General features: G+C 46.4%; 4 protein-coding genes and 4 pseudogenes across 4 annotated transcripts; 5 read left to right on the forward strand and 3 right to left on the reverse strand.

Annotated features, from left to right (window-relative positions):
* Positions 1-34,343: 34,343 nt before the first annotated feature.
* Positions 34,344-86,448, forward strand: Appl2 (adaptor protein, phosphotyrosine interacting with PH domain and leucine zipper 2). Its single transcript, XM_032910498.1, has 21 exons — positions 34,344-34,538; positions 41,669-41,767; positions 53,500-53,559; positions 54,014-54,085; positions 57,612-57,699; positions 60,555-60,596; positions 60,715-60,773; positions 61,419-61,565; positions 68,918-69,000; positions 71,879-72,037; positions 73,245-73,433; positions 74,591-74,633; positions 74,793-74,849; positions 74,932-75,020; positions 76,935-77,093; positions 77,251-77,303; positions 79,748-79,922; positions 83,049-83,085; positions 83,436-83,576; positions 84,499-84,546; positions 85,421-86,448. The coding sequence occupies exons 1-21, from the start codon at positions 34,485-34,487 to the stop codon at positions 85,553-85,555; spliced, it is 1,989 nt and encodes a 662-aa protein (XP_032766389.1). The 5' UTR covers positions 34,344-34,484; the 3' UTR covers positions 85,556-86,448.
* A 2,189-nt stretch (positions 86,449-88,637) lies between these two features.
* Washc4 (WASH complex subunit 4) lies at positions 88,638-142,931 on the reverse strand. The gene is made up of 33 exons (XM_032910510.1): positions 142,796-142,931; positions 139,848-139,987; positions 137,203-137,256; positions 137,050-137,115; positions 136,404-136,449; positions 135,670-135,737; positions 132,014-132,096; positions 131,173-131,215; positions 130,666-130,769; positions 129,829-129,949; positions 127,903-128,026; positions 127,681-127,808; positions 126,272-126,432; positions 121,345-121,471; positions 115,446-115,571; positions 113,009-113,116; positions 112,067-112,213; positions 111,865-111,944; positions 110,313-110,418; positions 109,664-109,780; positions 108,253-108,421; positions 107,615-107,769; positions 105,492-105,566; positions 104,829-104,933; positions 103,790-103,924; positions 100,927-101,035; positions 98,600-98,666; positions 97,720-97,806; positions 96,283-96,430; positions 94,183-94,279; positions 93,479-93,675; positions 92,867-92,966; positions 88,638-90,719 (listed from the first exon to the last, which is right to left on the reverse strand). Exons 1-33 carry the CDS (start codon positions 142,854-142,856, stop codon positions 90,652-90,654), a joined length of 3,522 nt encoding a protein of 1,173 aa, XP_032766401.1. The 5' UTR covers positions 142,857-142,931; the 3' UTR covers positions 88,638-90,651.
* Positions 142,932-148,840: 5,909 nt separating this feature from the next.
* LOC116911412 lies at positions 148,841-152,339 on the reverse strand (annotated as a pseudogene).
* Positions 152,340-152,988: 649 nt separating this feature from the next.
* Positions 152,989-202,311, forward strand: Aldh1l2 (aldehyde dehydrogenase 1 family member L2). The gene is made up of 23 exons (XM_032910523.1): positions 152,989-153,152; positions 162,298-162,442; positions 165,606-165,840; positions 168,356-168,521; positions 170,230-170,331; positions 170,523-170,612; positions 172,748-172,882; positions 174,189-174,314; positions 175,173-175,264; positions 176,866-177,013; positions 181,552-181,671; positions 182,178-182,305; positions 184,034-184,184; positions 186,405-186,475; positions 186,815-186,920; positions 188,695-188,782; positions 189,205-189,298; positions 191,098-191,197; positions 194,863-194,961; positions 196,517-196,682; positions 198,547-198,652; positions 199,359-199,558; positions 201,390-202,311. Exons 1-23 carry the CDS (start codon positions 153,105-153,107, stop codon positions 201,443-201,445), a joined length of 2,772 nt encoding a protein of 923 aa, XP_032766414.1. The 5' UTR covers positions 152,989-153,104; the 3' UTR covers positions 201,446-202,311.
* A 16,206-nt stretch (positions 202,312-218,517) lies between these two features.
* On the forward strand, positions 218,518-219,385 carry LOC116907522 (annotated as a pseudogene).
* Positions 219,386-237,967: 18,582 nt separating this feature from the next.
* Positions 237,968-238,638, forward strand: LOC116907530 (annotated as a pseudogene).
* An 11,784-nt stretch (positions 238,639-250,422) lies between these two features.
* Positions 250,423-256,582, reverse strand: C1H12orf45 (chromosome 1 C12orf45 homolog). Its single transcript, XM_032910560.1, has 4 exons — positions 256,435-256,582; positions 255,088-255,174; positions 252,461-252,597; positions 250,423-251,273 (listed from the first exon to the last, which is right to left on the reverse strand). The coding sequence occupies exons 1-4, from the start codon at positions 256,547-256,549 to the stop codon at positions 251,052-251,054; spliced, it is 561 nt and encodes a 186-aa protein (XP_032766451.1). The 5' UTR covers positions 256,550-256,582; the 3' UTR covers positions 250,423-251,051.
* A 2,905-nt stretch (positions 256,583-259,487) lies between these two features.
* On the forward strand, positions 259,488-270,883 carry LOC116911499 (annotated as a pseudogene).
* The last annotated feature ends 8,491 nt before the right edge of the window (positions 270,884-279,374 follow it).

Consider the following 279,374-nt stretch of genomic DNA (forward strand, 5'->3'; position numbering starts at 1 on the left):
CACCCCCTACCTCACCCTGACACTACAGCCCCTCAGTATGTAGATGAGGCATCTTCCAACACTGCTACCCAGACGCCCTGGCCACCTCCCCAGGGCCATAACTACCCTTTCTCCCCCAGTAAACTGAACCAGCTCTCCGAAGCTGTTCCTTGGTGTGTTTTTTTTTTTGTTTGTTTGTTTGTTTTTATTTTTTGCCTGAGCACACACTACCCACCAAGATCCTGCCTGCATGCACCTACCTGCCCCTGTCTGAGCTTCCCTCCCTCAGGTCCAGCCAGGTGCTGTAAAGGGCCTGGCTACCCTGAAGGAGAAGCAGACATAGGGCAGCAAGTGCTTTTAATTATACAGTTTCCAGACATTGTATCACATCACATAGACGAAAATGCTCCCAGTAATAGACACTGTCATGTCTGCCACACTACAAAAGAAACAATGTGTTCAGAGTGGGTAAGAAACTAGCTGAAGTTGCACAGCTGGCTGAAAATAGTCAAGATTTAAATTTAGCCCATTTTTCTTTTTATTTATGCTCTTACCTTGCCCCAAATCAGCCATGTCTGGTGTCCAAAGAGATTGTGTTCCGGTTTGTTTAGAACTGGAGAGTATTTTCTCACAGAGATAATTTCTAGGTGATAGGGCTTCTAGATCCAGCCCCAAGAGCCTATTGATATCACGGTACTGCTGAAATTCTATCCATTTGCAGGAAAAATAGAGACAAGATGGATCAGAGAGGGTAAAGAAAGCAAATAGGAAAGTAAGCCATGGGCCAGGGAACAGCCTTATTACATTGTGTTTACTTCCTGTGTGTGTGTGTGTGTATGTGTGTGTGTGTGTGTGTGTGTGTGTGTGTGTAAGAGAGAGTAAGAGAGTGAGACAGATAGACAGACACAGACATAGACAAACAAACACAGACAGACACAGATACACAGACAGACATCAGAGAACAACTTAATGGAGTTAGTCCCTTTCTTCCTTCCTTCCTTCCTTCTTCCTTCCTCCTTCCTTCCTTCCTTCCTTCCTTCCTTCCTTCCTTCTTTCCTTCCTTCCTTCCTTCCACAGTGGGGGCCTAAGGATGGAACTCAGTTCTTCAGGCTTGACCACAAGCACCTTTACCCACAATCCATCTTACCTGCCCAAGAAACACATTTAAAAAACTTTTTTAACACTTCGTTAGCTATGTCAAAGAGCTCCAAATTCCCTAGAAGCAGCAAGGACGGTAAGTGACGGCTTTTGTAGAGGTTCTGAAAATGTCTCCAGACTCTGGACGGACCCCAGCTCATCCTGAAGTTCTTCTTCTTGACACAGCAGTAACCATGTGCTCTCACCAAACGCCCCAAGGCTATCTTGTTTTCTTTCTCAGTTTTGCACCAACAAGAGGTATATGATATATATTTTTAAATGCATGGAATTTAGAACCCACCATGGGAACTAAAAATCAAAACTCTGGTGAACAGAGAGGCAAGTAAGTGATCAGTCAGTGTCCAAGGATAGCTTGTATTCCGGGGCTCTGGGTCACTTCTCTCAACACAACAGAGTGTGTGACAACAGGGCTAGGAATGCTTGCCTGGTGCACAGAAGATCCTGGGTTTAATCAAAAGCTGGATTGCTGCAAAAGAGTGTAGGAGGGAGAAAGAGGAAACAGAAAAATCAAAAAAGAAATTACTTTATGAACACACCGAAAACACTAGGACAGACTCAGAGGAACCAATCGATGCCTTTTAGGAAGGAACTGGAGTGATCCAGCCATGACCTGTAGGACTTGAAGACAGTTAACAAGAACCCTTCAGTAGAGTTCTGGCTCTGCCTGCCCCTACATCAAACCAAGAAGCAAAATATTGGCCTTCTTCAAGATGATGCAGGGAAGAAAGCACTTGTCATGCAAGCCAGACCACGGGAGCCAGCACCCACAGTAGAAGAAGAAAATTGACTCTTAAAACTTATTTCTGACCTACACACACACACACATGCACACACACACACACACACACACACACAATCACACACCACCATACACACTCACATATACATTCTTTTTTTTTTCTTTTCTTTTCTATTTTTCGGAGCTGGGGACCGAACCCAGGGCCTTGCGCTTGCTAGGCAAGCACTCTACCACTGAGCTAAATCCCCAACCCCTCACATATACATTCTTAAACATTCATGCAGACACACTCACACCTCACACACGCTTATGCACTTATATATACACACTCCCACTTACACACTCACATATTCATATATATACATATACACTCATACACACAAATCACACACTCATATACAATCGTAACATAATCACACACTCATAATTCACACACACTCTCACACACTTATACATACACACTCACACTCATACACAATTGTACTCTGATACACACTCACATCTCACACTCATACACTCATATATACATACTCCCACACACTCATACACACACACACACACACACACTCATAATCATCTTTTTTATTTAACTTTTTATCGATCCTTGGTGAATTTCACATCATGCATCCCAACCCACTCATTTCCCCCTCACTTCATACCCACCTTCCACTCTTGCAACCTCCGCCCACCAACAGAGAAAGAAAAAGAATCTCATTTTAGAAGCTGTAGTGTGTCCCACTGTCCCACAGTATACCCTTTTGTCCACACCTTGAAAAGGTTCATTGCAATGAGTCGATGATCCGACTGGAGGCCTCTGGCTTCTGCTTCTCAGTTAATACTGGATCCTTGCCAGGACTCCTTCTGGGTATCCTGTTGTTGCCGTGTGTCATGGAGTGCCTGTATGGACCCCAGCTCACCCCGTAGCTTTGGATCTGTAGAACGAGCCCTCCATGTGCTCCAGCAGTTCACAGATGGGGTAGATGTTGGGGAGGGCCAACTCAGAGCCCTGGATCTGGGCCTGGGTGATAGCTGAGTTGATCAGTCCGCCAGTTCTTCTGTACCCAGAGCTCCAGAGCAAGCTCCAGCACTGCCCTGGCTGGCTCATCTAACGCCACAGTCAGCAAGGGGCAGGGGCAGCTCTCCTGCTCTCACACCTCGGAGGCAGCTCACCGGTACCTTCTCTTCTAGAGCCAGCTCTGCTGTACTGCCTAGGCCAGAGGTAGGGCCTGCTCTCCCAGTGCTGCAACTGGTGAGGGGTGGGGCCTGCTCTCTGGCTATCACACCTTCAAGGCCAGCTCTCCCATAATGCCCAGATGAGGTGTGGGAACAACTCTGCAGAGCCCTCAAACATCAACATGGCCCTCGGACATCAGCTTGGCCTTGGTGGTTAATAGACCCTGCTGCTGCAGGACTAAGGGCCCAGACCTGGCCCTCGGTGGCCACAAGGGCCAGGACATCACCACGGTCTTAGGTGGCACTGCCAACTACTCTCACGAGGCTGTTCCCTCACCACCCTCAAGTCTTCAGTTCTGCCTCTCTTCTTTGTCCACACGTCCTTCTGCCTCTCTTTCTCCTCCATCTCTCCAATGCTTACTTGCTTATCTTAGTGGTGGCTGGGGCCTCTGGGTGGCTGGGGTTGTCTCGGGAATGCTATGCCCCACCTGTGTTGTATGACACCAGGCAGGTGTCTTCTAGGGCATAGTCTGCCAACCTGAGCCTGCATGGCACCAGACTGGGGGTCATCTCAGGTTTGCTTTGCCGTTCCAGGCTTGCGAGCTCATAACCATCCTCTTAAAGCTCCCTCCTGAACACTACCCAGAAGAGAGGGTAGTCCTGTCTCAAGAACAGTCTATAGGAAATGACTTTCTGATGAAACTTAGTAATTGGGAATTTATATTGAATAGCTCTCGTTTTTCTGTTTGCACCGTTGCCAAATGGGTTTTCCATAATGTCACCTGGAAGAGTGATTGGCTTTAAAATCCAGCCATGACATTCTAGAATTATCCAAGCACACTCAGCCCAGTTTTAATATAAAACAAAATGTCTTTAAACACGACAGGCTTTTTCTCAGCAGGTCGAAAGTTCCTTATAATAACAAAATAAACAAAAACCTGTACATTTTCACTGTCTTTTGTACAAAAGGTGATTTTTAAAAATGTATTTCATTTTCCTTGGAAAAACAGGCACAGGGGTAAGCCAACATTTTATATGTAGTTGCTTGAAGAATATTTTTTTCGAAATGATGAAGTTTTTCTTTTTCTCTGTTGACAATTTTTGTCTCATAAAGGAGCTGTCATCTGTGGGAGGATTTCATTATTTTAGGAACGACCTGATGCGTGGCCACAAACTAAGAACAGGGCAAGAGGGAGCCTGCCACAGGTCCTCATGTAAATGGCTCCATTGGGAGCCTGCCACACTTCTGTTTCCCTGTACTGCGCTGCCTGGGAGAGAGTCTCCCTCTTCATCCTTAAAAGAGCTGGCCAGGTACTAATGGATGCTTAATCCGGCTGCTCAGTGAGACACAGTGGGTAAACTGCAGCTCCTGGCCAGGCTGACACAGCAAAAGCCCATCTTAATAGAGGGAAAGGAGCTAGAGAGATAGCTCAGTGGATAAAGCGCTTTCCTCCCAAATACTAAGACCTGAGTCTGATCCCCAGAACCCATGCAAAAGAGCTGGGCGTGGTGACCTGAAATGCCAGCACTGAGAGGAGAGGCCAGGAGTCCTTGGTAATTGCTGGCCAGTCAGCACAGCCTAAGTGACAAGCTCCAGGCCAGCGAGAGACTCTTACAAAACCAGGTGAAGAGTTCCCATGATTAGTCTCTGGCTTCCGCACCCTCGCTGTGATGGTTTGTATATGCTTAGCCCAGGGAGTGGCACTACTAGGAGGTGAGGACTTATTGGAGTGGGTGTGGCCTTGCTGGAGTAGGCGTGTCACTGTGGGTGTGGGTTTTAACACCCTAGTCCTAGCTGCCTGGAAGTGAGTATTCTGCTAGCAGCCTTCAGATGAAGATGTAGAACTCTCAGCTCCTCCTGCACCAGGCCTGCCTGGATGCTGCCATTCTTCCACCTTGATGATAATGGACTGAACCTCTGAACCTGTAAGCCAGCCCCAATTAAATGTTGTCCTTTATAAGAGTCGCCTTGGTCACAGTATCTGTTCACAGCAGTAAAACCCTAACAAAGACACTCACACGTACATGTGCATCCACACAGAGACACAGACACTCACAATACCCGCAGACACACAAAAAAGGAAGGAAGGAGAGAGAAGGATGAAAGACAGGAAGAAGGGGGCAGGACCCTAACTTGGTCTTGTTTATAGGATCAAATGCAAGCTAAGGCCTGAGGCAGGGAAGTCCCCGGACACTGCTCTGCTAGCTATTAGTTATGGAGTAATGACAGATGGGTCATTCCTCACCAGTGTGACTGGCAGGTTGTAGCATGAATAAACTGACGTGAGCCTTACCAAAGCTACAATCAATGAGAGGGCAGTGTGCTTGGCCTGGCTACCCCAACATGTGTGCATCTGCACGACCGTGTGTTGTGTGTGTGTGCGTGTGTGTGCGTGTGTGCATGTGTGCGGTGTCTGTGTCTCGGTGTTAGGACTTGCAGGATAAAGCTGCTGCTTGTTAAATGACTTTAAGCCTGCCTCTAAACTTGCTTTTGTATCAGATAAGGCCCAGAGGATTACCTTAGCTCGATCCAGTAAACAGTGACACAAAGCAGACTCTGCTCGTAATAATAGTAAATTCCCTGCCAGAAACACTCTCACCTAACACTGTTAACATAAACATGTATGAGGAAGCATGACCACTGTCTGAACGTGCTCAAGAATATGGGCCCTGACAAATGGATAATGTGTGCATACATTATCTGTATCTCACAGAACAATTCTGGTGTCCCAGAAGCCCCTTCTCCCTGTCCACCACCACCATGACCCCCAGATCTCACAGCCATTCACCCCTTTTAACCCTCTCCAGACATTTTTGTCTCTTTTAGAATGCCACACACCTACAATCATGCAGCATGTCGTCCTTCCAGACAGGAATTTCCACACCTAGAAGCAGTCATTTCCGTATCTTTCCCTAGCTTGATAGCTCATTTCCTGTGAGCACTGAATAATATCTCACAATCTAGACATGATAATATTTTTCCTTTTATTGAAGATAGATTTTTTTCTCATGCAATATCTCATGCAATATATAGCCTGATTACTACAGTTTCCTCTCTCTCTGCTCCTCCCAGCTCTTCCCCACCTCCCTTCCCCTCTGGATCCACACCCTTCTGTCTCTCATTAGAAAAAAAACAAGCTTCTGAAAGACAACTAAATGTGACAAAATACAATGCAGTAAGATACAACAAAACCCACTGCGCTTGAGCAAGGAAACCCAGCAGGAGGACAAGATTCCCAAGAGCACGTCCATAACTCAGAAGAATCAGAGACCCATTCGTTCTTACATTTGCAAGTTCCATAAAAATGCTAAACTGAAAGTTATAATCTATACAGAACATATCTGGTGCAAACCCATGTCGGCCCTGTGTTGGCTGCTTCAGCCTCTGTGAGTTCACATGAGCTCTGCTCAGGTGATTTAGAAGACCTTGTTTCCTGGTGTCCTCTACCTCATACACTTTCTGTCTCCTCCTCTGAGGGATTCTCTGAGCTCTGAGGGGAGGGATTTGATGGAGACTTTTAGAGCTGTGTGTTTCAAAGACTCACCCTCTCTGTCTCTCTCTGTTTCTCCTCTCTATCTCTCCTGTCTGTCTCTCCTCTCTGTCTCTGTTTCTCCTCTCTGTCTATCTCTCCTGTCTGTCTCTGTTTCTCCTCTCTGTCTGTCTCTCTCTGTCTCTCTGTCCTCTCTGTCTCTCTATGTCTCTGTCTCTGTCTCACGTGCACACACACGTGGGTAATGTCTGCCTGTGTGTCTCTGTGTCTGTCTCCATCTGCTGCAGGAAAAAGCGTCTTTCCTGACTGAGAAGGGCACTGATCTATGAGTAAGAAAGATATCATTGAGAGTCATTTCATCGAGGCTATTTTTTAAGACCAGTAGTGTTCAGTTTTACCCGAGGTCTCTGCTTATCTGGTCTCTGGTTCTTGGCCAGCCAAGCAGTATCAGGTAGGTGTGAGCTCCATCTCATGGGTTGGGTCTGAAGTGACATCAGACATCAGTTGGCCACTCCCACAAGTCCTGTGCCACCACTACCCTGGCTTATCTTTCAGGCAGGGCAGACTGAAGGTCAAAGGTTTAATGTCTGGGTTGGTGTCCACGCTTCTCTCTTCGTGGCCAGCAGAGTCCCTTCCTAAACCAACGACAGTGAACGCAGGGCGGAAGGTTCCTGTAGGCACCAGCCATACTTCTCCATGTTCAGTGAGCTGTGTGGGTGCTGTCTTCAGCAATGAGGCCTCATGTTTACACAGAGTCAACCAGGGACCAGCTTCTCACCGACCCAGACCTTTGCCGTGTAGGCCAGACAAGCTTCCAGACGTCTACCTGCCTCTGCCTTTCATCACACCGTTGTTGAGATTACAGGTGCATGACATCATGCCTGGCTTTTGGCACGGATTCTGGGGATGCAAATTCAGGTCCTCGCATTGGCCAGGCAAGTGCCTTACTGAACGAGTCGTCTCCGTGTGCCCATTTTACGGAATCAGCAGCCAGTGTTTTGCTGTCAGGAAAGTGACCCTGAAATAGAGGTATGAGGGTAGATCCAGAGCTAGGGAGGTGAAGTTTAGTCAGACATCTGCCAAGGGCAGCAGTGTATACATTACCCTAAGAGGTTTATGTGAGTGGGGAGTCACTGTGACACTCAGTCCCTCTGGCACAGAAGCCCAGGGACCAACACTCACATAAAACACCAAGTGTGGGGATCAAATAAAATCAGATCCTCAGAGCTCATCAGTGGTCTAGCCTACCCAAATTAATGAGTTCCAGGTTCAGTGAGACACCAGGTCAAAGAAAAAGGTAGAGCAAAAAGAGACACCAACATCCTTACACACGCACGCATGTACACATGCACACATCCATACTAACATGCCATAGCACACATGCACAAGCACAATTTAAGAACTAGACAGTAAGTCTTGCAGCTGGGAGGTAATGGCCCTTACATTTGATCCCAGCACTTGGGAGGCAGTGGCAGGTGGATCTCTGTGAGTTTGAGGCCAGCCTGGTCTACAGAGTGAGTTCCAGGATAGCCAGGGTTACAAAGAGAAAGAATATACATACATACATATATATATATATATATGTATATGTATATATATACACACACATACACACATATATACACACCTATATACATATATACATATATATGTGTGTGTATGTATATGTATGTATATATACGTATATGTGTGTATAATATATTCATATAACATATATATTATACATGTATATATATATCATTAATGATTGCATTTAATTCTCAGGTACTTTCATTATCACCACCACCATCATCATCATCTGACAGAGACTCTGAAGAACTTCAATGTTAGAGACCAGCAGAACCAAGAAGGAGCCCAGCAAACGTCACTCAATGCCTGCCTCGTTAGTCTTACTTTGATGCTCTTCAGGGTGTCAGTGTGACTGTCATTTCCAGATACCTCTCCCATTGCTGACATAAAATTAGAATGGAGGAGAAGGCAGGCTCACACGCTATTTTTTATTAATAGTTTTATTAGCTTAATAACAGCAGATAAGGTCTGGATATTGTTATATTCTGAATACTGAGTCCCCACCCCCCAGCCAGGGGCCCTAGTCTAGTGACAATGGTCAAAGCTTTAGTAGCGGGTCCTAGCGGGAAGAGGAGGTTCCTGGGAACATGCTTTGGAAGGCTATGCCTACTTGTCAGTCCCTTCCTTTCTACCATGAGATGAGGCATCTCTCTCCATACTGCCACAGCCTTGACACTCTCCTCACCACCCACCCAGAACCCACAGATCTAAACACTGCACACAGAGGCCGTGAGTCAGAACAAATGCTTTCTCCTCATAAGTTGCTCCGACAGGCATCCATCACCTTGATTTAAGTTGTCTAATGTAGAAAACAACTTCTTATTGAGCCCTCCCATGCCATGCTCAACCTGGAGAGCATACCAGGACCAGACAGAGGAGATCCCTCCCACTCTTGAGGAAAACACATTGTTTGCATTTTAAATCGATAATGAATATGCATGTAAGCAAGAAAACAATGATGTGGACGGAAAGAGCAAATGGGGGGGGGGCGACACACTGGGCTGTGATCCAGAAGGCAAGAATAACCCGCCCCCCCAGGTAGTCTAGGCGGGCAGCCCAGGCTGAAGGAGCCGGAGCCAGAGGACAGTTTCTGGGAATGTAGGAATGTGGCTGTGCCGGATGGAAGGGTGGCAGGAGCTGGAACAGGGTGGGACAGCTCTGCTGAGCTAGCCCAACAGGGCTTTAGGGTTAAGTACAATGAGGACCGGGGCGCGACGACGAGGGCTGATGTATGAGGAGACAGGGGCATGCCAGAGCATACAAAAAGATCTATTTTACATTTTCTAAGTTTTCATCTTCCTGAGTCTGCTGCTGGTGTTACTGAGTTACGAACCTTTACCTGCGTTAGTGTTTTATCCAGAGTCTATAAATGGGATTAGGCCACCATGTCTCATTCGCAACCGCTTCCTCCGAGCTAAGGAGACGGTTTGCCTGTGCTTGCTCTTGGGGCCCAGCGAGACGCTGAATGGGACACAGGGTTGTCAGCCAGCGCCAGTTCTGTCTGGACTGTGACCCCGTCTGTGTGCAGTGAGGCCACTCGGCAGTCAGCAGCGTCACAGAACCCTGGGAACACCACTGGGCCTGCCCGGGGACATCCCGTGCATAGTAAACAACCTCACGCGGAGAAGCTGGCATCTGTCGTCTCAAAAGCTTATTCCGTTCAAAGACTCTGCCCAGCAAATATATGTCGTAATGAATCACCCAGCTCCCCACAACTCACGAGGTTCATGCTGAGGGAACAAGGCTTGGGGGGTGGGGGTGGGGTCTGAGCTAAGGCTTCTATTGTCCCAACACAACACCATGACCGAAAAAAGCAAGTTGGAGAGGAAAGGGTTTATTCAGCTTACACTTCCAGATCATCGTAGTCCATCCCAGGAGGAAGTCAGGACAGGAACTCACACAGGGTAGGAACTTGGAAGCAGGACCTGATGCAGAGGCCATGGAGGGTGCTGCTTACTGGCTTGCTTCCCCTGGCTTGCTTGGCTTGCTCCCTCCTGGAACCCAGGACCACCAGCCTAGGGATGGAACCGCCCACAATGGGCTTTGATCACTAGTTGAGAAAATGCCTTACAGCTGGGTCTCATGGAGGCATTTCCTCAGTGGATGTTCCCTCCTTTCAAACTGTTCTAGCTTGTGTGTCCAGGTGACATAAAGCTATCCAGTACGGAGGATCACATATCATCTATATTTCTCACATTTAAAATGTACGCTGCTCAGTTTCAAACCAAAGGACATCCGTAACCAAACTTTTTAAGTTCAGAATGTGCTATATTCAGAACATACTCAGGAAATATTCGTAGTGAATATTGGGGATATCTAGTTGGGGGATAGGATGTGGTAATTGTCATAGTTAGCATCTCCCAGTGCAGACGACAGACAATTATTTCATCTTGTCACAGCCTTCCGAGGTGAACGCTGGTGCAGAGAGACTTATCTGAAGGCTCTCCTTCCGTAGATTTCGGTACAAAAGAGTTAACCGGTGTTCTGTAGAAGCAGTGTCTCCATGTTGCTTTGAGTCCAGTTTTGGCTGCTCCCTCTGATGGCAACAGGTCTCATCAAGGTTTCGCAACTGTGCTGTCCGTGCCTAGCATGGCCGTCAGCTCCGAATGTTTCAGGCTATACACGGGAAATGGCTATTAAAAATGCATGTATGCCAGCGCAAAACTGAAAACGAGGTGTCGCCTGAAACTTTCCAGGCCGCGGCGGAGAAAACAACCACTTGTCCGTATGCAGAAGAGGTTCCGTCACTAAGGGAACAGCCTGAGCTCCTTCCACAGTAATAGCTGTGATTGCAGACAGGCACTTTGCTTCCCCTCGGCACGGTCTCATTTGCAATGATAAGTTGCTTTTATTGCCATCTTCTGCCGGATCTCAGTTACCCTCTCGGTGAGATGACTTCTCATCAGCTTAGCACAAATGTGCATCATGAATGCTCTCGCTAATTCCCTTTAACTTCTCTCTCCCATTCTGATAGAGACGCTTTCAAAACCATTTCGCATTTATTTATTGTGTGCAAGTGTGTGTGTGTGTGTGAGGGTGTGTGTGTGTGTGTGTGTGTGTATGTGTGTGTGTGTGTGTGTGAGCGTGTGTATGTGTACGCGTGAGCGTGCACACAGGACATGGCATATGTGTAAAGGTCAGAGGACAACGTGTAGGAGGAAGTTCTTTCCTTCCGAGTGAGACCTAGGGATTGAACTCAGGCTCGGTATCAAGTGCCTTTACCCATTGAACCATCTCACTGGCCCTAAATCTATCCTTCACTATCGAAGTGCCCAGTATTTCAGAGGAGAGCTTGGACAATGGAAACAAGTCCAGCTACATTCGGTTTATTAAGGACAGGCCTAGAAGACAGCTCAGTGGCCGAGGGTGCTTACCGCGCTTCCAGGGGAGCTGAGCTTGACTCCCTGCACGCATGTTGGACAGATCTAAGTTACCTCCTGTAACCTCTGCTCTAAAGGTTCAATTGCCCTCTTCTGGTCTCTTCAGGTCCCCACACTCATGGGAGAGAGAGAGAGAGAGAGAGAGAGAGAGAGAGAGAGAGAGAGAGAGAGAGAGAGAGTGTTTTGGTTGGTTGGTTGATTGGTTTGGTGTGTATGGTGGTGTTGCTGCTGCTGCTGTTGTTATTGTTCTCCTCCTTCTCCCCCTCCTCCCCCTCCTCTTCCTCCTCTTTCTCCTCCTTCTCCTCCTCCCCCTTCTTTTCCTCCTCTTCCTCCACCTCCTTTCCCTCCTCCTCCCCTTCCCTTTCTCCTCTTCCTCCTCCCCTCCTCCTCCCCTTCTCCTCCTCCCCCTTCTCTTCCTCCTCCTCCTCTCCTCCTCCTCCTCCTCCTCCTCCCTCCTCCCTTCTATGTATGTGGGTATTTTGTCTGCGTGTATGTCTGTGAAGCACACAAGTACCTGGTGCTCTCAGAGGCCAGAAGATGGGGTCAGGCCTCCTAGAACTAAAGTGACAGTAGTTTTTGAGTTACCATGTGGATGCTGGGAGTCAACCCCTGGTCCTCTGGACAAGCAGGCAGTGCTCTTAACTGCTGACCCATCTCTCCAGCTACCTCCTCTTCTTTGGAGTCAGTCAGTAAAGGGCTCTCCTATGTATATCTCCCTAATTGCTCACTTGAGCTCGCTAAAATCAGCCAAGACTCTCTTAAGCCCAGCAGTTGACTTTGAGTTTGTTCCTGAGAAAGTCTTGTCATCTTCCAAGGTTCCTACAAACAAAATTGTTCTCAGTGTTACTGTTCTTTCTCCTCCCCTTCCTCCCCTTCTTCCTCAGACTATGTCCTTGATGCCCTAGAAGGCCTTGCTATTCCTTCATGTCCACCCAGTGGGGTCCTGGTAAGAACCCCAGCATGGCACGGCAGCTGTTATTCTCATTTGGAGAAGTGTTTTTAATTTATCTTTATAGTCTGCACTAGTTGATTTCCTCATAGTTGTCACAAAGTACATGATAAAGGTAACAGAAGAAAGAAAGGTTCATTTTGGCTCACAGGTCAGTACAATCCATCATGGCCGTCCTGGAGGCACCTGGTTACATTGTATCCAGTCAGGAAGCAGGGAGAGATGAAAGCTAGCTCTCTGCTTGCTTTCTCTTTTTCATTAAGTCTATGATCCCAGGCCACAGGATGAAGCCATTCACAGTTAGGGTGGTGTTCCCACTGCAGTTAGCTTAATCTAGGAACTCCCTTATGAACGTGTACACTGGTTTGTCTCCTGCGTGATTCTAGATCCTGTCACCTTGACAATATAACCTTTACATTTCCCTGAGAGCTGGGACTTAGTGCTCAAGCATGCTTCTGGGTCCTCTTATTACTGATACATAGTAACATAGGGTCCCCTGAGGTTTTAGAGACTACACTTCAGTCCTCATGATAGTCATAATGTTCAAATTCATTGTTCTTGTCCCCCATTGGAACGGTACTCTTGGTTTGGGGCTGAAAACATCATTGAAGGGACTCTAGCCAGCCCAAGCATGTGGAAGGCCATTGCTCTTCTCTCCTGTTTTCTTGGTCAGGCTAAAAACCGTTAGGCTACATTCTTACAGCTAGCTCCCAAGGTCTATTCCCTCATTTGTCTACTTCCTCCTCCTGAGGCTGACTACTGAGGTCCACTTGTCCAAGCATTGAAGTCCAGCAATCAAAAGCCCCCCTTGGCTCACCTAATTAGCATACCCAATTAAAATTAAACACTTCATCCTAACACCAGGCTTCCCCTTTTACCTTTATAAACCACTGTTTGCTTATGGGCCACATCTGTCTCCTCTCTGTCCAGAGGCAGTCTTTTGTAGTCCAGGAAAACCCTTCCCCCTCTCCCTTGTTCCCTTCTCTTTCTCCCTCGTCCTCTATCTCCTGTCGTTGTCTCTTATTCCCTTGCCCTCTGTCCCTCTGGGACAAATAAATCTCCTTTGTGCTGAGAACTTGGTCTTGGGGGTCCTGAGCTGATACTAATCACTTCAGTCATAGTGCAGAACAAAGATTAAATTCCTCTGCTCCTCTGTAACTCATTTCTGACCAGTGGGATATATTGTGAGTATCATGTGACCGCTTCAGAAACCCTCCTTAAAGAGACAGCAGAACCACTTACTCTCTCCTCTGTACCCCTTTCCACTGTGGATATAGAATATTTGTGAATATATATACTTGGAATATAGAGTCGATGGATGGAGCTCACCAGCCCCTTTGCGCCAGAGTGACATACAGAGGGAATATATAAGTCTAGATCCCTAAGGACCCATGGAAACAAGTCACCACATTGTCATTTCCAGTTCTGGAATGACATGGAATTAGAGGCAAATTCCTGTGATGTCACAAAATGACATGAAATCAGGAGGGGGACTGCTTGGGAAGATGGCTTCAGCAGGCAAAGGTGGCAAGCTAAGACAGGGTAACAGGAAGGAGCAAAATTCACCATATACATATATATGAATTTATATATGTGTGATGAATAGATATAGATGTGGATAGGAAATGATATAGACATGAATATAGATATAGATAGTGAATTTTGGTTCTTCCATATATATTATATATAATACATATTATACATATATAGTACATATTATACACACACACATATATATATATACATACATATATATATATATATATATATATATATATATGATTTACTGCTGTCAACAGACACCATGACCAAGGCACCTCTTATAAGGACATTTAATTGGGGCTGGCTTACAGGGTCAAAGGTTCAAGTCCACTATCATCAAGGCAGGGGCACGGCAGCATGCATGGCACAGGAGGAGCTGAGAGGTCCACCTCTTGCCCCAAAGTCAAGCAGGAGAAGACTGACTTCCAGGCAGCGAGCAGGAGGGTTTTTAAGCCCACACCCACAGTGACACACTTCCTCCAATAAGACCACACCTCCTCCAACAAAGTCACACCTCCTAATAGTGTCCTTTTTGGTCCAAGCATATTCAAACCACCGTGTGTGTGTGTGTGTGTGTGTGTGTGTGTGTGTGTGTGTGTGTGTTCAATGTTTTTGTGTCAACTCAGCACAAGCTAAAGTCATCTGAGAGGAACCTCACTTAAGCTAATACATCTATAAGACTGGGCTGTAGGTAAGCTTACAGGGCATTTTTCTAATTAGTGATCAGGAAGTGCCCAACCCATGGCTGGTGGTGGCATCCTCAGACTGGTGGGTTCTAAAAGAAAGCAGGCTAAGCAAGCCAGAAAGAGCAAGCCAGTAAGCAGCACCCTCCATGGCCTCTGCATCAGCTCCTGCCTCCAGGCTCCTGCAATCTGAGTTCCTGCTCTGACTTCCTTTGACGAGAAGCTGTGATGAAGAAGCATAAGCCAAATAAACCCTTTCTCCCCAAGTTGCTTTGGTCATGGCGTTTTATCCCAGCAATAGTAACCCTGACTAAAATGCATTTATGAAACTACCAAAGAACAGAAAATAATATTTTAAAATTTTAAGGAAAACTCTCTGGGTTGCCTAAGGTTTGGCTCTGCGGAGCACAGCTGGGTATCACAACTGAGCCTAATCTTAAGAGTACAGCGGGGTTTCTGCTTCCCAATGAGGGCGCGTTGCAACAATTCATTTGTGATATTTCAGAACCAAACAGTCTTCAATCCCTCCCTCAAAGGTTTGCATGAGTCTTATTTAAAAAAAAAAACAAAAACAAAACAAAACAAAAACAACAACAACAAAAACCCTAAGCTAGAAAACCAACTGTATTACTAATGCCTATGCCCCTGGCTCTCCCTCCCACTTCTTCAAAATGAAGTAGGGGTTGGGGATTTAGCTCAGTGGTAGAGCGCTTGCCTAGCAAGCGCAAGGCCTTGGGTTCGGTCCCCAGCTCCGAAAAAAAGAAAAAAGAAAAATAAAAAAAGAAATGAAGCAGTATCTTTTGCTACTGGGTGCTTACTGTATGCCGGGTGCTGTGCTAGGTTCCACTTGCATTTTACTTAGTCTCCAACGGGTTGTCGTTTAGCCTTTGCCAGCTTCGATGTCATCTTTACCTCAGAGAGCTGTATGTGCATGCAGAGTGTGAGTGGTCAGGGCAGACTTCCCTACAAGCCTGGATGACCCCCATCCATGGATCCCCACTGCAGGCAGGAGCAGAGGAGAGACTCCCTCTCTGCCAGCCATGCTGCCGAGTGCCAACGGAGCAGATACAGAGTCACCAGTCACGGGATCTGATCAGTAGGATCACAGTGAGCATACCCGGGTGCAGCTGGTATGAAGGCAAACGCTCCTCTAAGCGGGGAGTGAGGCTGATTACAGGAAAGATAGAAGAAAGACACAAGAGAGAGATATGGGAGGGCTGCAGGTCAACACCACGCCAGCAGCGAGTGTATTTCTCAGAGCCTCCTTATACTACGGGAAGCAAAGCCAAAAGCTGACAGAAACGATTTTGTTGAAATGTATACAAGACATTTGTTCTCACCCAAAAACCTCCCTCTGCCTTCCACCAAGGTCAACAGAATCTTCTGCCCCTAGTCTTGAGCCTCAAGTGCACCTCCTCTTACTGTTTCGAGCCTCAGCAGACAGGGAAGCCTGCCGTCGGACCCTGATCTGCCTTGACTCTGCCAGACAGGAAGACTTTCTCTTTTACCCACTCTGCTTCCGAGAAGAAGCAAACAGCTCCCGACACCTGGGGAGTAAGAAACTGGTGAGAAGTAACTTTGTAACCTCTCTATTCACAGCCAGAGAGAGAGAAATTCAACCCTGGCTGATTTCAACTGGGAGCAGGGTGGATGAGGAAAGGACTTGGGTGGAGTGGAATTTCCAACCTAGGAGGCTGAACCATACACCACTTCATCCTTCGTAATGGAGTCACACCTAATGACACAGGCACATAAAAACCTTGTGGCCGGCAGCAGACTGGCAGAGTGGAGAGTCAAATAGCCAATGTTAATATTCAACAAGACAGGCATTGAGGGGTGAGGGGGGAATGACCTATGCATTGTACTCTGGAGTCAGTGACACTGTGGCAGTCATGCTGAAAGAGTAATGACATCCCTTTATCATTTTGCTAGTTCGTCTCAGATACGTGAGTATAAGAACTCATTTGTTCAAGAAGTGTGGCCAGAAGTTAAGTGTGTGGCCCTGTCAGGGGAGACCCCCCAGTACACAGATTCTGGCACACTGCTGTGAACCCCGCGCAGGTATACAAGAGAGCTGAGAGGAGGCTGTGTGAGAAGCATTCCATTTGGGTGTCATGGGCGATCCACAAGGTGATGGATCAAGGTCACGAAGGATGACTGATATTACTTAAAACGGGAAGAAGAAAAGCAACTTGTGCCGGTTAACAAGAGGCAAAACCATCTCGGCAGGGATCCCGGGACAGTGCTGTTTTTGTGTTGGAGGGCTTCTGCTCATGCCCACGAAAACTGCCCTTGGCACACCAAGCATAGAACTAGCTCTGTTTGTCAACTCTACTTAACAGGCAGAGAAGGACAGAGGTACTTTGGGCTCAAGACTTTCTGACCCTTCTCAAAAAGATCTTCAAGTGACAAGCTACTGATTTGATGATATTTGGGGAATATTTATCTTTTTAATGACCCTTAAAAAAATGCTACCCCAGACCATACTTCAGTAGAAAGCGAGAAAATGTGGGCAGCACAAACTGGCCTTGGTTGGGGAGGACGGTGTGAAGTTGAGTGGGGAGAAAAGCGGGGGGTCTAACTGAGAAGAGGTAATAAAACAAAAAGGCATTGTACAACGTTTTTTGAAAACTAACTTAAAATATTGGGGGAAGGCTACACCAAAGGAATCTTTACAGGAAGAGTCTTCCTACCAGCTGGGCTTTAAAAACATTTATTTCACCTATTTGAGTGTTTTCCTTGCGTGTATTCACGTGCACGTCTGTGTCTGGTAACCATGGGGACGGAAGAAGGCATCAGACCCTAGACCTGGATTTACACAGAGTGCTGAGCTGCCGAGCGGGTACTGAGACCTGAACTCAGGCCCTTTACAAGAGAAGGAAACGCTCCTAACTGCTGGGCATCTGTCCAAGTCCACGGGGCCTTTTTATTGTTCTCTGGTCCTGCAGCAATGAGCAAGCTAGACATAGAACCACAAAACAGGATCCTGGCATAGGGAGGGACACATTTTTTTTTGGAGCACCGAGACAATGCAAGGTGATGGCCAAGGCATATGATTAGAATCAGAAAAATCTGGCCCGATCACAGTTCGGCATCCATACGTGGACCTCTGGCTCCTAAGATGTGCAATAATAATAAAAATGCATATCTTGGATAGATGATAACCTCAATAACATCAGGTGAGAGATTTTCCATAGTGGGAAGACTAAACATTGGACCTTGTAGTAGTTTAAATGAGAAATATCCCCCCATGGACTTGCATGTTTGAACACCCGGTCCCCGCGTGGTGTTGATGTTGGTGGCACTGTGGCCTTCTTAGAGGAAGATGTCCCTAGGGAGGGCTCTATGAGGGAATATAGCCTCACCGCACTTCCAGACCTCTCTCTGCTTCATGCTTGCAGTTGGGAATGTGATCTCTCCACTTCCTGCTCTGGCCAAGGGCTGCCATTGCCTCCCGTATCTCGTATGAGACTGACTTCCTGCTGGATACATTAAGAGGCCAATTTCCTACCATTTGTGGGCTCTTCTTCATGTGGAATTGAAAGATTAAATAAGCATTTTCCCCATGAGTTTACGTTGGCCGTGATGTTTTAATCACAGCAACAGGAACATAATGCAGACCTCGTGCATGTGAGGCCAAGAACTGGGCAGCATTCCTAGCATGTTATATAATACTATAGTATCTAAGGTATGCTAGCACTGTGCCTATGGCAGCCACCGCTTCAATGGATGTTGTTCTCATCCAATCACAAGCATGGTCGATTGCTGTATTTGACAGAAAACATTGCTATAAAACAATGTTCAGGCATAGGCTGGCAATCAGCTACATTTAAACTTTCAGTGACCTTCCAGGTGAGCCAAGTGATCTCAAGTGCTGTGTGACTAACAGCCAGTTCTCCAGTGGTATGGCAAAGTCGTCATCTCAAGGCACTTCATCCAGGACCATAGAGATGCAGCAATCAGAAGCTTGAGGTTATCCTCAGCTACATAGTGAGTTCAAGGCTACATGAGACCCTGTCTAAAAGGAAAAGAAAAAGACACACAAAATTAATTAACAAGATGCAGTTGGTGTGGTCATCTCCGCCCTGTTCAAAGTGTTCAAATATATGAACTTATGGGGGTGCATTTCTCAGATTGATTCAGCCAAAGAATCTCCCTGGGTCCAAAGCTCTCAGCTATACCCAGGATATAACCAAAGGGTATAAAAATGCTGTGCCTTCACCTGATGCATTTCCTCAGCTTTAACCTCTAGATCATATATAATGTCCACAGTGACTTTCTCTGACCTTCTCAAATATTTCTTTAAGTCACAAGTGAGCTTGAAAAAATGCTATCCCAGCTGGGAAAGCATGGGGGAAAAGTAAGCTGTGAGAGGATACTTTGGTAAGGAGGTCTTGCCACAGACATTGCTACTGAAACTTACTTTGTAAGGATAGCATCAAAGGGAAGAGAGTTAGGGGTGAAGGGAAACAGGCCTCTGTCACCATGTCACTAGCAATTCTGTTCTCTCTGCTGCTGACCAGAGTGAAGAAGAGATATAAGGAATGTGATGAGGACATGAACCTCAAATTCTTGAGAACAGTCAGGTTCAGGAAGGAGACAGGGCCACAAATGATGTAGCTGCCTTTGATGGCAAGCCACTAAAATTATCTTCAATAGAGCTGGGGGTGTGGCTCAGTGGTAGAGTGGCTTGCCTGGTATGCACAAGGCTTGCATTTAATCCCCAGCCCAAAGAAAGAGGGACAGAGAGAGGGAAGGGGACAAAGAGGAAGGGGGAAGGAGAGGGGGAGGGAGGGAGGAGAGGAGGAAGGAAAGAAAGGAGGGAGGGCAAAGGAAGGGACAGAAGAAGAAAGGAAGGGAAGGAAGGGAAGGAACTCAGTAAGAGTGAAAGGGGTTAAGAAAATAATTAATAATAATAATAATAATAATAATAATAATAATAGGGGCAGTGAGTGTGATCAAAGTAGTTTTATAAATGTATGAAATTGTGAAAGGGTAAGTAAAAATAATAATAATAAAAATAGGAACCATCCACAAAATTCAGGCATTTTAGCATTATGAGAAGCACAGCATATTTGTAATAGAATACTGTAGTCTGGTTTTTATTACTGTGATAAATGCCACCACCAGAAGCAACTTGGGGAGGAAAGGGTTTATTTCACTTTACACCTTACAGTCCATCACTGAGAAGAGTCAGGGCAGGAGTTCAAGGCAGGAACCCGGAGGCAGGAACCAAGGCAGAGACGGACCATGGAGGCACATTGCTTCCTGGCTTGATCTCCATGGCTTGCTCAGTTTGCTTTCTTATATAACCCAAGACCACCCACTCACAGTGGTAATGGGCATGGCCCCTCTCACACCAATCCCTAAGCAAGAAAACGCTCTACAGTTTTGCCTGTAGGTCAATCTGATGGAAACATTTTCTCAATTGAGGTTCTACTGAGACATTGTATCAAGTTGACAAAATAAGCAGAGCTAGGTTTTCAATAAGCCAATTCACAATAAAATAAATCAATGGAATTCATGCATTCAGAGAGAGAATGAGAGGAGATGAGATGATTTGGAAGGTTAAAGGCGTCTGCTGCCTTGCCTGATGGCCTATGTTTGATCCTGGGGACCACGTGGTGGAATGAGAGGACCAACTCACTTAGGTTGTCCTCTGACCTCCACACATGCATGCACTGAAACCCGCACACCCTGTGAGACCAAAAGAAGGACAATATTGCCAGTTAGTGGGAGACCCAAACAGGCAAAGTATACCTTGAAGTTAAGACAGTTAAGACTAGATCCATGTTTGTCCTGGGTTGAGTTCTTGCAAAGATAAGGTTTTTGTTTGTTTGTTTGTTTGTTTTCTCTTTTCTTTTTTTTCGGAGCTGGGGACCGAACCCAGGACCTTGCGCTTGCTAGGCAAGCGCTCTACCACTGAGCTAAATCCCCAACCCCAAAGATAAGGTTTTTGTTTTTTTCCGTTTCTTCCCCGAGCTGGGGACCGAACTCAGGGCCTTGCGCTTCCTAGGCAAGCGCTCTGCCACTCAGCTAAATCCCCAACCCAAAGATAAGGTTTTTATTTGTAACTGAAAGGTTCCTGTTTCTTAGATCCGATGTAAACTGCTTGCTGCTGGTCCACGCGATGCATATCCTAGCCTTTGTTCCTTCCCGTACACTGTATCTTTCTAACAATGTATGACAGCCTTGTGAACACCTTGTCTCTCCCATAAGAGGGTCTTCAAGAGGCCAGCAGGGCTTGCTCTCTCAAATCCCCCTTAGAGTGAGGCAACTAGCCAGTCAGGCCCCGGGTGCTTTAATTGGACACTCATGGATTTGGTCTTTTCTCCTTGTGATTGTCAGGTTTAAGCGCTCTCCGCTAATAAATAAATGTAATAAAAATTAAAGAGAGAGAATGAATTCCGGAGCAAAGAAGACTAACATTTTAGGTAACAACACCTTGAAAGGCAGAAGTGAGTATTCGGGTACAGGGGAGATACCACAGGGGTAGGGGCTACCCTGGTGGGCAGAACAGACATAGGACAGCCTAAGGACAGAGGAACGGAGAGAGGCAGGAGTCACTGCGCAGGGGACTAAAGCCTGTGTGAAATGAGCCAGAGGGGAACAGTGCCAGCTGCAGCTGTTTCCAAGGAGATGCTGGAATGGGGGAGGGGAGTACCTGTGGGAGGAGGGCTGGGCGGAGAGACATTGCACTCAACGCACCACACAAGGGTTGTACGGTTCCTCTCCTCCTCTTCTTGGGCCACTCCACTTCTCAGAACTCAGGCATGTGGCTTTGGCCTAGGTGGCCCATTGTAGTACGTGGCAGTCATGGCTGCAGCTGGTGCTCCACTAGGAGGGTGAGCTTTTCCTCAGGAATTTCCTTCTTTCTCCACCGGTTGGTTTTCGTCCCTCCTGAGTCTTGAGTAGTTGGGACTTCAGATGCTCGCCACCCAACCCAGTTTTGGATTTCTCAGCCTTCCACTCATGTTTAAGAAGTGAGCCTGGAGGCTCCCTGCTAAATGGATCTAGCCCACCCCGAGGGCGGAGGGGAGAGTTTGAATGGGAGGTGAGAGGAAGGCTCTGAGTCTCATTTTTTGTTCTGTTTCGTGCCCTTCCCCGTACAATCGAAGAAACCCAGCCTCCCTCACCTTGATCTGGAGTTGGGTTTCTGTCGCTTGCAACTGGAAGAGGCCTGATTAACACAGGCATGTGGTCAGCCACCTACGGACACGCAGGCATTGCGCCTGCGTCATGAAGCCCACAGTCTTAGGACTAGCCTTTTATCCTCAGCTCAAAAGTTCAGGTCCAACACCAAAGTCCTCCCTTCTAATCTGCTCAGCAGCATTAACTCAGTATTCAGCAATCAGCACACTCACACCCCGGGGTCTTCATGCTAGGACTCTGAGGTTCTTACTTGGTGACCAAACATTACCAGGGCACAGCCCTGATTTCTCAAGAGTGTTTCCCAGGCTCCAGCCTGTCGCCGTTTGCGAGTCCCTGGAAGCAGAGAGTCTGGTTACTAATTTTGCAGGAGTTCAGAGTCAGTGGCCTTATGACTGAAACATTGTTTTTCTAAACTTTTTCTTGCTTTCGGAGTTCAGAAGGAATGCCAAGATTTAACTCCCAGCAGGAGTCCCAAGGAGGTGATTTTAAAAAAACAAAAAAAGGAAGTTCAGCACCTCAGACCTCCAGGACAGGCCCTCTGACCTGTTCTCTGGCACACTTCCTTGGCTTGTCATGAAATCGGTTCCATTTATCTTCTTTTTCTTCCGTTGCATTAGCCCAAGTGTAGTCTTTTCGTTTTTGTTTGTTTGTTTGTTTTGTTGTCGTTGTTCTTCTTCTGTTTCAACATTTCAATATTTACTGGGTTCCTCCCCCCCGCCCCCCTTTTTCTTTCAGCCGGTTTGTGAGGAGCTAGAGCGCCCCCTCTGGTGAACAGCAGTCATGTCAGCCCACCTCAGCCGGAAAGGGTCTGTGGAGCGGAGGTGCAGATGCAGATTTCTACAGAAGAGCTGCAAGATTCCTTCAGTTCTTAGTTGGTCTCACAAAAACTTTGCAAAATGCTGCCTCAGACTATAAAAAGGGGGAAATATCATGCCTTAGAATTCTCCAACATCTTCAACTCTTACATACTGCTTTACATTGCGCTGTCACAAATACAGGTGTGATCCCGTAGTTCCTGTGGCAGTAACGAGCGAATTGCTGGATTCTCCTACAAGCTCGTCAACTTCAATCGAAGCTCCTGACTCATAATGGGTTTGTTAGATCTGCTGACCACCCTTTGCCAATTTTAAATCCAGCCAAATATTTGCGAGTAAGTCATCTGTGTGCTAATAGCCAGTCCACCAAGGTCACCGTATAAGCCATGACTCCTTGCATGGGTTTAATCCTGTGTGATGCTTCTCGAGGCTCATAAGCCATCCCATTCAAATGGGCTCTGTCTTAGTCAATGTTTTATTGCTCTGAAGAGACACTGCGGGCAAGGCAACTCTGATAAAGGAAAGCATTTAACTGGGGTTGGCTTTCCCAAGTTTGGGAGGTTCAGTCCATTATCATGGCGGGAAGCATGGCAGCATGCAGGCAGACGTGGTGCTGGAGTGGGAGCTGAGAGTTCTACATGCGGATCAGCAGGCAGCAGGAAGAGAGAGACATTGGGCCTGGTTTGAGCATTTTCAACCTCAAAGCCCATGCTGTGACGTGCTTCCTCCAACAAGGCCACACCCACCCCACCAAGGCCACGCCTCCTAATAGTGCCACTCCCTATGAGCCTATAGGGGCCATTTTCTTTCTAGCCACCGAAGGCTCCATATGCCTAATGTAGTCCCAAATTTCATCAGCATAGACATCAACCACGCCTTCACAGCAGTCTACAGGTCTGCTCTTCTGCCACAAGCTTTTGGGTATCCTCCTGTGACTGGTGACAGCCACAGGACAGGCAGGATGGTACCAACCTGGCCACCTTGAAAAGGAGGAGTGGAATGGGAGAAACTCATCATAGGGATCCTTCATCCTAACCTCTTCTGGAGTGATGCTTGAGATTCCACCCTGGCCAGGTGCCATTCTATCAAAACCACCTCTTCCCTACAAGGAAAACCCCACAGGACATCCCCAGCAGCCATCAAACGTCATTGCAAAAACTATCACATAATCACAGGGCTCACCAGAAAGGTCGGGTTAAAAGGCTGGGTCCAAAACTTTGATGGGAGACTCAGACATAAGATCAAAGATCATCTGCACAAGCTCTACAGCCCTACCAAGCATTCCTCCGGAGGCAACAACTGTCAGAGGGATGAGCAAGGCATTCTGGGAGCAGCTTGATTGTTCCGGGTGTCCTTTTTAAGTCCTTTGATTTTAGCGAATTTGACACGGGTGATTGCTCCTGTCAGATTGATGAATCAACAGTGCCAGGCCACATTGCCTTAGTGATGTTGGTGACCTAAGCATTCGCATTCCACAGGGCAGGTGATGGCTGACACACTGACCTTCCTTCTCGGCAGCCATGGTTTTCCTAAGAGTGTCTCCGCCTGTTGCAGCCTTAGCCACCAGATCCCCATTTACTCTCCAGCTGTTGATATCATCAGGAAAGGCTGGTGCCTCAGTCTGTATGGAGAGCCTTAGCTCCCACTTCCTCTGTCACCACTCGATGCTACTCCATCCGTTTCTGGTTCTTGTAAAGGCTTCTTCCCCCTCCTCTTCTGTATCTTCTGTGGGACGTTGGCTTACCCGCTGGGGAGTGTTGCTTCTAGTTGCTGGTTTCCGTTTTCTGAAACTAAACAAGCATGTGGGTCTCTAAAGCAGGAACGAGTACAGTACAAGCTAAGATGTCAACACAGGTGCTGCAGAGAGGACGGTGGTGGTGTTGGCCTAACCCAGACACAGCCTCAAGAGAAACTGTTCTGCCCCTACAACGTTGTTCCTTGCTTTTCTTTCCAATAATAGAACTCCCGATTCTCTCCCATTAACTTATCACGACTTTGCCGAGTTAGAACTTGCCGTTTGATTGTTTAATATTTTAAGTTAGCGTATGAAGTGACAGACCTCCTTCTGGCTCTGTCACAGTTGTGTCATTAAACTTAGTTCTGAGGGGTTGGGGATTTAGCTCAGTGATAGAGCACTTGCCTAGCAAGCGCAAGGCTCTGGGTTCGGTCCCCAGCTCCGGAAAAAAAAAGAAAAGAAAAAAAAAACCAAAAACAAAACTTAGTTCTGACCCATCTGTCTCCCTCGATGCCCCTCCCCACCCTTCCTGCCCATCCTGCTTCCTGCTGGTCTCCTTCTTCCCCACAGAGAACCTCAGCTTTCATTTTACTTGTATTCCACTACCCTCTGTCTCCCCCCTACCATTAGGATCTGTTTCTGTCATAGTCCTCTTTCTAGTTCTCTCTCTCTCTCTCTCTCTCTCTCTCTCTCTCTCTCTCTCTTTCTCTCTCTCTTTTTCTCTCTCTCTCTGTCTCTCTCTTTCTGTCTGTCTGTCTCTCTCTCTCTCTGTCTCTGTCTCTCTCTCACACACACACAGAGAGAGAGAGAGAGAGAGAGAGAGAGAGAGAGAGAGAGAGAGAGAGAGAGAGTTATAAACATGAGTCTAGGCTCAGCATGAGCATGGCATTTCTCTTCTAGTTTATTTTGCTTAGCCCAGTGCTAACCATTCCCCATCTATTTTTCTATAAATGCCACGCTTTGATGTTTCCTCTATGGCCGAGCAAAGTTCCATTGTGCAAACACACCTCGTTTTCTTTATCCATTCATCTGTTTATGGACATCTAGGCTAGTTCTGTTTCCTGCCTACTGTGAAGAGCATAGCAAATAACACGGTTGTGCAAGTGTCTCTGGTAATTCTGACTTCCAGCCCTTGGATGTATCCTTGGGGGTGGTGTAGCTGTGTCAGATGCTAGTGTGTGCTTTAAGGAACATGATGAATATTGGCTTCCACAATGGCTACACCAGTCTACGTTACCCCCAGCAGTAAATAACAGTTCCTCCTTTGCTCTGTGCTTACCCTGGTTGTCTTTCATTGCTTGCAGCCGTTCTGATTTGAGCGAGAGAGACTTTTAATTTGAATTTTGTTGATGACTAAGGATGTTGAATGCTGTGGTGCTTTGAATGAGAATGGTCCCTCAGGCTTACAGATTTGCATGTCTGGTCACCACAGACTGGTGCCATAAGGCTTGAAGTGAGTTCTTAACTACCGGGAGGGCTCCCCAAGTGAGACAGGAGGACAGAATTTGATGCAAATGCAAGAAGTTTATGGGGTCAACCCTCAGTGTCGAGCGACCCAAATAGTTCTAGCAAGCAGTTTTTATACTTTTTAGGGGTATAGGTTATATCAGCAAGGTTACAGTTTAAACTTATTGGCTAAGCATATTGACCTTTGAATCTATTGGCTAGCAAGCATGTGGCACGCATTCAAATTTTATTTGTGACCAGAGGGTCAGGTGACTATCAGTCAGTACATTCCACAGTTTTTCAAGAATGTCCCTGCTCCTCCCAAGAACTGTGAGTGGAGAAGGGAACTTGGCCTAGCCTTGACCCGAGGTGGGAAGCCGGTACTTGGCCAAGTCTTGACCTGAGGTGGAGGGTGTAAGGCTGGTGAAACCCCTAGGGTCCTTCAGTACTATTGGAAAGGATTAGGAGGTGTGCCCTTGCTGGAGGAAGTGTGTCACTGGGGGTGGGCCTTGAGGTTTTAAAAAGCTCAAGCCAAGCCCAGAGTCGTTCTCTTTTTGCTGCCTGTAGATTCAGATGTAGAATTCTCGGCATCTCCTCTAACACTGCCTGCCTGCCTACATGCTCCCTACCTTGATGATAATGGACTGAACCTCCAAAGCTGTAAGCCAGCCCCGATTAAGTGACTTCTTTTATAAGAGTTGCTGTGGTCAGGATGTCTCTTCACAGCAACAGAACCTTGACTAGAACACACCGTTTTCCAAATATTTATTTACCATTTGTGTTTTCCCATTTAAGAACTATCTACCAGCCCTTTGACCGATTGGATTCATTTGGGCATTTTGGTGTTTTACTTTTGAGGTTCTTTATATATCCTGGGTATTAACCCCTTGTTTGATATTCGGCAAAGATGTGCTCCTATTCTGTGCCCCATTTCTTCACCCTGGTGATAATTTCCACTGCCATGCAGAATTTTTATAATGTACCCCATTTGTCAAATCCTGAGATTACTTCCTGAACTATGAGAGTCCTTTCAAGAAGGTCCATACCTCTGTCTATAGTATAAAGTATTTTCCACAGAGTTTTTGTTTCTGTGCTGCCACCTAAGGCCACGTTGGTGTCCGTGGGCCTTGTGGCCACCAAGGGCCATGTTGATGTGTAGGGTCTATGCAGCCACCTGAGGCCCTGTTTGATATCCACGGTTCATGCTGCAGCCTCAAGCCATATCAATGTTCATGGGTTGTGCTGCTGCCAGAGGCCATGTTGATGTGCATGGCCTAAGACCATGTTGATGTCCTTGGCTTGTGCTGCTGCTGCTGCTGCTGCTGCTGCTGCTGCTGCTGCTATGATGGTGTCCGATGTCTGCACTGTGGCAGAGGGCCATGTTGCTGTCCTGTACTGCCACGGGAGACCATGCTGAGGTCTGTGCTATCAACAGCGATTGTGTGGAGATTTGTGACCCATGCTCCCACTGTCTGTAAAGGGCAAGGAAGCTACTTTGGCACTGGTATAGATGATTGCAGAGTCACCACTAAGAAAGAGGGATATGGAATGCTTTAGTGACAAGCTCTATCTCCCCACCATTCCCCAAAAAAATGTAGCAAACTAGACAGGAAACCATTGAAGAAAACTTTCAAATTTGTGATGAAGACACTGTAGTGTAGCTCTGCACATTTGAGGTTGTGCAGATGGGAAAAGACTCTCTTTTTCTTTTCTTTTTTTTCTTTTTCTTTTTTTTTTTTTTTTTGATCTGGGGACCGAACCCAGGGCCTTGCGCTTCCTAGGGAAGCGCTCTACCACTGAGCTAAATCCCCAACCCCAAGACTCAGTTTTCTTTAAGGGGATAGTCACTGGGAGTTTGACCATGCTCGAGGGAGTGTGTGGACAGCAGAAACTGAGCTTAATTTTCTCCTTCTCCTCTGTCTCTTCTCCCTCCTGCTCCTCCTGCTCCTCCCTGCTCCTCCTCCTTCTCCTCCTCCTCCTCCATCTTCTTCCTCTTCCTTTTTTTCTCACAACTGTCAGGAGAGAACCTGGAATGACTAAAAAGTGAGTGTGATGCAGTGCGTGATGTAAAATTCCCAAATAATAAAAAATATTATGGAAAAAATTCAGGTCTCATGTTAAGACTTTGGATGTGTTTTGAATTAGGTTTTATGCAGGATGAGGGATATATACCCAGGTTCTTTTCTTTTATTCTTCTTTGCATTCATGTATCTCATTCTCCTAACATCAGCTATTGAAACAGCTGTCCTTTTCCCACGTGTGTTTTGTTAAATGATTTGGTGTGTATGTTCACTTATGGCTCCTCCGAGCTATTCCATTGGCCTTTGTGACTGTTTTTTGCCAGTGCTATGCTGTCACTGTACTGTGGAGTATAATTTGATGTCAGATAATGAAAATTCACCATTTTAAAGCATACACCCCCAAGGGTTTTTGTTCGCTTCACAGAGTTATATAATCATCACCCATGTTTAATTCCAGACAATTTCACTACCCTCCTCAAAAGCACCCCCATGCCTGCTAGAAATTACTCCTTATTCCCTCTTCCCTCTGTTGGCATCAAGCATTCCTTCATCTCTTTGTCTGTCTGTCTGTCTGTCTTTCCCCCTCTCTACAATCTCACAGGTGTTGGCAAACCCTCTACTATTGAGCTAAATTCCCAGCCTCTGTTAGCTTTTGTGACGGAGTCCCAGATGGCTCATTTGGTCTTGAACTCACTCTGTACCTCACACAGGCCTTGAATTTGTCATCCTCCTGCCCTGGCTACCTGAGCAGCTTCTATTCCTGAGTATTAGCCTATGCTGGGCATGTCCTATAGTTGGCTTCATCTAATATATGGACTTTTATGCCTTGCTTCTTTCATTGAGCATGTTGTCTAGGTGTGTGCACACAGTGGGATTCGATGACTTGATTGACTGTCAAATAGTGTTCCATTGTCCAGGCATGCCCTGATGTCACCTCTTGTCTATCTACTGGCTGCCATGAATGGCGCTGCTATAAACCATTATGCTCAAGGTTCGAATTTCTTAACCACTGAGACAACTCTCCAGCCACGGGACATTAATTCTCCTACCTCCTCTGCCCGTGTCCCAGATGGCCATTTCCCACCCTCCCCACCCCTGAGTACCTCCTATATGCCTTGCCAGGCCAGCTTGGAGCTCACGGCCTTGATTCTATCTTACTGGGCAAACAAAAGCCACCAGCAAAAAAACAAAAATCTCAGTTTCATTTAATCTACCAAATGACTGTCACATGTGTCCCTTGGCACACACTGCCCTTGTCTCTGCCCAAGGCCATCCCCCTGTTGTGACTTGGTCTCAGTCCCTGTTGTCTATTCACAGGCTTTGGCCTTCCAGTGGCTGCTTCTTCCTCCAGTGTTTCCAACTCCCCCTACACTGCAGCTCATTCTGTCGGTATGCAAACAGCCTGAGAGAGGCAGCCTCCTCTCCTGGCCTTTCAACTGTAAGATAATTGGAGTTGGGTCTCCATCCTTTGAAGCCACAGGACACCTAGACGGGGCGCGGGGGGGTGGGGACAGCCTGTGGTTGGTAATATCACTCTTGTGTCACACAGAGCAGCGAAGTGAGACTCACAAAGGTTAAACAACCTTCTCAGAGTCTGCCACATCTCCTGGCTGTACGCAACAAACCCACCTTCCTCTTTGCTTTTTACGTGGGCGATCACGTCCTCTTCAACCACTCTTGCTGGAACCTCTCTGGATTTATCTGGCTTCCCTCCCTCGTTCTTGATTGCAACCATTCTGCTTCTGAATAGATCTGGTCTTCCCAGGTTTTCTGCTGACTGTTGACAAGTCTGCAGGCCACTCTCCAGCCATTTCCAGATGACGACGGTCTAGCTGCTCCTGACGCTGTGCTCTTTAGGAGAGGGTTGCTTTAATGTTTTCTATCTCTAAGGCTTGTAGAAGGGAACCGTCACCTCTGCTCCTCCTCTCTCAGGAGGTTTGGGCTTTACTTGGGAGTTCTATCCGCCAACGTCTCCCTTGTCCTGTCTGTCTTCAACCCCTGAGAAATGTCATCCTCTCTCGTGCTTTAAACACCATCACCTGCTGATAAGCTTCCTGTTTCCCTGCCAAACTGCCAAGGAGTATATTGAAACACTCGGACGGCACCCCCAACGTTTGCTCATCTAAAAGGCGTCTCAGCTGTGCTGATGGACACAGAACTGGCAATGTCACCAATGACCCGCTCCTGCTGGTCACTCTTATCGTGGTCAGCCACAGCTCTCCTCTGCCTGGCTTCTTCTTCTCACACTGTAACTCATAGATTTCAGTGACTTCTCCCCATTCCCTGTCCTCCCAAGACTTGTCTTGGACCTCACTTCTTACTTGGGTAATTCTCATTACTTCTTTAGAAACTTTCAAAGACCTCAAAACATAAACTATATATATATAATTTTAAAAATAATGTAATCAGCCCTTGTCACTAAGCTGTTCATACTTTTCCTATCACGTATACAGGACAATATCCAAAGTCCTCCCTGCCTGGACTCAGATCCTCTGTGACTTAGTGCTTGGCGTCTCCTCCCATTACACACACACACACACACACACACACACACACACACATACACACACAAGCACACACCCTACTCCAGCCTCACTGTCCTTCTCGCAGTGCTGAGCATGTCCCGGGGCCTTTGCACATGCTCTTCCTATCAGGCTGGGGTTCTTTGCTTTATTTAATTCTCAAGCCCAGTGTGGCCACCTCAATAAACCCTTACTCTTCACTCTGCTCCCCATGCTCCCCTGGTCCCCCACTGAGTGTTACCGCAGGCTAATCAACGAACATTTATTGTCATTTCCCTTTTCAAATGTAAGCTCTATTGGGTAGAGGACATCAGTGTGCTTCCGATTCTGTCTTTGGTTTGTAGAGAATCAGGACAGTGAGCGACGGAAAGAACAGACAGCCGTGAGGTACAAGGGGGAAAGACTGAGGAGGGCACTTTAAAGATTCTGGAGCACTAGCTGTGTGGAGTTACAGTATCACACACTGGGTTGTCTTTGTCTCTGTCTGTATCTGTCTCTCTGTCTCTGTCTCTGTCTCTGTCTGCCTCTGTCTCTCTCCAGGGTCTGTCAGTATAAAAGTCCCAGCTGGAACTCACTCCATAGACCAGGCTGACCTCAAACTCACAGAGATCCACCTGCCTCTGCCTCTCCAGTGCTGGGGTTAAAAGCAAGAGTCACCATGCCTGGCTGTCATACAATGAATGTCCAATGAGCATTTATCAAGTAACTGCCTGGGTGTCAGGTAATGTGTGAAGCACTGAAATTCTAGAAATACCTAAGGGGAAGTTCCTGCTCACTCCACCTGTAAAGTGGGGGAACGGAACGGAAACGGTGTTCTAGCATTACCTAGCCAATCGTTGCTGCAGCATACTGAGGACTGGAAGATTGAGTTTTGCTTGAAGGTGCTCTTCATATGGGGGTAGCGGGCAGGTGACTCGATTTGCAATTCAGCCTTGAGCTTGCCGGAAGAGAAGTCTGAAAAGTGCATTGCAAACACCAGAAAGAATCTCAATAGAGGGGCTCTGCTCTGGATGGTAGACATATTTTTTCTTTTTAAGATTTATTAAATATATATGAGCACACTGTAGCTGTCTTCAGACACACCAGAACTGGGCATCAGATCCCATTACAGACGGTTATGAGCCACCATGTGGTTGCTGGGAATTGAACTCAGAACCTCTGGAAGAGCAGCCAGTGTGTTTAACCCTGTTCTCCATACCATTCTGAGCTTCGGCAAGGGAAAGGTGGCAGCTCCAGACCGTGTCTTCTCTACATAGGGCCATGTCCCCTCTAGATCTTTGCAGTTGCTCTCTCCAACCTTGCACCTGTCCAGGGATTCCAGATACAACCGGAAGATGATCGAAATCCATCTCAACAGCTTTCACATGTACACTTTAACGAAGGACTTGACAAAAAGATTCCCCTTCTGTAAACCATACGGTGATGCCAGCGGGAGTGAGTATCTAATGCTCGGTAGTGAATGCCATACAAAAGGAAGATTACGTGAAACAATAAAGTAAATTTAAGCAATTTAGAAACACATTCCTGCAATCTGTTTTGCAACTAGCTGCTTTGAATCTGAGGCACATCTTCCCTCAGGAGCAATGTCATAAATGGTGCTTTAGTACCAAGAAATCCCACTAAGGCCATTTAAGCCATAATGTGACAAAGACGTGCCGGAGTAATAGGATTGTGTAAGGATGTGGTTTAAACGATTCCGAATATTGGTGTTCGAAGAAAGGTAATTTAATTAGAAGATGATATATGAGAAATATGGTTGCCCCTTCTGTGAGATGTCTGAGCCCCTTGGTGGTTTTCTGGGGCTCTGTCTCCTTTAATGTCTATTTTCTCATGAAAGAATACACAATTCTCTCCTATGGTGCCATCGTATTTCTGTTTTTTACAATTGGGGAAAGGGGAGGGCTTGAGTCTGGCCTTGAAGAGTTGATTTGGGGCAGCAGACAGTTTAGAAGACAGTATGAGGAAATGTTAGTTGAACAGTACTTGGAAGGAAAAGGAAGAATCCTGGTACGGGTGTGATTTCACCTGAAAAGAAGAAGGAATGTGGAGGTGGGGTTTGGGGGAATACTAGACAGAAGTCGTCAATAGCTCAGGCTAGACCAACGTGCATCATGCCCTTAGAGTTTGCTTTCAGTGGTCTTTGGAACACAGGTTTTGTTACTGAGCTAGGTGGTGTCTTAGTTACCTTTACTACGGTGGCGATAAAACTCCCAACAACTTAAGGGGGAACAGGTTTGTTTTGGTTTGCAGTTTTAGGGTACAGTCCATCACGGCAGGGACTTTCCGGAGGCAGGAGCTTGAAGGAGCTGGTTGTATCGCATCTACGGGCAGGAAGCAGGAAGTAACGGAGTGCTCCTGTTCACGCACGTCTCTTATGTAGCCCAGAACTCAAGCCCAGGGAGTAGTGCCACCCACTTTGGGGGTACATCTTCCCACCTCTGGTAACTTAAGGTAATCCCTCACAGGTACGCCAGAGGCTAACCTAATCTGAACAGCCCTTCACTGGTGACCCCTGATCCTACTACCATTTTCACAATCAACACCAACTGTTCAAGCGGTTACCACGAGACATAGATTTTTGTATCACACTCTTCCTGGTAATTTTGGTGGCAGCTCATGGGACACGCAGTACCGATTTTATGTGTCAATCAATTGAAACTCTTGCCTTTAATAGACATCAAATTCTGCTTTTGATCTTCTACACGACTTCCTTTTCCTTCTTCCTCCAGCCTACATTGTAAGGTCCTAACTAGATTATTTCATTCGCCGGTGTCCTTTTTTTTCTCACTTTTAAATGACATCACAGGACCACATAATCTATTCCTTCCAATCCTGAAAATTTCATTGTGAAATTCTCTCTAAAACGATAAACCTTAATGAACCAGGAAGAGGAGACCTAATTATATGGCCCTAAATCAGACAGCATTATGTAACAGGTGACGTGCACGCACATACACACACGTACACACACTCACACTCACACACACACAGACACACACACATTCACACAGACACACAGACACAGACACACACAGACACACACACACACACACACACACAAATGCCTGTGCTCAGAGTTGTTTGAGTGTAAGGCTGTCCTGGTATTTTAAAAAAAAAAGAGGCCAGAGGCTGGTAAGATGGCTCAATGGCTAAAGGCACTGACCTCCAAGCCTGAGACCTGAGTTTAATTTCCAAAATTCCCATGGTTGGAAGGAGAAAGTCTCTCACAATTTGTCTTCTGAACTTCACACACTAAATATAATAATTTGTTCTGTTTTAAATTGCGTGTGCATTTCCTATAGGAAATATGTGCAGGTGAGTGCGCCCATGTGTGCCCCTACAGGAAATATGTGCATGCAAGAGTCTCCTGCCAGGTGCTGAGAACTGAACTCACATCTTCTGCAATGCCCCATCTGTCCTGCTCTACCCAACCCGGTCTCCTAATCCAAATTAAAAAAAAAACAAGAAGATGCCAAGGCTGGGGGTGTTGCTACGTTGATAGCGGGTTTACCCAGCATGAACGAAGCCCTGGGTTCCATCCCCAGCACTGCACAAAAACTCAGGTTTGGTGGTTGGTGGTCCATGCCATCACTCTCAGGGGGTGGAGGCAAGAGGATCAGAAATTTTGAATCATCCTCAGTTACACAGTGAGTTAGAAGACAGCCTGACCTCCCTCCCACTACCCCCCCCCAAAAAAAAAGAGGTCAGAGAACAGCTGCAAAATCTGTTCACTCTTATCTCCTCCCACACAGAAAGAGTAATCTGCAGAGCCTCAAGAAGATAAACGCCTGTCGTCCCACCGGGAGAACCGCCAGGAGCGAGCACAGGGGAGGGCAACTTCGAGCAAGCGAAGAGCAGCCTCCTGCCGGAACCTCCCATCGCCGCTGCCCTGGCCGGAGGGGCCGAAGCGCCAGGGTCGGGAGGAAGCGTGGTCGCCACACTTCCGGTGTCCCGTGCTAGACCAGCTACACGTCTGGTGCTGGCCACACTTCCTGTTGATCCCGGCGGCCGGGGGCCGGGCTGAGGGGCGGGCCGCGGCCAGTGGGCAGGCGCGGGCTCCGAGCTAAGCCTCAAGTCCCCGAGTGCTGAGTGTCCCCTTCTCGCGTCCCGCGCTCCCTCACTGCCGCGCCATGCCCGCCGTGGACAAGCTCCTGCTGGAGGAGGCGCTGCAGGACAGCCCCCAGGTACTGCCGGGGAGGCCGGGAAGGAGCCGCGGTGCCCAGCCGGCGGTCGGGGAGGTCGGGGCAATCGCTGTCCCATAGTAGTAGCTCGCTCACGGGATAACAAGTAAGTTTTCAAGTAGTGTCTCATGCAGAAGAAGACGACAGCACTATTCACACATATGCTGCTGGTACTAACGATTCCTTGAGACCTAATGAATGCAGGGGCCAGAATGGGGAGCACAGAAAACCTGGATCCATTGCCCAATCGACCCAGGGAAGAGAAAATTCCATTTGCCATTTGTGCCACGCGGGGCGCGCGCGCGCGGGGGGGGAGGAGCGGGGGTGGGGGTGGGGTGTCATTAGCATTGTGGAGATGTGAATTAAGTCGTTTGAGCTTGAGAGTGAAAAACCGGCAGGCATATAGTGCATAGTGACAGTGGTTCAGAATTCACACTGCTTTCTCCAGGGATCTACTGTTCTCTTAATGTACCTCCTCTTCCCTTTTCTGGTATCGCATCCCTAACCATTAATATATACCTTTATCCTCTAGTGTCTCCGTTCCTGAAAAGTTAGAAAGGATCCAGCTGTTCTTCAGAGTTTCTCCTCTTCTTTTGGGTTCCTTCCTTGGCTTCCTAAGTGAATTGTACCTCCTGGATGGAAGTTTGATAAACCTACATTTCCACATCGTTCCCATGCAAAATAAATCTAAATGGCTTTGTGTGCCTGCCTAGCTTACGCTCCGTTCTGAATGCTTGTCCTCATGTAGACAAACAAGGATATGTAAGGAAGCTGTGACTACTACTATTTCTATTACTTGGGGGTTTTTGTTGTTGTTTTGTTTTGTTTTTGGATTTTTGTTGTTGTTTGGGGTTTTTTGTTTGTTTGTTTGTTTGTTTGTTTTTGATACAAGGTCTTACTATGTAGCCATAACTGGCCTGAAAACTTTTGGTGTAGACCAGGCTAGCCTTGATCTTCCACCTTGAGTGCTGGGATTACAGGCATGTGCTGTCATGCCCAGCCTATTTTTATTTTTATTTTTAACTGATTCAACTTTTTAAATAGACCGGCATGGGTCGTGCTAACTTTTCGAAGGCCTCTCTACACAGCTCTGGGTGTGAGGTGTTTCCTTTAGACCACTTTCAAACCACCCTCTCCTCCCAACATAAGCGTATGGAAATCCTAATCCTTGTGGTTATGAGTAGGGATTTCCATTTGCTTTGTACTTGGTGACACGGAAGGTCAAAGACAGGCTGTTTCTCTAGCCAGCCACGATGGTGGCTGAGCCAGGCACAGACATCACAGGGTCTGGAGTTCTAAGGTCTGTAATGGGCGCGCACGGTTTCTGCAGTTCTGCTTCTAATGGCCCAGTGTTCTCATCTGCAGAAACTCCACAGAAAACGAGGAACATGCAGCAGATGGGCAGCAGAACAGCCTAAAACTATATCCCGTCTGTATGGTTTACAACTTTGAGGGGGGGGGTGTTTAGAGGCTTTGTTATTCCTGACATTCTTTTTAATTTTTTAAAATATTTTTGTCTATAGTAAAGGCTTATTCTCAGGCTTCCCTGCAAAGTGGTAAAACCCTTACTTAATTCAGACACTTGTTGCCTTTCTTGTAAGGAATTTTTTTTAATTTTTTTATTCTTTAATAATTTCCTATACTTACACACGTATCTATATTATATCACCTCCCCATCTCCTCTCTCCGGACAACCCCAAGCATGTTCTCCCACCCAGTTTTCTGTCCTCTCCCCAATAACACACACAATCTAATTAGTGCTTTCTTCCTATGCATGGGTGTGGGGCCTGCCCGTCCAGTGGAGCCATGGCAACCTCCCAACAGCCACACCCCCAAAGAAAACTGGCCATCCCTTCCCAGAAGCCACCAACAGCCTGTAGCTTCTCAGCTAAGGGTAGGCCTCTGGGTGCCTCCATCCCAGGCTGCAATGCTGACTGGCATCGTGTACGTGACTGCATTGCTGTGAGCTCACAGGTGGGAAGGCCATGTCGTGTCTAGAGGACAGCATTTCACAACACTCTGTCTCATTCTCTCAGCCCCGCTCCTGTGACATTGCCTGGTCCTGATACAGATGTGTGTGGATGTGGAGGTCAGAGGACAGTTTGTGGAAGTCAGTGCTCTAATTCCACCATGTGGGTTCCAGGGACTGGCTGCAGGCCCTCAGACCTGGTGACAAGTGCCTTTACCCACAGAGCCACCTGTAGGAGATTTGTCCTCACTGTTGAGACCGGTTGGTTCTCTCCCATCAGTGTGACTGCTTTGGAGGATCGAAGGTAGCTTTAGTAGTCTTTCAGGGCCTGCAGAGCATGACTGACACTATTTTCCACACAGCATGTGCTGAATTGCAGCTTGACTCCCAGGAGATCCAGAGGCGTAGAACTGGATGGAATGGAAGCCATTTCTTTTATTTGATGTGAACGAATTAAACACAGAAACAAATGCCACAAATTCAGGCTCGTCCAACCTTTTGGCTTCTCCGGGCTAGGTTGTCATTTCCAAAATTCACACCGGAGGAACAGTGCCGTGAAGTTACAAAGTGAAGAAAATCCGAATGCACTAAGAACCTTTCTGCATGGCATTGCATTCATGCCTCTCTTGGGTTATGGGTTGAACATGCCTGGTCTGGATCCCCCATGGTATGTGCCCGGTGCTGTTCTAAATGCATTTTATTTGTGCACCCAATCTTTTGAGACAGGTCATCTAGTAAGGTGGAGGAGGGGCAGAGAAATCAACTGTAAGGTAAGGAAGCCCAGGCAGCAGGAATTAAGGGGTTTGCTTTTGTGGTGCAGGGGATGGAAGGCAGGCCTTACAGTGGTAGGTAGGCAAGTGCTCTCTCTCTCTCTCTGAGTCACCTCCTCAGCCTCCTGTACTGTGTAAGTTAGCCCTGCTACCTAGCACCTGCCTTCCCCTGGTCCTCTATTGATTCAGAAGGAGGGGGAAAAGGTACCCCATGAACTGTTTGTTTTTTGTCGGAGATAGAAGAGTTATGAGGTTTGCTTGAGTAACCGGTTTACACAGGACTTACTCAATGAACACAAAAGCTTTTGTATTTGAACTTGAGTGCTCCAAGAAGTGCTGAATGGACATTGCCCGGCCTTAGACACAACCGCTCATTTCCTCTCCTTGAGCGTGCAGGGTTGCACGTTGCATGTCGTGTTGCAGAGCTAGCACGAGTGCGTGTGTTCTTTCCACTGACCCCTGGGACACGAGTCGAGGGTGCAGAGCCATCCCTGTTGCTGTGTGTGAGCGTTCGCCGTGCTGGCCAGCCTCCATTAGCTGCTGGAAACATGACCATCAGCTAGATAGGCATTCGTGTCCTTGACCGCCTTACAGTCTGTTCCTGGGGCAGATAAGCAGCTGCGTAGGACGGTGTGAGCCCTGCTGTAACCGATAGGGACAGCGGCCCAGCTCAGAGTCCCAGCAGGGCATCCCGCATCCTTCAGAGGGCTGCTCTCATCCCATACGCATGCAGCACGATTCCCTGAGAAGGTGGGGAGGAAGCAGTTTCTCTTTTTTTGTGCTTTGAGCTTTGTTTCTTTGGAAGTTGGCTTAACGGAAGCAGGGAAATAAAGACTTGGTTCTGAGATCATGCAGTGGCCTCGCTGGGAGCAGCCCTCCCCAGCAATCAGGCCTTTCTTTATCCCAGTGAGATGCCTCCAGACATACAGGGTGGTTTTGTATGGCTTCATTGTAGAGGGACTTCGTCGTAGAACTCTGTGTGTAACACATTTTCCACTCAGTAAACTTGGATCTGTGAAGACGTTTCTCTCCCTAACCCAAATTAGGGGGATGAAAAAAATCTTTATCTGACTTACATTTTAAAGAAGCAAATTATGAGTGCTATTGAAACTGGACACCTACACAATGGCGTGTTGTTGAGACTGTCAGGGCTGTTTGATTAGGTAACACCCGGATGTTTACCCTAAGGTAAAGGAATGCCAATGGAGCTTGGGCCAGGCCCACAGAGAGCTTGGTCTTGTCTGGCTGGATGCAGAGGCTCCTGAGAATGTGGGATAGCAGTCAACCCCCGAGCCTGCCACTGTTACCTTGGGCTTTTATTCAGCCTCTCTGAGCTTTTGTGTGCGTGAGCTGGGTGCCACCGATTGAAAGCGCTGTCTGTGCAAACATTGGACAGCAGCACTGGGCCTTTCTGTGAGGCTTTGAGCAGCTGGCATTGCCTTTCCTGACCCTCACTCCTGTCCGTGTTAGGGCATCCTCGCTCTCCACCCGTACGTGTGAGCAGAGCGGATGCTGACGAACGTGTGCAGCAAAGCAGTCCCCCCGCAGCTGGCCGTTCTTTACCAGGGGTGAGCTAGTTAAATCCAGTGCGGAGAAGGCTAAAACAAGGCAAGGTACCATGATGCGGTTCTCTGGCTTTTGCTGTAGGTGAGAGAGAGATAGAACGTGGGGTGATCAGAGAGAATCTGGCTCCGGTGTGCCCGTGTCCTGGGCTGGCACTACAGAACACACCCGCTGATGAAACATTTGAGACTCATGACCTTGCAGAGGACGTGGATTTATATCTCAGCCCCTCTGCTTCCCAACCCCGGGAGCTTTAATTGTCTGTGTCACAACCTAGAATCTGCTCTTTCTCGGGTTGGTCTTGGACGACTATCTTGACTATTAATTAATGTAGAAGGATGCAGTGCATTGCCCGGGTCTTGGCGGGGGTTGGGAGAGGCACCTTTCTCTGGCCCTGGGCTGTAGCAGGAACTACCTAAGTATGAGCCTCAGGGCGAGCAGTCCGTATTCCTCCACGGTTTCTGCATGAGCTCCTGTCCTGACTTCTCTCAGTGTGGACTGTAGCTGATGAGTAGCAGACAGGAAGCTCGAACAGCATTGAAGACATTTTATGACTGCCCTGAGCCCCAGCTTCATCCCCCGTAAAGTAAAGTGAGGTTAGTGGGAGTGTGGTATCCGATTATGAAGTTGTTTCATTAGAAAACATGAGAAATGTTCCATGCCCGTCAGTGTCGGAATTCCACTAGAGTTCTTCCTGCCGCCCTTGAGAAGACCATTGTGTAAGCCTTCTCTTTTTAACCACCTCTTGTCTTTAATTTATTCCTAAGAGAATTAAGGGAAGACAAAATAGGATTCAGCTAAGTGAACGAGTGCAGTCCAGTTGTGCTGCCTCTCGTGTTCCCATGCATGCCAGTCATAATAGAAAGGTGTTTGAACCTTCGTAGACTTCCGTGGGACCCCGTAGCAGTGGGTACGGGAAGACTCAGAGCTGTTCTGCCGGGTGGCACTCCTCAGATAAGCACATTGCTCTAGTGTTAGGATGGAACCTCCTGTTTAAACGCATGAGCGCCAGAGATCATTGTCTCCATGATAAATGTCATCTCTCTCATCACAGCTCAGCCATGCTGATCCTGGAGTCGCTTTCCTGGGCAGTAATTCTCAGTCCTCTAGCTGGTGTTTGAGCACATGCTGGCCCAGAGCAGGGAGACACATGCACACGAATGCCAAACGCAGGTCACCCATCTTAACAACCAGAAAGTCATACTTTCAAGAGATGCCATAAGGAATTTAGAATCGTCACCTTTACCCGCTGGTTGTCATCATTAATGGGTTATGACATCCAGTGGGCTGTAGCCGTGATGTTTACTTACAAACAGATGAAGGGAGTAGGAAAAAAAAGCCATGCACATTCTATGTGAAATGCCTCATCCGGTGCAGCCGATGTTTGCAGCCTAGTGCAGGAGCATTTGAATGTTCGGAACTCCTCTGGAACGAGGTTCCGTGCTGGTGAGTGCTTGTCCTCACAGAGAACTGTGGGGAGAGCTGCTCTATGTGCCGGGCTTGCTGCTGTGGATCTCATTCCCAGAAGCACCCACTTAAGACCCAGGGTAAAGAACGGTACTCACTCCACTATGAAGCCTCCAGTCTGTGGAGCCAAGGTAGATGTAGTGGTGAGAAGGGAAGACCCCAGTGGCCAGGTTCCTACTCCTGTCCCTGGGGGTATCTGGTCCCACCAGGTGGTGGCCCAGCAGCAGGGAGGCCCCAGGGGTGGCGGGGCACAGTAGCCAGGCAGACCAGTCACTTTCTAATCTTTATTTTAGCTTAGATGGGTTAGAAGAACTTGGAATTGAAATCCATTTGCAAGAAAATACTGAGCAGTAATGAATTGTTTGCAGAGTGCTCTGTATGACCTCACTAGTGTGTCTTGTGCTCTCTTTGTCTCCTTGGTGGTTTACTGAGCTCCCTTTGTTGCAAGTTCACATATGTGAGTGGGTCTCTATGATGTGATGCCTTGACCCTTGGTCACACACCACCCAGTATATAAAGATTTTACTAGCGCTCAGGGTGTGCCTAACATTGTGTATGAAAAGGCTCGAAATACCGTTTAGTTCCTGTAGTCGCTCAGCTGCCCTCAGAACACAGTTCCTCCTTAGAGAGGGGCCAGCATAATGGCTGCTGTTTGAGTTTTATGCCAAGAGCTTTTACTTTTGGGACAGGATGTTTGCAATTCCTGACCATGAGCTTAAACACACACACACACACACACACACACACACACACACACACACACACACACACACCACCACCACCACACACCACCACCACCACCACACACACACACACACACCACCACACACCCACCACCACCACCACCACCATCATCACACCATGGAAGTTGACTGTGTTATCTTAAGAGGAAACAATGGCTGTCTGCAGGACACCCTGGACTGCAGACACCAAGCAGCTGGTTGAGGCTGAGTAGTGAGACTGGCGGAGCTGGGCAACCATACCTGGTGTACAGTGGGGTCCTGTGTTCCCTGTGTGGACTTGGAAAGAGAGGCTCCCTTTCCTGGTACTGTTTATTGAGTGGGCACATGGATAGGTAGGCCCGGAAGTCAGCACAGGTGACTGTGCTTCCGTCTGGCGGTGCTGGCAGTGAAACCCAGGGCCCTAAGTACTGCGCACTGAGCCACAAGCCCCGCCCTAGACATGGGCTTTCTTCTCTGGTCCTGAGCGAGTGTAACCTCCTGTCCCTGCACCCTTGTGGAAAGGGCGAACAGAGTTCACCACACGCTTTCCCTCCCGGGTCAGGCAGCTCCTGTGCTATCTGTCTGTCCCTCCCCCGTGACTGTCGCTGAGAGTGAAGACTGACCCTTCTTCTTTGCCTGCAGACGCGGTCCCTGCTGAGTGTCTTTGAAGAGGATGCCGGCACCCTCACAGACTACACCAACCAGCTGCTGCAGGCGATGCAGCGTGTCTATGGCGCACAGGTATGCCACCCACCCCACCCTTGGAGTCAGAAAAATCTCAATCAATCGTTGGCCGAGAAGATGGCTTAGTGAACACCTGAGTTGGGAGCCCAGAGTGCGTCTCACAAAGCTGGGCACAGTGTCCTGCTAGTGTCTTTCCAGCACTGGAGGATACATAGGCAGAGCCCTGGGGCGTATTGGCCTGCCACCCTATGCTGTTGTAAAAATATAAACAATAAAAACGCTGTCTTTTATCCCCACTAGGTCCGCCACTGTGGTGCCCCATGATATCTGATAGACATCTTAAAACTCAGTCAGCAAAGCGTCTCACCTGCTCTGCTCCATCCCACACTGCCGAGGCCTCTCTCTGAGCCTGGCAGCACTCTCTCTACCTATCTAGTTCCCAAGGCAGGTGTCCATGCCAGAAACACACATCCCAGCTCTGTGGCGGCCCAGTGTCTCCAGCCGCTGCACACTTTCCTACACTCAAACCATCACATGAAAGAACACACAACACAATAACCTCTGACCCAATTGATAAGATATAATCGCCCACCTAAACATACAAAGCCCAGTACCATCCATCCCTTAGGAACATTAACAATAACCTGTAAATACACAGAGTGGAATCCTAACGTCACCTTCCATGTTGTCTACTGGCTACCCTCTCTCTCCACCTCTTTCGTTCCCATCTCCTCCTCTTCCGTCAAACTCTTCTCCTGTCCATCCTTCCTTCTCCTCCAATGACAGGCCTCCTTCTATCCTGTTCCTGCCCTCACCTGTATTTTACAAATTCATTTGGGAGAAGGTTCTGGTGAAGTCACCTGAGTCCTGAGTACGTGACTAGGCAGCCGTCCTTAGAGCAGTGGAATTAGCATCAAAATACAGATAACTCCAGGGCAAACCTCAACAACCCTAGGCTTATCTGTGAGTCCCAGGTGAGACACTGTCTCAGGAAGGTAGGACAAGAGAAGACAAGTGAGATTGACCCCTGACACATGGTCACACGTGTGTGTGTGTGTGTGTGTGTGTGTGTGTGTGTGTGTGTGTGTCCCCTCCCCCGTACATGAGCATGTACACATATCAGAGTTGGGTTTGGCTTTTTTTCTTTTTTAACTTTTCTTCACCTCAAAACAAGGATAGTCATGTTTCCCTTGCTTGAGAAAGTGCTGGGTTCTTCCTGTGAGTATCATCAGGAGGGGACCCACAGAGCTGCTTTAATTATCTTTTTAATCCAACCCCACAGGGAAACACGGAGCCTCCACATTTATGAATGTGTGGGCTCAGTGTCTCGACCCGCTTTGTCTTTCTCATAATTAGGCAGTCTTGGATGTCAGTGTGGGCAGAGAGAAATGGCTTTCCCCCCATCTGAAGATGGGGTAGCCTCTTTGTTTTGAGGAACAAATATCTTGGCTTGCAAACCATGGAGGATAAGTTGCTGAGTAGCAAAAGCAAAGCTTTTTACAGACAAGAACTGCCCCACACATCACTTTCCAAGGAAGGAGTGAGTCACTTACGTGCAGAGTTACACATGGAAACGTTAGTGACACTGGATGGTTTGTACTGACCCTGCTCACTCACGTCTCAGTGTGCTCACATCCCTTCTGCTCACTGACGATGTGGATGGCGTGAGTACCACAGGCCGCAGTGCGTGGCTCTTAGGAATCCTGCAGAGTGGGACAGCCAGAGGGTCAAGGCGCCTGCCACTAAGCATGACAGCCTGAGCTCTGTCCCTCATGGTCGAAGAGCTCTCTGACCTCCACACACGTGCTGTGGCATGCTCGTGCACGCGCACTCACACATGCGTGCACGCACACACACACAAACTCAAAAACTGTAACTGAAAAATTTAAAAATATAATCGTATGTAGTTAGCAGGCATAATTCACCATGAGAAGAAGCCCTAGTCTTTCCCTTTAGAGAGCTTGCATTGGTCAGGAGACAGACGGTTACTACTGAGTGCCCGAAGGCCAGGGAGGAGGCTCACCTCCCCCGGAAGAGCTGTGCTGGGGTGTAAGTTCACTTTCTGTTACTGTGACAAGACACCCAAGGAAGTCACCTTACAAGGGGAACTGGGCTAACTGGCGCCACCCTTCAGTTCCGTGTGTACTTGGGCCTATGCCTTTGGGCCTGTGGTGAGGGGGTCCATTGTGGTGACGTGGGAGAGCCTGGTGAAGGGAACTGCATGACTGATAGCGGCCAAGAAGTAGAAGGCGGCTTGCGTTCCACTGTCCACACGCCAAGGACCTAACTTCCTTCACTAGACCCCAGTTCTTAAAGGTTCCGCCACCGCCCATATGCCACAAGCTGGTAACTAACCCCGGGGGTCATCTGAGACCCAGGCATCACAGGTGGGCCTCCGAAAGGAGAGTGGTTACAGTAGGTGGGATTTGTTTATTCGATGGCTACACTGCACAGTGTCCAGAAGTGTCCCAGTGTGACCTGGGAGTATGTACTATTTCTACGTGTCAGCTAAAAAGAAGACAGTGGAGAGAGACAGACAGAGAAAGACTGTCCAGACCCTTGACCTCAGCCACAGGAGAGAACACAGAAAGAGTCAGAGGCACACAGATGTGTGTGTGCAGCCATGTGCTGGCATGGACTGAATCATTGTCCTTTTTGGTCTTCTGAGACAGGGTCTTATGTGGACCAGGCTGGTCTGGAACTCAGTTTGTAGCTGATGATAACCTTCGACCCTTGATCCTCCTGCCTCTGCCTCCCCAGTGCTAGTGTTACAGACATGTAGCACCGTACCTCAGCTCACAGTTTTCCCTAGAGGGTCTGAGGGCTCATGGGGCCCTGAAGTAAGAAAAGTCTCGCTGAAAGTTTGAGCCGGAGTTCATGGCTGGAGATAGAGACTTACAAACTGTGGTGTCAGGCAGGAGTCACTCAGTGTGTTCAGCTGGCTGTGGTGGACCTCTGTGAGTTCCAGGCCAGCCTGATCTACATAGTAAGTTCAGGGCCAGCCAGGGCTACATGGTGAGACTTTATCTCAAAAGGAAATAGTCTGTCGTGACGCTGGGATTGAACCTAGCGCCTCACGGTGTGCCAGGCAAGCGCTTGGCGTGCAAGCCGTCCCAGACCGTGCAGATAGTGTCAACGCTATGAAGGGTGGGTTCTTTTTTTTTTTTCTTTTTTTCGGAGCTGGGGACCGAACCCAGGGCCTTGCGCTTCCTAGGTAAGCGCTCTACCACTGAGCTAAATCCCCAGCCCCGAAGGGTGGGTTCTTGTTTCAGATGTTATCTGCTCGCTTGTTTTGATGAGCCTTTCAGAATTTGGGAAAATATGACGACTTTCTCAGATTTTATTTCATTATCCTGAGTGCTTCTCTATTTTCCTCTGAGTGTCTAAGTTTAATACAATAGAAAAGAATCGACTGTACTTATCACTGACCTTCTTACTGCAAGGAGTAACTGAACACAATGACCCCGTCTCCTACTCCGTGCTTTCAAGCCCCAACACTGAAGTGACTATGTCCAGTCCCAGAAGCCTCTGCTCCGCCTTCCTGTGTCTGTCACAACCATTTGCTGAAGAGTCAAAACACTTCCTTACACATTTTTTTCTTCTGAGCCAGAAAACTACTTTGTGCCAAAGCTAAGTAGGTCTTGCATTCTGCGAGGCCGGGACCCAGCTTCCAGCTCCTAGCACATGACTCTCATGTGGGCTGTCGACCGGCCAGCGCCCTCCTCCTCTGGCTACTGCTGCAGAGCCGTGGAAATGCCCTAGAGACAGCTGGCCAGCAGCGGCTTCCCGACTCGCACGGGCGGGGCCATGGCTTTTCAGGTTTATTGGAAAGGAGGAGATGTGTTTTGCTTGCTTCGGTACGTGTATATTTTAAGCTAGTAATTCTTCTCTATGTGTTCATTCTGGCCACCCTACCGCCCCCAGTTTTCTTGGTTTTGTTTCGTGTTAGTCCCTAAATATTTTACATTTAGATATATTGAATTGTATCAGTAGAGTTTGATATTTGTTTGTTTTAGAAAGACATAGGTGTTTTTTTTTTTTTTTACTACTATATTTTAAAAGCCATTTATGTGGCTGGTGAGACACGGGTATTTTTTAATCAGCCTGCTCTAGTCGGTGTCCTCTGGGTTTAGTTTAGAAGAAGGAAGACCAAGAAAAAGCAGAGAAGGTGAAATTAAAGTTGATGTCTCAGAATAGAAGCTAGAAATTCTGACTGGGGATTGGAACAGGAGTTGTTCTCTGGGGAGAAGCACTTTACGGTATGTGAAAACGAAATCATTTAGAGAAAGCCCGGGGTGTTTAGGGACACAATGAGGAATCCGAAGTTAATGCTCCTGTTACTGTGACCGCAGGAATAGGATAAAGACTGGGAATTTAACATACAGAAATAGCTGTCAAATATCGACTGTATAAGCAATGTCCTCTTTAGCTTACCAACACTAGTTAGATCATAGAAGTAAGTTGTGTGCTGGGCATCTATAAATGTACGCTTAGATCTTAGCCTTCTGTCCTGTTAGTAGATACGGCTTCTAGCTGGCACAAGCAAGGTGTTTGATACAATATTGAAAGGCGCAGTCAGTCCTGTAGATGAGCGTTTGTAGGGCTTTGTATTCAGGCTCTAACACACTAGTTTGATAATTACAAGATTAGGTCGTTTTCTATTAAACCCTTTCTTATATAACAGAGCAGAATGCCTTCTCTGAAGGTTAGGATACAAGTTACCTAATTGAGTTACAGACTTTGTGTGAATAAAGTCACATATATGTAATGCAGTGTAGTAAGGCTGAACTTACCCTTGCTGTCTCCCACAAAGAACAATGAAGTGACAGTTAAGTTTTTAAAAAGACAGAGAAGCAGAGAGACTTCTCAGAGCAGACACCCCTACTTTGGCTGGTTTGAAGGAACTTTTGGCCTAACCTCTGCAGTGAGCCTGTGAGTTAGCAAGGGGGTTGGCATCTCAGGGCAACAGTCCATGTGGCCCCATTTTGTCTCTTAGCTGGCAGAAAAGCCATTGCCCACGCTAAGTGAGCCGGACCGTGGCTGTTCACCACAGAGGGAGGTGAGCACCCTGCGTTACTAACAGAGCAAAAGCTTGCTGTTCAGGGCTCTCTGCTGCTCTCAGACTACTGGGCCAGTAAGTTCAAGATGCCTGAGGGGCCTGAACAAGAACAGGAAGAGATATCCACACTTAAGTTGGCACAGATCTTGCAGTCAATAAATTTGATTGTTTACTCGCTTTACATCCATGTATCTGATAATTCTTTCTGAAGTAGGTTTAGAGTTCCTTGTTTTGTTTTGTTTTTTTTAACATTGGACTCACCCAGGCTTAGGAGAGAGCTGCTTAGCTCGTGCTCTCAGCTGTCACACTGAGGTGGGGACCGGGTGAGTCTGACAGTGGTCAGGAAGACGGCCTGTTGTTGTAGGTTGGTGAAGCCAGCCATTCTTACTGCCTACCTTTCTTTCTCCTCTAATGGAAGACAGGCCACTCAGGTTGGTAATAGTGGTCTGGGAACAGTGTTTTAATACCTTAGAGAAAGTTTTATCCCATCAGTGTGTGTGTGTGTGTGTGTGTGTGTGTGTGTGTGTGTGTGTCCACCCATGACCCCATGTCTAAATCTCCCATCAGCATGGCTGGGCCAGTTTTATACCAGGCTGGATTGGAGGGAGGGAGGCTTAGCCAGGCACAGTGAGTGCAGTGCACACACCCAGGGACAGCGGGAGGGGGCCCTTATAAGGTCAAACAAGGAGTGAAGCCTCCTCACTGTCCGGGTAATACCTTCTTACTACGGTTGATGCTGGGGGAGCCAACTTTATAGAGCCGGGTGGGAGGTGGGAGAGGAAGCCAATGCATGCCATCCTCAAGTTTGAGGTATTTAGGGTTGAAGCTCTCTTGACCCTTTCTCTGGAATCCTCAGCCATTATGGTCCCACATGGGTGTATGTGTGTGTGTGTGTGATGTGTTTCAGTATGTGTGTGCTAGTGTGTATGTGTGTGAGTGTGTAGTGTGCATATATGTATGGTGTGTGTGTGATGCATGTTGGTGTGTGTGATGTATGTTGGTGTGTGTGTGGTGTGTGTGATGTGTGTCGGTGTCTGTGTGTGTTTGTGGTGTGAGTGTCTATGTGTGTGTGTAAATACATACGTGTGGGTGTCCCTGGAGACCAGAGGAGGGTGTTCGATCCCCTGGAGCGGGAGTTATAAGAAGTTGAGAGCCGCTGTCATGGGTGCTGGGAACCAAACTCCAGTCCTTTGCAAGAGCAGCAAGTGCTCTTACCTGCTGACCTCTCCCTCCAGCCCCTGGTGGGTCTCTTCTAGGTGACGCCGTGGTTACAGCGGGCTTGCTCACTTCCCCTCCGCAAAGCCAGTGGCCCAGTCACATCTCTGCAGCCACTCTTTCCTGTTGGGGATTTTCCTTCGTTTTTCTCTTTGTTGGCACAGGGTCTCGCTGTGCAGCCTGGCGGCCTGCAGTGAGGCTGTGCACCGCCACAGCCAGCTCTGAAGCTGTCTTTCACCACACGTGAGGGGCACGGAAAGAGCGCACCCCAAACATCTGAAAGCTGTGGACCCTAAAGTCCCTTTTAGATTCAGAAACAGTAAATCTCAAGCTGAAGCAAAGATAAGAGAGAGGGGGGGTAAAGTTACTTAAACACTGCAGTGTTCTCGGGCAAGAGAGGAGGCTCAGCAGGTAAAGGCATTTGCCACCAAGTCTGATGACCGGAGTTTAATTCCCTGTCCCGTGTGGTAAAGGAAGAGAACTGACTCCCAAAGTTTGTCTTTAACTTCCATATGTTTGCACACACACACACACACACACACACACACACACACACATGCATGAACACACACACACATACATGCACGCACGCACGCACCAAATAAATGTTAAAGAAAATATTCTTCAGATGACAATAGTTGGTTTATAGCTAGACAGACAGATAATAGATGGTGGATGGATGGGGGGGGGATATATTAAGTTGAACAAGTCACCACGCCTCTGGGAAGCAATGAGAGCAGTGTCATCCACGGTGTGAGCTTGTGACAGCCGAGGGGGAAGCCCGTAGGAGGCAGACAGGTTCTCAGAGTCCAGGTCAGGTACCTCCTGTACATTATCTCATTTAGCTTTCCTAATTAAAGATTACGCTGAAGATCCAAGACTCAGAGAAGTTGTGTAGATTGCCTCGGGCCACACAGCCGATGAGTGGCAGAACCAGAAAAGCCTGAACTCACTCCTGGGCCTGGTGCTGTGTTCTCGACACACTGGGCTCCCCTGACAAACTGGTCAGCCCCAGTTAAGGGTTTGCCTTTCAGAGGTTTGTCCTGTCCAGACAGAACAGCCTGGTTTCTGAACCTGACAACTCTAGTTTTTGAACCCAGAGTGACTTTCCTCCTTTCATTAGTTTTAAATCCAGATTAATGAATACATTTCACAGTCCTGACAGTCAAGCAGGTTTATTTACATGCTTGAGACTTGGAAGCATTTTGTGGCTTCAGGTGTGAGGGGCAGAGCTGAGAGGTCTTGGGAAGCAGCTTCACAGAGCCTACCCGTGGCTGGTCTAGCCTACCCGTGGCTGGTCTAGCCTACCCGTGGCTGGTCTAGCCTACCCGTGGCTGGTCTAGCCTACCCGTGGCTGGTCTAGCCTACCCGTGGCTGGTCTAGCCTACCTGTGGCTGGCCTAGCCTACCCGTGGCTGTTTGGCATGCGGTGTCCACAGTGCTTCATCCTGCAGCCTCAGGGGCTTTCGTGGTGTCAAAAAGGTCACTTTGACTCGTCCTTTTAACACAGGATTAACCTTGGAGTCAACAGGCCAGAACCCCAGTCCTGGCTGCTTTCTCTATGACTGTGGATGCTGGCAAGATAAGCCACTGTGAGTTTTCTTGCAGTCCTTGGGTGGTCTGTAGAGTTGCTGCTGTAGAACCTGAGGTGCACCCTACAGCCATCCTCCGAATGATAGAGCCACAGTGATTGCCTCGCACCTCACCTGCCTTGGGGCCGTCTGGTGCTCCGCTAGTCCCCTAGCAATCCCAGGACTCTTCCTCTGGAGCAAGCCCTTCCCTAGCTTGCCCTCCCTACCTCCCCTCATAATCCTCATTTTCCTCCATGGAGCTCCTCTGTCTTAGGCCTTTCTGCTCTCCAGAATCCTCTCAGCCTTCCCTGCGTGGTGTGCATGTGCCCTGCCTGGGCAGGATCACAGGGACGGCCGGCAGGGCCTGAATCTCCTTTGGAACTGTGCTTTCTTGATTCCCAGTGACTTGCCTACCGCCGCTGTATAGGGCGAGTTTTCAGGATTTTCCGGGAGGCAGTGGTTCTCCACAGGAAGGCGCCCTGGCTTTGGTTCTTTCTTTGTCTTGCAGCCTTCCTCCTCCTGAGGGCAGGATGCTCCCATGGCCCCCGGTGACCACTAGCAAAGGTGAACCCCTCAGCAAGCACTCTGAGCACAGGAACCAGCGGGCCAGCCACCTGCTGGTGTGTCTCTGGGTATTCACCAGTGTGCGTGCCAGGCCGTCTACACAGCTCACAGTTCTGTGCTCAGGATCCCCTTTGACCCCTCACCGACATCATAGCCAGCAGAGTGTGTCTAAGTCCACTCTTTCCCACCCTCTCTTCCTTCCTAGCCAGAGGGCCCCGTATGCCCAGTGTCCTGTGCTAAAGCAGTCTGAACAGGGAAGGGGTGATGAGGGCTTTCTTCGTCCCATAGACTGCTAGCTCCAGTCGGATGTCTTTCTGATGCCCGGCCTGGCATTGGAGGCTGCCATCCCAGCTGGACCCTTGTCATCAGAAACCCATGCTCCTCGTTCCTGGGCTGAGGCCTAGCACCTCTGTCTTCTCTGGCTTCCTCACCACAGACTGCCATTTGCCTCAAGAGTAGGCACAGTCCTGCCGGGGCACTTTGGCTCCCCTCAGGTGTGTTTTGGTATCTCATTAAGGATCTTACGTCATCTCCTGACCAGCCTGTCGACTCTCCCTCATCCCTGCTGTCTTCCACTTCAGCCACAGGGGACGCTGCTTCTGCGTCATCCGCTCACCCCCTGCCTTCTTCCCTTATCTCCTCAGAAGGTCAGCACTGTCTGCCAGCATGTCTGCCCACCTTCTCCACTGTGGGTCTTGGGGATAAGCGTGAGTGCACCTCTCAACCTCTTGATGTCAGGCCACATCTGTGCCACTTGGAACAGGCCCATGGCTGTCTGTGGCTGACCCCAGGTGGATTTCCTCTACCTCAGTCTGAGCCTCAGCCTTCACACTGCCATGGGCGGTGCTGCCCACTGAGGCTCTTGGCAGTTTCCGGTAGCTCTGAGCAGTAAGCCTCTCTGGCACGGTAAGGTAGGCATTCCTTTGCCAGAAGGTTGGCTTGCCCATCAGGCTTGCCAGTCCGTTGTCTACGCCTTGTCCGATGAACAAGAGGTTCTTTAACATAGGAGGAGCTGTCTGCAAACCCTTTGCCAGCTTGTCTTTTAAGGGTGAATGGGAGGTAGCCAAGTGGAGACAGCAGCCCAAGAGCTGTTGCAGGACCAGGAAAGAAAGACCCATGTCAGATTTGTAGCTCAGAGGTAGAGCCTTGCTTAACTTTGAGGCCCTGGGTTCTGCACACCAGAAAAACACACGTCTGCTCGTGCATGCATGTACACACACACACACACACACACACACACACACACACACACACACACACACACAGCATGATGTTACTCTCAGAACTACATTAGAATCTTAATGCTGGCCCACCTCCCTTGCTGTCTTGCCCCCCAGGAAAGAGTGAGCTTTTGTTCCTAACAAGAGGCCCTCTTAGGCTTACTGCTTGCACATTGGCTGAACATTGGCCGAGCTCCCACTTCACAGGTTTCTCCCGTTCCCAGGGTGTAGGTTCATTAGCCCAGACTGGCAGGGCGCTTCCCGAAGCCTTCGTGACATGGGGATTAAGGATGAGTGAGGCTGGGGTGACACTGCCCACCATTCAGTGTCAGTTCAGGCAGGGTAGGGCCTTTGTGAGTGCTTGCTTCCCAGTGAGCTTCTGTGGGAGGAGCAGTAACTCCTGCCTGATGTACCAGACAGATACACAATATTTTAAGGTTAGACCTGGCAGAAGCCACTTGTGCTCTCATGTGCTATGTCCTGCCCTGCCGAGGTCCTGTCCATGGTGTCCTTGACATCTGAGTGCCGTCCACTTGGCATGACCTCAGTGTCTCCCAGCAGCTCCTGAGAAAGCTTTCACATACAATCAGAGCTCTCGTCAGAAACAGAAGTGCTTCTGAAGACCTGAGGCTCCTGCTTGGTTTGCATGTAGAGAGGGTTATTATGTCTATTGACCGTTTTGTGAAGGATTCAATATGGAGGGGCACTGCTGTAGAGTGAAGAGAGGGCCGTGAGGGGCGAGGCCAGGAAGGCCAGGAGTGTGTCATCCTTAAGTCCATGGTGAGTGGGAGGCCAGCCTGAGCTTCAGTGAGATGCTGAAGGGAAAGAGGAGATTGTGGAAAACAGTGTGGAGTTCAGAATTAGACAGACCTAACTCGCGGCCCTGTCATGCCACCAACTAGCTGAGAGACACTGGATGAGCCTCTTTGTGCTTCAGTCCCTGCTTCGTCTGTGAGGCTGTTAGTCACTCAGACCTGTCCTGTTGAGGGGCTGCAGTGGTGGCTCGGCAGTTAAGAAAGAGTGTGCAAACCCCGGCCCCCAGGGGCCAGCCTCAGGCAGATGCCAATCTCAGACAAACTCATCTTACCGGAAGCAAGGGACTCTTGTGTAACCCAGACAAGACCCTCTCTTGAGAGCATCACTGCCGAGATGGTGGACCGGCCACTTTGCTTGGGTCGTATTTTACTGCCTTTTGTGATCTGGCCCTACGTTGTTAGGCAGTGGAGTTTGCTCACAGTTGGATTACAGGTATTGTTCTAAACTGGGAGCTTAGGTTAATCTTTTGACCCGTTCATGTACTCATCCAACATGGGGGATGGCAGCCGTGTGCTAAGCTCTGTTGCCTGTCCCTGTGTAAACCAAGGCTAGAGGCCTGTGTGTGCGCTCACCTGCTTCCTTGGCCCCGCCCCAAAGGAGAAGGACACAGAGGGCAGGTAAGGTAGCTAAAGTCGGGGCCTAGCGGGACGTTATCCTGGGAGGGAGGGAGAGCCATTTTCACAGCCATGCCTGCACCATAGGCAGGTGGAGGGAGCTGAGGGTCTGAGGAATGACCCTAGGAGGATGCACAGCTCCATCACAGCTCAGAAGCAGGAGTCGTACGTTCTAGGTCTGCTGCATGGGAGGAGCCTAGAGGACAGGACAGCAGGAGCAGGAGCAGGATGCTGGACCAGCGTAGGAGCCTTCCGGATGCTGCAGCTCCTCGGACAGTGCTTCCCTCCCGTCTTCCGGAGCTTGAGAATGGCTATGCTTCTGTCACAGCCGTCCCTGGTGCCGATGCTCTGATGACCCCTTCCCTCATACATCTCAGAGGACTGGGGGGCGTCTGCGGGCCTTGGCTTACTGACTGACTAACAGAAGGAGCAGTTTGTTCAGGGCCCTGTTTGCTCTAAAGCGAGCTCCGAAGCTTTGCTTACCTCAGCATGGCCCTCTACATGTTGCCCAGACACAGTCTCCAAGTGCGGTGGTGCAAACCGACAATCTCAGGAGACCGAGCCAGGAGGCTCTTGAGTTCCAGGGTAGCCTGGGCTACAGAGTGAGACCCTGTCTGGGAGGAGAAGCGATCACTTCCCAGGCATGTGCATTCCTTGTCAGGGCTGCTCTGAGATGGCACCCGTCAGTGACACCGACACAGCTGACCTGCTCTGCTCTGTTCTCCCCACAGAATGAAATGTGTCTGGCCACACAACAGCTTTCCAGGCAGCTGCTGGCATATGAAAAACAGGTAACTTGACGGTGGCTGTGCGGTCCAGTGCAGGGCCCGGGAACCCGAGAGGCCCCCTTCCAGGGTCTCCAAAGACACCCTGCAGAAAGGCCCCTGCCCCCTGCCTCCAACTTCCTTCTCTCTTCTTCTTCCTTTGCCAGGGGGGCTTCATTTTATCTTTTACCACTGACAAACTGTAACTCTGTAACTGGGATCCCTGAAGCTAGTCAACTACCCAGAGGGTTCCTGGTCTCCAGGAAGGCCAAGCCACTCAGTACCAGTTCCCAGAACAGAACCCTAGAGATACTGTCCTATTCAGACAAATGGCGTGGCCAGAGCGGGGTGCTGTTAGACCTCTCAGACAGACTGCCTCTGCTGTGCCCCTGGGAGAAGGAAGGAAGTGGGTGGCAGCATGGAGTTTGGGGGTGAGTTTCCGGAGTGAATTCCTGCATTCATTTAACTCTCTCTGTTCTAGAATTTTGCACTGGGCAAAGGCGACGAAGAAGTAATTTCTACCCTACATTATTTTTCCAAAGTGATGGATGAGGTAAGACGTGGAAATTTTTCTTTACGAACCTTCTTTCATCTGGTTTGAGCCCTGCGTATTTTAAAATACCTCGGATTTCTGAGGCTCGTTCCAAAACAGAGGTGGTAGTAACACCGTAATTGTGATTTGGAGGGAAAATAGACCACGAGGGCCTCCAGGCATTCGGTTTCCTGGTTAGTTGGCCTGCCTTGGTGTGTCTCCCCTATACCTAGATAGCTGCAAACAATAGGAGTTCGTTGTTTTGAAGCTTTGGAAGTCAGACCTTCCCAAGTAACCCACAAGGCCACATCCTGTGGCCTAGATGGAGTCCTTCCTTCCCTCTTGGCTCCTGGTGGCTTCTGCTTGGTTTGGCTTGTGGCAACATCCCCCACGTCTGACTGATTTATCATGGCCTTCCTGCCGCCTGTGTTCTCATCTTCTGTCTGTATCTTTTGTTATAAAGATACTGTCCCTGAACTCAGGGCCCACCTAGAAGTTCAGGTTCTTTCCTTTTCCTGGCTACATTTGCCAAGACTCTGTTTCCACAACCTGGGTTCTAGATGGTTGTGTTCTTTGAGGGGGACCCAATTCAACCCACTGCAAAAGATCTCATACACCTTTTATTGTATGTGTGGGAAACCATGGTTATAGGAAGTTGCATAAATCTTAGTTGTAAAAATCGTAAGTGGTCTGGGGATGTGGCCCAGGGGAACAATATCTGCCTAGCATGGGTTTAACGCCAGCACTCTTTAAAATAAACTCCTCAGAGTTCCAACACCATGGTACCAAAAGACCCTTGTGCACCACTAAGAAGCATAATAAACTCCAGCTTTTAAAGCCCCAGCAGTGTGGCTGTCACAATAACCATGTGGAGAAAAGAGAAAAGAGCTGTAGTGGCCAGGCACTGAGCCATGGTAATTGTGGGTTCTGACACCCATGTAGAACTGTACCAGCTGCAGCTGCTCCCCTCACCACTGCTCACTGAGCAGTGCCGTCCCCTGCGCTGTGGAGAGGTTTGTGGGAGGCACTGGAGAGGGACAGTAAACTGGCCATTGGTTCTGAGCTTTTTATTGTCTCATTGAACCATGAGGAAAAGACACTGAAATGTTTCTCTGGCTGTTCTGCAACCCCTGAAGAGCCCCCAGGGTCCCACAAGGTAATGGCCTAGTCCCCCAAAACCGCCCTGACACTTAGGCCCCAGTTGTTAAGTCCCAGGCTTCTGGTGCTTCTGACTGACTGGCAAAAGTTGGAGGTTAGTAACTTGTGGGAGTGGTTCATAACTCAGGACTCGCTGTGCTTACCAGTCATATTAAGATATCACAGAGTACACAATGACCAGCTGAACATGGTGACACGTTGGCAAGGTGTAGGGAGGGGCCCAGAGCCTCCTACCTCTCTAGAGACCCACGTGCCAGGGTCACAGTCGGGAAGCTCCTCCTCTCTTAGCTAAACCAATCTAGAAACGTCATCACAGACATGCGTAAAGGTTTATTTCTACAATGATCACAGCCCTATCAAATTGGTAGTCATGATTAACCATCCCACTTGTCACTCCTGCTCTGGGGTCTCCTTTAAAATATGTCAACAGACCAGTGAGCCGACCCTATGGGTAAGGGCACACCACCACAGTAGAAGGAGAGAACTGACTTCCATAGATACACTGTTGTGCACATGCACACGAACACACAATAATGTAAAACATATGTCGAAAGGGTATAGAATCTATTTAAAAAGAGCAGCATAGTAATGTTCGAGAGGTGTAAAGAGTTTTTTTATCCTACTCAATTTTACAATTACTAATTGTGAATAAATACCTCAGGGAGGCAGTAGACATCTCCCCAAATCACGTGTCCATACGCAGAAGAGAGTCAGTCACTGGGCGAATGAGGCTGGTGGTCAGAAGATTGGCTGGGACACCCAGCTTACGGCTGCTACTCACTGCCTTCTGGGTCCCTTGGCGGGTGTGAGTCACGGGTAGTGTCAAGGGGTCTGTAGGGTCAGAGCTCACACAAGCCTCCTGGCGACTGAAGCTGCTGCCAAATGGACCCGAGGTTTGAGAAGAGAATCACTTCTGAGGTAGTTTCCTCCACCTGTACCAGAACCAGGCGAATTTTCAAGATGAGCCAGCCGACCCTGGAAGGAGATGACCGAGCAGGCAGGAGCGAGGCATGCGGCACATTTAATAGAATGTGTTGGAGTGAGATCTTTGTTGTGAGCCATACAGAGATTTCCTGTGGGTGCCTTATCCTCACAGAGGGCGTGTCACCGGTCCCTGTCAGCATTTTGAAGCACAGGATAGAGCTCTCTGTGTGTCCTCAGCAAAGCTACATGTGGTTAGACATCACCAGCCCGTGCATTGCTCACGCCACACAAAAGGCAAATGACATGAATTCCACCCCGAGGAAGAAAAAGGTCAGGCAGGAGGAGTCCTGACATGCTTGATCACTTTCCTGCTTGCTTCATGTCTGTTTGAGCCCAGAGCCCCCACGGTAGGAGTGCTTGTTGATACTCGGTTAGCCGTTGATGAGAAACATTAAATTTTTACTGTAATCACTCTAGAACCCCCAGCCCTCCAACCCCAGTGGCACTTCCTGGTATGGCCGTCTTCTTGCACTGCTCTCAGATGAAGAGTCACCACTCTACATCTGGGCTGGGATAACAGCCCTAATGGTGTTCCCAGGCCTAGCGGAGGGCTGACCTTAGACCTTTCACCTGTGACCCCAGAGGACAAACCCTGTAGGAGAGATGCATTATGCACGGGGTAGCGGCACGCACGTTGCCATCACTGTTGAAGGCAGCCTTGCCGACTGCTGACTCCAAACATGACCATGAGTTGCTCGCCGTAGTCACCAGCACTAGGGTCAGCCCCTTCCCCTGGCCATCGCGGGTGCCTGGTCTGTAGATTGTGCACTTGGGCAGCACGGTGACACACAGCACACTGTGTGCTGGGCTGTGGAGGAGGCTTGGTTTTACTTCTGGCCGTGGTTACATCCCCCGTCCAGTCATTTGTGATTGGAATTTAGAGAATTGTTTGCCTTGAGTCAAATTAGGATCATAGGGTGAGTGAAAGCTCATGGCGTACAGGATGGGAAGCTGGCACACAGATGCTACATCCTCTGTCCCCTCCACGGATCTCCTGGCCCTCTGCTGGTTGTGAGGTCGGGCCAACCCTAACCAGTTCCCAGCAGGCTGGTTTTTCGGGTGTGGCTATCGCCCTTGTGAGGTGGTAAGTCCTGCCAGCAGCCTGCAGTCAGTGCCAGCCAATGTGATGTGTGGTCTCTAGGAGGGTGCGGCCTGGCTTGAGAATACGGAGCAGCTAGGGTTTGCACAGAGACGCCTTTAGCAAGCTTCGCTGATGCTACAGTCAACAGCCCTGCCTCTCATCGTCATGACTCCCGGCCTGCCTCATTCAGGTACTGGGGCGTGCATTTGAGAGCTTCCGGCTGAGCCACTTGGGCACACAGGAGTGTCTGTGCTGATCGCCTGCTGAAGTGCAGGATGGGTAATAAAGGGTATAGTTCTCTCAACTAAGTTCTTTTGCTTTCAGCTCAATGGTCTCCACTCAGAGCTGGCCAAGCAACTGGCAGACACTATGGTTCTCCCTGTTATACAGTTCCGAGAGAAGGATCTCACAGGTAAAGTAGCAGGGCCAGGGCAGTTACCTTCTGAATGTTCATTTACTTCCCGGTAATTCTCACTTGCATCCATTCCTCTCAACACTTGGCTGTCGAGAATGCTCTTAAAGCAGCTTCATTCAGCAAAACCTTTCTTGGTTCTTTGCATTCCTGGCTCACCTAAGGGAGGCCACGGGCAAATAATGCAGACACAGCGGCAGATCCACGTAATGTCATGCAGTGCGGCTGCAGAAGGGATGGCCAAGGACTGGAGAAAGCACTCCAGAGGCCTGGCGACTTCGTGGGCCCAGGTCTCGGGCCTCCTGGGTGTGGGTGGTCTGAGTCCGCTGTAGACTTTGTAGGGAGATAGAGGTGTTTGGGTGGAGGCTGCGGTTCTAGAGAAGCAGGGACACTTTGGACTGTGAGGTGGACGCTCGGAGGGGGCAGGATGGGCGGTGCCGGCGGTCTGATGGGGGCTGAGGGGGCAGGTGTGAGCACTTGGGTTCCTGGTGAGCACACTCCCGTGAAGCTCATGCCCAGTGGTGCCCTCTTGAGTAGCCTTCTGAGCGAATTCCAGTTCCTAAACTGAAGTAGAAACGTACCATGATTTTAGATGTATTTGAAATCAAAAGGAGTCCAATTGAATAGTAAAAATTCATTCTTCCGGAGAAAAAAAATTGGTAATAGAGAAGTGAATCGAAACGCTCTAATTTTGGTGACCTTAATTTCATTTATTACCTAGACAGTAAAGACTTGTGTATGATTATTGTAGAGATGATTGCATGGCCCCTGTGGAAAGGCATGAGAATTTGTGAAATATTCCATGTTAGAAAAAAAGAAAAACATATGTACAAACAAACCAAAAAAGAATTGTCTATGAGAAGAATGACTAAACACAAATAAAACAGAAAAACACAACCTTAATTAACACACACGAGCATTAGGGCTGAAGAAATGGCTCAGTGGTTAGGAGCAATGGCTGCTTTTGAAAAGGACCTAGGTTTGGTTCCCAGGACCCAAATGGTGGCCTACTGTCTATAACTGTAGTTCCAGGGGATCCAGCACTGCCTTCTGGCCTCCGTGGGCACCAGGCATGCACACGGTACATAGACAGCCATGCAGGCAAGATACCCATGCTCATAAAAAATAATCACCTCAATTTAAAATACATGTAGTCTGACACTCTCTCTAGGGAGGGAAGCTATATTAAACGTAAAGACGAAAATGGGATTCCCCTGGCTGAGCTTGTGTCTGTTGCCTGAGGTGGTGACCGTGATTGAACTGCTCTAAGCCCCGCCCAGTACTCCTTTGTCAGCCCTAACACCTCATAATTTAAAAATACCAAGTAATAAACTGGGTTGATGGTGCACAGCTGCGATCCCAGCACCTGAGAGACACCGTCAGTCGCGGTCGCCTTCTGCCACAGACCAGGCGGGAGGCCAGCCTAGCTTACGTGAGACCTTGCCTCAAAACAGTTAAAAGCAAAAAAGAAGTAACGTGCCTGCCAGACTGCAGGTCTGTCCCCTGTGTGTCAGGGGCGGAGTGCGGGTGCGCAGCCTAGACCGAGCATGTCCAGCAGCCCTCGTGACGGTGGCCTTCCTTACCAACCTCTGAGGTCTAGGATCTGAGTTTACAGTGCTTAGAGTGGCCATTCTTTTGCAAAGGGGAGTAAAAAGGCTCAGTTAGTAGAAGCAAATGTTTCTTACCTATGAAGACCTCATCAAATCACCCTGTTCTCAGACAAAGACAGAAATGGGAAGCACTTGGGCCCAGCCAGATGTGAATCCAGCCTCAGTCTGCTTACTCAGTGCCTTAGCCTGCCTTTTCATTTTAAATTAGTTTGATTTTTATATACGGATGCTTTCCCTGACATGTGTGCCTGGGGTCTCCAGAGGTCAGAAAGGGACATCAGGTGCCTTGGAGCTGGAGTTACAGATGTGTGAGCCTCCATCTATATGCTAGGACCCTGCCTGAGCCCTCTAGAAGAGCAGCAAGTGCTTTTAGCCACTGAGCTGTCTTTCCGGTCCCTTAAAATTTGGTTTAAGCTGGCCTTGAACTCATGATCCTCCTGCCTCCACCTTATCATATCATACCCGCATCCACCACAGCCCACTTTCCTGCCTTTCATTCATCTGGGCCCCGGCAGCAGTATACCTGAGGAGGCGTGAGACACTAGCAAGCCGTCGGAAGACGCCTCTGCTCTAACAGGAGTAAAAGTAGAGAGAACAGAAATGCGAGAGGGAAGAGCAGAGAGCAGCCCAGCAGCAGGGAAAGAGCGAGGCGAGGCCAGCGTAGAGGCTGTAACGTGTTCTGTTGTCTGACACTCTGGCGTGGATTGTGTGAGAAGGTAGGAATGGCGACTCCTCCAGGGTCTGCTCAGTGCTCTCCAGGGTTTCCTCTCGGGCAGTCGCCATTCTCTTGGTGACCTTTCAGTTTGGTTTGGGGATTGTTAAGTCGTCTTGGTGCATGACGGGTGGGGTGCCGTGCTGTGGGTCATGGTTAGCGGTGTTGGCTGTGGCTGTGCAGTGTACCAGTTTGTCATTTTCACTAGATCCAGCACCATGTCCACTGGTGATTAATAAGCCAGATTTCTACAGTGGTGGCAACAGGAAACTGCACGGTCCCACATATTGTAAGGGAAGATGGCCTAAGACAGTTGAGGGCTTCAGCATATAGGACAAGTACCGGACCGTGTCCTGTCTACCCACGCCCAGGGGTTGTCTCCTTTACAGACCCCCGCATGTGAAGTGCTGCTGCAGCCACCAGGCCAGGGGCTGTGGACAGAGCGTGTGCCCTTATCCTCTCAGGAAGGCAGACCCTGGCCTCACATGGCCGCAGCTCCTCTGCTCTAACATGCTTTCTCTTCTGTTGTTCAGAAGTCAGCACTTTGAAGGATCTCTTTGGACTTGCCAGCAATGGTAGGCATCTTTCCTTTCTTGGTGCATGGGCTTCGTTTGGCTGTGATGGGGGTAGGGTAGACAACCAATGTTCTTGCCTTCTGACCCGTCCTGATGCTCAAATGTCTTTGCTTTTTAGAGCATGACCTGTCAATGGCAAAATACAGCAGGCTCCCTAAGAGAAAGGAGAACGAGAGGGTGAGTGTTTGTTCCTTCGGTCATATCCTCTGTGGCTTCTGTGGACGTGTCGCATTGCCGCTGTGTGGTGGAGCTCTTCCTCTTTCTTGAATCCTGACCTTCATTGTTTTCTGCACCTCGTGTGTAGACCCCGTCAGAATTCCGAGCACTGGTTCGTCGCCACTGTCAATTCCAATCATGTGCTGATTGGCTTCGGCGTGGCGCTCTGTCCGGCTGTCTGACCCCTGTACTGCTCACTGACTAACTTGAGCTCCTGTTTAGCTGCTGGCTGATGTATCAACCCCCATTCTCTCAGGGTTTCGCTACCCCAGGCAACTGAATCTGTCTTCACACAAACGCTTCTTTCTTCACTCATAATTTCCTTGAGCCAGATTAATTCCTGGGAATAGACTTTTGCATGAACCAAATGTCTGTTGCTTGACCCATTTTCCCAAAGGTCATTACTGGGCACTGCCACTCAGGGTATTTATTGACTTTGCCTCACACAGTCTGAGGGACTGAGGTGCTGTGGCTGCCTTGTCGGCTTCATTGGGATTCCTTTTCAAGCTAAGGTGGAACCTTATCTCTGCCATTATGCTAGTTGTGAAAACGTGTATGATGAAGGCTTGTACTCTGCAAAGTTCCCAGACCTTTCCCTCTCCCCAGGTGAAGACGGACGTTGCAAAGGAGGTGGCAGCCGCCCGGCGGAAACAGCATCTGTCATCCCTTCAGTACTACTGTGCACTGAACGCACTGCAGTACCGCAAGAGGGCAGCCATGATGGAGCCGCTCATAGGCTTTGCCCATGGACAGGTAGGGGAGCCCCTTCCCACGAGAGGAACCCAAAAGCAATCAGGAGAAATGAAGGCATCGTCGTGGAAACAGATGTACAGTACCCTGGGAAAGTTCCTAGAGCTCAGCTCTTAAGGGAGCTGCCAGCTGGGCTCGACCTGTGAGGCCATAAGTTCAGGAAGCTATGGCCACATCCCAGGCCTCCCTCAGGGAAGAGCCTGCCTGCCTTCCAAGAAAGCGAGTCCTGGCTCTGCTTTCTGCCCGGGCCACATGGCCCATGTAGAGCCGGGTAGGTAACACATTGCTTTCACAGCGGGCACCACAGGCCCACCCCACCCAGGCTGGATACCCAGCTTGAAGCCGGGGTATCCATGGTCCTTTCCTACCCTGCACTGTCAGGCTCGCCCTGGCTGGGTCATTGGCAGATGGTATGTCCCGGACGCCACTGCATGTGTGCTCCCTCCCTCGAGGGGCATGGGAAATTATACCTGCGCTTTCTGAAGTCTGAAGTCTCCAGGGGATTTAGTCCGCTTCCTCCCACCTAGTTAGTGAGCCACTGATACCTGCCTTAGGGATGCTCCAGTTTAGGGACGCTGGCCCAGCTGCCACGGCATAGGCGAGTGGCAGGGACCAGCATGAGCCTTCTTTCCCTGCCTTACCCCTGCGTGACTCTCAGCCCTTGTTACAAGACAAATGCACCAGAAGCTTCGGCCATTTGATAATCTATGAACCAGCTACCAATTTAACACGCATGAGCATCTCCGGCTTTTAGATTACATATATTTCAAAAGAATACCTCATCGGCTTCTCTAAGGGACAGGGTGGGCGTGTCTGGGCACCTTTAAGCAGCCAACCACGACTGCCTGTCTTTCTGACGTAGTTGTTACATGTTGATTGAGGAGTTGACTGAAGTCAGCTGTACCCACAGAGGTATTAATTTAATTAGGGCAGTGTAGCCTCTCGGTCATCTGAATAAACATGGGTGATCCAAAACTAAGCACTCTCCTGTTGGGGCCTTCAGCCCTCAGTGGAGACCCCTGGCTTCCACAGAATGAGCACTGTGCCGACTCTGTCCTAGCCATGTTTGAGAACTGTGCTTTTCTCTCTGTGATCACGTCCTGTGTGTCCCCCTGGCAGCCCTTGCTGGGACAGCCGTTCCTGCTCACTTAAGCCCAGGAACACAGAGAGGGAAGGTTTGTGTCTTGTCTGCAGGCTGCAGAGCTTGCTTGGTGGTGGACAGTTTCACAGAGGACTCAAGGGATATGGCAGCAGGCTCCATGCTTTCTCCCAGCCGAGGACGATGCCACCTCTCCTAGTCAGGCTTTTTAAATGATTGTAGATTAGCTACAGGAGAGAAGAAGGGAGTTTGGTGCTGTAACACAGGCTGTCCCGGCCTGGGAGGGCAGGGCTGTGCCCTCAGGTGCTTGTGGCAGAAGACTGGGGAAGGGCACTTCATGGTTCATCTGGGAACTCTCCTCACTTTAGACACAGATCTCCCAGCTGAGTGTTGCCTGACGCTGTGAGTTGTTGTTGACTCAGAAGCATGTGCTTTGCCTCAGTCCTCGGGTGCCGTCTCTGGGCACCGCCTGTGTTATCTAATGGTGTGTGAGCACTACACCCCAGCTGTTGGCAGGCCCAGTAGACTACTCAGGCTTCATCACCCACTTAGGGAGGTGGGTTGCCCCTGCCTCAGCTTCTCTGGTCCTCAGAAGATACACTTGAAATCAATTTCTCTTCCCCAGCCTCAGCACTGGGTTTTATCAGTTGTATAGGTTTTCCAAAATCACATGTTGGGGGTGGGACTGCGGGGTGTGTGTGACACATGCCATGGCATGCATGTGGAAGTAAGAGGAATCAGTTCCTTCTATCATGTGAGTCTGCAGAGCAAACTCAGGCCATCAGACTTGGTGACAGGTGCACGGAGCCATCTCAACAGCCCCATGAAATACTGGAGGGTGTAAAGTGACCTCTCATGTGGTATTGGCGGGGTAAGCGCTAGGCAGTGGGGCTGTAACTTCCTGTGTTTGTGATTGGGTCGCCCCAGAGAGCTCACAGTAACTGGAGAGCAACCCAGAGGCTGAGAGCAATGCTGCAAAGGAAGCCAGCAGGGAGGGACAGAGGCCCCAGACGCTGGGCAACTAGAGATGCCGAAGGCTGACTGAGAAGGTGGGGACTGACTGATGAGTGTCATAGAAGATGGAGACTGACTGATGAGTGTCATAGAAGATGGAGACTGACTGATGAGTGTCATAGAAGGTGGGGACTGACTGATGAGTGTCATAGAAGATGGGGACGGACTGATGAGTGTCATAGAAGGTGGGGACTGACTGATGAGTGTCATAGAAGATGGAGACTGACTGATGATAGAAGGTGGGGACTGACTGATGAGTGTCATAGAAGATGGAGACTGACTGATGAGTATCATAGAAGATGGAGACTGACTGATGAGTGTCATAGAAGGTGGGGACTGATGAGTGTCATAGAAGATGGAGACTGACTGATGAGGGTCATAGAAGATGGGGACTGACTGATGAGTGTCATAGAAGATGGGGACTGACTGATGAGTGTCATAGAAGATGGGGACTGACTGATGAGTGTCATAGAAGGTGGGGACTGATGAGTGTCATAGAAGATGGAGACTGACTGATGAGTGTCATAGAAGGTGAGGATTGACTGATGAGTGTCATAGAAGATGGAGACTGACTGATGAGTGTCATAGAAGATGGGGACTGATGAGTGTCATAGAAGATGGAGACTGACTGATGAGTGTCATAGAAGATGGAGACTGACTGATGAGTGTCATAGAAGGTGGGGACTGATGAGTGTCATAGAAGATGGAGACTGACTGATGAGTGTCATAGAAGATGGGGACTGACTGATGAGTGTCATAGAAGATGGGGACTGACTGATGAGTGTCATAGAAGATGGGGACTGACTGATGAGTGTCATAGAAGACGGGGACTGACTGACGAGTGTCATAGAAGACGGGGACTGACTGACGAGTGTCATAGAAGATGGAGACTGACTGATGAGTGTCATAGAAGATGGGGACTGACTGATGAGTGTCATAGAAGATGGGGACTGACTGATGAGTGTCATAGAAGATGGGGACTGACTGATGAGTGTCATAGAAGATGGGGACTGATGAGTGTCATAGAAGGCGGGGACTGACTGATGAGTGTCATAGAAGATGTGGACTGACTGATGAGTGTCATAGAAGGTGGGGACTGATGAGTGTCATAGAAGGTGGGGACTGATGAGTGTCATAGAAGATGGGGACTGACTGATGAGTGTCATAGAAGGTGGAGACTGAATGATGAGTGTCATAGAAGGTGGGGACTGACTGATGAGTGTTATAGAAGGTGGGGACTGACTGACGAGTGTGATAGAAGATGGGGACTGACTGACGAGTGTGATAGAAGGTGGGGACTGACTGATGAGTGTCATAGAAGGTGGGGACTGATGAGTGTCATAGAAGGTGGGGACTGACTGATGAGTGTCATAGAAGATGGGGACTGACTGATGAGTGTCATAGAAGGTGGGGACTGACTGATGAGTGTCATAGAAGATGGAGACTGACTGATGAGTGTCATAGAAGATGGGGACTGACTGATGAGTGTCATAGAAGATGGGGACTGATGAGTGTCATAGAAGATGGAGACTGACTGATGACTGTCATAGAAGCTGACTGATGAGTGTCATAGAAGATGGGGACTGATGAGTGTCATAGAAGATGGAGACTGACTGATGAGTGTCATAGAAGATGTGGACTGACTGATGAGTGTCATAGAAGGTGGGGACTGACTGATGAGTGTCATAGAAGGTGGGGACTGATGAGTGTCATAGGAGGTGGGGACTGACTGATGAGTGTCATAGGAGGTGGGGACTGACTGATGAGTGTCATAGAAGATGGGGACTGACTGATGAGTGTCATAGAAGATGGGGACTGACTGATGAGTGTCATAGAAGATGGGGACGGACTGATGAGTGTCATAGAAGGTGGGGACTGACTGATGAGTGTCATAGAAGGTGGGGACTGATGAGTATCATAGAAGATGGAGACTGACTGATGAGTGTCATAGAAGATGGGGACTGACTGATGAGTGTCATAGAAGATGGAGACTGACTGATGAGTGTCATAGAAGATGGAGACTGACTGATGAGTGTCATAGAAGATGGGGACTGACTGATGAGTGTCATAGAAGATGGGGACTGACTGATGAGTGTCATAGAAGATGGGGACTGACTGACGAGTGTCATATAGAAGACGGGGACTGACTGACGAGTGTCATAGAAGATGGAGACTGACTGATGAGTGTCATAGAAGATGGGGACTGACTGATGAGTGTCATAGAAGATGGGGACTGACTGACGAGTGTCATAGAAGATGGGGACTGACTGACGAGTGTCATAGAAGATGGGGACTGATGAGTGTCATAGAAGATGGAGACTGACTGATCAGTGTCATAGAAGGTGGAGACTGATGAGTGTCATAGAAGGTGGGGACTGACTGATGAGTGTCATAGAAGATGGGGACTGACTGATGAGTGTCATAGAAGATGGGGACTGATGAGTGTCATAGAAGATGGAGACTGACTGATGAGTGTCATAGAAGGTGGAGACTGATGAGTGTCATAGAAGATGAAGACTGACTGATGAGTGTCATAGAAGGTGGGGACTGACTGACGAGTGTCATAGAAGATGGGGACTGACTGATGAGTGTCATAGAAGATGGGGACTGACTGATGAGTGTCATAGAAGATGGGGACTGACTGACGAGTGTCATAGAAGATGGGGACTGACTGATGAGTGTCATAGAAGATGGAGACTGACTGATCAGTGTCATAGAAGGTGGAGACTGATGAGTGTCATAGAAGATGGAGACTGACTGACGAGTGTCATAGAAGATGGGGACTGACTGATGAGTGTCATAGAAGATGGGGACTGACTGACGAGTGTCATAGAAGGCGGGGACTGACTGATGAGTGTCATAGAAGATGGAGACTGACTGATGAGTGTCATAGAAGGTGGGGACTGACTGATGAGTGTCATAGAAGATGGAGACTGATGAGTGTCATAGAAGATGGGGACTGACTGATGAGTGTCATAGAAGATGGGGACTGACTGATGAGTGTCATAGAAGATGGGGACTGACTGATGAGTGTCATAGAAGATGGAGACTGACCGATGAGTGTCATAGAAGATGGAGACTGACTGATGAGTGTCATAGATGAGTGTCATAGAAGATTGGGACTGACTGATGCGTGTCATAGAAGATGGAGACTGACTGATGAGTGTCATAGAAGGTGGGGACTGACTGATGAGTGTCATAGAAGACGGGGACTGACTGACAAGTGTCATAGAAGGTGGGGACTGATGAGTGTCATAGAAGATGGAGACTGACTGATGAGTGTCATAGAAGATTGGGACTGACTGATGATTGTCATAGAAGGTGGGGACTGACTGATGAGTGTCATAGAAGATGGGGACTGACTGATGAGTGTCATAGAAGACGGGGACTGACTGACGAGTGTCATAGAAGATGGAGACTGACTGATGAGTGTCATAGAAGATGGGGACTGACTGATGAGTGTCATAGAAGATGGAGACTGACTGATGAGTGTCATAGAAGATGGGGACTGACTGATGAGTGTCATAGAAGGTGGGGACTGACTGATGAGTGTCATAGAAGATGGGGACTGACTGATGAGTGTCATAGAAGATGGGGACTGATGAGTGTCATAGAAGATGGAGACTGACTGATGAGTGTCATAGAAGGTGGAGACTGATGAGTGTCATAGAAGATGGAGACTGACTGATGAGTGTCATAGAAGGTGGGGACTGACTGACGAGTGTCATAGAAGATGGGGACTGACTGATGAGTGTCATAGAAGATGGGGACTGACTGATGAGTGTCATAGAAGATGGGGACTGACTGATGAGTGTCATAGAAGATGGGGACTGACTGATGAGTGTCATAGAAGGTGGGGACTGACTGATGAGTGTCATAGAAGATGGGGACTGACTGATGAGTGTCATAGAAGATGGAGACTGACTGATGAGTGTCATAGAAGATGGAGACTGACTGATGAGTGTCATAGAAGATTGGGACTGACTGATGAGTGTCATAGAAGATGGGGACTGACTGATGAGTGTCATAGAAGGTGGGGACTGACTGATGAGTGTCATAGAAGATGGGGACTGACTGATGAGTGTCATAGAAGGTGGGGACTGATGAGTGTCATAGAAGATGGGGACTGATGAGTGTCATAGAAGGTGGGGACTGACTGATGAACACCATTTGGTATTTGATATTGCAGGGATTCAAATGGTTTCACAATGTTAATCTGAACTAAAGGTCAGTGGGCCAGAGCCTCCCGTGTGTTTTACACGTGGGGATAATCCTGCTCATCTTCCCTGACCTAAGGACAGGAGCACACACTCCGGCGGAGTTCTCAGATTAGAGGGAAGAATATCATAACACTGCTGATAGCAGCACTGGCCACACCCAGCTCCCAGAGGAGCCGGTGCTAAGGTCTTCCCAGCGGGGAAAGTCTTCACAAGAGAAGAAGGCTGGACTCCTCAGGCTTGGCAGCTGCAGTCTTACACTCCATCCCGTGCCTGACCCTTCACATGTGCTGGGCACCCAGACCTGGGCTGTGAGGTTCTCCCTGGAGTCCCAGGAAGCAAGTCCTTCAGCACCAAACCCCAGCAGCTGTGGATTCATTCCAGCTTCCTGGGTCTCGTAGGTGCCACTTTCCCATAGGCAGAGAAGCATCCATCCCAGAACCCCGGGGAGCAGATGTGCCTCATGGGTTTTAGCAGATGCTTGATGCCAGATCCCTTCTCGTGCTGTGGTTGGAAGAGGCTTTTAAAAGTCTGTAGCCCCGTTTCCCGTTTCTCATAGCTCAAGTCATCATCTGTCCGTGTATCCTAAGTTCACAGCTATGCTGTGATGGCTCAGTGAGTGCTCAGGCAGACAAGGGTGGGCATGGCATGCTGGACTGGGCCTGAGCATCTGTCACATGCTTCTTCTGCACTTAGTGCACGATGTGGAAACTGGCTTAGAACTCCTAGAAGAGAAAGCCCTGGTGGCCATGTCAAAGATGATCGGTGTGACTGTTGCCATGTACGGTTTATTCTGGTATCTCCTGAAGGAGGCACCACAAGGCTGTCAGGCTCCACCGTCCCCACTGACAGATGTGGGCATCCTCCACAGCATGGTGGAGGTAGGCGATGGAGAGATGTGGCCTGACTGATTGCCAGCAGGGGGCTAGCAAACTTGTCAGTTGTTCCCACAAGGTCTCCCAGTTAGGGAACTGGCCAGTTACCTTCCTAGCAGACGTTCAGAATACTGCAATTGTATCTTTCAGATTAAGTTTTTCAAGAAAGGAGCAGAGATGTTCTCCAAAAGTATGGACGGTTTCTTATCATCCGTTACAGACATGGTTCAGAGGTAATGCTGCTCTCAGGCGAGGCATGGGCTTCCTTCTCTCTTCCCAGTGAGTCAGCCTCTCTGGGAGGGGAGGCTTCCACCTTTAGAGAGTCAACAGAGCTGTCACCCTGTAGCAAGCCAGGCCCTCCCAGCCTGAAAACTTGTACTTCCCACTGAGTTCCGTTGGAATCCCCTCTGTTGATGTCTGGGTGTCACAAGCTGTGAGCTGCAGGAGATGTAGATTAGCTTTCCCTCTAGGATTATGGGATCAGAAACCAGAATTGCTTTGACTTTTCAGGGAGTCCTAGCTGTCTTACTGGTTTACCCTAGCCATAGAGTGCGCACTTTAAAACCCCATCACTTTCCTCAGATGGTCTTACCTGTGCTTAGTGGTTGGGAGGGCTGCCCCAGCTCCTGCCTTGCCCCCTTCCCCAACCCCATGATGGGAGTTCTGAGGTGGCTCATGGACCACATCTGCAGACTAGTTTCACCAGAGCATGAATGCGTCACTCTGAATATCTGTCGAGATTGATGTGTGGGTTGGGTTTGGGGAGGGGGTGCTATAGTTTAAGAGGTACAAAATAGTAGAAGGAGACGGGAAGGCCAGAGTTGAAGGCCAGCCTGGAGCACTCGAGACCTTTCAGGACCTCACCCTGCCCCCAAAGAGGGAAATTCACAGAGTGGAAATAATGGATGAGAAAGTTTCCCGATGCTGTTACATTTTAGACAGCTGAAGAGACCCAGGAGGAATTTAGTCAGGCACAAGTCCACCAGAGGCTCTGAACATGAAGGGTAAACCCTGAAGAACCAGTACAAAACCCTGAGCTTGTCCAGCATCAGGGAGGACACAAGTCAGACTCACACTGATGCTAGAAAGCAGCTCATGAAATCCACGTCCCTTTCTTCCCGTGTGTGGTTGGTCCTGGGGATGTCTGAGGAAAGTACAGAACCTGCCATTCTGTAAGCAGCCCGTTCTCTCTCAAGTAGGACGTTTCTTTGTCCTCCTTTGTTTTTCAGGCAGGGTTTCATTTTGTAGCCCTGGCTGGCCTGGGCGCCTCTGCTCTGCCTCTGCCTCCAGAGTGCTGGGGTTAAAGGTGTGCATCGCTGTGCCTGACACTAGCACCTGAGTTTCACACCTGTGAGTAAACACCAGCATTGTCTGCCAGGTGTGAGGACCTTCTGCTGCCCCGCTGTGCGCAGGTGCGGCCCACCCACAGGAGGCCGAGGGCATTTTCTGCTGCTGGCACTACAGCATTGCCTTCCTGCGGGGAAGACGTGGTAGCCTAGGTGCCCACGGGTTCTCAGAACTCAGCCGAGGACCAGACAAGGCAGCATGGCTTCAGCCACCTGAGGAACTAGGCTTTTTTCAGTCCTTAATCCCATGGTGATATATTTCTGTGTGCATGTTAGAAAAACACTTATAAAACAAAACCCAGCCAGCTTTGCAGAGTTGCAGCTGAAGTGGTTACTTTTCTACCGTGGTCTTTGGGGTCTTGGGAGCTTCTGGTTGGTGTAGGCTTTTGAGACTGTATGGGGCTTGAGAAAACAAAACAGCTACTGAAACCTGATTTGTGTGCCCAGTGTCACACTGGTGCACATGGGCATGTCTCTGAGGACATACTCCTCTTTCAAGAGGCAACTCTATCCACACAGTCTGAAGGACCTCAGTGGGTCTGTCCACTGGCTGCCTCTGAGAACCCTGTATGTGGTTGTCCTGCCACTCTAGTCCCCACCATGCCTGGGCACAGTGGTGTAGACCTTTAGCCCAGCAATTGGGAGGCAAAGGCAGGCAAACTCCGTGAGTCTGAGGCCAGCCTATTCTACATGGTGAGACCCTGTCTTAAAACACACACACACACACACACACACACACACACACACACACACACACACACACAAACACACAGAGAGAGGGGGGGGGGGGAAGGGAGAGGGAGAGAGCAGGTTAAGCTAGTGAGTTTTGATCTGTAGTGCCAGCCCCACCATCTCAGTAGAGAAGTCCCGTGACACTCACACCAACAAACTGAGAGCTGGGTGGAATGGCCAAGCTTAGAGAGGAGGAAACCCTGAGCTCTGACCTTAAGAAACTGCTCGTTGGGACTTTGCTGCACACATCCATCTAGCTAATGACTGCCATGGCTCTGTCTTCCGTGTAACCTCATGTGAAGTGGGTCTCCTTATCTCTGGTGTGCATTCTCAGATGTGTGGCCATCTGGGGATTTCCTCTGAGACTTTACAACCTACGTGAGTCCCCAGTACTGAGAGTCTGCTGAGGCAAAACGAAAAGCTCCTGTTTCACACAAAAGTTCCAAGTTTCTACACATCATCATGTGTACATGCATGTAAAACAACATGTGTACATGCATGTGAAGCCAGGCTGTCACACCAGAGCCTGGTCATTGGCGCCCTTGTTCTCGATGAGCTATCCTTGACCAGTGAGTTGTGCCATCTCAGGGCATATAGTGACTGTCTTAGGACAAGCCTTGGCCTTGAGTTATTGTTGTACCTTGGTATTTCCTGGTCATTCCTATCTCGCACAGCCTTCTCAAAGCCTGAGCTAGGCAGTATTGCTCTGTTCCTTTCCTCAGGGGAGGGAGGCTTTGGTAGGCTACCTGTACGTGGACCCTGAGGATGAACTCACAGATCAGTTCCTAAGATCTGTTCAGCAGAGCTAAATGTGGTACTCCAGAAACAATGCTGTTCTAGAATGGCAGGCTTACGTCACTTCTGGTAATGCAGCTTTCTGGGCATAAAGAGGGTAGAGCTGTGGCTCCATGGGAAACTGGTGGCTCCATCTGTAATGCAGGATGCGTCTGTGGTGAAGCAGGCCCTGTCGCCTGCGGTAGGAGTGGTGAGTCGGCCTATGGAGAGTGGCTGACCCGAAACCTTCCGTCTTAAGCATTCAGGTGGAACTGGAAGCTGAGGCCGACAAGATGCGGGTGTCCCAGCAGGAGCTGCTTTCAGTCAGTGAGTCTGTTTACACTCCGGACATCGATGTGGCCACACCGCAGATCAACAGGAACCTCATCCAGAAGACTGGCTACCTCAATCTCAGAAAGTAAGGATGCCATACACCGTGCTGAGCTGAGCCTTCCCTGGGAGGTAGCCCCAGAACCTGCTTCTCTGTGGCCAGGAAGGGCTGTGTGTGGTAGTGATCAACAGAGGATGAACCCCACTCCTGCCTGATTTGGGAAGCTTCTGGGGCCCCGGTTCCAAGCTGCACCGAGACGTGGCTGAGGAACCGAAGCATAAGAACCTGGGGTCAGCGCCCTGGTTCCAGGGGTTGCAGGCCACCCTTGTTTAGGCATCGTGGTCATTTAAATGTTGTCACTCTAACTACTGAGTTCCAGCCCTTGACCCCTGCTGGCTACAGGGTAAGAGCAGTGCCACAGAGCCAGGGTCAGGTAATCCCTCCAGATTGAATTATACCTGCCATGGTCTTCTCTTTAAATGTCCATCTGGAATAAAAGTTTGTCGGATCTAACTGCTCCTAAGACCCCAAAAGGCTGCGGCCATGGAGAGTGGAGAGCACTGGTATTGGTGGCTGACCTGGCTGCCTCGTTGTGCTGATGAAGTTCTGGTGTGCTGGGACCCCTCCAGGGTTAACAGTTGCCATTAAAACATTATTGGAAGGACACACATAGTCCCTGCACGTGGCTGCTGTTTAGCAAATATTAAACCAAATGTTTTTACCAGTAGGCTTATCCGGTGCAATGGCGCTCTTTTCTGCAGGAGGAAACTTTCTCAGGCTCATCATTGTGAGACTATAGTCCCCACTGGTTCTGTAGGGGAAAAGTCCTTAACATTTTGAAGCTTTTGCCAAGAAACTGTCTTTTCCTCTTCCAAATGGCCCTCCAGTTAGAGACCCCAGGACTGGGGGAGAGGTAGTGTGACCCTGGTGACGCGTAGAAACAGTATGGTTCAGTTCTACATCCCAGAGAAACGAGGCTCTCAGTTCCTAATTGTGATGGGCAGATTCTAGTTAAGGCTGGTGGGTGTGGAAGCCTAGCTTGGCCACACTCGGGGGGAGGGGTAAGCATACATGCCTGCACAGCTGGCGTTGGTGCTGTCCTTCCTCATGGAGCCAGTCTTCCCCATGACTAAGCGAAGTGTATTTCTGCCGCTGTTGACAAGGCGAGTTTCAAGTGTTCTGGTAAAGCAAAGGCGTTTCTGAAGTGCTGTCATTTCCTAGGAACAGGCAGATGGGATGGGGCTGCTGTCCCCAGGCCCTAGTGTTAATGAACCTTCACACGCAATTCCCACAGCAAGACGGGACTGGTCACCACCACATGGGAAAGGCTGTACTTCTTCACCCAAGGCGGGAACCTCATGTGCCAGCCTAGGGGAGCTGTGGCTGGAGGCTTGATTCAGGACCTGGACAACTGCTCTGTGATGGCGGTGGATTGCGAAGACCGACGATACTGCTTCCAGATCTCCACGCCCAGTGGCAAACCGTATGCCTCATATCTTATTTGGGAGGACAGTGTAGGAAGTGCCCTTACCGCAGGCTGCTAGCTTTAGTTCCCGTGTTCCAGTCCTCCACAGGAGCCGCAGTTCAGCCCCTGTTCTTCCAGAGAATGGTTTTCTGTTCTCTGTAAACTGATGCAGGGGACTGGTCCAGTTCACCTCATTCAGAAGCCCCAGTGCGGAGCCAGCTCTGAGTTCTGGGAGGAGAGATGCGTGTCTATATCCAGCCAGTGTAGATGCGGATGTTTGTCAGCAGAGGTAGAAGAGAAAGCTGTGACCCCGGTCTCTTAGGGGAAGACTAAGGAGAGCAGGCAGGAGACTGCCCAATTGGCCATTTCATATCCAGAACAAGAAGTGTGAGAGATCTCCACACCTTAGGACCTTAGGACCCAAAGAATTCACACCTCAAAATGTGGTAGCCTAGAGTTCTCACAGTAGATTACATCCCGGTGGCTCCCCTCCTGTCTGGAGTAGTGGTTTCAGTTGTGTTTAGAGTTCCGCATCCAAGGAAATACCGCTGCATGGCGGTACAATGCTGGGAAACTGTGGCCATCCCCTCCTCCAGTTAGTAGAGCAGTTGGACACTGTCCTTCCTCTAACGGTGGCCAATGGCTCACAACTAAGATGGCCGGGTTCTTGTGGCCCCGTTTGGTTCCTGAGCATCTCTGGGCCTGCCTGAGTCTCTTCAGATACGAAACAGAAATGGTGTCTGTGTTGCTCTGCCATAGTTATAAGGAACAAAGGAACTGGTGGAGCAGAATCCTTGAAAGAGTAAGGCCATCGTGAAGGTGGACTCTGAGTTCTTAGATACCAAGGTGCATCTTTGAGAAGGGCGCATACTGTCCTGTCATCATCTAAGAAGAGGATTGAGACAGTCCCTACTACAGTCCTAGGCTAGATGGTGAAGTCCAGCCTTCTCCCGCAGAGGACGACGCTGAGGCTAGATGGTGTAGTGCGCTGGTAGGAGAGCAGGCCTGAACCCCATTTTCCTTCTGACCCAGAATGCTGCTTTCCTGGTGTCAAGTTGTTACAATGAACGTTGCTCACTTCCTAAGGCCAGGAAGCACTCCACCTCTGTGATGGCCTTACCACTTTCAGGGACTCTGCTGTACCAGGTCTTTTCCTTACATCTTGTTTATTTCAGGGGGATAATTCTCCAGGCAGAGAGCAGAAAGGAATATGAAGAGGTAAAGCTTTGTCTGCCTCATGTCTATTTGTCTCTCTCTCTCCCTCCCCTCTCCTCCCCTCCCCTCCCCTCTATCCCCCCACCCTCTCTCTCTGTGTGCGCGTGTGTATGCGTGTATGTGCATGTGTGTAACTGGGATTCTTTCTAATGTCCTCCACAGTGGATATGTGCAATAAACAACATCTCCAGGCAGATCTACCTGACAGACAACCCAGAGGTAATTAACAACTTCCTGCACTCTACCTGCAAGGTAGGCGTCCCTTCCTGGACTGAGCCTGTCTCCTATGGCTTACATTTAGGCAGTAGCCATCAAGTTGAATCAGACGGCTCTTCAGGCGGTGACTCCGATTACAAGCTTTGGGAAAAAACAAGAAAGCTTCTACTTCAGGTAACTAAAGAACAAGGAAAATAGCAATTGTGGAGCCATGCTGTATAGAAATCTAAAATGCATTCTCGAAAGCCTCCACGGATAAGCAATAGTTATGGCAGAGACCTTAGTAATGTTCCCACACTTACAGCACAGAGAGATGGAGTCAGTATTCAGATCTGATTGCAATACCCCTGCCCATGTCCACTGCCTCGCATAACGGGCCCTTGTGCCCCTTGTGTTAGCTTCATGGTACTGTCACCATGTCACCTTCTGTGTGCCCATGGTACCAACTAAGCCTTCTCCATACATGCATAGGTTCAGACGTGCATCTAAGTTTCCACTTGACTACTACATTTCTGTAATTGCTGTAATAAGCCTTTCGGTCATTTATTAGTATTGAGTATTTGGGGTATCTTCTGCTGCTGTGTGGGAGCGGGGTTAGGGGAGCATCAAGCACCTGGCCTCCTCGCCTCAGCCTCCCACCTGCCGGAGTTACAGGTGTCCCGTCCCACACCTGGTCCCACCCGGTCGTTAACTCAACACTTCCATGCACACACTTAAGCACTGCTTAAGGATGTTTCTAGAGCTCCCACCTTCTGTCTCAGCGGGTTCTCACACGGTTAATCAGGTAGTAGAGGTTTGTCTTCTGTGTGTGAATGGCATTAAGGGCATATTAAAGTCAAGATTCTGTTTGTGTCTTTTAGTGTCAGGTAGAAAGAACTCCAGTAGATGGCCTAGAAGGAAGTCCTTAGAAAACTCATTAATTGTATAGCTTTTTGGGGTTCAGGCACTTGGCACTGGGTCCATGAGAAGGAATGGTAGGTAAGGCTACCAGATAGATTTGAGTCACTGTAAAAAGCCTCGGTAATTCCCGCTCAGCGGTTACAGGAGTGGGCTACTCAACCCCTACAAGGCTCAGGATTGAGAAAAGAGGCGACAGTCAGAACCAGGTTTAGAAATTGTTCTGCATCATCCACAGGATGAACTGAAGAGGGGTGGTGGGGAAGGCAAGCTGGAGACATTATGTGTCTATCTACATTTCACTGGATGGAAGTCTGTCAGGTAGCCATTGCAGTCCTCATGAAGTATTCAGTTACGACATGTTTGAGAAAACAGAAAATGCTAATGTAAAAATACCAAGAGAAAAGATCCTGGAGGGCCTTTTATGGTCTAGACTCCATAAGGGATGGAAATGTGACATTCCATGCCCTTCAGAGGAGTTTGCACGGTGCCTTAAAAAGGATTTTTAAAGGGTAAAGTCGAATGACAGCATTCTAGCCTCAAGACAGAAGCAGAGCACTCATCACGCAAGTAGCATGCCACCTTCTGGGGCTGTCTCCAGCCGTGTGGGCCACAGGACAGCACTCAGGAGGCACACCGGGGACCAGGCGCTGTGACTTACTGAACGTACCACAGAATTCAGAGAAGGGACAGAGGAACGGCCGACACAGTGGTGTGGTCTGAGCTGGTGCAAGGGAGCGTTGGATACGCACTGGAATGAAACTACACAGGACAGGAACTCGTGGTGTTTAGTGTCTTGAGTGGTGGCTGTAGTGAGTAGAATGGCCACATTGCAATGTTAGGTCCAGATATTTTGTTCTTTTAGCTAACATGTCTTCAGTACCTACTGTGTGTCACCTACTATGTGTCACTGTGGGCTGGCTGTCACCTCACTCCTAAAAAGTCCATCTCTGAAGGAGAAACTAGTATGTACGTCCCAAGCCTTGCCCAGAATGGGGAGCGACAGAGGGACCAATGGTGAGCAATGAAGAAGTGAACAGGTCTAGCCAAGGATGTGCGGTTGAGGAAGGTTTATTTGTAGGATGGACTGTGAGCGGTTGGAGACTCCTTTGTGTTTCAATATGTAAAAGTCACATCAGCATTAAACAAGTGGCGAACTTTGATCAAATTTTTCTCCTCTTTATATTTTAGTCAAAACATAAAAAATTCAGACACAGGATATGTCAAGATTGTTCCCAAAGCAGCAGCCAGCATTCCTGAGACAGAGGAACTGATTGCACCTGGGACACCCATTCAGTTTGACATTGTGCTTCCTGCAACAGAATTCCTTGACCAGAACAGAGGCAGCAGGTAACACCTGAGGTGGTTCTGTCTGGGAAGTGAAAGCCATTTGTCTGTCTTTACTCACTGCCAGCCTGCTGCTGAGACGCCGTCCTGACTGAGTTCAGGCGCTAGGCGTCTCGTCAGCTGCAGCTGTCAGGACTGCTGACCTCTGGCTGTTCCCCAGGCGCATCAACCCTTTTGGTGAGACGGAGGATGACTCATTTCCGGACGCAGAAGGTAAGTGCCCCGTCTCATGCTCCTCTGGCTGTACAAGTGAAGAGGTCCTGGAGGTGAGAAGCTGTGTACTAAAGCAAGGTGTAGCCTAGGAATTGAGATGTGACCCTGCAGCAGGTTCTGTGAAAACTAGGACAGAAAGGCAGGCTATCTTGGCTTTAGCCCGACCATGCCCTGTTTGAAATTCCTGCCCAGAAACACTATCAAGTCTAATTTGTTTTTATATCTCTATAGAGCATTTTTTCAAAGAAGAAAAAAATGGTCATAATTAAAGTGGAATCTCTGTAGCTGAAGTGATAGCCAACGTCTGTAATCCCATCATAAGGGGGTACCTAATGTAATGAAGCGGATCTTGAGATCTGAGCCAGGACAATGTCAGCAATGTGAAGAGGCCTGGCAAGATCTCTGATATGGCTTCTTGATGGGAGTCTCACACCGTCTCTAGGATAGAACTCTTTGCTAGGACTCCCTTCAAGTTTAACAGTACTTAAGAATTTACAGAAGGAGCCAAGCAAGAGACGGAGGGAGTGATGGCTCAGGGGTCATCTGCTGCTTCTACAGAGGGGCCAGGGCTGCTTTCAATTCCCATGAGCAACATGGCGGCTCACAACCATTCGTGAGCCCAGCAGCAGAGGCTCCAATGCCCTCTTCTGGCCTCTACGTGTACTAGGCACGCAAGGGGCACGTACACATAGAAAATTATTTTAAATTTGCATGAACATTGCTAGAGAGAAGACTCGGCAGTTAAGAGCATTCAGTGTTCTCGCAGAGGACCCCAAGTTGCGTTTGGCTACCAGCACCTCTATCCTTGCTTATAACTAAGTGCCTTTAGCAGCCAGAGATTAACACTTTGGCTTCCACAGGCACAAACACTGCACATACACATAAAAACAAAAGTAAACCTTTAAAAAAGATTTGGCTAGGGGTTGGGGATTTAGCTCAGTGGTACAGCGCTTGCCTAGGAAGCGCAAGGCCCTGGGTTCGGTCCCCAGCTCCGAAAAAAAAAACCAAAAAAAAAAAAAAAAAAAAAAAGATTTGGCTACACAAAGTTTTTGTTTTATTAACAGCCCGTGCTTTAGAAATGACTCTGCCTAACGCCGTGTACCTAGCTGACTTTGCACAGCCCACATAGAAGTATTTCAGATTCAGCTGGGTTTGATGGGCTGTGTCCAATAATCCCAGAACTGCAAAGACTTGACAGGAGTCACTGGGTTCAAGACCAACCTAGTCTATGTAGCAGGATCCTGCCTCCAATAAAACTATTTATGTAAACTCCAGGCCTGGGCATGGTGGCTCACACCTTTAATCCGAGCACTCAGGAGGCAGAGGCAGGCAGATCTCTTGAGTTCAAAGCCAAGTCCAGGATAGCCAGGGCCACACAGAGAAACCCTGTCTTAAAAGAAAGAAAAAGACCCACTCACACCACGTGTAGCATGTTTTTGGCATGTTAGCTTTGTAAACAAGGATGAAGTCTTCTAATCATCTTTCATTTATTGCTAGGTCCTTTCAGACTGTGCCACTGCCAAACCTGGCCTACGGCACAGGCCTGTAGTACCCACTATTTGGGGGTAGGCAAGGGGCTGGTGAGTGGATACAGAGATGGCTCAGTGGTTAAGAGGACTGGTTGCTCTTCAAAAGACCTGGGTTCAGTACCCACATGGCTGACAAGAAGCCATAATTTCAGTGTCAGGGGACCAGATATCCTGTTCTGGCCTCCAAGGGCACTGTATGCATGTGGTACACTAACATACCTATAGGCAAAACACCATCTCGAATGAATGAATGAATGAATGAATGAATGAATGAGGAAAGGTTAGCTTTAGAAGAAAAGGTCCTGATAAATCAGTTAACCAGTAAGTGCATAAGGAAACATTAGCTTAAAAAAATAAAAAGCCCTGAGTTTAGGACTTCCTCGGGCCACAACTTAAGTCCAAGGCTAGCCTGGGCACCTTCTGAGGGCTGGGGATGTAGCCCAGGAGTAGAATACTTGCTTAATGTGCACAACGCCTGGGGTCTACTCTGAGTATTTGAGGGGAGGGTGGTGTCAAAGCCACATACTTACAAATTGGTAGTCTTGACAGTGAGCAAATTATGTCCATTCATTTATGGGGTGTGACTTTGGCTGTGTGATAATAAAAATGTGTATGGACAAAGTGTTAGGTGTGGCCTGGCAGTACATCTGATTTGTCCGAACTGTTCCCTGGCCAGGGAGTCTGAGAGGTAGTGGGAAAGGCTGACTGAGTGACAGAGGATGTTCATCTGTCACCACGTAGCATTTTATACCTGGAAAACCCAGGGCACATCTGTGGAAGCTCCAGACAGATGAAACAGACAATAAGGGGTCAGAGCTTTCATTGCTGGGCCTGTGAATGGATGGCAGGTTCCGGGCTCTTGGTGTTGGTGGTGTGCCCGTGGTCATGTGACCAGCAGAGCATGCTGTCTTGCAGACTCTCTCTTGCAGCAGATGTTCATCGTTCGGTTTTTGGGATCGATGGCAGTTAAGACAGACAGCACTACGGAAGTGATTTATGAAGCAATGCGACAAGTACTGGCTGCTCGGGCTATTCACAACATCTTCCGCACCACGGAGTCCCACCTGATGGTTACCAGTCAGACTCTAAGGTACGTCCGTTCACCTCAGGCTCTCACACTGACCCATCTGGAATGTTACCCACATCCTCTCTACATTTGATGTGTAAAGATACATTCTGAGGCAGAACTGGCGAGGTGTGGCGATACACATATGCAGTCCATGCACTAGGGAGGTGGGATCAGGAGGACTGGAGCCAGCAAGAACCGCCTTCAGATCCCTGTTGTTATTAGTGTGTTGTGGTAAAAGTTAAAAAGGGAGGTTTTCTATCAGTTCCTGTGAACCAGATCCGCTTACTCCAACGGCTACACGGTCCGCAAGCCGCCCTCTCCAGGCTGTCCCCCTTTTAGTCATCCTCTCCGCACGGCCCCCTAGGCGGTAGTTACCACGCCTGGTGCATGCACACATGCACACTTACTTCTCCTTCTGCGGGCCCTGCATGTTACTCCACACAGGCAACAAAACCAGATCTGCCCGCTCCAACTACCTTTCAGCCATTCCTTTCACACTGTCCTCTTGAGCCTGGGAAAATCAGTTCCAGAAACTAGTAATTTAGCAATTAGATTTATATATTAAATTCTCAATCCATACAATAAATTCACCATCAATTGATAAAGATATAAACCACCTACCACAACGACAGAAAATTGATCTAATTCACCTAAATCTGAACCGTCCTCCTCCATAGACTCCATCTAGATCTGCTTCCCCTCCCCTCCCGCCTACCCTTCCTTCCCATCCAATGATAGGCTTCGCCTTATCCTGGACCTGCCTTGCACATAATGACATCATCCTACATGAGTGAATACAGATTATTCCTTACCTGAAATACTAGGGGCTGGCACTCTTCCTCACTTTGTTTTTTGTTTTTCTTCTCTTTCAAATTATTTTTACATATATATGATGAGGTATCCTGGCGATGGAGCCCAACAACTTTACACATAAAATTTGTTTCATCTGTTCCTTATACACAGTTAGTATACAAAGTATTCTTTTTTTTTGGTTCTTTTTTTCGGAGCTGGGGACCGAACCCAGGGCCTTGCGCTTCCTAGGCAAGCGCTCTACCACTGAGCTAAATCCCCAACCCCACAAAGTATTCTAATAATATTTTTTTACGAGAAACAAGGTTTCATGGTGTGGAATTTTCACTACATTTCTAACCCAAGTTTTCAAGTTAGGACTGTCCCCAGTGATGTCACTGCTATGCAGTCATCTTGTCATCTCAAGAGTATTGTTTTTAGAAATTAGCAACACAGAGTAGGAATCTGTCTAAAACGAAGCCACACAGTGTCCATGTGCAGCTAAGCAGGAGCCTGTGAGGTCAGGCTCCAGGCATAGGCTGTTACACGTGAACTGTCCAGTGTGCAGCCACACAACACATGCTGCCTACTTGGTTGGGCACACTTGTTTTGTCTGCAGTCAGTTTTTTAGGTTCATTCCATATTCATTACATATCTATGTGGTGACAGATACAGAGCCAAGTCAGTTACCTGTTCCTTCCCCTCAGCAGGGTGGTTGATTGTGTTAGGTGGGGAGCCCTGGTTTAGAGTGAGTTAGGTGGGGAGCACTGGTTTAGAGTGATTTAGGTGGGGAGCACTGGTTTAGAGTGAGTTAGGTGTGGAGCACTGGTTTAGACTGAGTTAGGTAGGGAGCACTGGTTTAGAGTGAGTTAGGTGGGGAGCACTGGTTTAGAGTGAGTTAGGTGTGGAGCACTGGTTTAGATGGAGGTGGGGGACACTGGTTTAGAGGAGTTAGGTGGGGAGCACTGGTTTAGAGTGAGTTAGGTGGGGAGCACTGGTTTAGATGGAGTTGGGGGGGAGCACTGGTTAGGAGTGAGTTAGGTGGGGGGAGCACTGGTTTAGATGGAGTTGGGGGAGCACTTGGTTTAGAGTGAGTTAGGTGGGAGCACTGGTTTAGCTGCTATGCCTAGGCCTGTGGCTGGTGTGACATCTCCTCAGTCCTCAGCCCCGGCCTGCTCTGAGAAGGAGCACCCCGTCAGCACTTAGTGCATGCCAGCAGGACAAAGGCAGCCGGGACTTACTTCACTCCTGAGTAACTGTGTGTGCACGCTACAGGAGGCCAGAGGACAGCTCTGGTGAGTCAATTTCAGGGATCAAAATAAGCAGGCAGGAAGTGAGCTCAGTGAGCCCCAGCCTACTCCATTTTTAAAATCTCTTTAAAAAACAAAAACAAAACAAAAAAACTTGTTAGGGACCTCATTCCTGAGAATTAAGATTTACAAATAAAACCCTGTCTTTAAAAAAAGCTTCTGAAGAAATTGACACATGCTTAAAATCTAGAACTATCTCTGCATATTTGCTTATTCTAGACATTTTTACAAACTGTCAGTTTACTTTCACCTGTAAAAATTTGCGTCAATCCCTCAAAAAGTACACCATACGCCAATTAATTTTAACACCAGAAGTCCATAATAGCACTGTATCGTCTACAACAGTAGGGAGTGATTCAGTAATGCCTTGCCAGCAAACATCAGCATTCTCAGACAAAACGAAGTGTGCTTTTGGAAGGCATTAAAGATGTATTATTTCTGTGTGTTCGGTGCCCTTTGGGCACATGTGGAGGCCAGAGAAAGACATCAGGTGTCTGCTCCTGTTGCTTGCCAGCTTAGTCCTTAAGTCTCACCGAGCCGGAAGCAAGCACCCAGGATCAACCCGACTCCAGCCACTCAAGGCTGGGGCAGGTACATGCAACCACATGTGGCTGTTAATGTCTACACTGGATGCCTCACATAGCAAGGGCTCTTAACCCACTGAGCCATCCCCATCTCCCACAATGGCCTTCTTTGGTCACAGCCACACATTAGTTTGGTCAGGCCTCCCATTCTCACCACTCTCCTTTTCTCTGAATAAACTGCATAGGGTAAGGTGTTTCAGCGCCTAAGGACTAAGCTGCCAACGAGTGTCCTACAGAAGGTCCACTGTGTTATGTAGCAGGATAATAGAAACCACAGTAGGACTGACTTCCTGTCTGCTATGCAATCTTCCACGCCAAGTACTTTGGGTAGAAAGCACAGCACAGGGTCACACAGGACTGCCTTATCTTTCCCTCAAGCAGGCCTTACTTTTCATACATGGGACATCTGTGGGGTTTAACGTCTGTGGAGAACGCGTATGGTGATGCGTGTCTTACGATTTCAGGTTGATAGATCCTCAGACTCAAGTGTCACGGGCCTGTGTAAGTACCTGCTGCATCTTTATGTTTAGAGCTGTACCTCACTTCCCCTCTGCCCCGGAAGACCAACCTATGCCCAGGACAATCTGCCAAGCCCCAGGACCATCCCACCCGCTATGCACATCTTCAACTTTGCTATAGAAAACAATGTTGGACGGGGTTGGGGATTTAGCTCAGTGGTAGAGCGCTTGCCTAGGCAAGCACAAGGCTCTGGGTTCTGTCCCCAGCCCGGGAAAAAAAAAAAAAAAAAAAAAAAAAAGAAGAAAAGAAAACAATGTTGGTTTTAAATTCGTTATGTGATGATTCATTCTGTCCCCCTGTCCTGTCTTCCCTCTGCACTCTCCCCCCAAAAGTTTGAGCTCACCAGTGTCACACAGTTTGCTGCTCATCAAGAAAACAAAAGGCTGGTTGGCTTCGTCATCCGAGTGCCGGAGTCTACGGGAGAAGAGTCTCTGAGCACATACATTTTTGAAAGCAACTCAGAAGGCGAGAAGGTATTTTGTCTGTCCCTCAGTAAGGATGTTTTTAGAGAGTCTGGGTTTTCACTGTCCATACAGACACCTGATTCGTTGTTCATGCCTCCGTTCAGGCGGAATACAGTCTAACAAGGTGACAACCCTAATAAGTAGATATAATTGTTTGGTATCATGAAATGTTAAGAAGCACTTTAATATGTTCTTTGAAGGCAGTGGTTCTCAACCCTTTATAATACAGTTTCTCATGCTATGGTGACTCAACCACGAAATACTTTGATTGAGACTTCGTAACTATAATTTTGCTTCTGTTATGAATTGTAACGTAAATATCCGTTTTCTGATGGTCTTAGGTGATGCTATGAAAGGGTTAGCTAAACCCCAAAGGGGTTGTGACCTACAGGTTGAGAACCAGTTTTAAAGAAATTAGAAAGAAAGAAAAATAGAAAAATAGTCTCAGAAGAAGCCAAGTTTTAAAAAAAAAAAAATCAAGTGTTCCTTTGTATGAAAAACACTGAACTCAGGTGGTACTTAGAATTCATCGAAACCAGTCTTGTCATTAAGTACTTTCTTTTAACCACTGGGCTTATGAACATGCAGGGGGAAAACATCCTGTTAAGAATTGCAGACATCCGGGGCTGGGGATTTAGCTCAGTGGTAGAGCATTTGCCTAGCAAGCGCAAGGCCCTGGATTTGGTCCCCAGCTCCAAAAAAAGAGAACCAAAAAAAAAAAAAAAAAAAAAAAAAAAGAATTGAAGACATCAGATAACTGGGGTCTTCCCCTTACCTGTGCCCTAACAGTGCCACTGAACAAGGCTCCTGCAGCAGACCCTGCCTTCCCTTCTGGGTGTGAGCAGTCAGGCCTCTCTCACTGTGCTCCTGGAATTCTATAATGCTTACCTCTGTCTACCTTTGCCAAACACTATTTTCTTGTCTTTTACAGATATGTTATGCTATTAATTTGGGGAAAGAAATTATTGAGGTTCAAAAGGTAAGATGCATTTTAGGACTGGTTCAATAGCCATTTTGTTCAATAACATTTGTAGACACAGTGATATTCAAGGAAAAAAAAAACACCCCAAAACAAAACAGAAAACAAAACAGTGATACCCACTTTGTGCTCAAGCTTGGGGGTTTCTTAAGCTTCCTAACGAGGTCTGTCAGCTCAGGTGACCATCTGGTAACACAGCTTTCCTCTTATTAAACAGCACCGCTGCAGCTTCTCCTCACTAATGCTCTCGCTTGCACTCAAACTCGCTAGAGATCCTCTCTTTCCAACTAAGGCACAATACTTAATTCATCTGCACTGGCACCCAGCTCCCAGAGGCTGGCGACAGGCAGCAGCACTGACAGCCACCAGACAGGGACTTACTAGACATGAGCAGAGACCGAGACCTCCATGTTACTTAACAGTTCAGCCTTCCATTCATCTAAAAAGCTTTTAGGTGAGTTAAGCTTCAGTCTGCCTGGGAGAGCAGGAAGCGCTGCAGAGTAGACAGAGACCAGGTTTCTAGGTCAGCAGTGCACACGCCTGCTTCTCACAATCTGTTGTGCAAGGGCAACAGTGAGCAGGAGGACGGTACAGAGTGGGTTCCTGTACAGCTTTTGCCAACTCCAAGGGGCCCTAAAGGTACACAAGACAAGCTTTGTGGAGCGATGTGTTCCATGGGGACTCTGAAGGGAGGTATGCATTACCCATTAATCCCCCTGGAATGTAGACATTACCTTGAGTCTGCAGATGACAGCCCACAGACTAGCATTAGGAGGAATGGGGCTACAGCACACAACACTGAAAGCCAAGCCACAGGGGTTCAAGTGCATCTTAAGCTTTTTCTCCCCTCTCTCTTAAACTCTCTTAACTTCAGGATCCAGAAGCACTGGCTCGATTAATGCTGTCTGTACCACTAACCAATGACGGAAAATATGTACTGTTAAACGATCAAGCAGATGACACTGGCGGAAGTCCAAGTGACCACAGAGGCGCAGAGTCTGAAGCATAACTCACTTGGGCATCGGGGGTCAGAGCACGTGGGAAGGAGAGCCACTCCTTAAGGGGTTTTCAACTTCTCTGACGTACAGGAACACTGACCTGATTTAGAACACCGACAATCACGTGTGGAGTGTACCCTTGGATGCCCTGGCACAGAGACTTGGGAGGGAGACAGTCAGAAATGGGTGAGAGCGTGCCTACCCATCTACAAATGCTATTTTAGGTGCTCTGTGGTAAGTCTTTGCTTCAGACTGTTGGGGGCCCAGAATGAAAGCTATAAAAATGCATTGTTCACTTTATTTGGATAGCATCACTTCAGTTCCTAGGATCCTTTTATAAATGGAAAAACCTTGGATTTACAACTTGTTAAATACTAAATAGTTCCTATTAATATGATCTATTTTTGTATTTTCCTTAGTTTTTAAGTGCCTGTCATTCTGAATATTATATATTTATAACCCGCTGGTCTCATGCCTAGACCTCATGGCATTGCTTATGCAATTTGGTCTCAAACACTAGCAGCTAGCAAATCTTCACAACAGAACTTTCAAAACAAGCTTTCATTCAAAAGCTTCAGGTCCTCGTAGATGTGGCTGCTTTCTGGGGCTATTCACTGTGAGCAAGGGACAGCTCTACTAGGTCCTGTTTCTTCTGAGCCAGACCTTCCTCAAAGGGACCAATTAATTTTAACACTCACTTGAAGCTCAGCGGGCTGTGGAACTGTGTTTGAAGTTCTGGTTTCTACCCTGATGATTCTGGTTCCTGGAGTCCCAGACCAATCTCCAACCCCTAGTTATGAAGTAGAGATAAAGATCTTGAAATCATGCAGCATAAATTAATTGTAACCACCTTCAACAACCTGCCTTTGTAATAATTTAGCAATAAAAACTGTTTCATCTCTTTCTTTGCTTACTGTGGTTAGTTTATAGATCACCCTACAAGAACACACTAAAGTCTTGGTATGTGGCCCAGGCTGGCCTTGCAGTCTTGCTCTGGATGCTGGAGGTATAGGTGTCATTAGGCCATGACACCATGACAGAGTGAAAACATAAACTGAGCAAAGACACAACCAAACACACGAGACCAAGTACCTAAATATGGAGAAGACTTTGTTAAGACAGAGAAAGGCTTGGAAACAAATATGCCCAGGCTCAACAGGAAGGGAGAGCTACACACATAGATGGCAGGAATGAAGCAATGGATCTTACTCACAGAAGGCACAGGGTCAGCTCCATGGTCTACAGTGCAACCCAAAAGCACTTGTCCCAGCACCCACACTCCAGGACACGTAGGAGAATGATCACACTGTCCCAGACACAGAAGTCCAGTTATCAACAGGAGAATAAAACATTGGTGTACATGTAACCAGTTACGAGAAGGAGAGCTTAACCTACTCTAATCCTGAATCAACATGAAGAACTTCAGAATACTCCATTTTTAAAGGCATAAAGTCAGAATAGCTCATGTCTATTAACTGGACTGCATTACTTGGGAGAACACAACCGTAGAAGCAGGAACAGATGACCACAGGAGGTGGAGCAGCTGGAGGACCTCTAAGGTAGTGGGACTGGGTCCCACGCTACCCTGGTGGCTTCCCAAGGACTTCACATACAGTCTACGCCAGAAGCAGTGGTGACTTGGTCCTTTGTCTCAACTTACCAAAATCACTCTAATGCATGAAAAGCACTGAGAGATTACCACGTGCCCAACCGAAAGATGAGCAGGACCTTAATAAAAGTCAGCTAGCAGACATTTCCATTCCCAGAGTGGGGCTTCTGACTGCCTTCTTTAGGGGAGCTTCTGTGCGGATTCTGCAACACTAATGCAATTCTAAATACAATTTAAAAGATTAAATACTTTCAAATAATTCATATACAAATGGTGTTCATAGGTTTGAATCCCCCCTCCCACCACACAAACACCTTAATGATAATAGGAATAGTACTACACTGTTAACAACCAGCTGAGCCACGACCAGAGATTACAACAAGCACACACTCAGACACCCAATGTACTTCTACCATAAAACAGAGGTAATGACCTAAACATTACTCACTAATAGTAACAGCACTTTATAGAACACAGGCACTAAACCTTGCTTCCTGTTTTCAGATACAGTCTCACTCTCTAGCCCAGGCTGACCTTTAAACACAAAACAAAAACATGCAGCAAAAAAATAAAAAGTCCCTAAACACGGGACTGCAGTCTGAACTGTCTGTCACCAACGCTATAAAGAGAATTACTCCAAACTAAAGCCGAACGATTCCGTGTGTCTCACCCAGCAGCCCAGCGTGAGGAGCATGTGTGGCAGTACCCCACTTCACCAGTGTGATGCTAAGCAAGCACGAGAACCAGCAATTCGGTATCGCTTCAGCGTGGGATCTGACAGGATTCAGTCCTGTCTCCACACCAGCTGCATGTGGTGGCACAGAACTGTAACCCCAGCACGTGAGAGGCCAAAAAGAAGCAACGCTAAGTTTAAGCCAGCCTGAGCTACAGAAAGTAAGACTCTGAGGGGAAAATAAAAACCTTGCTTATTAGAATTTCAAAACAGCTCCTGTTTGTAAACAGGAACAGCTAATGTTAACATGCCACAGAAACTCAGGCCCTTTCCAGGAGTAGGAAAGGAAGTGACTTCACAGGGGTTCCTTCTAGTTAGAGTAGCAACCTATGAACGGTCAGGAAGAGTCTTTATCTGGATGCACAGGCATCAACCCTGTCATGCTGCTCTCTGCCTGTGCGCATGCGTCTATTTCCTTTTTGCGCGTGTTTCGGTTTGGTTTTTTGAGACAGGGTTTTCTGTATAACAGCCCTGGCTGTCCTAGAACTCACTTTGTAGCATATGCTGGCCTTGAACTCTCCTCCTTTGCCTCCCTAGTGCTGGGATTAAAGGCTGTACCACCACCCTGCTGATAATTTCTTGAAAGGGAGACTGCACATAATGTCTGTATGGGAACCGCAGACATCAACAAGCACCACTGGGTCCGGCAGCGGTCTGCTGTCAGGTGCAACCCGCAATTCCACACTTCAGCAAGCGTCAAACACCCACTGACTGAAGACATTCAATGCTGACCACAAGCATCCAAGGGAAGGACAGTTTTGAAATCATATTTATTAATGCTTTATTATACATACTGTATTCTATTAGAGTCAGGGGAACGGAGAACCCCACTCTCAAGTGAGATAACAAACTTGCTGTCTTTTACAAAATTTAATCAGAACTGACAATGTTATGGTTAGGTCTTAATTCCTGAGAATTTGAACATCATTAAGTTTTCTGTGAATTTACATTAAAACACTCATGTTAATATTTAAATTACAATATTTCTGAAAAAATATTGTTAGCAAGGAAAACCATTCTCCATTGTACAGTAACTCAGATGTGAACACACTGAAGCCCTGTTGCTCGGCAGCTTAACACCATTTAAATACTTCTCTCCTCAGAGCCTGTACTTCAAATTCACGAGTTCATGGCAATTTATCCAGACTACAGTGACATTATTTTTAACTAAAGGTAACACAATTACCTGTCACTTCCCAATTTTAAGTGTTCAGGGAGTCAGTTTGTGAATTCTCGTGTTCAGGAATAATTAAACAAAGAACATTTTTAAGAAAAAGAGAAAATATTGGTACTATAAAATGGTGACTAATCTGATATAATCAAATCCAGTATCATTAATATAAACATTTATAATAATGAAAATATAAATTATTAATTATGCAGCATGCTTTAGGGCCATCTCTACAGTTAGTATCAATTATAAACATTAAATGCCTTTAATCCACCCTTTGTTCATAATTCTCTAAGCCATGTTTATATAATAAAAACCATTTCCAATCTATTCTGTTTCTTCTGACTTAACAGTCAAAGTGTTTAGCTTGGGCTGAGACAGTTACCCTGACCTAAGCACTGCGTCCAGGCTGGGCACCGTATCTCCACTCCAAAGTTGGGAACCAAGGAAGGAGGTCAGAATTCTAGGTGTTAGGATTACATGCAAGATGAATCCAAAGAAAAGGGTGAGCAGGTAAATGCAATTAAAAACAAGCATTTCCAAAAGAATGTTTGCACTACATTTAAAGTTCTAAACCTTCCTTTTCCTCCCAAAGGCATCATCTTACTATACGTTCAAAAAAGGCCATGATTAACCCAGTTAACGATTAACTAGCACACCTTTACAAAAATAAAGCTAGTAGCTGGTCGGGAACTAAATCTACTCAAAGTCGTTCATTCTTTCAGGTCGGTAAGCGACAGACTAGTTTCATTCTCACAGTGGTAAGTTACTGAACACCTGTCATAGTGTGGTTATTGTTCAATCTTACGTCTTAGATTATACTCGATCTAAAGTAAAAATCTGTCTAAACTGCCACCAAGATTTCAATCTAATGTAATGAAGAAACCTGAGTTTGGATGTAGGAAAATTCATTTTTCTTCCCTAGTATCACAGAGTGCCTTCAAACTCAGTGAAACTTCAAGTGGGATCCCGTCTATGGCTTAATCTGAGTTTTCTTTGAATATTAAGCAAATCTTAAATTTAAAGCAATTGTTGGAGGATAAATGTTCCAAAAGTAATGTAAACTATTATAAATGTCTCAGCAAAGACATCAGCAGCTCATGAGAGTGAGTCACATGGAACCCAACCTCACAGGAAGGCCGTTCTTTCTGCTCATCTCCACATCCTCACGGTCTGACACAGACGGACGCCTCATGTCTTTCAGCCTCAGCCCTTTTTAAACTTCGAGTTTACTGGCTGTGTACCGCATATGCACTGACTTCCCCATGACTTGAAATCAACACAGATCAAAGACATAGACAAATTACAAACACACAGAGTAGAGAAGTGGGAGGCGATGGGTTAGGGATCTGGACTTGCCCGCCGCCAGCCTCACGGCAGAGTTTCACAGGGGCTCTTCAGCCTACACTACAAAGATCCAGTCTTACCGTCTGCTTCTCCGCCCGTGAAAGCTAGAGCATCAGAAATAAAGTGGGCCTGACTCCAGGGCATTGCAGTTTCCACAGGTGTGGCCCAGAATTGATAATTATCAAGCAGGTCATAGCATCCATGTCACGTCTCTGGAAAGCACGACATGTCTGATGACTGCATCCCATCACTTCACGACAGGATCTGCAGACACAGTGCTCTCGGATCCGTCTCCATTGCTCATTTTAGTTTCTTCTGAAAGCAAGCGTGTGAGTAAGTATCAATGGGAATATTTATAGCAAGTATGAGAAAAGCTCTCCTACTCAAGGTCAGTTAGAAAGCTGCATCCACGAGGCGCCTTCCTAACATCACAAACTGTACTTGTTTGTTTACCAAGTATGTTAAGAAGTCTTCCATCCATCAGGATCACACAAGAATCCCCTCTGGGATACTGCCATCAGTGCTGAGTACTTCTTTGACTTCCTTTGTGTGTGTGGTATATGTGCATGTGTACACATGTATGTGGATGCATGCACACACACATGGAAGCCAGATGACAAACACTGGCTGTCTACCTCTATCATTCTCATTCTTTAAATTTAATTATTTAATTTTATGTGTCTGATGAGTACTCTGCCTACATGTGTACGAGGTACCCAAAGAGGCCGGAAGAGGGCATCAGATCCCCTAGAACTGGAGTTAGCTGGTTGTGAACTGCCAAGCAGGTACTGGGAAATGAACCCAAACCAGTTATGTGGAAGAGCATCCAGTGCTTTTAACCGTGGAGACATTTGTCCAGTCCCCTCCTTGTTTTACGAAGCAGGACCCCCACAGACCCTGGAGCTCTCTGCTTAGCTACGCTGGCTGGCCAGTGAGCCCCACGGATGAGCTTCCTGCTTCAGCCTCCCAAATGCTGAGGTTACAGGCATGAGCCCCTGCACGCAGCTCATTGTTTAATTACTTTTTAATTTTTTTGTTTGGTTTTTGTAGCCCAGCAGGCCTTGAACTCAGAGATCCTCCTGCCTCTGCCCCCGAGTGCTGGGATTAAAGGTGTTAGCTACCACAGCTTGGCTATAATTTATTTTTAAAACAGCCTTTTATAATTTGTGCCGACAAATTCTTGGCACTTTGCCAAAATGTCCTATGTATGCATTATACATAGCAGATGACAGCTATTTAGCTACACTAAGCAACTCTCTTCTCTGAGCAAACCGCAGCCCAACAGTCTTAAAAGACCGACAGGCGCATGAGCAATCCCTGACTTCCTGAAGAACAAGACAGAGCAAGGAGCGCCAGAGCCTGAGCCTGAAGGCCAGGGTGGCTGTGCGGTCTTCATGCTGCAGCCTCAGAGCAGATCCAGGGCCCACGTGCAGTTTGCTCAGGCTGCTGTGCCATGGAGTGCGTTAGCCAAAGCAACAACTGCTTTCCTTCTGCAGTTTTGATGGTCCCAGCCCCACAGTGCAGCAGTGTCTGCCTGGATGTGCTGTTCTGAACAGACAACAGTGTGGACACTAAGCATCCAGGTTTAAAGACACCCGGATACACTCCTGATACCTAATTCTGATGAGTAACATTTAACATATGCCACACTGACAAGAATAAATTATTTCACTTAAGTGTCTACCCAAGTGAACTGCTCCACTCATGACAAAAATGGGGGAGGAGTACTTTAAAATATAGAGCAAAAAAAATTTAAGAACCACCTTAACTTTCTGAAAATATTTTACACCTCAATTTATGAAAATAGATAAGAAAAACAAGAAAAAAACAAAACTCTCAATGTTAACTAGTTCCTGTAACTAAGTTTCATAATTCCCATGACAGAAAAAGAAGAAACCATCTCATCCTCAAAGAAGACAATGGACTCCTCTTCCACGTCAAGTCTGAGAGAAATGGAGACACTAACTCTAACGTGGAGCGTGCCCTTCTACAATGAAGTGTGTGAGGCTCCATCAGCACACGCTAGGGGGGGCCCAGGCTGCCCTGAGGCTCGGCTGAACCACTACCGGGCACAGCATCTGCTGCACAGACGCTCCGGGACCTCACGTGCACACAGTGGATGCTGTTTATCTCGCCCTCGGAGCCCCTCAGTCACCACTGCCGTCCCAACCGCCGGGTTAGCACAGCCGTCTCCAGCTTCCTTCCCTCCTGACTCCTCCACGCCACATAAGAAACGGCTTGTTAAATGTGCTTCTGTTAAAGGGCTGGAACATGGGCGTAAGGAATAAAGAAACCTTTCTTCTACATCGCATGTGACCCACACAAGTGTTAGTAAGAGATTCATTTCTAGGGCTGTATGATTTTCCAGAAGAGTGAGTAAATGAGAAACCTAACAGGAAGTGGGGCACTTGTGTCTACTCTCAAGACTCAGTGGCCTTCACACTCTGACACCACTCACTGACCTTCCTTCTCTTTCTTTTCTTGGTTCTCTTCAGCCGCAGTCTTGTCTGCTCTGAAGAAAATTCTTGCACTGCTCAAGGAGAAATACAGCAGTTCAAATTCCTACATGAGAAAATTTGAAATAAAAAGGAAAAACAGTTGTAGGAAAACAGCAAAGTAGTAATGTCTCTAAAGTGAGTGCCCTGACCACTCTTGTGCACATGTGTGTCTGGTGTGTATACACACCTGTTCACATGTGTGGTTGGGTATCCACACATGGGTTTGTGTGTGGAGGTGTGTCCTCCTCATCCACTCTCCATTTATGTGTTGAGGCGTGGTCTGTCACTGATTCTGGGTAAAGCTTGCTGGAAGGCAGGTCCTACACCTGCCTTCTAAGAGCTTCGAGAAGGCAACTCTACCTCCCCAGCTTTCACATGGGTCTGAGGATCTGTCCAGTCCCTGGGCACTTTATCCACTGACCATCTTGTCTAACCCAACTTAATTTTCTAATGACCAATGGCTTCCGATTATCAATTCTAACATACGCTCTTCTTACTGCTACTGCCTCACGTGTCATATAGCTTCAGAGAGCGAGTGGACTGCACACTGACGTTATCAGAGGTGTGGATCTGTACCTGTAGATAGACCTCCAGCCGCTTCTGAGTGAGGTTCATGGTTTGCAGCAGCTTTTCATCTTGACTGGTTGACTGCACGCTCTGTTGCTTAGCAACCGCTCTTATCTCCTTTATGTATTTTTCTCTAACAGACTGGAACCAGTGAAGTGAATCAAACTCCTGGTACTGGTCCAAAAGCTTCAAGGTATAAGCCACACCTACAGTCATTAGCAAAACCAAAATTTAAATTACAGTGAGTTCAGCAGCTCTTCTTTCTCCTGCCTCCACAGCTCCACACACTAAGCTGGTCACTTGAATCAAGAATAAAATAACACAGTCACAGACCTCATCAGGAAACCAGAGCAAAAAAAAGAAAGAAAAGAAAGGAGAAAATTTTGTTCATGATACAAACTTCGGAAGCTGACCCGACAGAAAAGAGGAAGTTTCAGAGGTGCCAATAAAACTAAATGTTAAGATGTAAAACTAACGGCACAACAAAGCCAGCCCAGGAGGAGAGCAAATTAGACAAACAATAAGCCACTCAGCGGCATAAATGACAGCCCGATGACAGGAAGGCCTTGTCTAAAGCGGGCACTGGCAGCAGGCCTGCTGGGGAAACCAGTCTACTCCAAGGCACATGAGCCCACTTTCAAGCAGCTTTTCTGCGAGCCCACCAGAAGGTAAACACACGCTGAGGGCAAAATAGTTAACGGCTTAATGCTTACCCATGGCAAAACCATCGTCAGTAAATGCAGCTCCTATTTTGTTTTTTTTATTCAATTTCTCTTTGCAACTTATAGAATGTTCTACAAAGTTCAGAGTCTAAAAAGAGATAAGATATAGAAAAAAAAAATTGAGCTAACAACATCAGCTAAATTTAGATGCTATAACAGGCATTTCAAGAATTACAAAGAGAATTTCTTCTCAGCTCCTGAACATTTGCCTCAGGTAAATTGTCTCTTGGTGAGAACGCAAGTCCATGTATGTCTCTTGAGGACGTTTCTTCCACGTCCTTTAAGTACGAGAATCCCCTCCACTGATAACTACCCCGGCACAGTGCTCACTGGAAGGGGCTGTACAGTTTGGAGTGATAACATCAAGTCTTCCAAGAGGCAGACCCAAAGTCAAACCCAAGGAAACAAGGGGACCAGAAATGGCTTTACTCTGCCTCAAAACATAAGCACTTGTAACAAAGCAATCCTTCCTTGTGCCTTCACAGCTCCCCCTAAAACACTAGAGAGCAGTGGCTCCCTATAAAATACCTCAGTCACAGTCGTTTAAATCTTCTGGCAGCTCCTTTGTACTTACCCCTCAAGATTTACAATACAGAGCATAAAACTCGCACACTGGGTCTGTGTGCTGCGCAGTCTACTATGCGACTGAAGGTTTTTATAAACCCAGATTTTTCCCTGAGTTCATCAATACTTTCCCGGTACCCACCATGACCTGAATATAATGCTCTCCAGATTAAAGAAACGTGGGGAGAATTCAAGTTCATACAGAATCACCAAAGAACAAACTTCTTTGGCCTGTGCACTGAGCAGATGTACATGAGCATGTCCGCCACATGAGTTACAGAGCTAACAGTAACTGATAGGTGTACACAACAGGACATGAGAAGAGAAAGGTGGCTGTCAGTGGAACAATCTCTAAAGATGTGGATACCAGAAGACCAGGTTATCATTATTAGCAAGTCAGGGAAAGGGTTTATTCCCATTTTGAGCATTTTAAATTTTTTCTGTTTTTTATGTCTATGCATGTTTGCTTGTGTATATATATGTATGCGTGTGTGTGTGTGTGTGTGTGTGTGTGTGTGTGTGTGTGTGTGTGTGTACGTCATATGTATGCTGTGTCCATGGAAGTGAGAAGAGGGTGTCAGAGTCCCTGAGACCTTAGACAGTCATGAGCCTCCATGCAGATGCAAGAAATCAAACCCAGATCCCCTGGAAGAGTAGCCGGTCGGTACACTAAGCATTGACCAATCTCTTGGCAGCGTGTATTGTCACTGGTATTTTAAGACGCCCCCAATAAAGTCCAGCCTAGCCAGGGGTAACTTGGAGCTCTGGATCATCCTAGGTCACCTACCTCCCCAAACCAGCAATGACAAGACTGGCACAGTACATCAGGGTGTACAGTGCTGGAGACAGAGCCCCGTACTCCATGAAGTAATTCATATCCCAAACTGTGGAAAACTACTCTTGATACAAACCAGATGTAATAAAAAGCTATCATATGCCTGTGGGAGGTTCAGATTTTAAAGATACCCACTAAAAATTTTAAAAGATGAAGTATAGAGATCTTCTAAAATCAAATTTATTATTAATATATACCATTTCTCTCACAGCTATAACTGCTTTTATAACTTGAGCTAAAGACAGAAAGTATAAAATTAGTAAAGAAAACATATTTTAGGAGAAAAAGCACTATACAATTTATCTGAGGTGCTAGTATTTACAATGAGAAGAGAAGTTATCCGGAAGCAAAAACAAAGAACTGAGCTCCTAAAAGACGCGCTGGAAGGATGCTGCCACAGTAAGTTGGCCTCCGTCACAGCCAAATGACTGCATAGCATAATGCTCTGCAAAGACCCTGTGGCCTACATGAGAGCACATCCACGCAACTGACTGACAATACCACGGTTTCTCTAGCCATTACTCGTGAGAGGCTGCCAACGAAAAACTGCAGCACCGAGGACAAGCCCAAGCCTAGGCCACAACCTGACACCTTAGCGTCACTGACAGAAGGTAGAGTACAGATGATGCTTTAGGATACTCAGTCTGTGTTAACACCCACTCATAACTCACTTCCAGTTTTAGAATACTCACGAGAGGAGGGACAATGATATAGAAATTTCGGAGATGTATATTCTTTGGCCTTCGAAATTCTGGAGCAAAAACATCTACAAGCATTTTGAAGTATTCTGTGCCTTCGGCAGAATTTCGTGTATGATCACTGAGGACCGAGTCCAAATGCCTACAAAATATCAAAACAAAACATCCTTGGGTTCTTAAAGGTACAGCTGTTTAAAACCCATGTCTCTCATCAGGTTAGGCAATGCCACTCCTAATGTGGAAACAGCACAAAATGTCCCTGAGGTTCAGAATGAGCAGAAACTAATCAGTACTATTTGATGAATTTGGTCCCTAAAATAGAACAGACCATCCTGGGACTTCAGAATGGTTTGTATTTCTTTTTTGTATTTATTGTGTTCATGCATTACATGTGAATGGCTGTGCATGTGCTACACATATGTGCACACGTGTGTGCGAGTCAGAAGACAAGATTCTGAGGGTGAAGCTCAGATCAGGCTCAGTGGCAATGCTCTTACTTGCTGAGCCATCACATCAGACATTTATTAAAATATTAGTGTGAGAGCGCACATGTGTGTGTGGGTGGGTGTGCCTCGGTGTGCTTGTGTATGCAAATGTAAAGCTGAGGGAACAACTTGCAGGACTCGGTGTCCTCCTTTCGGCATGTGGCCTCTGAGGCTTGAGTTTAGGCCATCGAGTCTGGCAGTGAGCATCTGGTGCACTGCGTTGTAGCTGGGTTTCCACTCCCTGAGAACCCACGCTCTCTGTAATTACCTTCTGCTGAACTAAACCTCTTCCTCACTAACGCTTCTCTGGGCCTGCTTACCCCTGGTCTGGTCCTCCTTTAGGAACTGAACCTCTCCCACCATCTTCAGAAAACCCTGTGGTTCCTTCTGACTCCGAGCTGGCTAGCTGACCTGCTACCCCTGCCCAGCACCACTACAATCAGAGTGTAGATTGCTTGCTTGGAAAAAGAACCAAATTAAAAATCACGAAATATGGCTTCAACTGTATGCTTCTTATTTTTACACCATCATAAAGACTGATCATTTTACTTAGATCAGGGACCAGCAGTACACTCAACTCTCCCCATGGCTGCTGGGAACTGAAGTCCTGTACAGGAGCAACGAGTGCTCGCCACCACACAGCCCTGTCTAGCCCTGGCTGACTCTTACCAATCCGACTTTAGGTGTCACCTAATGTCAGTCACCTCAGACAGAGTATGTGACATGCAGCTGCGTGTGGACACAGGGTTCAGGAGATCACTTTCTGGTCAAGTTGGAAAGATCTTAGAATACTGTAGTCTTTTTAAAAACAATGTATTTTCTAAGTTGAGCCTACAAAATACTGCCACATACACACACACACACACACACACGGGTGTTCAGTGCCTTCTGGCTTTGCCTAGTGTAAATACGCTTTAACTCCCTATCTTGGCCCTCGTCAGGTTACCTGGCTGCTCTAAGTGTTTCTTCTGCAAGCCCTTCTTCCTTCACGAGCTCTTCGAAACTCACAATGTCTTCAAGATCCGGCACGAATCTACATGAGAATTTGAGAAGGAATTCATCAGAGGCAGTAAAATGCATGTAACCAAAATGTGTATCAAAGTACTATGGATAGTAACATCAAAGGTTGAGTATAATTCAGGAAAATCTTAGCATTTCAGTAATGTGGTTAATATCACTTTACTTCCAAATCAAATTTTATATGTGATCACTTCCTGATATTCGAAATGCATTTACATTCATTAGTTATTCTGATAAAATATCAACCTACTGTAACCTTGAGAGAAATGTTTTCAAAAATAGTCTTATATACATTTTATATATTTATATATATAAACATGTGTGTATATATATATATGTGTGTGTATATGTATGTGTGTATATATGTACACACACACACACACCCTTCTTTTCTTAAAAAAAATTTTCTTAAACAGATTTATTTATTTCTACTTTGTGTGTGTGGGTGCTTGCCTGCCTGTGTGTCTTTTGGCCCCTGTGGAGGCCAAAAGGAGGAGCTAGATCCCCTGGGACTAGAATGGCAGCCAGTGGTTCCCAGTCATCCGGGTGCTGGGAAGGCACCTGTGAACCGTCTCTCTAGCCCCATAATAACATGTTAATAGAAGAGAAAGCCCTCAGGTGTCGGGTTAACGCTTTCTTCTTCGTTAGGAAGAAAACAGGTTAACTGAGTACACAGGGCAGAGGTCTGGGCAGTACCAAGAGGGCCACAGCCTCGAATTGTATTCAACAAGAACAAATACCTTTTCTCTAGTATCATGAAAGATAACATTACACAAAAAAGGTAGAAATCATGTTTGAATCCATACCTAATGGCATTGCTGCTACAATGAAGACCACCAGATCTTATCATTCGTATATAGCCCATAGCATTACCTTCAAAAATCACACACAAAAAAGCACATCTTTATATGAGCAATTTTGACATCAGAACAAGTTACATCAAGTAGTCAACTGAGAAGTCCTCACTCCTAAATACCAAAATATTCTGCTATATCTTTAGCTTCTATTCCATAAAAAGCAACTGTTACAGACTTGTGCATTTAAAAGTTAGACTGAGATATAAACACTATTTTAAGATAAATGTACCTCAACTGCTAAATTAAAATCATTAATTGCTAGTGTCATTAAAAGTTATTTTAAAATTACAGTAAAATTTAACACACACACACTCACACATTCACTCTAAAGTGGTATTAGGAAATCTTTACTTGATACGTCCCAAATTTGTCTCTCTAGCCTGGACTCCTCTGATCTCTAGACTTTTATCCAAACTCAGACCTATGTATCAAAGACAAATTTAAATTTTTAATCACACCCAAGTCAAAGGATCGTTATCCCCGGCTACATTTCCTACTTCAGAAACCAGCAGCTTTGCCCTTCCAGTTACTTGGGTCCAATGTCCTGACCTCACCCCTGACCTCATCCCTCACTTGCTCCTTCCTTTCTTTCGAATTTCACTAAATCAGCGGACAATTACCCCAGCTCTTCCTTGAGAGCAGAGCCAGAATCTGGCTGGAGATCTGGTGGCATGCTGTCTCAAGTGTGAGGACCTGGGTTCAGTGGCCGGGGCAGTGGACAGAAGAAAAAGGATCAAAACCAGCTATCACCGTATTCCACATTCAGGTCTCTCCCTAGATCGCTGTGACACGGCACGGCTGAGCTGACTGCCCACTACCAACTTCAGAACCCAAGTCTCCTCCATCTCATCAAACTCTAGATCCCATAAACTCCGCCGGGCACTAACAGCTGCATCTCAGAATGTGTCCTCTCCCTCTGTCAACATGGCCCCGTGTGACCCTGCCCAGGCTGCTATTCTATTTTGTGTCTTGCTACTCAGGTGTTCATTAGCTTCACTCCTGGTCTATTCCAGATTATTCCTCAAAATCTCATTACATTTTATCCAGAACTTACTAACGGACATTTGTCTGCCTCCTGCGCTGCATATGATGACATCTGATGTCTTCCCTATCCCATCCCTAGAGCGAACATGTTTTGGATCACAATAGGAATTCGATATATAATGGAACTAAAATTATTTGGAAGAAAGTAACAGGCCAAGTAACAAGGTGACAGTGAGTCTTCACGGCACTGCAGTTTGATTATCAATGCTTCACAGCCAGGATTACTCATGATCCACTTAGACTGTCCCAGCTGTTCAGGCTTTCGAAAAATATGCAGCATGCATCTTTTAAAAATTAAACACTTAGTTTGACTGTGTCAATCAATATTGACTGGTTAAAATGTCAGAGGCTGGCTGAAACCTCATCAGGCTACTCAAACTCCAGTCTATATTCTGCCACCTGTCAGCTCAGGCCTGGATCAAACTGGAGACATAGAGACACTACTTGTATGTCAGCCTCCTCATCGCTAAACTCTGAAAGGCAGACTCCGTACTGCCGTACCCCCAGCATCTAAGACTTATTTGTCATCATTAGACCCTCCAGGATACGTGAATGGAAAGAATACGTTACATACTGTGTATGTACATGTGTGTGTACGTGTGTGTGTGTGTGTGTATATGCATATGCATATGCATAGTCACAGCTAGGAGCATGCTCAGTAAATGTCAGTAGCTTCTACTTCAGCAGACAGCAGTGAGTGGAAAAGACTTGTCATATGCTTGTCTGGTGGCTCAAGTGTCAACAGCACCATTTGTTTCTCAGAGTCGACTTTGGAACCTTTAGAAGGTGGTTCTGTGCCTATGTCACAGGCTTGTGTGACGGCAGTACCAGGGATTACACATGTGAACAGCTCAGAGAACGCTGAGCTTTAAACGCAATCTTTCCCTATAAAAATTATGCACAGTGTTTCAGAAGTCATCTGCTTCTAAAACACAACAAATCCTACACAAGTACAAAATGACATCATTCAATATCTAAACTGTAATAAAATTTACATGAAACCCCACTTACCACTGATTCTTAATTGTGAATGTTAATTTGAGGGGTAATTATTAAGTGAATGTCTAATTTGTTTTAACCGATTTTACTTAAGCACTTATCTAGTGTCTACACAACAGCTCAGTAAGTGGGCTGAAGTCAAGTAGAGGTGTTCCCACACTCCGTGAGCTGTCTCCTGTTCATGGTGGTCAGAGCCTGGCACTTGCACTTCCTGATGCCTTTGGGTGACTTACCAATCTGGCTGAGGAGCTGCCTGAACTGGTCGAGGTAGCTCTGTCCCTCTGGTGTGATCCCAAGTTTTCTTATGCCACGATTGAACTTTTCTGCCCTATCAAAAGGATACTAAAGAGATAAATTTAAGACTATTTTTAGGTCCTTAAAACATAAAATTCTTACTAAATTGATGTCAGAATCACTGTCCTTTCTAATTTTGTTTCTCATTACGATTTAAAACAAGTCTAATGGCAAATCTACATAATAAAACCTGGAAAGAACCCAGATGCCCTTCAACAGAGGAATGGATACAGAAAATGTGGTACATCTACACAATGGAATATTACTCAGCTATCAAAACAACAAGTTTATGAAAATTAGGCAAATGGTTGGAACTGGAAAATATCATCCTGAGTGAGCTAACCTAATCACAGAAAGACATACATGGTATGCACTCATTGATAAGTGGCTATTAGCCCAAATGCTTGAATTACCCTAGATGCCTAGAACAAATGAAACTCAAGACGGATGATCAAAATGTGAATGCTTCACCCTTCTTTAAATGAGGAAAAAAGAATACCCTTGGCAGGGAAGAGCGAGGCAAAGATTAAAACAGACACAGAAGGAACACCCATTCAGAGCATGCCCCACTTGTGGCCCATACATATACAGCCACCCAATTAGACAAGATGGATGAAGCAAAGAAGTGCAGACCTACAGGAGCCGGATGTAGATTGCTCCTGAGAGACACAGCCAGAATACAGCAAATACAGAGGCGAATGCCAGCAGCAAACCACTGAACTGAGAATAGGACCCCAAGAAGGAATCAGAGAAAGAACTGAAGAGCTTGAAGGCTCGTGACCCCATATGTACAACAATGCCAAGCAACCAGAGCTTCCAGGGACTAAGCCACTACCTAAAGACTATACATGGACTGACCCTGGACTCTGACCTCATAGGTAGCAATGAATAGCCTAGTAAGAGCACCAGTGGAAGGGAAGCCCTGGGTCCTAAAGACTGAACCCCAGTGAACTAGACTGTTGGGGGAGGGCGGCAATGGGGGAGGGTTGGGAGGGGGAACACCCATAAGGAAGGGGAGGGGAATGTTTGCCCGAAACCGGAAAGGGAATACACTCAAATGTACATAAGAAATACTCAAGTTAATAAAAAAAAAAAAAAAAAAAACCTTATTGGTATTCAAGGTCAATCAATGACCAATCCGTTTAACAACAACGAACCCACTGGTATTCTAGGTGGATGCTTTTGTTGCTGCTGTTTTGGGATTAATTAGCTAAAGGGGAAAAAAACTCAGTTTAGTTCCCTCCACCATTATTAGTTTCTTATCACCTAACTGCTCTTGTCAGACTGAAAAAAGAACGAAGCCCCCTAGACGTCTTTGTTCCTTATATGTAAGCAAGTTGCTATAGGCTTGTTGACAAGGAATTTATAAACACCTTCCTTCCATAGGAATATATAAGCGCTTAAAATGCTCGGCTTATTGGCACAAACCTATGATCCCAGCATTAGGGAGGTGAAAGCAGGAAGAACAAAAGTTCAAGACCCCCTTTGGCTACATAGCATGTGTGAGGCCAGCCTCACATGAGACCTTGTCTCAAAAACACAACAAAATTTTCTAGTTGACATATCAATTTAGAGACAAGAAAAAAGCTTTTTTCACAGTGTGGCTAACGGACTAGAGAAGGTGCTGTTCATCTGTAGTGAGGACAACAGTTTCTCTATAGCAGCATGCTTACTCGCAATTTCCAGCCCAGTAAAAAGACATCAACTACACCTCTCTACTGATGCACTGTCGCATTAGTTATTTTTCTACAGTGTAATACACGGAGGTCTATCGTACAAGAAGGCTAAGGCTGGATGAGTCTGATGTGCAATCCACACATGTCTATAAGCAGGAAATAGATCCAGAGCCACGGAAGTGTGTAGGCTCCTCATGTTCCCGGTCTCCCTCTGCTCTGGTAACTTTACAGCTCCACAGTTCTCACCTCACTTTGGGGAACCCTACACTGGAGGATGGAGGGGGAGGAGGGGAACGGCAAAGGAAACGGAATCCTCTTTATGAAGGCAGTGTCTGGTGCTCTTTGTTTATTTCAGGGTCACTGCTGTTTTCCTTATGGTTCTGGGGATTGAACCCAGGGCCTCTGGCACAGTAGACAAGCCCACTTCCAAGAAGCAAGCTACATCTCCAACCCAGTAAAACAACATTCCTAAAGACGACTGGTAGGAAACAACTGTATAGTGTTCCCTGGGTGTAGACAGCATGTGCCAGAAATCTGAAGTACTCATTCTCATTCATTATTCTAGAAATTTCTTTGCAGGGTATTTTCTTTCAGAAATGGTCTCCAATTAGACATGTTATCTGTAGCTCTGCTCATAAGAACAGAGGAGGAGAAACTAAAATACCCATGAGTTGGGGGTTAAATAAGTCCCCTTTATGACTAACTCTTTAAAAAACGACTAGGCAGGGACATGTGCAGCCATCAAGCACACAATGCCAACCATTACACGACGGCTCTATTTTGCAACAGAAAGCAGCACTGGGTAAATGTGTGAAGACACTCATTTACTGCCAAGAGTTAGGAAGGGCTCAGACTACACCGCTAAAGGAGAAGACATGACAGGATGGTAGATGATTTGTGTATTATTGCAAAATGAAATAATCAGAGCTACAATGATCCTTTCATATTCCAGTACGCGCAAGCCTACAGAGAGCATAAGAGCTATACGGGACAAGGTGGGCAGACACAGGAGACTCATGCAAAGACTACGCCCACAGAGACAGTCAGTACCAAAGCCCAGTGTAAATGAGCATCTGTCATTATGAGGCAGTAGCTGAATTTAGGCTACCAAGAATACATAGCATACCTTGTGATCATTTTGGTCCTTGATCTCCCTGAAAAACCGAATGTCTTTAATCAATCTGGATTTGATATGTTCATCATACATAAACTGGCTAAATATATAGAACTTCTTTTTCAAAAACTGGTAGGTAAAATTAACCTATGAAATTAAAATTAAAAAATAAAAAGTTAATATATTTCAAATAAATGTTACAGAAAAAGTGATCTAAAAGTACTACTATTTATAAATATAAAGTTCGATCAATATTGGAGATGAAATGTTTAAATAGTTTCTTTGCTGCCCCAAATCACAGAACTTCCTAGACTTCCCTTATATACTTCTGAAATGGCTTAAATACTAGCCCACCCTGTTCCTCCATCAGTAAGATGCCTTATTACTAATCTTCAGACTGGAAGGACATTATGTAACAGCAGGATGCTGGGGGAGAGTACAAACAATTACCCATCTATCTCTATGGTTCTGAAGCCTTTCACACACAAGGCAATGTGTCTGCTGCAATGTTAGAAGTCTTTGTCTTCTCTTTCCCAGCAGAGTATCAGACAACATAAACATACACTATCAAATCATTAAATCTCAGCGCCATAATTTCTAAAAGTGAAGAGTGCAGGTACCTTTGAGAATGACTCTATGAAGGCCCAACCCAGATTCACAAATCTTCAGAAAAGAGAGAGGTGAGCTGAGATTCAAGTATTAGATTTATAAATATAGTTTAAAAACCGGACCCAATAACTCGTCTCCAAAGTAACTTTAAGAGAGCCTGAGAACCCACAGGCACATACAATGTACTGACTTCCACTGCTAACAACTAGGGTTCAGAGGGCTAAGAGACCGCACACTGCCTTTCCCATCACAGTGCCCACCCATCCAACACAATGTTAACAAGAGGTAGTTTTATTTATGCCATCAGAAAAAATGGGAGTTCAGGTATGATATAAACAGGAAGCAATGTGTGCTTACCAAAATAGTCTGTAAAAACTCTTTTTTCAAAGTACTAAATTTGACAAGAGTCTATTACCCACCAAACCTGCAAAGAGATACTTACTGTTGTATTCATGATCCCTGTCCCATGTGTTCGAATTGAATTAGCAATATGTCGAATATTAATAGTATTCAAATGTTTATTGTTGCTTGTCCGTTCAATAAAAATCTGCAATGCAAACACATTTATAAACATTAAGAATACACCCCATTCCAAACACTGTTGAGTAACCCAGACAAGTTTAAAATCTGTTTCATTAAGGATAATTTATTGAAAAGCCATTTAAGAAGATGACATCACCACACTCAGCAAACAACCACCAGGTGTCTAAACAACTGCGGTTCCAGTGGTGCGCTCCTTTAATCCCAGCCCTGGCAAGCAAAGCTCTGTGAGTTCAAGCACACCCTGGTCTGCGCAGGAGTTCCATTCTAGCCAAAGCTACACTGTGAGGCCCTATCTCAAGGGAAAAATTATTCTAAACAATTACTCTGCTTTACACATTTTACTAATGTTCACCTTTGAAAAATCAACTCCTGGCCTTTTGGCCATCCTATTAATAAAGCCATTCCCACTTAAAGCTTTGTCCGAGTTGGGCATGCTAGTATATCACTGTAATCCCAACACTATGGAGGCCCAAAGCCAACCTAGGCTACATGTAAGTTCTAGGGCAGTTGGGACTGCAGAGTGAAATCCTTTCTTAAAAACACAACACAAAAGTGCACTCACCTGATTATTGAGATTATAGAGGTATCGAGAGACAAATATGTGAATGTTTCTCATAATTTCCAGAACGTCGAGTCCCTACAACACAATCCACACAGAAACTCCATGACCATTAGTTGAGCACCATCAGCCACACGTGTACCAATACAACACCCTACTGATTACACTGCTGACCAACACTTTACATTATTTTTCAAAACCTCCTAAAAAGTACCACTAAAAGTCCCAAACCCTCCCCACTTACACAACCAGAATCACCTCCTTGAGAAGGCCTGGCTGCTTTGCATTTTATCCCCCATCTGTACAGAAACAAACTTAAATCACAAGACCCAGAGCCACAACTGTTTCCTGGCCATCTTTCACTTCTCTTCATTTACTTTACGAAGTAAACAGTAACTGTGCTCTAAAAGCACTTAAAGACACCATGAGAACACCTGGAACAATGCACTAAACGAGAACGACTCTCCACATGTAATCCTCAAAAACATTAGGTATTACCCATGTAAAGAGAACGAAGTCAGGCAGATAGAACACTAGGGTTTAGGGACTCTAAGATCAAAGGTTTATGCTTTTTTTGACTACGCCAAATCCCTTTTAGATTTGGTTTATTTTTAATCATATGAAGGTGTGGGTGTGTGTGACCCTTCTGATGTAGGTGTTAGAGACTGAGCTCAGGTCCTCTACAGGAGCACCACATGCTCTCAACTGCTGAGCCACCTCCTCAGCTCCCAGACCAGTTTTCAAACAAACTATATTATTCATATTTTATAAACATAAACATATCTTTCTGTTTTGTTCAAGACAGGATTTCTCTGTGTAGCCCTGGCTGCTGGCTGGCCTTGAACTCATGATCTGCCTGCCTCTGCCTCTTTCTCTCTCTCTCTCTCTCTCTCTCTCTCTCTCTCTCTCTCTCTCTCTCTCTGTTTGTTAAATGTGTATGTCCGTGCACCACTTGTGTGTGCTGGTCAGAAGAGGGTGCTGGATCCCATGGAGCATGTGGGTGCTGGGACCCTAGGTCTTCCTCTGCAAGAAAAGAGGGACTTTCACTGTTGAACCTGAGCTCTTTTATTCTTTAAGACCCTCCTTTCTTCACACGCTTCCCTGATTCTCAGTGGTAAACCTGCTATAGCTTGTCTACCTAGTGCTCCAAGTATCGTCACAATACACATCGGTATTGTGCCTTTTGCTATATCTCCCCTAAACTTCCTTCACACACGTTTTATCTCCCCTTGGGCTGTGAGCATAGAACTGAATCCTTAAACACAGCTGATTATCCAGCGCTCTCTAAACATGTACTAATATTTAAATAAATGATTAAAGGATACACAAAATGATCCTGGAAACAGCCCATAAATACAACAGGTATTATTGTTCCTCTGGTATTTTGATCGTCAAATTTGGGGACAGAATAAATGGTTCTTAAACATTAACTAGATTATTTTTATGAGAACTACTCACAGAATAACCAAGAATCTAAATTGCTACATTCAGGAAATACTCCATATTACAGGAAATACTCACATATTACAAATCAGCAAAGCCAAGTGCTTCTTTGCAATTTGCAACTATAGCTAGCTGTTTTCGTAATATAATAAAGTTCACATACTACACTCATTTAAAATCCAGCTTTTGTATATACCTTTTAGGGTTCTGTGAAGTTAACTAGGTACATTCCTGAAGTGTGTGTTAGTACTTACTTCACACGCTCAGTGGAACTCTACTCACTCAGGAAAGCAATGGTAATTTCTATTGTAAAGCCCATTAGTACCATCTAATATTTTACTCTCAACAGATGTAAGGTTTATATAACAAAACATTTCTTAAAACTACATTACGGGAATGTAGATATATCTCGGTGGTTAAGAGCACTTGTTCTTATGAACAACTGGTGTTGGACCCAGAACCCATAGTTAATCCAGTCACTCTAGGTCCAGGACATGTGACACTTTTCTGACCTCTGCATGCACCAGGCACTCACATGGTGCAGATGCATACATATAGGCAAAATACTCATACACATAAAATAGATGTCTAATAGGCGGGCAGGCAGACAGGCAGACAGACAAGAAAACATTTCTTAAATTAATACTGTTGCATATCAGACCATACCATAAAACTGAACATACCTGCTCCAGAGTCTGGCTAGGAAGATGTGCCTCTGTCATAACCAACCCATAACGCTGCGTAGCCAAATTTCTCATTTCACTGTAAGTGGCCCAATCATGAAGAGCTACTGTTGTGAGATTGTAGAAAGTCTTATCTAGATAGTGAGTCACATAAGCTACAAAAACAAAAGAAAACAAACCCCACAAATTGCTATGTTTGATTCACGAATGGTAAAAGAGAAATGAAGTTAAAAAGAAAACAAATGCCACATGATTTTAAAATGAAATTTTTTCCTTTAAAATAAGATAGTTATATCAACACTCAATGGGCTGAGGCAAGAGAAGCACAAGTTCAAAATCAGCCTCAGCTAGAGAGCAAAACCTTCAAAATATTTAAAAACAAAACAAAACAGTAACAGCAAAGCAAGGACTATGTGTGGTAGAAGAGCCCTGTATCTCAGTACTCAGAGGCTACAGCAGAACCAAGTCTGAGGTCTACCTGGGCCACAGATGGGTCCCTGGCCAACCTGGGCTACACAGCAATTTGCTAAGAAATAAAAATGAGACAACAGAAAGAGCAAGGATTGAACAAGAGACCCTTGAATCAGCTGCTGTTTGACAGGTCAGAAGGCACGTAGGACAAGTGTGCAAACACTCACCTCGAATGTCAATGAAGCGGTTGAAAAACCGAATCGGGTTCAGAGAGAAAAACAGGGCCAAGTCCTTTCTGCCCACTTTGAAGGGGTTCCGGTCATCCAGCTTCAAGTGAGTGTGCACGGAGAGCCGCAAGTCCTTCTCCGTCTCCTTACACAGCTTATCCAGCAGACGCTGTTGGGAAGGAATTGAGCTGTTTACCACGGCTCCCTGAAGATCACTCCTCCACGTGGGCACATGCCTTGACCCTCACTGTACACTGACCAGACTGACCAACTAGATTCTTGACTTAAGATGCCAACCCCTCAATGGTAAAATTTTATTTTTGTTTGAAAAGTGTAATAATTTTTTTAAAGCCAGAGACAGATAAATTACTGAGACTTCGTTTTCATAAATATTTAATTTTAATTTTCATGAACAGCCAACCAATGGCTTCACTATAAGAAACATGACTATGTAATATAAAGCACAAAGTTTATAAAAAGCAGTAGCAAAAATTAATCTTGCAACATGTAGTAAAGGAGAATAGGTTTCCTTATGATTATCATTAAAAAAAATCACAGGGGCTACATGTATGTGGTACACATACATATATACAGGCAAAAGAAATACATATAAAATAAATCTAAAAATATTCTTAAATCATGAAGGCTCTAGAAATGGATTGGTTGATTAAAAGCACTTGTAGACAAGTGTGAGATCCGAGTTCAAATCCCCAAAATACTCCTAAAGCCAAACACGGTAGCCCTAGCTAGGTTTGTAATCTAGCCAGAGCGAGAGGAGATGAGACAACCCCTCAGAACTCTGAACCAGCTGGCCTGGTTTTACAGCGGTAAACAACACAGAGACCTTGTCTCAAAACAAGGACAGATACCCAAGTTTGCTCTCTGACCCAACACTTGCACCATCGCATAGGTGCACAGACAGCCAACACACACAAACATACTAATTCACTGTGTTAACATCAACATCTCAATGTTAAATCAGTCATCTTTGCTTATCTATCAGAGTACCATATACTAGCCAATTACCTATATTTTGTTTTTAAATAAAAAATTTTCCTCTTATTTGCAAGGTCTGATTACCCAGAAGGGCAATCCAAAAGGGAGTAAGAGTGTACAGAACTTTCCTAACCTCAGCACTGAGCAGCCAGATGCTAGGAGGTTTATTCATTTACTAATCATCTCTTCCAAACAAAAGTTGTTTGGTTTACACAATAATTTATAAATAACTGGTTTGGGTTTTCTTGAGAAAGGGTCGGGGCTGGAACTCACAATCCTCTTGCCTCAATCCCCTGAGTGCTACACCTAAGTTTGTTAAGTTTCTGACTCAGTGAAGTCAGCTTCGCTGAGACTTCTATCCAAATGCTGTCCCAAAGCACAGCTCTTAAACTTTCAATCCTAGACACAATCTTACCTCATTTAAAATGTCCATGATTTCCTTGTCATAGCAATCCAGAAGCAGTTCATGGGACTCTAAGTGCCTTGAATTCATCATGGCAGGTATACAGTCTCGTAAAGCACTGAACATGTACTAGGAAGGTAATTAAAACATACCTGAGGTTAGAAAAACCACAATTCTGAACAAAATTGCAAAGGCTAACTACATACAAAAACTCTGACCTAAAGGAAAAATCACTCTGCTATGACTGCTTTATTTTCCTAAAACCCTGAAACACGCGATGTACACACAAAAAAGAAGAGAAGCTAACGCTCACTAGTCTTTTACTCTACGTGCATCAAATACACTTACTTCCACGGAGAAACTGAGAAACATGCAGCCTGCCAACGAGTAATTACCAAAATTACTGAGCAAGATCAAAGCAAGTGAGCTGAGAATAAGTGGATAAGTGCCTGCGGAGGGCTAGCCCAGTAGGACTAACTTTACTCATAACTACTGATATACAATTTAACCACCGACTACATGAACTTTGATTAGATATGCACAATAACGCTGTTCGAGATATCACTGCAGGGCAATTGTATGATGGTTTATAAAATCAAATGACCTACTTAAAACCTAGGGAACGGAGACGGTGTTTACTGTGAGACTCCTCTGTACTTACGTGTAATCTAGCTGCATCAACAGCATTCTCATAGACATCATCTAAATAAATCGGGAAGACAGCGCGATGCCAGTATAAAAAACAACAATCACACTGTGTTTGGACTCTGCAATGCAAGGCAATAAGTAATTAGTGGTACCAACATGAGTGTCCCTATAACACAAAGCAATGACCTTCCGTACTGAGGGGAGAGGTCTAACTTCCTCACTTTATATTCTCTGAATCACTCCACCCGACATTACTACACAAAGTCAGAAAACTAAGTTATTTTTCAAATTGAGCTAAGGTAACAAAACATTTTAATACCCTACATTATCAAAATTCTGCATGTTTTAGTTTTAAGACTGTTGAAAAACCCAGACTACTAAATGGATGTTTAAAATATATGTTTACATCTCCCTATCATCTGAAATAATATTTGCATTACATGCATAATTTACATGTCTCCACAGTGAAAAGTAAGTTTTAAGAAATAAGGCCTTGGGATTCCCTCACTGTTCTGTTTTGTTGTTCCAACCCTCCAAATCTTATGCACTCAACTATCTATGTCAACCACCAGCAGCATTCTGTCAGATGGAGGCTAACCTGGTCTACATAGCCAGTTCCAGGCTAGACAGGACTATATAATGAGATCCTGTATTTTTTAAAAAAAAGAGCCACTATGACCAAAAAACCCTGTCACTCTTGAGACTAGACATTGTCTTGCTACCACATCAATATACAATGACTTACAGAAGAGAATTAGCCCAAAGTGTCTTTAGTGACGGCCCAACACTTCTTTCAAGGACTGAAAATTAAACACCACGAACTACAAATATCCCAGCTCCTCAGAATAGCAAAGACGAGTATGAAGACTAAATGAAAATGGTGCTGTAATCAATAGTTGAACTTTATCAGAAGTCCAGTGCTCGTTGTCCCTTCAGGACAACTATGCTTGCTCAATGCAAAAACAACCAACCAGTCAGAGCATCTGCCCAAACAAGCCTCCCCAAGACAGTCCAGCCCAGTGACTGTCTGCTGAGACTGCAATTTCACCTCCAAACAATTACACACTATGGTGTGTCACAATATGGGTCTTCAAGGGCCTCACAAGGCATAAAGCTTTATTATAAAGCAACAAGTTGGGAAGTGCAGTAGTGACACCACTAAAACAATGGCAATGGAGACCACATCTGCCAGGTACCCTGAGGGGAGCTGCTTTGTGTCATGCAAAGCCTTCCAGGGGACTCACGGTTCCTGTGAAAGCAAAGCTAAGACAGGACAAGGTTGTAGTCAGTCTCCTGCTGGTCACATTACAAGAGTTACAGAGAGGAACTTTTAGTGCCCTGTGGATCTCTCCCTACTCTGGCTGTGCCAAAGAGAAACCAAAGTGAATGTGGAAACAGGCCTGTGACCTCAGCGCTGCAGGACCAGCCTGGGCCCCACAACAAATGGAGATCAGGAGTGAACAGGGTTGGGGGGGGGGGGGGGGGAAGGGAGGGATGGAGGGAGGGAGGGAATGGCTGTCCTATTGCTCCAGGCCCTTGACTATCACATACCCAGCTCTACTTACCGTTCCCTCAGTTCACTGATAAGATCAAGTTTTTTCATGACAACTTGCAGGGGAAAGAGTTCTTCATCTTTGAATGTTTTCTATTAGCAGGAAGGGAAAACACAAAAGTATGTCACCACAAGGCCAAGTCTCCTGGGCTAATAAATGACCTGTGAACCTCAGACCTTCATGCTGATTCCTTTAAGAAGAGCAATAAACTTACCATTTGCGTGCCAACACTCAACGCCAACGAAACAACAAGTCGTCGTTGTTTGGTGCTTGGTCCATTTAAGGTGTTCTCAGCCAAAACAAGAGCAGACAGCACATCAAGACGCTGTTCACTGTATTTTTTGTCTGAAATTACTCTTTTCTTAAAGATGAAACACAGAAGCATTAGTTTTGAGTATAACATCGTTAAGTTTCAAAAGAAAAAAAAGTCTCTATTCTGTTTTCTATGGCCTAGCTCCAGAGAGCAGAGAAAAACACTTTCCCCACTATTCTGAACTTAGCCTCTCTGTCTCTCAGAGCAAACACAGCGGGCTTACTTTCACACTCACATCAATCTAACTAGAAAAAGAATTCTAAAAATAAGGGGTCAAAACCTTTCCCTTCCAGGGCTGGAGAGATGGCTCAGTGGTTAAGAGCACTGACTGCCCTTCCAGAGGTCCTAAGTTCAATTCCCAGCAACCACATGGTGGCTCACAACCATCTGTAATGGGATCTGATGCCCTCTTCTGGTGTGTCAGCTACAGTATACTCATATAAATATAGTAAATCATTTAAAAAAAATTTCCCTTCCTTCTACTGAGATTAGCAGCTGGTGGGTTTTTCAGTGAGTTACATGGGGCACCTGGGGCTTCACAACAAGTTAGGCTCTGGGTTAGATGGTTTCCCTGACTGTCGGCTAATGCACTGATTACAGGGAGCCAGGCTGAGTTCCCACTGTCAGTACACGCTCTTAAACAAGATAGTGCCTGCATTAGTCAAGCATGACAGTTTTTCAGACTACAATTCTGCTAATTGTAAAGATTACAAAATGCAGTGGATAGAGCACTACAGAAATAACCCATCTGGCAGGAGCAGAACAGAAGCTAACCCAGGAAATGCAGATAACGTGGCATTGCATGATCCCTTAATTCCGCTGCACACATCACAATCTGCGTACCTTGGCTACAGAGATAGAGTTAAGAGCCTGATGCTGAAGGTGCTGTGTTATATGTGACACCGAGTCCGCAACAACCATGCTTCTCCTGTGGAACATATGCTCTATCGCCTAAAAGAAATAAAAGTGACTTTGCAAAAAGTAACAAAACTTACAGCAAAATCGTAATCGTTAAAGAAAACCTTCATGAGCCTAAGAAAGGAAGGAATTTAGTAAATGAGACTAGAGGAGAATCAAGACACAGACACACGGACTCTCACACACTCCCTCTCCCTCTCCTTCTCCCTCTCCTCCCTCTTCCTCTCTCTCTCTCCCCAACCAAAATGCACCACTCGGGGCTGCAGAGACGGTTTGGTCTTTAAGTGCTTGCTTGCTTCACAGACATGAAGAAGCAAGTCTGATTTCCCATACCTACATTAAACCAGCCAAGCATGGCGACACACGCTTATCTCCCCAGTGCCCAGAAGACAGACGGGTCCCTGGAGCTTGCTAGCCTCACTGGTAAACTCCAGAACCCTGTCTCAAACCACAAAGTACATACATAGCTTCAAAGAATCAGATTCTGAGCTTGACTGCTGGCCTGCACACACAGACACACTTATACACAAAGACAGACACACAGACACACACACAAAGCATTATGCTGGAAAATTCAACTGCATTAAAATTAAGCACCTGTACTTGTCAAAAGCCATTAAAAAATAAAATAAAAAGATGATATATACTAAATGAAAGATTCTTTTCTACAAACATTCCAAATTTCAAATAAATCAAAGATTTTTTTACACAATCAATAGAACCACACCCTCCCCAAAAGTACAAATAGGTTTTTCAAACAGAAATACAGTAAATAAACAAAAATTCATTATCATTAACAATTAGGTGCAAATTATTAAAAATGGTCCAAACAACTTGTGCTGACTGGCTGCTTAATGGCAGGTACGGAGGAAGAGGCCTGTAATCCCTGCATCCATAAGAGACAGGGGAACTGCTATGACTGAAAGATAACCTAGGCTGCTGGCTAGGTTTCTATGACCCTGACTCGAGTCAGACTCGGCTGAAAGAGAACCTTAACTGAAAAGATGCCTCCAAAAGACCCAGCTGTTAAGAAACTGGTGATGGATGAGGAGGGCCCAGTCCGCTGTGGGTGGTGCCATCCCTCAGGGTGTCCTGGCTTCTATAAGCAGGCAGAGTAAGCCAGTAAGCAGCACTGCTCCATGGCCTCTGTGTCAGCTCCTGTTCCAGATTCCTGCTCTGTGTGAGTTTCTACCCTCACGCTTTTAATGATGATTACCATATGGAACTTTAAGTAAAATGAACTCTTTCCTCCCCAGGATGTTTTGGGTCAGGATGTTTTCATCACAGCAATAGTAACCCTAACCAAGACAATGATGTACAGTGAGGCCCTATCTCAAAGAAAAACAAAAAAATACTTGGTAATACAGGAAGGAAGGAAGGAAGGAAGGAAGGAAGGAAGGAAGGAAGGAAGGAAGTTAGTTTTAAGAAAGTCCAAAGTAAGGGGTTGGGGATTTGGCTCAGTGGTAGAGCACTTGCCTAGCAAGCACAAGGCCTTGGGTTCGGTCCTCAGCTCCAGAAGGGAAAAAAAAAGAAAAAAAAAAAAAAAGAATAAAGAAAGTCCAAAGTACATGATTACTGGAAACTTACTAGCAAATCTGAGTCTTAATTTCATAGCTGGGCTCTCCTACCTACAAGGAGTTATACTAAAAACCATTTTACATTCCAATAAGTATACTCCCTGTGAAGTCATCTGAATCTATCAGTCCACTGTTTACCCACAAGACCCCAGTGCTTTCTTTAAACTACAATCAACAGCGTCACATAAACTGACCTCATTTGCATGTGAACACTTGTAAATACTGGGTATTTTAACACAAAATTTTTCAATTCATGCAACTTGCTTTATAACCCTTCTGTGACTAAAATAATTACTGACAACACTAAAGCTAACTCTCCCTTCTTCTCATGAGCTTGGCTGCTAACAGAGTTTAAACCCACAGATGGTCAGTCACCTCACTCTTTCAACTTTACAGGGGCATAGTGAATGTAGATCCACACAGTTTCACTTCCAAGAGAGCTTTCAGTAACTTACAAAGGGTACCCAGGGCTTCATGACAAGCTAGGCTTAGGGTTAGATGGTTTCCTTGACTGTTGGCTAACGCACTGATTAGACCAGGGAACCAATCTGAGCACATTTAAGATGAGCCAGGCTGAGCTGAGACTGTCAACACGCACAGCTGTATACGGCAGCACCTGTATTAGTCAAGCATGAGTTGTTTTCAATTTTAAGCTCACTTTCTTCTAAGCTTGTGTTCTGATGTGACCAGAAAATAAACCCCCTCCCCCAATCCCCAAGAGCACCCTACTGTAGCTGAGGTCATGTCCCAAGTCCCGGTGACAAAGCGAAACAGCACTACCTCACCTTGAGAAGCTCAATGAGCCTGCACAGTGCCTTCACGGAGGTTCTGGTCATAGGCTTCTGCATGGACATGTAGAGGTTCATCGTGGTCTTTATAATGGTGCTAATACTATATGCATATAAGAAGCCCTACAGAAGAAAATGAACAATGGAATCACAGATTTCATTCAGACCTTGTTCCCCACGTATGCTATCCATAAGCATGCCAATAGCCAGTATTTCTAAGTCTCTTATTTATTATTTTTATGGTATGGTATTGTATTGCATGTATGTCTGCCCAACACGTGAACGCAGTTCCTGAGACCAGAAATGGGTGTTGGGTCTCTGGGAACCCGTGTTAGAGGCAGTTCTGTGCTGCTGGATTAAACATGGATACAATGGATTAGTGCCTAGTATTCTTCACCTCTGACTCATCTCTCCAAACACTCAATGTCCCTTTTAAAGTCAGTTCTTAAAGAGTTAGAAACACTACTCCTGACAACACTGTGAGCTTCAAAGCAGCCCTTAATAATTTCCTGAACTATCAAATACTAGACATTTACACATTTCCTGGCTTTTAAAAAGCTGTTCACTTAAAGAAAATGAAAACCTCTCCAGCAAAATGGTGTGTTAAGTGCCAGTGAAATACCTAATAACTCATCCTCCTCTTAACTGCTGAGGAGACAAGAGATCCCATCTTCTGATACTGAGAGCAGGGAACCAAGGACTAAGGAAAACTGAAAACTGGGGAGTCGCTTCCTTGAACAACGCAGACATGCGAAGGAAGTTCTGAGCACCAAGCTAATAGCATTCTTCCTCTCCACCCAGACCAGCAGCTCTCAATCTGCGGGTCAAATATTTATGCTTTGTAACAGTAGAAAATCAGTTAGGCACTAGCAACAAAATCCTGTTATAGTTGTGGGTCACCGTAACAGGAGGAGCACACAGCTCGGCAGGTGGAGAACCAGGGGCCTAGCCCAATTCCCACAGTCCACCTGTTATCTGTCTCTCGTCAGCTTTCTCTCCATCTCGCCCAAGAACTAGAATACATTCTCTCATCCCCTTCTTTCATGAAGGAGCACGTAAGTATTTTGCTGCTTAAAAGTATTTTCTAACTCTTCTGAACTCCAGGAAGACTAAATAGTAAACAAGATGATGGATAGGGTGTGTGTGGTGTGTGTGTGTGTGTGTGTGTGTGTGTGTGTGTGTGTGCGTGCGTGCACGTGCACGTGGAGGCCACTGGATCTGCTGGAACTGAAGTATGGATGGTTGTGAGCTGCCAGTGCCGGTGGTGAAATCTGAACTCAGACCCTCTGGAAAAGTAATGAGCTCTTTTAACTGCCGGGTCATTTTTTTCAGCCCCTCACATATTTTCACTTAAAGCTCCAAAGGGTTTAAAACCACATACATATCAATATATATTTTTCTTTAGTTTCTTTTTAAATAAAAACAAATTTGATACAATATTTTGATGTTTTCCCCTCCCCTAAATCCCCACAGATCCTCGCTACCTTACTACCTACCCAACTTTATGTTCTCTCCTTTAAATTAAAACAAAACAACAAAAACAACACACACACACACACAAAAGCAAAGTCCAATAAAACAAAAACAGGGGGAGGGGTCAAATACGTATATATATAAAAACATGGAATCTGTCTTATGTTGGCCAACAGCTCCTGGACGGACATGGGCCTGCCCTGAAGTGTGGTTGCCGGCAGGCATCAATAGCAAGTGTCTTCTTGGTTAGGGCTGGGGTTCTGTCTCCACTTTCCCACCTCACTGCTGAAAGCCCCTCTGGCTGGAAACTGTGCTGGTCTTACGTGTGATGCCACAGTCCCCACTAACTCTCCTAGTCTAGTATCCTCTTTATCCATCCATAACACTACCTTCTATTTTTCCCTTCCTTGGGAGAGCCTCCTCCCCCCCTGGTACCTGGCCTCTTGGTTATTCAGACTGCAGAACACATTCCAGAATTTTAAAAGCCAGCATCCAAGTAAATGTAAGAAAAAATATACAGCACTCATCTTCTAAGGGTCTGGGTTACCTCACTCAGAATGTTCTTTTCTACTAGCTCCATCCATGAACTTATCTACAAATTTCATAATTTCATTTTAACAGCTGAGCAATATTCCATTGTATAAATGTACAACATTTCCACTATCCGTTCTTCTGCTGAGGGACATCTACGGTGTTTCCAAGTTCTGGCTGTCAGGAACAGAGCGGCAATGAACATGGATGAGAGGGCATCTCTGTAGTAGGATGCAGAGTCCTTATCCCAAGAGCAGTGTAGCTGGATCTCTGGGTTGGTTGACTCCAGCTTCCTGAGGAAGCACGCTGGTTTCCAGAGGGGCTGTAAAGTTTGCACTCCCATCTGCAGTGAATGAATGTTCTCCTTTCCCTGCATGCTCAACAGCACGAGCTGGCATTTGTTTTATTATCTTGGCCATTCTGAGTGGGATAAGAGGAAAGAAATCTCAAAGTAGCTGCCGTTTCTATTTCCCTGATGGTGAAGGATGTTTCTCAGCCATCTGTGCCTGCTTAGGTCTTTACTCCATTTACCTGGGTTATTGTTTTCTTAATGCTCAGTTTTCTTAGTCTTTATGGATTTTAGATATTAACCTTCTATCAGATTTGCAATCGGTAAAGATGTTTTCCAATTCTTTTTTTTTTTCCGGGGCTGAGGACCAATACCAGGGCCTTGCGCTTGCTAGGCAAGCGCTCTACCACTGAGCTAAATCCCCAACCCTGACATTTTCCAATTCTTTAGGCTGTCACTCTGCCAAAATGACAAGTGCCCTTTGCAGTCCCAGAACTTCTCAGTTTCATGGGGTCCCATTTATTAATTACTGGTCTTTGGGCTTATGCTACCACTGTCCTGCTGAGAAAATCCTTCCTGTGCCAATGAGTTCAAGACTATCTTACTTCCTTTCCTGTCAGATTCAGGAAGCTGCCCTTATGTTGAGACCCTTGGTTTATAGCTGGGTTTTGTGCAGGATGACAGAAATGGATCTATTTTGTTTTTCTAAAAGACTTCTACATTGTTTGACTAGCACCAACTATGAGCTAAAGGTACTGTCTTTTCTCCAGTGTCCATTTCTGACTTTTTGTTCAAATGAGGTGTCCACAGGAAAGGTATGTGTGTGGGTCGTCTTCAATTGACTCCACTGATAATGTGTATGTCTTTAGGCCAATACCATGCGCCGTTTTTATTATCATAGCTTTACACAGTACAACTTGACAACTGGGATGATCATACATCTGGCAGTTCTTTTATTATTTAGGATTGTTTTAACCGTTTTTTGTCTGTCCATATGCAGTTGAAGATTGTTTTGTTCAATTTCTACTTAGAACTGTGTTGATATTTTGATGGGAATTATATTGAATCTAAAGATTGCTTTTGGTAAAATGGCCATTTTCATACTATTAATCCAAAAGGATGGTGGTCTTTCCATCTTGTGGTGTCTTCAATTTCTTTTCTTCACTCCCAAAGTTTTTATTGTATAAGTCTTTCACTTGTTGAGTTAGAGTTATCCCAAGATACACATATTTTTGAAGCTATTATAAAGCACAGTGTTTCCTGACTTTCACTGTCTGCCATTTGTATGTAGAAAGCCTGCTGACTTCTGTGGACTGACTTTATATCCTACTACTCTGCACGTTAAGTCTGTCTTATGAGTCTCTGAATTTCCTCAGTTGTAATCCTCCCTTCATGTCTACTTGTATTAATTTGGATCTTCTCTTTGTGTCTTCTGGTTAATTTGGTTACTGCCAGCTAGCCTGTTTCCTAACCACAGGATTGACTATTTCTGACTAGCAGAGTGTACACACAGTGGCAATTTTCCTTTCAACAGCTGTGTTGAAGAGATGTGCTTGACTTAGAGAATGAAGGAATGTAATGAAGGAAGTGTCCTTCCTGAGAAGGTGGCACAAGACTAAGGTGGCACAAGACTAAGGCTTGTGGCATACTCTAGTTCTCCCTGGTCAGCTAGAGAATTATCACATTAGACTACACTTTTGTGCACATGGGAAAGCTAAAAGCAGAACAAGAAACAGCAAGCGTCAAAGGTGGGCAAGAAAAAGAAGCTTTGGTGGTAGCCTTCAAGTGTGTAACTCCTCGTGCCATTAACAACCTGTTCATCTTCACTGTTAAGGACAGAATACATAATATAGATGACTTTTCCTATTATGAACCATTAGAAAAGCTAGGTAACACTCCTCAAAACTCTCGAGAAGGCATCAAAGAGCTCACAAGAAAATGAGGAAACAAGTGGTTAAGACCTAGGGGAGACCTAGAGCAGAGAGACTGAAACTGCTTCTCCACAGCCTCTGCCTCAGAGGCTTCTGTCAGAAACACAGGCAACAAGGGCAGAAACCAGCTCACAGCCCTGTGAGAAGACAAAGATGGCCACTAAGGAAACAGCTCAATGGGCGACATGTTCACTATGCAAGTACAGTGACTCAAGTTCAGATCGCTAGACCCATTTAAAAAGCGAGGCACAGAGGTGCTTATCTATTAACCAACCCAGCCCAGACAGACAGGCACCTCCAAAGGGACTTGCTAGTCAGCGGCTCCAGCTGAAGCAGTGCGCTCCAGGTTCAGTGAAAGACTATCTCAAAAAGTAAGGTGAAGAATGACTGAGTCACACATCTACGACATGCTCCACAGAGCCACAGAATCAAGAGCATCCACCCCAATACACTCACTCTCTCTTACTCACAAATGAAGTAAAACCAGATTGAGGAAAAACATACACTGTTTACAGAAGACACACATTCCATGCAAGAAGATACAAAGGCTGCATGTGAGGTTCAGTAAAGACACACTGTGTAGACATTAGCTAAAACAAACACTGTGCAACTGTGTCAATATCAGACACCAATGCTCTCCAACAGAAAGCATCTCAGAGACCAACAGCACAGCTACTTCCTGGGAGCAGCTGGTGTACGAAGCAGACACCAAGCCTTTCTGCTCAGGATCGCTCCAGCTCCCAGTTCCCAAGCAGAACTGCAATAACTCTAAACACTCTGTACTTAACACCACACTACAGAAATCAAAACCTGATAGAACTATAAAGATGTTATTTGTAGATAAGCCCACAAAACGGTGGGACACTCTCACTGAACTCTAAGTTATTAGAGACTATAGACCAAACAATTAGTAAAATCCTGCCATGTCTAAACGCTACACTAACAAAGGCACACTATCCTCTTTAACCAGGGGATATTTGCCAAAGCTGCACAAGCCAGGTCCCTGCCAGTTTCAAATAGTAAATTACCTTATCTGAGGTAGGGACTGGCAAGGTGGCTCAGTAGGCAAGGGTTCTTGTTGCCAAGCCTATCAACCTGAGTTCAATCCCTGGGACCCAAGTGGTAGAGAAGAGAACCGACCTCACAAGCTGGTCCTCTGATTTTCACACTGGTACCATGGCCCCCTTGAGTGCAAGCACTCACATGTACATGCATACCTGCACGCACGCATGCGCACAAGCACAGTCACACCCACTCACATGCACACACTCTCTCCTCACTAAATACATGTAATGTTTTTTAAAATTAAAGATAAAAGAAATCCTCACATATAAAAGTATCTTTCAAGACAGCCCACAGGAGCACTGGCAAGCAGGTAAGGGCGCTGCGGCCAAGCCTGCTGGCCCAGTGAGCTCCTCAGGACCGCTCCTTTCATAAACCTAAGTGCGCTTGCCCTCAGAGCCAGAGCACTGAGTCCCTGAAGCCCTGGGAATCAGAGTTGGGATGTTTGCAAGAGAAGGGCTCTCCCCCGAGCTGTCTCTGCAGCTCCTCATGCTGTTTATATACAAAACATAGCCTCCTTTTCACAGTTGTGGCCGAGTAACTTCTATAAATTAAATTCACAAATTTGAAATTACACCCAAAAATATTCTAAGTAAGAACACACAGCTACCTGTATGAAAACATTACATCTGTTGGTGAGGTCTTCAGCAAATGTATCCATCCTCTGCTCTTTAGATAACATAGACTCCATCTTCATCATCCATGAGCTCACAAAGACGTAGTAAGACTGCACATCTCTAGCAAAGGAAAACATTGAGGTTCCTTAGAGCACAAACCAAAACATACAGCCATGTCTTATACTGACCAGAGCAAAAATATTCCTTCCAGCAGTGACTGTATGCTTCTGGCCTTCAAACGAAATCCTATGCTCTTCCCTTCTCCTCTTGCTCCCTCACTCTCTTTCCCCTATCCCCACTCACTCCCCTGCTTCTCTCCATATGCTCATGGCTGGCCTCTACTCCTCTCTACACACACACACACACACACACACACACACACACACACACACACACACACACACAACTCTCTCTCTCTCCCCCACCCCGTCTCTCTCTCTTTCTGCCTTTCTCTGTCACTACTACCCCTCAACTCCCCTCCCCATGCCCTAAATAAACTCTTTTTTTTTTTTTTTTTTTTTTTTTTTTTTTTTTTTTGAGCTGGGGCCCGAACCCAGGGCCTTGCGCTTTCTAGGTAAGCGCTCTACCACTAAGCTAAATGCCCAGCCCCATAAACTCTTATTCTATACTAAAAAAAAAAAAGAGAGAGAAAGAGAATCCTATATGCATATATAAGTTACTGAACTATGTACTGAGTACCTATTCAAGCCAGGCATTAATTCTAGCTGAGAATACAACAGATGGAAATCTGGCACCATGAAGCTCAGGTTCTAGGAAGGAGAGCTACAGAATAATGAATCAATAACCAAGGTCGAAACAATCGTTAACTGTCTGCTGATACACCCTGGGGGAGGGGTAGACAGGGACACAGATCGAGCCTCGGGTAGTTGTCTAATTTTAGATAGGATGATCAGAGTAGGCTCACAGTGTGGATGATTCTGAGCCAGGATTTGGTCAGATTAGTTAGATGTGCAAACATGTAAGAAGAGAGTTTAAGGAGAGTGAGCAACAAGAGCAAAAGCCTTAAGGCTTTGGAACTACACCCAATTTGTTCAGTAATAACAAAACCCAGGATGGCAGAGCACAAAGAGGAGAGGGAGGGACAGAAGAGCAGATCAGAGGTAGAGGGAAGGTGGGAGAGTGGGGAAGGAAGTATGGAAAGCAAGCACTTCAACTCAAGGGCCTAAGGGAAGCCACTGAAGATGAATGGTTTTAAGATGAATCACTATCCCTTTGGCTGGTGCGTTAAAATAAGCCATAGTTGGGGTTGGGGATTTAGCTCAGTGGTAGAGCGCTTGCCCAGCAAGCGCAAGGCCCTGGGTTGGTCCCCAGCTCCGAAAAAAAAAAAAAAAAAAAAAAAAAAAAAATAAGCCATAGTAAGGCTAGCATCTATAAAGCAACTATAATAATGCAGGAGAAAGAAGACAGTACCCTCAATGTGAGTAAGAACACGGGAGCAGAGGCTGGCAAGCAGCTCAGCAGTTAAGAGCAAGTCCTACTCTTACAAAGAACCCAAGTTCCGTTCTCAGCACCCACATGGCAGCTCACAAGTTACAACTCCAGCTTCAGGGATCAGTCTGAGGGCACCTACACATATATGGCATACATAGCCAGGCACATATAGGTTTTGTTTTCTAATGGAAAAAAATAATAGTAAAAGTAGCCAGAATCTGAATTTAAAACCTAATTTGAATGTTCATGCTATACCAGTAACTATTCTAAACTTGACACAAATTAGCTCATTGAAACCCCACAGTAACCTTACGCAGTAGTTAGAGAACTCAGGCCCAGGAGGACTTTAAGCAAGGAATAAATACGCTCACCCCTTGCTGTCACTGGGGGTAGGGGGGTGAGTGTGTAAGCATCCTTACCACTATTACCTGCATGGGCTACACTGAGCCCCTACCCAGACAAAACATGACCCATCACGTGCCCGAGTTACACATGCCTCACTCCCTTGCCTCTGTCACACAGTATAGACACACATTAACTACACCTGCTTCCCCACAGCTCAGTACCTCCTCTTTGCCTTTGAAGGTGGACATCCTGCTTTGTCTGACAGGAATGAAGCATCTTATACTTCAGGCCCCTGCATGCTGGCTATGAGCTAATAACTCTCTTGCCTGAAGAACCTTTCAATTCAGTGGGCCCCTACCTCTTTGTTCCTCTGCATCCCACACTGTGTGTCTCTCTCCTCCTTTCCCTCCCCAAAACCTAATGTAGGGACTATGTTCTTCAATCTACAGAAGATGAAACTGCCACACAAAGGAACACACCCTGCCCACATCAGGAGCCAGGGGTAAAACCCAGTCTGGGAAGCTGTCCTTCCCACCACAGACACTCAACCAAAACACATGCTGACAGTGCCTACTCGTCAGAATAAACAGCAGCAGCAAACAAAAGACAGCAAGAGAGGACAGGAGGGAGGGAGGGAGGGCGGGCCAAGGGGGAGGTAAAGAAATGGGAGAGGAGAGGACTCACTGTACAGTGTGGCAGGCAGGTCACACGTAATCCCCAGCACTCAGGAAACTGAGGCAGGAGAAAACAATTCTGACCATAGTAACACATAATAAAAAGTGTTCAATTTGCCTTGGGTCAGACACTGTGGATGACAGAGCTTTTTGTCAGTCCTGCTGCTACTCTTACAGCCAGATGGCAGATCATCACTGTCTTTCAAAGATTGAAAACTGACACTGCTTCGGGTCCCAACTTATTTTGTTGTTGGATTGGGGGTCAGGAGGAATTCAATTATCGATGTGTTAGCTCCATTTTAAAATAGAAATGCAGGAGACACTAAGGGAAAACAACCCTCTGCCCTGGTGAAAAGCAGTGTTGGTGTCTGCATAGGAACCTGAGTCTCCAGAAAAGCTCAGACCTCCTACCCCTAAGGGTAGTTCTCTCCCGGTGTCAAAAGGGATGCACAAAATGCACGAATAGTAAAACGCAGCCGTGCACCAACGATGCCCGGAGGGGTCAGGGGCACTGACAGCAGGAAGCAGAGGGCAGCCCCAGCTCCCTTTCCACTTCCAGCAACAGAACAGCTGTCACCTCGCGGCTTCCTCTCAAGTGGTAGGACCCCCGCCCCCACGTTTTACAACAGCAGAGTGAATATTAGGTTTCTTTGGCACAACTGAAAGGAAACTGGGAAAAAAAAAAAAAAAAAACACCACCATCCTTTCTGATCATGGAGCTCTATACTGACTTTATAGGAAAGCCTAGAGGTGGCTGGGGTAGTGACCTCCTTTAATCCCAGCACTAGGGAAACAGACAGTGGATCTTTTTGAGTTCAATTCTCTGAGGCCAGCCTGGTCTACACGGTGAATTTCAGGACAGCCAGGGCTTTGCAGAGAGACTCTGTCTCTTAAAAATAAACAAACAAGGGGTTGGGGATTTAGCTCAGTGGTAGAGCGCTTGCCTAGCAGACGCAAGGCCCTGGGTTCGGTCCCCAGCTCCGAAAAAAAGAAAAAAAATAAATAAATAAAAAAAGAAACAAACAAGTAATTAAGTAAACGAATCAAAAGGCTTTAGGGTAAAATTCTGTCAGGTAAGGGGTCTTGGAAAAGAAAACGTTCAATCTCCACCTATTAAAACTTCCTTCCTGGGGCTGGGGATTTAGCTCAGTGGTAGAGCGCTTACCTAGGAAGCGCAAGGCCCTGGGTTCGGTCCCCAGCTCCGAAAAAAAAGAACCAAAAAAAAAAGAACCAAAAAAAAAAAAAACAAAACTTCCTTTCTACAGTCTCCTGGGCACACAGACAGGCACACTCTGTCCACATAGCCACAAGGCAGAACACTGGAGTGTGTGCTCACTTCTCTAAGCCTCCCCCTCCTCACCTGAAATCAGGAAACAGCTGAGAGAAGCACAAGACACTTTAATCGTAGGGTGGAGTGCCTGGCTGTGCCACCTGCTGTTAGAACGTCAGGTTTAATCTCTGTATTCCAGGTTTCTCAGGAAATGGTAACACCAGGAGCAGACTGAGCTCCACAGGGTGTTCTCACTCACTCTGTGTCTGATACATGAGACCAGGGAAGGACCTGCAGAGTCCTATGCCGGAACAGTGAACATACTTATGTTCATTTCTTCCCCAGGAACATGGGGCAGGGCCATAATGCAATGTCTTTAGTCCAAAGCCTGCTGCATTTTCAAAGGTTCACACTACTGGCAGCATTGTCCCTTCAAAGTCTAGTGTGGCCTTCTAGATGCAGTCAGAGAAGTCAAATCTGCTTCCTCCTGAATCTGAATGCCTCATACACACTCAGAGACAGCACTGTACTTTCCCTCAGATTTCTCTAATGGTTTCAGCAGAGAAAACACACTCCCCAGTCCTCTAATGTCATCATCCAGCTCATCTCAAGACACTACAGTAGGTGGCCTTCTTTTTTTTTTTTTTTTTTTTTTTTGGTTTTTTTTTTCGGAGCTGGGGACCGAACAGTAGGTGGCCTTCTAAAAAGGGGGCACCTTCTGGGTTCTATCTCTAGCAACACATACACACAACAGACAATCAGACACACACACTACACACACCACTCACAGATACACACAAAATAGTTTTTTTCTTGTTTGTTCGTTTGGGTTTTAAGAAAAAAAGCAAAGTTCTTGAAAAATCAATCTGGGGACTGGAGAGACGCTTGGTGATAGAATTTGCCACGCAAGCCTAAGGACCAGACTCTGGACCCAAGTACCACATGGTAGAGGAGAGGACCAGCTCCTGCAAGCTGTCCTCTTTACACACGCACACCCAGACTACAAGCTGTCCTCTTTACACACGCACACCCACATACACCAAATAAATCAATAAATAAATGTAAAAGACAAACAATACAGAAACTGTACAATATTATGTTAGTATCACTACATCTTGTGACTCAAGTACTTTCAGGATCAAATATCTCTTCTCTTCACAGTTGTTCTATAAAACTTACTTGGTGAGTGACTGAGCTTTCTGCTGTAGGAAGGCATCCCTGTGTATTTTAATGGCTTGAAGACTTTTTCTGTCTAGGAGTTTGGCAGCTGCTGGCATTTTATGAATCAGAAAATTATCAGGAAACCAAATAATATTAGCAGTTAAAGTGACGGCTGGCACCTGCAGGGCAGAGGGAAAGTCATAGAGCGCAGGCCCAATGATGCTGTGCTGAACAATGCTACCAACACACAGGGAAGCAGCTCGGAAAATACAACTATTATTACAAGATGTGTCTTTTTCTCAAGATTATTGTATAAAGAATGAAAGCATTCCCAGTGGGTGGTGAGCACAGCAAATTTATTCTGCCTAAATATTAACAGACAAACAGACACACACACACAACAGATTTCACAATAATTAATAATATTTAAAAGACAAAATGAAATTCAACCCTTCACAACTTTACTGCCAGGGTATATTAATAAAATACTAGGAAAGAAAAACAATCTTAAAGATAGCTAAGGCCTTGTGGCCTGTTATTGATAGTATTAAACACAAACCAAGTTTCAATTCTGAAATTGGGTGTCCTATCATGGAAATAGCAAAGATGAAAAATAACAATTTAATCTTTTCTTCTTTGCCCTCTAAAAATGAGGGCAAAGGGGAGAAGTCAAAGGAAGGAGGAGGCAAGGTCATGGTAATAGTACTGACAGGATGTTAATGTGACAGGGCACGGGTGCCCTCCTGTAATGCCACCACTCAGGAAACTAAGGCAGAGGACGGCTGAGACTGAGGCCAGTGTGCACTACACAGCCAGACCCTGTCTCAGCAATAAAACAAAGTCAATGTGCACGTGCATACACACTAAGAACACGCATGCGCACATCCACACACTAAGGACACCCACCACACCCACACTAAGGACACCCACCACACATGCCTGATATGAAATGCAGTTATTTTTCTTTAACATATTTGCCCATTTCAAGAATGTCTGCACTTTAAAACACTATCGTTGCTTTTATTTTTGCATGTATGTGTGTTGTGTACATGTATGCCTTTTCATGTGTGAGTACATGTGTGCAGTGAAGCTCGTGGTTGACGCTGGGTGTCTTCATTGTTCTCTGACACATGCTAGCTAGCATCAGAAGTCAGACAATCTAATGTGTGCTAAGTATTACTGGAATTAAAGGCGGGCTGCCATGTGCGAGTGACATTACATAAGTTCTGGGAACCTGGATTCCAGGACTCACAATGGATGGCGAGCACTAACCATGACCACCTCCCCAGCCCTATCTTCTTTTTTAACACACATTTCATAAAAAGTAACTTATTCTCTTTTTAATAAACTTTTTATATTAGCACTTTTAAACATCTAGCTTTATTAAAATTTACATCACAAACTGAAAATAAGTTTCAAGTTCTTACCTTCTTACAAATGTCCAATAAAGACTTATAAAACTTTTTATCAACAGTTCGAAAAATCTGAAAGTGCAGTACAAAGAGCCCACAAATTCCAACATACTTGTCTCTCTGGTCAATTTCAGAAGGTTCGCCTGATAAAGGAACAACACGAAAATGGAACACAAAATTGTTGAATCCTTAAGGAAACGTAAACTTGATAAATAGGTCAAACAAAATGTGCATTACCGAGCTTGGCTTCCACGTTGGCAAAAATTGAGCGAATGCTATGTGCGAACTCTTCTGCAAAAGTGCTATTTTTCGACACAGATATTCCTCCGTTGAGAGAATCAAACTGTTGTTCAATACAAGCCTACACAGCAAACATTTGGACAGGAATTCAGACTCTCAGTAACAAGCTATCAAACACTTGGTAAAGTGAAACACTTCTTTCTGTACTCACTTTAACAAGTTTAACTACCAAACCTGGCTCTCTGTCCTTTGACCAAACATGTCATGTACTTACTGAGCGACAGTTATACGGCACTCAGACCCCAAATGAAGAGACACAGCAAAGCTTGGAGCTGAATGGAAGGAATCACTGCTCACACTGGAAAGCAGGGCTTTGTTTTGTTTTTTTTTTGAGAAAGGGTGCATGCAGGCCATTATGTAGACCAGGATGACCTCAAACGCAGACATTTGCCTGCCTCTGCCTCCCAAATGCTGGGACTAACACTGTGTTCCACACTCCCAGCTGAAATCATTTTAAAATTTTATGTTTGAGTGTTTTGCCTACATGTATGAAGTCTCTGCATCGCATGCATGCACTGCCTACAGAGGCCAGAAGAGGATGTCGGATACCTTGAAACTGGGGTTGCAGATGGCTGTGAACCACCATGTAGGTGCTGGGAGTCAAACCCAGGACCTCTGCAAGGCAGCGCTCTTGACTGCTGAGTCAGTCATCTCTCCACATGCAACATCTTGTTTTAAAGAGTGCCACCCTTTAGGAGGATACCTTCGTGCGTGCGTGCGTGCGTGTGTGTGTGCGTGTGTGTGTGTGTCCCTTCTTGGGCAGGGTCTCAGTCTGTAGGCCAAGCTGTCCTCATATTTAAGATAATCCTGTGAGACGTTTCCAAGTGCTAGGAGACAATGGGCATGGTCACAATGCCCAGCCCCTCGAATACTGTATGTGTAGAAATGTCCCAGGAAAAAAGTGCTAAAATAACTACATTGATAATATAAAACCCAAAGTAGCTGTGAAGCAGACGGAGTAGAATGAAATGGATTTCTGGCAGGACACTCCCCAGTCAGTACTGTGAGGGTCTATCTGTGATGGCCTGTGGTGATCTGTAATGGACTGCTTTTGCACTATCAAGACAGCAAGGGACGGGGTTGATTTAGCTCAGTGGTAGAGCACTTGCCTAGGGAAGCTTAAGGCCCTGGGTTCGGTCCCCAGCTCCAAAAAAAAACAAACAAAAACAAAAAAAAAAAAAAAAAAAAAAAAAGACAGCAAGGGACGAGGAATGTTTTTAACTGGTTTCAGTTCATTTTCACTTCGAAGGCACCCTATCTGCTTACATCTAAATCAGCACCACTGATGCAGGAAGAACTAAGCTTTTCTTTAGTTTACTTAGGTTCTGATTTGTTCCTTACACGTTTGGAGCATGCCAAGGAAATGAGTGTTCTACACTAGACGACATCCCCAGCCCTTCAGACATTTTAAAGTCAATCTTAAAAACCTAAAACAATATTTAATGCAAATGATTACACCTCAGACTTTGAAATCCTTCAATTTTTGTCTTTCTTTTCTTTTGAGACAGGATCTCATTGTGTATCTCAAGGTGAGCTAGAACTCACTTTGTGCCAGAGGCTGGCCTTAGTCTTGCAGTCTCCTGTGTGGTGGTATATAAGGGTATATACCACCATGCCTGACTCAATTGTGTATTTTTGCAGTTTAACTTTAAAGCCCTCATTTTAATAACTTTTCAATTTGTTTATTATTAGATATTGAGTTGTGCTTTAATATACTAATAGTGACTTTTTTTTTTTTTAAAGCCAAAGCACTTTCTAAAGAAAAGAAATTCAAAAGTATTCTACAAAAGTGTCCTACTGTAGTTCTGAGCTGCACCAACCTCTAAGAACACATGTGCTGCCACCTGGCACAGCCCCACTTACCTGGAATATCATTCCATCAAGCAACTGCCCTTCCAGCTTCAGCAAGAATTTCTCAAAAGGCTTTAATCTTTCTTCCTGAATCCCAAATTTTGAAGGGTTGTGATGGACAGATTTCAGCAACCTTGAACAAAATTTAAAGAAAGATCTTTCATCTATCTAACAAATTCTTAAAAGTTAAAAATACTCCCCCAAAAAAATTGTATGCATTATTCTTACTTAGCTCTTCACATAGCAAATATGAATGCAGTCCTAATAAAATGGTGATCCTTCTTTTCACCACCTTAAATTCAACTGCCTGTTGCTCTGTATATACCAAACATTTAGTGACTATTTATAAGCTGAATGAAAATGTAAGACTGTTCCACGGTGTTTAATAAAATGTAAAGCACAAATTTTCACTTGAACAGAATCCAGAGAAAAGAACAAATCATAACCATGCTGCGACACTTTGAGAACAAAAACCTATCTACAAATGGGGCTGACTGTGTTCATGAAAACACTGTCCAAGACAGGGCGAGAGAAATAAATACTTCAGTGCTTACAGAGGAAACCTGAGGCTGGTTCCCAGCACCCACAACAGCCTATGATCTGGTTCCAGGGGATCCAACCCCTCTTCTGGCCTCGCTAGGTACCCATGCCCATGTGCTGACACACATGAAGACAGATACAAACACACACACATACACACAAATAAAAGTAAATACTGGACATGAATTCCTTTCCAGTATAGATCTCTGGGTCTTTAAAGAGTCGGAATAATGAGTATTTTAATTTTTACCAAAACCAGCACATCATCTGCACAAAGTAAAATTGTTAAAAACATTTTGGTTGGCATACCTTTTGTACATAGTCCAGTGGTCTTTCAGAGTGACGTGATTGTCAATAATTTCATCCAGGGTAAGTAAAACTGTTAGCAGTTCTCCCAAGTGCTCATACATAGTCTGTCAAAAAACCTTTAATGATTATCATTTAGTCACTAGTTAGAAGTCTCATGTGAACTTTAAAGTAAAACACACTGGGTTAAATATTAAACAAGTGAAAGGAGGCATCAGTTGGTTTATTAAGATACAGCTCTGACCCTCAAATGGCACTACCAGCACTACCAGCCTATATCATATATATTTTGCCTAATATTTCCTCCTTAGTTGTGACACTATAGACCTGTTTATTGACAACAGAAAATCTGCAGTGGAACACTACTGGGACAAAGTCTGAGTGCCAGATCACAGCAAGTGATGGCTCATCACCCACACAGACAGCAGGGGTTGGGGGGGGGGGCGGCTAGTATTAGTGTATGTCCTAATCAGTCAAATCCCTATGTAAAATAGAAAAATTAACTTTTACCTGAAAATGAACTCCAGTTGTCTCTATAATTTTGGGTCCTGTCCTATAATAAAATAACACCCAAGTTTTGTTTTGTTTTGTTTTTTAAAAAAAAAAAAAATTTTTGGTCACAGTTCAATCTAAACTCAAGAAATAAATACAGAAGCATAACCTCTTAGAAGGCACAAGGAAGGCACAAGCAGGACAGAGTAGACCACCCACCCTGTGCTCTACTCATGGGTTGAAGATCTGACAACTGGCCAATGAGTAACCTTACTTTTTTAAACCTAAACAATGTGCCCTGGCATAAAAGTAGAGGGAAGAAAATTAATGAAGTATTGGACTATCCCAATTATCAACTACCATCTTTTACTATCAAAACTGGCACTGGGGAAAGCCCCTTAAGAACATGTCAGACTGGTTCTTCAGTTCTTACTCTTACTGAGAAGCAAGGCATCACACTCCCAGGGCTATACCACACCAATGAGCCACTAGAGTTCCGCTTTACGTCCTATTCATGAAAAGGTCCATAACTTCAAAAACAGACCACTCTAGCGTACACAGGGGGACAAAAAAACACTGTGCATGATTAATTCTGCATCAGCTTTTTCTATGACGAAACTGCTTTAAAACTTTTTTGCCAACCTTCTCATTCAGACAAAATCAGGTTCATAAACTTGGTGAAAACTGAATCTCTCTCATCTCTAAATACACGCATTAGAGAAGGAACACAAACCTCCAGCAGCGTCTAAACGCCCTAACATATACACTGAGGAAATCGATAATAAGTTATTTCTAATAATCATGGTCCGCACAGTCCTGGCCCTGCTTTACGGAACAGTCTCCTCCCACAGGGCATTACTTGTTGCTGATGTACAGGGCGGCCAGCTGATGGATGACACTCATCACCACCTCGTAGCACCTCGTCACGAAGCAGGACAGTTCCTGAAATGACAAGGCCAGTACATTACATTCCATCACACGGCGGCTTGCTCAGTATCCAAATATTTGGACCAGATGCTGTAAGACAACCAAAGTTCTAATTACCCAGCAACCAGAGCTCAGAATCCCTCAAGCAATCAACACTTCTCTCCCCTCCTGCTTCATTCCTCCCTCTGCTACCCCTGATTTCACCATTTCTGAGTCTAATGTTTCAGTCACTCATGCAGCTCCTAAATGGCAGGGCCGGTCATCCCTTTCCTGTAAGTGAATTAAGATCCAAAGAGTGAAAATGGCTGCCAGCCTACAAGTGTAGCAGAGACAGAAAGCAATCTCCACACGTCACTCGGAATCACTTTCCTTGTCATCTTGTCTTTTGTTTTCTTAAAACAGGATCTCTGTATAGCCATGGCTTTCCTGGAACTCACCCTGTAGACCAGGCTAGCCTCAAACTCATTCCCCCTGCCTCTGCCTTCCTTGTACTTAGCCACCACCACTTGGTTCATTTGTTATCTTTAATTACGTATACATAGCTTGGCACACACCAAGTGCATATCACCCCAAGAATGTTGATCAATAATCATTAATTCAGATCTACCATACTTAGACTTTCCGAAAATGTTTTTTAAAGTTCTCAACTTTTAACCTTACAGAACAAATTTCCATCTAAAATACTTAAAACCTTATTAAACCTGCATCTATTATAAACTACAAGCTCTGAAAATTAATTTTCATTTCTTTTTATGTGTTGCTCTCCACCAACAAGAGCAATTTCTAACACACACACACACACACACTTTATAAAATACATTAGATGATCTCTGGATAGTAAACTTTTACCCCGCTGTTAAGGAGACCTAAACACAATTTAAAGTCTTTGAACTTAAAGAGTTTTTTCCCACAGGTTTTTTGCTACATAGCCCAAACTAGTCTTGAACTTGTGATCCTGACTCAGGTTTTAATCTGGGAGGACTGCAATGCGGGCATCTTGAATGTGCTACCTAGCAGACTGTAATTTCAAACCGCTTGTTTTACATTTGTTACTAAACGTCTGAAGGCTAAATGATAACAGGAAAATAAAAAACAGAAAGCATGACAGAAAAGCAGAAATCAGTGCAGATTCAGAAAGACTTCATGAGACAGAAATAGAAAAAAAAAAATCAATTAAAAGATTGTCAGGTGGAAAAAAACAAAAACCAAAAAAACCCATGCATCGATTTGCTGCTTTCCCATAGATACCTGAGGAGCATCATGAGTTCACAGCACTCTCTTAAAGACACTGTGTTCTTGGACAATCAGCATAGCTGGGGTGCAACTAAACAAGGCGATCTCACGCACATACTGTGCATCAGACACTGTCATACAGAACATGGCTGCATGAGGTCTTACAGGAATGCAAGGAAACCAACAACACCAAAAGCTTGAACGAAGGTAAAGATACATTCAGAAAGTGAGCTGAAACATAGGCAGGGTAGCCATGTTACTGTCAGACAGAGAGGATGGCATGGTATTACTATCCTAAGTACTTCAGACTAGAGTTTTCTCCAAGAATATCTGCACACAGGTGATATCTTAACCAGGAGTGGGAAGAAATCTAAACATAAAACTCATTTATACATATAGTCCATAGGTAATTACTACAGGGTTTAGAATTCTCCACTGGGGATGCTTTATTAGTGTTCACAGGATTTTAGGGCTTGTAGCACTTCACACTAGTGATTCTCAATCTACATATATAATAGCCTTTGTACATGATTATGTACTACATACATAATATCGCAAGCTTCCTATCATCGAAGCTTTGCCAATACAAGTAAAATAAGCATCTACGTGACATGACGGGCATGTTAGCTTGTTTTACCTGTAGTGACCTCACTATCTAACTGTTCCATTATGAGTTATATATGTAAATATACATCAGTGCCATTTACACTTCTTTAAAAGCTGAAGGCTAAATGAACAAAACAGAGAGGCCAGCCAGAGGAAGCGGACTGTACCTCTACACCAAGGAACAGACAGGAAAAGGTCATGTTTGCTAGACTCTGGGAACTTGAATCAGTAGTCCCTAGAGGACTGCGGCACAATGGCCGAGAGAGCTCAATTATTACACATACCAAATACAGAACATCATCCGTACAACAGAAATACAAAATTTAATGAAACTAAAAGGAAGAACTCACATGCACTGACTCGTTAAACCACATTTCCTCACAGCCTGCCTTCCTATGCAGCAGACTTCCCGTCAGGTTCTGACACTGTGACGGGAAGGCAGCACAGGCCGTCCTTCCCAGTCTCTCGATGTTCCCATCAGATAATCATCTAGTCCACCCCCACAGCAGCAGTTCGCAGCAGAGAGCTGGACCACGTCTTTCAGCGCTCTACACCTAACCTCAAACTGCTTTCCAGAGGTAGCTGCATCCAACCAAGGCTGCATTCTCAGAGGCGTGAGTGCTAGTTACATGAAGACTATCTCCCTAAGCTGCCAGATTCCATCTCACAACATAATCATTTCTCTTTGTCCACCCATGAGGAAATGTGACCTGCTTTTTCTGCAAGTCTTCACTATTTTGTTCTTCCAGCTTTCCAATTCCTGTGTGATCAGTCATGTGTGCGTGTGTGTGCGTGTGTGTGTGCGCGCGCGCGTGTGTAGTTTATTACAACAAATTAATTCAAAAAAGTCTAGTTTCATTTTCATGCGTGTGCCTGTGTGTATGTGCACATGTGTGTGCAGGTGCTCATGGAGACCACAGACACTGGCTCCCTAGAGGTGAAGTTCCATGTAGCTATGAGCCCCAGATAAGGGTGTGAGTAACTGAACCAGAGTCCTCTGCAGAATCAGTGCGTGCTGTTAACCAATGAGCCACCTACCTCTACCACACAAACCAACATTCTAAAAAGTGTTTATTTTACTTTCTATGTGTATGGGTCTTATTTGCATGTATGCCTGTACACTAAAGAGTGCCTGGTGCCCAAACCAGAAGAGAGCATTGGATGGATCTCTTGGAAACAGTTATATTATAGACCGTTGTGAGCCACCATGTGGATGGGTTCTGGGAATTAAACCCCAGTCCAGTGTTCTTAATGACTGAGCTATTTCTCCAGTCCCCCCCAAAAAAATTTTTTAAGTTTAAAAAAAAAAAAAAGATTATAAATTGTCCATAAATGAAATTATACAAGTTATATATAAAAATATAATATATTAAAACAATTTTTGAATTGTTCACATCTCTTAATACCGTATTCCCCTAAAACCCCTTATAAATCGTTCAGGAGTTATGATCTCCTATGACTATACCATCATGCTAAGTCAAGGGTTCACTCTCAGATGCACAGGGCCTCAGCTTTTGAAGGTTCCAGAACCTTTAAATTATGTGTAATTTTGATGAATGCGGTGCACGCTTCAATCCCAGGATGTGAAGAGGCCGAGGCAGTGAAATCTCTCACAAGCTTGAGGCCAGCATAGCCTACAAGACAGCCAAGGCTCCCTAGTAAGACCGTGTCTCAAATAAGTAAAGAAATAGTTTGAGACATAGTAAAAATCAGCTACCTTAAAGAGATAGAGAAAAAAAAAGGAATTACCTGTAAGAAGGAAACGAACCTCCCCATTTGGATTTGGCAGTCACCTTCCGCCATGCTGGAATCTGCAGCTTTAAAAAGAAGCATCGATTTTACTTCAGGCTTTTCATTTCAATTCAGCGACAAAGACAATGGGTGACATTCCTTATTCCTTCACTAGCGCACAGTACTGAAAACACTGGACTTCCACACTGAGAGAAAATGACAAGTCCTGAACAGTGTACACCTTCAACCAGCCACGCCTCAATGCCAAGCGGACCCCAAAGCTCGGGTCCACACAGGACTTCGTCACTGGTGAAGCACCATCCATCATCCTGGAGAAGGTGCTGCTGCCTTACCATTCCGTTCTTCACTTGTTTAACCAAACCGGTGAACCGAGGAACTGAATGTTAGCGGCTGGAGATGGCTCAGCAGCTGAGAGAACTTGGCTGCTCTTCCAGAATTAGGTTCACAGCACCCACAGGGTGGCTCTGTGAGCTGTGTGCACATGCTCACACAGACACAGACACAGACACAGACACGCAGACACAGACAGACAGACAGACAGACAGACACACACACACACACACACACACACACACACGTATGTACACATGCACACGCACATAAACTATTTAAATGTTATGGCTGTTTATACACTCTACACTCATGTGAGTTCTAGAATCGTCTGTTAGCTTTCTGTTCACTTCGGTTTCTTAAGAGGGAGCAACAAGTACAATTCTAAAATTTCGACTTACCTCCTTCACCATAAAACAGGAGACCATTGTAAAACTTAGTTTCAGCCTGTTTTAAAGGAAATTAAAATAATTTAAAAGGTTACTTTCAAATTCTTATTCTCTAATAACATGACATTACATCATTTACAGATAAATTTCTGCAAAATTCAAAAACGCCAGCTTTGGAATAGATTCAGCCTCTCTTTAAAGTAACAAAGGCAAGCTCCGCCTCCCTCTTCAGCCTTTCCTTGGTCACCTGACCACCTTCAGTCCCCACATCTTCCCACTAGTTCAGTCAACAGCTACAGAATATAAAAAGGAGAGGAGAAATGGTGAAGCCACTAATGTCCACCCAGGTTCAGTGGCTCCAAACACATAAGAAAGTCCCATGCAGCAGGTACGGCTGTGCACCCTGGAAGCGTGCAGACCACCAGTGACACGGGCTGAAGCCCCAGTTTCTTCACCTCTTCCTCGCCTGCCTTACCTGTCATCTCAGCCTCAACAACGCACATAGTACTCGGTGACTGTGTACACAGTACGTAGCCCCTGCTACTAGGGCTGACAGCATTACTATTTAAGTGGGTCACTCAGTGGTCAGTAGTACTACACCACACACACTTAAGCCTACACCTACTTTTAAATGATCTTCAAGACTGTAGACAATTACCTCATGTTTTAATTTCTTGATCTCACAACAGAGTGCAGCATAAACAGTGATGACTTTGTTGAGGACCTGGTTAGAGGTGGGAACAGGAAAGAGTGCGTTGTAATCAGTGACAGAGATCGGTCCCTAACTGCACTTAGGTTCAGGGCCACATACCTTGTTTTCAGTCTTTATGAGTTCCAAAAGGGAAGACTGCTCATATGGAAGAAGCTACAGAAACAAGGAGGAAGAACAGTTAACTTAAAAAAAAACACTCGATTTTAAATACATGCAATTAAATGAGTTACACTGCAGCTTGCGTTAAACCCTACATTCAGCACTGCCATCAGTCACTCAACTATTATGTTTAAGATAATCTCAAAAGAGTAAGGAGAGCACAATACGCTCAGGAGAGACACCTTCAACACAACACAATTCTCTCTAATGCTTCTAGCCATGCTCAAGGACACAAGGTGGCCAATGGTGTGAAAACACCAAGAAAATACTAACAGTGAACTCGATCATTTTGGAAGTTGTTATGTAAACATACATTTAACAAACTATTCTAACAAGAGTCAAACTGGAGTTATTACAAAGCAGAACATTGAAGAAAAGAATCAACTCAATGCTCAGAAACAAAATACAGTGTGGCATTTTTATCATCTAAGTCAGATTCACTTCTACCTTGCACATAAAGCTTTCCTGATTATCACCTAAAATTAATTTTCTATTCCATGAAAAACGGACCTTTCTTTTAGTTACATACTAACAATAAAGTATACACATAAGTTAAAAATACCTTCTCTCATTTCCCTTGTAATTTCTAGAGATCTATGTGAGTCTCTGACTCTTGCAGAACAGGAACACAGAATAACTGCCTGATAAAGGACTAAAGACAGGTCCCAGAGTAAGCGGGGAGGGACAGGGCTGCACATGAGGATAAAATGTAGAGAGTGTTGAAAGTGTCTACTGTTGGAAGAGGAGAGCTGAGACAATTTCATCCTCTTACAAAACCCAGAGGAATCATGCCACAGTCACGAGGATGGCTATGACTGAAAAGACAGATGACAAATGTTCACAATAATGCAGAGAAATTCAAACTCCCATATGTTACTGTTAGGGCTGTAAAAAAGTGCAGTCACATCCAGAAACAGTCTGGGAGATGAGAAAGGGGCCAGGAAAATGGCTCAATGGGAAAAGGCACTTGCCACCAAGCCAGAGGATATGAGTTCAATACCCAGAACCCATACGGAAAAAAGAACTGACTCCAACAGGTTGTACTCTCTCCACATAAGCCATACCAAATTATGTGTGAATAAAATCCTCAAAAAGTTATGCATAGTTACCAGAAGACTCAATACTTCTACTTCTAAGTGTGTGTGTGTGTGTGGTGTGTGTGCGCGCACAACATGACAGTGTGTCTACATAAGCACATATTATGTGTCTACTTGAGACACATAAGCAGTATAATTTCCAATAGCCAAAAGTGGAAATCCTAAATGTCTACCCACCAGTGAATAGATAACTACGTGGCGTGAGGGTTCCATATAATGGAACACGTTCATCAATCTAAAAAAAATGTGCATGTATTAACACTGGCTATACCACAGAGGAGCTTTGAAAACACGGTTAAGTCAAACACCAGGCACGGATGCTTGCATACCACATGATCTCACTTATACAAAACCATCTAACGGAGACAAATCCACAGAGACATACAGTAAACTGACAAGTGGCCTGTGACTAGGGGATTCTTGTAGCGGGCGGGGAAGGGAGGGCAGTGACTTAACTTAGGTACAGGATTTCCTTTTTAGGTGGTGAAAATGTTTGAAAATTGATGATGGTAATGGACAATGAATTCCGAGAATACGCTTTTTAAAAACCACCAAGTTGTACAATACACATGGGTAAACTAAACCCAAGTATTATGGCTCCCACCTGTACCTCGTATTCAAGACGTTGAAGGACTGCTGTGAGTTTGAGGCAGCTGGGTTATATCGTGAGCCCCCCGGCCAGCCAGGGCTATCAAGTGAAACCATGTCCCAAAACACACACCAAAAAAGGGAACTGTGATGTCTATGAGTTACATCTCAAAAAAAAAGCTAATGTACACTTCAGGGCGGTGAGTAGCACAAGAGTGCTCAGTCTATATTATCTATCACTAGTGTCAGACCAGTGCCTCAAAGGGTCTTATTTACACACAGTGAAAAGCCATTCCCACTCCGGAAGGGTGGCACACCTTTAGTCCCAGTACCTGGGAGGCAGACACAGGCTGATCTCTGAGTTTGAGGCCAGCCTGGTCTACAGAATGAGTTTCAGGACAGTCAAGGCTACACAAAATAACCCCATCATAAGAAAAAAAAGCATTCCCACATCAAGAGCCTCCCAAGTTCATTCAAGGCATTCAAAGGTACTTTTGGTAAATAACAGAAATATTTTATATCTTTATTTGAAAATGAGGTGGATTCTGTAATTCAGAAAGATTCAAGGAGACATCCTTAAAAATATGTATATTTGACTAGGTGTAAAATAATCACAATAAAGAGAAACACAGTGGGCTCCATCTAGCCACTGGCATTTTCTTGAACATAAAAAAAACAATGGACTGGCTAAAAGACTGGAGTTTGTGTTTTTATATTTTGAGCTTTTGTCATTCTTTCAGAAAACAAATTTTAAAAACTGTGTAGCTTAATGGGGGTAGTTACCAATTTCATTCACTCTTAGATTTTAAATGAAAACATACTGTGTACTTTTAACACAAGAGGCAGTGTGCCCTAAAATAAATAAATATACATATATATTTTAATGAAATAAATTCAGACCTTTAATGCTATAGGATCAAGATTGAAATCCCAAACATCTCCAACCAAATCATCCAGGGCGTCCTCAATTCTTCTCAGCTGAGATGTATACTCCTCCAGAAATTTCCCATAGTTCTTAAGCTGCACTTCAGCATGAATTTCTAAAGTTTAAAACAGAGTGTTACAATTACAAGTAACGAATGGCAGAAGTTTCAGGTAGTCTCAAAAACTGCAGTAAAACTGTTAATTATTACTGTGGAATGCCTCACTTCTTGGAAATGAAGTTCCAAAGTTAAAAAGTCATTCAGCTTTGAGTTTTCTCCAAATATGTGCAAGTACTTGAAAGGCTGCAGCCCCTTACCTTAGGATCTGGGGCTTCGGGGTTGGGGATTTAGCTCAGTGGTAGAGCGCTTGCCTAGCAAGCACAAGGCCGTGGGTTCGGTCCCCAGCTCCAAAAAAAAAAAAAAAGGATCTGGGGCTTCTAACCATGCCTCAGATACCTCAGGGCCCCGATATTACACTATCATTGAGTCACACGCAGTTCTGTTGCATAAACAATCAACTACAGGAGCAGGTACAAACTGTGTTGTTACGGAACAAACTTTAAAAGGCTGGCTAAATCTATACACAGTAAAATGTTGGGAATACATCCAAATCCTATTACATGGAGGTTTTCAACCTGCTACATCATATTATCTTTTCAGTAATGCCCAGCTTACCAAATGCTTTATCTGTTTAATTATTTAGCTATTATAATCAAGATATAAAAGTCAGATAAAACTAATGGCTGGCTGAGGGGGGCTGGAGAGAGAGCTTGTCCACTAAGAGCACTGGCTGCTCTTCCAGAGGGCTGGGGTTCAGTTCCCAGCACCCATGTGGCAGTTAACCCTAGGCCAGGGGATCCAATACCACCTTCAGGCTCTGTAGGCACTGTGCACACATGAAAAATAAAACAATATTAAAGAAAAGAAAGCTGGGAACTTACAGAATTTATATATTAATAGATATAATTTACATATTAATAGACTTAAGCTTTGAGCCACTTGAAAAAGCTGGATTTCTCATATGCCTATTCACTGAAATTAAAAAAATATTTCATCTTATACCTAAGAATTACTTATCCCAAACGTTCAATTCCAATTCATTTCTTTTACCCATGTGTATAACTTATTCAGTTTTTGTCTTCCAAAAAAATGCTTTTTCCTTCAAATTTGAAGTGTGGAGCTGTAATAAAGTATATTCTGACTCACGCTGTATGAAATACAGACATCTGTCCTTTATTCTGCACTGAAGCTGTGAATCGGGGGCATTGATTCAGTTCACTAAGATTCCTGTCTCATTATACCACTCATTTAGATAATTTTGGAAAACAATTAGTCTAGATACGATTCCCAGCCCCAAAATTAATGAAAACCAGGCACAGGGAGATCTCTTACTTACCACTAACAACCCGTCTTAATATTCTTACTCTATTACAGGGGGAAGCATCCTTTGACCAGCAAACGGGTTCTTAAGGACTATACCAGAAATACATGCTAATAGATCACCTGGTTAGATCCAGGTCAACCAACAGAAACACTAATTCCTTGCCAGTAAGATAACAAATCGCTGTGAACTCATAAAAGTTAAAGAACAAGACTAAGAACTAATACCCTCCCTGCATACCACGCTCCCCCTTCCAACGAACTGCATTTCTTGGAAGTGTAGTTTTCTACTTTTTAAAGTTAGTATACAACGTTGTGAGTTTCACAATGACATTTCCATACACACCTTCTTTATATTTAGTGTCCTCACCCACGTCCTATTTCCCCTCCTATCACCAGTCCTGAGCATCTAAAAGACGCCTGCCTGTCTGATCATTCATTCCACTTAAAGCTGGAACCCAATATACCTTCATTCCACCTTTGGTCAGATACTAAAGTAGGGACCTTCGTTCGAGAAGGGGGTGTGGAGTTAACACCTGACTAAATGCAGTTCACTTTAAAACCAAAAATACAAAAGAGGCTGGGGTGTGTGTGTGTGTGTATGACCTTAAGAAATGTTTCCTAAAACCTGCCTAGCACCTCGAACAACATCGCTCATCTAAATGCAGAGGCAAATAAAATAAAACCCGAGTACATAGAAATCTGTACCCGTTACAGTGTCTTTGTAAAATAATTCATAATGCCACTCTAAAGACATTCCCACTTTGGTGGGAAAGTATGCATTTAAAAAATTCGCAAACAACTCGTCCCAATTTCTCTTCTATCACACAGGAGAAAAAGAAAAAGGAAACAAATCAACCCCCGGAGTCTCTCTAATATAATTAGTTTGGCTTGAACATTTTGCTGAAACAAGCTATGAGGTTTTGGGGGTTGGAAGTGTTCTTAAACATGAAATCGGACTTGACTTCATGAAGCAACTGTGAAACAGATCTGATTAAAAATAAAAAGATAAAATAGATTAAAAACCCTTTCAGCTATATAAAAATCAATAAACTTCCTATATAAAAATCAATGAAGGGCCGAGAAGGGATAAGATATTCTTGGGTTGATTGATTTTTTTTTTTTTAAGGCCAGGAAGAGCTGTTTTTCGCTATCTTCTGTGGTTCTAAGAACGTGAACCCAAACTTCAAAAGTTGGCTTGAGAAGCAAAGAAAAACAGGAAACCGAAACGGGAACCCAGACTCTTCTAGAACTGAAGGCTGAGCAGTTTTCTGGCGCAAACCCTGGGACGGGATGGGCAACCCGGGAGGCTGGCCTCTCGCGGCGCGCCCCACGGTGCGGCGCCGCTGGCCCGTCACCGCTACCCGGAGGGACGCCGGGTGCGAGTGCGGGGCCAGACGCGACCCCACGGTCACGCAGCGCCGCGCACCCCAGTCCCACCCCGCGGGAGGGTCCAGAGAGGGCGGCTGCGCAGCGCGGCGCCGCACCGCGCCGTCCTCCATCCGCAGCGCCGCCCGGCCCTCCGCGCCCGACGCTGGGGCTTACTCTGAGAACCGTCGTCCACGCGGTCGAAGTCCCAGTCGGGTGACAGAGTGTCCACGGCCATCGCCGCGGAACCTCCCACAGACACAGCCCCGAGCAGTCACCGCCGCGACGCGGGCCTCACCCCAGCCGCTGTCACCGCACGTGACTTCCGGCCTCGGCCCCGCCCCCGCGCACCAGAGCCAGTGGACTCTCGGCCCTGCGGACCGCGGGAGCCGCTGGGAAAGCGAGTCGTCCGCCTGCACCCGGCGCGGCCGCCATAGTGACGGCTGCTGCTGGAGTCCTGCATCCTTCCCCACCCCATTGCCATTCGCCACTGTTCTCAGGGCACATTCGGTTTCTCCAGGCTCTTTTTTTATATCCTAGGAGGTTACTCCCTCAGTCTCACCTGGAAAGAACGGAAATAACCGGGTGGGACCCAACGCAAAGACCGGGTCCTTCACCAGGACACTACCCTTGGACCAAGATACCTGTCTCACCAGCTCCCTTTTTGTCTTTACCGGCGCGATTCCTTGATCCCCCTGCACTTCCCGTGCGGATTATTTGTTGAAAAAAGACCTATGTGTGCAAAAGAGTAATAACTTTAAGAACGCCATCAAGCAATCTCACTACTGGGTTTGCTTTACATAGATCACTGTTCTTCCTTTCCTTGCTTTTAAGAAAGTGGGATGGGAACTGTGTTGCCCAGAGTTCTCCATTTATCCTAAAATTTACACAAAAAGCTTTATATCAGAGCGGTTTTTAGTAAGTACTGCTACGAAGCAGTCTAAATATCATCAAAAAAAGTAATAATATAAAATTTAAGACAACCATATTTGAACTCCTAGAAAGCTACAAAATGAAATAGGTCTCAAATGGCATTTAAAAAAAAGAAACCGAGTAAGAGGCGATTTTAGAACAATGCATATTTGCTGTTACATCTACGATCAATGTAAACATGCTCATGTGTTTGTAAATGCATGGGAAGAATTCAAATTTTAATTAAATAAGACTGGGTTGCTTGGAAAAGAGTAGGTGCTCATAAAAACAAAGCGACTTAAGTTTCTCTTGCGTCTATTAACTAAGTCTCTTTCAAGCTGAGTTTTTTAAGTTATTTGTATTATAAAGTACCAAAAAAATCAGTGTAGAATGTTCTCTTGAAAAGCGTCTTCTGAGATGTTGAGGTTTGGACTTGGTTTTATTTTGAGACAAGATCTCATTATCATAGCCAAACGGCCCTGCTGCTCCAGGGGCCTGTGGCAAGGCTTCGGAGGGACACATCTACAGATCCGAGCCACAAACGAGCATCTTTACTTCGTAAAGAGCTTTACTAAGTGCTGGGATTACAGAAAATGTGCCGCCGTGCCCGGCATTGTAAAGAAATTTGCAAATTCTTTTTTTTTCCTAGCAAAAGTGATTGTTACGGTGCCAGGTGACAAACACGAGTGGACTTCATGTGCCTCTGGCTTCAGGATGGAACTTCTGGTTTGTGTAGCAAGCACTGTTCTGGCACCCTGCTTCCGGTTCCATTTGGTAGCTGTTAGCAGCTTCCGGATCACACTATCACAAGACTAAACCCAGCCCACGAGAGAAAAAGAGCTCACTGAGCTGGTAGCAAAGGTCCCAGAATCAGTCTTGACCTCAGGGATGAGCCTTTCTTCACTTGAGCACGCTTTCCAACCAATCTCAGGGATTCTAGGTACATACAAAGAAAATGGTCTAAGGCATAAGCAAAGTAGTCCAGGAACAAACAGAGCATTAACAATTGAAGGGGCTCGAGACCCTTTATGAACAACAATGCCAAGCAACCAGAGCTTCCAGGAGGCTAAGCCACTACCTAAAGACTATACATGGACTGACCCTGGGCTCCAACCTCATAGGTAGCAATGAATAGCCTAGTAAGAGCACCAGTGGAAGGGGGAAGCCCTTGGTCCTGCCAAGACTGAACCCCCAGTGAACGTGATTGTTGGGGGAGGCGGCAATGGGGGAGGAGAGGGAGGGGAGCACCCATAAAGAAGGGGGGGGAGGATTAGGGGTTGTTTGCCCGGAAACTGGGAAAGGGAATAACACTCAAATGTAAATAAGAAATACTCAAGTTAATAAAAAAAAAAAAAAATAGAAAAACTGAAAAAAAAAAAAAAAGGTCCCATGATTACTGTATTGAGGGTCTTAACCAGACCCATCAAGATACAAAGAACACAGTCCTCAGCTGTATTCCTCTTGAGCCTACATCCCAGTCCTAGCCCAACGTCAAATCCCTGCCAAATTCCTAGAAGGCAGCCCCAAAAGCTCTCCATGCGGGAACTTTACATGGGCATCTAATAAGCATCATTGAATCCACAACTGAATTCTGGGTACTTCACTCCAAAAACACTGCTTCCCACCCTGTATGAGATCCATGGCTTAGTAAATAGGGATTTGACTCACTCACGCCAGGCCGGATACCACGGCATGTCTTCTGTTTCTCATCTTCTTGCTCTAAATCAGCCAGAGGTTGAATTAATCTTATTTTTAAATGGCTTTCAACTTGTAAATAAAGTGCAAAAGTTGTCGCAATCAAAATGGAGTTCCACAAGGGTAGGATGGCCTAGCAGGTAAAGATGCTTGCTGCCGAACCCGGTAACCTGAGTTCAATCCCTGGGACTGACTCCTGAAAGTTGCCTTCTGACCTCCACGTGCATACCCTGAGTTGTATGTAGACAAATAAAACATTAAAATAAAATAGGGTCTTATGTCAACCCTACCAAAAGAAAAAAAAAAAAAAGTCAAACAAAATTAATAAAGCCAGGAGGTCATAAGGGTTCTGTAGCCATGATCACCTAATAATAATCATCGAAAAGTGTTCTGCCAGATTCCAAGGTTTGCACAGAGGGCTATGCAAACTTCTGGGGAAAGAATTTCTAAAGAACCTGTCCAATCAAGAGCTGATGGAGCCCTGTTTACAAGCATGGTGGCAAGAAAAGTGTTTTCCAAAGGTTACTGATACAACCTTCCTTATTATCACATTTAAAGCCCACCCCTGCTCTCAACCTCTTCAACAAGCCTGAGATTTATTACAGCTGTTTCCTGCTTACGTAGCCCAGAACAGGATTCTTTGCAAAACCCCTCATTCTGGTTTTAATGTAAATTGGCAGCTCTGAGTTCTTACACTTGGGGGGTTGTCGGACTGTTGAGGGCTTGTTTTTCTGCCTTTATCCATTTCATTACTTTATAAATGCAACAGTAAATGAAAGAAAAGCAATTCAGGACTTTCCATCACCTACTTAGCGTGACCTATGGCGGGCTGGCTGCTGTCTCTCCCTGTCTTTCCCCTCTGTCTACCCCGCCTCCACCTCCCTCTTCAGTGAAACCCTTGTCGTAGAGATTGGCTTAAAATGTGCTCAGAGATATTTCTTCCTGAAACTGCCCTGAAGGCTGCTGGGAATGATTTAAAAAAAAAAAAAAAAAAACAAAAACAAAAACAAAAAAACTCTATTTAAAGAGTACACACAGTCTTGCTTTTAGTTTTAAAATAATAAGAAGGTATCAGCTTTCTTTGGAATATATATTTTAATAAATATATTTAGCTCTATGGGCACGTCCCAGAAATGGCCTGTCTCAGTCTCTCTGGCTGGAGTGTTCATAAGAGACAGAGACTCCTGTGCCTGCAGAGGAGTTCACACAGCAGCTGGAGCCTCGGTCACGCAATCTGCCAGGAGATATGCTCTAGTCCTCCCTCTCTAATCACTGTGGGCCACAGGAGAGCCGTTGCATCAAAGAAAACAAGATCCAATAGAAATGTCTGGTCTACACACTCTGCCAGTAAAAATGAAGAGGAAAACTGGGGTTGGGGGGCATTTTGGGTCACTGATGACAATTTTTTTTTTGTCCTAAGAGACCTTTATTAAAATGTATATATGCAATGAGATCGATGACAGGCGAAATGGAGTGGCTTTGGGTCTTACAGTGTGCCTAAGTTTATTTCGTACTACTGTAAACAGAATACTTGGCTCTGAGCTTTATGTGGGCTCACAGCTCTAACGTCTGGGAGCTCCAAACAGCATGGCCCTGACATCCTATGAGGGCTCTCTAGCTAGGTTCCAACATGGCAGACAAGCAGAAAGGGAACCTTCTTTTTTTTTTTTTTTTTTTTTTTTTTTTTTTGGAGCTGGGGACCCAACCCAGGGCCTTGCGCTTCCTAGGTAAGCGCCACCGCTGAGCTAAATCCCCAGCCCGGGAACCTTCTTATACAGGAGGGCCAAGCACATGAAGTGACCTTGCTTTTTAATATCCCGCTGTCTCCAAAATATCCAGGTGCAGGAATCCCATCTCAGCGCGCAACCTCAGCACTCCCCCACTTGGCTCTGCCTCCTTTAGAGTGCCGACCGCCTCAGCTCCGTGGCTAGGCCAAGTCTCTTTGTGAGCTTGATGACGGCATATCACAGCCAAGCATAGGACTGCAGATCCAGGGGCTCGAGAGACGATACTGAGGTCAAGGATGCTTGCTGCTCGACCAGAGGACCCAAGCTCAATTCCCAGCACTTATATCGAGCAGCTCACAAAAGCCCTGACTACCTCTGGTTCAAGGGATGAAATGCCCTCTTCTGGCCTCCGCAGGCACCTGCACACAGAGACACGAATTTAAAAAATGTAGTATTTTGAAAAGCAAATACGCAGCTTATTAGAGAGGAAATGTTGTATTAGCATTGACTGATCTAACTATATTGAGTCGATCTCATCCTCCCCGCCCCCTCTCTCTCTCAAAAGCTCGCTGAGTCCTCTTAGTGGGCCCGTATGCACATGGCTATAGAACCACCGACTGAGACATGGGTAGCCTTTCAGGAACCATATGCCTGAAGAGGACTTACTTTTCCCCTCAACAGCTCTCAACTGCCAGTAGCTTCTCGGCTAGGAACAGGATTTCAAGGGCCCTTCCCATGTCCACCCTAGGATTTCAGCTGGCTTCATCTTCTGCAGACCTTGTGAATGCTGGCACAGGTGTGTGAGCTTACACAGGCTGTCACATCCGGCAGGTCCAGACTGGTTCGAGGCAGACATCCACTCCTTCTGGATCCCACAGCCTTTCTACCCACCTGTTCCGTGACGCTGAGACCTACAACCAACCTGAACTTCTGCAAATAGCTGCTGGTTATTTAGTGCATCCCTGGTCTCTGCCATAGCATAAGTGTGAGCATCAGTCCAAGGTCATTTCCCAGCTTCGGGTGCCTCAGATCCCCTTGTCTTTCGTTCCCCGGTGCATCGATCCCTTATCGTGTTTCAACTCAGGACTCAGAGGCCGTGTGACACCAAACTCATTTCACCTCCTGAGTCTCCTCCCTCTCAAACCATCATTTGCCAGTGTCTTTGGATTATAAAACAAACTGAGGAACAGGCTGTGTTTTTTTTTTCATCTTTATGTATTTTCTGTATTTCAGTGCTCTGCAAACTTATCTTACTTATAATCCTATTTTAGCAATCTTTATACATTCTTTCTCTTTTTGAATATGGTAAACTTTATTATAGGGTTATAGAATTCATACAACCAGAGCTCCTTACAGCATTCAGCACCCATACAGTTCTGTGGATTTCACAATACAGATATCAGTGAGAAAGAATCATCACATGGGTAAAAAGATTGTTCACATATTAGATTTGTTACACAGCACCTGATAGAAATGCAAAAAATGTAACTTCTGAAATCAGAAGAAAACAAAAGAGTGGTTAAGAGATTTGCTTCACGCAAAAATGTTAAGAACAAATTTCAAATGTTTTAAATTTAAAGCATGCTCTAGTCAAGTGATTTTTGTTAAGAAATTGCTTTAAATAACACCAGAGGAAGGGCTTTATGGTCAGGACGTTAAGATGACACATTCACGCTGCTTTCCGAAATCTAAACCCTATAAATTCAAGAGAAAAGATAAACAAGCAATGTCAGCTGAACTAGAATTGGACAATCGCTTGCAGTGGTTAGCAGTTTCCTCCCCCTCTTTCCTTTTCCACTATAAGCAGTGGAGTATCAATTTCAATATCAAAGTCAGACGGCAAGTTTCTGACTTCTTATCACCAAGGCCACTCTTTGTCTGTCACTCTTTACTCTTGACAGATCTTGGTTTCAATGATAAATTCATGGGGGACATGCCTAATCTTCCAGCATTTGTCAGTAGCACGCTTACTGAAACCCAGCAGGAGGTCTCTGCATCTAAGGAGGAAGGATGCAGGAAGTCTCTGCGTCTAAGGCGGAAGGATTTTCGGTTGTTGCTAAGTCGGTAAATAAAAATACCAAGGTTACTAACACCGCGAATTTCTTCCACAGGAACCAGGTCTTCAGGAACCACGTAAGTATGAGGCAAATGCTTGCCACTTGTCAGTTTGTCACAAAGCTCCCCCGGATTCTTTGGAGTCATAGCAATGGAAGTATTGGGGGGCATCAGATAATAGTTTCCCAAAAGCAAGTCCAGGTAAGCAGTCGTTCCCTTCTCAGAGTCCTGAATAGTTGCCGCAGGATCACTGTGAGAGAAACTGGGAACGGGCACATCAATGACTGCGATGATGTCATCCTCGCGAATATTAACCTCCTCAGTCATGGGCAGGAAGTATGGCTGTCCTCCACGAATGGAATTTACAGCATCCTCAGAGCCAAAGACGCACATCTCACCGTGGTAAATGATGCTCTTGGGCATAAAGTACTCATAAATGCAGGTTCCGCCAGCAAGCGGTCCTGCCAAGATGAATGAGAGGCCTAAGAGAGGAAGCACACATCTTCCCAGACGAGCCATCTTCCTCCTACGGGACAAGTCCGAGCTCTTTGCCAGTCAGGCTTTGAGCTCGGACGGTGTGGCTGACCTCTCGCTGTGCCTCCTCCTTTTGCACCGCCGTGGGGGCTGAAGGTGATCTTCACCATGGTGAATCTTCGGGCTGTGTGGTAAGGCACGGCTCGAATCAGTATCTTGGGCTGCAGGTTGGAAGAAAGAGGAGAGGATCGCGCTTGCTTGAGCGGCACTTACTGTCTCCTAATCTTCCACGGGCTGCAGCAAGCTCGGGTCTCCGTGCATTCTTTCTTAATGATCGTGTTCTACTGCCTGAACTAAAATCTACTTTTTATTTATGAAGAATGAGAATGGCAGAATAAAAAGACATTTCAACTTAGGAAATATTTAGTCTGTTTTATTCCTCACATACTGAGGGCAGATCCAGATAGATAGATGGATGGATGGATGGATGGATGGATGGATGGATGGATGGATGGATGGATAGATAGATGGGTGGGTGGGTGGGTGGATGGATGGATGGATGGATGGATGGATGGATGGATGGATGGATAGGTGGATGGATGGATGGATGGATGGATAGATAGATAGATAGATAGATAGATAGATAGATAGATAGATAGGTGGATGGATACATACATACATACACATACATACATACATAGATACATAGGTTTATTTACATGTTTTATGTTTATGGGGTCTTTATCTGCAGGTACATCTGCACACTAGAAGACAGCATCAGACACTTGTGAGTTGCCATGTGGGTGCTGGGAATTGAACTTAGGAACTTGAGAGAGCAGTGAGTGCCGCTAACCCCTGAGCCATCTCTCCAGCCCCCTGAAGGCAGAATCTTAAGTAAAGTGATCTGGGCTGGACATCCATTCATTTGGCCATTTGGTTCCAAGGTGTTGTTGTAGAAATATAAAAAATTTTTAAAAAGTATGGTTGTCTTTTATCTCGCTAGGTTCAGCACCGCCGTGCCCCAAGATGTTTGCTAGATATCTTGGCAGAAACACATCCCAACTCTCTGGCGGCAGCCCAGTGTCTCCGGCAGCTGCACACTTTTCCTGCACTCAAACTGTCACATAAAAGAACACACAACACAATAACCTTTGGCCCAACTGATAAGATATGATTGCCCACCTAAACATACAAAGCCCTGTACACATCCATCCCTTAAGAACATTAATAACAACCTGTAAAGGTACAGCGTGGAATCTTAACATCACCCGCCATATTGTCCCGCCATGGCTTCTCTCCCTCTCCCTCCTGTCTCTTCCTCCTCTCCGTTCCAGTCTCCTCCTCTTCCTTCAAACTGTTCTCCCGCCCATCCTTCCTTCTCGTCCAATGACAGGCCTCCTTCTATCCTGTACCTGCCTCACCTGTGACATCATCCCACACCAAGGCGGTTCAGCTCAAGCCACACAATTTCCACAGGCTGATACACAAGTCAGTAGAGCTGAAACAGAAATCTAGTCTTGAGACAGTGGTAGAATTACAGCCAATGTCCTGGACCAGGGCTCACACTGCTCTTCCAGAGGATAGGTGTTCAGCTCGCACCGTCCACTTCCTGTAACTCCCCTCCCAGGGAACAAGCACCCACATACAGGCAACACAGTGCACTAATTAAAAATGAAGTAAGTCGGGGTTGGGGATTTAGCTCAGTGGTAGAGCACTTACCTAGGAAGCGCAAGGCCCTGTTCGGGTCCCCAGCTCCAAAAAAGAACCAAAAAAAAAAAAAAAAAAAAAATGAAGTAAGTCGGGGTTGGGGATTTAGCTCAGTGGTAGAGCGCTTGCCTAGCAAGCGCAAGGCCCTAGGTTCAGTCCCTAGCTCTGAAAAAAAAAAGAAAAAAAGAAAAGAAAAAAAAATGAAGTAAGTCCTTTTTTCCCCCAAAGATTTTTTTTTTTATTTATTTTTATTTATGTGAGTACACTGTAGCTGTCTTCAGACACACCAGAAGAGGGCATCAGATCCCATTACAGATGGTTGTGAGCCACCATGTGGTTGCTGGGAATTGAACTCAGGACCTCTGGAAGAGCAGTCAGTGCTCTTAACCACTGAGCCATCTCTCCAGCAGAAGTAAATCTTTTAATTAATTAATTAATGGAATGACACTCCTTGAACAGTGTGCATGAACTCAGAGTGCTCAAAAAGGGAAACGGATTTAAGCAAGAATTCAGTAACATTTGCTTCATATCATTACAAAGAAAATACCAGGGTCATCCCAACCCTCTCAGAGACTTCGGTGAGAATGGACACATCTTTGGGTTCAAAAGAGTGTACAGTTCCTAAAGTTAGGTGGGGGTGGGGAAGAAAACTACAGATCTCTCAGCTCTGGCTTTAAGAACTTCTTTGGCATCCAGTGCCCCGCACGAGTATCTAAATAAATCAAGTGAATTGCTTAAGAAGATTAAGGATAGTGGAGTCCAATAAAAAGTAGCTCCTCTGTATGGCTGTGACAGAGAAAGCTGTTAATCTGTTCAATTAATGAGCTCACAATAAATAGTTTGGAAACAATAATCACACGGGCAGAAGAATATCAAGAAACAAGAGTGAACAACAAGCTCCATGTAATCCCAAACTCCAGGCTAAGGAGTCCTTTTGGGACAATGGTTTCCACTACAGAATGTGTGAGAGTTTCTTCAAAGAGACAAGGGACAAATGCAGCTATGAGTTGTCTACCGGGGAACTGTGTGGCAAGCCCAGTGGACAGTATCTTATCGACCCTCTCATCCTCCGATGAGTGGGCTATCAGGCTACGCCTAAAGCAAGGGTGCTCAGCCCCTTAACCTTCCCAGATCAAGCCCAAGCCGTACATGTGTGCTTGCTGCTTTCTGGAGACTGTTATGCCCATGAGTTGGAAAGTGTTCTAACTCATTTCTGTTGCGAAACACTCCGACAAAATAGCAAGTTAGAGGAGAAAGGGCTTGTTTGATTTAGGAGTCCAGGTTACTGTCTATCAATGTCTGGAAGTTAAGACGGGAACCGGAGGCAGCTAGTCACGCTCTAGAGAGACAGAGAATGCGTGCATGGTTACTGTTCAACACGGGTGTTCATTTGTTGTCACTCTTACGCAGTTCAGGGTCCAGCCCATGAAATGATGCAACCAACAATCAGGACGCCATCCTATCACCCCAGTTAACCAAAAAATATTCCCTACAGGCGTGCTTGGTCTGGCCTTTCCCAGGCCATCCTACTTTGGGCCAAATTAATAATAAAAAGTAACCCTCACAGGGTGTCCGATTAAATTATAAGACACATCCCTGTGCCTGACTCCGAGGGTCTGGTAACCCGTGGAAGGTCCCACCTCTAGCGAGCGCCTAGGCTATCCATGGAGCAAAGGCGGAGTCCAGGTAGCTTTCGAGAGGAGCCCCTGGGGTTAGACATGGGTTCGTTCCCCAGACCTGCCCCAGGTCACGTGTGCTTAGGGGCAGGGGCTTTGCCAGCCGAGGGGCGGGCCCTGCCACTCGAGGGGGCGGGGTCGTGAGCAGAGCCCGACTGAGCTGAAGGGGAGCACTCAACCTTCTGCAGCCTTGGTACCCACTCCTGCCGCCTGCCTGGCAATCACTCGCTCCTCTGCACCATGCTGTGGCGGGGTAGCCAGGCGCTACGGCACTTCTCCACCGGCCGGGTGAGTCCTGTCAAGGCGAGCATCGACATCCTGGTCTTGCTTTCCAGACCTCGGGGTTTGCAGAGCTGGGACGGCGAGGCTAGGGTGGGCAGTGATGTTCAGACCTTGCTAGAAGGGACGACAGCTCTTTTCAGATTGGGAGACTCCAGAGAAGCCTGCAGCAGTATCCGGGATGGGAATTGTCAAGTGAGCCTTTGTCTGCTGCCGGGAGTCAGCTGCAGCGGCGGTTGTCAGGTCTGGCTGGGAAGACAAGCCGGGGGCTGACGATGAGAAAAGGGACAGTAGCCAATCTGTTATTCTTCCTTTATGCATTTCGTGGCCCCGACGTAAGTGGTTTAGGATCGGGACGGTGGATAAGTGTGATCGAGACTGCTTTGCAAGGTCTACCAGATGTGACTGGGACGCAGGCAAGCTCAGCGCTGCTTCTGGGACAGCCTGGTGCTTCCCAGCGAGCGTGGCAGCCAGATTTCCAGGATCACCCAGCGCTGCAGGAGTAGCCACGTTGTGAAACTGTAGAGTCAGAACCGGGCCCCGGCCCAGCCCACAGACGTGGGATTGCATCAGATCGCTTCTAGAAATGGAAGAACAGCCGACACGTTGCAACAAGCTCTGCCCTCAGCACTTTGGTGGCTCTGGGGATAGACAATGCAGGCTGCTTAGGCTAAGGAAAGCGGCTATCCTGTGCACACAATCTCTTTTGTAATCAGCACGTCCTGGCTGTGTTATAAAAGGTCTTCCCTCTGTTGGGTTTTCCCTGACAATGCCATATGTAAAAAAGTTGAAGGCAGAATCCAGATAAATGGTCAGGGTTATTTTGCTCCGTACAATCAATGTTAGTGACTTTGGGGGACAGTCATAGTTTATAAGAGACCTGTGTGGGCTGGGATGGTTTGGTTAAGAGCACCCAACTTCTGAGGTCATGGGTTCAACCCAGAACCCTTCCTCAGTTTCTTTTTTTTTTTCTGGTTTCCAAGACAGCTACAGTGACTTAATATAATAAATAAATAAATGTTTAAAAAAAAAAGAGACCTGTAGGCAAGGCTTTTCACCATTCTGAGCTAAACCCCCACACCCCCCCCCCCTTCCTTAGTTTCTTTAACCACTCTGGCCGTGCCTTCTGGTTCTGGGGCACAGACAGCAAGGAGCTGTGTCTAGTACCCTGGTCTTTGCCACCACCTTGTTAGTGAACAGTTGGAAAGCAGTTAGGAAAGAGTTTTGAAGGATGAGGAGATTTCCACGCTGGAGTTACAGAAGTTTTCAGTTAAAAAAAAAAAATGTTGAACAAGCCAAGTGACAGATGCCAGGAATAGAAACATGGCTGGGCGAAGCAGCAGGCTGCCCCAGGGGCCCTCTGTCCCCGGGAATACATGTGGGAAGGTGGCCACAGACAGAGCTGGGAAGTAGGTATAGTTCTTCCCGGTCAAGAGGGAAACAGAGAAGGATAGAGGAAGAACCAGAGATAATTTACTCTACAGATAGTGTGAATCATATTCTTTATGCTGTACTCTGTAAAAAAAAATGATCTTAAAACGGACGTATGCATGGCCAATAAGACTATAAAATGGAACACTGGCAGTTTCTTTTGTAAAAAAATTTAAATGGCATTTTATTTGGAGCAGAGGATGGCGGGAGTTGGGGTCATACCACAGCACATGTGTAGGAGCGAAGAGCAAGTTTTAGTAGTTAGCTCTCGCCTTCCTTCTTATCAGCCTGGGAATCGAACTCAGGTCCCCAGGCTTGGCAGCAAGTGCCCTTTACCAGATGAGCTTTGTTGCTGAGCTGCTCGGTATGGCATTAACGCTCTCTCGGCCACGTGACGCTGCATCCACTCTCTTAGGTTTTTATTTGCTTGTTTTCATGGTGTCAGGGATAGAGCCTGGAGCCTTCTACACGCAGAGCGTGTGCTGTATCCCCGAGTCACATCCCGAGCCCCACAAAAACTAACACTCACACAGAAACCTATGTATAAGTTTTTTTTCTTTTTCTTTTGGAGCTGGGGACCGAACCCAGGACCTTGAGCTTGCTAGGCAAGCGCTCTACCACTGAGCTAAATCCCCAACCCCCTATGTATAAGTTTATAGGAGCTTTTTTATAATCACCCCAAGTTGGAAAGACCTTACTTGTCCTCAACTAGGGGTAAGATGAACACATCGTAATATAACCATATTATAGTGGATTTTACCTTCCATGGGGAGAAAAGAGCCACTGACAGCTGAATAGGGAACGAGACTTAAACGTGAATGTTAAGCATATGAACTCGCTCAAGGTCTAGATGCTCACGGATCTGACGGTTTTTAAAAAGAGGATCTAGGGGCACAGGAGAGCTCACTACTTCTCAGGACCTAGGTATAGAAGGAAGGAGAAAGTACAGTGGGGGGGGGTTGGGATTTGGCTCAGTGGTAGAGCGCTTGCCTAGGGAAGCAAGGCCCTGTTCGGTCCCAGCTCAAAAAGAACCAAAAAAAAAAAAAAAAGAAATGGTACCAACATCTGCTTGACTCTGGAAAAGCCTTGGAGAGATGACATCACAGTGATAGGGACACATTGGAGAGTGAAGATGGTGTCTCCCCTTTCTTTTTCTTTTTTTTTTTTTTCTTTTTTCTTTTTTTTTCTGGTGCTGGGGGCCGAACCCAGGGCCTTGCACTTGCTAGGCAAGCGCTCTACCACTGAGCTAAATCCCCAACCCCGTGTCTCCCCTTTCTTTTAAAGGCTTTGAGATGTTCCATGGTCACCAGTTTCATGCCAGGAGCTCTCTCTAGTCACCTGGCTAAGCACGTGTCTTCAGGCCTCACCTCCTGACAGGCCTCTTCTTGTTTTTGTTTTTTTTTTTTTTTCTTTTTTCTTTTTTTTTTGAGCTGGGGACCGAACCCAGGGCCTTGCGCTTGCTAAGCAAGCGCTCTACCACTGAGCTAAATCCCCAACCCCGGCCTCTTCTTTTAAAATGGTTTTTAATACTTTTTGTTCCTCAAAAGATGATATACATACATATACATCATATACATTACATAGATATACATACATAGATATACATAGGCATTACATATACATATATACATTACACACATATATACATATACATCATATACATTACACATATATACCTACATATACATCACACATATATATACATACATACATATACATCATATATTTTACATATATACACATACATACACATACACATATACATATGCATGTTTGAGAGTAACTGGAAAGAGTTTTTGCAGAGATTGTAAGTTCAGTTCCCCACATCTGCACACAGGTCCTGCAGACTTTACAGCAAGCAGAAAGAAACGATCAGGGTGAAAGAAGAATGAAACCTGGAGCCGGCTAGTCTTGGTAACCGGTGCTGGGCTGAGACTCCTACAGTCTGACTCAGAGCATTTCACTTTAGCCATACTTAAGCATGGCTCAATTTCGGAAGACAATTTTTGGAGAACTAGTAACCGGGCCCCGTGAGTACAACTGTTGACTTAGAAACAATCAATGCTCACGATCAGAGTCTGGGGAGACTGACAGAGATAAACATTATGCCTGTGGGCGTTGGAACTGGCCTGGCCCTAAGACAGCACAGAGGTCACTTAGGCTGTTATAAAGCACAAGTGACATCACTTATAGGATGAGTTCTGTGACATAGAAGTAATGCTCAAGGTTCTATGGGGGAAGTCTGGGATGAGCAAACATAATATTCTAGGGGAGACAGGTAGAGCTTGGCCCAATGGGTAATAAAGATTGTAAACTACATCCTCTCCCCCCAGCAACCTGGGAAAACAGCTAAGCCCCTCATTCCATTGAAGAGAAGCTCTGTGTTTAACTTTCCTGGCTTCCCCAGTGCTTATCTGTGTGCACAAGGACCTTTTGGCCCTCTCTAAGCATCCATGTTGGGCAGCTTACCACCACTTGTAACTCCAGCACCACTCTCTGCCCTCCTAGGCCATCAAACACTCATGGCGTAAGTCACAGATACACACACATCAGTAATATACAAATAATGAATCTTTAATAATGCTTTGTAGTCCAGGCTGGCAAAAACTCACAAAGATCCCCCTGCCTCTGCATCCGGAGTGCTGGGATTAAAGGTTTGTGCCACCATGACCAGCTTGAAAAGCATTTTAAAATGCAATGAGGGCTAGGCTACGTATAGCAGACCTCTGGCCTGGCACCCACAGTGGCTCAGCTCTGACCCCCAGTACTGAGGGAAAAATCCATATGACAATTGACATGAATCTCCTCTTCATGGAATGATGCACTAAGGAAATCGAGTTGCACAAGCTTGTCCCCGATGGCGGCACCCGCAAATCTTGCGTAGTTTCATCTCTCTGTGAAGCATGACACGCGACTCCTCTATTCAGGCGAGAGCTCGAACCCCCAGAGGTGGGCCTTTGCACGCTCCAAATATATCCTAGGAATATCCCGAAGGCCAGCTATGAAGTCTGATGTTATTTTCGCTCTCTGCTCCATTTTTAAGCACATGAGGCATGCCTCCGTGGGGCCGGGTCATGCCTCGACAGAGTTGCCTCAGAGGTCTACTAACCCAGAAATAAGTCCCAGTCACCCTCCCGTCACTCAGGACTTCTCACTGTCTTCAGAATATGACACAATTTACTGGCAACAGACAAAAGCCCCCTTGCAGTTCCTGACTCCCTTGATGTTTCTCAGCATCCCATGACTCCCCATTCTGGAAACGGTGCTATCCATTTTCTTCTGCCTGGAAATTCCCAGGGTTCTCCCATCATCCTCCCCACTTTCTTGGCCAGCTCCCAAGACGAGATGCCTGAGATTCCGCTTGGGGATTCCCTTGGGGGGAAGGAGATGGCTCAGCAGGTTAAAGTGCTTGCTGAAGAAGCATCAGGTCCTGACTTCAGATCCCTGCACTTGAGTAAAATGTTGGGCACGGTGGTGTCTACCCGAAGCCTAAGATCTGGGAAGGTAGAGAGAGGAGGATCCCTGGAGTCGACCGGCTACTCAGTCAGCTCCATGTTTGATGAAAGACCCTGTCTCAAATAATAACATGGAGGGTGGTAGAGGAGGGCACCAGGCCTCCATGAGCACATGTGAGCATGCGCGCACACACACACACACACACACACACACACACACACACACACACCTGCATTCATATGTGCACATGCACACAAACACATATGGACACATGTATACAAATATCCATCTCCTACCCACTATGAAGAACTCCCTTCCAGCGATCTCTTCCCCTCTCAGAACCTCATTGCCCCCACCTATTTTAGCACTAAGTCACTGATAAGTCTACTTGAGTGCCTTCCCTCCTGACTGATGAATTCCCAGACAGGGACCATTTTTTTTCTATGCATCTTGTAGTGTAGGGGGTCCTAAAGGGAAATGTGCACAGAGAAGAATGGAGAGAGACAAACTGAAGAAGTGTGGGTATGTCTGGAAGAGATCTCCCTGACTGACAATTGATGTGGTGTGCCCACTGTGGGCGGCACCATCCCTAGACAGGCTGTGTAAGAAAGCTAACTGAGCAAGAGGGAGGGAGCCAGTAAGCAGCCTCCCTCCATGGTTTCTGCTTCTGTTTCTGCTTTACCTTCCCTCAGTGGTGGACTGTGACCTGAAACTACAAGCCAAATAAGCTCCTGTCCTCACCGAGTTGCTTTTGGTCATGATGCTTATCACAGCAATAGGAAAGCAAAGTGGAAAATTCCATCCTGTTTCCTGGTGACTACTGGATTTCAGGTTGTTTCCATACACCATTGCTTCAATATCTTCATCTGTAAAAACGAGTTATGAATGCCTGTTTCTGAGAGTCTGTGTAGTCAAATCATACATATGAAATATTTGACATAGATCAACATTCCAGTCAAGTGTTTCTAGTTGTTTCTACTTTTTCTTTCTGCCCCAATCTTCCCAGGGCAGTCTATGGCAGGGCAGATGTGGTCTGGTACATCTGGTAAATAAACGGAGCAGAGAGTATTGGATGTTAGTGTGCTCACTGATCACTAGGGAGCTTCTAAGGCAAAGCTTCCTGGGGCCCTGATTCTGACTCACTGAATCTGCCATGAGAACCCCAAACCCACATTTGAACTGGCAGGTCCTGAGTACTGTGCCTGGAGAAATGAAAGCAAAAAATGTCTTTAGTCCAGTCTTCTGAAATCTTATAAATTCACAAATACACTTTGAGTCCTGAAATCTTGAGTATTTCCCAATGTTAAAGTCTCACCTTGGGCTGGGGGGTACATCTCTGTAGTAGAGCGCAAGCTTCATGTTCAACTCAGCACATGAAGGGAGGTGGTGAGGAGTCACCAGTTAAGCTCAGAGAGTGTCTACAGAATATAATATTTTCAGTGACAACGTGACTGCTTTAAACACCCCTTTCCCAGCCGATCTAGAGTTGAACTCCAACTAGCCAGATGACAGTCACGTAGAACGTAGCAAGCACAATGCACTGAAGGATGAGGTCTCCTGGCTTTTGTGCTCTTTGAGGTTTTCCACCAATACCCCTATTTGATAACACTAGTTCTCGAGCCAAGGGTCTTGCATATGGGGAATAAATATTCCTCCAAAGGGCTACATTCAGCCTGGACCCTCTGTGTATTTTGAAAACAGTGTTTCTTATGTCTTAAAATATCTGGCATTAGTAATTGTATCTGGTGAAGTTGACACTTTTGTAAGGTGGCCAACAGGAAGATTCTATTTCAGCCCTAATTAGAGGATACAGAGATAATATTTATAGAACATTTTAATATTTTTCTTGGTGTGTGTGTGTGTGTGTGTGTGTGTGTGTGTGTGTGTGTGTGTGTGTGTGCTTGCCAGAGGTCAACTCCAGGCTTGTGCCTGGGGCACAATCTACTTTGGTTTTCATTTTTTTTTTTTTTTTTTTTGAGCTGGGGACCAAACCTAGGGCCTTGCCCTTGTAGGCAAGTGCTCTACCACTGAGCTAAATCCCCAACACCAGTTTTTCACTTCTTAATGTGTGTGTACGTACACCCAAATAATTCGAAAGAGGGTTGAATCCCTTGAAGCTGGAGTTACAAGTGGTTGCAAGCTACCTAACATGGGAGCAGGGACTCAATATAGATCTTCTGAGTAGTAAGAGTAGTAAGAGCTTTTAACTACCAAGCATCTCTCCAATGCCCATCAGTCTTAGTTAAGGTTTCCATTGCTGTGAAGAGATCATAACCAAGACAACTCTTATAAAGGACAGAAGGGACAACATTTAATTGGGGCTGGCTTACAGGTTCCGAGGTTCAGTCCATTATCATAATAACGAAAAGACATGGTGCTGGAGAAGGAGCCAAGAGTTCTACATCTTCGTCTGAAGGCTGCTAGGAGAAGACTGACTTCCAGGCAACTAGAAGGAGGGTCTCAAAGCCCACCCCTACAGTGACACATTTCCTCCAACAAGGCCACACCTATTCCAACAAGACCACACATTCTAATAGTGCCACACCCTGGGCCAACCGTATTCAAACCACCACACCATCTACTTGTTTTTGAGACAGTCTCTCATTGGCCTGGAGCTTGCCCATTCAGATGGACTGGCTAACAAGCTCTAACAGTCCACCCGTCTCTGTTCCCTCAGCACTGAAATTACATGTGCATGCCCCATATCCAGCCTTCCTACTTTAAAAAAAAAATTAAATCCTTTGAGCATTTCATATATGAGTACTGTGTTTATAGCACTTCTAGCTCTCCCTTTCCCCTCTCGAATTTGTGACCTCTTCAATTATTTTTGGGGTGTGTGTGTGTGTGTGTGTGTGTGTGTGTGTGTGTGTGTGTGTGTGTGTAAACCTGCTGCATCCACTTAGCATTGCCCATATGTATGTGTTAGGGTTGGTCACTTGGGATTTGGAAACTTTAATGTAACCTTAGGTGAGGGAATTGTATGTGGATGTATCAGGTACATGCAGGAGTTATATGTATATGTATCAGGTACATGCAGGAGTTGTATGTATATGTATCAGTTACATGCAGGAGTTGTAGGAGTTGTATGTATATGTATCAGGTACATGCAGGAGTTATATGTATATGTATCAGGTACATGCAGGAGTTGTATGTAGATCTTTCTTTTCTTTCTTTCTTTTTTTTTTTAAGATTTATTTATTATGTATATAGTGTTCCACCTGTATGCTTGCTTGCAGACCAGCAGAGGGCACCAGATCTCATTATAGATGGTTGTGAACCACCATGTGGCTTCTGGGAATTGAACTCAGGACCTCTAGAAGAGCAGCCAGTGCTCTTAACCTCTGAGCCATCTCTCCAGCCCTGTAGATCTTTCAGTTGGGGCTGGGCATACATGATCAGTTGCTCTCTGAACTTTAAACAATCATGTGGCTTTCTGTAATTACCTCCATCTACTACCAAAAAAAACCAAATCTTCTTTGCTAAGGGGTGAGAGCTACGCTTATCTGTGGGATAAGGATGAGTATTTAGAATGCAGTTGGGACTCATATGAGTTGAATAAAGTGGCATGGTGTACTCTCCTCTAAGACGTATGACCTCACTAGCCATGGGGAGTTGGGTATAAGTTGCCTCCTATTTAGAGGGTCTTACATCCTTAAGTACAAGTACAAAGCCGTTGGTTACTACCAAGATGCAGTGCCACTACTGTCCCTCTTTTTCTAATGTCCTAATGGTCATTGTGGTTCATGAATGTTACAGCGAGGGAAGACTATGGACTGCTTCTCTCCCTTGGTAGCTTGCATAGCACCTTCTAGTACTATGAAAGTTAATCCTCAAGAAAGTGGCCTTCCGGTCAAATCCAGTTTGATTTTTTTCTGGATCCTTTGTCGGAAGTGCATGGTATTTTCAGCAATGGGATCTTATCTTCAACTTCTGAGAGACAACCAAAGAATAGACACCACCATAGCCTTGTTATGGGAGTTACTTGAACTCTCCTGACAAACACTTGGAAAGAAGTTGGTCCTTTCTCGTGCCCGAAACTGTGGTTTTTGTTGGATAGTCTAGTTTGGGGGAAACATTATCACCCCAAGTAGCACAGCTGGACTGCAAGTCACATTATGTAGCCCAGGCTGGTCTTGAACCAGCGACCCTCCTGCCATCACACCAGACTAATCATTTTGTTTTGGGAGTCTTCTGGTAGTCCTCGCATCAACTTTTCACACAACCGTTTTCTGTTCACAGCAACCTTTGTCACTATACTCGTTCACAGGTTTATTTCAAAAACAAGTTGAAGTTGGCACTTATTGGCCAGAGCCTGTTTGGACAGGAAGTCTACAGCCACCTCCTGAAAGAGGGCCACCGAGTAGTGGGAGTGTTCACAGTGCCAGACAAGGATGGAAAGGCCGATCCACTGGGTGAGTGCATCTAAAAGGACCCAGAGTCCAATGCTCTCAAGGCTGGTTGCTGATCAGAGCTGGTTTTGTGGCATCGCATGTGATCTCTGTTGTGCCATATCAAGACAAGGCTTTCATGGTCCAAGGTGGCTGCCTCGGCCCCAACCAAGTCTATGTTCCAGAAAGCGAACAGGGAAAGGAGGAAGCTGGGATGGTGGTTCAGTTACTAAAGGGCTTCTTACCTGAGCTTGAAGACCTAGCTCAGATCTCCAGCACCCAACGTAAAACCTGGTGCCTGGCATCGTCTCTTATGTCAACATGGTTGGGTCGAGGTGGGGACAAGGGAATCCTTGGGACTCGTTGGCCAGATAACCTAGATAATTGGCCAGCACCTGGTTCAGTAAAAGACCCTGTCTCAAAAAATAAGGTGCAGAATAATTAAGGGACTCCTGACATTGACATGTGGCCTCTGTACACACAGGTGAACACATGGCCATGTGCGTATGCTCATACGAACATGTACATACACCTAAAAGAGAAAGACAGGGAGCACAGAAGGTGCATTTTATTACAGACACAGTCCAGAAGTGGCACAAGTCACTTCCATTCATATCCAACAAGCCAGATGTTAGTCATAGGTCGATTCCTTCCACGGGGAGCCTGAGAAACCGAGATTGTCTTGGGGGTAGCTACATATTTAACTGTACAAGGTGTCTTAGTTTTGTTTCCTGTTGCTGCGATAATTTTACAAAGCACCCTGGCAAATGTAACTTAAGGGATGAAGGATTTCTTTGGCTTGCAGTTTCGGGTTACACAGTCCGTCGCTGTGAGAAAGTTGAGGCAGCTGGTCAGATCGCATCCATTCGATCAAGAGCAGAGAGTAACGGATTCATACATGCACACTAGTGCTCCACTAGCTTTGCTCACTTTCAAACAGTTCACGATTCCCTGCCTGGGAAATGGTTCTGTCCACCTTGGATGGGTCTTCCAACTTTAAATGAGAATCAGGACAATCCCCCGCAGACCAGCCCCACCGAAATGGTTAATCATTGAGACTTTCTTCCAAGGTGACTCTAGCTTCTGACAGCTAAAGCTAAGCACCCCACTAGGAGATCCCATGCCTGGAGGATGGGCGTGGACAACTTAGCAATCCCTGCTGTATACATGGATCTTTGGAATTACAGATATGATTATCAGATTCATTTCAAGGTAGATCAGGGAAAGGGGTGTTCCCTCAGTACCGGGATCCAGGGTCAGGACCTCTTTCCATTGGTCATGACTATTCGAACTCATGATGTGACACAGAAGAAGAAGACAGTCCAACATGACTTATACACAGTATGGCTTGAGATGGTGCAGCATGTCTGGCAGCAAAGGTTCTAACAGCAGGAGACGGAGGTAGGGTCTGTTCCTCTCCACCAGTGACCCTGTGCTAGTCACTTAGCTTACCAACCGCCAGTTCCGTGGCCCCTGCCTCACAGGGAGAGGTGAGAGCTCCCGAGGGGAAAATGTGTATAAAATGCTATTCCTTACATCAGGCCTGTAAGTAAGCAATGACAGGGTCTAAGAGCTCTCATCAGGAGAGTCCACTGAGCAAGCCAAAACTAGCTCTGGGCAGTCAAAACCCACAATAGAGAGACCAATAAGCCACCATCCCAAGTTTCTACTTCTGCAGAGCTCTCTCTCTCTCTCTCTCTCTCTCTCTCTCTCTCTCTCTCTCTCTCTCTTTACAGTGAAAACATCTTCCCGACCCCATTTTCTTTCCCAAGCAACCTCAGATTCCTTCCATTATCACACAAGTGATGTGTGTGTGTGCCCAGGCGTGTGTGGGTGCCTGGACTGTAGAGGTCAGAGAAGGATGTCAGGTGTCCAGCCCTGTCACTCTCCACCTTATCCCACGGGACAGGACTTGGAGGCAAAGATGGGCAGGTCTTTGTGAGTTCAAGGCCAGTATGGTCTACAGAGCGAGTCCTAGAAAGAGCTACACTGTGAGATCCTGTCTTTATTTTAATTACCTCTATATCTGTGAATGTAGTCATCAGGCACTCAACACAAGTTCTGGGAACCAAACTACTGGGCCAGCTCTCCAGCCCCGTGTCCGGCTTTTTAAAATGTGACTGCTGGAGATTTGAACTCAGGTCCTTGTGTGTACACGGCAAGTACTTCTACCCTCAGAGCCACCTCCCCATCCCCCATTATCACTCTTTTACCTCCACTCGCCTGCCATCTGACGTGAGCTTCATTTCTTGAACATTGTATGACATTAACGTTTTGTGCATTTTTGTGCGGGTAGCTCAGACTCTTTCAGATGGCCTGATCAAAGTCTAGCCTCCATTCAGACACCTTTGGGACCTAACAAGGCTTCAGGGCTCGGGTTTGTCTCAGAGACCTCACCTTATCCTTTAGGACTGTGACAACTGGAGAGAGAAGGAAACAAAAGGACAGAAGCAAACCCTCCCGCCTTAGCTCCTGGAAATGGCCTATATGTATGCTGTCACATGCACACAAACACACACACACACGTGCACACGCATATGCACACACATGCATATGAACACATGTATGCACAGTGTACACACACATGCACACGTATGAATAGACACTCATGCACTCAAGCACACATATGCACAGACACACACACATTGTACACACACACAGGCAAACATATGGACACACACATGCACACACACATATGAATAGACACTCATGCACTCAAGCACACATATGCACAGACACACACGCACACATTGTACGCACACACATGCAGACATATGGACACACACATGCACACACACATATGAATAGACACGCACATGCACACACATGCACTCACATATATGCAGACACACAAGCACATGCACATGTATGCATATACATGCATACTCACACACACACACACATAAAAATGTAATGAAAGTATTTTTAGGAAAAGACCCTTTCATCAAAATCTGAAAATACCATTTACCAACTTTCAAACTCAAATACATTATGCTTTTAATATCTGAACGTCCCTCTAAAAGATGGACTAACCTGATACAATAGTAACAACATCAAATTCTAGTCACAATCCCAGTTCCCCCGCCATGTTTAGCCTGTAAAAGTTGCGTGAAATTGCAATGTTACAGTGTGTTAATATGGGATCATGGTGTTTAAAAAAGGAACAATCCTTTTTTTGTGTTCTCAGCTTTGGCCGCAGAGAAAGATGGGACCCCTGTGTTCAAGTTCCCTCGGTGGAGAGTCAAGGGTAAAACCATCAAGGAGGTAGCAGAAGCCTATCAGTCGGTGGGTGCTGAGCTCAACGTGCTTCCCTTCTGCACGCAGTTCATCCCCATGGACATCATCGACAGCCCAGAGCACGGCTCCATCATCTACCACCCCTCACTCCTACCCAGGCACAGAGGGGCTTCTGCCATCAACTGGTGAGATCTGTAACAGCAACGATGATAGCTCGATTTCCATGGTCCATAGCTTTTCTGTTGCTCTCCTATGCGATGCAGAAACTAGGTGTGTTTGGGGCTAGGGAGATGAGATGGCTCAGTCAGCGATGGGCTTGCTGTGCGTGCACGGGAACCTGAGTTTGGATCCCCACCACCCACATAAAAGCCAGATGGGGAGGCTTGCGTGTGTAATCCCAGCTAGTGAGAGGTAGAGATAGGCTTGTTCCCTGGAGCTCTCTGACCAGCCAGCCTGGCTGAATCAATGGCCTCAAGGTTTCATGAGGGACCCGGACTCAAAAACCAGAATGAAGAACAGAGGAAAATACTTGATGTCAATCTCTGGCCTTTGCATATGTGTGTACTCCACATGTACACATGCACATAAACACATGCATCTAGCATGCACGAAGTGTACATGTACACACACACACACACACACACACACACACACACACACACTGTATGCATGTAAGAGCCTAATTGATTGCTTTAGTTGTTTGAAGGCCTCTGAGAGCTAGACATGCTACATGAGGTAGGACAGAATTCCCCAATGATGGCTTCTGGTGTAATCAGGTCCCCAAAGCTTCAGTGGTCAGGCGAATTAAGAACAGTTTGGTTCGGGGTTGGGGATTTAGCTCAGTGGTAGAGCACTTGCCTAACAAGCACAAGGCCCTGGGTTCGGTCCCCAGCTCTGAAAAAAAGAAGAAGAAGAAAAGAAAAAAAGATCAGTTTGGTCATGCTGGTTCATTGTAAGACATCTTTGCACGTTTAAGCCATATCTTCATAGTCTTCATAGTGTGCTATGTTCTCAGAACTTTTTCCTTCTTACACAAATGATCTCAATCCATTTAAGAAAGTGCAGAGTTAGAAGAAGCTGCCTTCTTTATCAGCCATCTCCCTTCCTTTGCCTTAAAACTTCTCAGAGAGATATTGTCCAACATTCTCACATCTGTTTCACGACAGTTCCTGACACTCCATAGGTACCCAACGCAATGGCGCACTATGCTGAGGCTGAATTGGTCTTTCCCCACCACCTTTAGCTTTGTTCTCTCATCTACCCCCTTCCTGGTATCTCTTGGTTTCAGATTGTTGGATATACAAAACAACAACAACAACAACAACAACACCAAAAAACAAAAACAAAAACTATATGTGGTGCTCAAAAATACTTTTTTGTATTGAAAGATTGATGCTAGGAATTTGTTTACTTTTGATCTGATAAATAGTAGTAGTATAGTACTAGTACTAGACTAGTACTACTAGGAGTAAGTAGTAGTAGTAGAGGTAGTAGTAGAGGTAGTAGTAGTAAGTAGTAGTTGTAGTAGTAGAGGTAGTAGTAGAGGTAGTAGTAGTAAGTAGTAGTAGGGTGGTAATAGTAGTAGTAGTAGTAGTGGTAGTAGTAGTAGTAGTAGATCCCTTTATACTTGGATTGGTTTTTCATTTTGAATTCTTTGTATGTACAAAATCATTGGGTCATAGCATATGTATATTTTCAATGTGTGACATTGAAATGACAGTGTGATGATAATTCCTCAATATTTCTAAGACACACACACACACATACACACACACACACACACACACACAGAGAGAGAGAGAGAGAGAGAGAGAGAGAGAGAGAGAGAGATCCATTGGATGACCTCTTTAGGTGTTGCTTGCTTGACAGATCAGAGAAATACAAATGATTTAAGGAGGGGTTGAGGCAGAGATGGCTCAGAAGTTAAGAGCACGTGCTGCTTTGACAGATGACCAGAGTTTGGTTCCAGCACCCAAATCGGTATCTCACAACAGCCTGTAACTCCAAGTCCCCGGGATTTACCGCCCTCTTCTGACCTCTGGGGTCATCTGCACACACGTGCCATGCACTCACAGGCATCTTAAAAACGACTTAGGGCGTTTCTGAAGCATCATTTTATACCTTCTCTGTATGCGCCTGCTCTCTAAGATGAGTCTGTGGCTACCTGTCCACATATATAGCATTTTGTATTTCTTAGTCCGGGCTGGATACAGCACGTTTGCTACAGTTTACATAGCCAGTCTAGAGCTTATTCTATATTAAGTGATATTTATACTAAGTTATGCAGCCTAAACCGACCATCGGTTTTCCTTTTCACAAGCAGCCTGCTACGTTTTCCCCTCTTGTTCTGTCTATGATCGAGTATAATGTAGGAAGTACAGGCAGGGACGAGAATGACTCAGCCCTCGAGGGGAAAGCTGACACTGCCGTCAGTGGGTGGCAGGAAGGATGGATTGTGAGACCTTTGAAGATGCACACGAGCCATTATTGCAAGACTACGCATGCACGGGGACGCAGTGCAAGCAACGTAGGGATGCTGCTCTCTAAGACCGCCGATGGCTCTGAGTTCCGCCATGAACTTGTGTAGGCCACTGCGTTCACTGTCTGCGTTTGCATTGTAACCTCCTTACCTGTAACCTGACTGATTCTCTACTTGGTACAATCAGCCAGCATTTTAAATGGAAACTCCTCTTTTCACAGGACTCTAATCATGGGAGATAAGAAAGCTGGGTTTTCTGTTTTCTGGGCAGATGATGGTTTAGATACAGGACCCATCCTTCTTCAGAGATCGTGTGACGTCAAACCCAATGACACAGTGGACTCGCTTTATAACCGGTTCCTTTTTCCTGAGGGGATCAAGGCCATGGTCAGTATACTCACAGCATCAGCACGAATTTAGCAAACCTTTAACATCTGAGGACTGCTTTTCTTTTCTTTTTTTTTTTTTTGGAGCTGAGGACAGAACCCAGGGCCTTACGCTTTCTAGGCAAGCGCTCTACCACTGAGCTAAATCCCCAACCCGGAAGACTGCTTTTCATTCACCAAGAGTTTGCCGAGCCAGGCATGGTGGCACATGTCTGTAATGTAAACTAAGGTGTGAAAGACTCATAGTCTCTGATGACGACTCGTTCCTCTTCAAAGAGACGGAACGGCCAAGACAACAATGAAACGGCTGTATCCTCTTGCCAAATACTTGAATCTCCAACTCTGTGGATAATGACTAGTTATAAGGAAGAATTAAAAAAAATCTTTAAATATTTTCTATGTAACAGATTTCCTTTAAAGCTATGTTTACTTAGTCTAAGTAACGGGGTGAAAGGTGATTATTAACTTATTTATTCAGATGTGCTCAGAGTAAAAGATTCCAAACACGTATACCTACTATTTTTACCCTACCACTTTACCCATAAAAATATCCAGAGATTCGGCAAGCAATTCCTACACCATTTGGTTGTCTCCACCCATCCCCCGCCCCCACACACCAACAAGAATTTGGTGGAAAAAGTAGCAGCGTTCTACTGAGTCGTCATCTTTGATGTGAGGGGAGGGTGAGACTGGTTCACGTCACTTAGCGGTTCAGTCAGAGGGTCCTGAGCATCGGCGAGACCTGTCTTCAAGCTCATGCTCTACCACCTACAGAATGACCCTTTGCGAGCTGACAACGGCTAGCCTTTCCTTTTTGGCCTTGTTTCCTTCCTCTGTACAATGTGCAAAACCGGGGTTGGGGATTTAGCTCAGTGGTAGAGGGCTTGCCTAACAAGCGCAAGGCCCTGGGTTCAGTCCCCAGCTCTGAAAAGAAAAAAAAAAAAAAAAAAAAGAACAACAACAACAATGTGCAAAGCTGTCTGGCTGGTACGAGTCTTCTGAAAATGAAATGACATCATTCGCGTAAAGGATCTAGTACCTGGCAGGTCCTCAAAATTGATAATCACAGTCAAAATAGCACATGGGCCTCCCAGTGAATGTGTCAGGAAAGAGAACTCAGACACGTCCCAGAGCAGTGATGTCATGGGTTGCTAGCATCACCCGTTCTGCCCCCATGGTCATGGTAGGGTGAACCAGGGCCTTGCATATGCTAAGCGTGAGCTTTGCTCCAGAGCCTCTCCTCGAGCCCTAACAGGGATTCATGCTTGAGTGCAAGCTTGATGTGGGAGTGGGCACACCTGGGTGTAAGTCTTGTGGGGCACATTAAACCCTTTGTCGTTGTGAAATGACACTGTATTCTACCAAGTTCACACTCAAAAGGTGTGCAACTGAGTCACCAGAAAAAAAAAAAAAAAAAGGAAACTTTTGGTGTCTTAAGTTAGTCTATGTATGACATTGCGTTTGGTTGCATTCTTAGCTGTCCTGGGCCAAATGCGACTGAGTCTAGAGCTTGTGGTTCAACTTTTCCTGAAGCTACAGCTTCCTCGTTTGCAAAGCAGAAATGTGGTATACACACCTTTCAGGATACTTGGGACGTCTGTAAGGAATACTTCTGACTTTCTGATCAGATTTAGAGGCAGTCAGTCTGGTGGACTGGTCACGCCTTTCTGGCTCTCTGTCCCTCATACTGGTACTGGTCTTGGCTTTAGGTAGAAGCTGTCCAACTCATAGCAGATGGAAAGGCGCCTCGCACTCCCCAGCCGGAAGAGGGGGCCACATATGAAGGCATCCAGAAGAAGGAAAACGCTGAGGTATTTACATCAATAGCACATAGCCAAGGCACAGCCCTCTACTTCTGAGTAGGACCCGGGATACCATTTCCTGACCCAGCAGCAGCCCCTCCAAGCCAGCTGTCCCCGTGTGTCCCCTCTCGTTTCCCTGATGGGAGAGAAAAGTTAAGTGTCATGTCTAGGCTTCACAACCCATATTTCTGCTCATCTAGATTCCTTGGGACCAGCCTGCTGAAGTTTTGCACAACTGGATTCGAGGTCATGATAAGGTCCCTGGAGCCTGGGCAGAGATAGACGGACAGGTATTCTTTCGTGGTTACACCTCCCCAATGCACATTCTCTCTCATCTCTCCCTCCCTCTGTCTGCGCTCTCTCTCTCTGTGTGTGTGTGTGTGTGTGTGTGTGTACTACTGGCATTTGAACCCGACCTTACACGAGTCGGGTAAGCCCAAACCACTGTGCTACACTTTGGGCCCCATCTTACCAAATTGCTCAGGTTAGTTTCAGATTTGTAACCTTCCTTTCATGGCAGCTCTGGGAGGCAGAGGAAAGCATACAGACTTCTGTAAGTTTAAGGCCAGCCTGGTTTACACAGCAAGTTCCAGGCCAGCTATATCTACACACAGTGAGACCCTGTCTACATAGAAAGAAAGAGAAAGAGAAAGAAAGAAAGAAAGAAAGAAAGACAGACAGACAGACAGACAGAAAAGAGAGGGTCAAATATATGCCCATTCATGTAAATATGTAGTTCCTGGTATGCAGGAAATATTCAGGAATAGTAACTATTCCAGCCCAATAATGACAGCCAGTATTTATAAAATAACTTAAAAGAAATCAGTATCCTTTGCTCTGGTCACCACCCTTTCCAGTCTTGTTTTCTTATATTGACTCCCAGAAGAGTCTCCATGGCTCACTGTCCTGTGTGGGAAGAGCATGCGTTTTCCTAGGGGCTCAGCTGTGGAGTGACTGCCTGACATATATGAGGCCCTGAGTTCACTCCTGTCTCAGTTAGGGTCCCTATTGCCATGATAAAACACTGATCAAAAGGAACCTGGGAAGGAAAGGGAGTATTTCATCTTTTGCTTCCTGGTAACTGTCCATCATTGAGGGAAGTCAAGCCCGGAACCGGGAGGCGGGAACTGAAGCGGAAGCCATGGAGGCACACTGCTTCCTGTCGTGATTCTCATGGCCTGCCCAGTCTGCTTTTTCATACAACCAAAGTCAGCTTATGCAGGGGTGGCATGGTCCCTAATGAGCTGGGCCCTTCCACATCAATCATTAACTAAGAAAATGCCCCACAGACCAATCTGATGGAGGCCCCTCAACTGAGGCCTCTCTTCTCAGATTACTCTAGCTTGTGTCAAGTTAACAAACAAAAAATAATCTGGACAATGCCAGCACGTAACCTACCCACTGCAACACACACACACACACACACACACACACACACACACACACACAGAGGAACACACACACAAACACATGCACACACACATGCATACACATACATTCAAACACAAGACACACACACTCACATGCATTCATGCACACATACACAGACACATTCCCAGACACCTTCACACATAGATACACATATTCACACACTCACACAGACACACGTTCACACATGCATACAGACACATATATTCACACACTGACATACACTAACACAGGGATACAGACACACACTCACACACATTCACACACTCACATTCACATATACACACACTACACACAGACACTCACACACACACAGACACAGACACACAAACCCTACCTTTATGTGGAAAGAATACTTTTTTCCTTTTAACCTTCGCCTTCCTTCTGACTCTTTGAATGCATGATAAATGCACATCCCTGCCACCTGGGTGTGTAACTTTTCCTTGTGTGTGTGTAAATGTGTTTACATGTGTGTGTGTGTGCACATGTGAGGGAGTATATGTAGTGAGGACATATATGTGTGAGTACATGTGCATGTATGTGCACAGGTATTAATGGAGGGCAGAATAAACTACCGTGTGTGTGTGTGTGTGTGTGTGTGTGTGTGTGTGTGTGTGTGTAACTTGTGTGTAGAAGCCTTCAGAAACCAAAAGGCATCAGATCCCCTGGAACTGGTGTTACAGGCGGTGGAAAGTGGCTATGAGGGCCCTGGAGACTGACCTGGGTCCTCTGCAGCAGGCACCCTTGCACCCTTAGCCACTGAGCCTGAGTCCAGCCCACCCCTGAGACTCCGTTTACACAGTTACAGAGATTTGCTCAGGTTACCTTTTTACTGATATGCTTGACTCTGCCTCACCAAATGAATACAAAGTGACGAAATCACGTCTCCACTTTGCTACAGAAATGTGAACTTCAGTGTATGTACAAGGTGATGCTTTCCCACACCCCACGCAGTGGCTTTAACTTCCTGACTTCATCCAGTTTGATCTTTCATTAGATGGTGACTTTCTACGGCTCATCACTGTTGACCAGTTCTGTGCCTGCTGGAGAACCACTGGACATTAGAGGTGCCAAGAAGCCTGGTCTTGTCACCAAAAATGGCCTTGTTCTTTTTGGGAATGATGGGAAAGCGGTAAGCATACAAAGCCACCTCTTGGTGTTCCTTCTGCTACCACAGTTATTAGGGAATGGCTTCCTCTGGCATTCACTGGGAGCTGGAAGGCTCGCGGTGCCTAGGTCTCACGTCTCTTGTATGCCCTAAGACAAGGTTCCTCAGGATGGCCCATGGCCTTTCACAGTGACACCACAGGGTCACTGTGGTTACAAAGGGGAATATGGACCTCTGCTTGTCCACCTGCTGGCTTGGGGTGATTCTCCCTGCTGTGCCTCAGTTTCCCTGTCTATAAAGCACGGAGAGAGATTCATCTCTGTCTCCCACTGTCGGTGCTTAGGTAGAACCAGTGAGACCCATGTGGCCACCTCTCCCATTGCCTGCTGCTGTCACCTCCTCCTTAGTGTTAGGCCAGCCTCACCATGGCTAGCTCTGGGCCTCCTGGACAGCTTCCTAGTGAGGAGTGTAAGGGGGCATTTGTAGTTTACAGATGTGCCCCGTCTTAGTTTGTGTTTCCAGTGTTGTTACAAAACACCATGACCAAAAAGCAAGTTTGAGAGGAAAGGGTTTATTCAGCTTAACTTCCACTGGAGGAAATCAGGACAGGAACTGAAGCCGGGTTAGAACCTGGAGACGGGAGCTGGTGCAGAAGCCATGGAGAGGGTGCTGCTTACTGGCTTGCTTCTCTGGCTTGCTGGGTCTGCTTCCTCATAGAACCCAGGAACGCAGACAATCGATGGCCCCACCCACCATGCGCCTGGACCCTCCCCCATTTCTTGTGTCATGTTGACACACAAAACCAGTCAGCACAGTCGCCATTGTTTAAGGGTAAATGTTACAGTGTTTAGTGTCCAGCTGTTACTTATTACCTCAGCGACACTAGAAAAATCCCTGAACTTTATTGAGCCTCAATTCTGCAACAGCTAGGCAGGCCCAAAGGCCCCCAGCTCCATCAGGATTGATACTAGGGCATGCATCCAAATGCACCAGCAGTGTTTGCATGCTGGCAGCAGTGGTGTGTCCTCTCCGGAGTGGGGATGGGGAGTGGAATCCGTAGCATCCTTGAGGAGGCTTCAAGTCCAAGCTGCTATAACCAAACTGCAAGTTTTCCCTGAGTGCACTGTCCATCCATCTGAGGGGCATCTGGCCAGTTAGTTGACTGTCCTTTTTGTCTGCCACTATGAAGACATCATTCCAGTCCTTTTAGGCACGGGCAAGTGGGTCGACCATATGTCCGCATTCTCCAGACAAGCCGGCCTCTATACCCATCCCACACATTAGCTCCCCGTCCCAACCCTCAGCTTGTTTTCCTGTTGCTGGTCTGTAGCTGATGGTGAGAAACCTGCAGTTTGAAGACGGGAAGATGATTCCCGCCTCCCAGTACTTTTCGTCAGGTGAGACATCGGTGGTAGAACTTACGGAGGAGGAGCTGAAGGTGGCAGAGACCATAAAGGTGAGCGCGTGATGTCCTTAACTTAACTCGTACCTCAGAAACCGACTAGTTCCTTGGGAAACCCCGTGCTTGCTTGTGGCTGGTCCATTCGTCCTTAGAGCAGTGGGGGTGTGGCTTTATCTCCTCCTTCTGCATAAGTTATGGTTAAGAAACACAGTATCCAGAGGTTTATTTTTCTGTTCTAAGTTGACTTGGAGGGTTTGGGTGAGCTTGGCGATAAGTTATTCTCTGCCGGTAAAATGAACCAATTCAAGCTAGAGTATATTCAAGTCAGAGCTCTCTGACCATACAGGAGGGGTTCAGTGAAGTTACCCCGGAAAGGAGGCAGAGGGGAGGGGGAAGAGAAAGAGAGAAAGCGCAGGCTTGCGGTGCAGAGAGAGAAGTTGGGTGGGGGAGACCCAAATGTCTGGATTATGTAGGAAAGAGCTTCTGGGGGAGAGAGAGCCTAGCCCCTGGTTTGAAAAGTTCAGGGGCAGAAGGCTGGGTATGCCAGCCATGCCCTGCTCTGTAAAGGGTATAGACTGAGGGATGCTGGGAGAACCTGGAGGCTGTGTGGCTTTGGTATGCTAAATAGGTTTGTCCTGGGTCTGAATCCCTGTTGGGATAAGGGGGATAAAAAGAAACCTTTTAAAATCCATATTGAAGGTCATTTTTAGTCTAGAAGGACAAAAACTCATGCACAATTGTATGTGGTTTCCCATGGGGCCAAACTGGTGGGGGCGGAGCGCTCTGGTCAAGTGCTGGCCACGTGTGACTGAGCATTCCCGCCGGTGCTGTGCTTCAGGCGATGGGGGGAAGAGGTCTTTGCCCTGGGAGTTCACGTGGTCCTTCTTCAGGGAAGTGATCCTTTTTGTGCAGGTCATCTGGGCTCGAATCTTAAGCAACGTCCCAGTGATCGAGGACTCCACGGACTTCTTTAAATCTGGCGCGAGCTCAATGGATGTTGCGAGGTAAAGACGCCGCCTCCGAGCCCCCCCTTCCGCCCACTCACAGATCGTTTTACTCATTTGTCGCCAACCAGGTTGTTTTGCATCTCCTTTAACGTTTCTGTTACTTCCAAAAGATTTGTCATTATTTTATTGGTGAGTGTTCGTGTCAGTGAATGTCATGCGTGTGCAGTTACTAGATGTCCGGAAGCTGGAGTCACAGGCACTTATGAACTACCCAGGTGGGTGCTGGGAACCAAACTCAGGTCCTCTGTATGTGCTCTTAACCCACGAGCCACTCTCCAGCCCCAGGACACTGATTTTTATACCTCCCCTGCCTGTGTCCCAAGACGACCATTTCCCACTCTCTCCACCCCTGAACACCTCCCTGTTATTCCGGGGTCACCAAATAATATGTACATCAAGAGCATATGACATCGTCAAAAGTTAAGAGGTTTAGAACTCTAAACTGTAGTTTCTTAGCAATCATTCATTTGCATGGAAAATTATGTTTAGCTTAATAAGGATTTTAATCCTGCATCAATATTTTACCCTCAGGAATCACTCATTACCTGTTAGAGCGAGCTACATGATCAGTTGTTACTTTCATCATACATAGAAAAATGTATGTGTTTGTGTGGGGGTGTGTCCACACAGCCACATGCCATGGTATGTGTGGAAGTCAGAGAAAAACCTACAGGAGTCTGTTCTTGGGGGTCCTTAGGCTCAGACACTCAGGTTTGTTGGCAAGTTCCTTTATCAACTGAGCCATCTTGCTAGCCCTTATTTTACTATCTTAGTCCTTTACAAGGTGCACCAACATCTTCAGGGAATAAGGGATTGGAGGACCGGAAGTGGTGGACTTTCCACAGCCAACCTGGTATACCTGTCCCATTTAAGGTTGGCTGACAGCAACGGTTAGGTGGATACTGAAAGACAGAAAAGGACTTGTGCATGGTACTGACCTTCTGTGGGTGCTACCAAGCACCTCAGTTAAGCTTGTAGCACAAACCATGCCCGCCTTTCTCTTGTAGGCAGACTACAGAAAGTTCTCTCTGCTACCTTCAGGTCTAACAGTTAGGAAATTGCCTTTTTTTTTTTTTCTCCTTTTCTGAGTTCATTTGAAAGGTACAGACTTCCGTGCCCACGAATTTCTGCTGTGGTTAAAACATCTTCCCTTGGATTTATCTCCTTTATAGTTGTGGCTAAAGTTAAAAAACAGCAAGACTGTCTACAAGACAGGTTTTAATTTTCTCATGCCACATCATATTTTAAGTTTATTTTACTTTATGTCTGTGCGTGAGCCTGCTTGTCTTTCGTGTATCACAGCCTGCAGTGCCCACATAGGCCAGAAGGGGGTGATAGATCACCTTGGAACTGAAGTTAGAGCCGTTGAGAGCTCCTGTGTGTGGGCGATAGGAACTGAACCTAGGTCCCTTGTGAGAACAGGAAGTGCCATCTGTCCAGTCTCTGGGCCCAATCTTAACATCTTCTGTAGTTGCCACCAAAGACGGTCTTGTACGATATGAACAGGAATCGCTCCCAAACCTCTTCCCCAATGCCAGTGAGCAGCCCATGATGAAGCTGTAAAAACAGATGTAATATGAACTGGTTCCAACTTTAAGGCTGGTGGAAGAGATCAGACAGAAGTGCGGTGGGCTTCAGCTGCAGAACGAAGATGTCTACATGGCCCGCAAGTTTGGAGATTTCATCCAAAAGGTTGTGCGGAGACTGAGAGGAGAGGACCAAGAGGCTGAGCTGGTGGTGGATTATGTAAGTGTCTCATTGATGTGCAGCTCCAAACTCCTACAAACCACATATGTAGTTGCCGTTTACATGTATAGCCTTTAATCCCAGCACTCGGAGGAGGAGACGGAGGCAGAGGCGGAGGCAGAGGCAGGCAGATCTCTGTGAGTTCAAGGCCAGCCTGGTCTACCTCGTGAGTTCCAAGACAGCCAGGGCTACACAGAGAAACCTTGTCTCAAGGAAAAAAAAAGTCTAGTTTTATTCAAGACATACTTCATATCCTGAATTCATAAAATTCACCCTAGTTTGAGTTGGAGAGATGGCTCAGAGGTTAAGAGCATTGACTGCTCTTCCAGACGTCCTGAGTTCAATTCCCAGCAACCACATGGTGGCTCACAACCATCTGTAATGGGATCTGATGCCCTCTTCTGGTGTGTCTGAAGACAGCTATAGCGTACTCATATAAGTAAAATAAATAAATTAAAAAAAAATCACCCTAGATATAGCAAATCCAGATAGAATTGATGTGAAAAATTATAGCCCGGGTTTAGAGGTATATAATAGAACTGAATAGCGGTGGGATTTTCTTTACTACTGGTATTAAGTATAAACTAGTATCAAGTTAAATCTGCCATTCAGTGATTTTTAGAACACTCACGAATTGTGCAATCCTTATCGTGATAGCTAATTTTACAACATTTTCATCACCCCAAATGGGAAGACTGTATCCATTGGCGATCACACTACACTGATTTTCTCCTCTCCTGTTCCATATCCAGGCTCTCGGAAGCCATCAGTCTCTTTTCTGTGCCGGTGGATTTTACATAATGTTGGCATGTCATTTAAACAGAACCGTGCACCATGTGGTCCCTGTGTTTGATCTCTCTCCCTTGAGGTGGTATATTCAAGGCTCACCCTTACAGCAGTTTTCATGACTTCTACTCTTCCTGGCCAAGTAATATTCCATCATGTCTGGCATACTTCCTCTTTTTAATCCGGTCACTGGGTGATGTGTGTTTTTGGACCACTTCACTCGGGAGGTTGTTGTGATCATACTGATACATTTTTACATGAACATGCATTTTCAGGTACTGTGCTGAGAGCGGACTAGATGGCTCATACTCTCTCTCCTTTGAAGGCAGCCTCGCACATCATTTTAGAATCCCCCCCAATGTAACAGAGAGCTCTGACCTTCCCCGGGTGCCTTCGCAGGCTCTCTCCCTTGCCTTTCTCTTTAGCTGTCTTAGCAGGTGTGTAAAAGAACCACAGTGTAGTTTTGATTTTGCACTCGGTGATGGACAGTGACGTTAGGCATCCTTTTGAATGTTTATTCGAATCCTTTGTCCATTTCCAAAATTGTTTATCTTCTTATTGTAGAATCAAAGTTCTCTGTCCATTCTGGACATACAGATTTGTAGACAGACAGACAGACAGACATGTTTTATGCATATAAGTACACTGTAGCTGTCCTCAGACACACCAGAAGAGGGCATCGGATCCCATTACAGATGGTTGTGAGCCACCATGTGGTTGCTGGGAACTGAACTCAGGACCTCTGGAAGAGCAGTCAGTGCTCTTAACCACTGAGCCATCTCTCCAGCCCCCTGTAAATATTTTCTGACCTGTGGTTTGCTGCATTCTTTCACTTTCTTTGTAACATCCTTTGATACATAACAGATTTCCCCGCAAGAGACAGAGTCTCACTACATAGCTCTGGATGTTCTGGAACTCACTATGTAGACCAGGCTGGCCTCAAACTCACAGAGGTCCGCCTGCCTCTGCCTCCTGAGTGCAGGGATTAAGGGTGTGCTCACCATGGCTCAGCTCAGAATCTTATCTTTATGAATGGCTGTTACTGCACTTTCTCTGTTTCTTGCCCATGGTGCCTTTCCCCTCCTGCATCGCATCTTTAGTTACTTTCTTACAGTAAGCGTTTTTGCTTAAAGCAATCTAGATCAGGTCAATACCAACTTAATGCCAACAGCATAGGGAAACCTCACTACTACACAGCTCTCCTATATACCTTTAAATTTCGGCTATAATTTTTTGTATTGATTTGATCTGGATTTGCTGGAAACCCCACAACAGGTTTTTAATTGCTTTATACAGCTGTCTTTGTTTTTTTGTTTTGGGTTTTTATTTTAAATTGTGTGTATGTATGTGACCTGTGAGGTTGTGTGTGTGTGTGTGTGTGTGTGTGTGTGTGTGTGTGTGTGTGTGTGTGTGTCCATGGATGCAGATGCTCATGGAGGCCACAAGAGGGCATCAGATCCCCCTGGAACTGGAGTTATAGGCAGATGTGAGCTGCCTCATGCTGGTTCTGGGAACTGGACCCCAGTCCTCTGCAAGAGTAGCAAGGGTTCTTAACGACTGCACTATCTCTTCAGGGGTAGATAGCAGTTAGCTTTTAAAATCAGGCAGAAGGAGCATTAAAAACAACAAAAATATTTTTATATAGATTTCTCTATTTTCCTAGTTAGTTGCTTTGATAAATCTATTTATTGTGAATTCAAAATCTCCCAGTGTGTGTGTCTCTATGTATGTGCACGTATCTGTGTGCATGTGTCTGTGTGTGTGCACATGTGTATCTGTGTGTGCCTGCGTGTGTCTGTGTATATGCATGTGTGTATATGCATTTGTATGTTTGTGTATGTGTATGCATGTGTCTGTGTGCATATGTGTGTGTATCTGTGTGCATGTGTCTGTGTGTGCGTGTGTACATGTCTGTTTGTACATGTGTGTATATGTGTGTATGCATCTGTGTGCATGTGTCTGTGTATGTGCATGTGTGTCTGTGTGCATGCATGTATGTGTGCATGTGTCTCTGTGTTCATATGTCTGTGTGTGTCTATGTGTGTCTGTGTGAGTGCACGTGTGTATGCATGTATGTATCTTTGTGTGTGTGCATGCATGTATCTGTGTATGTGTATCTACGTGCATGTATCTGTGTGTGTGCATGTGTGTCTGTGTGTGCAGGTATGTGCATGCATGTGTGTCTGTGTGTGCATGCATGTATCTGTGTGCATGTGTGTGTACACACAACAGCAGGGTTGAGAAGAGTGTAATGTGCCCTCCTCTACCATCCACAGCTTATTCCTTTGAGGCAGGGTCTCTCCCTGAACTGGGGCTTCCATTGGGGCTCACATTTTCTTGGCTGTGCTGGAAACCACAAACCCCAGTCATCTTCCTATGTCCACACCCCTCAGAGCTGGGTTTCACGTGTGCGTGGCTAGTTACGTGGGTGCTAGGATCTGAGCTCTGGTTCTCACCATTGTTCAGCAAGTGCTCTTGACCCCCGAGCTGCCTTCCCAGCCTCTTCTTCATGTGGACTCATGGTGCTGTTGGATGCCCAAAGGTTCACTGGGGTATCACTGAACTACTTCTGGTCCTTCAGGATGCTCTCGCTTCTTCCTTTCGGAAGGATGTGTTTGCAGTAGGAGGCAGATATGATTCTTCCTGTTTTAAACCCTCGATGCAAGCAGGTATAGTAGCCTCAGGCTCCCTTGCTATCGGAAGTAGAGAGAACAACAAGGCAGCTCATGTGTAACAAAGAACTTAAGGGAGAAATCTTGAGATGGCACCAGCATAAAAGGAAATACCAGGGTAAAGATTTTCCCAACCATCCGAGGGCCGCAATGGTGGCCCTGTCAAGTCTGCCAATAGATGGCGCTGTCCACAGGTGTTTGAGGTACCTTTGTGTTTAATGAAGACCATCAGAGCCAGAGCTAAGCCCAGACCAGAGCCTCAGACGTCAGGTGGCCCCTGAGCATGAGAGTGCATCTGTCCTTGTGACAGTAGATGTCACTAGAATGGCGCCAAGCTGACCTCTTTCCACATTAGTGAATGTCTGTCTGTCTGCCTGTCTTCCTTCCTTCCTTCCTTCCTTCCTTCCTTCCTCCCTTTCTCCCCCTCCCTCCCTCCTTCCCTCCCTCCCTCCCTTCCTTTCTTCTTTAATTATTTTGGGTTTTTTTCTTTTTAGATCTGTTTGAGTGAATGTGTATGCGTGTTTGCCTTGGATGCATGCCACCCTCAGAGGTCAGCAGAGGGCATCTGATGCCCTGGAACTTGAGCCATTAGGTGGGTGCTGGGAACCAAGCTTAGGTCCTCTGCAGGAACAAGTGCTCCTAACCACTGTGCTATCTCTCCAGCCCAGTGAATGCTTCTTCATCACCACCTGCTATCAAGTTGATAAGCATAGAAACACACTGACTGTCTTAGTTTGGGTTTTACTGCTGTAAACACCATGACCTGGGCAATTCTTATAAGGACAACATTTAACTGGGGCTGGCTTACAGGTTCAGAGGTTCAGTCCATTATCATCAAGGTGGGAGCATGGCCGCATCCAGGCAGGCATGGTACAGGAGGAGCTTAGAGTTCTACATCTTCATCTAAAGGTTGATAGCAGAATCCTGACTTCCAGGCAGCTAGGATGAGGGTCTTAAAGCCACACCCACAGTGCCACGCCCACTCCAACAAGGCCACGCCCACTCCAACAGGGCCACACCTTCTAATCCTGCCACTCCCTGGGCTGAGCATATACAGACCACTGCGCTGACTTTTCTCAGGTTTCCAAGGAGGTAAACGAGATGACAGTGAAGATGCCCTACCAGTGTTTCATAAACGGACAGTTTGTAGATGCCGAGGATGGAGAGACTTACGCCACCATCAACCCCACAGACGGAACTGTGAGTGACAGCCACAGTGAGCTCAACTCTAGCTCTCACCCCCGAGCTCCCCGTTGAAACACGCGTCATGCGTGACTCTTACCCACTCAGCTCTAACACTAGCTATTGTGTACTACAGTAACCTCTTCTTTTTTTAGTAGACTAAGCGTTTATGATGAATTTAGATTCCTGTGCCCATGCGCAGCAGATCTCTCTGTGCAGAGCTCCACGTGGGAGGGGGATACTTGAGACTCATGGCAAGCTTCCCTGTGAAGAATTGGACAGTTGTCCTAAATGTGTTTTTCCAGAATGAGATGACACGTACAATGGACCAAGATTAGGTTGTTTCCATGTTCAAAGCATTTCCTCCTTTTTGTCCATTTTCCCCCCTCAAGATGGATTAGTTCTCTGTCAGAATTTTTCTGTTTGATAAGTCATTTTCTGCTTTTAGTATTAATAGAATATTAATTCCGAGAGCCACATCGATAGATCCCTCGGGTGACCTATTTCTGCTTGCCTTGAAACAGACGATATGCAGAGTGTCCTACGCTTCTTTAGCGGATGTTGACAGAGCAGTAGCCGCGGCCAAGGACGCCTTTGAGAACGGCGAATGGGGAAGGATGAACGCCAGGGACAGAGGAAGACTCATGTACAGGTGTGCTTGCTGGAGAAACAGCTATGCTGCCTTGGGGGAATCGGTTAATATTGTCAAGACTTTAAAATTCCCCAAAATAACCATACTATCTTGAACGCACTGTGAAAGACATGCCTTTCATTATTTGAGCCCCATAAAATCCCCAGTGTGTTCCTGATGTCGGGATACTGCTTTTATCAGTCAGAGGTCATCAAGGACTAGGTAGGATTCAGGGAAGAGCATGGGACTGCCACAATGGCTAAGGACCCAGGCAGGGCCGGAGGCAGAGGAAGCAGGTGCTCCTCCCAGGTCTGCAGGGATGGAGGCAAGGGCCATAGCTGTGGAGAGCACTCTAGAGTCCTCTGTACATGCAGAAGAGCACTCTACAGTGGTCTCAGAAGGAGAGCAATCGTGAGTGACCTGGCGGATTTAACCCACTGACCATGTCCTTCACCCTCTTCACAAATCTCCTGACACGGCTCTCAGTCACCAGATAATATGGGCTATAAAGGTCCTCCAAGGTCACAGACCAGAGGTTCACATGAGGGACAGCCCACCCCTGTTTTCAAAGACAAAAGGAAGGAAGGCAGGAGAAAGCTAAGGTCCCAGGAGAATATTACAAATGAGCTAAGTGTTCCAGAAGTAGTTAGTCTCAACGATTCATCCTGGTTTCCGCTTACCTGCAGTTCAACCTCTCACCTGGACTGACAGATCCCTTAGAGTGAGATCTATGAGAAGCATGGGGGAGGTGTCAGGTCATGTCAAGGCCAACTCTTGACTATCCCAAATGAATCATTCTAAGAAGAGGGGGGTGGGGAAGGAGGAAGGGAGGATCAGGGAGAGAGGGAAGGGAGCAGGGGAGAGGGAACATAAAAGATACACATGTGTATCTGTGTGTACATGTGTGTACATGTGTGTATGCATGTGTGTGCATGTGTGTCTGAATGCATGTATCCGTGCATGTGTCTCTGTGTTCACGTGTCTGTGTGTGTGTGTCTATGTGTGTCTGTGCGAGTGCATGTGTGCATGCATGTGTGTATCTCTGTGTGTGTGTGCATGCATGTATCTGTGTATATGTATATCTATGTGCATGTGTCTATTTTTGCTAATCACACCATCCCACAGACCCCACTCCCCTTCCTAAGGAACCTGGGCACCTGGGTAACTCTGCTGTGGACTTTGTGATTCATTCCACGAGCTGGCTCTGTCCTCTTCAGTCAGTTCTGAAAACATTGCTGTAACAGTCAGAAAGCCACGCATGTTCACAGGTGGTGGGGCTCATGTTCTGACACCTCCCTGTGTATTAATGAACCACTCCATTGTGCTGGTTCCCTTGACCCACCGCCTCCTGCCTGTCACCAACTGTGGCCCTGCTACTTACTCTGCTGCTTGTGCATATAGGAGGCAAACGGCCCACGCTAGGGACATAGCTGGCTTCTCCCTGTAACTGGAAGGCTGGCTGGTTGTAGCTCAGTGGTAGAGCACTCATCTAGCATGTGTGAAGTCCTGGGTTCGATCCAAAGCACTGCAGAAGCTATAAGAATAACTTCCGGAAATGAACTATGCATACAATGATTTATTTACTATCTACCTTCCTAGACCATGATCTCCAAAGTGGTAGGCGCGTTGTCCCTCTGACTAGGCTCCAGATTCTTAGTCCTGGGTTGGTACCGTATACGTGGCTGGCATATACAGCTGGCCTGGGCTCCATCATATGTGCTAACTGGGTGTCTTTCAATGATCACACAGACTCGCGGACCTAATGGAAGAAAACCAGGAGGAGCTGGCGACCATAGAGGCGCTGGATTCCGGGGCTGTCTACACCCTGGCTCTGAAGACTCATATTGGAATGTCCGTGCAGACCTTCAGATACTTCGCAGGCTGGTGTGACAAAATTCAGGTAAGTTAAGAATGCCGCTCACTCCTACAGGAAAAGGGACTCAAGCTCACAAGGTCACAGCAGGTTTGACCTCGGCTCCCAGATGGCAGCTTATTCCCTTGTCCTCGGGATAGGAGCAACGGTAGATCCCCACCTGCTGTGGGCCTATTTTCAACAGTTTTCCTTCGCGTGAGACAGCAACCCCGGAAATAAGGTTCCACTTTACTTTTGAGGCAGGGTCTCTCTTGTTTTCTGCACAGTGTATGCCGGGATTAGCTGACCCAAAAGCTTCAAGGCGATTCTTTGATCTCTGCCTACCATTTATGGAGTGCTGGGACTACAGATGTGCACTACCACATCTGGATTGTGTGACTCCCAGGGATCCAATTCAGGCTGCCAGTGGGGACTGCATGGCAAGTGCTTTTACCCACGGAGCCACGTCTCTGGGCCCTGGGAGCCTTTTTACAGCAGTGTGAACCCAAGGGTGGGGATTCACAGCTCACATATTTTGCATTAGACCCTGCCTCCCCAGTAGGGGTTAAGTCTCCAATACGTGAATTATCAGTACACAGTTTAGACTGTGAAATATGGCTCAGTGGCTAAGAGCACTGGCTGCTTTTCCAGGGGACTTGGGTTCAATTCCCAGCACCCACATGGTAGATCACAGGGGTCGGTAACTCCGTTCTTCCGGATCTGACACCCTCACCAGATATACAGGCAGGTAAAACACCAATACACATGAAATAGTTAAAAAAAAATAAGACTATGAGTATGGTTAGAGCAACCATGGATAGCAAATAGATAGCTGTCTCCCTTATTCTGGGTAAGGACACAAGCATAAGGAGAGACCTCCCCTGTGTCACAGCAAAGGAACCAGAGAACCAGGCTAGAATTCATGAGTTCTGACTCTGAGGTCTCTCCACGTTCTACTGTCTTCTTCGGATGTCCAGTATCTTGGGCTGGGATGCAGCTCAGCTGGTAGAGGGCTTGCCTAGCATGCATGAAGCCCAGGCACCACATACTCTGTGTAGCAGTGTGTCTGAGTCCCAGCACTCTGGGGATGAGCTCGGAAGAACCAAACGTGCAAGGTCACCAGCGGCTACTCTGTGAGTTTAAGGCTAGCCCGGGACATGTGAGACCTTGTCTCAAAACACAAAAACAGTCTTTTTTTTTTTCTTCTTCTTTTCTTTTCTTTTTTTTCGGAGCTGGGGACCGAACCCAGGGTCTTGCGCTTGCTAGGCAAGCGCTCTACCACTGAGCTAAATCCCCAACCCCACAAAAACAGTCTTAATAGTCTTCTAAGAACCTGGGATCATGGCAGGGTTGGGGTTGTGATCTGAGCATGAAGGGGACAGAAATCACTTTAAGTGGCTGAAGGAGACTGTAAGGAAAAAACTTGATAATGATATGTGTGGAATAAAAATTAAATTTCTCCCCAACTCTAAACCAGTAAGTAACATGTATGATGAGAAAGAAAGCCACACTGGTTTTCATGTAACCAGAAACTCTCGTGTTTGTGTGTGTGTGTGTCTGTGTCTCTGTGTGTGTGTGTGTGTGTGTGTGAGAGAGAGAGAGAGTGAGTGTGTGTGTGTGTGTGTGTATGTGTTTGATGGATGTTGGATGTTTCTTCCTCAACTGCTCTCCACTTTCTTTTTGAGACAGGGTCTCTCACTGAACCTGGAGCTTGTGGATTTGGGTAGACTGTCTGTCTAGAGAGCCCCAGGAATCTGCTTGTCTTGTCTTTCCAGTGCTGGGATTATAGTGATCTGTTCTCCCACTCAGCCTTAGACGTGGGTGCGGGGGATCTGAACTCAGGTCTCCAAGGCTACCTGGCAAGCGCTTTACTGAGCATGCCTTCTCCTCAGCTGGACAGAAGCTCTTCGTTGTCGTGCGGGATTTGTTTCTTATACATTGAGCACCGCCTCTGAATGTTAGCTGAGACAGAAGGAGAGGGCAAAAGTATCTGCAATTAAGCTTCATATTTCAATTAGTGAAATATCAGTCTCTGTCGCTGTTCTGAGTTACGTGGGGGGATCGAAGGTCACTCCAGAAAGCAATGAGGCTCTGAGGCAGCAGCGAGGTCCAGCCTTGATAAACTGAACCTCGAACAGCCATACAGAAGTGTATTTATTGATTACTTAGTGATTGAAGGTATAATGAAGAACAACTATTTCAGTCTAATGTCTACCCTGGATAAAGTGATTCTACTAGAATGCCACTACAAACTTTTCTTTCCTTTAGGGCTCTACAATTCCAATCAACCAGGCCCGACCGAATTACAACCTGACCTTCACCAAGAAGGAGCCACTTGGGTAGGACAAGGTTAGGGGTGTGGCAGTGTGGGGGGTGGAGGCAGGGGGTGGGAGGAGACAGGGCAGGGGGTGGGGTAAGGGAGGGTTGGGTGGAGATGGCGGGGAGGGGTTGGGGTTGGAGGCGGGGTGGGAGGAGATGGGGTGGGGCGGAGACAGGGGTGGGTGGAGACAGAGGTGGGTAGGGTGGAGATGGGGGTTGGGAGTGGGGGTAGGGGCAGGGGGTGGGGGCGGGGTGGAGGAGGGAGAGGGGAGGGGGAAGGTTAGGTGGAGATGGCGGGGATAGGGGGTGGAACAGCAGAGAGCTGTGAGGAAACAAAGGTGATGAGCCTTCTCCCACAGTGTCTGCGCCATCATCATTCCCTGGAACTATCCACTGATGATGCTGGCCTGGAAGAGTGCAGCCTGCCTGGCAGCAGGCAACACCCTGGTACTCAAGCCAGCACAGGTGAGCGTGGCCAGAGGGTGGAGGGGCCCCCTCGCCCGCAAATTTAAAGCAGACGTACGTTTATAAACAGCATACCTTCAAGCTTGCCACAGGTCACACACAACTCTTCACACATTATTGGTAAATTCTCATCTGAGCAGGGGGAAAAGTTCGCGTGTGCATACAGAGGCCAGAGGACCACTCCCAAGAGCTGTGGGATCTGGGACTCAAACGTGGGGCGTTGGTTTCGGTGCCAAGAGCTTTGTCTGATGAGCCACCTTGCTGGCCCCATTCACATTACATTCCCTCAACGTCTTGTAGGGATAAGGGAAGAGCATATAAAATAACTTAGTAATTATGACAACTGTGTAAGCTCCAGGGGTGTGCAACCTTTGATGCTGTGCCTGTAACACCACCATCCTCAAATGTGCAATGTGTTGGGCCACATGCACAGGTATCCGGGGAGCCTGGAGGGCCACAGGTCGAACATGCCTGAAAGCATGAATACGTGTGTGTGTGTGTGTGTGTGTGTGTGTGTGTAAAAACACACTGGGCAGTTTTCAGAGTCATTTATTTATGCTAGAGTACTTTCTGTTTGAGATAGCATCTCCTGTGGTCCAGGCTGACCTTGAACTTGCCATGTAGCTAAAGCTGTCCAGGAACATCCTCTTACAGCCACCATCCAAGTACAATGATTACTCCAGCTTCGGGGTTTGAGGTGCTATTCTACCCAGGGTGGCTTCACTGCAGGGCACAATAACATGCCGTGTGGACCAGTGCCCTCTCCAACTACAGTTCTGTGACAGACTAAACACACTGGTACAGTAGTCTTCTTGCTTTTCCAGTGTCAGGGGCCAGCTTTTCACCCAGGCTTTCCAGACTGCCACTCTGTAAGCCTCATGGTGTAGCTCTTGAGTCTGCCACTAGAAAGGGGAGGAGGGGCTCTCTTCTGTGGGTGCTGCAGTCCATTGTGTGAGTTCTATGTCAAGTCTTTCAGCTGCTTGTCAGCTTAATGAAGGTTGCCTGAGTTAATAATAGTGATTCCACATAGCCAGCCCTGTCAACGGTACACAGGGAAGCTTCTGGAGCAGAGGAGCAACTGAAGGGAGGGTAATACAGACACACACAGCCAGTGAGGGAACCACTGGGATCTCTATGCTCCCCTCTCCCACACAGAGCTCTCTTGGCCTTGAGAGCACTTGTTCCTCTATAGGACATGGAGCCTCGGCCCCCTGTCCCTCATGCACACTGAACATTACTGTCTGGGCCTAAATGTGAATCACGGGTGCTTTATGGTATATCTGTCAGTGGAAAGAGAAGCTCGGATACTTGCTTTCCATTCTTCACTGGATATTCCTGTAAATTCCACTGTTAGAGAGCAAATGAAGAAGCACTCATTTAGATAATCAGCGTTAGTGTGGGGGAAAGTGAGCAGGTAGAGATGTGGTGAAAGAAATGCACTAAAGACTTTAGTACCTGAGAGAATTGGTGCATAGATGCATGTGCCCGTAACCCCCGACACTGGTAGGGGGGTGGGGGGATGGGACAAGGAGATTCTAAGAGCTTACTGGCCAACCAGCTTAGTCAAAGCAGCAAGCTGCTGATTCAGTTAGAGACCTTGTCTTGAGGCAATATGGTGGACGGCAACCACATCCTGCTCTGGTCTTCAAGTCTGAGCAGGCCCAGGCTCATGTGCGTGCACCTCAAATACGTACCATACCCACAAATAAGTGCTCTTGCAGTCACAAAGAAGAAGGGCCCTGGTAAGGATGGTGATTACTGTATTCATTTCCAGGTCACACCCTTGACAGCTCTGAAGTTTGCAGAGCTGACGGTGAAAGCAGGCTTTCCGAAGGGGGTAATCAACATCATTCCGGGCTCAGGTAAGCCTGCGGGCAGACTCTGTTCTGACCGCCCAGCGACTCAAGGAGCTAAGTGCTGCTTCCCACTGCAATCTTAGCCCAAAAATACATTAAATACAGTTCATCAAGGATCAGTGTACTTACTGTGTAATAAAAGATAAAGACTGGAAATCTAGTGTGTGAGGAGGGATGGGGGGGGGAGAGCTTTGTAAAACTACCCTAAGGGTAGAGCATTTTCATTTTCAATGAGCACTATAACAACCGAGACTCAATCCATCAATAAGGGGGAGGCACTGAGAGCCATATTGAGGATATTGTTTTACTCCATTTGTAATCAGTGCAGCAAATATAAAGTGCAGGTTTAAATGAAATGCAAGTTCAGCAAACACAAGCCCACCCTCCACAAAAGACCATGTTCTGTTGTCCCCTAATTAATTCTACAGGGGGTGTGGCAGGACAGCGGCTCTCTCAGCACCCTGACATCCGCAAGCTTGGTTTCACTGGTTCTACCTCTGTGGGCAAACAGATCATGAAAAGGTACTGGCCGGCTGTAGGGAGTCCATTCAACTAGGCTTCTCTTTGGAACTCAACAGAACGTTTTGGGACACGGAAAAGCAAGGCTGGGGACATGGCTCAATTGGTAGAGTGCTTGCCTAGCATGCACCAGGCCCTGGGTTCGATTCCCAAAGCTGCAGAGAGCAGATGTGGTCGTCCACACTGTGATCTCTGAACCCTGGAGGTGGAAGGTCAAAAGTTAAGGTCATTCCAATAAAACAGGTTGGAAGGCTACCTGGACTACATGAGACCCTATCTCAACCACACACACACACATGCACACAATATATACACATAATTACACACATGCATGCACACACATGCATATACACACATAATTATACACATGCATACACACATACATGCATATGCACACAAGTACGCACATGCATACACATACCATACATACAAGCATATATACATACATGCACAAATACATACATACACATAAGCATGCATGCATACATATACACATGTAGATGCACACACATGTACACACATATACGTGCATGTACACATACAAGTACATACATACAAGCATACATACAAGCATACATGCATACATACATGCATACATGCACACACACACACCATCAACAACAAAACTAGAGAAAACCACATCAAACACAGGGAATGGCTGTCACTGGTGAATATGCCAGAAAAACTTTCCAAACGCCTACAGTGAACCCAGGGGTGCAGGCTGGAGACAGAGCTCTGTGGTCCGGTGCTTGCCTGGCCAAACAAACACAGCCAGGATGAAGGTAAAAGTTAGACCCAAAACAATAGGATTTGATCAAAATTCTAAATACGATAAAAACAATGCCCATCAAGACATGGGGGATTTTGTGGGCTATTTCTTCTTTTCTACCATTCTATCCGTTCTGAGAGAGAGTGCTTCTCAAGACTGGGACCGCCCTTCTCATGGTTTATCACGGTCACCACTCAAATGGCAAAACGAAAAGCACAGCATAATAAAAGAAGTAAATAACCAGTAACCAGCTAAAACCCGCGTCCCACCCACAGGTCTAGCAGGCTGCCTCTTGCTTTGCCGACCTTCATATAACTGAATTCTTTTCTTTTGAATTTATTTATGTATTTTTCCCCTTAACGCATCTGTCTGCATATACACCTACACGCCAGAAGAGGGCATCAAGTCTATTACAGATGGTCGCGAGCCACTGTGTGGTTGCTGGGAATTGAACTCAGGACCTCTGGAAGAGCAGTCCGTGTTCTTAACCGCTGAGCCATCTCATCAGCCTTGGCATAACTGGATTCTTAAAGGCGAATTTCCCTTTGAGAATCCTCATCCTTTGGCCACAGAGGTTTTTGAACATTACAGAAAGCAAAATAAACAAAAGGAACGGAAAGGCACATGAACGCTGTCACACACAGCGCACAGCCTTAGCAGTGAACCATCTCCTCTCCTGTCTCTTCCTCTGCCCTTCCCCTGCCCTCTTTGAGACGTGATTTCTCCCTTCTCCTGCTTCTACTTTCTGAATGCACTGCCACGCCCTCATAAATGACATTACATTTCTGAAGCTCAGTTGAGTTTTGCACGCTGGGTAATAACTTGTGGTCAGGGGAGGAGGGGAGGGAGGGACAAGGGATTGGGGGAGGGAGGGGACAGTGGTGAGAAAGGAGGGGGTGGGGAAGGGGGTAGGGAGGGTAGTGGTAAAGGGGGAGAGGGTGGGGAAGGGGAATAGAGTTGGGGAGGGGGTAGTAGGGAGGGGAAGGGCAGAGGGAGCGAATCCCCAACCCCTCTTTCCTATGTTTTCCTCTAGCTGTGCTGTGAGCAACCTGAAGAAAGTTTCCCTTGAGCTTGGTGGCAAATCCCCACTTATAATATTCAGTGACTGTGAACTTGACAAGGCCGTCCGGATGGTGAGTGGACCAAAGCCAGACTGTAGTGCCTATTCCTAGGAATTGAACTCAGGACCTCTGAAGAGCAGTCAGTGCTCTAAACTGCTGAGCCATCTCTCCAGCCCCAAGTAGTGCCTATTCCTAAAACACATCTCATATCCTTTATGGGAGGGTTTCAGATGGGAACTAGTTTAGCTAGTCACAAGTAAATGCCATCCTTTTGTGTATCCTAAGGACACTTAGCTTTTTTAGAATGGCATTTTACAATACCTCCCTCCTATCTGCCAGCATCTTGCCTACTTCATCCTTCTTCCCTGTTCTAGAAACTGGACTCTGGTTAGATTGTCTAAACAGGCCCAGCAAAGGGTTTACCTCCATGCCTGACAGCCTAATTCCATCTCCTAGCCCCACAGGGTGGAAGGAAAATCTACCTTCTGAAAGTTGTCTTCTAACCTACACACATAAACACACACACAAACACACACACACACACACACACACACACACTATATAACATTCACGCACTTGCCTCCAAAAACTAATATGAAAAACCCTTAAAAATAAAACTCAAAAGCAGTTAGCAGGGCTTCCCTATGCATGCATGGAACTCAGGGTTTGATTTCCAGCACCGCGTAACCTAGGCGTGGTGGAACTCAAGTATGCTATGCTCCCGGCACTTAGAGGCAGAAGAATCCAGAGTTCAAAGTTCTGCATATGCTGTTTGTGAGTATTGCCTTGAAGTCAAGGCTGCCCTGGGCTAGAGATTGTCTCAAAGCAATCAATCGATTAATCAAACAAACAAACAACCAAGTAGCTGGCAGCTCCGTTTAGTGATACACACCTATAGTACTAATTACTCAAGGAGCTGAGGCAGGGGGATCATCTGAGCCTAGAAGTTCAGAACCAGGACAGACAAGATCACAATACTCCATCCCTTTTAGACAAAGAAGTACTTGGCAACGATTTCCTGGTTTCTGCTTAACATATCATCACAGAGGACGCCAAGTGAGGAGGCACAGGAGCCCCTAATAATTTTGCACCCTAAGGGATTTACACTGTTTATTTTATATAAAGAGGCACAGTTGTGATTTGCATGCCAGACAAATTGGGTGAATCCCCTCTCTGTTTGGGACAGACGTGTCTAGTGAGCCATCATGAAGGTGCTGAGCCTTCTAGTGACTGATTCTAGTGGCAGGTGTGGCTTCCTCTCTCTGCCCAGCACCCGCTGGCTGGACTCTGAGTGTGTATTCTCAGCCAACCCTACTGGGCGAGCACCCTAAAGAGAGCGGAGAGGTCTGCAGTGAAGGAGGCCCACAGAGTCCATGGCTAGGGCCCATTTATATACCATCTGGAGGCTCCGGTGACAATAACACGGTATGACAGATGATAGCAAGGCCAAGACTCCCCCGGATATGTTCATCCCTGAGAACTTTTCCAAAACATTCCAGAGGGGGTGGGGAACGTGAAATAGGAAAGTGGAAACGGGATTCCATTAGCTTACTTTTTAAAAATATCTATTTATTCTGAGTGTCTTGTCCGCATATACATCTGTGTACCTATTCATGCCTGGGGCCTAAGGAGGTGGGGAGCCTCCATGTGGTTGCTGGGAATCCAGCTTTCGTCCTGTGCAACAAGGAGGGCTCCTAACCACTGAGCCAACTCTCCAGCCCCTGATGTTAGATCTTTAAGGGATTTCTTTTTTTAAAGTGTATGGGTCTTTTGCCTGCATGTGTCTGTGTACTGTGTATGTGTGTGTGTGCGCGCGCGCGTGCACGTGTGTGAGAGTGAGTGTGTATGTGTGTGAGAGAGTGAGAGTGTGTGTGTGTGCATGAGAGTGTGTGTGCGTGAGAGAGTGAGAGTGTGTGTGAGAGTGAGAGTGTATGTGTGTGAGTGTGTGTATGTATACGTGTGTGTATGTGTATGTGTGTGTGAGAGAGTGAGTGTATGTGTGTGAGAGACAGAGTGTGTGTGTACGTGTGTGTATACGTGTGTGTGTGTGTGTGTGTGTGTGTGTGTGTGCACTGAGATCTGAACCCAGGCCCTCTGCCAAAGCAACAAAGGCTTGTAACCGCCTAGCTGTCTCTCTAGAGATAGCAGTGACCCAACCCCCATTATCTTTTGAAGTGCTGTAAGATGACTAAAGATTATGGAGGGTGAAAAAAGTCATGTTTATGGAGACAAGCAGTGTGGAGTGGGTACAGAACCAGTGTTTTTCCTATTGTCCTCAGCCACATTCTGCCAGATAGACCTCATGTACTGCAGGAGAGGCAAATGCTACTGCAAAGCACCTGAGGTGTCCCAACTCCAGTTCAGGGAGGCTCCCTGGAGGTGAACCAGTGGCTGGATTTAGAAAGGGAAGATGCACCCAAGCTCTACACGATCTGCCTTTTTTTTTTTTTTTTTAAAAGATGTATTTATTATGTGTACGGTGCTCTGCCTGCATGTACACCTGCAGGCCAAAAGAGGGCACCAGATCTCATTACAGATGGTTGCGAGCCACCATGCGCTTTGCTGGGAATTGAACTCAGAACCCCAGTCAGTGCTTTTAACCTCTGAGCTATTCATTTAGAAAAAAGGCAAGCTTGTTAAGATTTTCCTTTTTCTGGGGGGAGGTTTTGAGGGGCACGCTCTTTTATATTCTCAGCACACACATGCATGTGCATGCATGTGTCTGTGTGTATGTATGTGTGCTCGCATGTGCACACGGATATAAGAGTGCTTGCTTGTGCGGAGACCAGAGGACAACACTGGGTGCCCTGCTCTATCAGACCCTGCCTTATTGTTTTGACATGGGATCTTTCACTGAACCTGGAGCTCAGTTGGCAGCTGGCAAACCCTGAGTCATCCCCCAGTCTCCACTCTCACCCCAGCACTTGTGAAGCATGTGTTACTTCAAATGTAAGGGCTGAGGATTCAAACTCCCGCCCCCACGCCTGTGCAGTTCTCACGAAACTCACTGAGCCATCCTGCCAGTGCCTGGGTGTGTAACAATCTTAAGAGAAAACATGATATCTAAGTGCTACAGGTACATTTGGAGAAGAAAGCTAAGCCTGGAAGTGCAGGTCTGAGTCCCCGACACTTAGAGGCTGGCTGAGGCAGGATTCTGAGGTTGAGGGCAGCCTGGGCTACCTGTCTCAATTTTTTTTAAAGAATAATTTTATCGCACCAAATTATTTTGGGACTACCCTAACTGTGGCACATTTTAAAACAAGTGCTCATGAACCCAAACTAGGAAAAGTCAAAACAAATATCTCCGAGGACTTCTCTTCACTAACAATGAACAGGACTGACTCATCTGTTATCTGTGACCTTTGGATAGTGGCGTGTGGGAGATGGCACAATCAGGGGCCAGCTCAGGGACCGTTTGGATTCCCGGCAGCCATGTAGGAAGCCGGGCTGGGCAGTGTGAACCTGGAGTCCCACCCATCGCCGGCACACGGGAGAATTCCAGCAGGGCTAGCAAAACAGTCTGAATAGCTAACCCGTCTCCCCCCAGAAATAAATCAGTAAAGTGAGTGAAAATGGGAGAGCCACTGAGGAGAAGCTCTGGCGTGGACCTCTGGTTTCCACGCGCACCCACATACAGGTGTACACACTTGAACACGGACTCACACGAAGTCCCACCCTCTTTGTGTAACTGGGCTTGATGCGCGCTGCGGACACTGCTTTCTCTTCTGCGGCTACAGGGCATGGGCGCAGTATTCTTCAATAAAGGAGAGAACTGCATTGCAGCTGGCCGGCTGTTCGTGGAAGAGGCCATCCACGATGAATTCGTAACCAGAGTGGTAAGGCATCTTCCGATTTGCTGCGAGTTCCCTGGGAAGCATTTCTGGGATTATTCCTGACTTTTTAGCTGTGAGACAGTAATAGCAGTAGTACGGTAGTTGAGATGGCTGGGGTGCAGGTGGGTCAATTACTGAATGAGTAACACACACACACACACACACACACACACACACACACACACACACACACACACGTGTTCCTAGTACAGATGCATAGAGGCTTGTGGGATCCGATACTAGATGAAATTTCCAGAGTGGAGACCAGAAATTTCAAGCACTTGTTGAACTGGTCCAGTACAAACACGATTTGCACACAGGCCATTTTAAATTCATTTATTGTATTCCTTTTTTTAAAAAAAATTATTTTATGAATGGGGTCTTGCTATGTAGCCTTGGCTGGCCTGAAGCTTGCTATGTAAACCAGGCTAGCCTCAAACTTATCTGCCTGCTTATGCCTCTCAATTACTGGGGTTGAAAACACACACGACCCCACACAGCTAAGGTAGGTCAAAGGCAGCTGTGAGCTCCAGACTGATGTTCTAGGGACCTAGGGACCAAACTCAGGTCCCCTGGAATAGAATGCATTTTTATCCTTTGATCCGTCTCGCCAGCTCCTCCCTCAGCAGCTGTTTATCGAGCACCCAGCAACGCCACATACACTGTGCTGGCTGTTGGTAATACCAAAACAGGCAGGCAGATGTGCATCTCTCACAGAGCGTCTCTCTGGCCCAGGGCTCCGCACAAGACACCAGGAGAGTAGAAGCCGACCTATATTCAAATGTATAGGGTCATAGTGGTTCCCATTCTCACTGGACTGGAGTGACAGTCAGAAAATGTAGGCAGAAATGAGGACAAAGACGCATGTGTGGATCTGCCAGTGAGGAACCGTGTGACCCATTCTCACCAGAACATTCCATCCTGGGGTTAGAGGCCAGGTCAGCCCTGCGTGCATAGTGAATTCTCAGCCAGCCTGGGCTACGTGACACCTGTCTCAACAAAACAAAACAAAACAAAACAACAGTAACAGCAGCAGCAGCAACAACAACAACAACAAAAGACAAGCAGAAAACATCCCAGCAATTCTTCTGGCATAGCTGTCCAGAGAATCTCCCAAGGCACTCTAGGGCATTTAAAAAGGGGGAAATGCTACACATTCTTTTGCTACTAAGAGCCTTTAGGTGCCATGTTAACGAAAACTCCAGAATGTCAGTTTGCTTTTAACGGGTTATCATTCAGGATTTGGGTACACGGAGCTTGGTTTGTAATTGTTAGCAAATGGTACTTAAGAACTTGGCCTTTAAAGCCACCGTAAAGTGACCGTGTATGACCGTACAGACCACTTAACCCCTTCAAGGCCTCAGTTTATCCTTCTGTAACAGAGAAGTATTGAAGACCCATTTCCAGTGCAGCGACAAAGAGCCAATAACCACACATCTGTCGACTGCTTAGTACGACCCGTGCCGCGTGCAGGGGCGCGTGCAGGGGCTCGGCCAGGGGCGTCCACCTTCACCACTAGCCGAGGACGCTTTTTGTGGACCGCATACTATCTACACAGGTGGAAGAGATTAAAAAGATGAAAATTGGTGATCCCCTGGACAGATCTACGGACCACGGGCCCCAGAACCACAAAGCCCATTTGGAAAAGTTGCTGCAGTACTGCGAGACGGGGGTGCAGGAGGGGGCCACACTGGTGTACGGAGGAAGACAGGTACAGAGGCCAGGTAAGAGTCCCTCTGGGGGAGCGCCTGCCTGATGGCTCGCACCCCACCCGAAGCCAGAATGGATGGCGACCCCTTCTGCTTCAGAGCCGTTCCTGTATTAAAATGGGCTGTGTACGTACATCCGTGCGTGTGTGGCTCTGCGTGTGTAAGAGCAGGTGTCCGCAGAATCCAGATCCACCCCGCCCCTCTGGAGCTGCAGGTACTAGCTGTGAGCCACCAGATTCGAGCGCTCTGAACCCGACTTGAATCCTCCACTAGAGCGGTCCACGCTCTAAGTCATCTCTCCGAATCGAGTGGTTTTTATGACACGACAGGAAAAGTATCTTTATATCCTGCTTGGCCACCTTTGAGCTAGAAGCACAGTAGCAGGCACCGTGGTTCTGAGGCTCGGTTTCCTGTGTAGAGTGGTAGGGGACGGATGACACTGACGGGCCAAGCCCCTGCCTGTCCACTGAACAGGTGTGACGGTCTTATCAGGCCCTGGGCCATCATCTTGAGTCCTGTCACTCTGACAGAGTCCTGCTGTCACGGCAGGCCTGATGCTATGGCTTCCCAAAGCAGAGACTACTACTGTCTGGACTGTTGATGTGTACTGACTGGCTCCTTGTTTTATATATTGGTAATTGCAAGAGAAATAAAAAGTATTTATCCTGTATTTTCTGGATGAATTAAGTTTCCAGAGGAGTGAGTAGTGATCCGGGGGACATTTCCACAGACTTCTTGGACTAAAAAAGAAAAGGATAGAGTAGAAAAATCGCCATTTTGCATTTCTATAACAGATGACATCATTGGTTCAGGAAGAAAATGGTGGTCTGTGGAGGCTGGTGTTAGGGCAAGGACCTGAGAGAAGGATCAGGGATTTCGAGCCCTGGCTGCTCTACCAGAAGACACAGTTTGGTTCCCAGCACCCACATGGTAGCTCACAACTGTAACTCCAGTTCCAGGACTTCCCCAATTCTGCTCTCCATGGGCACCAAGCAAACACATGCTGTGCATGCATGCATGCATACATACATACATACATACATGCATACATACATACATACATACACACGCAGGCAAACACCTAAAATATTATTTTTAATAGGATTTATCATTTTTTATTTTTGTGTGTATGGGTGTTTGTCTGAATGTATACCTGTGCAGTACTTGGTACTTGGTGCTTGAGTCAGAAGAGGGTCTGGATCATCTGCAACCGAGGTTCCAGATGGTTGTGAGACACCATCTGAGTGCTGGGGATTGAACCCGGGTCTTCTCCCAGAAGAGCCAGTGCTCTTAACCACTGAGCTATCTCTCCAGGCCCCAATTATTATAATTATCTTGGTGACTACACTTTACAGAGAAACCAACGTCACCTCAACAAAGCAACAGCAAATTAAAAATGGGAGGATAATCTAAGGTACATCCAGGGTGGCAGACACCAGTACCTCCAGCACTTGGGAGGCTGAGTCAGGACGGAGGTTCAAGACCAGCCTGGGCTATAGAGCAAGCTCCAGGTAACCTTGGGCAATAGGGAGACATTGTCTCGACAGGACAAAACAGAGAGGTAGGGCAGGGGGAAGAAGTATTAAAGGTGTGAGTCAATTTCCTGAGTGTAATCACTACCGTGGCTAATGTTGTTTGAACGCCCTTTCTTTTGCCTCGCTTGTTCTAAAATGCTTGGAGGGAGAACTGGATTCTGGGTCTTGCCTGAAGACTTGTCAGTGGGGGAAATAGCAAGTCCAAGACGGTAACATAGGAAAATTTATTTTGTTAAGTGGGTTCTCTACTTTTACACGCTTTAAGTTTTTGTAGTAAAGCCACCTGAGGAACTGAGGGGACGACCCATTCCGCCTGTTAGTGACGCCTTTGTTTTTCCTCACAGGCTTTTTCATGGAGCCCACTGTGTTCACCGGCGTGGAGGACCACATGTACCTCGCCAAAGAGGAATCCTTCGGGCCCATCATGGTCATCTCTAAATTCCAAAATGGGTATGTTCCTTAGGCATAAGGCGGAACCTGGGTTTTGGCTAGATAATTTCCCTGCCTGCCTCTGCCTTCTGCGGGACAGAAAGTACTCGATCGATAAACACGCTCCACCCTAAGGATATGTCAACTGCTTAAATAATCAGGAGCATCCGGGGGCTGGGAAGAGAGGTGGCTCAGTGGGTACAATGTTTGCTGTGCAAACACGAGTGTGGTGTGGTGCAGCTGTGAGCTCGTGGGCTGGGAAGGTAGGAACAGGAGGGGCATCATATTGCTGGCCAGCCAATCCCAGTAATCGTGAGACTGACCCTGTCTCAAAGGCTAAGGTGGCAGACTGACAGGTGGGATCGGGAAAGGGTTTAGGGGAGGCGCTGGAGAGCTTTGATCCTGCAGAGATCTGAAGAGAGGGGTGTACATAGCAAACACGCTCTTCTGAAAACCAGGGCGAGGAAGCTCACAAACGATCCCCAAAGACTAAACAACACGACCCTGGTCACACGGAAAGAGGCACTACGGGGCATGTGTGAAGAGTGGGAATATTCTGGATTAAAGTATCCCCTGCAGCTTTCAGTGTAGGCCTGGAGTCTCTAACTTACAAAGTCTAAGCAGGCGCCCGAGTTTTCCCGTTTTAACATGGGGAAATCTTCAAGCAGAGCGACTCTGTCTTCCTGTACTTTTATTGGTGTTTTCTGCTTCTGGAAACGTCTCACAGGGACATCGATGGGGTGCTGCAGAGAGCAAACAACACTGAGTATGGCCTGGCCTCAGGGGTCTTCACAAGAGACATCAGCAAAGCCATGTACGTGAGTGACAGGCTAGAGGCGGGAACGGTTTTCATTAACACCTACAACAAGACGGACGTGGCAGCCCCGTTTGGTGGAGTGAAGCAGTCTGGCTTTGGGAAAGACTTAGGTACGTGTGGCTTCTCTTGCTCCTGGGCATCCACATTACATCACACAAGAACACACAGTCGAGAGAAGGGCATCTCCTACACGGCAGTTTAGAAAGGACACTGAAAATTTTCAAAAATCATTGAATACATCTTAAGACAGCTTCAAGTACTTGTGTGCATGTGTGAGTGGCAAACATGGTGTTCAGGGGACAACTGTCAGAGTCGGTTCTCCCCTGTCACCACATGAGATTAGGCTAAGGTCACGGGGCTTGCTTGGGAGTGCCTTAACCCACTTAGCCGTCTCACAGGTAGAATCTTTTAGCTAAGTGTGTTCGGCTTTTTTTTTTTTTTTTTTTTTGGTGCTGGGGACCGAACCCAGGGTCTTGCACTTGCTAGGCAAGCGCTCTACCACTGAGCTAAATCCCCAAACCCTGTGCTCGGCTTTTAAAATCTGGCTTTTAGCATGAAGGTGGGTTAGTTTTGTGGGATTCCGTGAAACCAACGAGACAGTGTGGGGAGGTAACAGCTTCAGGGGTTGGTCCTGTCTCTGAGCTGAGTCTTGCAGAATCACTCAGATAGGAAGGGTCTGCTTGCTGTTGGGCCTGTAGGATCAGATATGTACGACACCAGTGTACCTCAATGCCAGCAGCTGCCTGAACACCTCAAGCCACACCTCACTTTGGATACTGAAGCTACGCTAGGCCCAACTCCTAGTACCGTACTTGCTGAGCACAAGTGTACCCAGCAGATAGGTCTTAGGAACTCATTTGTTCAGATCAGGAAATCACGGCTCAGCATGGCTGGGTGAGTAGCCCGGATTCACACAGGCAGAGAAGTCAAAGGCAGGCAGACCAACTGCAGAGCTCACCTCCTGCTCTATACAGTCCTCCGCCGATTGAAACTAGTAGGTGTGAAAACACACGTGAGACGTGAGCGCGTGGTGTGGGGGCTGTGCCTGTAACCCAGCACTTAAGAAGCAAGATGGGCCGAACAGCAAATGTGAGGCCAGCCTGGGCTCCTTGAGTCCCGAAGGACTCTGAAATACAAAACTTTGCTTTGTTGAAATTTATCTGCAAATTTGGCTCATGTGGGATATTAGATTCTCTTTCCTAATGATTTTCAACAGTGTATTTACAGGAATTAAGAAGTGTTTATTTCTATCCCTGGGTCTAAAACACAGTTGGAAGCAGCCATTGCTGCTTGTTCCCAGATAGTGGACAGGCAGAGGCTTGTTTTACTCTAAGACTCCACAGTTCGCCTGACAGTTCCTCTCCAAGTTTAGCATCTCAGTCAGCGCAGCCTCAATCTGTCACCTAGAAACTTAAAGGTACAGATATCTGATCTAATTGCTCTGCGGTAGGCTGGGAAAGTGTTCACAATTCTGCCTGGGTTACTCTCATGAGAAGACCCATTTGGCAGCCATATCCATTAGTTTCCCTGCGGTGCCCTGCCCGTCGGCTGCCCATGCTCTTGTGTCTCTACCCAGCAGTGTAGGCTGCACTTCCTTTCTCTTCGATGTCAGTTGAAAGTGAAATGTCCCTAAGCTTTCCTCCCTGTAACCACCGCTGCTTGGTTTAAGGTGACACAACAGACAGCACTTTCTGAATTGGAAAATGGGGACACAGGTAGAATTCATCGAGCAGGGAAAGAGGATGAAGGTTAGGCACTGAGGCTCGCCAACCGACATACCAATCCTGAGAGGGCCTGGTAGGCTACCTAAGCCTTTACTGTTCAATCCACTTGCAAGTCATCAAGGCCCTGGGATGACCCAGGCGAACGCTGACCAGCGCTGGCCTGGGCCAGGGATCTTCACCTTTGTGCGCGTCCTACTGGTCACGCTTCTCTCCCCAGGTGAGGAGGCCCTGAACGAATACCTGAAAACCAAAACAGTGACCCTCGAGTATTAGAGAGACGCATCGGGACACCTGTGACCGACAGCCCGCTTCTCAACTCTTCACAAGCTGAAAACCCCAACGGTGCTGAGGAAGCAGGGACCGTCTGGAAGTAGATAAAAGAACCAGGAAGAGGGTGTGACCACTTGTGTGAGCATTTACCTGACCAAGGGCCTCAAAAAAATTCCAGGACACTGTTTATCACCAAATGACTTAACTCTTTTTAAAAATGCTGGTGGTGTATGTTTTTCTAAAGTATCAAAGGTCCCTCCCCTTCCTCCCTGAATGTCTATTCGCTCCCAGGTCACCCATCTTGAACACGATGACCTCACTCACAGGCCCACTTAAGAGTTCTGGGTCTCAACTCCCAAGCCGTATATACTGAACACTGTTAACCCTTTCTTTAGCTGTGCGTTCAAACAACAGGGTATCCTACAGAGAACATAATGCCCATCCTCTTCCCTTCTCGTATTAGAAGGAAGACTCATCTCTGTGCCTTTGACTATTATGTAACCCACTCTGACAAATGGGCAGCTTGTGAGCCTTTCTTCCACATCTTCCTACGTGGTACAAAGGACTGTTAAGTTCAGAGGGCACCAAATTACTGACATCGCCTTTGATCCTGTAGTTTAAATCCTGGTAAACAAACTGTGATGGCCAATCCCTGTCATACTATACCGGCTTACTGTGTGAGCTGGGGGAAACTACCCAACTTGTCTGAGCTCTGGCCTCCTCATGTGTTAAATAGCGGTAGCAGTGCCTTCCTTGGAAGTCTCATTACAAGGACTCTGTGCAAAAAGAAAAGCCCCAGGACTGTTCTTCATAATGCATGTAAATATTCAATTAAAATTTAAATATTTCTTTCCATTACTACTCTAAAAGTATGGCCGTCAATTGACTAGACGAGTGAACTTCTAGGCAGCTCCTTAGTCAATGAAGTTAACTGATGGATGAATGAACTCCCTATACTTCTCAGCAACCAAGGCTTGGACTATTCTTCCCCACCCATTCTTCTTACACAGTGCATAATACAGCAGGAGGCTGCCAACTGCTTGCTGTGCAATGAAAAAATGGTGCTAGGCAGAGCGGGTCATGCCTGTGACACCAGACTCAGGAGTCGTGGTGTTAGACAATGTCCTTACTGTGACTTGAGGGCTAGCCTGGGTCGCACTAAGAGACCCTCTATCAGAAACAGAAAAACAAAACATTTAAAACCTGTCAGTGGCATCGGGAAACGGGTCACTTTGTCCCTGGATGCTCACTTTGCGTTTTACAGGACATGTTGCTCCTTCTCACTAAGTCTGCTGGTTCTGGTGCTCACTGGCTGTGTGAGATCAGGGGAGACAGTGACCTGATGTCTCCAAGTCTCCATTTGTTCTATGGTATAGAGGTGGAATGCCCTTCCCCAGGAGCTGCATCACAGCACGTAAGGACTGGCCATTGATCCTGTGCGGTGCTCAAGTGTCCCACTGTTATCACCACTGACGTGCAACCAGATGAAGGGGAATTCCCGAACGCAGAAGCCTCTGGAACTGAGGTGCAGCAACCCATTAATTCCTTATGATGAGGGGAATAGGTGATCCCCAGAATAGTGAAATGGCTGGGCTGGAATTCTGTCATCTAGAGGCAGAACTGCATAGGACCTAGGAACCCATGATGCCAAGGCATGGCGAGTTAAATGTAAAGGCCATGTCTGTCCAACAAGGAGGAAACGTATTCTGCCACAGGACAGGAGTCAAAGTAGTATGTGCAGGGCCACCTAAGACCGATGCTTTGTGTGCTCTCGCTCGCGCTCTCTCTGTACTCAGTCTCTGTCTCTCTCCCTTCCTCCCAGCCCTCACACCTAATCAGTGTATCTGTGACCTCCTAGACATGCCACCCTAACACTACAGTCTGCACTTCTAGCTAGGAAGGCTCATCACACACCCTTCCCAAACCACAAATGGACGAGAATGGTGAGGAGTCCACAGATGAGAGTCTGCTTGAAACATTGTTTTCTTCAGAACCATGAATCAGGAATGAACTGCTGTTTAGGTCCAAGAACTTTACTGACACAAAGCTAAGAGAAAAGAGTTTATTGACACTGTATAATCAATCCCTAGTAAGGCCCTGTGCCAGGTATGAGCAGTGGATACAGAACAACACACTCCAGTACAGCAGTGCACTGCAATACACACGTTGGTTATAATTACCATAGCTCAACACAATTAAACACACAAACAGATTCATTTAGCATGACAGTTTTGCATACAAGATATTTAAACCCTGTTTTCTGATTCACTTTCTAGAATACAGAGAAAACTGCTCAAAAGACTTTTAAGAAAGTGTAACTAGCATACAGTAATATACACAGATATGAAGGTTACAATCTGAAAAGGGTTTGCATGTTGTAAGAGGTGGAAGCACTAACTGGACTCAACAGGTTACACACGTACATACTTAAGTACATACATACATTGGCCAAGAAAGGAAAGACTCATCGAGAACCAGTCAGTCTCCTGAGGATGACAGGGTCACAAAGCCCTGGCTCACACCCACTAATGCCCCTCCCATATCTTCTGGTTGCCTTGATATGTGGTATTTGGCTTCTACCTCTGTTTTCACTGGCCTGTGAGACACCACTGTGTACTTAGGACATATGCTGCCTCAGGGTCTGAGTGTCTGCCCTGGGTTGACACAGTCACAGGTTCTGAGTGTCTGCCCTGGGTTGACACACACAGTCTCAGGTTCTGAGTGTCTGCCCTGGGTTGACATACACAGTCACGGGGTCTGAGTGTCTGCCCTGGGTTGACACTGTCACGGGGTCTGAGTGTCTGCCCTGGGTTGACACACACTGTCACAGGTTCTGAGTGTCTGCCCTGGGTTGACACAGTCACAGGTTCTGAGTGTCTGCCCTGGGTTGACACTGTCACAGGTTCTGAGTGTCTGCCCTGGGTTGACACACACAGTCACAGGTTCCGAGTGTCTGCCCTGGGTTGACACTGTCACAGGTTCCGAGTGTCTGCCCTGGGTTGACACACACTGTCACAGGTTCCGAGTGTCTGCCCTGGGTTGACACACACTGTCACAGGTTCCGAGTGTCTGCCCTGGGTTGACACACACTGTCACAGGTTCTGAGTGTCTGCCCTGGGTTGACACACACTGTCACAGGTTCTGAGTGTCTGCCCTGGGTTGACACACACTGTCACGGGGTCTGAGTGTCTGCCCTGGGTTGACACAGTCTCAGGCTCTGAGTGTCTGCCCTGGGGTGACGCACACTGTCACAGGTTCTGAGTGTCTGCCCTGGGGTGACATACACTGTCACAGGTCTGAGTGTCTGCCCTGGGTTGACATACACTGTCACAGGTTCTGAGTGTCTGCCCTGGGTTGACACACACTGTCACGGGGTCTGAGTGTCTGCCCTGGGGTGACACACACTGTCACAGGTTCTGAGTGTCTGCCCTGGGTTGACACACACTGTCACGGGGTCTGAGTGTCTGCCCTGGGGTGACACACACAGTCACAGGGTCTGAGTGTCTGCCCTGGGTTGACATACACTGTCACAGGTTCTGAGTGTCTGCCCTGGGGTGACACACACTGTCACGGGGTCTGAGTGTCTACCCTGGGTTTTCTGGGCTTTAAAACACTTTCCTTCAAGTTTTGCCTTTTTGTTTCTGATTTCAGCCTTTATATGAAGGACGGGGAAGATTCTCAATTATGTTATTAAACATGAAGAAATTTTAATATGATGCCCTTATGATTTTATTCTTTTACAGTCACATTCTTTAACTGTATATAATTTACCTTCATATATGACTTGAGGCTAAATATAACATCTTTGAAAACAGCCTATCCTGACATCTTAACTCCTTTTACACAGACTTGAAACAATATCCACCTCATGGTAAGTTTTCATTCTCCCAGACCCATGCACATGCAGCACTAACTGAACACAACAGGTTACATACTCATATGTACATGCATACATACATGACATGTTTCAAGTTGGGTTGGATACAGTCAAACTGTATAGGTATATGAAATTGTCAATGAATAAAAGTCATTGTAAAGTCCTTTTATATCCTTTTTCTCCTCACTTCTCACAAGAACGTCCAAAGGACCAACACTTAGTTACTGGATGCCCTTGTCCACGTAGGAAGGACACTTGTAGTCAATGAAGGACAGAACAATGACAACTTCATATACAAGCTCAAGCGTTTAGAACCCCAGACGTGACCAGAGGAGAACCTCCGCTGGACACATGTCAAAATACAAAGTGAAAAAATAGTACTAAATGCTGAAAGACAAAAAACATGAACTTACATACAAAGGAGGAAAATCAGAAATGAGCAGCATTCCTTCTTTCCTTCCCTGGGGGACAGGGGGCGTAAAAGGAAAAAAAGAAAGTCTGTGCTTTTACTATAGTGTATGGAATGGTGGATGTGTTTGTAGGCCCAGGGTAAAGGAGGGGACCTTGGGTTGGAGAGAAAGGAGCTACAACCAAGTGACCAGAATAGGCCTTTATAGCACCTTGAGACCTGCTAAGGTATTTTCTCTACTCCTGCCACTGAAGTTCATTATTTCTTCATTAATTGTGCTACCGTCTAGTATGTTGTGGGCATACAAAGTAACCTCGGCAAGTCTGTCAGAAAAGCATGGAATGAGAGATCTCAAGCGCATGAAGTAAGTGACTGACAACTAGCAAGGCTACCCTGTTATACCCAGCTGCTATACCTGGAAAAGTGGAATGCCCTGTTATACCCAGCTACAATATCCAGCTAAGTTGAAAAGTTAGTGAAAGGAGTAGGAGGGGCCCTGGCAGCCATCATAGCATTTAGGAAGGAGTGAAAATGACTCAAAAAATCTCTTCATACAGTATGACTAAGCAGAACAGATTATGTCTGAGTGGTTCAATAACCATCTTCTGGGGCTGGGGTTTAGCTCAGTGGTAGAGAGCTAGCCTAGCAAGCACAAGGCCCTGGGTTGGGGGGGAGAGAGAGAGAGAGAGAGAGAGAGAGAGAGAGAGAGAGAGAGAGAGAGAGAGAGAGAGAGAGAGACAGAGAGACAGAGAGAGAGAGAGAGAGAGAGAGAGAGAGAGAGAGAGACAGAGAGAGAGAGAGAGAGAGAGAGAGAGAGAGAGAGAGAGAGAGAGAGAGAGAGAGAGAGAGAGAGAGAATCTTCTACCTCAGGCCACTGTGGAGGGCACAGATCATGGCATCAGTTCCCAGTGCAAAATTATCTCTACTGAAATTTCCTACTCCTAAATGACTCCTCTTGTACACATCCTACGTTAAAAAAAGCCACACACACACGAATAAGCGGCTTGCTGATACACCTCAAGAATTTGGAAACACAAGGACAAAGAGTCTAGAAAAACAAGAACCAAACCAAACCAAAACCCTGTCAATGGCAAGAAATAGTAAGAATAAGAACTGGGAAATTGATGACACAGAAACAAAATACGAAGTATCAATGATTCTAATATCTGGTTCTTTAAGAACAGAACCTTGGTCCAACACCACCACCAGAGAGGACCTAAATGTAGAGAAAATCTCTTGTATGCTCTATGGATGCAACTAAAGCTGATTGGTCTCTGTAGCAGAGGCAGGAAATAAAAGGTAGACACCCATGTTCTGCTGTGCTGTTTGACCACCACCACCTGCTGGCTGCTGTGGGACTCAGGACTTCAACCACGTGAGTTGCTGCTGCAGCCAGCACACACAGACTTCTACATGAGCCACAGCCTTCCATGGTTCACCACATGGTGCCAAGCTCTTGCCATATGAGTCACTTAGGACAGGCCCTCACCAACCACATGGTTTCACTGCTACCAGACCATCGCTAAAATTCCTGCACAAACACCAGCAGATTGGTAGGTTTATTCCTCCAGTTGGCAAGGACCCCCGACTTCCCAGATAGGGCCTGGCCAGCCTTTATGGGATAAAGGGGCCTCCTAGCGAACAAGACTTTCACCACTGGGCAGAGATTCCCTCGAACGCCGTTCCTCAAGCCCCTCCCTCTCAGGGCTCTTGCAGCTGATTAGAAAGTCCCAGGCCTGGGTAGGGACGCTTTCTGGTGGGTCTGGGACCTGTCGTGGACTCCATCAGTCTAAGTAACGACTCAGACACCTGGCCTGGCAGAGTGCGGTTATTGAATTACTCGCTGGGATGCTGAGATGGATAATTTAATAGCTCCCCCAGTGGGTAATTTGAGGTCTCTGAATGTACCACCAGACTCTCCATTGGGATGTTTCCTGGAAAATTACAAAACTCTAACGCCTCACCTGAGGACATCAAAACTGATACACAGTTGCAATAATGTCTGGACTCAGTATTCATTAGACAATGGCTCAAAATAGCCACATAGTGGCATACTAGATTCCTCAATTTTACGGGATCTTCATACTCACTGCCAGCTGTCTGATAAATAAATGGAAAGATATCCTTCATGTTCAAGCATTTATCTACCTTTGCTCCACCCTCTCTCTTCTGCTTCTGTGGTATCCCGCTGAGGTAACTGGTCAGTCCAGCAGGCCTCCCCCATCGCGACGCCTGATGCCCTGCGTGCATCTGCCCGCCAAGGAGAGTGCCCTCTTCAAGCACAGGCTGGTGAACCGTGGCCCACTGGATCTCTGTGAGCTTTCTTTACCTCTGAGCTTGACTTTCCATGATGTACATATGAAACGATTGACTTCCTGAGGAACGCCTGAGAGTTTGGGAGCAGGTGAGAATACATGCAGACGAGATCCATCAGATGGCACATACCCTACTGGATCTGTACCTGACCAAGATCCCTGATGGAATTATAATTCCACAGGTGGTATTTCAGCCAAAGATCAGTTCATAACCTGCCTCCTGGCTGGTCTTCGCAGGGTAGCCTTAAAACCAGTGAATTCTGAAGAACTACAAGAGGCCATCCGGGAAAAACAGGAAAACCCATCCCAATTTTTAGAACACCTTAAAACATGGGCCCTGAAATACACTAATTTGGACCCTGAAAACCCATAAGGTAAGCAACTTCTGATGGCCTATTTCTTGTCCCAGAGTTACCCCAACCTGAAAGACAAACTTAAAAAGCCAGAGGTGGGGGGGGGGGCCAACTCCACAGGCAGAAGTTTTGGCGCTGTACCATGGAAGGGATGAGAAGGCTCACAGACTAAAGTACCATATGCTATCAAAGGTTGTCCAACCACCCCCAGTTATTGCCCGAGAGTCCTGCATCTAAGGCTAAGGGACCACTAGGCTCCTGCTATAAATGTGGTCAGCAAGAACCTTGGGCAAGGACTTGCCCTAACTTCCGCAAGGAAAGGGGCCATGTCCTAGGATGCTATCAAGAGGGACACTTGGCTGTCGATTGCCCTCATGTTGCACATGACAGAGGGTCACCACATCCAGGTACGCTCTCTAATCCCCTCCTCCTTCCGGGCTCTTGTAGCTGTAAAAACTCCCAGGCCTGAGTAGAGACACTTTCTGGTGAGTGCAGGACTCACCATATGGCCTCTAGAAGGTCTGCGTGAGAACTCAGACAGCTTAGCCCGGCAGAAAGTTTGGGTGTTAAGATTATTCTCGGGATGCTAGTACAAATAATTCAATACCTCCCTACATGGGTAACTCACTGTCTTCGAACTCAACTTCTCTTAGCTACGAAGCACACGCCAGATGACTGTACAACCCTTGATCTAGCTAATGAACTTTCTCATATAGAAAGGAGACTGGGTTCTGAGACCTCTAACTCCTCCGCCTTTAATTAAGGGTTTCAGTAAATTACTCACTCTTATAGCTTGACTTTGCACGATTGGTTAAACGCTTCATATTTCCTCTCCTTGCTAAACTCAACACTATATTGATCTAACTGTAATCACAAATATTTGTTCCTTCTGTTCCACAAAAAGCTTATCATAAAGAATGTTCACGTTATCTCTTTTGTAAACTCATAAGTTACAGGAAGCCCACTGAGACCTACCTCTCATGGACTCTACCCAAATAAGTACATCTGCCTAAAGTTCCCACTTGTTACCTATTCCAAAGGGTGGGATTCCTCTGGGTTTCAAATGAACATCTAAGAAAAATTTTTCTTCCGAATGCACTTAATCTTATTCTCTACCTGTAATAAAAGTATATGTGTGTTTCAGCATCTTGTCAAGTCCAGACACTTATTCACCCAGGACAGCTCCAGAGAAGCTATCTCCAGATGTTCAATCTCCTCTCACAGACACTTCTACTGGACCTGTTCCTTCTGACCTATCCTCAGATGGTTCCATAGACCCTGGACAACAAGGAAACACCCAACTCTAAGACTGGACAAACATCCCATACCCACTTTTCTAGGTTCCCTAGACACACGTCACCCCAAAGCAAGCAGGAAGTAGATCACAAGGACACTATTCCTGCTCCACCATCACCTCTAAATTTTTCTTTTAATTAAACCAAACTGGGGGACTGTTAGCATTTTGTCTAAGCTCCACTCCCACAAGGCAACAGCCAGGTATGCACTGCCCCACAGTTACCTGGCAATAGTGAGGTTCGCCTGACACTATAAAAGGGGTTGCTTGCCGCCTTCCTCACTCTTGCTCTTCCCCTCTTCCCCCCTTTGCCCCCTTCCCTCCATGGGTTCATGGCTGGTCTCTACTCTTCTACTACTCTTCTCTCTCATCTCTCTCCCTTATCTCTTCCTTACATTAAAACCTTTCCACATGGAACCATGTTGGCCTGGTGTGTTTTGTCCGGATGCAAGCCGAGATTTCTACCCCAACAATCTTTTTTTTTTCCGGAGCTGGGGACTGAACCCAGGGCCTTGCGTTTGCTAGGCAAGCGCTCTACCACTGAGCTAAATCCCCAACCCCCAATCTCTCCTTTTAATTTGATATTGGCTGTTGGTTTGCAGTAAATTGCAAAACCATGTTTGCAAACTATGTTTAGGTATGGGCCTTGAATTCCTGATCTCTCCAATACTTTTAACATTAAGGTATATCATACCTTATCAAATGCTTTTTCTGCATCTAAGAAGATCATGTGATTTTTTTTTCTTTGTCTATATAGTGGATTATACTAATGGATTTTCGTATATTGAATCAACCTTGCATCCTTGGGATGAAACCTACTTGATTGTGATGAATGATTGTTTTGATGTGTTCTTAAATTTGGCTTGCAAGAATTTTATTGACTATTTTTGCATCGATATTCCCGAGATTGGTCTGAAGTTCTCTTGTTTGGTAGGGTGTCCTTGTGTGGTTTAGGTATCAGTAATTGTGGCTTCATAGAATGAATAAGGTAGTGTTCCTTCTGTCTCTATTTTATGGAATAGTTTGAGGAATATTGGTATTAGGTCTTCTTTGAAGGTCCAAGGACCTCAATATAAAACCAGATACACTGAATCTAACAGAAGAGAAAGTGGGAGAGAGCCTTGAACTCATTGGCACAGGGAGCAATTTCCTAGACCACAACTCCAATGGCTCACGCTCTACGACCAAAATTGATAAATGGGACCTCATGAAACTATAAAGCTTCTGTAAGGCAAAGGACATAGTCAATAAGACAAATTGGCATCCTACAGATTGGGGGAAAAAAAAATCTTCACTAACCCCACATCTGATAGAAGGCTAATATCCGAAATATATAAATAACTCAAGAGCTAACCACCAAAAAAAACAATCCAATCGAAAAATGGGGTACAGAACTAAACGGAGAATTCATGAGAGGCATCTCAAATGGCAGAGAAGCACCAAAAGAAATGCTCAAAGTTCTTAGCAGAGAGATGCAAACCAAAACGACCCTAAGATTCCACCTTACACCAGTCAGAATGGTTAAGATACAAACCTCAGGTGACAACACATGGTGGTGAGGATTTGGAGAAATAGAACACTCCTCCATTACTTGTGGGATTGCAAACTGGTACAACCATTCTGGAAATCAATCAGGAGGTTTCTCAAAACTGGAAATAAATCTACCTGAAGACCCAGCAATTCCACTCTTGGGAATATACCCAAAAGATGCCCCACCACGTCACACGGGCATGTGTTTCACTATGTTCATAGTGGCCTTGTTTGTGATAGTCAGAAGCTGAAAACAACCCAGATATCCCACAACAATGGATACAGAAAATGTGGTTAATTTACAAATGGAATACTACTCAGCTATAAAGAATGAAGACATCCTAAGTTTTGCAGGCAAATGGATGGAACTAGAGAGGGAAACATGGTCTGGTACTGGGTTGGGGAAAAGGACTGAAGCCCTGAGGGCCAGCAGAAAGAATAGAAACAGGCAACCTCAGGAGGTAGGAGTTTGGGAATACCTTCCATAATGTACTAGAGATCTAGGAGGTCAGAGACTCTCAGGACTCAAAAAGAGGGACCTTAGATGAAAGGCCCTACAATGGAGAGAGAGAACTTGTAGAGCCCACCTCCAGCAGAAAGGCAGGGCATCAAGTGAGGGATGAGGTTGCTATACCACAGTCAAAACTCTGACCCATAATTGTTCCTGTCTGAAACAGCAGCAGGGATGGAGAGGAGTCTGAGGAAAAGAAGGTCCAGCAACAGGCCCAAAGGGGATTGAGCTCAAGGGGAGGCCCCACGACATAACACCATTACTGAAGCTATAGGGGGTTCACAAAAAGGGACCTACCATGACTGCTGTCCAGAAGACCCAACAAGCAGCTGAGTTAGATATGTGCAGATATGTGCACAAAACCAATGAACAGAAGCTGCTGACACTCTGGTTGAATCAGGGAAAAGCGGGAGGAAGCGAAGGAGGAAGGCGACCCTGTAGGAGGACCAGCAGTCTCAGTTAACCTAGATCCCCAAGATCGCTCAGAGATTGAACCACCAACCAGGCAGCATACACCAGCTGAGATGAGGCCTCTAACACATACAGCAGAGGACTGCCAAGTCTGGGTTCAGTCAGAGAAGATGCACAGTCCCCATCACCAGGGACAGAATTTTACCCTTCTTGGGGATGGCTGGTTTCCTATGCTCTTGGATTCCTTCTCTCCTCTTGCTTATCCCATATCTAAAGCAGCCCTTAGCCCTTCACATGAACCCCTTTCTTGAACCCACTACCAAGCTGTTCCATAAGCTTCACCAGGCCCTCTTCCATTGCCGAGACTTAACTCACCCCTCCTCTCTTACTGAAAAGCAAGGCTATGCTCTCAGGGTCCTGGGTCACCAACTGGGACCTTCCTTTGGGCCCACTGCATACATTATCAAAAAAAGGAGACCAAACTATCAAGGACAAGTGCCTTGTCCTTACATTTCAGCCGAAGAGGTACACCCTTGCATCACCTGTCACTGTTTCCTCTCTTCATGTATCCCATCTCCTGACATACAAGGCTCTCCCAAGTCCTCTCTGTTGGTATCAGGGATTGCCTTTACCTCCAACAGCAACATCATTTGGTCACTGTTGCCATGGCAATGGCCATACATTCCCAGTATCCCTTTAGTTTAATTCCCACCTCCACCTGGGAATAGTTATGTCACATTCCAAATAAAAGGCAGACTTCTGCCCTCCTCTTTCTCTTTTCTTCTTTCTCTTGCCCCTTCCCCTTGTCTCGTTTGTCCATTAAATCTCTCCATGTGGAACCATGTTGGTTTGGTGTGCTCCATCCGGATGGGTGTGGGCCGATATTTAACAATGATATTTTAACACTCTCTGTTCATATAGCATTAATAGAAGACACAACACTTCCCTTTCGGCCATGCCTACCTCTTAACATTTTTCTGTCCCAGCCCCCACCCCTGTGGGATGAATTGCTCCACTAGCTTGTCACCTAAGGCTGTAGCACACAATGTAGTGCTATGGTTAAAACGGCCAAACAAAATCCTGCGTCATTTCCCTGTTCCTGTTTTTATCCTGAGAACATAAACTTGTTTTTCCAAGGGCTAAGACTGTATACATATATATCTGCCTGGAACCTTAAATAAACAGCATTCTCTCTTGTCGAATGACCCAAGCCTGTTGTCTTTTGTTAAATCCCCCAGGCCTACACCTGGTTCTCGGTACCATGCTGTGTCAACATTTCACTTCTCTCCCAAACAATCTCAGAACACTCCCCAGCTCACTCTTGAATTCAGACTCTAAAAATTATAACTTAATCCTATATACATCCATGAGGAAGAGCTACCAGGCCACTCGCACATGGCACACAGACAGCAGCTCCTCCCTACAGAGATAGTATGCAAAGCACAGGAAGATACTGTTTCAGACACCATAGTGGTTGAGGCACAAACCAACCAGACAAACTGACAGCTCCTACTCACACTTTCCACCAGCAAAGGGACAATCCCTAAGCCTTTATACAGACTCCAATGCTCTTGTCACATTCTCTTGTCACATGCAGCTAACTAGAAGGGGCACAGACTGATAACAGCTAAAGGACCAATTCAGACCAGACTATAGCTCTGCTAGAGACTTATCTTGCCATGGATGTAGAATTGTCCACTGCCGATCACACCGTGCAGATAATTCTGTTATCTCCAAGGGAAATAACGGAGCTGAAGAGCAGGACAGAGCTGCGGCTCTCGGAGACATGGGTCCCTCTCACATGCCACAGGGCACTCGTGTTTTACACCTACATTTTCATCATCATCCCTAGACACCCAACACATTTGATGCTATCTGTAATAGCTCTCTCACTCTGACAGGCTTTGCTCCACTTTATTAAACACTGTAAGCCTACGTCCGAAGATCCTTTCTAACGACTACCAATGCTTCTGGTAAAATTTCCCAAACTTCTCCCACCTTCGGGTCTAGGAGTCTGCCCTTCCCCACTCCTGAAGTCAAGGGACCACTCTTTGAGCAGACTGACCTTTCAACCTCATCCACATACCCACAGAAAGCGGTTTCAGATATCTTCTGGTCCTGGTAGACACACTCTCAAAATGGACAGAGGCTTCCCCACCACTAATAGAAGAGCACAGACAACAGTCCTGGATTTACCTCTCAAATCTCTCAAACTTTACCCAAAGTCCTTAAAATCCCATGGCATTTCCAATCCCCTACCATCCAGTCTTCAGGCAAGGTTAATCAATAATCGAACAGTTGCTTTCTCAAAAACATTACCAAACTTTCCTAAGAACTTTGTTCAGACTGGATACAATTCTTACCCCTGGCTCTCTTGTGATTCAGATCATTCCCAAAGACCACCCCCTTCATCATCTCTACTGTGGAGCTCATGTACAGATGACCGACTCTGCCTCCTGCCCCGAGTCTCAGCTGTCAGCTCTCCATGATGACTGGATTGCCACCACCACCCCGTTACACTATCTTTGTTCTCTCCTTTGGAACAAAGGTTTTGTGCTGAAACCCGGGAACCAACATCGCCGGTGCCGAGGGGACCCTTCAGTGTGCTGAAGAGGATTCAGAACTGTGAGAAGGTAAATTAAAAGGTAAGCTTCAAGAGGCATGCCCCTCATGCCTCAGCCTCATGTTCTTCCTCTTTAACATCGGGGCCTTGGTCCTCCTCTCTCTACCAGGACACAATCCGCTTCCTTCCTCCTAGATAAATAGATCCCTTTAAAATCGTCCTTACTACCTTCAACACCACCAAGCTTGATGGCTTCCCTCACTGATTTTCTCATCTCAAGCCCTTTATACCACCAGCTTGAGTTTTCTTTGGTGTATTTGAGACCAATATCTTTTGAAGCCTCACGAGAGAGAGTCAATCAGCATGCCTCAGCTCTCAGAGGAATGAGGCCTCAGAGGAGATCAAGCCCAACCCTCTGGTTCTCTGCCTCTTCTCCTCCTTCCTCCTCTTGCATGCTCCCATCTGTACTTGTGGAGGTTCTGCCCTGACCTGCACAGCAGGAGTTGCCCCATCAGCACTTGGTGGGATTTCCCCACCCAAGTTGGGATCTGTGTTGAGAAATGGAAACCTAGGCCATTGGCTGCCAGCATGGGGAATTTACGTCATCTGCCACGTCCAGTTGGGCTTATGGGTTTTGCCTTTATAAGCCTGCTGCCTTGCAATAAAGTTGAGCCTTGACCAGAACTTTGTCTCTACTCCATTCTTCTCTTGTCCTTTAATTCCCAGACTGTTGGTAGCCACCCGTACCACGCCCAACATGGGGCCGATTTCCTGTGAGTGAGTCAACAGGGCACAGCAGTTGTCCACCCCGAAGGACGCAGTGCACATGAGCCAAGCACGTCACAGCCCGCTCTCGGGGCATGCAAATTGGGCATTGGGGCTTGCACCAATTGGGTAGCGACACGAGTCTCCTAAGCATATATAAGCAGTGCCTTTTCCTCCCTCGGGGTCCCTGTTCAAGAGAGCTGTACAATAAAGGCTTGTTCGCAGAAGAATCCTGTTGCCGCGCATCGTTCTTGCTGGCGAGACATTGGGCGCGTGACACCAGACTCCCATTCAAGGTATCTACGCTGAGTGGTAGTTTCCTGTGGATGACAGGTGGCACCCAACATAGGGCTAAAAGACTTGGGGTGGTCCTGAGGAACACTGCAACAATGGAAGCACTTTGGTGGACAAAGTGAAAGTAAGTGTCAGACTGGTGAGTAACCCTTGCCCTTATCCACAAGGGTTTATATAGCAATGCAATGGGACAAGGCAACAGCAAGCAGGCTTTACTTTCAGCCTGAAAAGGGTTGTTACAAAGGAGAGGAGCAATGTTTAAACAAGCCTTAGAGAAATTTTTAGCCCAGGTAGATTTATACTTGATTTCCAGATGAGGGACACTGGATAAAGCTACTTGGGAAAGCATGGGAGAAGTGCTGAGAAACGCACAGACTGATCCTTCTGCCTTTGGGCACTGGTAAGAGAAGCCATTGATGATAATGAAGATAGGAAATGTCTCAGGCTTTGGCAACAGCACAGGATGCTTACTTGAGCTCAAGGAGGAGTGTTTGCCTGAGAAAGGCCATTCCAAAACTAATTCAGTCAAAGATGGGCCCTATAAACCTCAACAGGCAGCATGAGAGGATTTGAAATTAACTGATGATGAATTAGATCCAGAGAGGAGGAAGCTGATCTGGAAGCAGCAACAGCTAAGTACCATAATGAAAACTGGCCTCCTTCTGTACCCCTATAGCTTTCCCTGTAGTCCTGGCAGGACAAAAACACTCGGCCAAAGGTAAAATACAGGTTTGAAAATTAGAGTTAGAAATCCAATTACAAAACTTAACTAATGAATTGCAGGAGGTGAAAAATCTATCCAAGGTAAGAAAAGGAGATGAGGCTCTTACTTGCCACTCCCCGCTGAACAGGCACTAGTTCAGGCTCATAAAGGAGGACAGGGTACTTTTGAAATCCTAGGCTTTCCTGTGGTTGAACAACAAGGCAATAGAGTTAAACAGTATCAACAATTGGAATTTTAACCAATCAAGGAAACTTCTTATATTCTGACTGTTTTCCTCATCTTTTGGCTTGCTGTCCTACGAATATATTGGTAGGAATTTGGTTTTAGTTTGCCAACAATTGGCTCAATACCTTAAAGGAACATGATCCAACAAATGTTTCCATTACTCTGTGCTGCTTAGAGAAGAGTTTACCAAACCTCACTGAGACCAGGATCTGTGGTATTCTCCCTTAATAACGGGGTTCATAGAACAAGACAACAACATCAAAACCTTCTCTGATCCTTCCTGTAGAGGCTATGCCATAATGGGTGGATTATTGTGCTAATATCCTGCTCAAGTGTCTTATACTGCATGTTTCCAGAAAATGCTCCATCAACAAGGCAACCCTCCAGGTTTTGCTGGCACTTGCTTACAGCACCCCAAAGGAAGTGATTACAGCCTGGAAGGTGAAAGTTCAGAAAACCTCAAGTTTCTTTGGAAAGTTCTGTCAAATGATGTTTTGCTGAGGCACACAGGTGAAAGGATGCCTTTCTAAAGCAGATGCAGGAAAGAATGTTTTCCTGAAGCAGACACAGGTGAAAGGATGTTTGCTGATGGAGTATGACCACAGACAGTGGGAGACAAGCACTAGTTTGCTCAGCCTCGCTATTCTTTGCTAACACACATGTATTCCGGTTCATCTTACATAGTGCTCTTGAGCTCAACTTGTGGTAAGGCAACCATTGGGAGAAACTCGCTGAAGAACTGCTCCTGAGGCTCCTGCAGCAGCCTGCCACTTTCATAGACTCGCCTCAGGCTGGTTGGTATTGGTGCCTGGTGTCTGCTTGCAGAAAGGACGTGACTGTAGCTGCTGGTTCATCCCTGTATTCTGCTTACTTAGAAGACTGGTCTGCAGCTGCTGAGTTGTTATTTGGTGTTTGCTAAAGACAATTGTTGCCTAAGAAGATCGAACTCACCAACGTAATATTGCTGAACAGGTCTACTTCCCTCATATCCTAATAACGTTTCTCTTTCACTACCTCTGCTAGAAGGTCAGTTAGAGGAGGTTCAGATCTTATTAAAAGTAGTTTGCAAAAAAATTTATGCCTACAAACATCAGCCCAACTCCCCTACAAGCCATCCCCTCCCAGGATATGCCTGTCGGGAAGGAATCGCTCTGAGGGCTGACAGTCAATGACCGCTAAGAACCTGTGCAGCCGCAGATCAACCCAAGTCAGGCACAGCCCATGACACCGGGACCCTCCGGAGGTGGGAACAACAAGGTCAGGGCAGAGAACTCTGGCTCCTACTGGCTAAAAAGAGAACCCAGAGAAGGAGGAGAACAGCAGTGGCTGCTTCTGAACAAACAGCGAGTGGGGCCACAGCCTCAAAGGCCAAGTTCCCCATGAGGGACAAACTGAAGCCTGCCGAGAGCCTAGAGACTGGTGACACAATGACAGCCACTCAGAAATGGCCACCTGAAGGATACACTCGCTTGACCAATGGGATGTGGGTGGAGGGTATGGAGAGCGCTGAGAACTAGTGAACAAGCTTGCTGCCACAGTCTCACATGTTCCCAGTGTCTGAGCCATTGATCGTGTGCCACCTCACCCACTGTCCCCCAACGGAGGACTCAGGCAACGAGGGACAATACCTGAAGTAATTCTCCATGCGAATAGAGCATCCCTAACATCTCAGACTGAGCTGATGAGAAGCATCTACCTCCCTGGACCCCACCCCACTCCCAACTGTTTATAAAGTACCAATCTACAAAGAATAAAGTGCACGAGTTATCCACCAAGAATCATCTGGATTGGCCCTCTTACCAGGATGCAGGAAGCCTGGGTCCCGGGCGCACTCACCGTGATCTTTGGCTTTTCAAGTCTGCAAGGAGTAAGCTCCAACAAGACTGTATACAAATGTGAAGACATGTAAGTATGGGACTTAGTCAATGATTGTTAAATAAAGGAAGCGGGGACAGATGTTTGCTCAGATTCTGCCTTGGATATGGGGACAGACACCTAATTCATATCACCCTTGCTGAAACCATAGCCGTTCTCACCTTGCCCAAACCTCGGGATCTTCAGACAATGCCCCAAAGGATCCAGATGTTGTGACAATGAATGCTGCCTAGAAAGAAAGATCTGGAATACTGACAATGAACCCTTCAGGATCCTGTTCATCATCTTATTGGTCATGCTGCCCCTCTTGTGCATCTGTGGCCTAGTGAGGCGCTTCTGTCCCAAGTACAGAGAACTACAGCATGAAGTCAGAACAGCAGTTCATCAGACACTTCCAGATCCACCCCTCCATTGCTCCCCTAGAGAGCATTTGGGTCACCTCCTTAGATCCCCCACCACCCTACAGTCAGGTTGTTCAGAAGTCAACACCCACAGAACCACCTCCTCCCTACAGCCTCAGGCCTGAGGACTCTACTTGCCCAATGAGAGAGACTGGCCATGAAACCCTTTGATCTATCTCACACACAAACCTCTTGGAGCAAACCCAGGACACTGGAATGCTGCCTGCCTAACCCATCATGCCTTTTGTTCTTTGATTTAATTTATTATTTTTATATTCAGTTGTCCCCTCCCCTTTTGTCATGAGAGCTGAGCTGGATCCATAATCTCTGTCCCACACTACAGGCAAGAAATGGGGGAGCCTATAGTGGATATAGAAAGATCATTGCCAGGGGTCTGCCAATTTAGACTGGACAGCTCACTCTGCCATTCTACAGAAGCGAGGCTGTGCCTGGAAGACACTGAAGACTGAACTGGTCAGACTCTCTGAGACGTCTTCCAACCATACCTGTGCTGAGAGGATCTCACTGCACCTCTATAGCAATGCAAAAACCACAGGTGCTAAATTTCAAGGGCTGCCTGCTAAGTGCTGATGGGGACAAGTTCAGAGGCTAAGGAGACACTTCAGCTTCTTCCAATGGCGACTGACTAGCCTGAGCACCTGCTGGGAGGATTGAAAATCCAAGATGTGAATGAATGCTTAGACCTTGTGTTTCCTGGGATCTTGGGAGCACTAAGGAAATGAACTGGAAAGACCCCACAATCCTCCTCTATTCCTGTGACCTGCTTTCCTAGGAGACCAGAACTTGATTAACCATGGGACTCTTAAAGAGCTACAAGCCAGAAAACAGCCTTCTAGAAGAAAGTAAGGTGGGGAGAAAGCCTGGAGAACCATGCATGAATAGACGTGTGTGGAGTGAGGACTAGGGAACACTTCCTTCCCTTTCCTCTCCTGGAATCCCCAGCAGGTATTATTAACCACCGAGTCATCTCTCTTGTCCCCTGAGTGATCTATTCCCACTCAGTCACTACTGTTGGTAAGAGTAAAAGGATGTCAGGTTTTCAGAGCTGACCTTGCACTGTCAGTTCCACCAATATTTATGAAGCCACTAATCTACTATACCTGTTCTGGGTACCAGGATGAAATCGCGTGCAGGGCCACTGCCAAGGATACAACTGCAGAGAGGCCCACACAGCAAAGCTCCATGGGATGCAGACTCCCATCTTCTGCTGCAGTGGACATACATGGTGGGGTGCGAATGATGGTCCACATCCACTGACCTGTGGGAGCTTCTTCTGTGAGATACAGCCACACTGAACCCACATCCCTAAGGATGAAGGATCTGTCCTGCCACCCTACACTGTGTCTGTCTTATGAGGAGAAAAGATGAGTTTTGTAAAATAAACTTACTTGCTCATTTTATAAAAAAAAAAAAAAAAAAAAAAAAAAAAAAAAATCTGAGAGCGGCTGCTTTACTGAGCTGTAGCACTCTGGGGAAGTTTTCCCTCTCAAAGCATTTATTAAAAACAATGACTTTATGAAATTCATAGGCAAGTGGTTGGAACTGGAAAATATCATCCTAAAAAAAAAAAAAAAAAATATCATCCTGAGTGAGGTAACCCAATCACAGAAAAACACACAGGGTATGCACTCATTGATGAGTGGCTATTAGCCCAAATGCTTGAATTACCCTAGATGCCTAGAACAAATGAAACTCAAGACGGATGATCAAAATGTGAATGCTTCACTCCTTCTTTAAAAGGGGAACAAGAATACCCTGGGCAGGGAATAGAGAGGCAAAGATTAAAACAGACACAGAAGGAACACCCATTCAGAGCCTGCCCCACAGGTGGCCCATGCATATACAGCCATCCAATTAGACAAGATGGATGAAGCAAAGAAGTGCAGGCCGATAGGAGCCGGATGTAGATCTCTCCCGAGAGACACAGCCAGAATACAGCAAACACAGAGGCGTATGCTAGCAGCAAACCACTGATTTGAGAATAGGACCCCCGTTGAAGGAATCAGAGAAAGAACTGGAAGAGCTTGAAGGGGCTCGTGACCCCATATGTACAACAATGCCAAGCAACCAGAGCTTTCAGGGACTAAGCCACTACCTAAAGACTATACATGGACTGACCCTGGACTCTGACCTCATAGGTAGCAATGAATATCCTAGTAAGAGCACCAGTGGAAGGGGAAACCCTGGGTCCTGCTAAGACTGAACCCCCAGTGAACTAGATTGTTGGGGGGAGGGCGGCAAGGGGGGGAGGATGGGGAGGGGAACACCCATAAAGAAGGGGAGGGGGGAGGGGAATGTTTGCCTGGAAACCGGGAAAGGGAATAACAATCGAAATGTATATAAGAAATACTCAAGTTAATAAAAAAAAATAAATAAAAAGAGAATAAGACAAGTATTTGAAGATATTGGAAAAAAAAAAAAGCATTTATCACTGCACCTTGGACTGGCCCAGCATGCCGGGCCTAGGTGCTGCTGCTGTCGCCACCGCCATTATTAAGCATTGCAACAGTGGTGGGACACACCCTGGCTTCCTGCCCACCCTGCACAGGCTTCCCTTGGGAAAGCTGTAACACTGTAGACACTCTGGCCAGACCAGAGCCCCTCAGACCTTCCATTCTAGCTGAACAGAGATCCTGCAAATTTCTCTCTTCTGGAAACTCCTATCACAGACTGCATTCTGCCTCCCGAGTGGCCCTAAAACCCTAGCATCAAGGCAGACAGTCCAACAAACTGTGCTCCCTCACCATTACTTAGGTGTTCAGGTCAGCTTAGGGTCCAAGAATCTCATTGTCAGTTAAGGTCTGAGTCCTCGGGGCCTTACAACCCCCAAGCACGGCAGACCAAATCCTCATTCCTGGGCCTGGTGAGGCTTTTCTGGCGCTGGATTGTCTTTGCCATTGCAGCTCCTGGGAGAGAACCGTGTGAAGGTGTGCACCTGCTCTACCTCACAGAGGATGTCCTAAAGGCATTCTCTGGCTCTAACAAAGAGCAGATAGGAAATACCTGGGCAGGAAGTGTAAGGCAGGACTTCCTGGTACTGATAAGGAGATAAAAATCACAAGTGGGGAATTTAAGTGAAAATTTGTGGTTTCTTTAAAAACTCAGTCATGTCATGTGATATTTTTATGGATGTTTTTCTGAAGACAGACACTTGAGAGGGCACATTAATGTTTATGAAGAATATAAAAAGAACCATACAGAGTGTGAGGACCCAGCGGCACTGCTATTGCCTTGCAAAGTTTCTCTTCTTGGCTGGCCTTCACTGCAGAGAGAATCACACCAAAGAACATACTGTGTTCCAGCTGATTTCAGCCACTCCCGCTGACTCCTGCTGATTCAACTGCCTGATGGGTCACACGGGAACTACTGATTTGTGTCTGGTGTTGGCTACTGGACTGACTGCAAGTATCATAACAATGAAGGACAGAATTGCTCCAAAGAATGATTCTAAACAGATCCACAACCCTTATAACTTCCTTTCTCCCCTATTTCTGGTTGCTGGGCTAAAATGGAGGTTTAAGTGCTTAAGAACCCTAAAGTAGGTTTTGAAAAATCCAAGGCACTGTGGGGGATAGGCACCATGAGTAACTCTGCTTCTAATGTAGCAGAGGAATCAGCAAGTTTTGATGGGTTGGCAATGTTTCTCATGTAGAAAAGACTGCAGAGTTGGCCATGCACTTAACATACTTTGTGAATAGAGGTAGAAACGCTTGGAAAGGAAAGAGAAGCTGGTGGAAGGAGAACAGGTTTCAGACTTGGTGAATAAGACCAAGAATTTACTGTATGATGAGAGTGGAAGAAAACTGGGCTGGAGAGTAAACTACCACCCTGCCCTGCTCCACACACTTTCACTGCCAGGCATCCAGGGCACCTCTGTGAGACAAGGGGCTGGGAAGAGCAGGTGGTCATAAAGGGACAAGAGGTTAGCGTTCAACCATGTGCACCACCAGAGGATTTGCTTGGGGTTACACAGGAGGCACACCTCGGCCTTCCCAGTCTCTGTGCAGCATATGCCTGCTGAGGATGGCGGTCACGCCTATAGTGAGCTGACATGGCATCTGACAGAAATGCCAGATCTAAAGCATTTTAAAGAGGCTGTTGTATGTCACAGATTGCCATTTGTTAAAGAAATGTAAAGTAACTGGGCTATGCAGCACAGAGTTATTCCCTAACTCTGGCAGGGATTGGTGTCAGCTGGAATAGAAGCTGGTCAACAATTACAATGGTTGTGGTGGATGCACAAAGCCACAAAAACTGACATCACAAAACATAATACAGCAAGGAGGATAAAGGTAGCCAAAGACAAACTGCTTGGCAAAGGGCACTATGCTGACCTAGAACAGCTCCTACCTGATGATGTCACAGTTGAACAATGTCACACTGCAGTTTTAAGAGCTTATGATATGGCTAAGGAGGGGGTTGGGAGTTTTGACCTCATTTACTAAGATAATACAAGGACCTGCAGAAGCCTTTACTGACTTCTTACAGAGACTGGGTTCAGCTGTAAAGAAGAGCTTTATCAGACACAGAAGCAGTCAGTCACTGATAGAGATCTTGGCATTTGAAAATGCAAATACTGAATCTAAGAGCAATCAGACCATTGAAAGCACAAGGGGCTCTGATAGACAAATGGATAAGAGGCAGCTTGTATTGGCTCACAGGAGTATCATGCCAACATCACAGGACAAATCGTAGCTAGAAGTCCCAAGAATCAAAATGCCCAATGCTTTAATTTGGTGAATTTGGCCATCTCCAAAGAAATTATAAAGCTATAAGATTCAAAGTTGAAAGTAGGAGGCACATTAACTCTGGAGATATGGGATTTGTAGAAGAGAACAAGCAAGTTGAACAAAAGCTTCAAGGATACTGTAGCCACCAGATTGTAGATCCAAGAGAAACATACAAGGTAACATCAAGAGACCAACAGAAAAGCCTGTCAACGTGAGGCCCTGCAGCAAACAAGTCCTCTATCTTCCTTTGGTTAATCAGGAGGTACCAAAGGGGGAAGAAAATCAGAGCTAAGCATTTCTGATCTTATACTACAGAGAATTAAGCAAACACACACAAAGGATGGGACAATGAGCAGAGAGCTACACACTGACTATGTCAGGTCGTAAGCAGAAACAGTTGGATTAGAGGAGCTGAAGAGTAACCCAAATAAGGCTTAAGATTTTAAAATATACAAGAGTCTCCATGTCTTTATTTAACTGGCAGGTCCATTAAAATACAGCCTTATACCAGGTGACAAGAGAGAAACCCTTTTCTCCCCTGACCAGTTTTCACTGATAAGAAATCCTTTCCTGACAGCCCCATCCTGGCACTTCCACTTCACCTCTATGAACAATGAAGGGCTGGGAATAGCAATAGAAGAGTCTTTGCCCAGCCTGTTGGACCCAGAAGGCAGAACCAGCGCGACAGACTACTAGATGGAGACAAGGGGGCAGAGCCAGCTGCCAACACCATAGAAGCAGCATCAGAAACAGCAAGCAGAAGAAATCTAAGCCCCAACACAAGCTTCTGACCAGGTTAAGTGTCTTTGAAATCATGCTAAATGCTAAAGAAATTGAATATAAAAAGTAATAGGGAGAGTGTCTCTTAAGGAAAGAATTAGAGATTAAAAAAATATTTGTGGTAAAAATGGAGAAACAATGGGACAATGCATCTGGATCCCATATGATTTTTTGTTTCACAGCATGCAAATTATCTTTTCAACAACATTTACAAGTTTATATCTCCTTTTAAAGAGAAATCAAAAGAAAGTTACATAAAGGACAAAAAATTCCTTTCTAAGTTACACATAACAAAATTTAGACAAGCCTTTGAACCATGAAGAAACTCTGTATCCGCTCTAAAGCCTAAATCGTGAGACCATGTAATCAGACTGCTGGGACAGTCTGTAATAACCCCAAAGTGATTTCCCAGCCTTGCTACGGGAATTAGATGGAAATGAGAGAAATCCACAGAGTAATCAAGGATTTAGATAGCAACTTACACTCATGTAAGATTTTAAAAACAGATTTAAAGAAACGGTAATGACCTAAGGCTTACATTCACCAAATGTAATAGATAGTTAATTGGATCACACAAAATCTTATAATTCCAAAAGACTGGAGAGTCTTGATGGCAAACATCTTAGGGCCTGGCTTTCAATTACGATGGCTGACATGGTGGAAGGACAATGAGACAGGACTAGAGCACTGACACTATGGAGGATCAGTTACCAGGTGAAGGTCCATAACTTACCTTTGATAGTGCCAACCTAGAGCACTGCCCTCAGAAAGAACTTAAGAGATAGATTGTTGGCAAAGGTCACCACCCTTAAAAGAGAACTTGGGACAGTCTTGGGGGCTTTCGAAGTGTTCAGACTGATGGAGAATCTCAGCGGGATTCGATGTCAGGATCCAACCAGGGCACGTCGTCAAGAGAAGCATGGTTTAACCAGGCTACTCCTGTGAGCAGAGCATTGATCAATGAGGTCATGCCAGCGAGAGGAGCATGGTTTAACCAGGCCACGACAGTGAGCGGAGTATCAGATCCTGGATATCAGCTCAGACAGCAGTGACCAGGAGCCACAGACTAATTTTGGAGCAGAGAAGCCAGAGGGAGCTGGTATCTCTGAGCCTCAGCTTCTGGACTCGCACCAAAGCTGCCTGGGACGTTCCCAGCCTCCCTGGGCATCTGTGCCCTGCAGCATAGACACATTCATGGAAATTTATGCTTTGCCTGGGGATGACGACCCCCAAAGCTTTGATAAGTTATCTCTACCCAGGGTGTCTCGACTGAGGCCGAGAGGCTGGGATGACTGACAAATGACTACAAATGGCTACAAGCACATCCATAGGTTTGGAGAAAGACCCGAAAATCCAAAGACCCTAGGGAGGTTACCAGACGCTCCTATCATGCTGCTTTCCTGACTGAGCTTCCAAACTGCCTGCTTCAGGGAGTGAAGAGAATTAGGAAGGGGAATGGGTGTGGCTTTGAGACCCTCCTTGTTGCGCCCACCTCGGCCGGCAAGGAAGACGCAACACGGTCGGATTCTTCAACAGCCTTTATTGCAGGACCACCTCTTTGCTGATACGGGGACCACGAGCGGCAAAGGCGCTCGCCTTATATACACAACAGGCTGTGGTCGTATGCTAAATATCTTCCAGGGATTGGCGGAGAGTGAATCACCCCACTATCACCCCAGCTACTTGTCCTCCAGAGATTGGCGCAGCATGAACCACCCCATTAGCATAGTACCGCCCTGGCCAGACTGACGCCAGGTGCATGCGCAGCACTGTTGTTCACCACAGGAGGGCGCCGGATCACCTCATTATCCTATGGCCGCCCTAGCAAGGGACAAGCCTTCGTATGCACGAGATAAGTTGTTTACATTCAGAAGGGACTGGATGTCGGCGCCATCTTTATTTTACCGTGCATCCCTACATCTCCCCCCTTTTTCTTTAATAAAAAAAAAGGGGGCTGGGGATTTAGCTCAGTGGTAGAGCGCTTACCTAGGAAGCGCAAGGGGCCCGGTTCGGTCCCCAGCTCCAAAAAAAAAAAAAAAAAAAGAATTTGGGGGTTGGGGATTTAGCTCAGTGGTAGAGCGCATGCCTAGGAAGTGCAAGGCCCTGGGTTCGGTCCCCAGCTCCAAAAAAAAGAACCAAAAAAAAAACTTGGAGGCAAAAATTGTTAGCGAAGTAAAAACGTCTTTGCTAGTGGCTCTGACGTAGAAAATCTTAGAAAACAATCTGAAGTTCAGAAAGGCACACTCTTAACAGCTGAGCTAAGGATGCTTTAAGACCAGGGAACAGGAACCATGACCAGCACTGGCTGATGTGCCTCTTCCTGAAGCTAGGCTGGTGACCAAGGTGAGCTCTCCTTAGATAACCACACACTGTCAGAACTGGTCTCTGACAGAGCAGTGTCTGAGTGCACTCACTGGCCAAGGGGACTGTCAGCTGGGGTGATGCCAGGACCTGTTCTCCATTGCAGTCCCTACCTTTTGCTCTACAGCAGGAAGACATTTTAACAAAACCATTTTATGCTTCACCTATGACCAAACTTCTGAGGCTTGCCATACACAAAGGGTCAAAAGGAAATAGAGGATGCCATGGCACAAGAACACCATACATACCATGCACTCTTGTAATGGTAGTCACTGCAATGATTCCAGTCATTGCAGACAATGCCTCCTCACCAGTAAGAGACTGGTTTCCCTGGATTAGCAACTCCCAAATAGATATCAACATCAAGGACCCCTGGAATAGGCAAAAGGCATCAAAGGGAAGGTATACAAATCACCCTCCAAATTAATACCCAGGTGAGTCATTGAATGTGATGTTCAGAATGTCCCGCAGGTTTTGAAACCTTACAGAACAAAAAGACGTCATTAAACAAGAGGAACCAACTCTGTCTCAGGTTCAGGGGGCTGAAGGGGCTGCATCCCTGCTGCTCCTACTCACAGCCCGACACACTCCACTCATCCTACTTTACCCTTCTGTGGACACCCTGGACTCCCAACTTCCCTTCTACTTGGGACCTGTTGGGCTGACCTTCCTCAAACTGTATAAAGGTTGTTTCTCTGCATTTTCAATGGCCAATTCTGTACCAGCGAAGAGTTAAATCCTTATAGGATTTTGGTATTATTTCTTGTATTTCTACTAGTTACTGGTAAAACCCAGCCAGCCCCCCCAATACTCCACAGTCCTATTGATGTACTTAATCAGCTTCACCACAATTACTAGGTGAATACCCTAGACTGCCTTTTTCTAAGGATTACTCCCCACGGTACTTGCTGTCTGAGTCTTGCTCAGGTATTTCTTGTCCACCACTGTCCTCAGGTTGGACTCTTTCCATTGATCACGTGCTGAGACTTTGGTGCTGCTTCTAGGAATTTGGCATTTGTCCCTGGGTTCGGACAAGAAAGTAGGCTCCGATAAGAATATTAGAAACAGTGACCGTGGGCATTTGTTTGCTGCTTTTTTACTACCTTGTGTGATCGCTCTCCTTACTACTTTCCTTAATCACTATCTTGTGTGGTCTCTTTACTACTTTCGCTTGATTACTCGTCTTTATGTACATGAATACACCAAGCTGTCCTCAGACTCACCAGAAGAGGGCATCAGACCCCATTACAGATGGTTGTGAGCCACCATGTGGTTGCTGGGAATTGAACTCCGGACCTCTGGAAGAGCAGTTAGTGCTCTTAACCACTAAGCCATCTCTCCAGCCCGATTACTCGTCTTTAAGAACTGGCCATGTTTTTTGGATGTACCTCGAATGCAATAAAAGACTGGAAAAAATAAAACTGCTTCAGCCTCAGCACTGGCTGGAGTCATGTTATAATGTTGTCTAGTTGTCTTTCTCTTTTTAATCCTCATGCCCTCCCGCCTTGAGACCCTGTTGACCGAGCAGGCTTGGTCAGACGGCGCCCAACGTGGGGCTCAAATAAAAAGGATAGAGTGGAGGGGATGTGGGGAAGCATGAGAAAAAGAAAATGAAAGGTAAAGGAAAATAAAGCAGATTTGGAATAACCCTTGTGAGAATGGGGCAAGGTAGTGGTAGAGTATGTGTTTGGGGATATGTTAGTCTACAGGAGCTTACCCAGTTTCTGACTTTTATAGAAAAATTTGTCCTTGGTTCCCTGAGGAGGGTACAGTAAGTTTACAGACATGGGAAGAAGTGGGAGAAAGGATAAAAGGGTACTATACAACACATGGTCCTGAAAACCTTGGTTAGGGACTTTAGATCCTACACATGAAAGCAAAGACATAGTTGTTCCTTCTATTGAAGTTTTGAACAAGACAGGAGAGAAGGAGGAGCCTCTTTTTCGGGATTCTCTTCAGGTTTATTTTGCAGAAGATCAGGCATGGATGTCCCAGAGAAAGAAAATGAAACAAAGAATTAGCTCAGCTTGTTGAAAGATAAAAAGAGCAGTGACAGTGGAGAATCTGAGGACACACCAATAGTAGAGCCAAAAATGAAGATTCTGCCTCCTCCAGCGACTTTCAAGAGCAACAGAGTTCACCTCTTATTCTAGATCCTAGTGTTAACTGTTAACTTTTCAGACAGAACTAAAACCAGCTATAGAATGAGGGGAAGACATACAAGGGTACATTTTCAATGCCCTGTGTTCTAAGCACAGAGTCAACAAAGGAACCCTGTTAGATACTACCCTCCAATGCCCCTTAAACAGCTAGAGGAATTAAACCCCGCTGTGCTCGATATGGACCTACTGCCCCATTTACCATGGCTATGTCACGTGGCCTGTCCACTGAGGCTCTACACCTGCAGACTGGAACCAGTTAGCTCCTGCATGTCTGAGAGAACATTATTGAAAACAGAATTTTTTGAAAAATGCCAGTTGACAGTGTAGTTAAATGATAGAGCTAACAATCTGGTTACTTATGAGATGAAGGTCAATTATCAAGATATCCAAAACGGTTACAATTCAATCCTGGTATTTATGCTCATGTTGGCACTGCTGGTCACAGGGCCTGAACACTTGGCCTACTAAAGGGGACTCATCTCAAACTATCTCAAAAATAAGGGACCTGAGGAGCCTTTTCAGGAGTTTGATAGGTTGATGAAAGGGAGAGTGTTTGGAGATGCGAATGCTGGCTTGCTTTTAGCAAAACAATTGACTTATGAGAATGCAAACATGGCCTGTCAGGCTGCCATAAGACCTTATAGAAGAACTGAACTATTACAGACCATATTAGATGGTGTTCCTCTTACATGCAGGGAGTGGCCATGGCCACCACACAACAGGGAAAAACAGTCGAAGTTTTGTTTCAACTGACAGGAAAAGGAAAGGACTAATGGGCCTCCTGGAGTTGTTTTGGGTGTGGACAGTTAGGGTATAAAGTGAGGAACTGTCCAAATAGAACTAAGGAAAACAGTAATGAGAGAAGACCAGGACTCAGTCCTAGACACGAGAGGGATGCACTGGGCTAATGAGTGCAGGTCTAAGACAGAGGACTTAGGAAATCCTCTCTCCTCAGGAGATTGGGGAGAGGAGCCAGGTCCCAAAACAAAGTTATGGGGCAAGGTAGTCCATTCCTCAGCAAAACAATCCTTTCAGGATCTCTTCAGAGCCACCCTGGCAATGCAGGACTGTACCTCAGTCCCTCCACCTACACAGTGTTAACTCCTGAAATGAAGATGCAGGCTCTTCCTACTGGAATATAAAATAAAAGAGGAAATTATATCCCCATATTCACTTACTGGGGTATGTATGGCATGATTCCAAACAGGTATGAATATGGGGAAGAAGCAGGTTTGTGTTTTTCCACAGGATGCTCAAGTGTGGTAGCTGCCAGAGTGACTGGTGAGACATGCTGAAGCTGGGACAAAGAATGACGCTGATCGTGAGGGCTTGCTGAGTGCCCTGACCCTGACAATGGTGACAGGGAAACTACATTGGGGCCTATGTTCCTGACCCATCACTGATACATCCAACAGTGTGGCCCAGATCAGAAATTCTCGTGCTTGGATCTCCCTGGACAGAGGAGCCAACTTAGAATAAGACGATGACTTTCATCAATGCATTCGGTGATGGGATTTCTGTTTGCTTTGTAAATAATAGTACAAATGACAAGAGAAGGAGAGAGGACTGAAGAAGAGGAGGAACAGAAGGAAGCCATGATGGACCAGAGCCATGTGACCAGGAGAAGCCACAAGGAGCAAGGGGTCTCATAGCTGGGGAATAAGCTAGTACAGTGTTAGATCTGCACAATCTAGGCTTATAAGTGTAACAACTGGATTGTGTAGTTTTTATACGAGCTTATTGGGGTCGGCAATTCCAGCAACACAATGGCTCCCTCCACCATTGGTACCCAGCCCTGTCCACCAGCCATAGGCTCTCCCATTGGTACCCAGCCCTGTCTACCAGCCATAGGCTCTCCCTGTACCTGTCCCTTACTTCAGCCTTCCCCACATTACCCTGTCCCCTCCCTCCCCCCATGGCGTGCAGCCTTTGTCAGTGGAGAATGGAGGCCTTTCCTGTTAATCTCGGCCCTGGTGCAGCTATGCGCCCTTTGGTTCCTAAGCCCTTGGCCTACCTGGCCCTATTTAGAAAAGCAGCCAGTGAGTCCAGGCCTGACTCCCACTACTACTTTGAATAGGTTTTAAAACAGTAGACCATACACTTAGCCAAACCTATTGTGACTAGTACAATCTTCTTAAAGCAGTCCTAGAGTCTGACGTATTTTAAACTAGCAGTCAGCATATAAAGATCTGGCCAAGCGTTAGGCCCGTTTAAATCTTGAACACACCCCTTAACATTACTGCAGATATGCTGACCAGCCACAGGCCACATATTAACCTAGTCCCCAGGCTACTACTGGGCAATGTGCCAACTTCAGGTGGCTGATCTCTCCTTTAAGGCATTTACAGCCTGAACTCCCAGAGACCCTGCTGCCTGTTTCCATAACCTTGTACATCAATCAGATGAGTCCTCTATGGACCTTCTGAAGAGTTACTGGAGCAGTAGAGAGAGGGGTGGATTCAGGACCCACTTGAGCCGTGCTAACTCACCTGGGAGAGCTTGAGGCTGTTACCTGAAATGCAGCTCAGTTGTTAGAAATGGTGGCATTCATAAATGGGTGGTCGAGATGAGATCATGATCCAGGGGTCAGCCCCATCATGACCTTAACTGCTTGGTCATGGAGAGAAATGAAATCATTTGGACCTACCCAAAATAGTCCTCCTGACCACCTGTGCTGGGGCTGTGGAAAACAGGACACCTGAGGTGCGATTGTCCTAGCACAAAGACTAGAACCAAGTGTCCTCACTGCAACAAAGGGTTTCACTGGGCACATGACTGTAGACCCCAGGACATAAATGAAAATTTAAACCCCCGAAAGGGGCATCCCTCAGCTCCAGCAGGAGGGAAAGTACAAGAGTCCGGGATATATTGACTCTCCCTGTCCTTCCACATCCCCCCATGATGACCATTCTGCTGGATGGCTTGCCTATAAAGTGCTTGGTGGACACCGGGGCAGATGCTATCGTCACCATCGTTACAGAAAATGAGTCAGATTCCCTCACTGGAAAATACCCCCAGGACCCTCTAAAAGGTCGTTGGCAGCCAACGACCCAAGATAAGGACACGCCCTGTCCACTGGAAGGATCCGATGGCAACCAGGGTTCTTTCACACCCATAGTTGCTTGAGGTCCCCCATACCCTATGGGGCAGAGACATTTGAGGACATGGGTACAGTCCTCACAACTAATGACCAGACTTTCAATGACATCATAGAACCAGACTTTCAATGACATCATAGAACGTGAATGTCTGTAGCAGATGGAGCTCAGGGAACCTGGTTGGGGAGCAGGAGTGGAGGGGATGGCAACCCATTGGAAGAACATAGGCTCAGTTCTCCCAGAGTCTAGACCACCAACCAAGGAGTGTACCTGGACGGATCCATAGCTCCAGATGCATATGCAGCAGAGGACAGCCTTGTCTGACAGCAATAAGAGGGGAGACCCTTGATCCTGAGGTTTGATGGAGGTTTGATGCCCCAGTGTAGGGGGATGCTGGAGGGGTGGGGTGGGAGTGTGTGGGTGGGTGTGGGGGCACTCTCATACAGGCAAAGGCGAGGGGGAAGAAGGGATGTGGGATGGGGGCTGCTGGAGGGGTAACCAGGAAATGGGAAATCATTTGAAATGTAAACGAATGGATTAATTTAAAAAATTAAAGAATAAAACACCCTATTATCTGTCAACTCTGTGGCCAAGGTCACACAAACACCTACCCCCGCCATGTTCTACTAGCCCATTACATGCTGGTGCACCCTAATTTGACTTGCCTGAGACAGGCCACCACTCAATAGTTGAGCAGCCTTGGGGAACTTACTTCGAGTGCCCCCTTAGGCTCTCGTTAGTGTCACCATTGCTGAAAGGATTAGCATTATCAAATCACATTACAAGTAATTTATTCCCTTGTAGAAATGCAACTTTGTGGGACTATATCAATTAGCTAAAGCCCCCTCTACCCATATCAGATCAAGAAATGAGACACCTCTTCTCCCTCTAAGAAGACCCCAATAGTCAGTCCTCAAAAATTAAAATCACCCAACAGGAAAAGGACTCCTCCAAAAGATTACTTCCTTCCTGTCTCGACTTTGGGAAGGCATAATCCTAAACGGCCCTAATTCGCAGGACACTCGAGGGGATCCTGGGACATTATGACAAAAGGGTCCCCTTCATGTGACTTCAACCGGCTTATTCAGACTTACACAAAGTAACGTAAGTTTGAAATAGTATTCAGGCTTACCCTCAAGGCTAGGGGGCCTGACCAGAAAGACCTATAAGAGAACCTGATAAAATATTACCTCTCTGAAATATTCTCAATCCTTGTTGACAGACACTCAGCTTCCAAGAAATGTTGGGGTTTACAGGGTCTCTGGATGACACCTCACCTGACAGATGCCTCACAGTTCTCCCACTGTCCCCTCGAGATTAGGCCTCAGTCTCACTAGCTCACAGCCTATCCTACTCCAAAGGTAACTATGGCCTTCTGACACAAGTCAAGGTATGGGGTCTTGATACAAAGACATGGGGTAAGGGACCAAACATGTCCTTCTGAATGTCAGTACAGCTTTGGGGACTGTTGGGAATACTCAGGTCTTTGAAATCTGCCAAAAAGTACCTGCAAGTATTTTTTTCTGACAGCCAATATGCTGTATAAGCAATTAGGGCTGCATCCTTTCCGCACATTAAAGATTAACAACCCTATACGTGTACTCATGAGGACTATACAAGCTGCCCTCCTGAATCAGAGGGCCACCTGTGGTTTATCTCCCACATTCCGTCTCATTCTAAATTACCAGGCATATTAACTAAGGGCAATGGAAAAAAAAATAGATACAATGAGGTCAGCAGATCTGGGACTTCTGGAACAAGCTAGAGCGCTTCACTAGCAATTTCATGTGTCCCCGTGAACTTACACACATACTTACAATGTAAGAGCTGCCCATTGCTCAATGTAAACATCCTACAAGATCTTGTGCCACCCACATGCCACTTGCAACATTAGGGGCCCTCAATAGGGGTGGAGCCAACCCAAGAGGACTCTTGCCCCAACTCTATCTGGCAGATGGATGTGACCAGTCCTTTGGGGACTTCACTCCCTGGACTGAGGACACATGTTCCTCCCTTGTCTACACAACAGCAGTGGCTGGGGAGAAGGCCTCCCATGCCATCAAGGCCGTGAAACCTGCCATGCTTGTCATGGACATGCCATGGTCCCTTCAAGACCGACAAAGGGCCTGCATATACCTCTCAAAAGTTAAATGAATTTGTGGCCTCCTGGAAAATTAATCACTCCTTTGTGATTCCATATAATCCCCAGAACCGAGCAGTGGTAGAAAGAACAGATACTCAGATGTAGTGGTCAGGGTCACCTCCCCTGAGATGGGCCAATCATGACCCCTGCCTGGCACTAATAGAGTCTCTTCAATATGAATGGTCTCTCCTTTAATGACAGAGGATTGAGTCCTGCCTATAAACATTGGGCTTACTTGCCTAGGCAAACTCCTCTGCCACTTGTGATGCGGAGACGCCCCAATAACCTCACATGGTGGTCACCAGCACCACTATTGACACAGGGGTGAGGATATGCATGTCCTCCCCTGAGAGTTCACTCTGCTGACATGGGTACTCTCAAGGGACAGCAAACCTGCCCAGTTACCAGACTTGGGAAAGAGGAAAAGGAGAAAGCCCAGGCGCGGTAATGCACATAGCTTGCCTTTTGCCTAATTATAGTTTCAACTGAGGACTTGTGGGTGCTTGTCCCACTACCCGTTCTATTACTAGGGGCTGTTAACTCCCCAGGCTATCCTGCCTTGTTCTCCAATACAAGCTGGGGTTGCCCCTCATGGATCTGGTCATTGCCCACGTGATGACTAGAGGGCATTTGGTCAATGGATGACATTCTTTCCTTTACTACCCACGTTTCCTTCACTGGTCCCTGGGGTGCAGTTATACAGAAGGACTCCTGGGGACTCCACAGTGACTCAACACGGGATAAGCTTCTTCTCCACTCAAATATGAGTCCCCAAAGGACCCCATGTTGGGGGCCATTTTGCCTGCTTCTGTGAAGGCTGACTGTCAGGCTGAGGTTAAGTCAGGCCAGGGTCTGCTGGCAGATTTCCTGGCCTGCTGATACATGGAATGGTAAGAGGGATACACCTGAAGCTCAAGGCGAGGGTCTAGATATTCTGTTAATCTTGGAGGAAGAACAGGGAGGCCTCCGGATGGACAGACATCTAGTGTGAGTCAGCCACTCCTCTACTGGCTTGTGACTGTCCCACGTCACTGGAAAGTACATGAAGCCTGTAAGAATTAAACCCGAGGCTGCCGCAGCACTGACTGGACAGCCCTCCTGATTTCTAACCATTGTCTCCGAGTCATCTTTCCCGTCTTTCCTATAATCATCTTCACTGCTCCCTCAGAGGATTGCTTGACTTCATGCTGGCCGGACCAGTCCATCCAAGGATATCACACCCACCTGTCTCACTGCCCTCACCCCCAGGTCCCCTCATGTTAATAGGGATCCAGGCCTGTTTTCATTATGACCCCGTAATGGGAAATTAGGATTCATGTGGCCCCTCAAATTGCCTTGATTTGTGCCCCCACTACAATTCTAAAGAGTGGCTGCCTCTTTAATGATGCTTACATAGAAATAGATTGAGTAGGAAACAGACTGGAGAAACTCCAGTAAATATAACAACTGCCACACAAGTCGGTTCCCCTTTCATCTTGGTCACTAAAGTGTCTAACGTTAAGGGGAGCCTCAACTGCTCTTTCTTGATCGATTTGTCTGTCTGAATATCCCACTGGTGAGGAGACTCGACCACGGCCATCTTAATGTGGGAGCCAGCAGCCGTCTGGACCCCGGTGGTGAACCCCACTCACTGTCATGCTGTTCCACTAATAGCACAAACCCATCTACAACTTTTGTATCAGGGGTAGAAGAGACTTCGGCGTCAGGGCTGCTACTGAGTTACCCCAGCAGTTATTGCTGAGCAGCCACAGCGGCAGCTGCCTGGACTCAGACTGCCCAATGACAGTCAACAAGGTAAATCGCCAATCTGCTGGAGCATTACAAGCACAGGGAATGCTAAATCAGCACCTTACCAAGCTGTTCATATCCTACAACAAACTAACCTGTTGGCAGAGGAACTGGAGAGGAAGCCAGACGTCTCTACTGGTATGTGGTCCCTGGTTCTACCGTGCATGTCTTACCCCTTATGCACGCAATGCCACTGAATCATGCCAACAATTGGCTCAATACCTCAAAAGAACCTGGTCCAACAAATGTCTCCATTACTCTGTGCTGCTTAGAGAAGAGTTTATCAAACGGCGAGACCAGGATCTGTGGTATTCTCCCTTAATAACGGGGTTCACAGAACAAGACAACAACATCAAAACCTTCTCTGATCCTTCCTGTAGAGTCTATGCCATAATGGGTGGATTATTGTGCTAATATCCTGCTCAAGTGTCTTATACTGCATGTTTCCAGAAAATGCTCCATCAACAAGGCAACCCTCCAGGTTTTGCTGGCACTTGCTTACAGCACCCCAAAGGAAGTGATTACAGCCTGGAAGGTGAAAGTTCAGAAAACCTCAAGTTTCTTTGGAAAGTTCTGTCAAATGATGTTTTGCTGAGGCACACAGGTGAAAGGATGCCTTTCTAAAGCAGACATGCAGGAAAGAATGTTTTCCTGAAGCAGACACAGGTGAAAGGATGTTTGCTGATGGAGTATGACCACAGACAGTGGGAGACAAGCACTAGTTTGCTCAGCCTCGCTATTCTTTGCTAACACACATGTATTCCAGTTCATCTTACATAGTGCTCTTGAGCTCAACTTGTGGTAAGGCAACCATTGGGAGAAACTTCGCTGAAGAACTGCTCCTGAGGCTCCTGCAGCAGCCTGCCACTTTCATAGACTCGCCCTCAGGCTGGTTGGTATTGGTGCCTGGTGTCTGCTTGCAGAAAGGACGTGACTGTAGCTGCTGGTTCATCCCTGTATTCTGCTTACTTAGAAGACTGGTCTGCAGCTGCTGAGTTGTTATTTGGTGTTTGCTAAAGACAATTGTTGCCTAAGAAGATCAACTCACCAACGTAATATTTGCTGAACAGGTCTACTTCCTCATATCCTAATAACGTTTCTCTTTCACTACCTCTGCTAGAAGGTCAGTTAGAGGAGGTTCAGATCTTATTAAAAAGTAGTTTGCAAAAAAAATTTATGCCTACAAACATCAGCCCAACTCCCCTACAAGCCATCCCCTCCCAGGATATGCCTGTCGGGAAGGAATCGCTCTGAGGGCTGACAGTCAATGACCACTAAGAACCTGTGCAGCCGCAGATCAACCCAAGTCAGGCACAGCCCATGACACCGGGACCCTCCGGAGGTGGGAACAACAAGGTCAGGGCAGAGAACTCTGGCTCCTACTGGCTAAAAAGAGAACCCAGAGAAGGAGGAGAACAGCAGTGGCTGCTTCTGAACAAACAGCGAGTGGGGCCACAGCCTCAAAGGCCAAGTTCCCCATGAGGGACAAACTGAAGCCTGCCGAGAGCCTAGAGACTGGTGGCACAATGACAGCCACTCAGAAATGGCCACCTGAAGGATACACTCGCTTGACCAATGGGATGTGGGTGGAGGGTATGGAGAGCGCTCCCTGAGAACTAGTGAACAAGCTTGCTGCCACAGTCTCACATGTTCCCAGTGTCTGAGCCATTGATCGTGTGCCACCTCACCCACTGTCCCCCAACGGAGGACTCAGGCAACGAGGGACAATACCTGAAGTAATTCTCCATGCGAATAGAGCATCCCTAACATCTCAGACTGAGCTGATGAGAAGCATCTACCTCCCTGGACCCCACCCCACTCCCAACTGTTTATAAAGTACCAATCTACAAAGAATAAAGTGCACGAGTTATCCACCAAGAATCATCTGGATTGGCCCTCTTACCAGGATGCAGGAAGCCTGGGTCCCGGGCGCACTCACCGTGATCTTTGGCCCGCTTTTCAGTCTGCAAGGAGTAAGCTCCAACAAGACTGTATACAAATGTGAAGACATGTAAGTATGGGACTTAGTCAATGATTGTTAATAAAGGAAGCGGGGACAGATGTTTGCTCAGATTCTGCCTTGGATATGGGGACAGACACCTAATTCATATCACCCTTGCTGAAACCATAGCCGTTCTCACCTTGCCCAACCTCGGGATCTTCAGACAATGCCCCAAAGGATCCAGATGTTGTGACAATGAATGCTGCCTAGAAAGAAAGATCTGGAATACTGACAATGAACCCTTCAGGATCCTGTTCATCATCAGCCTAGTGAGGCGCTTCTGTCCCAAGTACAGAGAACTACAGCATGAAGTCAGAACAGCAGTTCATCAGACACTTCCAGATCCACCCCTCCATTGCTCCCCTAGAGAGCATTTGGGTCACCTCCTTAGATCCCCCACCACCCTACAGTCAGGTTGTTCAGAAGTCAACACCCACAGAACCACCTCCTCCCTACAGCCTCAGGCCTGAGGACTCTACTTGCCCAATGAGAGAGACTGGCCATGAAACCCTTTGATCTATCTCACACACAAACCTCTTGGAGCAAACCCAGGACACTGGAATGCTGCCTAACCCATCATGCCTTTTGTTCTTTGATTTAATTTATTATTTTTATATTCAGTTGTCCCCTCCCCTTTTGTCATGAGAGCTGAGCTGGATCCATAATCTGTCCCACACTACAGGCAAGAAATGGGGGAGCCTATAGTGGATATAGAAAGATCATTGCCAGTGGTCTGCCAATCTAGACTGGACAGCTCACTCTGCCATTCTACAGAAGCGAGGCTGTGCCTGGAAGACACTGAAGACTGAACTGGTCAGACTCTGAGACGTCTTCCAACCCTACCTGTGCTGAGAGGATCTCACTGCACCTCTATAGCAATGCAAAAACCACAGGTGCAAAATTTCAAGGGCTGCCTGCTAAGTGCTGATGGGGACAAGTTCAGAGGCTAAGGAGACACTTCAGCTTCTTCCAATGGCGACTGACTAGCCTGAGCACCTGCTGGGAGGATTGAAAATCCAAGATGTGAATGAATGCTTAGACCTTGTGTTTCCTGGGATCTTGGGAGCACTAAGGAAATGAACTGGAAAGACCCCACAATCCTACTCTATTCCTGTGACCTGCTTTCCTAGGAGACCAGAACTTGATTAACCATGGGACTCTTAAAGAGCTACAAGCCAGAAAACAGCCTTCTAGAAGAAAGTAAGGTGGGGAGAAAGCCTGGAGAACCATGCATGAATAGACGTGTGTGGAGTGAGGACTAGGGAACACTTCCTTCCCTTTCCTCTCCTGGAATCCCCAGCAGGTATTATTAACCACCGAGTCATCTCTCTTGTCCCTGAGTGATCTATTCCCACCAGTCACTACTGTTGGTAAGAGTAAAAGGATGTCAGGTTTTCAGAGCTGACCTTGCACTGTCAGTTCCACCAATATTTATGAAGCCACTAATCTACTATACCTGTTCTGGGTACCAGGATGAAATCGCGTGCAGGGCCACTGCCAAGGATACAACTGCAGAGAGGCCCACACAGCAAAGCTCACAAGGATGCAGACTCCCATCTTCTGCTGCAGTGGACATACATGGTGGGGTGCGAAATGATGGTCCACATCCACTGACCTGTGGGAGCTTCTTCTGTGAGATACAGCCACACTGAACCCACATCCCTAAGGATGAAGGATCTGTCCTGCCACCCTACACTGTGTCTGTCTTATGAGGAGAAAAGATGAGTTTTGTAAAATAAACTTACTTGCTCATTTTTATAAAAAAAAAAAAAAAAAAAAAAAAAGAATCATCTGAGAGCGGCTGCTTTACTGAGCTGTAGCACTCTGGGGAAGTTTTCCCTCTCAAAGCATTTATCACTGCACCTTAGACTGGCCCAGCATGCCGGGCCTAGGTGCTGCTGCTGTCGCCACCGCCATTATTAGCATTGCAACAGTGGTGGGACACACCCTGGCTTCCTGCCCACCCTGCACAGGCTTCCCTTGGGAAAGCTGTTAACACTGTAGACACTCTGGCCAGACCAGAGCCCCTCAGACCTTCCATTCTAGCTGAACAGAGATCCTGCGAATTTCTCTCTTCTGGAAACTCCTATCACAGACTGCATTCTGCCTCCCCTGAGTGGCCCTAAAACCCTAGCATCAAGGCAGACAGTCCAACAAACTGTGCTCCCTCACCATTACTTAGGTGTTCAGGTCAGCTTAGGGTCCAAGAATCTCATTGTCAGTTAAGGTCTGAGTCCTCTGGGTCTTACAACTCCCAAGCACGGCAGACCAAATCCTCATTCCTGGGCCTGGTGAGGCTTTTCTGGCACTGTTGTCTTTGCCATTGCAGCTCCTGGAAGAGAACCGTGTGAAGGTGTGCACCTGCTCTACCTCACAGAGGATGTCTTAAGGCATTCTCTGGCTCTAACAAAGAGCAGATAGGAAATACCTGGGCAGGAAGTGTAAGGCAGGACTTCTTGGTACTGATAAGGAGATAAAAATCACAAGTGGGGAATTTAAGTGAAAATTTGTGGTTTCTTTAAAAACTCAGTCATGTCATGTGATATTTTTATGGATGTTTTTCTGAAGACAGACACTTGAGAGGGCACATTAATGTTTATGAAGAATAGAAAAAGAACCACACAGTGTGAGGACCCAGCGGCACTGCTATTGCCTTGCAAAGTTTCTCTTCTTGGCTGGCCTTCACTGCAGAGAGAATCACACCAAAGAACATACCTTACCAAGCTGTTCATATCCTACAACAAACTAACCTGTTGGCAGAGGAACTGGAGAGGAAGCCAGACGTCTCTACTGGTATGTGGTCCCTGGTTCTACCTTGAATGTCTTACCCCTTATGCACACAATGCCACTGAATCATGCCAAGAATTGGCTCAAAAGAACCTGGTCCAACAAGTGTCTCCATTACTCTGTGCTGCTTAGAGAAGAGTTTATCAAACGGCAACGAGACCAGGGCTGTGGTATTCTCTTAATACGGGGTTCACAGAACAAATTTGGAACATCAAAAACCTCTTTGCCCTCCTGGTCTCCTATGCCACTATGGGTAGGATTATTTTGCTAATTATCCTGCTAGATATCCTGTCTTACACTGCGTATCTTCACACAATGCTCCATCAGCAAGGCAACCCTCCATGGTCCTGGTGGCACTGGAAAACCCAGGTCATGGCACCCCAGAGGACGTGATTAAAGGCCTGGATGGCGAAAACTCAGGAAACCTGAGTCTAAATTCCCTAACAAGCCATCCCCTCCCATGATATGCCTGCCAGGAAGGAATCGCTCTGAGGGCTGACAGTCAGTGACTGCTAAGAGCCTATGCGGCCGCAGATCAACCCAAGTTAGGCACAGCCCGTGATACCGGGACCCTCCTGAGGTGGGGCCAACAAGGTCAGGGCAAAGAACTCTGGCTCCTACTGGATGGAAAAAACCAAACAGGGTAGAAGTGCAGGAGGAACAGAAAACCTCTGCTGCCAGGATGGTGGCCGCTTCAACAAGGCGATGCAATCAACAAATTGGGGCCACGTAGATGCAGTGATATGGCCAGCCTGGAAATTTGCCCAAGCCTGTTGTAACTGTCGCCCGGACCAATGATTCATGAGTAGACACCACACAGAGAGGACCCCGGTTAGTATCAGGACCACTCCAGCAGTGACGTCACCTGCACGTATGTTCTCATGGCAACAGGCATACATTCCCAGCACACATTTGGTTCAGCTCCCACCTTCACCTGGGAGCAGTTGTCTCAGTTCAAATAAAAGGCAGGCCCTTTCTGCCCCCCTTCCTCTTCTTTCTCTCCCCCCACACCCGTGTCTCTGTCATCCCAATAAATCTCTTCCACATGGGAGGAACCCCATTGGCCTGATGTGGTTTGTCCAGACAGGAGCTGCGATTTCTGTCCCAACAACGCCTGCTAGGGATCAATGAAGGCTTGCTTGGAGGGCATAAGGGGAGCCCCAAGAGCTGCAGTAAACCAGTTTGCTTCTGCATTCTTACCTCTTCCTGGAGTCTGTGCTGTTGATTCTGGTGCCCCCAAAGAGGTACAGTGGATTCAGGCTCCAGCAGGCATCTATCATCCCATTAGCCCCATTCTTGGAGGGTAACTGGCCAGTGTACCTGGGCTCTGGCCCACTCAGTGCTACCAAAATACTGTCTGAACAGCTCCAAAGGGCGGTGTAGGACGCAGCAGCAGCACTGGCTTCCCTCCAGTGTCAGACTGCGTCAGTGGCCGGCCCGGGTGGTCCTCCAGGACTTTAGAGCCATGGGCTGTGCAGAGCGTTTGGGGTCGCTTCTAGACAGATGGCAAGCATGTCCCCGGGCTCAGATGAGGATGTAGGCTCAGATAGGAGTACTTACATTTGCTCCAGGTAATCGCAGCAGAGCAATGTGTGGCAGTCCTTTCATCTTGGTGAACCTGAGAAGACCCTAAACCCAGGACCTTGGTTATTGCCTTGGTTATTACCCTGTGTGATCTTTGTTTACCACCTTGGTTACTTTGTCTCTGATCTAAGAACTGACCACATATTTTAAATGATATAAAAGCAGACTGGGAAAAAATAAAGCTGCTTCAGCCTCAGCCCTGGCGGGAGTCAAGTAATAATGTTGTCTAACTCTTTCTTTTCAACTCCTCACTCCCTCCCCCTTTACACCCTGGTGACTGAGCTGGCTTGGTCAGCTGGCGCCTCAACGTTGGAGCTCAAGTACAAGGGATACAGGTGAAGGACACCACAGGCAAAGACAAAGATTAGGGCCAGTGAGTAAACCCTGTAAGAATGGGGCAAGGTGATGGTAGAACGCTTTATGGAATTATGCTAAAATCTAGAGGAGCAGAAGACAGTCAAAAACAGCTTACCCAGTTTCTGACTTTTATAGGAGAAATGTGTCCTTGGTTCCCTGAGGAAGGGGCAGTAAGTTTACAGATATGGGGAAAAGTGGAAGAAAGGTTTAAAGGGTTCTACACAACACATGGTCGGTCCTGAGAAAATCCAGAGATGCTTTGAGCCTCTGGACCTTAGTTAGGGAGGGATACTTGAGATCCGAGACATGAAAGTAAACTGAGGTAAGGAACTGGAAGATGGAGGGAAGACAAAGCTGTTCCATCTGCACCTCCTTTGAGGTTCCGGACTCTTAGGGTATTTTTAGCAAAGGAACAGGCACAGATGTCACTGGACCTCCTTACCGCTAACAAAGGCAGGACTTGTCTTGGGAAAGAAATGCTGTTACCACAAGTCTGACCTTGTAGAAACCCTGCTGGGAACCATACAAAAGCAACAACCAACAGCGTCAGAGCTCAGGGAATGCAGCCCACTGGCTAGCATAGCCCCCGGGTGTGCCTCCGAGAGGGGGAGCCCCAAGGACTCTCTTCCCGCTGCTGCTCTGCTTGTTGCCCTGGCATCCCTCGCAATCGGAGTTGTAGGCAACTAACTGGGCAGTATGACCGGTGTCTACAAACTAGTGGCTGTTTTCAAGCCTTGCTGTTGAAGATGGAGGATTCGTCCAGCCTCAAAGGATTTAGAGATGGAGACTTAAGTTAGCAAACTCCGGCTAAGATGTCCCGTTAGTGGCTCCGACGAAGAAAAATCTTAGAAAACAATTTGATGTTTAAAAATGCACAATCAGGGGTTGGGGATTTAGCTCAGTGGTAGAGCGCTTGCCTAGCAAGCACAAGGCCCTGGGTTCGGTCCCCAGCCCCGAAAAAAAGAAAAAAAAAATGCACAATCTTAATAGTTAAAAGCTAGAAATGTTTTAAGGTCAGCAGCACAAACTGCACAGGCGGACATGACTCTTGCAAAAGTTGGGCCACGGATCAAGGTGATGGTGAATTTCTTATACCCATTTCTGACCTTGGCTTCCTGACGATTAAAATCCCTGAGGATTGGGGTTGGGGATTTAGCTCAGTGGTAGAGCACTTGCCTAGCAAGCGCAAGGCCCTGGGTTCGGTCCCCAGCTCCGGAAAAAAAATCCCTGAGGATTTAAAGTAGAAGTGACTGTTCTTAAGAGTTTAGATTTCAGAGTCTTAAGATTCTGTTTAGGATTACCTTTTAAGATAAATAATGAAAAACGGGCACTTTCTATGTATCTGCAACTGCAGCCTTCAGGAAAACTGGCTCGAAAATTACCTTGCTTGTTTACGCTTGGTTAATCTACAAAAGCTGCTTTGTTACAAATCTGGGTACTTGGTAATAATTTCACATTCTGTCACGTGAGGATACTGGGTAACATGTCTTTTCCTATGTATATGTTGTAATTGTTCACTAGAATAACAGAAGGTAACCACACTGCTCATACTGACTCTGCTGGGATATACAAACTGTGGGAGAAAAAGTAAAATTGTTGGAGCTTTGTTCCCTCCACCAAATGTCTATGTATATTATGTATATATGTAAATTAGTTGTTGCTCTGTCTCAAATATATATATATGTATATAAAATTACACATATGTATATAAAATTGTCGGAGCCTCACTTCATCCAAAGGTATGTATGTGTATACATGTATACATTCCCCCACACACACAAACTTGCAGACCTAGTTTGACCCAAGGAGAAAAATCCTGTCTACCTCTTCTGCCGATGCCATGGCTCCTCCTTCAGACCCTAGCATGGAAAAGCTGGAGTTTGAAAAAACCTGAGGAAGACCTTGAGCTATGCAGCCAACCACTGTCTCTCATCTCCTCATGACAGCCATCCTCCCTCATCACTTTGCCTTCCTCTTATGGGTCCCAATTCCCATCTGTTCACTTTCTCTTTGTTCCCTTGTCCTCCCGCTTCCTCCATTAAGGTTTTGATGAGAGCCACTTGAACGACCCTAAGCATGGACTACCAGCTCCAGACTTCCCCAATTCCCTCCCCACGGTGCCAGATGTCAGCTGAAAGGAGCCAGATCTTACCAGCACCCCTATACCCAAAGAGGTCAGGATGTTTTAGGATCAGGATGGGACCCACACAACTGCTCACTACAGCCCAACCCACATTAAAAAGCCCCCTTACCCCGATGGTGCCAAAACTGAGTTCTGAGTAAGGCAAGGCCCTTCCTGAATAAGCACCAGGCCCTCAAACCAGGACTTTATATGTAAAAGAGCCAGTTCTTGCCTAAGACATCGCCCTTCCCTGGGACTGTACCATTCATTTTGGGTTCCACGTTTGACTTCTCTGGTCCGAGCAGGTGAACCTCACCTAGAGCTACACCAAGAAACTTGAACTTGTTTGCTACCAATTAGATCTGATCTGGTCCCTTCATGGCACCAGGAGCCTCTCAGCCATCAAGAAGCTATAAGTATAGAGACTATTCAACTCAGACCAGAGCCTTTTACAGCTCAGTTAAATCCTGAAGCATGACATGGATTACAGATGGGCAGTTCCTCATCCATGCAGCTATGACCAGCTTAACAGGGAAGAGTAACTGAGTCTTTCCATGTTGTGTGAAACCACACTAAGGCATTTTTAATTAATATCCCTTGGCTCCTAAGTCTCCATACTTCTTGGCATACACATAGAATGGGTGACTCCCCTAGGGTTAACGTAATAGTCCTACTGCTTGTTATGGGACAGTGGCCCAGGACCTCAGCTTGCAGACTCTGTAAAGTGGTTTTATTATAGAGATGCTACCCTCTGGGTGTTTTACAGAATTGGGAAAGCATCTAAACATTCAGGTGCTGGCATGAGGCCTGGAGATCAACCCACACAAGCACAAGACTCAGGTATAACTAAGTTCTCAAGAGTATTGTAGTCCAGAAAGACTCACATGACACCTGCCAATGTAACTGAAAGAAACTCTGCAGCAGTGATCACCCATGCTGGGGTGGGCTTTAGCAATGTGTGGAGAGGAAGAGAAGGGTGGTGGTTGACAGCATGTCAAGAACCCCAATGCTTCAAGACCCACAGAAATAAATAGCAAAGCCTTCCTGAGTGGGACCAATGGGCAGCAAAGCTTTCCTCGGTCCAAGTACCTGTGTTTACCAAAACCAACGACTGTGATGTCAGAACTATTAACCTGTATTTCCTCCCGGGGATATTTATAGCCTGAGACTGCTCCCCTAGATAGCCTACACTAACATTAGCTAAACCCGTCTCCTCAATTCAGATACTTAGAAGAAACTCATGGAATTTTTCACAGCTGCTGCTGTCTTTGGTCTGTTTCTATCAGATCCCAGGTTTTCTGTATTTGTGTCTGGGATCGTCATTACCAGCGTGCCCCACCTCACCCCATACCGCAGGTCAATCCCTAGACTTGCAGAGCACAGTGACACATTCTGCTCTTCATCTGCAGTCCTGTAAGTTACCCCAGTAAAACTCACTGGTTCAAGTTAGACATCAACGGGCTTCACTCTCATCTTTTTGGCTCCCTCTCTGGTGTGAGCAGTTTGTTCTCATCTTCCTGGGTGTAGCCTCACACAGCAAAACTGGCCTCTACCCCATGGGAGTGAACAGACGAAGTGAGGCTGGGAAGGAATATTTCTGTTGTCCTGGCTACAGGCATCAGGGTGACCAATCAGTCTGAACAGCCTGAGTGTGGAGCATCCGGGGAAAGGGGCATACATGTATGACAGAATAAAGAAACGGCAAAACGTACTTCAGCCTTTCAGTGACAAAGACAGCCTCTTACTAGGGCAAAGCCGCTCAGCCAATCAAGTAATCCAACCCAACAGAGTAAAGCCTGGAAGCACTAAGGACAATGGTGCTGGGACACTGGATTGCCTCCTGCAGGAGCCCTGCTTTCATCCTCACAAGTCACCCCAGAGCCAGGCCTGATAATGAACGCTTTCATCCCAAGCACTTAGAAAGCAAGACAGGTGTGTAGCTGTGTAGTCTAGGCCAGCCCAGGTGACAATGAATTCTGGAACAGCCTGGGCTACACGGTGGGAAGATCCTGTCTCCAACTCAAAATAGATTAAAGACCGTACTTTAAGACCTACAACTGCTACAGGAAAACACTATGAAAGAGCTTTTCAAACCTAACTTCAACAGCACAGGAACTAGTCCTGAGAAAACAGCTGGGACTACATTAAAACTTCTTTACAGCAAAAGACAACAGTCCACAGAATGGGAGAAAATCTTTACCAACTATACTCAGACACGGTCTAATATCTAGAATTTGCAAGAAACTGAAAAAATTTAAATACCAAAAAGCAAACCTGCCTATCAATAAAGAGGCTAACAGTCTTTAAAGCAGAAACACAAATGGCCCACAGGCATTTTTAAAACTGCAAGACCCTTATCCATCACGTATATCACACGTTTAAATAGATCTCACCACTTCCTTCACAACAGCTATCAAGATAGCAGTCAAGTGCTGGTCAGATGTAGACAAACGATTTACTCACTGCTAGTGAAGAATGCAAATGACTCCAGCCACTATGGAAATTATGGAGGTGCATCAAAACATTACAATCTTTTGACCCAGTTATACCAATCCTGAGCCTACATCCAAAGGACTCCTCCATGTACTATCAGAAAAACAGCCATGTATACTGATACCATGTTCATAAAAGCAGATATGTGGCCAATCTAGATGTCTATCTACCAACAGGAAAACCGGTAACAAAATGTGATGTAAAAACACAATAGGGTATCATTTACTTGTGAAGAAAAATGAAATGAAATCTGCACCAAAAATGGGCAGCTCTAGAAAGTATATTCAGCAAGCTGACTCGAATTCAGAAAGACAGAAGCTGCAGATTCTCCCTGATAATCTGATCCTAGCCTATACTGTGCAACATACATGCTAACAGGTGTAAAGTCTTAAAATCTAGGAAGGAGATCAAGAGGAAGTAGTAACTCATAATGAGGACAGGTGGGACAGGACACAGACATGGAAGCCAGGCTACAGGAGGCAATGGGGTACTGAGGGCAGGGGAGATGGAGGACATATTTCCTCAAACAGGGCAGAACAGTGTTAACTTTGTAACAGGGTAAAGGAGCAGCCATGGTTTTGCAGCAGACACAGTATCTGACAGTCAGAACCATGTGGCAGCCTCCTAGGGATGGACCTCCAGGTACTGTGCCATCTCAGACCCCATCCAGCTCCAGTTGCCCATTCTTATACAACCTGCTGCGGAGGCCTGCGACTGGGACACTGGGACTCAAGAGGCGGTTTCTGTTTTCACACCAGGTCAGCAATCCAGGCTGGCCTCAAATCCTCAATTCCCCGGTCTCAGCCTCCCCAGTGCTAGGACTACGAGAATGTGCCACCAAATGCTTTAAGCACTTTAAAACAGAAGTTATTCAGTTTGACAATTTCATGCATGTAACAACCCATCTTGATCATCTGCGCCCTAACACCCCCTTCAACTCCCACAACTCCCTTCAGTATGACCCTTTCCCTCAAAAAGACTTTGAACTTAGATTTGGGGGGTTGGGGGACCCTTAAGCAACTATGTGCCTGGTACTCTAATCTTTACTTTGAGGTAATGGGTCCTAGGGCCTTCAGGTGGGGGACAAGACAAAAATCACTTAACAGACTGTCTTAGGGTTTTACTGCTGTGAACATACCACCATGACCAAGGCAAATCTTCTAAGGACAACATTTAATTGTGGCTGGCTTACAGGTTCAGAAGTTCAGTCCACTGTCAAGGCAGGAACATGGCAGCATCCAGGTAGGCATGGTGCAGGAGTAGCTGAGAGTTCTACATCTTCACCTGAAAGCCACTAGAAGACTGGCTTCCGGGCAGCTAGGATGAGGGTCTTAAGCCACACCCACAGTGACACACCTACTGCCAACAAGGCCACATCCCAACAGTCCCACTCCCTGGGCAGAGCATATACAAACCACACTTTCAATGGGTTTCATATCCCTGTCAAGAAGTAAACCCAATGTACACAACTGGAGCAACCGTTGGCCACAGAGGGAAACCCTAAAGCAGGTAAGTCTAGCACGCTATGCTTCACCAACAGTAAAATCAAGACATCCACAATGGACTGTTTAGAGAACTTTTTGCCAAGACTATGAGATGCCACCAAAGGGGGGTGGGGGGGGGGAATTAAGACTATAGAATGGCAGCATAGAGCGATTCCAGCAGCTGTAGGGTTGTTAAGTAAAAACTCCAATGTGGGGTGGTCTAGCTTCCTGTGAATTGTTGGCCAGGGAGATAGATCCCCTAAGTTACCGTCACTATCCTTGGATGTATACCAGAGCTAAACGGTCACCCCTACTACTACGGACACCAAATGCGGACTTCGAGACTAGAGCACCAACCTAAGCTTACAGCAGAAAGCAGTACTGCAGTCCCCAGCAGTGAGCATTCGGGGTCAGAGGGTGCTGTTCAGGCCACAAGGGAAAGCCAACTCCTACAGACTCACTGGCTAAGGACCCCCAAGTACTCTACTACCTGTGTGTTAACACAGGAACAGCAGGTTCAATCTGCACAGGCACAGCCAGCCATCTTCCAACTAACTGCCTGTCTAGCCCCCTCCAACCTGGGGCTAAAACCTATGTCCACACACGTATGTACCCAATCAATCACTGTGCTGGTTTAAAGGAGAATGGCCCTTATACATTTGAATGTTTGGTCCTAGTTGGTTGACTGTTTAGGAAGAATTAGGAGCTGGGGCCTGGTTGGAAAAGGTGTCACTGGAGTGGGAGAGAGGGGAGACAGGCTTGAGGTTTCAAAAGCCCAGCCAGGCCCAGTCTTCTGCTCTGCTGCCCTGTCCACCCCAACACTCCCCTCCCGTGTGTCAGACTCACCGTCTACAATGGACAGGAAGCCTTGCAACTACATGCTTTCTTCTACTGTTTGCTTTGGTCATAAAGTGTCTTCACAGAAATAGAAAAGAGTTATCCTGAGAGTGTGTGGATCAGTCATGCTGTAGCTACCAACTGCAAGTGAAGGAAGCCTTTCCTTGCTGTGGGCAGCAAGCACGTAGCCCATGATGCCCTGCACACATGGCGGACTCTCCTCAGTCAGGTAGTTATGCATGCCCTCGAACACTTCGCTCTGCTCAGCTCTCAGGGAGGTAAAGGACCAGGATACCTTTTTCTTTCTAGGGGCTCAGGGACTATGAAGGAAGGTACAGAAGGGTAATAAGTGCTGGAGGGCAGGAAAACTAGTCCAGGCTTGATACCCTAACCCAGCTTGGCTATGGAGCAGTAGCTGCTGGGACCAACCAGAGACTCTGGCTCAGAAGGGCAAGGATGAAGTATCATTAGATGGTATGGCAACCACCAGGATAGCAACAGAGGTTACCATCTCCAAGTCACAGGGAAACTGTTCCTCTACTCAAGTGGCCTCCTGAACAGACAGCTCACCTTCCCACCTCTGGCACTTGCTAGCCCTGATGACGTCATCTAAGACTGGTTAGTCAGTGAGACAGCTACCCACGTCATCCACACGCTGTAAGCTCACTAACGGGAGAACTGGAGTCATTCAGGCTGACAGTATTATTACAATTTGAAAGGACAATTTTTACATGACTTCACACTCATATACAAGACATTGATACAGCACACAGTGGTTTCAACTCTCTTTACAGAAGGAGCAATGATCGGTCTGCTCTAACAGGATGTCAATGCTATCTCTCCCTTACAAATCTTTAAAAGGCAGCTTGGGTTCTCCTAAACTAAACAGAGGCACCGTCACACCTTAGATATCAGGGGCCGCCATCCTGGGCTTGTCTGTAGTACCCAGTCCTACGTAACAAACTGCAGCCTGCCCTGACACAGAACATACCAAAACCCAGAACTGGCCACGGGTTCTTGTAACATACAGCTCCTTTCAGCGTGATGAGTCAGAGTTACAGCCCACACTCTAGATCACATCAGCTGGGGCAAACATCTGCATGAACCAATCCGGTCCTTTCTCATTTCCCTTCTCAGTGTCCAAGGACACTACCCTCTCTGCAGCCATGCTCTGAGCACTATTTAAAATACACCTGGATTCATGAATTTTTCTTTGTGACTCGTGAGAACTAAAGCCAATCAGCCCGGGAAGACCTCCCCACAATCCCTGGGTGGGTGGACAGGGAGCATCTGCTCCTTTGTTGTGGTTAATTTCACTGCTTCTTTTTTTTACTTGCCGGACTGTCCAAAACTTCAATCTTGCCTTTGCCACCTTCTGTGTTCGGAAGCTTAATGTTCTCGATGGTGACTTCAGAGGGAATGCAGTCATCGTCTTCGGACTCCGAGCTGTCCCCAGAACTGTCCTGTGAGCTCTCTTCTGGATTATCGTCCTCTTTCGAATCTTCTGACTGATTCATCTCAAATAAGGCCACGTCCTATAAAGAGTGTGGAGAAACGTCCTTCAGGGCAGTTCTGTAACAAGCTCTAATAGAGCAACATGGCAGGCGTGGAGAGGGCTCAGCAAGCAGGAAAGGTGCTCACTGCTTTCCAGAGGCCCCCGCTCAGTTCCCAGTACCTGTTAGCAAGTGGCTCTCAACACACCTCTAACTCCAGCCTCAGAAAATCTAACACTCTCTGCTGGTTCTTATGGGCACCCACATAGGTGGGAGAGACACAAATAATTCCTAATAAAGCCAACAGAGGGAGCTACCAATATTCACTACACATTCTGGAGCAAAGACTAAGCTGTGCGCTTAATACAAATGGCACCTTCATGCTTTCAAGGTGCCAGAATCCATCTTAAGTCAGTGAGTGCTCGAAGGATCGGTTTTACTTAGGTCTTTAAAAAAGTTCTTCCTGCCTATTACACATCCAACAGCAGTCAGTCAATAAGACTGGACTAGAGCAGTGGTTCTCAACCTTCCTAACAATGCAACCCTTTAATACAGTTCCTATGTTGTGGCGACCTCCCCGATCCAACCATAAAATTCTCACTGCTACACTGTGACTATAATTTTGCTACTGCTATCAACCATATGTAAATATCTTTTTTTCGGGTCCCGGCAGGTCTGAGACTGAGGGGCTGAGAACTGCTAGACTACAATTAGGCACCCCAGTGGACACTTCAGACTTGATGACAAGAAATGCAAACAGCTGGCCACAGTGACACAGCTACAATCCCAGCCTATGACAACAGTAGGGGGGATGACAGGCAGGATTGACAATGAGGCCAACCTGAGGTTCCCCCGCAAAAATTATCACAACTCTTGCCTTAAAGAAATTTACATTTTTGAACAAAAACCAGCAAAGTGTAACTGGACAAAATCCTGCCCACCACCCACTTCTGTTTAGCTACTGAACTAGAAAGTGGCTGAAGGGGAAAGATGAAATTGTAGCATGCCACAGGCTTCCGACCCCAGTCAACCCTGAGTAACTCCTACACCACGGAAACTGTTCCCCTGAACTATGGCCAACATGAATAGCTCTTCCCTAAAAAAAATACATACATATGAAACTGTATAGAATTCAAGATTTAGTAGCCACAACTTTTAAAATATCACTCTTCTTCCCTTTTGGTGATAGTACGTTAACACCACTGTATGAAACAAACAGCTGGCATTACCATCTGTATGACGTTTCCGGACGTCTCGTCGATGTTTTCAATATTGAAATGACCAGCTGGAGCAACGGCCATTTCCTTCTGCAGCTTCTCATTTGCCTGGGCCATTTGTGGGAGGAAGGCCTGAACCTGGTCTAACACTGGAGGGCAAACAGAAGCAAGCATATTAGGAAATTCTAGGCTTCAAAACTCCCAGCACTTTACAGCAGAGTTAACAACAAACCCATTAACTCTGTATGTCCCTCCACTTCTGAGCCTGCTTGGGCTAGAGGGTGGGTGCTAGGCCCAGGACTCCACCAGTTACATTCCCAGGCCCTCTGAATTCCCAGAGCAACACAACGACATCATTTCCCAATTATTCCTCAAATGTTCTGTTACGCTGCCATCCTCAAAGTATAAAATTTTAGAAGGCTGGCTTTCAACAAGACGAATGTGTTTTGAAGAAAACAGAATGAGCTAATGGTCAAGAGTGCACCTGGTCTTTACAAGGTAGGCTGTCAGGGTTGGGGATTTAGCTCAGTGGTAGGCGATTGCCTATGGCGCAAGGCCCTGAGTTCGGTCCCCAGCTCTGGAAAAAAAAAAAGGAAAAAAGAAAAAAAAAAAAAAAAAAAAAAAAAAAACAAAGGGAGGCTGTCAAGGTTATTAATGAGACCCCATTTTACTTTTTACTATGTCAGTTACCTGGAATGTCGGTCACCTGCCCAACTTTCATCTGAAAATGTTAACACCAGCCTTCTTAAAGACAAACAAAAATGAAAAGGGAAACAGGAACAGGCTTGCTATGTAATTATAAATTCTCTATGTTCATACCTTGGGCTGGCTCCAGAGTCCTGCAGAGGACCATGCCTGTCCTCCCTTTGAAGCTTGGGTCACTAATGTTCCTCATCCTGAACAGGCCTATGTTTCTGCAGTCTTGCCTATCACAATCTGCCCTGTGGTGTAATCTGACGTGATGTCCTAGCCAAGCCAAGCCAGTAATCAGTCAACTTGAGAGCTGAGGAGAATACCACTGAGAGGATGTTCACCTGGAACCTCCAATAAAGCAGCACCTTCAGGTTAGTCTAACACCGAGAGAGCAGAGACCGGCAGCACATGGAGAAAATGAGCATTGGGATGCAGATACAACTTTTAGTTTCTAACTCTGGTTTCTCTTAGAGCAATCTGAGCTTTCGCTCTTCGGCAATTCAGAGTTCTAACTAATGCATTCAATCTCACCACCATGCTGGTACCAGCCAGAGTCTGAGAGAACCTCAACTGAGGAAATGCCTCTGCAAGACCCAGCTATAGGACATTTAATTAATTACTGATTGACGGAAGGGAGGGCCTGGCCTATTGTGGGTGATGCCATCCCTGGGCTGGTGCTCTTGGGTTCTACAGGCAAAGCAGGCTGAGCAAGCCAGTAGGCAGCACCCTCCATGGCCTCTGCATCAGCTCCTGCCGCCAGGTTCCTGCCCTGTGTGAGTTCCTGTTCTGACTTCCTTCAGTAATACAGTGACGTGTAAGTGTAGGCGGAATAAACCCTTCCCCTCCCCCCCCAAGTTGCCTTGGTCTTTGGTGGTTTTTTTTTTTTTTGGTTCTTTTTTTCCATGAGCTGGGGACCAGAACCAGGGCCTTGCGCTTCCTGGCAAGCGCTCTACCACTGAGCTAAATTCCCCAACCCCCGGTCTTTGGTGTTTTATCACAGCAAAACAAACCCTAACTAGGACAGAAATGGGTACTGCAGTCATGGGGTACTGCTGTGGCAGAGACCCGACTGTGCTTTTAAGATTGTAGAAGAACTTTGGGCTGGGCCATTCTGTAGAGAGCTTGGAGGATAAGAATGTTGAGAGCAATGCAGATGATGGAGGTCTGGCTTGTGACATTTCAGAGGTCAGTTTGAGAGTCCTTTAATGCTTCCCAGAGTATTAAGAGTTATGGATTCATGAAGCCACACAGCTTAAGTGGGTTCCAAGGATTTGAACCCTGGTCCTCATGTTTGCTCAACAAGCACCTGTTCTGAGCAATCTCCTGGAGTAAATACCTGCCAGGTGTGGTGGCACGCACCTTTAACCCACTTCTTGGGAGGGGGAGGCAGAGTTCCAGGCCAGCCAGGGGTTAAGAGTGAGACTTGTCAGAGGGGAGGAAAAAAAACAGACTTGGCATGGCAGCACGTAACTCATTCTAGAATTGGGTGAGGTAGGAGAATCTGGAGTTCAGGGTCCTTCTCAGCCACACAGTGAAGCCTGAGGCCAACCTGGACTACATGAGACCCTGTCTCAAAGGGGAAAAAAAAAAAAAAAAGATCTTGGGTTGGGGATTTAGCTCAGTGGTAGAGCGTTTGCCTAGGAAACGCAAGGCCCTGGGTTCGGTCCCCAGCTCCGGAAAAAAAAGAACCAAAAAAAAAAAAAAAAAAAAAAAAAGATCTTAAGTAACTAGCTGGACCTTTTGAAGTTTCAAAAATACCTTTCATTCAGAAAAAAACTGCAGGGAGGTGATGAACATGAAAAATTCTATTCCTCAGAAAATGGTTTACACAATGTATTTGACTCTCTGGTTTAATATGAACCATGAAGACAGGCTATCCCATCACAAAATGGATTAACTAGCCTTAATCAGGGGAGTGTCCTCTAGAGTAGAAAGGAGGTACTTACAAGGGCTCCTTTGTACCCGAACTGTTTGAAGGGTAGAGGCCTTTCTGGAATGAGGCTTAGAGTTGATGAGCAGCTGGTCCCAGACACCTGAAACCACACACAAACAATTAACGGCACAAAACAGCCCTAAGCCTCAAGTGCAATTCAGAAATGATAGATTAACAGTGAGAGAGGGGCCGTCAGCACAGCCCCTAGGACTGCCTGCAGCCTGGACCATTCCACACACTGACAGAGAAGGAGCAAACACCCCTGTCTATACACATCCATCTCTCCTCTCTCTGGCCATCTCTCACCCACCTCTAGTACTCAAATACACACTGGATTCTATCTTCTGAGTTAACAAAAGGGGTTGGGGGGCTGGGCATGGTAGGGCGCTCAAAAGGCAGACAAGTGATCTCTGGAGCTCCAGGGCAGCCAGGACTACACAATAGAACTGTCAAGCACTAACTGCCCTTGCGGAAGCCAGGGTTTGAGTCCACGCACCCACGTGGGGATTCATACTGGACTGTAACTCCAGTTACAAAAGATCACTTTCTGACCTCCTAAGACACCAGGGATACACAATCCACAACTTTAAACAATAGAATTAGCAAAACGTAGTCTTCAAGTTTAAAGTTAGAAATGCTTTAATTCCAGCACTCAGAGGCAGAGGCAGGCCAGCCTGATTTAACAGAGCAAGTTTCAGAACCAGGGCAACACAGATTGGTTTTTTTTTTGAGAATTGTTTTTGCGAAACAGGGTCTCACTACATTATACTTGTGGCTGTTCTGGAACGTCCTATGTGGACCAGACTGGTCTCGAACTCAAGAGATCCCACTGCCACTGCCTCCCAAGTGCTGGAATTAATGAGATGTCACACTAGCGGAGGAAATGCTGAGTGGATTTCCCGCACACAGGTCTCCCTCCGCCAAGGCCACACTAAGGAGTTTGTACCCAAACCAAAAAATAATGAAAATGGTATTGCCTGCTCTTTACCTTCCAAGCCGGTCCAGACCAGGTAGTCCTTGTAGAGTTCATTAAGAACCTCCCAGGTCCGGACTGGCTTGGTTGTACCCACCTCGACTGGCCCGGTCATCCCTGACACCAGCAGAGTCCCCGCCCCCTTAGCGTCCGGGGCTCCGCGGCATCCCCGACCCATGCAGCGTCTCGGGCCTCTTGGTGTCCCCGGTCCTCGCAGAGACCGGACCCCACGCAGTCTTGGGCGCCTTAGTGTCCCTGAACCCCGCGGCGCCCCTGGTCCCGGGAGCGTTCCCGACCTCCCGCAGCGTTCCAGGTCCTGCAGCGTCTGCGACCCCGCAGCGTCCCCGGTCCCTCCAGCCCACCACCCCGCTCTTCGCCGCCGCTCACCTCGCGAACCCTCGCTCCCCGCCGTCAGTAGCTCCCTGGACACCGTGATCCGCGAGCAGTCCACAGAAGACGAAGAGACGCCAGGACCACTCGCGTGCTCACCACGGAGCGCCATGCTTCTCAGGCAGTGGGAGTGGAAAAGCCCGGATATAGAAAGGCACGGGGAAGGGGCGGGGTCAAGGCGGCAATTGACGGAAACTCGGAGGTGGGCGGTGACTTAGGAGGGTGGGGCGGTGCGTGGCGGGAGTCCTGCCTGCAGCTGAAGCCTCCAGCCCACGGGGACCGGAAGCGGGGGCGGGCCGGAGGCGGGGGGGCGGGGACACCACACAGCCTGGGCGGACCGCTATGATTGCACGTGTCCGAGTTTAGCCAAAAGGTTTCCTTCCTTACTATTAGAAGCGTCAGCCCGGCTTGGTTAAGCTAAGCAAACGCAAGCGTGAAGGTGATACGAGGCCTTTGTCATTATTCTATTTTTGTTTGGGGAGGTTTCTGTGGCCTTGACTTTGTGGCAATCCTGACATAATTTGTAACTTCCAAACGCCAAATTATAGGTGGGAGCCACCACACCCAGCTTCTTTAAAAAAATTTTTTTTTGTTTAACTGGCTGGCCCAAGTTGGCCTCAAATTCACCATTTTGCCAGCTTCAGTTTCCTTGCACTTAAATCTACAGGCACCCGTTTACTATGCTTGCCTGAGTTTGTTGCTTGTTGAAGTCTCACCGAGGTATTCTTCTTGGCCTAGTACTCAAAAGTCCTCCTGGCTCTTTCTAGCCTCCTAAATAGCTTGAATTTAAGGTCTGAATGAGCAGACCGAGCTTAGTTCACTATTCAATGGTAAACACAAAACCCAGCAGTATCATAAATGCTATACAACAAGCCTTTGGAACATTGTCATGTCAAAATGAAAATTGTTCCTGGTGGTAGCTAAATGGTGAAGTTGTGAAGGGAGCCCTAAGTTTGGTCTCCAGCATCAAAACAAACCCTTAATTTTTTTAAAAAGCTGAAATAAAACCATTGAATGACAAACCCCATTCCTCCTCTCTCCCTGGCCCTGGGACCCAATGCTCATGGTTTTGTTGGGAACAAGGAAAAGAAACATTTGTAAGCACTACCATTTCATTTTCAGACTCCATTTAAATCATAAGGAGAAACAAAATTCAAGGTCCCACGCACTAGGGGAGCTGGGGACTTCCCTACAGCTGAAGAGCTTTTGTCTTAAGCAGGTGTCTGAGTTTAGACTTCTCAGGAACAACTTGTAAGGAGACAGCTGTCTTGAGTCCAGCCATCTCAAGAGTCCTCCATCTTGCTGACAGGGTCAAACAAATTCGTGTTCTCAGGCCTAGGAACGCACACCTATCCCAAATCTACATGTTTTCTTAATTGTCGGTTAACTGGTAAAGAATATAAAAAATGCTGTCACCTAGACCAAGGTAGGTAAGTTGTGAAAATATACATAACCAATTGCCTGTTGTGTGCTTGTTAATGACATACAGCTGACCTGCACCTTTGTCAGGGTGTCACTCTGAGCTCCGCACCTAAAGTCTAGGAGAAGGAATTAAGGTCCTTAAAGCCAGGTGCCCTGGGGTTGGGGATTTAGCTCAGTGGTAGAGCGCTTGCCTATGGCGCAAGGTCCTGGGTTGGTCCCCAGCTCCGGAAAAAAAAAAAAAAAAAAAAAAAAAAACAAAGCCAGGTGCCCTGGATGCATTAACCCATAATGTCAAAACACAATTGGATCACACTGCTGCTCTCCCCAGCTCCCCCTCAGCCTGTTAAAATGTTGTACAATCTCCCTTCGGGAGGACGAGGTTCAGCTCCTGAACTTGCTGCCTCCCCCGGAGCTCAGAAAGTAAAGCTTTTGTTTTCAAAGCTTCCACCCCCCAAAAACCAACAATTTCTCTTTCCATCTAACTAGAATCATAAACTACTTGGTTTTGTCACTAGCATATTTCACTGAAAATAATGCCTTCAAGGTTTACTGGAAAGGATATCTTTCAATCTTAATGCTGAATAATATGTGCTTGAATTGTGCACCACGCTTTTGGGGGGAGGTACAGGGTCTCACTCTAAAACCTCAGCTACATAGTTGAATTCCATGCTGTCCTCAAACACTTAATCCCAAGTGCTGAGATTGCACACAGGCTTTGCTACCAGGACTTGTTAACTGTATGCTTTCTCTGACGGTGAATATTTGAGTTCCTTCCACCTCGCGACCGCTGCGAACAGGAACAGCAGGAAGTATGCAGTTGCGGCTTCAAGCAGTGCCTTTAAACCTAGTATTCAGGAGGCAGGGAGGCTGGTGGATCTCTGTGAGTTTAAGGCCAGCCCAAACTACATAGCAAGATCTAAACCAGCCAGAGCTGCATAGTAAATCTGTGTCTCAAAAAACTGTGTGTGTGTGTGTGTATTGGGGCACATGCCATGGCACAGGGGCACATGACAGGAAGTCAGGACAACTTAAAGGAGGCAGTTCTCCCACTTCATTGGTCCTATGGATCAAAAAAGAAAAAACTATAGCAGCAGACACCTTTACCTGCAAATCTATTGGCCAGCCCAGATAACCCAATGAAAATACAATCAAAGGGCTGGAATATATATTTCTTCCTTCTTCTTGAAAGTGGACACATTTTTGTTGCTCATTTCTTGCACTGGGAGTACTCCTCAATGTCATCTTTAGCCTGAGTTTATTTGTCACAGTTCGTCACTGCACAACGGTAACCAACTATTGGACCTCCACATCTGAGCTCATACACGCCGTATACAGACACACCTAAGTAGAGGACTCGGAGGATGTGTTGCAATTCCCGGAAGCAGTCTACCTAGGCTAGGATGCTAAGTGGGCTATGATAGCAGATAGCTGGCTGTGCTGCTGTTGTGGGTATAAGGCTGAGCTGTCTGCCAAGAACTGTACCAGGAAAGAGACATGGACACGCCTCTTTACAATAACCTCTGATCCGGCTGGGAAAGCAGAAGGGCGAAATGGAAACTTCTAGTGATCTTTGTCAAACGATGGTCTGCTGGGGCACGCAGGTGAAAGGATGTCTTGCTAACGCGGACATGGGAAAGACTGTCCTCCTGAGGCAGACACAGGTGAAAGGATGTTTCACTGGAACAAACAGGTGAAGGAATGTTCTCCTGAAGCAGACACAGGTGAAAGCATGTTTTGCTATAGCACACACGTGAAAGGTTGCTTGACGAAGGAGTATAAATATGACCCCACAGACAGGGGGAGACGAGCACTGGTTTGTTCCGCCTCGCTGTTCTTTGCTAACAACATGCGTGTATTGGTTCACCTGACATAGCGTTGTTGAGTTTAGCTTGTAGTAACACGGACATTGAGAGAAACTCGCCCAAGAACTACTTGTCAGGGGCCTGCAGCTTCTTGTGGCTCCTGCGGCCTCCCCTCAGGCAGGTTGGCGGGTCTTGCGGTTTCTTCAGGCTCGAACTACAGCTTCCTGGTGTCTGCTTGGTGAGAGGACCGAACTGTAGCTGCTGGTTCGTGTGTGGTGTCCACCTGCAGCGAAGACTGAACTGAAGCTGTTGGTTTGTGTTTGGTGTTTGCTGCCAGACTGAACAGCTAACGAAGAAGATTGAGCTTGCCCCCACAGAACTATTGCTAAACAGGTCCACTTCCCCCATATACTGATAACTTTTCTCTTCCACTACCTCTGGTGGGTGTTGGATTAGAGGGAAGGTTGAATGCTTACTGAACTAGGCTGCAAAAAAAAAAAATGTAAGCCCGCAGAAGGGGGCAGGGCAGAGGAAGCTCCCTATTCTGCTAGAGTGTAAGGGATAGACAGTACAAACAGGGTTTGTGCTGAGAAGCCCTACTTGGCATCCCAAACCTCGCTATCCACAGGAAGACATCCAGGGAGATAGAACAAGGTGAAAGTTGTAAGGTTGTGGCAGGCCTTCCCCTTCTCCCTGCTCCCTAGGTCTTGCTAAAAACCTGATGGTTACTTACATTCCTCCCAACTGCTAGTCCCCAAGGTCTATTCCCTTATTTGGCCACTTCCTCCTCCTAAGGCGGACTACCAAGGTCCAGCTATCAAAGTATTGAAGTCCAGAAGTCAGAAGGCCCCCTTGGTTCACCTAATTAACATGCTCCGTCAAAATATACGATGGCATTCTAGCTCCATCCTAACGCAGAACTCCTTTTTAAAAGTTAAACCTGCAAGGGTATAATTTCCCCTCTTCCCAGGATGTTGTTTGTCTGCCTGAGTCTCAAAGCAACCACTTTTACCTCAGCTTAATAAATGATCTCTCTGTGAAAGCAGGTGTTTGGGTGTGGTTTGACCCTAATCCAGGGTCCGGGAGGGAACCCCCACTGTTGGGAGTTCTCCTTCAGAAGTACTAGAAGATGCCCTTCAAGCCCAACCTTTGAAAAAAAGAGGGGAACAGTCATGACTCAATTGCAGACGTGGCCCTTAATAATAATAATGGGAGGGGTCAGGATGGATCTGGGAGGGGTTAAAGATGAATATGCTCGAAACACATTGTATGCGTGCATCATAATCTTAAAATGTTAACAAGATAGGCTAGTATTACTTCAGAAATGAATCTAAACCAGAAGGGCCAAACAAAAATGAGTACTCTTTTTCCTCACCCAGGCCCCTTAAAAAAAAAAAAAAAATCAAAGCTAACAAAGGGCCTACACTTCTCACCAGTCACAGTTGTTAATACTGTCACCTTAGCAGTTAGGCGCCAGCATATGAGTCAGGGGATAACAGGCATTGAGACCGTACGCATCTGTGGCAAAACAATTTCCCACTGTCCAGTTTGTGAACTTTGATGATGCAGCCTTGCCTGCCCTGGAGCTCAGTCAAGTTCTTCTATACTTACTTTCTGTTGCTCTTGGTAAAGTCCAAGAATGAGCAAAAGCAACCTGGGGAAAGCCAACACCCTACTCTAGCCTGTGCGGGCGCCTGCTCGCCTGTGCACATGATGACTAGCGTTACACTGATGTCTAACTGTTTAAATTTTCTGTGGTGAAGAATTAGAAAGCAAAGTTGGACTTCCAAATGTTAAGCGGTGGTTGAGGGCTAGGTTTTGCAATCAGCCTGGTCTTGTACAACTTTAACAAACCTCCTTGTAAACAAAAGCTTGTTTTGCCAGGATGACCTTTTGCTGGAGCATAAACAAAATGTAACATTGTGTTCTTTGCCTTTAAAAGCCCCCTGATTGAGGAAGCTGGGCAGCATATTCCCGAATCTGCCAAGTCTTGGGTGTAGACCTGGCGCCAGTATATGAATAAAATCCTCTCCCTTCTTAAAATGTACACACACACACACACACACACACACACACACACACACACACACACACACACACACACACGACAAAAAAGTTTTTAAAAGTAACCCGAGAAGGGAGGGTTTGTTTCCACCGACACTCTACAGTGCATCATGGAGGAAAACCAAGGCAGAAACTCAAGGCAGGAGCTGGGAGCAGAAGCTGTGGAGGAATGATGCTTTTCCGCCTTGCTCAGCTGCTTCTTCACCCCAAATCCTCTTGTCTCAGCATGGCACCGCCCACAGTACGCAGGACGCCCTTATATCAGTTAGCAATTAAAATACTTTGTCTACCCGGCCAGAGACGGTGCAATTCTTCTGTTGCAGTTCCCTCTTCCCACGTGACTCTAGGTTTGTGTCACTTGACAGCTAAGGACAGCTATGGCGGTTCACCAAGTCAGCTTCCAACTTGTGTCAGTCCCCTTGTTTCTGGGATTACAGACACGGACGTGACACTCCTGTTTCTATCCACCACGCCTGTTTACCCAGTGCTTAGCATCAAACCCAGGGCCAAGTGTGCACTGGAACTGGTCTACATCCTCCGCCGCTGATCTTTGTCAAAGTCGAAAGGATTTTGGTTATTTCCATATCTTTATATGCATAGTTAAATTTCTAGGATCTTTCCTGAAGTTCCAGCGCATTCAACGCTGGGCTGGCTTTTTAACCACTCCTCGAAAGTATTTAGAAAATGCATTCCGAATTCAGACACTGTCCCTGCATTCCGGCAGAAATGTTTACAACAATGCAGACATATAACAAAGAGTAGAACAAACCTCTAGGTGGAGACAAATTCTTGTCTCCTTCTTAAAGTGTTAATTCAATAGGGCTTGGCTAGGGGACCGTCCCTAGGAAGGTTGGTTCACCTTAAGATACCCGGCTTTTCCTTCCCAGAATTCCCACGCCCTAACATTGTCCTCCCTAGCTGAGCTGCCTAGAGGTGCAGCTAAGACAGCCCGCCTTTCTAAAACCTAATTATTTCTTCTTTTTCTTTCAAATGCTGACCAGAGCCTAAGTATATTTTTAGACTCCATAACTAATACTTTGGGCTTCCTTCTTCTTTTTCCTAAGCTCCCCTCCTGGGCATGTGGCTGCATGCCACCCTGTAACTGTCCTCCGTTCTGCCTTATCTCAGCCCACACGGGGTTTCTTCCTCCTTGTTCTCCTACTCCCTTCAGGCTTGGAAATTGGCCTGGAGTTTTCCTTTTTAAATGTTAATAAATTGTCCCTGAGCTTCTGTGTGCCATTCTTTTTGTACTAACAAAGCTAAGAACCCCAAAGAAAGGTCCCTGGTTCCTCAGGTATTCTCTAAGGACTCTGCTGGGATTCCCCAAGATTTCCAGTTATATTCCTTTCCTGTCCTTTAAATCCTTCCATTGTCTGGAAAAACAACCCCGTACCTGGGACTCTAGGCTATATTTAAACACACACACACACACACACACACACACACACACACACACACACACACACAGAAATGAGCTTAAGAGGGAATACACGCAAGAGTCAAACTCCAGGAAATGACTGGACAAACATTTGTTGTGCCATGTTAGCGGACTGAGTACAGCCTGTACCCTTCCCCTTCCTCGTCTTACGGGTGCCATCTGCTTTGATCTAGTTCCCGTTAAGAATGTTTTTGCAACATTCGGATTTCAAATGGTTATAGGCCCTTCCAGTTACAGGCTCTCCTAAAAATACAGGCACATGCTCGTAATATTCCCTTTGAAATAGCCCCAACAGAACACTACAAAGAGGGTATGAACTTCAGATTTAGCCAAAAGTATGGAACGGATGAGGCCAGAGACCGCTGCAGAGACTCGATGCTGACACAGTGTATCTTTGTACCTCTTTTCTTTCAGGGAAAACTGCAGACTGCAGAGCAACGTGCTAAGTGTTGGTATTCGGTCTAAGCTCCACCCCCACAGCTACATGGGAACTGTCAGGTATGCTCCGCCCCACAGTTGCCTGGCAACAGCCAGCTGTGCCTGACCCTGTGTAAGAGGCTGTTTGCCCCTCCTCTTCCTCTTACTTCTCTCTTACCCCTCTCTTCCTCCTCTCTTACCCCCTCTTGCTCTTTTTCTTCGCTGCTCTTGCCCCCTTCCCCACCCCAATCCCTGCCCCCTCCACGTGCCCGTGGCCGGCCGCCTTTCTGCTCTTCTACTCCTCTTTCATTAAACCTCTCCACGTGGAACCATGGTGGCTAGGTGTGTTCTGTCCCAGCACCGGAGCATGAGCCGAGATTCGAAACCCCAACACTAAGCCCTTCCATAGTCGTCCGTTCTTATTTTTGTTGTTGTTTTGCTATAATTTCTTGTTTATAGATAGCTTGTAAAAGCAGTGCTTGTATACCTATTATACTGATTCCAAAAATGAGTATATTTTGACTCCCTCCTCTTCCTCCTCCTTTTCTTTTTTTATTGGGGGCAGGGGGTGTGCTCGGATTCAACCCAGGACTGGTTTTTTGTTGTGTTTGTTTGTTTGTTTGTTTTGTTTGTTTGTTTTGGACACAGTTTCTCATTGTGTTGCCCAGGCTAGCACCAGCCTTGCCTTGAAGTCACAGAGATATACTTGCCTCTGTCTCCTAAGTATTGGGTCTAAAAGCCGGATCCACTGCAGGTTGGTAATGCCAGCTACTGAGAAGCAAGACGATTCTAGGAAGTCCGTGTCCTAGCAGAACCTCAACCAAGTCAATTATAGAGTGTATTATGCAGTTAAATTCGTCAAAAGAAAAAAAAAAACTGGGGGCTGGAGAGATGGCTCTGGGGTTAAGACTGCTCTAACAGAGGTCCTGAGTTCAAATCCCAGCAATCACATGGGGGCTCACAAGCATCTATAATGGGATTTGGCGCCCTCTTCTGGTGTGTCTGAAGACAGCTATAGTGTACTCATGTAAATAAAATAAGTAAATCTTAAAAGAAAAAAATATTGTTTTTGATTCTTTTTGAGACAGAGTTTCTCTTGTGTATCCCTGCCTGTCATTCCGTAGACCAGGCTGGCCTTTAACTCACAGAGGCTAGGATTAAAGGCACGTGTCCAGCTTAAAATTTATTTTTTAATATCTTTATTTTTATTTCCTGAACCTTTAACCTGCAAGTGTGTCTGTATGCCAGGAGTGTGCCTGGTCCCTCAGAACTGACCATCGGATCTCTGGAACTGGAGTTACAGGGAGCTCTGAGCTAGTGCACAGGGGCTGGGGAATTGAACCTACAAGAGCATCCAGCATTCTTAAGCATGGAGCCATCTTCAAGAGTCCTACCATCAGATCCTAAATAAAATAAATCGCATCGGTCATGGTAGTATGAGGCTGGAATCCAAAGCATTCGAGAGGCAGAAGAAGAAGAATTTCAAGTTTCAGGCCAGTTGGAGCTACGTAGTGATACCATCTCTTTCTTTTCTCTTTTCTTTTTCTTTTTTTGAGATGTGATTTCTCTGTGTAACCCTGGCTGTCCTGGAGCTCGCTCTGTAGAACAGCCTGTCCTTGAACTCAGCGATCCACTTGCCTCTGCCTCTGGAGTGCTGGGATTAAAGACACGTGCTAGCACTGTCTATCTAGCTTCCTTGCTTCCTTTTTTTTTTTTTTTCTTCAATTAGTAAATTATTCTGCTAGAAGTGAAACCAGAATTGAAACCCGAAATGCAAATAAAGGCAACGTTAACAGAAGAACCTTTAGATGTGTTCATTCATTCATCCCAAGTGGATAATGATCGGATACTCCCTCGGGGTTGACAACACCACGCGAGTATGAAATAAGAATATAGTTGACAAACCTCAAGAGGTGGACAGGTGGGGAAAGCGTCATGGTTTGGTGTTTTGGGTGATAAGCAGCATTCAATGGCCAGAGACTCTGACGGTCTGGCAGGTATAGGTCAGGGGAGGTTTTTGGAAGAACAGAGTCTTCTTCGTTAAAAAGGAACAAGAAGTTTAAAGTCTGGAGGCGGGAACTCAGCGGTCCAGGTTGGCAGAAACCTAAGGCAGCACGTACAAGGCAGACAGAGTACCTTCTGAAGACGCTGGGAGCAGGCAGTACACAGAGAATGACCTGGGTGCTCTTGGGAGAAAAGCTCAGTTATGGGTCAATCACCAAGAGACTTGGTGTCAAACAGTCATGCCCCACTCCCACCCCCAAACCCCCACCCCATCTTTCTGAATGCCCTATCCCTTTTGAAGTAGGGTTTTTGTTTTGTTTTTCCCTTGGCGTGTGTGCATGCATTTGTGTCTGTGTATGAATGCAAACATGGGTCATAAGGCGTGGTAGAGGTCAAAAGGCAACCTTGGTGTTAGGTCTTACCTTCTATTCTATTTGAGGTGAGGCCTCCTGTTCACCACTTGTGGACACAGGACCGGCTGGGCTGTCCGCTTCTGGGGTTTCTTTTTTCTCATCTCCCTTCTCGAAGTGAAGGAGTGTTGGGATTATAGACACATGCTACCACACCCAGCTTTGTGTAGGTTCTAGGGGATTTGAACTCAGGCCAGCAAGCTTGCATAGCAAGTACTTTTGCCCCCTGGGCCATCTCTCTAGCCCCTTTGGTTCCTTATCCCCATCCCTAAAATGTATCTTTCTGTGACTATTGATCCTTCTCATTTCAGTGTACTATTATGTCCCCTCAAATGTCTACAGATTCTCCCCACCTTCAAACTTCGGAAAATGCTTCTGCTCTGTAAACTATGGCTCCACAGGTTTCCCTGGCCTCGTAGCTGCAGGTGTATTGAGTGTTAAGTTGTCCTCTCTGATGTCAAGACAGTGGTAAACTCCGGAGTGTTCTCCATTGTGGTGTCTGTTGGTGCTGTACATGACAATTCTAAACTCCGGAGGTTGTTATCTGTTTCACAGATGTGGAGCCTGAGGGTGAAGCCTCAACTTATCATTCACAGAGTATGGCTAAAAACAGCACCCCTTGGGGTTGGGGATTTAGCTCAGTAGTAGAGTGCTTGCCTAGCAAATGCAAGGTCCTGGGTTCGGTCCCCAGCTCCGAAAAAAAAGAAAAGAAAAGAAAACAAAACAAAACAAAACAGCACCCCTTCTGTAACACGACTGTATTACTGTGCTACTGTAATATTGCTACTACTGGACATAGGGTGTCTCGTCAGCTCTCCTGAATTCCCTACCTATCTCCACTGCATCAATGGGGATTCCGTTCTTCCAGCCGCTGAGCCTCAAAGGCACACTTCAAGGCTCCTTCTGTCCCCTTTCCCACTTTTCCACGAGCAAATCCTGCCTTTTGCCCTCACTTCCACAGACACTTGTCTGCAGCCCTCGCACCCTCTTAACCATTTCCTGTCTGACGACCATCCCTCTTACTTGGATTTATAAGGTACTGTCTTAGGGGTGGTCTGCCTTGGCCACAACAATCCCACTGTAATCAAAATCACTGAGGGCCACCTCTTCTTAAGTTCTTCGGGGAACTCTTTCCAATCCAGAGTCAATGCCCAAGTCCTTACCATGGCCTGTGAAGCTCATGTCCTGACACCTGGTTCTCCGTATCTCCTGCCACTTCATTCCAGACATAGGATTGTGTACCCCGTCTGTTCCTCACCTACACCCAATGCCAGTCCGTCTGTCCATCCATCCATCCATCCATCCATCCGTCCGCATGCTGACAATCATTCTACCCTCTCAGTTGCTTTCTGGAGCCTACTGATGTCTCCTGAATAACAACAGACACATTCCTGTCTCAAGACATCTGTGTCTGTATTTTCCCCACATCTCGTAACTGCCTTCTTGTTTCTTTTCGCTCAAGCTGCGGAATTCTCTCTGATTGTATTATGACTAAGGAGGATGTTTACTCCAAGTGAAAGAAAGCCCTCCTCCTACGGCCTCCCCATCCTCGCTCCAAAACTCTTCTTCTTTGGGTGTGGGTAGAGACAAGGTCTACCTGTGTGTAGTCCTAGAACTCATTTTGTAGACTAGGCTGGTCTTGAACTCATAGAGATCTGCTTGCCTACTAAAGATGTTCACCACCACACCTGGCCCAAAACTTTGAACTCCGCTTTCTTAGTAATCATCAATATACAGCTAGATATATTTAATTTTTAATTACATATGTTATTCATGCATGTGTGTGAACATGCCACAGCACATGTGTGGACGTCAGAGGACAACTTTCAGGAATTGGTTCTCTCTACAGAGTGTCTCCCGAGGACTGAACTCAGGTCGTCAGGCTCCGTGACAAGCACTTTAGTGGCCATTACACAGATAAATATTCTTTTGTTTGTCTTTTCTCAGGAACCCTGTGAGCCCGTCACTTGTCTCTCCTTCCGTGAATGAAACAGAAGTGCAGTCCCAGAGCAGAGGATGGAAAATCACATCTGATTAAGTACTTAATAGATATTTGTAGACGGATGAATGATGACATGTGCTTGGCACACAGGAGTCTTGTAATAGCTACTTGCTCTGTGAACACTGTTAGGTCTCCAGACTCAAACAGTTGGCTTACAGGTGGCCATTAACATATCAAAGTTGACACTGGCCACCAGGTTCTCCCAGGATCCCTCAGTCCCTACCTGTTACAGTGTATGGCAGACATACCCTGCCTCCTACCCTGAACGTTTCCAGCTCAGGGGCTGGGTTGCCCTTACCCCCACTGTCTTTCCCTATATAATCCAGCCATTTTGGGTACCTGGCCCTACTGGTCTACCCTTTACTCTCCTGGCCAGTCTCTTGGCCCAGGCCATTTCTTCTTGGTTATCAGTTCTCCCTTCTCCTCACATGGCCCGGCTCAGTCTGGCTGTGTATACTCTCCTATGTCCCTACCTCCGATTACACTCTTCCTTTTATCTATACTAAACTTCTTCCCCCACAACACTTAAGAGCAGCCATGTCCTTTCCTTTCCTTTTTTTCCTTTTTTAGATTCATTCATCTGGTGATGAGAAGGGGGGGAGGGGGAGATGGCAACCAAGAGTTGATCAGAACCAAGCTGCTGATCTGACTCCTAAGGTATATATGGATCATTTGTTTCTGCTGGCTTCTGCCACCCACCACATCTGATTCCAAATTCTACAGTCCAGCTTTTCAGTTGCTGTTTTTCCTATATCTTCCTTCTAACCATCTGTCTCTCAGCATTCTGGGATCAGGCCCCACTGTGCCCCTCAACCTGGGCACCTCTAGCCTCTGTGCATGTTTCTCTGGCTCCTGCAGCCTGCCGCACCTTCGGGGACATGTCCCTTTTCTCCTGCTCTCTCCCCTTTCCTCCTCTACCCGATAAATGTCACCCTGAACTGCCCGCTTTGTTTGCTGTGACTACAAAAGCCACAGCCAGGAAGCTCCTTTCACCCTCCCTGGGCTCCAATCCGAAGGATAAGGATTTGGAACATTTTTCTGACAAGTTTCCCATTCCGCTTGGGGACGCCCCAGTTGGAAATTCCTATCACAAGGATACTTTGTCTCCTTTTATACAGAGTAAACAGCAACAGTTCCCTAAACTATTTTGGATTGGTGTGGGTTTTTGCATAATGACGAGATCGGAAGGCTATAGATGTCTATTCAGATGAACAAAAGCTGATTTAGAGATTTACACCTAATTACTTATGTCTTTGCTAACCAACACCGAGCTTCTAAAAGATTTAGATAAGTAACAAGATCTGTTCGATAAGTAAGGTTTATAAATCCTTCGGGTCCATCAGGGTCACAGTAATATTTGTGCAGCTCCTCTGTCTTTGCTGTTTGTTAAGCTTCAGTTATCTGGATGAACTAAGTTATAAAAAAAAGAATTGTGATATTCTGTAATGACACAGTATGAGGAGATCAGGAGAGTTCTCGAAATCTCTTGATAGACTGTATTTATGGCTTAAGTCTTCAACTCAATGTTTTAAGGCTCAAACTTAACAGGGATAAATCTGTACATTCCTAGTCTTTTTTTTTTTTTTTTTTCAGGGCTGAGGACTGAACCCAGGGCCTTCGCTTGCTAAGCAAAGCGCTCTACCTGAACTAAAATCCCCAACCCCTAAATTCCTAGTCTTATAAAAAGCAGCGGACTTGGGGTTGGGGATTTAGCTCAGTGGTAGAGCACTTGCCTAGCAAGCGCAAGGCCCTGGGTTCGGTCCCCAGCTCTGAAAAAAAGAAAAAAAAAAAAAAAAAGCAGCCGACTTATAAACTGCTAGGCAATGACAAGCTTTAGCTATCTTCTTGTATGTGTTTTCAAGGTTAAGCCTAAACTCAGGTATACTTAATACATAGAATGATCTTCAGACTTTTCAGAGATGGGCGGGATGTGGCATTTAAAGTGTTTAATAAAAAGCATCCCATTATAGAGACCTCTGCCTACCTAGTGGGAACCTAAGGTCTCCTAAGAAGGTAGTTGGAACACAATGATGCCACCTAAATCATGGTAACACTAACCACTGGGCAAAGCTGCCCTGTGCCTCTCCAGTTGGGAGGGCTCTGCTCAAACCGGACACTTTTGGGTTGATTGTCCTACTCTGCCTGGTCAAAGGTCAGTCCTCCAAGTTCCTCCATTATATCAGAATCTATCAGGCATCTCTCAGGACAACTGGCATAAGCGCCGCAAGACCGGGGGTAAGAGAAAACCCTACCACAAGAAGTATGAGCTGGGACGGCCGGCGGCCAACACTAAGATTGGCCTTCGCCGCATACACACAGTCCGAGTTCGAGGAGGCAATAAGAAGTATCGTGCTCTGAGATTGGATGTGGGGAACTTTTCCTGGGGCTCTGAGTGTTGTACTCGCAAAACAAGGATCATTGATGTTGTCTACGATGCATCCAATAACGAGCTCGTCCGCACCAAGACCCTGGCGAAGAACTGCACTGTGCTTATTGACAGCGCACGGTACCGACAGTGGCACGAGTCCCACTACACCGTACCGACAGTGGCACGAGTCCCACTATGCACTGCCCCTGGGCCGCAAGAAGGGGGCCAAGCTGACTCCTGAGGAGGAAGAGATTTTAAACAAAAAAACGATCAAAGAAAATTCAAAAGAAATATGATGAAAGGAAAAAGACCGCCAAAACCAGCGGTCTTCTGGAGGAGCAGTTCCAGCAGGGCAAGCTTCTCACCTGAATTGCCTCAAGACCAGGCCAGTGTGGTAGAGCAGATGGCTATGTGCTCGAAGGCAAGGAGCTGGAGTTCTATCTTCTGCGGAAGATCAAAGCCCGGAAAGGCAAATAAACTGTCATAGCTCGTGTAATAAAGGTGTTTGCTGTTCTGTATGTATATTGTCAAAAAAAAAAAAAAAAAAAAAAAAAAAATCTATCAGACCTGGGTCTGATGGCGGAAGGCCTGCTGCTGTGTGGCCACTGATGATTAGCTGCTAGGCATCCGCTGGGAATCTCCTGCCACTGCCCCCAGCAAAGCCATCGAGACCACACGGGGCTAAGACAACGGTCTAGGTAATGGGAAGCCTCTGTCATTTTAATTGACACATAAACCGTTGGATTACACCTCCTCCGGCTATAATTCATCCTTCTCAGATCTCTGACGGGGTTGGCTGACTAACTGTAGCTCTGTCAGTTTAATAACACCTCCAAGCACCCAGCTCCTCCCTCAGGGCAACAACTGCCTTCTGTTCACAGGTAAAATGTCAGGCCTCAGGCCTCCCTTTCCTAGAGATACCACTGGGTCTTCAGCCGAGAAAGACAGTTTACCCTGCTACCGGACTCTGACGTGAAATAAACTCACAAAGCAGACTTCAAAGGAACTCTTTACTGTTCTTCTGTTTAAAGAAACTTTCTTTTTTTTTTTTTTTTTTTTTTTTTTTCTTCCCAATGGCTGTTCTTGGCAACCAACCACCTGTGCCTCATGGTGAATGGCTGGATGGCGGAGGGGGGGGGGGAGCTTAAAGTTCATGCAAGAGATATAGGAAAGTGATCTAAGAAATGTAACAACAATAAAAATGTCTCGGATGCCTTTCCCTCGGTGCTAGTATTAGATTAAGACTTCAAAAGTTCGGAGTGTTACCGTTAATCAATGGAGTTCTGATAAGTTATTAATTCAGCACTGGCAAAGACTTCTGATATCATACTCACGAGCTCAAGATTTAACTTTTCCTTTGGTTGTTTTCTTTCTTTCTTTCTTTCTTTTTTTTTTCTTTATTTATTTATTATAGATGAGTACACTGTAGCTGTCTTCAGACACACCAGAAGAGGGCATCAGATCCCATTACAGAGGGTTGTGAGCCACCATGTGGTTGCTGGGATTTGAACTCAGGACCTCTGGAAGAGCAGTCAGTGCTCTTAACCGCTGAGCCATCTCTCCAGCCCTGGTTGTTTTCTTTCTTTTCTTTTCTTTTTTCTTCCCGGAGCTGAGGACTGAACCCAGGGCCTTGTGCTTGCTAGGCAAGCGCTCTACCACTGAACTAAATCCCCAACCCCCTTTGGTTGTTTTCTAAGTATAGACTTAAATTGCTTCTCACTATGCTAACACACACACACACACACACACACACACACACACACACACACACACACAAACACACACACACACCCATAAACCAGCCATCTGTAAAGACTGTTAATGCTTTTAACTCAAAATCACTTTTTGGGTCTCCAAACTTTTACTCTGATTCAAAGGTGTGAGTCTGCTGCCTTTTCTACACTGCGGATTTTGGTACAGAGTACAGACAGTGGTAACGCTAACATATCCCAAAGCTTTATCTCCTTTTGAAAAGGTAAAGAAAATTCTTACAAGCTTCGAAGGATCACCTTGAATCCGCCTCTCACAGGTCAGACAGACTCCAGGTAAGAACTCCTGTCAACCAAGCCTGAGTTTCCCCACCTGCTGCCTATTACTGAGGATGGCGTCTCTCCCTTTTCTCTTGTCTTGGAACTCATCTCCCTCAGCTACCAGGATCATAGGCCTAAAGGTTTCAAATTTACACGCAAAATAAGAAGTTTCCCCTAAACTCCTTAACTTTACCTTCTGACCTAGTCCACCACATCCCAGAAGAGTTCGGATCGACTGCCCATTTCTCCAGCAAGTCACCAGCTCCAGGTGTTCCTTTGGAATCTACGTCACAGCTCCAATGCTACAAAGAGGACTGCACTGCCCTCGCCCCCGATGGTCCTGAGGACAGGGACATCAAGCAAAGGAGACTTCACTCCTCTCTCTCTCCCCCTCTCTTCCTGGCCTTGGCCAACATTCCAGCTTTCTTCTGTCCCTACCAACGATTCCCCAGTGTCAGCAGGAGTCAGTCATAGAAAAATGGCATCTCCTCTTACCATTTATCATCAACACAGAAAGACTGGGACTTTAGGTCTCAAACCCTGGACAACTGGCTAACAAGTGTCCATCAACGTATCAAAGCAGACACTGGCCATCAGGTTCTCCCAGCATCCCTCAGTCCCTACCTGTTACAGGGTATGGCTGGCAAACCCTGCCCCCTACCCTAAACATCTCCAGCCCAGGGGCTGGGTTACCCTTCCCCATAGAATTCAGTAACTTTTGTTACCTGGCCCTTCTGGTCTACCCTTTACTCTCTTGGCCAGTCTTTTGGCCCAGGCCTCCCGTCTTGGTCAGGGGCTCCTCTCCCCTCCCTCCTCTCCCTTTTCTCCCCTTCCCCCTCTTTCTCCCCTCCCTCCTCTCCCCTCTCTCCTCTCCCTTCTCCCCTCCCTCCTCACCGTTCTCCCCCCTTCCCTCCCTCCTCTCCTCATATGGCTTGGCTCAGCCTGACCATGTTCACTGGGACAGTTTACTTGCTTCAGGTTTAATGTAAATTATTATTTCTATCTGGCTTCCAAATGAATGAGACTGAAACTGTGATTTATTCGCTAGGCTCTGCACACTTACTGGGGGATTACCCATAATCTAATTCTCTAACTAGACTGGCTACTTCCCCAGCCATGCTCCCCAAATACTTGTGGTTTGAGTTTTCCTGGGTTATTTCTGCTCCAGCAGTCTGGTGTCCTGGGGAGGCATTTCAATCGGGCGGGCATATGCTTTGGGTCCATCAAGACTAATGGAGACCTCCTCTTCCCTCTCCCACCTCCATCACCCCTCCCGCCTTGCTCTGAGACTCCCCTAGCCAGGTAACTGAAAGCCCTACCTCTATTCCCTCCAGAAATTGGCTGTAGCCATTTGTATTGAACCAATAGGGAAGCAAGGTTTGCACAACGAAGGCCGGTAAGAATTTGCCCATCTTCAGCAACCAAGTCTTGGGGTACAGAATCTAGCATCTGAATACATGGCAGCATCAGACCAACCCCTGACAGTTTAATCATCAGCTACCCCTTTAATTATAATGTCATCTTCATATGGTGAGCCACATGATCTCCTCCAAGTATCTTATACAGCAAGGCTCGGAGCTCCCTTGCTTCCCTTCAGGCCTCCCTTCAGGCCTTCTCTAAAGTTTAGAAGTAAATACGTCACAGGCAAGTCTCGTTACGTGCTGCCCTCTTAAAGTTTGCTTTGGACTCCAGCTTAGTCCACATCTCTACTCTGGGAGTTGACCTCAGCAACAGATCCTTGCATATTGTCATGGAGACTTTAAGTTTCCAGGCTCATTATCCAAATTCATAGCCAACATTTTGACTTTAGTGACATCATCAAACTCAGCATATCCAAAACAGTTCGAATTGTCCCCTTCTGACTTCCCAGTGAACAAAGGTATCTGAAGAAGCTACTCCGGAGAGGGCTTGGCCTTGGCTGGCTGGAACCTTGGGATTCTGAAGAGAAGCAACATTGTAACTCAAAAGTCAGTCTTATCTTGAGACTTCTTGGTCCTTCCAATAGCCAACAATCTTCCTCTTTCTCTTGCGCAGCACTCTCCCGATTACTGAACTCTTCAGAAGCCGCAGATGGTTGTACTCATCTGTGATCTCAGTATTTGAGAGGCTGAGGCAGGAGAATTGCTGTCAGTTTAAGGCCAGCCTAGTATATTGATATGTATAGAGGCCCGGAAGGATCTTAGTTCTTACTGAAGTGTAAGAGCTATTAAGAGGGGGGGGGGATTTAGCTTAGTGGTAAAAGCGCTTGCCCCTAGGAAGCGCAAAGCCCTGGGTTCGGTCCCCAGCTCCGGAAAAAAAAAAAAAAAAAAAAAAAAAAAAAAGAGCTATTAAGAGGCTTGGCCTGGTAGAAAGTAGGTAGGTTATGGGGTTCCTGTGAAGGACCCTAAGGGCTCTCGCCAGCTTTACACCCACCGCCTCAGATCAAGATTAGGCCAAGTACCAGCTTCCTGCCTTGGGTCAAGGCTAGGCCGAGTTCCATTCTCCACCCACAGGGACACAGGGAGGAGCAGGGACATTCTTGAAAAACCGCAGAATGTACTGATAGTCACTTGACCCTCTGGTCCCAGATAGAGTTCGAATGCACGTCCTATGCTTGCTAGCCAATAGATTCAAAAGTCAATATGCTTAGCCAATAAGTTTAAACTGTAGCTGATGTCACCTGTACCCCTTAAAAGTATAAAAACTGCTTGTTATAACCATTCGGGGTTGCTTCCAGTCACCTGCCATGAGGGGCTGGTTGAAGGTGGACCCCAACGCGCCGGAAAAAAATAAGCCTCTTGCGTTTGCATTGAACTGTGTTCTCGTGTCTCACTTGGGGGTCTCCTGGTAGTCAAGACTCACTTCCAGCCTTACATCCTATCTCAAACAGACAAAACAAGGGGCTTAGGAGTTGGCTTAGTAGGTAAATGTGTTGCTGTGAAAGCAAAAGGACCCATGTTCAAAGCCTCAGCACCCACATAAAAAGCCAGTCAGACATAGCTGCATGGCCCCACACTTGAATAGTAGGGAGGGCAGACACATCTCTAGACCTCCCTGATTAGTGAGGCTTACTAGTTTACTTTCTATTGCTGTAGGAAAAAAATTGACGAAAGCAGCTTGGGGAGGGACGTTTATTAGGCTCACACATCCTAGAGCAGGCACTCAAGCAGGGCTGGGACCTAGAGGCTGGAACTAAAGCTGAGGCTGTGGAAGAATTGGGCTTACTCACTTCCTCCCCTGGCTTGCTCACCCTGCTTTCTTATATAACCCAGGGCCACCTGCTTAGGGGAGGCACCGCCCACAGAGGGCAGAGCCCTTCAACATCAACTGTCAATCAAGAAAATGCTCCACAGATTTGCCTAGGGGTAAATCTGATGGAGACATTTGCTCAGTTGAGGTTCCCTCTTCTTGGATGACCCTAGCTTATGTTAAGCTGACAAAGGGAAAACAAAGATGCAAAGCAGAGTAGCTGAACAGCAAGCTTCAGGCTCTGTCAGAGACCCTGCCTCAGACACATCTCTCTCTCTCTCTCTCTCTCTCTCTCTCTCTCTCTCACACTCACACACACACTCCCCCTCTCTCTCTCTCTCTCTCACACACACACACACACTCCCCCCCTCTCTCTCTCTCTCTCACACACACACACACCCCATAACTATGAAGACATAGACCCTGCCTCAGACATGTCACATACACACACACACACACACACACACACACAACTACAAAGACATAGACTCTGCCTCAGACACATCACAGACACACACACACACACACACACACACACTATAACTACAAAGGCATAGACCCTGCCTCAGCCTCAGACATGTCGCATACACACACACAGACACACACACACACACACACACACAACTACAAAGACATAGACTCTGCCTCAGACACATCACACACACACACACACACACACACACACACACACTATAACTACAAAGGCGTAGACCCTGCCTCAGCCTCAGACATGTCACATACACCCACACACACACACACAACTACAAAGACATAGACCCTGCCTCAGCCTCAGACATGTCACATACACACACACACACACACAGACACACACACACACACACACACACACCATAACTACAAAGCGTGAGACCCTGCCTCAGCCTCAGACATGTCACATACATACACACACACACACACAAAGACATAGACCCTGCCTCAGCCTCAGACATGTCACATACATACACATACACACACACACACACACACACAAGACATAAGTCATGATATTTGCAGGAAGACGAATGTAACTGGAAATCGTTAACACTCAATAAAACATAATAGGGTAAACAACTGCATGCTTTATCCCAAACGAGAGAGATCTATATGTCACTACGTCCGTGTACATAGGTGTGTCTGTGTGTGTATACACATTTCTCAGAGTCTACCACTACATATAGCCGACCTCAGACCCCTGGACCACATATAGCTGAGCATGCTCTGAGGTAACATCTGAGAGAGATTTGCCTGCTGTGCCGTGCTGGAGCCCATCTCTCCGGTGCTCCATATGCGTTGGTAAATGTATTGCTTTGTGAATTTCTGTTCCTCGGTGACTACAGAAATTTATGTAACCTCTTTCAGGCTGGAGCGTGTCATTTGAGGTAATGGATCTGTGTTCCCTAGGACGCAGTAACTCATACTCGCCTCTTTGTTGTCCGTCCAACTTTTCATTCATCAGGCTCAGATCAAATGTCATTTCCTCAAGGAGAGATCTTTTACTCCACGGAAGACAGGCCCTTTTGTCAGTGTCTATCACTCCCAGCCATCATTCCGAGCAGTGATCACTGCCTGCCTCACTCCCAGCTCTAAGCCACTTGCTTCACATTCGAAGTTGCCAGCACTTAGGCAAGAGCTGAAGTGGGACCCGTGATTCCAGCTGCCCGTGTGTCCCAGTACCTGTACAGAAGGGGCTGCCTCTACCCCCGAACTTAGTGAGTTATTTTCAGGATGACAACTCGATTTTCCATTTGAGTTCCTAGTTGAAGCTCCACACATTTTAAAACTCTGTGGCATGCAGAATGAAGAGTGCACGTAAACAGAAAGCGATATTCCTCAGTCAACTGTCTGAGATGGAGGGGGCTTGAAACCTCCAGCTTTCTCAGGAAAAATGGCAGAGGTTGGCTTCTGATGGGTAGTTTGTTGCTATTTGAGACAGGGTTTCTGTCTTGGGACTTACTCAGGAGACCAGACTGTCCTCAACCTCAGAGATCTACTGCCTCTGCTCCCAGAGAGCTGGGATTAAAGGAGTGCACCAATTACATCCAGCTCTGGATGGGTGTTTTTGAGTGGGAATTTTTTTTTTCTTTTTTCTTTTTTTCGGAGCTGGGGACCGAACCCAGGGCCTTGTGCTTGCTAGGCAAGCGCTCTACCACTGAGCTAAATCCCCAACCCCTTGAGTGGGAATTTTAAGAGGATCCTTGAGCCGGGGAACCCAGGAGATGCACTTAACCTGTTAAACTTGCTAACACTTTTTGGAGCCACTAATTACCTTCTATTAAGATGTAGTTGTGGTTTGAATAAAATGGCCCCATAGGCCCATAGGGAGTGGCATTATTAGGAAGTGTTGCCTTGGTGGGGGAAGTGTGTTACTGGGTGTGGGCTTTGAGGTCTCTGATGTTCAAGCAACGCCAGTGCCGACAGGATGTAGAACTCTCAGGTCCCTGTCCAGCACCGAGTCTGCCTGCAAGCTACCATGCTTTCTGCCATGATGATAATGGACCGAACCTCTGAACCAGCCCCAGTTAAATGTTTTCCTTTATAAGAATTGCTGTGGTCATGGTGTCTTTTCACAGCAATAAAACCCTAACTAAGACAGTCTTTAAATCAAAGTGAAGACATCTGGAAATGAATGTAATTGCAGCTCTCTCACGTCAAAGGACAAAAATTGCCACTGTCTAGTTTAAGGGTTTTTAAATTGACTTTATCTTCTGATTGTAGAACTGGGCCATAGTTCATTTCACAAAATAGAGTGAGCGTTCCAGTGAGGTAGGTAGAGGGCTCCTTCACAGACACAAAGGGGCCGAAGAAAGTGGGAACAAGAAACCCAGGAGCAGACTGGGCGTTGGAAAGTTCCTTCCCTTGTAAGATAGGGACGGGGAAACAATGGAAGACTCAGTACCAGGTTGCCTGTGTAAAGATTAAGGCAGAGGCAGCTTCAACATCATGCAATTCAAACAGGTTTCTGGGAAGGTGAAGCAGTTGGTTAGTGGTTAAGTGACTCCATTTTGAATCCTAAACCAAAATAGTGACTCCCTGTAATTTTTAGTCAGCACCCGTGTTCTTCATAGTAAAGCTCTCATTCCTAAAGGTATTTTAAAATCCTTTAAAGATGTTAAATTACCGTATATGTGTGTGTAGGGATTGGGTATGTGCTCTTGAATGCCAATCAATGCCTGTGGAAGCCAGAAGAAGACACTGGGTCCAGCCGAGCTGGCGTTTCGTGCATGAGTGCATGCGTGTGCGTGCGTGTGTTCAGGTGGGTGCTGGGAGCTAAATTTGTGTCCTATTGCAAGAGCAGTACCCTTATTTTTTTCTTTTTTCTTTTTTTTTCGGAGCTGGGGACCGAAAGTACCCGTTTTTTAACTGCTAATCATCTCTCCAGTCTTATACACGCCACCCCAAATGTGTTCTAGGGCTAGGCGAAACAGTGCATACCTATAATTCCAGAACAGGAGGGGTAAGAGTTTGAGGGCAGATTGGAGACTGATGCCGGGAGCCTTCAATCCCAGCATTGAGAGGCTGAGGCAGGCAGACCTCTGTGAGTTCAAGAGCAGTTTGGTCTTCATATCAAGTTCCAGGCCAGCCAGAGCTGCACACAGTCATGTGACAGTCTCAAAAAACAGAACGGAGTTTAAAAGCCAATCTGGGCTGTACAGAGAGACCGTCTTCTAGAAAAAGAAAAACCCACAAGAAAATGTTTTTGGTTTTGGTTTTGGTTTGTTTTGAGACAAGGTCTCACTATGTAAATCTGGCTT

Source organism: Rattus rattus, chromosome 1, assembly GCF_011064425.1.
Source record: "Rattus rattus isolate New Zealand chromosome 1, Rrattus_CSIRO_v1, whole genome shotgun sequence".
Taxonomy (NCBI): Eukaryota; Metazoa; Chordata; class Mammalia; order Rodentia; family Muridae; genus Rattus; species Rattus rattus.

Bases quoted from the DNA above. Each gene is read 5' to 3' on its own strand.
- Aldh1l2 (XM_032910523.1), top strand. From the start codon at position 153,105: ATGCTGTGGCGGGGTAGCCAGGCGCTACGGCACTTCTCCACCGGCCGG. The intron at 153,153-162,297 runs GTGAGTCCTGTC...ACTCGTTCACAG, and splicing joins GGCACTTCTCCACCGGCCGG to GTTTATTTCAAAAACAAGTT. The intron at 181,672-182,177 runs GTGAGTGACAGC...GCCTTGAAACAG, and splicing joins TCAACCCCACAGACGGAACT to ACGATATGCAGAGTGTCCTA.
- Washc4 (XM_032910510.1), bottom strand. From the start codon at position 142,856: ATGGCCGTGGACACTCTGTCACCCGACTGGGACTTCGACCGCGTGGAC. The intron at 101,036-103,789 runs GTATGCTATGTA...TTATCTCTTTAG, and splicing joins AGGACCAAAATGATCACAAG to TATCCTTTTGATAGGGCAGA. The intron at 94,280-96,282 runs GTGAGTATTCTA...ATCTCTTTTTAG, and splicing joins ATATCATTGTCCCTCCTCTC to ACTCTGAACTTTGTAGAACA.
- Appl2 (XM_032910498.1), top strand. From the start codon at position 34,485: ATGCCCGCCGTGGACAAGCTCCTGCTGGAGGAGGCGCTGCAGGACAGC. The intron at 60,774-61,418 runs GTGAGTGTTTGT...CCCTCTCCCCAG, and splicing joins AGAGAAAGGAGAACGAGAGG to GTGAAGACGGACGTTGCAAA. The intron at 83,577-84,498 runs GTATTTTGTCTG...TGTCTTTTACAG, and splicing joins GCAACTCAGAAGGCGAGAAG to ATATGTTATGCTATTAATTT.
- C1H12orf45 (XM_032910560.1), bottom strand. From the start codon at position 256,549: ATGGCGCTCCGTGGTGAGCACGCGAGTGGTCCTGGCGTCTCTTCGTCT. The intron at 255,175-256,434 runs GTGAGCGGCGGC...GTGTGGTTTCAG, and splicing joins GGGGAGCGAGGGTTCGCGAG to GTGTCTGGGACCAGCTGCTC. The intron at 252,598-255,087 runs GTAAGTACCTCC...TTTGCCCTCCAG, and splicing joins TCGGGTACAAAGGAGCCCTT to TGTTAGACCAGGTTCAGGCC.